The 288358-nt window shown below is 43.5% G+C and overlaps 1 protein-coding gene across 1 annotated transcript; it reads right to left on the bottom strand.

The window, feature by feature from the left end:
- Positions 1-72373: 72373 nt before the first annotated feature.
- On the bottom strand, positions 72374-234278 carry ibtk (inhibitor of Bruton agammaglobulinemia tyrosine kinase). The gene is made up of 28 exons (XM_068026679.1): positions 234114-234278; positions 183791-184548; positions 181780-181876; positions 180819-180943; positions 178305-178415; positions 174172-174342; positions 172604-172721; positions 171658-171838; positions 170148-170271; positions 155108-155285; positions 153331-153511; positions 142740-143333; positions 141735-141821; positions 139009-139091; positions 138876-138913; positions 138127-138223; positions 135136-135237; positions 133197-133314; positions 124225-124285; positions 122587-122714; positions 110899-111011; positions 104477-104628; positions 98433-98587; positions 96852-96944; positions 89795-89956; positions 89306-89467; positions 77371-77503; positions 72374-74535 (listed from the first exon to the last, which is right to left on the bottom strand). Exons 2-28 carry the CDS (start codon positions 184112-184114, stop codon positions 74410-74412), a joined length of 4014 nt encoding a protein of 1337 aa, XP_067882780.1. The 5' UTR covers positions 184115-184548; positions 234114-234278; the 3' UTR covers positions 72374-74409.
- Positions 234279-288358: the final 54080 nt, after the last annotated feature.

Here is a 288358-nt window from a genome sequence, read left to right as displayed (position 1 = left end):
ACTAAACTCCAGGATGAACATTTGCCATCAACCACCACCCTCTGTCTTCTTTCAGCTAGCCAATTTCTGATCCAAAGCACTAAATCACCTTCAATCCCATACTTCCGTATTTTCTGCAATAGCCTACCATGGGGAACCTTATCAAACGCCTTACTGAAATCCATATACACCACATCCACGGCTTTACCTTCATCCACCTGTTTGGTCACCTTCTCGAAAAACTCAATAAGGTTTGTAAGGCACGACCTACCCTTCACAAAACCGTGTTGACTATCGCTAATGAACTTATTCTTTTCAAGATGATTATAAATCCTATCTCTTATAACCTTTTCCAACATTTTACCCACAACCGAAGTAAGGCTCACAGGTCTATAATTACCAGGGCTGTCTCTACTCCCCTTCTTGAACAAGGGGACAACATTTGCTATCCTCCAGTCTTCCGGCACTATTCCTGTCGACAATGACAACATAAAGATCAAGGACAAAGGCTCTGCAATCTCCTCCCTGGCGTCCCAGAGAATCCTAGGATAAATCCCATCTGGCCCAGGGGACTTATCTATTTTCACACTTTCCAAAATTGCTAACACCTCCTCCTTGTGAACCTCACTCCCATCTAGCCTAGTAGTCTGTATCTCAGTATTCTCCTCGACAACATTTTCTTTCTCTACTGTAAATACTGACGAAAAATATTCATTTAACGCTTCCCCTATCTCCTCTGATTCCACACACAACTTCCCACTACTATCCTTGATTGGCCCTAATCTAACTCTAGTCATTCTTTTATTCCTGATATACCTATAGAAAGCCTTAGGGTTTTCCTTGATCCTATCCGCCAATGACTTCTCGTGTCCTCTCCTCGCTCTTCTAAGCCCTCCCTTTAGATCCTTCCTGGCTAGCTTGTAACTCTCAAGCGCCCTAACTGAGCCTTCACGTCTCATCCTAACATAAGCCTTCTTCTTCCTCTTGACAAGCGCTTCAACTTCTTTAGTAAACCACGGCTCCCTCGCTCGACAACTTCCTCCCTGCCTGACAGGTACATACTTATCAAGGACACGCAGTAGCTGCTCCTTGAATAAGCTCCACATTTCGATTGTGCCCATCCCCTGCAGTTTCCTTCCCCATCCTACGCATCCTAAATCTTACCGAATCGCATCATAATTTCCTTTCCCCCAGCTATAATTCTTGCCCTGCGGTATATACCTGTCCTTGCCCATTGCTAAGGTAAACCTAACCGAATTGTGATCACTATCACCAAAGTGCTCACCTACATCTAAATCTAACACCTGGCCGGGTTCATTACCCAGTACCAAATCCAATGTGGCATCGCCCCTGGTTGGCCTGTCTACATACTGTGTCAGAAAACCCTCCTGCACACACTGGACAAAAACTGACCCATCTAAAGTACGCGAACTAAAGTATTTCCAGTCAATATTTGGAAAGTTAAAGTCCCCCATAACAACTACCCTGTTACTCTCGCTCCTGTCGAGAATCATCTTCGCTATCCTTTCCTCTACATCTCTGGAACTATTCGGAGGTCTATAGGAAACTCCCAACTGAGTGACCTCTCCTCTCCTGTTTCGTTACATATTTGTGCTTAAATGAATAGGGTAGGGGGTGGGATGTAGCTGGTGATGAGGGATGCAGGCTGCAGAGGGACCCTGAATGTTCTTGTTGCCCAGGACCGTAATAATTCTTAATTCTTCTTTGCACTTCAGCCTTCCTGGTTGCACAGGTGTTGTTAGATCTACACCTCATGATTGCTGTCGACCTCCTGCATTGACCTTGCCCTGCTTTTTGTTTAGGCCCTTTAGTGCATCAAAGTTATGGAAAATGCAATAGGTCATTCTGGGTGCTGGGGATGGAGGGTCTGGGAGTGGGTGATTGTGCAGCAGGCTGTACCGTAAGGTGTCCGTGGTCTGTCCATCATTTGAACTGTCAAGATGCCAATGATAAGTTCAGTAATGATTGCTATGGTAGCTGCTTGCTGCTTTTTCCCATGCCCCTGGTAAGGATTGCATTAGCCAGAGCTGAAAGATATTCTTCATAATCCTAGTAGCCCGTTGAATCCCACTTTGCCTTCAAATAAACCTATCATACATGTCTGGCCCCAAAGGAAAACCTTGTGGGTGCTGCCTGGGGAATGAATATTAACTGGTATGATATGGCACTGCTAGTCAGAAATTAACTTCATGTTGGTAAGGAAACTTACGAACAGGCCTAAGGTCGTCATTTTCGGCCCTGAAAAGTGCCCACTCTACCTCAAATTACCCTGGAAGGGTAATGTATCCCAAACATTTGAGCAACAGGTGAAGCTAGCTGTTTCACACTGCTACTATGCAGTAGCAACACATGTGGTGTTCGTCACTAACAGGATGCTGCTGTCGAGCCAAAAAGATGTCCTGCCTATCACACAAATGAGTAATGTGATATATGAATTTCAATGCCAGTGTGATGCTAGATATATAGGCCGTATGTCCCAAAGACTGGTGGATCGTATCAAACAACATGTCCCTTCCACTGTCCGCAACGGGCAAGGTACAGGCTGTACCCAACTAGCCCGTGCTTACAAAATGCAAAACACAGTGTCCAACATTAGACGTGATTCCACAATTGGACAACATTTGCTAAATAACCTCAGCGTGCTAAGGATTACCCTGACAACCAATTTAAGATTTTTTTTTAGAGATACAGCACTGAAACAGGCCCTTCGGCCCACCGAGTCTGTGCCGACCATCAATCCTACACTAATCCCATATTCCTACCACATTCCCACCTGTCCCTATATTTCCCTACCACCTACCTATACTAGGGGCAATTTATAATGGCCAATTTACCTACCAACCTGCAAGTCTTTTGGCTTGTGGGAGGAAACCGGAGCACCCGGAGGAAACCCACGCAGACACAGGGAGAACTTGCAAACTCCACACAGGCAGTACCCAGAATTGAACCCGGGTCGCTGGAGCTGTGAGGCTGCAGTGCTAATCACTGTGCCACTGTGCCGCCTTGTCAGTAGGGCTCGCAGTGTGGCACATTTGTGCATACTGGAAGCTACATATATTAATAAACAGGGCCCTGTTTTTTGCAGACAGAAAGAATGTGTACACACATTGCACCTGTTTCAGCTAAACAAAATAAGTGACAGCCATTTTCTGGTTCCTTCCTCAGGGCAATGACTTGACCAATCAGAGCCAAGCTGCCTGGTTTAAATTTCAAACAAAGTTTGGCAGTTAACTGTCAGTCACCGTAACTGGTGCATTCTCCATGGCAATGCCTCTACCAATCAAAGCTCACTTGCCAACCAATCAGCACTCTCTTCTCATACAGTATAAAGCTGTTGTTTTCCCTTACATTGGTATTCTTACGGATTGTCCCGATGAGTGCAAGATGAAAAGTTTTGACTGCATGTCTCTATTTTCAAGAAAGTTATGGTAATTATTCAGAAATTATCTGAAATGTGAAAGGAATAAAATGCAGCCAGATATGTTGGGTGTGTAATTTGTTATTTCAAGTTGAAAATGGGTTTGTGCAGGATCTACAGATCTCTCCAAACTGACGATTCCCGCTCATCATTGGTTTTATGGAAAAGGCTGCTGGCCCCAAAGTTCCAAAGATTGGTAGGGCATAAAGCCAGTGGATGTATCTGGTGGAAGGTTGGAATTGCAACCTGGAGAAGAAAAGATAGTTGATTCAGTTCTGCCTTAAATTATATTAGAAGTGTGTAAGATACACCCTTGCTAGCTAAGGTGTAGCCATGAACATGAAAGACTTAGGCTAATCTAACTTCTTTGGCCTCCTTGTCTCGAGAGACAATGGGTAAGTGCCTGGAGGTGGTCAGTGGTTTGTGAAGCAGCGCCTGGAGTGACAGACTCTTCCACAAGTGCTGCAGAAAAAATTGGTTGTCGGGGCTGTTACACAGTTGGCTCTCTCCTTGCGCTTCTGTCTTTTTTCCTGCCAACTGCTAAGTCTCTTCGACTCGCCACACTTTAGCCCCACCTTTATGCTGCCTGCCAGCTCTGGCGATCGTTGGCAACAGACTCCCACGACTTGTGATCAATGTCACAGGACTTCATGTCACGTTTGCAGATGTCCTTAAAGCGGAGACATGGATGGCCGGTGGGTCTGGTACCAGTGACGAGCGCGCTGTAAAATGTGTCCTTGGGGATCCTGCCATCTTCTATGCGGCTCACATGGCCAAGACATCTCAGGCGCCGCAGGCTTAGTAGGGTGCATATGCTGGGGATGTTGGCCGCCTCGAGGACTTCTGTGTTGGAGATACGGTCCTGCCACCTGTTGCCAAGGATTCTCCGGAGGCAGCGAAGATGGAATGAATTGAGACGTCGCTCTTGGCTGACGTACGTTGTCCAGGCCTCGCTGCCGTAGAGCAAGATACGGAGGTCACAGGCTTGATACACTTGGACTTTTGTGTTCCGTGTCAGTGCGCCATTTTCCCACACTCTCTTGGCCAGTCTGGACATAGCAGAGGAAGCCTTTCCCATGCGCTTGTTTAATTCTGCATCGAGAGACAGGTTACTGGTGATAGTTGAGCCTAGGTAGGTGAACTCTTGAACCACTTCCAGAGTGTGGTCGCCGATATTGATGGATGGGGCATTTCTGACGTCCTGTCCCATGATGTTCGTTTTCTTGAGGTTGATGGTTCGGCCAGATTCATTGCAGACAGCCACAAACCTGTCGATGAGTCTCTACAGACACTCTTCAGTGTGAGATGTTAATGCAGCATCATCAGCAAAGAGGAGTTCCCTGATGAGAATTTTCCGTACTTTGGTCTTCGCTTTTAGATGGGCAAGGTTGAACAGCCTGCCACCTGATCTTGTGTGGAGGAAAATTCCTTCTTCTGAAGACTTGAACGCATGTGAGAGCAGCAGTGAGAAGATCCCAAACAGTGAAGGTGCGAGAACACAGCCCTGTTTCACGCCACTCAGGATTGGAAAGGGGTCTGATGAGGCGCCGCTTTGCTGAATTGTGCCTTTCATATTGTCATGGAATGAGGTGATGATACTTAGTAGCTTTGGTGGACATCCGATCTTTGCTAGTAGTCTGAAGAGACCACGTCTGCTGACGAGGTCAAAGGCTTTGGTGAGATCAAAGAAAGCAACATAGAGGGGCATCTGTTGTTCACGGCATTTCTCCTGTAGCTGGCGAAGGAAGAACAGCATGTCAATGGTGGATCTCTTTGCTCGAAAGCCACACTGTGCCTCAGGATAGACACGCTCAGCCAGCTTCTGGAGCCTGTTTAAGGTGACACGAGTGAAGACTTTCCCCACTATGCTGAGCAGGGAGATTCCACGGTAGTTGTTGCAGTCACCACGGTCACCCTTGTTCTTATCGAGGGTGATGATATTGGCATCGCGCATGTCCTGTGGTACTGCTCCCTCGTCCCAGCACAGGCAAAGCAGTTTATACAGTGCTGAAAGTATAGCAGGCTTGGCACTCTTGATGATTTCAGGGGTAATGCCGTCCTTCCCAGGGGCTTTTCCGCTGGCTAGAGAATCAATGCTACAATAAAGAAGAGGCAACTTAGACTAAGGAAGGCTGATACTGGAATCTTAAATTAACTTGCGTTTCCTTGTGCTCATACACAGGGATTTATAACTTTACTCTGGAAATTTGTGCTTTATTACTCTTCAGTTTTGAGACTCCTAACTTAATTTGTACTTATTACTCAAGGCAGTATTTTACATAGGAAATCTCTCTGAAATATTCTCACCTGGATTTTCGATGTCTGTTCTCCCCATCTCATCGCAACTTTGGCAGAAGATCAACAGGTCCTCTAGAAAAATGGTATAAACTAAAAACAGACATTAATATGCTGTTTCTCCAGTGTTTCTGATGATCTTCTCCAAAAGACATGGCTGGAGTGCTAATGAAATAGGCAGCAGCGTGGGTTTTCCAATGGGGATAATCCTGTTATGGGAAGTTTTTCTGCATGAGAACAGAATGGTTGCTATTTAGGCTGGTTCAATTGACAGTTTTTGGTGAACACATGACACTTCTTTTATGGATTCTTCAATAGCTGCATGTGTATTGCAGGATTCTCCAGTGCTTTAAGGTAATTATTTCATGTGAAGGAGTCAGTACAGTTCATTTTGTTCACAGGATTATACTGTTATGTTTGTTACTGCACTTTTGGAATTAATAATTTAATATTAGTTTGTAATCTACTATGGGTGAATGGTAGCTTGGTCCCATTGCACCAGTGAGGTCTTTAAACCTCTTCCTGCATGGGAAGGTGCCTGGGGTTGAGTAGGGTTGCCATTCATTGCATGTGCCACCTCCTTCCACATGATCCTGTAAACTGCATTGGCAGCTTTCTTGCTTCCCACTTCTACTATTCCTTCCCTCCTGTGCATAATTTTTATTAGAAGAATATTCACTTTGCTCTCTGTGGAGATTGAGTCTCTTGTTTGAACAATGTGCTCGGGTTGCTGTCTGCTGGAACTGATCAAGTGCGGCATTTGGAATATGTTAGTTGTTTGAATAACTCTATTCTGTGTCTTTAGCTCAATGAAAGAAAGCACTTTTATACATTTCTATAGAGCCTTTCACAACATCAGAACATCCTAAAGGCTTCACAGCCATTGAAGCCCTTTTAACGTGCAGCCACTTTTGTTCTGTAGGGAAACACGGCAGCCAATTTGCACACAACCACATCCCACAAACAGCAATGAGGTTAGTTACCAACTAACCTCTTTTAGTGATGTTGGTTGAAGGATAAATATTGGCCAGGACTCTGGGAAGACTCCCCTGCTCTTCTTTGAATAGTGCCATGGGATCTTTTACATTCACCTGAGAGGCAACACAGGGCCTTATCCAATAGGTGGAATCTCTGACAGTGCAGCACTCCCTCAGTACTGCATTGAAGTGTCAGCCTAGATTATGTCTCTGGACTGGGTCTTAAACCCATGACTTTCCGACTCGGAGGCAACAGTGCTAACCAACAAGCAAGGTTGGCACCTAAATGGTATAGAAAATCTGGCTTATAATTGTGTGGCTTAAACTTCTAGAGAAAATGTGAGAAATTCCAAAGGAGTCAAAATTAGGAATATAAATTCAATCAATATCACAAAACTGTGATTTACTCCAACATAACAGTTCATACATTGATTCCCATGTGGTCTTGTGGACTCAGACTGAGTCACAGGAGTCATCAACTTCCTGTACTTATTCATACAATTTGAAAATGTATCAATCATTTTGAAGATACAGAGATGGTACTTTACTAAAAATGGACATATGCACCAAACTCCCAGCATTCTCATATAATAGCCATCCAGTGACCAACAGCAAGAAGTTAATTAAGAATTTTTGTTCACACTGGCAATTGTCTTTTCAAGTTACTGATTTTTAAGATATTAAGTATCAATGATTGCACAAATATATTTGTTCCCAGTATACTCAGTTTCAAAACAAGTTAATTATCTGTTGGGAGAAAATCATGAATAAAACTTGGTTAATAAGGTATAACTAGTTTACTGAGTTGGCAAGACAGTGCTTATAGTGTGGTAACAATCTTAAAACTAATATGTAAAATCTGAACTCGGCCTGTAAGAAATTCTCAGTTTTTGCGCGCTTGGTGCTACAGGGTTATTGGGACTTGGAGCTCCTCAATTAGTTATAAGCATCATGTGAGGCCAGAGAAGCAATCCACTCTGTCACAGAATGCCTGGCTCCAATATTTCAAGCTCACACACCCAGTCAAGTGATCCAAGGTGGTTACAAGCAGAGATAAACAGAAGGGAGTAAGTGGGTAAATCTCCAATGTCATTCTCTTTTGCTCCCAGTCACAAGTTGCAGATCAGTATAGGTGCAGCTTGCCAGATGTCTGGTTTCAAGGTAGTAAACAGTGAACGGCAAAGATGGGCCTCACAAAAGGAAGAAAGTAACAACAAAATAGAAATAAGAGTAAAGGTATTTATGTGGACAGTCTGGGCATTTATGAGATACCTGTTGAAAGACTTTCATGACCTCAGGATATCCCCAAAATACTTTGTAACCAACAAAGTACTTTTTAAATGTAGGAAATGTGGCAGCCAATGCGCAAACAGTACCCTCCCACAAGCAGCAATGAGATAATGACCAGAAAATAGGGCCAGCCGTACCAGAAGCGTCACTGGGAGTGGTGGCCACTGCTGGTACTGCAGGAGACCCGGAACAGCAAAGACAGCATTGGCCTGTCATCAAGATAAGTGGAGTCGTGATCATTGGGGCCAATCATCCAGGCCCCAGTGAGGGGGCGGGGGTGGTTGGTGAGGACATGAGGGGTCTTGTAGCAGAGATCGGCCATCACTGCCGGGGTGGGGGGGGGGGGGGGGGAAGCCTCTCTGGGCTATGGATTGCCCTCAGAGGAGGGACATCCCTCTGAGCCCACTAGGAGGACACCAGGTATCACATAGCGGCTCTCTACATGGTAGCAGGCCCCTCTGACATTGGCTAAATGCCAGCAGAGGTGGCCCGTAAGTGGCCCTTAATGGACCACTCTAGTGGCTTAAATGGTCTGCCAGCAGACTTCCCACCCACCATGGACAAAATGACATGGGGGCAGGACAATGTCTGGCATGCCACCCGACGCCACCCCGCGCCATTTTGTCTGCACCCCCCCTCACAGCTCCCAGCTTACCTCCAAGGCCCAGATAAAATCCAGCCCAGCACCTCTGACAGTGTAGCACTCCGTCACTACTGAACTAAAGTGTCAGCCTAGGTTACATGCTAACATCCCTCGAGTAGTGCTTGAATCCACAAGGATTTAGAGTCAAGGGTGCTACCATGGTCATGGACATGGTTTACCCCTAGTAAACCACAAGTCTGCTAATCCTGCAGTTGGGTCACATTTTCTGCATGAACATTCACTGCTCCAGTATCAATATGTTTTGGAGGTATTATTTTTACATTTCCCTTCAGAAGAAAAGCTAGATGTACAGAGATGGGAAAACATTATTGAACTTCCAGCACAACAGACAGAACAAACCATATCCTGAGGCAAAGATATATGATTCCTTGTATCCCCATTTATTAAAGGAAGTTGGCAGCCGATAAGAGAAAGCTAATAAAGTCTCCTTAAATTATTGAGGCAGTAATTTTTATTGATCCATGAGTGCACAGATGTACATTTCCCAATATACAGTTTGGAGAAAAGACATCCAGAATCTGGTGGGTGCCAAGTCACTGACACTGTTTTTGGTTAAAATTTAATCAAGTTACTTTAGTCAACAAGTTCGTATTTGCAAATCGGCACCCGGAGTACGATACGATAAATCTTTGCTTCAAGCCACAGGCAGGGGGAATTAAAAACCTGAGCTGCTGCTGAAGAATAACCTCCACATAATCTGCAATTTTCACCACATAAACCTACAATGAAATCTGCAAAATGAGTCATGTCAATGGCTGGCAGCATGTCACACAGAAACCACTAATTTTACAGCCCAGAGAGAGGACATGCTGCTTGAAAACAAAGCCTCGGGAAATGTAACTATTCAAGTTAGTCAATATGTCTGGGGTGAAGCAGAACTTTAGGAGATAATATCAATTACGACAGTGTTGTCAACATTTCCATTTCAAATTATGCTTCCAAGTAGGCAGCTCCTTCTCAATCAATGCACCCCGACAGACTAAAAGATTCATCTTCATTGGGCTGAGTGGCTCAGGGGCAAATAGATTTCAGCAGTTTGTACAATTTAATTTGTTTGAGCTTTGGTATTGCACTGAGCAATTGGTTCATGCAGAGGTCATATGGAGGCTGAAGGATGAGAGAGGAATGTAACATTTCATTGCTTAAGATATCAAACAAGTTGGTTCTTGCCCATGATTCCCACCAATTTAAAATGCATCCCCAATAATGCCAATTCCTTAATCCATAAATCAGGAGACAAACACTTAAAAATTAAGAGATTTGCTATAAAAATCATGAATTGATTTTTTTTCAATCATGAACTGCATTGGCAGTTGGTTAATAAAAGCCGTTATTGGTTTATTTAATCTCTAGCAGGTCAGAGCTCTTTACAAAAACCATATTACTCCCCATTTGGATGTTATGAGGCCTAATTTCAGACACCAATGTCTTGCATTTCAAAGAGGCCTGAAGAACGTTCAATTCAAGATTAAATCAGGCCATTTTCAGGCATCCAGTGTGGCTGTCTAAAATGGGTGTTGGCCCCTTACATAGATTAATGAGGAGCCTAAGGCCTGCTTGAGGACCTCTTTGGGAAACTGGGATACTGAGAAGTCAGGCCTGCTCCCATCAATGGGGATCTCTCTTGATTGGCTTAATTTCCCCTTCATGGGTCTATGGGGGTTGGGAGTCTATGGTAGGTCTCTCTTGGAAGACTCCAAAGTCTCCATTGAGGGTCTTTGAGCCATGGGGTGTGGTCTCCCTCTCACTTAGAAATTCATAGATATTTACAGCACCGAAGGAGGCCATTTGGCCCCTTATGCCTGTGCCACAGACACAATTGATTCAATACCCTTTTGAAATCTCTTGAAAATATCCTGCGAATTAAACACACAGTAATTCAGGTCAAAATTTGGAACTATTAGAAGATTTCCTGCAAGCTCTTCATGCTTAAATGAACAACTTGCCAACCTGTCATACAAGTTTGGTTCACAGAACCAATTGTAAAACACGCACTGACCCTGATCAAGGTTTAGATGTAAATCTTGCTTCTGTACTGACAGGTAAGAGTGCAGCAATGTAATCTGCCTCTAACTCATCCCCATGGAGTACATTGGGCCCAAACAATGACTTAAATGAGGCAGAGCCTCAAGTTATACTTAGAGCAACACTCAACATAATTATGCCAAGAATCTAAAAAATATATAATTGGAATGAAAGGAAATAAATTAGTTTTAAAATAAGGATGTGGCCCCACTGAAAATTACAACAGAAATTGGAAAGTTTGTTTATTTACAAAAACTAAATTTTCCCCAAGGACTTCAGTTTCCAATTTGTAGTTTTAGAATTTGTTTAACCATCATGCCACTGCAGTATTTACTCATCAATATGTCAGAGCTATCATACTTAAATACTTTGGTGCTTTGCCTAAACTTTGGTTCTGTTTAAGAGAGAACATCTGAAAGAATCTATGGCAAAGATGTGGGGTTAATTGCAACCATATGATTTTTTTTTATTCGTTCATGGGATGTGGGTGTCACTGGCAAGGCCAGCATTTATTGCCCATCCCTAATTGCCCATGAGAAGGTAGTGGTGAGCTGCCTTCTTGAACCACTGCAGTCCTTGGTCTGTAGGCACACCCACAGTGCTGTCAGGAAGAGAGTTCCAGGATTTTGATCCAGCAACAGTGAAGGAACGGCGATATAGTTCCAAGTCAGGATGGTGTGTGGCTTGGAGGGGAACTTGCAGGTGGTGGTGCTCCCATGCATCTGCTGCCCTTGTCCTTCTAGGTGGTAGAGGTCACGGGTTTGGAAGGTGCTGTCACCGGAACCTTGATGCATTGCTGCAGTACATCTTGTAGATGATACACACTGCTGCCACTGTGCGTTGGTGGTGGAGGGCGTGAAAGTTTGTGAATGGGGTGCCAATCAAGCGGGCTGCTTTGTCAGCCACCAGTATTATTATGAATGGAGATCTTGGACAGCAGATGCTGTCTGGATTCTCAAAGGTCCTGAGCTGCTTGTAGCAGAAGCTGAGTAGCCAGTTGGCGTTGGGCTGGGGCTCCCAGTCCTGGGTGGCAGGGAACTTGGCCTCCAGCAGGGTCATCAGCAATAGCCTGACACTGACATGGGGAAGCAGCCGTGGTTCCTCACCTCCTGGTCAGCCTCAGCCAGCGTGAAGTGAGCCAGGGTGAGTCCGAGTTCCCAGGCTGAGGGAAAGATATTGAAGCTCCCAATCCCAAATCTCAGGAAGCAGCACCTGGTTGTTTTGTACCAGAATTTCCCCGGCTCTTTGCATGAACAGACCAGAGTCTCTCATCCTCCTCGGAACCTCTCACCTGCTCCATGCAGTAGGACTGAGTGTCCCAAATCTGCCTTCCTGTCCGGCTCAAACACAAACGTTGGGAAGGAATATTAAAAATCTCAAGATTTCACAGCCCTCTCACGAGATTGCAAGTGAGACTGAATTTGAAAAATCACATCTCACGATCAGTTCACGAGAGTTGGCATGTATGCATGCAGGAGAGATTCTGTAGAGAGGTTACTGCATATTTACTGCTTATATCAGACTGAAATGGCTGCCATATCTTTGATGTTCTTAATTCTCTGCATTGAATTAAATCTAATTTTGTAAATGTTTGCACAATGTGTAATAGACAGACGAAGCCACTGTTGAGAGATGGATCTCTCTGAGCCGTAACATTTCACATTTATTTTTTTACAATAAATGTGCTGTCAGGCCTTTTTGAAGTAGGTCTTAATACTCACCATTCTATGAGATAAATGCAAGTCACAAATCTTATTTTATATAATAATGAAATAACTTACATATATATACATGCAGTCTATGACCTCAGGAAGTCCCAAAATGCTTTACAGCCATTAAAGGACTTTTGATGCACGATCATTATAGGAAACACAGCAGCTTTGAACACAGCGAGGTTCCACAAACAACAATTCAATAAATAACAATACCATGGGGGCAGTTTTGACTTTTGTCGATAGTGTAACCATGCACCACCACACCTCCCCCTCCCCCCACCTCCACCACCACCCATCCCCCAATCCAGAGAAGTGTGAGGTAATGCATTTGGGGAGGGCAACTAAAGCAAGGGAATACACAATAAATGGGAGGATATTGAGAGGGGTAGAAGAAGTGAGAGACCTTAGAGTGCATGTCCACAGGTCCCTGCATTTGGCAGGACAGGTAGATAGATTGATGAAGAAGGCATATGGAATGCTTTCCTTTATTGGGCGAGGTATAGAATTCAAAAGCAGGGAACTAATGCTGGAACTGTATAAAACACTGGTCAGGCCACAGTTGGAGTATTGCGCACAGTTCTGGTCACCACATTACAGAAAGGACATAACTGCTCTGGAGAGAGTACAGAGGAGATTTACAAGAATGTTATCAGGGCTCGAAAGTTGCAGCTATGAGGAAAGATTGGATAGGCTAGGGTGGTTTTCCTCAGAACAGAGGAGGTTGAGGGGTGACCTAATTGAGGTGTACAAAATTATGAGGTGCCTAGATAGAGTAGACAGGAAGGACCTGGTTCCCCTAGCAGAGAGGTCAATTACCAGGGGGCACAGATTTAAGGTGATTGGTAGGAGGGGACAGAAGAAAAAACTTTTTCACCCAGAGGGTGGTGGGTGTCTGGAATTCACTGCCAGGAATGGTGGTGGAGGCAGAAACCCTCAATTCTTTTAAAAGGTACCTGGACATGCACCTGAAGTGTTGTAACCGGCAAGGCTATGGACCAGGTGTTGGAAAGTGGGATTAGATTGGGCGGCTAGTTTTTTCGGCCAGCACGGACACGACGGGCTGAATGGCCTCCTTCTGTGCCGTAATTTTTCTATGGTTCTATAGTTAAACGAATTATGATATAACATTCAAGATGGCTACCCCAACTGGGGCAATTTTTTTGTTACACCATTAACTTTAAAAGGGGCTAATTTTATTTCTGTATGTGGTTTTGCATCAACAGCAATCTCATGATCTTCCTAATAAGTGGGTTCATATTAAATCCATGCCATGTTGCTGGACTATGGGGACAGATGAAGATGTGTATTCAGAAACTTACAACTGGAATGTAGGAAAAACTTATTTAAGATTTTACATCCACAGGTAACAACAAACACACATCACCTTTTCTTTCCCCATTGCCATCTCATTTCTGGATGGTGCAGCAAGTTCAATTCCTTACACCATTTATTGTATGAGCCGAGACTAAATACCTTTAATATATCTTTAAACAGAAACCACACAGAGAAATAAAACAACACTACCGCATGCTTTCTTTCCTCGGGTAGAGTAGCAACACTTGTTGTTGTTCCTTTTTAGCTCTGATCATCTCTGCAAATTATGAAATAAAAAGCATGCGATCTCATCGTGTGCTTCACACAAATTGCTGTCATTGATAATCGGTTATGTCATTGTGATCAATACTCCTATTCCTTGAATACAACAGATGCCCTTGTTTTTACCCTGATGACCATTTTTCCATCCCTTATCTCAAAACTGCCTTGACCACACTGTCGGCTAAGCTGTTCCCTGACACATCAAACCCTAAGCACCCTGGGAATGAGCAACTTTTAACCATTTAAATCAGTAAAAAGAAACCAAAAACTTTAATCATATGTTATTAAGCCAAATCTTATTCCTATATGTATACATATGTACATAATTAGGGCATCTAACAATGGGAATAAGCAACAGTGAACAATTTTTGGTGTGCCAGCACACAAGTTACACTCCCTTTGCGCATCATTAGTTCACGACTCCTAGGGATTTTGCGTCAGGCAAAGGCACGATGAATTAAAAATCATTGGGAGTACAAAGAAAAAGAGTAAAGAGAGAAAGAGAAAATGTAATACAGCAAAACCCCAAACAGCAGGTAATGAAAGGAGTGGGAGCAAGGGAAAAAAAGCAATCATAAAAGACAGAAGGAAAACAAAGCAAAGTTTTGAAAAGGAGAGATCCTGGGCTGCATTTTAAAAGCCCGAGGCTGAAATAGTCATTGGGCAGAAAAATTTGCAGCCCGCATACACAGGGTCAATGTCGCAGAGCCACCGCAATTCCAAACGCAGCAGCTCATTAGCATGGCTGGGGCAGCCATGCCCCCGATGACGTGGAGGGGGCGGGCAAGCCGTCCCTGGCAACATCGTCCGGTGCCAATGTGCAGGCACAGGCACCATTTTTAAAGGGCTTTGAGCCCGAAATGACCGTTTGATTTTTTAAAGGAAAATTACGTTTCACATCATTAAAAGTGATTCAAAATTTTTGCCTCCCCCTCTCCCACCCCCCCAATAGCCTCATATTAAATTCACTGCCTGCTCATCTCTCAAAATACTTACCTTGACGAAGTGACCCCCGAAGTTCAGAAACTTTAACCCTCAACCCCTTTCATCAATCCCCCACCCACCCCCCCACAACCAATCCAAGGAGTTTGGGCCCACTCCCCCACTCCTGCACTGAGAAAAGCTCCTCCTCCCTCCTGCCCACAGGAGTAGCACCTCGTTTCCCAAAACGGGGATTCGAAGGTGCGGCTTTGACAGCCGCCGGAATAAAGATCCTAACCTGCCCTCAGAATAGCTGCGGACTGCATGTTAATGAAAGGTAAGCATCCATTTGCCAAGCAGCAGGGTGGCCGCCACGGGGTCTTGCCACCGCCGCTGAGATCAATATGGGCCCTGCTGGTGTCGGGGTCAGTGGCAGGCCTCATCTGTTGCGATCATCATTCCCCCCACCCCGCGCCACCGTTCCTGGCATCGGAGAACCTTTAAATTCCAGCCCCCTGTATCTATGTTTCTATAACAGGCTACTGAGTTGGATGATCAGCCATGATCATAATGAATGGCAGAGCAGGCTCGTAGGGCCAAATGGCCTACTCCTGCTCCTATTTTCTATGTATCGCACCAAGTGAAAGGCACCAAATAGTCTTCTCAACTACCTGCCTTACCTGTCCTCACCAATCTTCCTTGGTACAACTGAGTGGACCTCACCTCTTCTCCTTTATCATCTCAACTTTTATTTCAACTTAGATCTGTGAGCAATAATTCCAATAGGGGATTCAGGAGAAACTGCTTCACCCAGAGAGTTGTTAGAATGTGGAACTTGCTACCACAAACAGTAGTAGAGGGAAAGAGCATGGGTGCATTTAAGGGGAAACCTAGATCAATGCAAGAGGGAAAACAGAATAGAAGGTTATGCTGATAAGCGTAGATGAAGAAGAAGCTTATGTGGGGCATAAACGCAGGCACAGACCAGTTGGACCGAATAGCCTGTTACAGTGCTGTACATTCTGTGTAATTCTACATAAAATGAACATACCCTAGAGCTTCACTGAATACCTGTGTGTTCATAGAAGAGATGTTCAAATTATCCAGCCTAAATCATTGTTAAATTTGAATCCTATAATTATAGAATATAAGGACAGTGCTATAATTTTAGATACAGCAAGCTTAGCCTTTTACCTGACTACTAAATAAATGTATCATTTAGAATAGAATGTTTTCAATCATTTACCAATTAGGATTATTTCAAAAAGAGTTCTAGTCCATTTGTAGTGCACTAAGGAGATGATCTGACTAATTTACTGCACACATTTGAATAAAGAAGGATTAGCCTCTGTCATGCACAGAAGGAGCCATGATGAAATAAACAATGAAATGAAAAAATTATAAATTTAAAAAGTCAACTGTTAAACAAAGAACACGGACACTTGCACCACAGTCAAAATAGAGTGGTGGTCACGTGACCCACCCTGTACTGGAAATCAACAAACTTGTCTGCAAAGATGAAACTCATTAACCTCATCTGAAATGGGTCTGGGGAGAACTGCTTTGAAATTGTAAGGACCACTATTGCATATTGATAACCCCTATCGACATGTATGAACTGACAGAAGTTCTAGAGACAGACTGACTTGCAGTCCAAACCAAAATGAATAGGAGTGAAGTAGCACTGTGTTAACAGAATGGTCCCCATTCAGACATCAATCAATAGCCATGGTCTCCATATCCTGATCCATTGTGTGGTTACACTAGGGGAGAGGGCCATATGTCTCCTAACAGAAACTCTAATGTGATGGATTTTTAACCTTAAAAGGATAGCCCTCTGGAGAGAGGGGGGAGATCAAGTCAACACCTCAGAAAGCCAGTCCAGCCAGAGGTTGTGCAAGAGATCCAGCCAAGCTAGAAGAACCTTGCTGAACAACAACTGCAACAGCCACTGCAGCAGAGACATCAAAAAGTAACTTTAATATTCTCCATCTGTGAAGGTAATAAAATCCACACCACCAACTTTGTGCTGAGTTATAACTACTAGAACTCTACAACACCTCAACAAGTTCAATACTACAAATACCCAGGCCTGCACCTTTAAAAAGGACTTTCCTCCTGAGAAGATTCAATAGGTTTACTGTAAACCATGAAACTTACCTCACTTTGGACTTTAAACTACATCCTATATTTTTCTTTTTATCTATCTATTCTTGTGTATGTGTGTGTGGGTGAATGTGTGTGTGGATGAGGTTGCAACCATTTTGGGAATTGTATAAAAAATAAATAGTTATTTTTTAATCTACAAGAAACCTATCACTTGTCTGTTTATTTGACCCTAAAAACACGCAGGGACTAAAGCACCATTTTTAATAAAGCATGATTGCAGTCACTTGGGAGGTGAACAGTGGGAACCACCCATACCCTTTCCACCTGTCCATAACACCTCATTGTGACAAATTCATTGATCAGCTTCTCCATTGTAGGACATAATATACAAAAGGTTCATATTGTTTCTGCAATCAGCCGGCTTACAATAAGATGCATGTATCTTTTAAAGCATCATTTGAATGGTTATGAAAGATACAGAAAGAAAACTTTCATTTATATAGCACCATTCGTGACCATAGGACATCCCAAAGTGCATTACAGCTACTGAAGTACTCTTGAAGTGTACTCACTATTGTAATGTAGGAAATGGTTCGGAGATGGTTCGGGTACAGTCGAGGCACATTCCCACGAGGGGGAAAGATAGGGTGAACAAAGCCAGAGCTCCCTGGATGATAAAAGAGATAGAGAGTAAGATGAAACAGAAAAAATGTGCATGACAGATGTCAGAATGCTAATACAAATGAGAACCAGGCTGAATATATAAAGTTCAGAAGGGAAGTGAGAAAAGACATAAGAGAAGAAAAGTCAGAGTATGAGAAGAGACTGGCAGCTGGTATAAAAGGGACTCAAAAAGTCTTCTAAAGGCATATAAATGGGAAAATAGTGGTAAAGGGAGGGTGGGGGCAATTAGGGACCTAAAAGGGGACTTCTTCACAAAAGAGGGGGATGATGCAGGTATTCTAGTTAAGGAGGAGGAGTGTGAAGTATTAGATGTGATAAACATAGGGACAGAGGAAGTGTTAATGGGATTAGCATCCTTGAAAGTGTATAAATTACCAGGGCTGGATGAAGCGTAACCCAGGCTGTTAAAAGAAGACAGGGAAGAAATAGTGGATGCTCTGACCATTGTTTTCCAGTCCTCGCTGGATACAGGTGTGGTGCCAGAGGATTGGAGGACTGCTAACGTTGTACCTTTGTTTAGAAAGAGAGCAAGGGATAGACCAAGTAATTCCAGGTGTCAGTCTAACCTCAGTAGCGGGCAAATTATTGGAATCAATTCTGAGAGGCAGGATAAACTGTCACTTGGAAGGGCATGGATTAATCAAAGATAGTCAGTGTGGATTTGTTAAAGGAAGATCTTGTCTGACTAACTTGATTAAATTTTTCGAAGAAGTAACAAGGAGGATTGAGGATAGTGCAGTTGATGTGGTCTTCATGGATATTAGCAAGGCTTTTGACAAGGCCCAACATAGCAGACTGGTTAAAAAAAAAGCCCATGGGCCCAGGGCAATGTAGCAAGCTGGATATAAATTGACTCAGTGGCAGGAAACAAAGGGTAATTGTTGACGGGTGTTTTTGCGACTGGAAGGCTGTTTCCAGTGGCAATTCACAGGGCTCAGTACTGGATCCCCCGGTTTTTGTGGTATATATTAATGACTTGGACATAAATGTAGGGGGCATGATCAAGAAGTTTGCAGTCGACACAAAAATTGGCTGTGTGGTTGATAGCGAGGAGGAAAGCTAGACTGGTCAGGTGGGAAGAAAAGTGGCAAATACAATTCAACTCAGAGAAGTGTGAGGTGATAAATTTGGGGAGGTCAAACAAGAAAAAGAATACACAATTAATGGGAGAATACTGAGAGGTGTAGAGGAAGTGAGGGACCTTGGAATGAATGTCCACAGATCCCTGAAGGTAGCAGGACAGGTCGATAAGGTGGTTAAGAAGGCATATGGAAACCTTTCCTTTATTAGCCGAGGTATAGAATATAACGGCAGGGAGGTTATGCTGGAACTGTATAAATCATTGGTTAGGCTGCAACTTGAGTACTGTGTGCAGTTCTGGTCACCTCATTACAGAAAGGATGTAATTGTGCTAGAGAGGAGATTTACGATGATGCTGCCAGGACTGGAAAAATGCAGCTATGAGGAAAGATTGGATAGGCTGGGGTTGTTCTCCTTGGAACAGAGGAGGCTGAGGGGAGATCTGATTGAAATCTACAAAATTATGAAAGGCCTGGATAGAGTGGATGGGAAGGGCCTATTTAACTTAGCGGTGAGGTCAGTAACTAGGGGGCATAGATTTAAAGTGATTGATAGAAAGATTAGAGGGGAGATGAAGAAACATTTTTTCACCCAGAGGGTGGTGGAGGTCTGGAACCCACTGCCTGTTAGGGTAGTTGAGGCAGAAACCCTCAACTCATTTGAAAGGAGTCTGGATATGCACCTCAAGTGCCGTAACCTGCACGGCTATGGATCAAATGCTGGAAACTGGGATTAGGCTGGGTGGCTAATTTTTCAGCCAGTGCAGACACGATGGGCCATGTGGCCTCTTTCTGTGCTGTAAACCTTCTATGATTCTGTGATTTTTTTGCATGGCTGAGGTACCAAATGACTACTTTGCATTGGTCTTTACCAAGGAAGAAGATGTCAAAGTCATAGTGAAAGAGGAGATAGTTGAGAGACTGAATGGGCTAAAAATTGATGAAGAGCAGGTAGTAGAAAGGCTGGCTAAACGAAAAGTTGATAAGTCACCAGGACCGAATGAGATGCATCCAAGGATACTGAAAAACATTTTTACGCAACATGTGTTTAGGATCCGGCTTGCACTGCCTGCCAGTGTGGTGGCGACAGATTTAATTGTGGCTTTCAAAAGGGAATTGGATAATTATCTGAAGGGAAAAAATTTGCAGGGTTACAGGGAAAGGGTCGGGGAGTGGGACTAGCAGAATTGCTCTTACAGAGATGCTGCAGGGTAACAATGGGCTGAATTTCCTCCTTCTGTGCTATAACTATTCTATGATTCTATGAAATGCAGCACATAATTTGTGCACAGCAAGCTCCCACAAACAGGAGCACGAGAATGTTGTTCTAGTGTTGTTGATTGAGGGATAAATATCAGCCTGGACACAAGGGGTATCTCCCCTACTCTTCTTCAAAATCATGCCATGGGATCTTTTATGTCCGCCTGAGAGGGCCTTGGTTTAACATCTCATTCAAAAGACAGCAGCTCCAATATTGCAGTAGTCCCTCAGTACAGTACTGGAATATTAGCTGTGATTTTTGTGCACAAGCTCTGGAATGGGACTTAAACCCAGAATCTTCTGACTTAGAAGCAAGAGTGCTACCAACTGAGCCAAGGCTGACACACACATGACACACCTGGCATACAGAGGCAAATGATCCTCTTTTGAACCTGGGCATTAATAACTATCCATTGGGTGGAGTGCTTAGAGGAAAGTTAGATGCGGAGGATCACATACCCGTAAAACAGCCTGCCCCATTTTCTATCCGTTAGTTTAAATGGACGAAAAATTGGGCAGTCTCCACTACAGACATGTGATCCTCCCCATTTCATATTTCTTTATGCATTCCAACCACGAGATTCTTTAATTGCCAAATGTGAAACAGGAAAAATTGCTCCACAGTCTTTTAATGTGATGTGTTCTAATTTGTCTTCAAATGATCTTGAATCAGGTCATTCAAGTTAGCTGGCAGAGAGCAACGATTCAAGCCATCCTGCTATATTGAGTTTGATTGACTGCTATATCTAAGACCAGTAAGAAGAGGCAGGGTCAATGATTGGCTGTGGCATTTGATATGTGGGAGGCTTTTAAAGAGAGGTTGATTAGCGTGCAGGAGAGACATGTTCCTGTGAAAATGAGGGATAGAAATGGCAAGATGAGGGAACCATGGATGACAGGTGAAATTGTGAGACTAGCTAAGAGGAAAAAGGAAGCATACATAAGGTCTAGGAGGCTGAAGAAAGACGAAGCTTTGAAAGAATATCGGGAATGTAGGACCAATCTGAAACGAGGAATTAAGAGGGCGAAAAGGGGTCATGAAATATCTTTAGCAAACAGGGTTAAGGAAAATCCCAAAGCCTTTTATTCATATATAAGGAGCAAGAGGGTAACTAGAGAAAGGATTGGCCCACTCAAGGACAAAGGAGGAAAGTTATGCGTGGAGTCAGAGAAAATGGGTGAGATTCTAAACGAGTACTTTGCATCGGTATTCACCGAGGAGAGGGACATGACGGATGTTGAGGTTAGGGATAGATGTTTGATTACTCTAGGTCAAGTCGGCATAAGGAGGGAGGAAGTGTTGGGTATTCTAAAAGGCATTAAGGTGGACAAGTCCCCAGGTCCGGATGGGATCTATCCCAGGTTACTGAGGGAAGCGAGAGAGGAAATAGCTGGGGCCTTAACAGATATCTTTGCAGCATCCTTAAACACGGGTGAGGTCCCGGAGGACTGGAGAATTGCTAATGTTGTCCCCTTGTTTAAGAAGGCAAGCAGGGATAATCCAGGTAATTATAGACCGGTGAGCCTGACGTCAGTGGTAGGGAAGCTGCTGGAGAAGATACTGAGAGATAGGATCTATTCCCATTTGGAAGAAAATGGGCTTATCAGTGATAGGCAACATGGTTTTGTGCAGGGAAGGTCATGTCTTACCAACTTAATAGAATTCTTTGAGGAAGTGACAAAGTTGATTGATGAGGGAAGGGCTGTAGATGTCATATACATGGACTTCAGTAAGGCGTTTGATAAGGTTCCCCATGGTAGGCTGATGGAGAAAGTGAAGTCGCATGGGGTCCAGGGTGTACTAGCTAGATTGATAAAGAACTGGCTGGGCAACAGGAGACAGAGAGTAGCAGTGGAAGGGAGTTTCTCAAAATGGAGACGTGTGACCAGTGGTGTTCCACAGGGATCCGTGCTGGGACCACTGTTGTTTGTGATATACATACATGATTTGGAGGAAAGTATAGGTGGTCTGATTAGCAAGTTTGCAGACGACACTAAGATTGGTGGAGTAGCAGATAGTGAAGGGGACTGTCAGAGAATACAGCAGAATATAAATAGATTGGAGAGTTGGGCAGAAAAATGGCAGATGGAGTTCAATCAGGGCAAATGCGAGGTGATGCATTTTGGAAGATCCAATTCAAGAGTGAATTATACAGTAAATGGAAAAGTCCTGGGGAAAATTGATGTACAGAGAGACTTGGGTGTTCAGGTCCATTGTTCCCTGAAGGTGGCAACGCAGGTCAATAGAGTGGTCAAGAAGGCATACGGCATGCTTTCCTTCATCGGACGGGGTATTGAGTACAAGGGTTGGCAGGTCATGTTACAGTTGTATAAGACTTTGGTTCGGCCACATTTGGAATACTGCGTGCAGTTCTGGTCGCCACATTACCAAAAGGATGTAGATGCTTTGGAGAGGGTGCAGAGGAGGTTCACCAGGATGTTGCCTGGTATGGAGGGCGCTAGCTATGAAGAGAGGTTGAGCAGATTCGGATTATTTTCATTAGAAAGACGGAGGTTGAGGGGGGACCTGATTGAGGTGTACAAAATCATGAGAGGTATAGACAGGGTGGATAGCAAGAAGCTTTTTCCCAGAGTGGGGGATTCAATTACTAGGGGTCACGAGTTCAAAGTGCGAGGGGAAAAGTTTAGGGGGGATATGCGTGGAAAGTTCTTTACGCAGAGGGTGGTGGGTGCCTGGAACGCATTGCCAGCGGAGGTGGTAGACGCGGGCACGATAGTGTCTTTTAAGATGTATCGAGACAGATACATGAATGGGCAGGAAGCAAAGAGATACAGACCCTTAGAAAATAGGCGACATGTTTAGATAGAGGATCTGGATCAGCGCAGACTTGGAGGGCCGAAGGGCCTGTTCCTGTGCTGTAATTTTCTTTGTTCTTTGTTCTTTGTTCTTTGTATGTTGATTGACAGCTCTGAAGCTGAATTCCTTCAAGTAGAGAGCTACATAAGACTTTAGTTCATATCCAACACAGGTGGATAGGGTGAAAGTATCCTCAATGTGCTGCTCCAAGGATCCTGGGTGAAATAGGTTGGCTAATCTCAATCTAAGGGGTCCAGTACATGCCTGTTCTTAATTAGGTATTAATTATTGCTAATTTGGAAATTTGTGTTGGACAATTTAATTTAGCAGCCATGGAAAACAGTCTCACTGGCGCAGAAGGGATGTTTTCCAAGGTTAAAGCTATTGGGGAAGACTGGACAAAGTTTTACTTTGTATAATAGCCATGCTTCAGTTGACCTAGGATGCAGATCTTTATGCCATTCTCTGGGGTTTCTGCAGATCTTCCATCAAAATTACAGCAAACAATTGGGAGAATTTCCACAGTAAATTCAGCCCTGGGTGTTCAAAATGAAACATGTCTCACTCTTCAGCATTACAAGCTCTTACTGGGAAGAGCACAAAGATCCATACAAAAAAGTTACACATGTGTCAAAGAAATAACACTGAATAGTTAAGATAAATATGTGAACAGTTTTATGAATGACTTAAAAATTCTGTTCCCTGTTGTTACTGCAAGAATTGGTAAGCCATACATTGTGTAGAGATTAGGTTATAGTAGTAGTAAGAGTTAATTGGAATTAAATCAGTCTCTGGTCACAGAGAGAAGCAGCGAGTAGCAGTTAAGTATGGGATGATGTGAGTGTGGAATTTTAATTGCTGGACTAGCGCCAGCATGTCTGAGATTCAAAAGTGAGTGTGAGAGGAGAACGGGGCTCTCATAATAAATATCTAAAAGAGATAAGGAATTGAAGGCTACCCAAGACAGATACAGTCACTTATTGATAGAGCATGTTCGGAGGACAATAAACAGATAGTAACAGTAGTGAGAATGCACATGTAGGGGGAAGGGGTCCATGTGTCTGCTAACACGATGACTTAGCAACCATATGTGTTTACACACCAGACACACATAACAGAAATGCACTTACATACGAACACCATGTTTGTCTTAACACCATATAAAGGTGCTGCGACTTTAGGAAATCTACTTAGCCCTGTGTAGGACAAGCATGATCACTCTGGAGGACACAGCTTTGAACACTGATGAGTATTTTGTCAATGAGTAATACTGGTACCAATCTCATGAGCACTGCATGTATTGGGTTGTATTAATGTGTTTATCAATGAAAATTCTCAATCTGATGGTTCTGTGTCTCTTGACTCCATGTGCCAGGCGATTACCCTAGCTGCTCTGAGCTGATCTTTGGAAGAGTGACCCAGCAATAACTCTTCTAATCTCCCTCACCACAGGAAGAAGTCTGGCTGCTGCTCAGTACTTCTTCACAAGCCTCATGGGTGATATTAGAAACTGTGCAGTGTCGGAGACTGAGCCCATGTCACTCATTTCATAGAATCATACAGCACAGAAGGATGTCCATTTGGCTGATCATGCCTGTGCTGGTGATCTTGATGATCCATTTTTTTTTTGCCCATTATTTCCTTTGCCTAAGGTGCTGACTCATTTGGATGCACAATTCCCATTGTATAAAGACAGCCTTATAATTGGCTGTTAGCCTCTGTTGTGAGTGCCAGCAGGCTATTGGACAGTGGGAAGTCACAATCAAACCTGACCTCCCACTCATTAGAAATCCACACATACACGTTATGAAGGGCCACAGGAGTGAGAGTCCTCACTGATTTCTCTCCTCCCTATGCTAGGAGGTTTTGGCTCCAATTGCTGTATCCCTCACCTCACAAATCAGATAAGACCAGGTTCAAGCCTAGTAACTTCCTGGCCTGCAGGACTCAGTAGTAATACACCAGTCTGTGTATTGCTCCATCAGAGCCGGGAGGATCATGATAATCTATTTTAATGTGACCTTTAATGGAGCATTCTCAAATGAAAATGTTGGAGCATTTCACAAATATGGTGCCCATTTTAACTATGGATTACAGTTCACAATCCCCTTTAATATATTTGTGTTCAGTGATTGTTTTTTACCCAGGCTTTGAAATGTTATCATAATAATACCGAAGAACAGGGCATTCAAGCAGTAGCGTTTGAATCTCTCCATTTGATGGAAGTGCCAGCAGATATCAGGAGATGCAAAATGGCAGTTTTAAAATGACAATTTCAGGCTTCCAGTGATCGTGAATAAAGCACCACCTGTTGGCAGCTCTATATCAATGCCTATTATTGGCCTCTTACAAAAAAGCCTCATCGAAAGGTAAATAATCAATTATTTACATATCGTTCAATGATTTCTGTGTAGATCCAACAGCTGTGGATCAATAGCCATTATGCAGTTTGTTTGTTTCTGTTTAATAAAGATGCCACCCTGTTAAATTAGTACAGCAGCACACAAGCAATGCAAGTTATCCTCTCAACAAAAGTAGCCTTTACCTTCCTTCCCCAGTTTATGTAATAACTGATGTGCTTCAAAAAAGAATTCAGGAAGGAAGTAAAGGAGAAAAAAATGTCAACTGTTGTGGTTTTAAATAAAACAGTTTTGACTGTGCAATCGTTGCTTTGTGAATGTGTAAATAGCATTCCCCTTAACTTTCCTGTTCCTGCTACTAGTTGCTCATGCCATTAAAAAACAGTCTATTTGTCTATTTGCTGCATTTTTGCTGCTACAAAAAAGTCACTCTCTCATTACGTTGTATTACATTGCAACCTAGAATCAAAGAACCAGGAATTTTTACAGCATAGAAGGAAGCCATGCAAGTCATGTTCTGTTCTAGCTCTCTAAAAGAGCTATCCACTTAGTCCCATTCCTGTGCTCTTTCTCCATGCCCCTTTTTTTTTTACATTTCAAATATTCATTCATCTCTCTCTGAAAAGCTATCATGGATTCTGCTTCTACCACTGCATCCTTGTAGGGCATTCTGTGTCCTGAGAACCCTCTGCGTAAAAAAGAAATTCCCAGTTTCTCTTTTCATTCTCTTGGGGATGACTTTAAATGTAAACCCTCGAGTTAAGTACTTGCCATCAGATGGAAATTCTGTCTTAAATCCAAACATCTCTACATCTCCTAGCCATATATGCATATTACATTTCAAAGCCTGGGTAAAGAACAATCACTGAACACAAATATATTAAAGGGGATTGTGAACTGTAATCCATAGTTAAAAGGGGCACCATATTTTTGAAAGGTCCAACATTTTTCATTTGAAAATGCACCACAAAAGGTCACATTAAAATAGATTATCATAGCCCTCCCCAGCTCTGATGGAGCAATACACAGACTGTTGTATTACTACTACTGAGTCATGTAGGTCAGGAAGTTACCAGGCTTGAACCTGGCCTGTTTGGTCTTATCTGATTTGTGGGGGTGAAGGCCACAGCAACTGGTACCAACATTTCTTAGAATAGGGAAGTGAGAAATGTCAGGACTCTCACTCCTGTTGCCCTTCATAATGTGTGCACATGAATATCTGATGAGAGAGGGATGGTTTTGTAAATATCATTTCAGTTAACTGATTTGTGTTGTCTTTCAACCAATGTGAATATATTCTACTTATTGATCCCTCAAATGCAGATGGTAAAAATGGAATGAAATCCATTCATTTGGAATCTGTTTATTATTCACAATTTCTAAGAAGATTTAAGCAATGATGAAAGCCTGGTAAAGGTAATTGTTTCAAAGTCAACATTCGAATGCAGCCTGGTGCATTGATATTGATATTGACAGTCTGTTGTGTGTGGAATGATTGGTATTGTGGGCATGACTCCATATCCTAACTTGATAAGTTCCTGTCTCAACTATGACACTATGGTAAATCACCAAACTCCTAGGGGTTCAAATAAAGTGTGTTGCAGTGAAAGTACACATGCAGAAGAGAAAAAGATCAGGATTAACATTCCAGATACTTTAATTTGCATTCTCTTAGCTACAAAAAACAGCCCTAGCCTTGGAGAAAAGCACAAATTACTGAGAGAGCAATAGCCTGATGCTAAAGGTTTTCTGTTAAAATACTGTAACAAAAAAAAAGAAAAAAGGCTTGCAATCTTTTGTGGCCTCAGGATGTCCCAAAGTGCTTTGCAGCCAATGAAGTACTTTTCAAAGTGTAATGAATAATTCAGTTTCAATAACTTTCTATTATACAGTAGGTGTGTGCCTGAAAATCTATATCACTAGGACAGCAGTAACAGTCTATAGGTAATTCAACCACAAGTGCTCAGAGGAAATCCCATTGAAGATGAGGATCGAGAACTAAAACATTATACTGCTGATGACTACGTGATGCGATCATTTCCATTTAATTTTAGCTGCTTTCTTGTTAGGGACTAGTCAAAACCAGTGGCTAGTATAGATTACCAGGTTCTGACAACTCCATAACTGGGCGGTGAGCAGTTTAAGTCTTTGAGCAGATGGTGGGATCATGGCTTGAGTTCTGATATGTTCTTAGTCACTGATGAAAATTCATTGAAAAGCTGGATAACTAATGCATCACAACTTAAGATATTGAAACAAATGGAAATAAGAACTTCTGCATTTTTAGCAGTCTAATTGGTAGAAATTGGTTTGGACCTGTTTTTGGGCCCAGAATCGACATTGTATGTGCTGTGCGGACCCCAATCAGGAAGCCCGAAGCCAGACTAATATTGGTCATTCGGTCTTGTTTCAATAATTTAGGCCAATTGCTGGTGGCTGCTGCACATCCACAGGCAGCTCACCATTTAAAGAAATAGTGTGCTGCTTACTATCCAGCAGTGTTCTGAAGGTGAGCCCTTGGAGGAGCTGGGAGTTGGACCAGGAAAGGTGAGCCGATTGGGAAACTGTGGAGATTTGGAAGTGCTCCTGCTCCTTCTGGATCCACAGTAATGCTTCTAAAAATATAGGGCTGAATTATGCCATTGCAGGGTGGGGGGCAAGTCCACCACCAGGGGTGAAAGCGGGAGCTGACCCCACTCCGGCGGGACCCTGGGGTGGCGTTGTTCCACCAGCATCCAATTAACAATTGAGGATGGTGGCCCCCGCCCCACCAGAGCTGTTGGCCAAATTAGAGGGCCAGCAGCTCAGCAGCGCTGCTGCCAGCTCAGGCTGCAGCGCGAAGGAGTGGGCACCTCAACGACGAAATGCCCTCAAAGAGCAATTATGTTTTTGTGCAGAAGCCGGGGCCAGGCAGGCCTCAGCAATTGGAATGGGTGGGTGAACCGGTGGCAATATTGCCATGGGGGCAGCCAGTGCCGCTGTGGGGACATTCCGTGGTCAATGGAGCAGCAGGTACCCTCTGGGAGGCCACCAGGGTGTGCATGGCTGTCTCCCCACACAGCAGCGGGCCCTCCTGATGCGGGTAAAATGCCAGCGGAGGCAAGAGGCAGCCCTTAAGTGGCTCAATTGGCCACCCAGTAGGCGGCTGTGGTGCTAGGGTTACCACCGTTGGCAATATACCATGGCGGTGGGAAGATGTTGAGCTCCCCTCCCGAAGCCTTACTAATGCCATATTGCCATCCCTCCTGCCTCCAAGCTCATCTCTAAAGGGCTGGGAAAATTCAGTCCATATATCTTTTTAATGTTATCTTTTGTTTGTGACCACTGCTTAAGCCCCAGTGGCCTCAGAAGAATCCCGAGTGGAGCAGGCTCAGTGCCTGCTCTCTAACTGCGATATCCATTTTCTGTAAGGGGGCCTAAATGCACGATAGGTCCTTCATTTGCATATCTAAGTGGCCTAATGCCTGTTTAAGTGACTACCAGTGATGCCTGAAAATGGCCAGACCCAATTTTGGATTGGGCATTTTTCAGTAACATAGGATGTTGATCCCCAAAACTGGGCATCTTTGTGCTGACTCTACAACCATATAACAGGCATAATGTGATCCAAGTTTTACCTCAGTTTACATTTTAGAAAGTTAGCCTACTCAAAAGCCAAACTATCCAGTACAAATCCAATAGTGGCAACCCTCAGCACTACTCAATATCTAAATACCATCTATCTAAAGCACACATAACCACTATAATCTGTTTCATATCAAACAGAACAACAAACACCCAATATGTAAAAGTAATAATACAAAATAGTGTCTGGAGCATAGATCCTCACTAATTGGGAATTCAGACATACAAACATGTGGGTGGTGCAGTGGTTAGCACCACAGTCTCATATCTCCAGTAACTCAGGTTCAGTTCTGGGTACTGCCTGTGTGGAGTTTGCAAGTTCTCCCTGTGACTGTGTGGGTTTCCTCTGGGTACTCTGGTTTCCTCCCACATGCAGGTTGATAGGTAAATTGGCCATTGAAAAAAAAAATTGCCCCTAGTGTAGGTAGGCAGTAGGAGAATTGAGGGAAGGTGGGGATGTGAGAGAGAAGAATGGGATTAATTTAGGATTAGTATACCCAATTGACAAGACTCTGGGATTTTAATGAAGTTACTCCTCTAATGTCAGACGATGAATTCAGTAACAGGATACAGTCAAGTACAAAGAAAATATGATCCCCAACCAGGATGAAGTGACTAATGCATTGAAGTTCCTGGATTGCCTGCTGTTCTAATTCACATATTCCCCAAGCTCTAGTTGGAGGGGAATGTAAGAGATAGAAGATGGCATAAATCAACTCAAGTAACTCTACTTTATTGTGCCCTCTGGTGACAGATTAGCATAATTTTTTATAAAATAGTAATCATTTAATAACACGCCTTTAGGGATTTTAAAGGCTAAATTATATTCACCTGATGGTGTTGCAAATTCACTATAGCATCACGCTCTCAGGCAAAATCTTTGATCTGCACTCAACTATTTAAAATTCTTTCACTGCCAAAATAGTTCTATTGATTTCGCCCAGTTGTGCTGTGGTTTGATCAGTGATGCAGATTTCATGGAGACCTCTCAGTCTCCTCGGATCAACAAAAACCTGAACCAATCACAATTTAATCGACTTCAGGAGGTAGGTCCAGTTTAGATTTGTTGTTAAAATTTGGAATTTTCCATCCTATTAGAAATATGGATATAATGATGAATCTATAAAAAACCTTAATAAGACCACAATTGGAGTGCTGTTTGCAGTTTTGCGCTCCTCACTGTAGGAAGGATGTTGAGGCAATAGAGAGGGTATAGTGCAGATTAGCTCAAACCCTGTCTAGTATGAGGAAGTACAAATTTAAAGAAGGACTTGAAAAATTGGAGCTTTTTGTGAGAACAGAACAGAGAATGGGGTGAAAATTGTGAAATAAGGACAGATTAGGCAAAACAATTTCCTGCAGTCAACGGGTCTAGCAGAAGGGGGCATGGATATAAGGTTAAATGCAAGAAACTTAGGATAGACAGCAAGACAAACTTTTTCACATGAAGTACTGTGAGACTAATGGAGTTAGCGATTGGGCAGAGACCATGGTGCAGGGCCACCCTATGCAGTCAGCCAACATTTGATACTGCCAAAAAGAAATCTGGTCCATTCTGAGTGTCGGCCCTCATGAACATCGAGCCAATGTGTTACAGATGGAACAGAAGCACCCCTGGGCAGCTAGCTGACACTGTTGTTGCAATATTGGGAAACCTGGTCAACGTTGGAGCCATACAAAACGTAAAGCCGGAGGTCGGGGGAGGCATGGGGCAGGATGTTGATAGGGCAGCAGCTCATGTTGTTTTGAGGAGCCTCCAGAGGTGTAATTACCTTCTGGAATCCTCTTCAGCTGGACCACTAGCTGAAACATGGATAGAGCATTAATCATGTGCAGTGTTTGATTGATCTGGGTTTGATTGTATTAGTCTGTCCATTGATCAATGTTCACTGTGCTTGATTGCTTAAGAGTTGAACCTAAAACTAAAAGACACAAAGCTCAAATGCTCTACTAAACAGAGACTGTTCTGAAGAAGACATTTTACTGAGATCTTGTAAGAGCTGAGCTAGTTTATAGTACTGTAAATAAACCAGTTGGTGATTTGATACAAATGTGATATCTGCATTACTCTGAGATAAGTCAGTTATACATAATACATACAGCAATCTGGCATAACCAAAACATCATGCGTGTTTCACCTAATTGAGTCCTAAAATGGCAATCGAGGCCAATGATGTTATACAACTCCAGCTTGCATATTAAAAGGGCTAACATCCAGACTCAGGCAGGCTGTCCATCCTCACAGCAATAGGCCTTTGGGAAGATAAGGTGGGCCACATCACTAGGTTGCTGGAAGAAATGGAATCTCAGGATATGGGTGCAGAGTGGGTATGGAAGTAATCCTACTGCTGTTCAGAGGATAAAAAACCAATATGGACTGATTGGTCCAAATGGCCTATTTTCATGTTGCAACTTCTGTATAATTCTATAGAATTATATGAATGAATTGGGAATGCAGTCCGATTTTTATTCTTGGACTCTATTTGTTTTAAATAGAAATAGATCTTAACAATGATAAGCATGAAGACTATGACTAGGAGAGCTTTTTAGCCTCATTTAGTGAAACTGCCTCAGTTATGTTGCAGAGTGATTGTATGAACAAAAAGGAAAAAAAGATAACAGCCCAGATTTTGCAGTCACCAGCAAAGGAACAGCACTTGCTGTTCATTACACTCCATAGATTTTCCATGGGCTTTTGAGCAACATTTTATGGTATTGAGAGAGTTTTTCAGCACAGCACCCTCTACAGGGAATCTATAGAATGTATGAGCAGGGCAAGCAACAGAGTGCCTTCTCAACCAATCAGGTTAAAGAATCCTCACTGTGACACGTAGGGTAGGGTTTTGACTTTGAGGTCGGGAATCCAAGTCAGAACCAACTCCGGGTCCCGACCCCACACTGCGGTTGTGGGAGTTGGTGAAGTAGTTACAGCCCACGATTTTCCCCAATGTCAGCCACTAATTGGCTGGAGGATGGGTTTGGTGCAGGATGGAACGGGGACTTGTAAGGTGTGGGCCCGATTTAAAGGCAGGACAGTAGCCATTACTGTGACAGCCATTTTGCATTGCCATGGAAGCCTGAGGTCAGCAGGAGAAGAGGAAGAGGCCTGGCACCCAGGGCAGGGCTGTCCCACCATTCACAGATGCAGCCCTCGAGGTTCTGTTGGAGGCAGTATGAGCGAGGCGAGGGGTCTTATTCTCTGAGGGTGACAGGAGAAGGTCACTCAGCTAAACAAAGCAGTCTTGGCTGGAGGTGCCAGAAATTGTCAGCAGCTCAAGTGTCGTCTGGAAGAACTGGATGCAGTGCGGCAAAAAATTTAATGACCTTCATCGCTCTGGTAAGGTGAATGCAACGCAAGACACAGATGACAGGCCTCCAGGTTTGCAGCCACCAGCAGACACACCAGCTAAGCATGGTGCTCCTGGACAAGGGAGAAATGTGTGCTTGGGGTAATTACTGACCCATCAGCAAGGTCCAGAGTCCTAGTGCTGTTTTGAGGACCTGGCAGCACTCATACATACAGCTTCTTATTTAAATGAGCTACTGGCATTGGTGAGAGAGGCCAGCATTGCCTTATTTCTGTCTCTTTTGTCCTTGCAGGAGAAGAGGGAACAATTCACAGGAGATGGTACGCATGAGAAGAAGAGTGCTCCAGCTCGCCATCCTCACAGCTGTGGAGGCAGCTGCAAAGAAAGTTGCAGGGTGGTCCCACATGATTATGTGGGCGATGGAGAGATGAGAATATGTGGAGGAGAGGGTGAAAAGATATTGAAATATGTAGCTGAAGGGGATGGAATGCACTCCTTCCCATCTGACAGCATGCCAGTGCCTCAGCTGCATTGGGAAGCCTTACAGTTATTCCCATTGCAAAATTCAGGCCAATCACTTCTAGCCTCCCCCTACCCCTATCTTCCTCATGTTCTGTCCCATCTATCCTTCAAGTGTTTTTTAAAGAACCATTTTGGACATGTGTCCTTTTTCCGTAATTCAAAATGTAGTTAAAAATAAATGAAAAAGAAAATGGAAAAATGAAATTTATGCATGTATCAAAATAATTTCTACTTTTTAAATAAATAATTATTGTCCCAAAGATGTAAAAGCACATTGTAGAATAATGTACTTATCCTGTGTCTGCCTTTTAGTACAAGGCTGCGTTTGCTGACAATGCAACCACTAGGTGGCGCTGCACAGGCACATGCGCAAATGCAGCCTGTGCCACTAAAACGTTACAGTCTGAGATGTTCAGACAGCTGCCAGGACTAAAGATGGCGCTGCTCAAATAATCACACAAAGCCAAAGTAAGCACATGGTAGCACACAATGGCCGGAGAGAGCGAGCGGGCAGGGAGGTAGCGAGCGAACGAGCGGGTAGAGGGGTAGCGAGCGAGCGGGCGGAGGGTGGAGGGTAGCAGGCGAGTGGGCGGGGGTAGCAAGCAAGCGGGCAGGGGGGTGGAGATCGAGTGGCAGGGGTTGGTGAGCGAGCGAGGGGGGTGGAGAGCGAGGGGGGGGGAGGAGCAGAGCGCATCCGCTACAACCAAGGTCTTCAGTTGCTCTCAGGCGGGGGGTGGTGAGTGAGCGAGGGAGTGGGTAGAGAGGGAGCGGGTGGGGGTGGAGGAGCACAGCACACCCGCACCCGCCGCCACCAAGGTCTTCGGCTGCTCTCTCACCCTGCTTCCCCGCGTAATGCGAAGACGTCATATGCGCATGCGCCAACCAGTCCTGGCAATCCGGAATGCAGCACATGCACAGAGAGCAGGAGTCCGTTTGCACATGTGCATATCTTGGTGCAGTCTGATGATGTCAGTGGCCGGCTGCGTTGTCAAGAATCACTTTGTTAGTACAAATAACATAAAATTAAAATACTTTGAGAAAACAGGTCTAATCAAATGATGTACCGATTCCTCAACCGCCATTCAGCAATCAAGTGAAAATAGCAAATTGTATGAAAATTGCCAGGATCTTCTTCGGAGCTTCTCCCACTCTGTCGTTGTAAATTCATTGGAAGTTGGGAGGAAACCTTATTTATGTAAACGAGGATCCTTCCATACGTCCAACGAAGGTATGGTGGAAAGATGGGAGCAGCTTCTAGGAGATTGCCAATATTTCTGAGCCAGTGTTCCCGAGTTTTGACATTTTCTTAACCTACTACGGTACTGTTATTCTTCTTTCCTGCCCACAGCACTGCGGCTCACATGTCATCAACCTGGTTATGTTGCCAAGCAACTGTTTCCTGGTGTGACCCATCTATCAATCATTTCATTCGCTGGTGGATGCTTACTATTATTTGATTGCTACATCTTTTCCCAACAGGATCCTTAGTAAAGTCAGATATCTTGAACCTTTTCCAAAATCTGTCCCTTTAGGACATGGACCTGGATGATTAAAGATGGATCAAATATCACCTGTAACTCTGAAACTCTACTTAATACATTTTGGACTTATTATCATAATTCTTTAAAAACTAGACAGTCCAACATCATTTTATAATTGTTTGCAGGCAGTGCCTTCTATCCTCCCACTTCTGTCCTAGCCTCTATTGGCACAATTTTCATAAATCTGTTTCCTCTTTGTATGATTCAAACAAATAGCTAAAAAAAAAGCAGCACTTTAAAAAAAAACTGTGCATTCAACAAAATGTTTATTTTATTTTTGATCATTGACTCATGTATAGGGGAGCCAAGGAAGAATCTTTCAGCTGTAGGAACAGAGGAAGTGACCATAGTGGTTCATCTGACCAGCCCCAGTGTCTAGGAAATACCAGAGTCAATCTTCCTCAATGCAGTGCCTGGGGAATGCTTAGTCCCTAGTCACTGCGAAGAGGTGAAGACTGACTACATCAGATTCCTGCCCTCACTGCATTGCCAAGGGATTTCTGGGCCTTTCCCATATGGGTGTATCTGGCTCTGTGTCTACAATAGGCATAGGCCCATTGTGGCTGTAGAAATAAGGTGAGGGAGGGGTGGGTATATCTGGCCCTCCTACCACAATTTCTTCCACATCTATCTATTGTTTTGAAAGTGCTTCCATTTTTAAAATATTTTTTGAGGACATGTGTTGTAGAATTGTGGAGATGGATTCATGTGAAAGACTGAAGAGATTCCATGGATGCTGTCTTTAAGAACAACATTTACTGGATTTCACATGTCTTCAGTTAAGTAAATAATAGGTGCTTTCTGACTGTGAGAGTTGTTTACAAGAAAAGCAGCATGTCAAGATTTATGGTGCTCAAGAGTGGGTTTCATTTTTGAATACTGTTTTGAGTGAGTTGGGTGTGTAGCCTGCTGAAAGAAACACCCAGATCATCTTTTCTTCACCTCTCCGAGAAACCCTGAAAAAAAAATCCAGTGTCTGATAGCCTGATGCCACATTTCACCTGAGAAGCTTTTGGAAGACTTCCTCTCGATATCTCCTGAACGAACTGCTTCTGAAAAGTTCCCAGTGATCCATCTATGTGTACTCGGATGCCAGACTGTATGCCATCTGGAGCATTGGAACATATATCTTATCCTTTTTCTTCAACAATTAACAAGTACTTTAGCCAAAGCATCTTTATTTTTCCTTTAACCAGTTTGTGTGTGTGTGTGTGTGTGTGTATGTTGGGTATTAAGAAGGGAATATACATATTTACTGGAATATTTCAAACTGTGTTAAAGCTTTCCACCTTTATTGACTAAGTCTCGTTTTATAATAAATTAATACTTTTGCCGTTTATTAAAGAAACCTGGTTGGTGGATTTTATTCTGAAACTAAAATAGAGTATATACTATAGAGTAACTGGGTACCCATTTAAATATATGTTGTAACCTGTGGAGAAGTGGAACTAGAGAAAGGCAGTGCACTCCTCCTGCCTTGGTTGTAACATATAATTGGGGACTCTGTGCGGGATAACCCAAAACCGACGACGTGCAATTGTAAATGGGGTAATAATAATTGAAAAGGGGAAAAGTAAAATTCAAGATTTCTTGTGCATTAGAGTAAAGTTTACACTACCTGAATGGCTTTGTCAGATGCTACAACCTTTCTGGGGAGGGAGGACTTATCCCTGAATGATTTGCAAATCTTAACCAAGGCTAGGCTAAAGGAATTGGCAGCAAAGTTGGAGTTGGAGTTAAAACCAGGGGCTAAGAAAGCAGACATAATTGAAGTAATAGCACAGCATTTGAAATTGGAAGAAGGAAAAGGCAATCCAGATGATAATTCAGTTGCATTAGCTAGGATTCAGTTGCAGATGTAGTAGCTTGAACAGGAAAGAGAATTGGAAGCAAAAAATCTTGAGCTTGAACAAGAAAAAGAAATGAAAAAACTTGAACTATAATTTCAAAAAGAGAAAAGAGGCAGGAGAGAGAAAAGAGAGAGAAAGAAAAAGAAGAAAGGGAACAAGAAAGGGTTTTCGAATTAAAACAGCTAGAACTAAAAAAAAAGGGTGACCTTGACTCTAGCGAAAATTCTAGTGGGGAAAGAACTGAGTCCAGCCCAGGACCCGAGGAGAGCTGTTTAAATTTGTGCTCCTGAAGTTTGAGGAAAGGGATCTAGAGGCATTTTTAATTTCTTTTGAAAAGATAGCTAGACAGATGAAGTGGCCGAAGGAAAGCTGGACACAGCTTATGCAAAGCAGGTTGTTTGGCAGAGCTCATGAAGTTTATGCCATGCTTTCTGAGGAGGCTTCTGCAGATCATGAGATGGAAAAAAAGGCTATTCTCACTGCTTATGAGTTAGCCCCTGAAGCTTACAGGCAGAAATTTCGGAACCTCCAGAAACAGCCCGGGGAAACTTATATAGAATTTGAGAGGGTAAAGCAAATTAATTTTGATCATTGGATATGGGCACTAAAGGTAGAGGCCACGTATGAGACCCTTAGGGAAATAATTCTCCTGGAAGAATTTAAAAATTCACTTCTTCCATTAGAACCCATGTAAGAACTAGAACGTTTCAACAGCCAGACAGGCAGCTGAGATCACTAATGATTACGAACTTGTTTACAAGCCCAAACCCTTTGTCCATCACCCCCACAAACTCAAGAAGGATAGAAAGTGGGAGGGTGAAAGGAAGGCAAGTAGCCGAGGTCAAGAAGCGAGACCTGGGAGCGTCCCGGGTTCTCCTCCTCAGGTCAGAAAGGAAGATGCTGAGGGTGAAAGTGAGGTCCGAAAGCTTAAATGTTTCTGTTGCCACCTTTGTGAAGAATGCTGGAAGTTGCAGGGTAAACCCATGGGATTTATTGGGGTACACAAGGCCAATGCAGAGAAAGAGGCCCTGACTGAGAGTATGACAAACCAGCCAATAGCTCTGACTGCAGCTGTTAGGCCAAGAACAAAAACTGCTGTGAGTGGAGGGGAGATAAATGTGATATCTGAGAGTTATAGGGAATTCTTGTCAAAAGGAAAAGTAACTCCTTATTCCTCAAGTGAGGCAGGTAAACCTGTAGTTATACTTAGGGATACAGGAATCACCAAACTCTTTTGCTGAGGAAAGGCAAAACTTTTCCCCCAGAGAGCATTTATTATATGAGGTTTTTGGAGATGTGTGGTTTCTACTGCAAGTTTGTACCAAATTTTAGTGCTATAGCTGCTCCACTGACGGATTTGCTTCCAAAAAAGAAAGCCAAGATAGTGTGGTCAGGAGAGTGCCAAGCATCGTTTGAGAGGCTGAAAGCCATTTTGAACAATGAGCCAGTGTTGGCTGCCTCACATATCACTAAGCCCTTCAAGGTAGCAATTGATGCTATTGACCTGAGGTCAGTACAGTCCTGATACATACAAATCCAGGAAGTTGATAATTGAGGTCGCTCAAGTCCCCTCAAATCTTGATGGAAAGGATTGGTTTAGGATGACATCCCACTGGAAATCGCAGGCCCTGAAACATTTGGAGTCTATGCCAATGATGCAAATACAGCAGAGATGATCCCTAGTCTGCCCTTCACCCAAAATGCAAGGGCCAGGGTCAATGTAAGACACTTAGGGGTAGAATTTGTGGCGTGAGTTTGCAGGTGTACAAGACCAGTACGCAATTCTCTTGAACAGGCTTCAAGCCAATGTCTGCTTCAATCCAGATCGTTCATGAAATGGGCCCTCCAAGGTTTGCCTACGAGCTACTGGATGAACAAATGCTTATCATCTCAATAAATTACTTACAAAACATCACACATAATTGAAATCTCACTACTCGACTTTGCTAATGGTATTAATCCTCAAACCCTGAAATTCCTGAGACTAGACAGAGTGCAAAGCAAGATTTCTAACTGCGGTGGTGGGGGTGGGGCAGGAATTTAGGACAGAACCCGTTTCTGTTGGTATTTCATTCCATTGGCAGTGCTGTGCTAAATACTGGGGGAGACAGATATTGGGCAGATTTTAAGCTGACTGCCCCATATCAAAGGCAAGAATTTCCAAGGGGGTTCTCCCGATCTCCCGTTGGAATTTCAATGCTGGAAGATCAGCAGAAACCCAGGAGAAATGGTGTGAGCAACAATTTATGACATTTCTCCCAGGTTTCTGTCAAACATACAATGGAGACTGGGGAATCCCCAAGGGAATTGTACCCATATGTGGCTGTGGACTGATGACTTGTATAGACCCTGGTCCTTGGATTTGGGATGAGGACACTTACCTCAGGCTAGGACAGGATCATTTTCAGGCACTTACACTGGCAGTGCAGGCTCCAAATGTTTCAGACCCAAAATTGCTGGTGGGATGTTACCCTGGAACAGTCATTTCCCTCAAGATTTGAGTGGACACAATACAACCATAAAATAAACGCTAAGACTCCGTTGACAAAGCTGTTAAAATGGTGAGAATAGTTTTATACTATATCTCCCTTTTGCAGACAACACTTCTGAAATAAATGCAAAGATCAGTCACTACTGGTGTCAGAACTCAGATCACATACTTGGGAATCAAACTCGTGGAGTTCTAGTGGCCCAAGCTATCAAGCTGATTTAAATTTTCTTCACTTTGGAATAGATTAGCAGAAGAATGGAGTCTGAGGTGCCACATTAAAAAGCATTTGCTGACAGTAGAGTTTTAAGTTTCATGCCATGTTTAAAAAAGAGAAAAGTAATGATTTTTAAAATTTGTTTCTTCATATAAAATGCAGCACACATTCCCAAAACACAAAAATTCTACTGTAGCAAACGTTCCTTAAAGGAGATAGGCTGGCCTGATCAATGGGTGGATTTTCACCTGCACAAAAATATATTCTCACACCAGTATACATTGGACATTGGTCGTAAAGAAAGTCCTCTTTAATTTTTTTAAAATATGCAATTGAGGATTGTTTATTTAAAATATCTTATAACCCTTTCGTGAGTCATTTTCTTACATATTCTTTTGGAAGTCCTTTTTCTTCTGGTTAGTCCTTTAGGGGAATCTCCTCCCAGTTCTTTAGATCCGCAAAGCAGATGTACAAGATCATACACAACAAAGATGTCAGTGATGAAGCCATTAATCTGGGTGATGTTCCAATTCACGAGTGAAGTAACCATGAGCACATTAAAGTGATGCTACACACATACAGCATTTGTTGGCGAGATAAAGACAGAATGATGATTTTGTCTGTGGACTCATGATTTACGCTAATTGTTATACTAAGTGCATGTTTCATGTTTAATGCTTGGAGAAGATGGGAACGTTACTGTGAGAGTTTATATAATTCAGAGCCCTAGAAAAAAGATTTTTAAAGATACATTAGACGTTAAAAAATAGCCTCATCAAGGCAATTATGCAAATGCACACATTCTTATTATCATTTAAAAAATTGTAAGAGTATACTTTTTTAATGAATTACTTTATTGTGGTTAAAAGGAAGGACCTACTCCCTGATGACTACGTGGATAATTGCACCTTCCAATCTGATATAACACAACCACCATGTGGGTTACCCTTCATGTTCTAGTCCATATAAAGAGGTAATAAACACCACAACAGCAAACCACTTATTCAGTCTAAAATTAATGGATGTTTTTAACAAGTGAAATAATGGGCTGAATTTTCATAGACAGCAGCATGCTTCAAATAGTGCGCGGCTCACGCCATGGAGGGGCAGACCGCCTGCCCCCAATGACGTGGGGGGGGGGGTCAGGTGCACCACCCTGGCAACAGCAGCCGGTGCCATTTTTAAAAGGTGTCAGGCCCTCCAGTTTAATTTTAATGTTTAAAGTGACAGGTGGGAAAAAAATTAAAGTTAAAACTTTATTATCAGTTTAATTCTCCTCTCCCACCCCACCCCTAATGAGTAATTAAAATCTAAATAGCCCTTTCCTGTCCAAAAAATTTAAAATTCGATTCCAACCTTCCCTGCCAAGCCTTCACTTTACCCTTCAACACCTTCCCACCATCCCCTCCACCAATCACATAGGTTTTTAGGTTTTTGCTATTCTAACCATTCCCCCCCCCCCACCCACCTGCCGACGTGAAAATTTCACTCCTCCCCCCTCCCACCATTGTTGAACCTCCGAACGGAGATCTGAAGATATGGGTCTTCCGACAACCAGCCGGAATATCAGCGTGGGATAGGCATTGCGACGAGGCAAGTAAGTATTCTTTAGTTATCATTTATTTAAATATGTAAATTGGTTTGTTTTGCTGAGTGGCGGGGGGACCGCTCCGAGGCCTTGTCACCGCCGGTAAAATGGGGTCGGACCTTCCCAGCGTCAAGGCCCGTGGTGGGCCTCTCCCAAAAGGATTTTCTGGGCCCTCCCACCACGATCCCCAACGTCGGGGGTGGGGTGGCGGGGGCTAGTAAACTTCAGCCACATTATACAGCAGCAGAAAATACAAATGGTACTAATGTATAAAAAACAATTTTTTAAAAATTCATTTGGGGGATGTGGGTGTTGCTGGCTAGGCCAGTATTTATTGCCCATCTATAATTGCTCCTGAGAAGGTGGTGGTGAGTTGCCTTTGTTGAACCGCTGCAGTCCATGAGGTGTAGGTACACCCACAGTACTGTTAAAAGGAAGTTCCAGGAATTTGACCCAGCGACAATGAAGGAACAGTGATGATGTCAAGATGGTTTGTGGCTTGGAGGGGAACTTGCATCTGCTGCCCTTGTCCTTCTAGGTGGTAAAGGTCATGGGTTTGCAAGGTGCTGTCAAAGGAGCCTTGATGAGTTGCTGCAGTGCATCTTGTAGATGTTACACACTGCTGCAACTGTGCATCGGCGGTGGAGGGAGTGAATGTTGAAGGTGGTGGATGGGATGCCAATCAAGCAGGCTGCTCTATCCTGCATGGTGTCGAGCTGTTTGAGTGTTGTTGGAGCTACACCCATCCAGGCAAGTGGAGAGTATTCCATCACACTTGTGTCTTGTAAGTGGGGGACAGGCATTGGGGTGGACAGGAGGTGAGTTACTCGCCACAGAATTCCCAGACTCTGACCTGCTCTGACCAACATTTATGTGGCTGGTCCAGTACAGTTTCTGGTCAATGGTAACCCCAGGATGTTGAAAGTGCAGGATTCAGCGATCGTAATGTCAATGAACATCAAGGGGAGATGGTTAGATTCTCTCTTATTTGAAATTGTCATTGCCTGGCACTTGTGTGGCGCAAATGTTACTTGCTACTTATCAGCCCAAGGCTGGATATTGTACAGGTCTTGCTGCATTTGGACTTGGACTGCTTCAGTATCTGAGGAGTTGTGAATGGTACTGAATATTATGCAATCATCAGCGAACATCCCTACTTCTGACCTTATGATGGAGGGAAGGTCATTGATGAAGCAACTGAAGATGGTTGGGCCTAGGACACTACCCTGAAGAACTGCTGCAGTGATGTCCTGGAGCTGAGATGATTGACCCCCAACAATCCAATCATCTTCCTTTGTGTTGGGTATGACTCCAACCAGTGGAGAGTTTTCCCCCTGATTCCCATTGACTCCAGTTTTTCTAGGGTTCCTCGATGCCATACTCGGTCAAATGCTGCCCTGATGTCAAGGGCAGTCACTCTCACCTCACCTCTGTAGTTCAGCTCTTTTGTGCATGTTTGGACAAAGGCTGTAATGAGGTCAGGAGCTGAGTGGTCCTGGCAGAACCCAAACTGAACGTCAGTGAGCAGCTTTTTGCTGAGCAAGTGCCACTTGATAGTATTCTCAACAAACCCTTCCATCACTTTGCTGATGATCATGAGTAGACTGATAAGGCGGTAATTGACCGGGTTAGATTTGTCCTGCTTTTTATGCACGTGGAGTGAATAGAATTGGCTGAACACTGGCATCTGTGACGCCGGGCACCTCAGGAGGAGGACGAGATGGATCATCCACTTGCCACTTCTGGCTGAAGATGGATGCAAATGATTCAGCCTTGTCTTTTGCATTGATGTGAATCATTAGAGGTTGAAATATCTTCTTGAGAAGATCATTCTTATGCAGTCTGATTATCAGCAAGACTTTAGGAGAAAGCAGACTTCATATATCGGATCTGCTCGTGAAAATGTAGATGCTAGCGCTTCTGCCAACATTTCTTCATCCCACCTATAGCGTTTTTGTGAATAATTTGAAAACTTGCACTCACTGATTCTGTAAGTCATTAAGCTGCTCTGACAATTCAAGTGCGCAGGAGTATGCCTTCACCCCTTTCTCCATCTTGTAGAACTGATTTTGTTTCTCTTCCTTCACATAATGAAGCTGTTCCTCCTTTACTTGCTCCCCATGCCTGCATAACCCCATATTCACCTCTATTGACAATCTTTGTATTTCAGCTTCATAGTAGCACTGGGTTTCTAAACAAACCAGTTCCAAACTTTCTTTCCACGTCTTTCTGAGATCTAATAATTGTTGTTCATTCCTGGTGATTTACTTAACTGTAAGCTTTTACTGGCTTTTTAAAAAATTCATTCACAGGATGTGGGCATCACTGGCAAGGTCAGCATTTATTTCCCATCTCCAATTGCCCTTGAGAAGGGGGTGGTGAGTCTCCTTTTTGACTGCAACTGAGTGGCTTGCTAGGCCATTTTAGAGGGCAGTTAAGAGTCAACCACATTGCTGTGATTCTGGGGTCACATGTAGATCAAAGCAGGTAAAAACAACAGATTTCCTTCCCTAAAGACCAGCAGTGAATCAGTTGAGCTTTTAAGACAATCTGATAGTTTCATGGTCACTATTACCGATGCTAGTTTTTTTTTTCGATTCCAGATTTATTTAATTCATTGAATTTAAATTCCCCAGCTGCAATGGGGGGATTTGAACTCATGTCTCCAGGTCATTAATCCAGACCTATGGATTGCTTGACCATTAGCATAACTACTATGCTACCGAACCCCCTAAAGAGACAATTTGCAAGTGTTATTTATTCTGCTTCAGCTGCCACCAATGATTCTCATTTGGACATTCTCCCTAAACTTTTAACTTGAGTTCATGGCAGGAAGTCAAGTTTTCTTAAACAGATAAAGTTAATTATTCCCCAGTGGGTGCCCATACGACTAGGCAGGATACTGGTGGAAACAGTGGACAAATGGAGTGGTGAGGCCTACTATTGCTTTCTCCTACTAACATGAACATTTCCCTGTCTCGGCAAGGACCACTGCCAGCAGCCCATTCTCCACCCACTGCATTTAAATGCCAATACGGGCAGGACACAGGTTCCTGCCCCATCTCTGTCCTGTTTACTACTCTTACTGTCACTCTCCAGAACTGCCTGCTGGAAGGTAAGAGCTGGCCCAGAGAAGCGCGATAATGACCCCAATGTTCACAAGTGGAGTGAGAGGACATTTTTGCTGTGACAGAAATATGGTGACATTTTGCCCTGTAACTTCTTGTGACCCAAGTGCTGTTTCCTACAGATCGGCCAGGAGTACTATAAAAACTTAGAACAAATATAGAGAATAACCCAGGAGCATTAGCAGGCATACCTAAAAATGAGGTGCCAACTTGGTGAAGCTACAAGACAGGATTACATGAATCTAAACAACGGAATAGGAAGGAAATAGAGGGATATGGGCCCCGGAAGTGCAGAAGGTGTTAGTTTCGGTAGGCATCAAGATTGGTGCAGGCTTGGAGGGCCGAATGGCCTGTTCCTGTGCTGTACTGTTCTTTGTTCTTTTGTTCTTGGAAGCAGCATGCTATCAACAGAGCTAAGCAAACTCACAACCAATGGATCAGATCGAAGCTTTGCAGTCCTGCCACATCCAGCAGTGAATGGTGGTGGAAAAGTAAACAACTAATGGAAGTAGGCAGCTCCAGGAACACCCCGTCCTCAATGTTGGGTGAGCCCAACACAGACGCTGGCAAACATCTTCAGCCAGAAGTGCTGAGGGGACGATCCATCTCAGCCTCCTCTTGAGGTCCCCAGCATCACAGATACCAGTCTTCAGCCAATTCAATTCAACTCACGAGACATCAAAAATGGGTGAGTGCATGGGATACAGCAAAGACTATGGGGCCTGACAGCATCCCTGGTACTGTGCTGAAGATTTGTGCTCCAGAACTAGCTATGCACCTAGCCAAGCTGTTCCAGTACAGCTACAACACTGGCATCTATCCAACAATGTGTAAAATTGCCCAGGTATATTCTGTCCACAAAAAATAGGACAAATTCAATCCGGGCAATTACCACCCCATCAGTCTACTGCTGATCACCAGCAAAGTGATGGAAGGTGTCTTCGACAGTGCTATCAAGTGGCTCTTACTCACCAATAACCTGCTCGCTGATGCACAGTTTGGATTCCGCCAGGACTACCCAGCTCCAGACTTCATTACAGCCTTGGTTCAAACATGGACAAAAGAGCTTGTCATGCAGATCCCCACCTGCCAAGAGTGAAGCATATTAATTTTGTCATATGAACATTGATTTTAAACTGTTGCTGGAGCGAGGAAATTACTTATTAACCAGATCAGCCATGGCTGGAAAAACATTTAAATACTAACAGACAGTGCTTGTGGAGACAAAGGACCATTCCCTGACACATTCAACCACAATGGACTTTGATCACAAGACTTTGAAGGTGAGGAAGCTCACACTCCACGATGGCTGCTAAGATGGCCGAATCCACAAACAGACCTGGTTAAATCAGCTGGCCATATGACTAACTGGCTGGTCCAGGTGTTTTTTTGAACTAGCCACAGACAGTTTGAACTCAGAAAGACTGTTTGCTCCTGAACTGAGAAGACCTCTCCTGTCTGCTCCCTTCTCTTTCTCACAATTCTCTGGACCCACTGAGGACACACGAACCTCAAGAGAGAAAAGTCACCTACAACGAACAAGGTTTAAGAAGAACACTGGGCCCCAGTGAAACACAAGACCTACCTACAATCAAGGACTCTACAGTGAGCTTGAAGAACAGTAACCAAAACCATCTTCAGATAGTGCCTCAAACTTTTCCACTTTATTTCTTCTGCTCTTTTCTGTCTCTATCTGCATGTGTGTATCGCATGTGTATGCTAGCGTGGGTGCATCACATATCTATAGGCATTAACTGAATTAGAGTTTAGGTTTAATAAAGTTCAACATTATTTCTTTAAACCTAAGAAAACCTGCTTGGCTGGTTTCTTTGCCTTATAATTGGAAAGCAGTGAACAAGGATTAACCAAAGGGGGAGCTAAAAACACGGTGTGTTTAAAATTAAACCCTGTTATGGTAAGACCAGGTGAAGGCTGAGAGGGAACCCTAGCCCCTTTCTTACCTGGTCGTAACAGAGCTGAATTCAAGAGGTGAGGTGAGAGTGACTGCCCTTACCATCAAGGCAGCATTTGACCGACTGTGGTATCAAGGAGCCCAAGCAAAATTGAAGTCAATGGGAATCAGAAAGAAAACAAAAGAAGATGATTCTGTTTGTTGGAGGCCAAACATCTCAGCCCGAGGACATCACTGCAGGAGTCCATCAGGGCAATGTCCTCAGCCCAACCATCTTCAGCTGCTTCATCAATGACGTTTCCTCCTCCATAAAGTCAGAAGTGGAGGTATTCGCTGATGATTGCACAATGTTCAGTACTATATTCACAACTCCTCAGATAATGAAGTAGTCCATGCCCATACGCAACAAGATCTAGACAACATTCAGGCTTGAACTGAGAAGTGGCAAGTATCATTCATGCCACACAAGTGCCAGGCAATGACCATCTCCAACAAGAAAGAGTCTAACCATCTCCCATTGCCATTCAATGGCATTACCATTGCCGAATCCTCTACCATCAACCTCCTGGAGGTCACCATTGACCAGAAACGTAACTGGAACAGCCATAAAAAATTCTGTGACTATAAGAGCAGGTCAGAGGCTAGGAATTCTGCAGCGAGTATCTCACCACCTGACTCCTCAAAGCCTGTCCACCACCTATAAGTCACAAGTCAGGAGTGTGATGGAATACTGTCCACTTGCCTGGATGACTGCAGCTCCAACAAGATTCAAATAGCTCGACACCATCCAAGACAAAGCTGCCTGCTTGATTTCTATCCCATCCACCAGCTTAAACATTCACCACCAGTGCACTGTGGCTGCATCATGTATCATCTACATGATGCACAACAACAACCTGTGGCCTCTACCACCTAGAAGGACAAGGGAAGCAAACGCAGGGGAACATCACCACCTCCAAGTTACACACCATCCTGACTTGGAAATATTTTGCCATTCCTTCACTGTCACTGGGTCAAAATGCTGGAACTCCCTCCCTAACAGCACTGTTGGTGTACCTACACCACATGGACTGCAGCGGTTCAAGAAGGCAGCTCACCACCACCTTCTCAAGGTCAATTAAGGATGGGCATTACTTTGCCAGCGACGCCCACATTCCGTGAATGAATAAAACAAATATATACTAAATGCAAAATTCCCTGGTAATCAACTCCAGATTGTTTCTTGATTTGCACACAGCAATGACATAATATTCATTAATTCCCCAGTGTGAGCATTAAACAAGAAGAGCATGGAGTGCACTAACAGTTGGCATCCACTTCTGGCACAAAAATACAACATTTAAACAGTTTATATAATAATTAGTAACATACAGAGGAGCGTGCATTATTGTAATTAATAACATTTGCGACTTCAAGGTCATAATTACACTCTGGATTCAGACAATGGATATGAGCTTCACTCCCATGATGAGTTCTTGGCATCATCAGATGTTCTCAGACTATAATCCTATTGTCATGATTTTTGCTTAATATTTATGGGTTGTGGTATGGGTCCCCCAAGGAGGAGGAATGTCAAAATTTACAGCAAATGTTTTGAGCTGCCCATTTGGCAAGAAGGCCACTAGGTCCACCATGGGGAGGTTTCCAGCACCTGCCTTGTAGGGAAGCAGGCACCCTAAGGTGCCACCCTAGTGCTGTGGTTGCCCACTGGGAATATTTAAATTATGCACATCAACATTATCCCCTGGCATCAGTAGAGAAGGTCAGTGGCAGGTGCAATCCCACCAATAACTGCTGGCCTTGCTGGCTCATCCATTTTCGGCCCCAAGTTCCATTTAGTAGCCAGTGGGCACATCTCCTTTTAACTGCACAATCATTTTTTTTGTATCCACTCCACCCCCTTCCCCCAAGATGATAAACACTTGTAGTTATTACAGACCCACATTTTCGCTTCATCTGACATGAAGAAACAATAGTATTTTTACTTTTCTGCTATCTCTCTTCAAATTTTTATTCAATCTGCTGTGGTTGAAGATATCAAAATACACAAGTGCCCATTTGTAAATGATTATACGACCATACGAATTAGGAGCAGCAGTAGGCCACTTGGCCCTTTGAGCCTGCTCTGCCATTCAATAAATCCATGGCTGAACTGATTTCTCCACATTTCCACCCATCCCCGCTAACCTTTCACCCCCTTGCTTATCAAGAATCTATCTACCTCTGCTTCCACCGCTTTTTGGGGAAGAGAATTCCAAAGACTCATGACCCTTTGAGAGAAAACATTTCTCCTCATCTCTGTCTTAAATGGGCAACCACTTATTTTTAAACATTGACCACTAGTTCTAGATACTCCCACAAGGGGAAACATCCTTTCCACATCCACCCTGTCAAGACCCCTCAGGACCTTATATGTTTCAATCAAGTCGCCTCTTACTCTTCTAATTTTCAGTGGATACAAGCCTAGCCTGGCCAATCTTTCCCCGTAAGACAACTCACCCATTCCAGGTATTAGTCTAGTAAGCCTCCTGTACTGCCTCCAATGTGTTTACATCCTTTCCTAAATAAGAAGACCAGTACTGTACATAATACTCCAGATGTGATGTCACCAATGCCCTGTATAGCTGAAGCATAACCTCCCTACTTTTGTATTCAATTCCCCTCACAATAAATGATAACATTCTATGAGCTTTCCTTATTACCTACTGTACCTGCATACTAACCTTTTGCAATTCATGCACTAGGACACCCACATCCCTCTGCATCTCAGACCTCTGCAATCTCTTACCATTTAAATAATATGCTTCCTTTATATTCCTCCTGCCAAAGTGGACAATTTCACACTTTCCCACATTATACTCCATTTGCCAGGTCTTTGCCCACTCACATAACCTATCTATATCCCTTTGTAGCACCCTTATGTCCTCTTCACAACTTACTTTCCTACCTATTGTTGTGCCATCAGCAAATTTAGCAACCATACTTTTGGTCCCTTCATCTAAGTCATTTATATAATTTAAAATGTTGAGGCCCCAGCACAGATCCCTGTGGCACACCACTCATTACATCTTGCCAACCAGAAAATGACCCATTTATGCCGACTCTCTGTTTCCTGTTAGCTAGCCAATCTTCTATCCATGCCAATATGTTACCCCTACACCATGAGCTTATATTTTCTGCAATAACCTTTGATGTGGCACCTAATCAAATGCCTTCTGGAAATCTAAATACAATACATCCGCTGGTTCCCCTTTATCCACAGAACATGTAACCCCCCTCAAAATACTCCAATAAATTAGTTAAACATGATTTCCCTTTCACAAAACCATGTTGACTCTGCCTGATTACCTTGAGTTTTTCTAAATGCCTTGCTATAAAGTCTTTAATAATAGCTTCTAACATTTTCCCTAAGACAGATGTTAAGCTAACTGGCCTCTAGTTTCCTGCTTTCTGTCTCCCCTTTTTGAATAAATGAGTTACATTCGCTATTTTCCAATCTAATGGAACCTTCCCCGAATCTAGGAAATTTTGGAAAATTAAAACTAATGCATGATGAATTATGAATAATTATGAATGCATTTAACTGAAAAATGTGTAAAACATTATACTTCATACATAAAAATTCTATAACTTGATCCTCATGTTTAAAAGCGCCACTCTGAGTATTTAATGTCCAAATCAGACTCAGATGCATAATGCCATCATTTTGTCTGCAAAATGTTACCCAGAATTTAGGTCTCACAGGAAACTAACAGCAGGGGTGAATTTTCTCAATACTTCTCAGGCTCCACTGCTGTGACTTCGGCTGAGGTTCTCCCTGTTTACTTGAGTCAGAAGCAGTACAGATGAGAAGAAAACCAGTTTCTGAAACACAAGTCTCCCAAATTGAGCAAATTCAGGTTAAGTTGTCAGCCTTGGCTCAATGGTTAGCACTTTCTCATGCTCCAAACCAGACTTTAGAACATCATCTAGACTGACACTTCAGTGAGTGCTATACTGTCAGAGGTACTGTCTTTTGAATGAAACATTAAACCGAGGCCCTAACCACCCTCTCAGGAGAACGTAAAAGCTGCCATGGCACAGTTCATTTTGGGATGTCCTGAGGTTGCGAAAGGTACTACTACCACAACAATATACATTTTTATAGAGTCTTTAGTATAGTACACTGCATAAAAGCAAGATTTTTTTCTTAATTTCATGAACTTGGATTGTTCAGTGCTTGGTTTGGCCTGACCGTTGAGAGAAAAGAAATTGTTTTCCCATAATCATGATGGGTGCAGGCCAAAAGCAGTAGTCTATAGTTATACTTTTAGTGATTTAGGTAGTTGTTTTTTTATATACTTCTTTACTAAGAACTTAAAGCTTATTTTTAAATTCCTGGCGGCATGCGTCACATCTTCTGAAATAGTTTGCTGATGCAATCATCCGATCCTTTATGTCCAGTGACAAATGAAGCTCTTGTAAGACATTTACCCAATCACTTGTGGCAGTGGAGAGTCACAGTGGTAGCTCTTCAAGACAGTGTCATGCTGCTTAGTGGAAATAAAATGAGGCTATGGCTGTAAGCTGAAATCCCATACACCAAGGTGCACAGCAGAAATTGCTGTTGTTTAGACTTAACATTAAAATTCAGATTGCCACAGATCATCAAACTGAATTCTGTGCTAAAGTCAAAATAAAGTTCAGCATTAGTCAAAATCCGCTTTAAAATCTTGCTTGTTACTTCCTCGAAGAACTGTAATAAATTAGTTAAACATGATCAACAAAACCATGTTAACGCTGATCCCATTACGATTTTTTAAGTATCCTGTTATAACCTCCTTAATAATGGATTCTAGCAATTTCCCTCAGACAGATGTTAAGCTAACTGGCCTATAGCTTCCTCCTTTCTGTCTCCCTCCTTTCTTGAATAGAGAAGTTACATTCGCTATTTTCCAATCCGCTGTGACCGTTCCAGAATCTAAGGAATTTTGGAAGATTATAACTCTACTATCTCTGCAGCTACTTCTTTTAAGACCCTAGGATGCAGGCCATCTGGTCCTGGGGACTTGTCAGCCTGTAGGTCTAATAGTTTTCCGTGGTGATGATGATTGTTTTCAATAACATAGTCCGTTACTGCCTGACAACCAACGAGTCTTTATCGAAAATAGAGAAACTAAGGATTTTGCAGTCCTTCTTACAAATTTCTAAAATATCAAAGTTGTCCCTCCTCTAATATTTGATGATGGATTAGATGATTTCAGTTGATTTAGAAAAATATTGAACAGGAAAACATGAACCTTAAGAAATTAAACTGCAATTGAAAAAGAGAAAGACTCAAAAACAGAAGGAAAAAAAACATTAAATAAAATTTTTCATATTTTGCTAGTTTCCAATTGACTACAGATCTCTTTGAATGATTCAGCTAGAGATTCAAATTAGTAACAACTATAATATCCTATGAAAGATTTTTTTCCCCAAAGCTAACATTTAGAATTTCTTACCGCAGTTATTAATCTGTCGGACAATCAGGGAATTTGAACAAACCATTAGCATTCATTCCCTCCCTGTTAATCCTCTGTCAATCTTTTTTTAAATCTCAGCTTCATAAATGCAACAACAGTTATTCTTCAGTTGTACTTTCCTTTTATTCATCTTAAGCTCCAAATAAATCATCCTACAGTCTTCATCCTCCCTGCAACCTCATTGTGCTTAGAACTATCAGTTCATTTCCTGCTTTAACTCATCATTTCCAATGACATCTAACCAGTGGAATTTCTAACCCAGTCTTTCCTTCCTCTTATAATTTGCAGACATTTAAAAGCCAAGATTACAGCCAAAGTTCCTTCTTGAACTACTTCAGCTACTTTTAAAATCTTGGTGGTGGCCCATACTTAGCCCTTCTCCTATGTTTCTCAGTAATAAATGAAACATTGGCTTGTTATTTTTGCTAGCTGTTTTTGAATTATATTTTCCTATTAATGTTAAAACACAATTCTTTGGATCATGCTTCTGCCCTTTATTTTATGAAATTGGAATTGTATTATATGTTTTGTGTTCTTGTGATCCCACTCTTTTCTGTGTTGGCCTGAGCGTGAAGCTTCATGTATTCTTTTCCTTTCTTGGGTGCCAAATTTTGGTGCTCACCTTTAGACACTCAATTGCAGCACACATTCCTTAGGTATAGAGGAAAACGGTTTACCATTCTGCCTTAGGTAGACATTGCAATCCTCTCTCCCTTCTGCTCCAGGTATAGAGAGAAACCCGCTCTCCATTCTGTTTCAGGTATATAGAGGAACCCTCTCTCCATTCTGCTCCAGGTATACAGAGGAAACCTCTCTCCATTCTGCTCCAGGGATACAGAGGAAACCTCTCTCCATTCTGCTCCAGGTATAGAGAGGAACCCTCTCTCCATTCTGTTTCAGGTATATAGAGGAACCCTCTCTCCATTCTGCTCCAGGTATGCAGAGAGGAACCCTCACTCCATTCTGCTCCAGGTATACAGAGGAACCCTCCCTCCATTCTGTTCCAGGTATATAGAGGAACCCCCTCTCCATCTTGCTCCAGGTATACAGAGGAACCCTCTCTCCATTCTGTTCCAGGTATAGAGAGGAACCCTCTCTCCATTCTGTTCCAGGTATAGAGAGGAACCCTCTCTCCATTCTGTTCCAGGTATAGAGAGGAACCCTCTCTCAATTCTGCTCCAGGTACAGAGAGGAATCCTTTCTCTATTCTGCTTCCAAGTATAGAGAGGAATCCTCTCTCCATTCTGTTCCAGGTATAGAGAGGAACCCCCTCTCCATTCTGTTCCACGTATACAGAGGAACCCCCTCTCCATTCTGTTCCAGGTATAGAAGAGGAACCCCCTCTCCATTCTGTTCCAGGTATAGAAGAGGAACCCCCTCTCCATCCTGCTCCAGGTATAGAGAGGAACCCCCTCTCCATTCTGTTCCAGGTATACAGAGGAACCCCCTCTCCATTCTGTTCCAGGTATAGAAGAGGAACCCCCTCTCCATCTTGCTCCAGGTATAGAGAGGAACCCCCTCTCCATCTTTCTCCAGGTATAGAGAGAAACCCTCGCTCCATTCTGCTCCAGGTATAGAGAGGAATTCTCTCCATTCTGCTCCAGGTATAGAGAGGAAACCTCTCTCCATTCTGCTCCAGGTATAGAGAGGAAACCTCTCTCCATTCTGTTCCAGGTATAGAGAGGAACCCTCTCTCCATTCTGTTTCAGGTATATAGAGGAACCCTCTCTCCATTCTGTTCCAGGTATAGAGAGGAACCCTCTCCCCATCTTGCTCCAGGTATACAGAGGAACCCTCACTCCATTCTGTTCCAGGTATACACAGAAACCCTCTCTCCATTCTGTTCCAGGTATACAGTGGAACCCTCTCTCCATTCTGTTCCAAGTATAGAGAGGAATCCTCTCTCCATTCTGTTCCAGGTATACACAGGAACCCTCTCTCCATTCTGTTCCAGGTATACAGTGGAACCCTCTCTCCATTCTGCTCCAAGTATAGAGGGGAATCCTCTCTCCATTCTGTTCCAGGTATAGACAGGAATCCTCTCTCCATTCTGTTCCAGGTATAGAGAGGAACCCGCTCTCCATTCTTCTCCAGGTGAAGAGAGGAACCCCCTCTCCGTCTTGCTCCAGCTATAGTGAGGAACCCCCTCTCCATTCTGTTCCAGGTATAGAGAGGAACCCTCTCTCCATTCTGTTCCAGGTATAGACAGGAATCCTCTCTCCATTCTGTTCCAGGTATAGAGAGGAACCCGCTCTCCATTCTTCTCCAGGTGAAGAGAGGAACCCCCTCTCCGTCTTGCTCCAGGTATAGAGAGGAACCCCCTCTCCATTCTGTTCCAGGTATAGACAGGAATCCTCTCTCCATTCTGTTCCAGGTATAGAGAGGAACCCTCTCTCCATTCTGTTCCAGGTATAGAGAGGAACCTCCCTCTCCATTCTGTTCCAGGTATACAGAGGAACCCCCTCTCCATTCTGTTCCAGGTATAGAAGAGGAACCCCCTCTCCATCTTGCTCCAGGTATAGAGAGGAACCCCCTCTCCATCTTTCTCCAGGTATAGAGAGAAACCCTCGCTCCATTCTGCTCCAGGTATAGAGAGGAATTCTCTCCATTCTGCTCCAGGTATAGAGAGGAAACCTCTCTCCATCTTTCTCCAGGTATAGAGAGAAACCCTCTCTCCATTCTGCTCCAGGTATAGACAGGAATCCTCCCTCCATTCTTCCCTTGGTATATACAGGAACCCTCTCTTCATTCTCTCCCTGGTACACAGAGGTCCCCTCACTCCATTCTGCCGCAGGTATGCATCGGACCTCTCCCTCCATTTTGCCCCAGGTTCACAGAGGAACCCTCTCTCCATTTTGCCCCAGGTATACACAGGATCCCTCTCTCCATTCGGTTCCAGGTATACAGAGGAACCCTCTCCCCATCTTGTTCCAGGTATACAGAGGAACCCTCTCTCCATTCTGTTCCAGGTATATAGAGGAACCCTCTCTCCATCTTGCTCCAGGTATACAGAGGAACCCTCTCTCCATTCTGTTACAGGTATATAGAGGAACCCTCTCTCCATTCTGTTCCAGATATATAGAGGAACCCTCTCTCCATTCTGTTCCAGATATATAGAGGAACCCTCTCTCCATTCTGTTCCAGGTATATAGAGGAACCCTCGCTCCATTCTGTTCCAGGTATAGAGAGGAACCCTCTCTCTATTCTGTTCCAGGTAGATAGAGGAACCCTCTCTCCATTCTGTTCCAGGTATATAGAGGAACCCTCTCTCCATTCTGTTCCAGGTATATAGAGGAACCCTCTCTCCATTCTGTTCCAGGTATAGAGAGGAACCCTCTCTCCATTCTGTTCTAGGTATAGAGAGGAACCCTCTCTCTATTATCCTCCAGGTATACACAGGAACCCTCTCTCCATTCTGTTCCAGGTATAGAGAGGAACCCTCTCCCCATCTTGCTTCAGGTATACAGAGTAACCCTCACTCCATTCTGATCCAGGTATACACAGGAACCCTCTCTCCATTCTGTTCCAGGCATACAGAGGAACCCTCTCCCCATCTTGCTCCAGGTATACAAAGGAACCCTCGCTCCATTCTGTTCCAGGTATATAGAGGAAGCCTCTCCATTCTGTTCCAGGTATACAGAGGAACCCTCGCTCCATTCTGTTCCAGGTATATAGAGGAACCCTCTCTCCATTCTGTTCCAGGTATATAGAGGAACCCTCTCTCCATCTTGCTCCAGGTATACAGAGGAACCCTCTCTCCATTCTGTTCCAGGTATAGAGAGGAACCCTCTCTCCATTCTGTTCCAGGTATAGAGAGGAACCCTCTCTCCATTCTGTTCTAGGTATAGAGAGGAACCCTCTCTCTATTATCCTCCAGGTATACACAGGAACCCTCTCTCCATTCTGTTCCAGGTATAGAGAGGAACCCTCTCCCCATCTTGCTTCAGGTATACAGAGTAACCCTCACTCCATTCTGTTCCAGGTATACACAGGAACCCTCTCTCCATTCTGTTCCAGGCATACAGAGGAACCCTCTCCCCATCTTGCTCCAGGTATACAAAGGAACCCTCGCTCCATTCTGTTCCAGGTATATAGAGGAAGCCTCTCCATTCTGTTCCAGGTATACAGAGGAACCCTCGCTCCATTCTGTTCCAGGTATATAGAGGAACCCTCTCTCCATTCTGTTCCAGGTATAGAGAGGAACCCTCTCTCTATTATGCCCCAGGTATACACAGGAACCCTCTCTCCATTCTGTTCCAGGTATAGAGAGGAACCCTCTCCCCATCTTGCTCCAGGTATACAGAGGAACCCTCACTCCATTCTGTTCCAGGTATACACAGAAACCCTCTCTCCATTCTGTTCCAGGTATACAGTGGAACCCTCTCTCCATTCTGTTCCAAGTATAGAGAGGAATCCTCTCTCCATTCTGTTCCAGGTATACACAGGAACCCTCTCTCCATTCTGTTCCAGGTATACAGTGGAACCCTCTCTCCATTCTGCTCCAAGTATAGAGAGGAATCCTCTCTCCATTCTGTTCCAGGTATAGAAGAGGAACCCCCTCTCCATCCTGCTCCAGGTATAGAGAGGAACCCCCTCTCCATTCTGTTCCAGGTATACAGAGGAACCCCCTCTCCATTCTGTTCCAGGTATAGAAGAGGAACCCCCTCTCCATCTTGCTCCAGGTATAGAGAGGAACCCCCTCTCCATCTTTCTCCAGGTATAGAGAGAAACCCTCGCTCCATTCTGCTCCAGGTATAGAGAGGAATTCTCTCCATTCTGCTCCAGGTATAGAGAGGAAACCTCTCTCCATCTTTCTCCAGGTATAGAGAGAAACCCTCTCTCCATTCTGCTCCAGGTATAGACAGGAATCCTCCCTCCATTCTTCCCTTGGTATATACAGGAACCCTCTCTTCATTCTCTCCCTGGTACACAGAGGTCCCCTCACTCCATTCTGCCGCAGGTATGCATCGGACCTCTCCCTCCATTTTGCCCCAGGTTCACAGAGGAACCCTCTCTCCATTCTGCCCCAGGTATACACAGGATCCCTCTCTCCATTCGGTTCCAGGTATACAGAGGAACCCTCTCCCCATCTTGTTCCAGGTATACAGAGGAACCCTCTCTCCATTCTGTTCCAGGTATATAGAGGAACCCTCTCTCCATCTTGCTCCAGGTATACAGAGGAACCCTCTCTCCATTCTGTTACAGGTATATAGAGGAACCCTCTCTCCATTCTGTTCCAGATATATAGAGGAACCCTCTCTCCATTCTGTTCCAGATATATAGAGGAACCCTCTCTCCATTCTGTTCCAGGTATATAGAGGAACCCTCGCTCCATTCTGTTCCAGGTATAGAGAGGAACCCTCTCTCTATTCTGTTCCAGGTATATAGAGGAACCCTCTCTCCATTCTGTTCCAGGTATATAGAGGAACCCTCTCTCCATTCTGTTCCAGGTATATAGAGGAACCCTCTCTCCATTCTGTTCCAGGTATAGAGAGGAACCCTCTCTCCATTCTGTTCTAGGTATAGAGAGGAACCCTCTCTCTATTATCCTCCAGGTATACACAGGAACCCTCTCTCCATTCTGTTCCAGGTATAGAGAGGAACCCTCTCCCCATCTTGCTTCAGGTATACAGAGTAACCCTCACTCCATTCTGATCCAGGTATACACAGGAACCCTCTCTCCATTCTGTTCCAGGCATACAGAGGAACCCTCTCCCCATCTTGCTCCAGGTATACAAAGGAACCCTCGCTCCATTCTGTTCCAGGTATATAGAGGAAGCCTCTCCATTCTGTTCCAGGTATACAGAGGAACCCTCGCTCCATTCTGTTCCAGGTATATAGAGGAACCCTCTCTCCATTCTGTTCCAGGTATATAGAGGAACCCTCTCTCCATCTTGCTCCAGGTATACAGAGGAACCCTCTCTCCATTCTGTTACAGGTATATAGAGGAACCCTCTCTCCATTCTGTTCCAGGTATAGAGAGGAACCCTCTCCCCATCTTGCTCCAGGTATATAGAGGAACCCTCGCTCCATTCTGTTCCAGGTATAGAGAGGAACCCTCTCTCTATTCTGTTCCAGGTATATAGAGGAACCCTCTCTCCATTCTGTTCCAGGTATATAGAGGAACCCTCTCTCCATTCTGTTCCAGGTATATAGAGGAACCCTCTCTCCATTCTGTTCCAGGTATAGAGAGGAACCCTCTCTCCATTCTGTTCTAGGTATAGAGAGGAACCCTCTCTCTATTATCCTCCAGGTATACACAGGAACCCTCTCTCCATTCTGTTCCAGGTATAGAGAGGAACCCTCTCCCCATCTTGCTTCAGGTATACAGAGTAACCCTCACTCCATTCTGTTCCAGGTATACACAGGAACCCTCTCTCCATTCTGTTCCAGGCATACAGAGGAACCCTCTCCCCATCTTGCTCCAGGTATACAAAGGAACCCTCGCTCCATTCTGTTCCAGGTATATAGAGGAAGCCTCTCCATTCTGTTCCAGGTATACAGAGGAACCCTCGCTCCATTCTGTTCCAGGTATATAGAGGAACCCTCTCTCCATTCTGTTCCAGGTATAGAGAGGAACCCTCTCTCTATTATGCCCCAGGTATACACAGGAACCCTCTCTCCATTCTGTTCCAGGTATAGAGAGGAACCCTCTCCCCATCTTGCTCCAGGTATACAGAGGAACCCTCACTCCATTCTGTTCCAGGTATACACAGAAACCCTCTCTCCATTCTGTTCCAGGTATACAGTGGAACCCTCTCTCCATTCTGTTCCAAGTATAGAGAGGAATCCTCTCTCCATTCTGTTCCAGGTATACACAGGAACCCTCTCTCCATTCTGTTCCAGGTATACAGTGGAACCCTCTCTCCATTCTGCTCCAAGTATAGAGAGGAATCCTCTCTCCATTCTGTTCCAGGTATAGACAGGAATCCTCTCTCCATTCTGTTCCAGGTATAGACAGGAACCCGCTCTCCATTCTTCTCCAGGTGAAGAGAGGAACCCCCTCTCCGTCTTGCTCCAGCTATAGTGAGGAACCCCCTCTCCATTCTGTTCCAGGTATAGACAGGAATCCTCTCTCCATTCTGTTCCAGGTATAGAGAGGAACCCGCTCTCCATTCTTCTCCAGGTGAAGAGAGGAACCCCCTCTCCGTCTTGCTCCAGGTATAGAGAGGAACCCCCTCTCCATTCTGTTCCAGGTATAGACAGGAATCCTCTCTCCATTCTGTTCCAGGTATAGAGGGACCCTCTCTCCATTCTGTTCCAGGTATAGACAGGAATCCTCTCTCCATTCTGTTCCAGGTATAGAGAGGAACCCTCTCTCCATTCTGTTCCAGATATAGACAGGAATCCTCTCTCCATTCTGTTCCAGGTATAGAGAGGAACCCGCTCTCCATTCTTCTCCAGGTGAAGAGAGGAACCCCCTCTCCATCTTGCTCCAGGTATAGAGAGGAACCCCCTCTCCATCTTGCTCCAGGTATAGAGAGGAACCCCACTCCATTCTGTTCCAGGTATAGAGAGGAACCCCCTCTCCATCTTGCTCCACGTATAGAGTGGAACCCCCTCTCCATCTTGCTCCAGGTATAGAGAGGAACCCCCTCTCCATCTTGCTCCAGGTATAGAGAGGAACCCTCTCTCCATTCTGCTCCAGGTATAGAGAGGAATCCTCACTTCATTCAGCTCCAGGTATAGAGAGGAACCCCCTCTCCATTCTGTTCCAGGTATAGACAGGAATCCTCTCTCCGTTCTGCTCTAGGTATACACAGGAATCCTCTCTCCGTTCTGCTCTAGATATACACAGGAATCCTCTCTCCATTCTGCTCTTGGTATACACAGGAATCCTCTCTCCGTTCTGCTCTAGGTATACACATGAATCCTCTCTCCGTTCTGCTCTAGGTATACACAGGAATCCTCTCTCTGTTCTGCTCTAGGTATACACAGGAATCCTCTCTCCATTCTGCTCTTGGTATACACAGGAATCCTCTCTCTGTTCTGCTCTAGGTATACACAGGAATCCTCTCTCCGTTCTGCTCTCGATATACACAGGAATCCTCTCTCCGTTCTGCTCTAGGTATACACTGGAACCCTCTCTCCATTCTGCTCCAGGTATAGACAGGAATCCTCTCTCCATTCTGCCCCAGGTAAACAGAGGAACCCTCTCTCCATTCTGCCTCATGTGTATGCAGGAACTCTCTCTTCATTCTGTCCCTGGTACACAGAGGACCCCTCGCTTCATTCTGCCGCAGGTTTGCACCGGACCTCTCTCTCCATTTTGCCCCAGGTTCACAGAGGAACCCTCTCTCCATTCTGCCCCAGGTGCACTGCAGAACCCTTGCTCCATTCTTCCCCAGGTACACACAGGAACCCTCTCTCCCTTCTGCCCCAGGAACGAAAACCTCCCAATATTGCGGAAGAATGGAGCAACGCTTAACTGTATTCCTGACCAAGGAATGTGTGATGGCGAGTGCTTAAAGATATAATTCGGGCGGGAAACGATGCTCACATTCAGCTGTTTTTAGAATTCTCTGATAACCTGATGGATTATTAGCCAACAGAGTCGAAAGTGTGTAATTAAATGTTTTCTTTTCACACTGACTGCTATGTGTGATTTGTACCTGGACACAAAAAACACAGCCGGCACAGTGGTGCAGTGATTAGCACTGCAGCCTCACAGCTCCAAGGACCCGGGTTCAATTCTGGGTACTGCCTGTGCGGAGTTTGCAAGTTCTCCCTGTGACCGCGTGGGTTTTCGCCGGGTGCTCTCGTTTCCTCCCACAGCCAAAGACTTGCAGGTTGATAGGTAAATTGGCCATTGTAAATTGCCCCTAGTGTAGGTAGGGAATATGGGATTCCTACAGGGTTAGAATAAATGGGTGGTTGTTGGTCGGCACAGACTCGGTGGGCCGAAGGGCCTGTTTCAGTGCTGTATCTCTAAAAAAAAACATTTTGCAAACGTATGTCCCAAGACTGTATATAGGCAGGTAAAGGGAAATATTTGCATCTCTAAAGCAATTTATCACAGTCTCGAGATGTCCCAAAATACTTGATAATCAATAGATTTCTGCACATAGGTTGTCACTGTTTTGTAGGCAAGAACCAACTGTATAAAGTAAGATCTCACCAACAGTCAATGGACGACTGACCAGTTAATCTGTTTTTAGTGGTATTGCTCAGTTGCCAACCAGAGCTTCCTTTCCAATGCCAGGGTTTGTCCTGCAGGGACCTGACTTCTAGTGATCCCTCTTGCCCGCCAATCGGGGTATCCATTTGGCTGGCTACTGAGTGGAAGGTGTTAATGACGCTCTGCTGTTAAGATCAGCAGGGCCTAGCCGTCCCTGGTCTTACTGGATTCTTCAGGCATTTTTGGCATTTCCTGCACCCTTCGCATTAATATTGGTTCATTTAGGTCCCCTGGAAGACCCAAACCATTTTTTTCTGGAAAAGGGGCTGTGGGAAATCTATGTACATTACAAAATAATTTACACTAAAAGGCAAAGCATACTCTTGTGATTTAAGCTCATTCCAGATATATTTTGCCTTCTATCCAACATGAAAAAACACTTTCATCGGCGAGCTCTCATTCCCTAAGAAGTAAAACATAAACCCATGTGCAAGTAATCTGGGATGGAGGGTCTCAGGTATATTATTGCTACTGGATAGCATGTAGGAATTCCACTGTGTCTCATCAGTTTGGAAGCCAATTAATATCATCCATACCAGACAATTTTCTTAACAGATTAAATTATTTAAAGATCTATTCACGGGTAGTTAACTACAGAAGGAGTGGTATAAGCAAAATGTTGACTGTTCAGATGGAGCCATCTGGTGTCAGTTTTTAAAGTGGCAAACTTGTTAGATGAGATTCTTTGAAAATTCCTCACAGAACTCAGGATAAAGCAAATATTTACAGAAACAGCAATTATTCCTGACTGCCCCAACAGAATTCTGTCTTTGCAGAATTTAAGAGATGTACATCCACGATGCCCCTCCTTAGGCAATATCTCTCAGACTGCCCCAGTATGCAAAAAATGCAGAATGATCTACTTATGCTTTATTCATTAGGATAAGGGCAGCATGTGCAATGGGAACAACACTAACAGAAAGTCACACATTATTCTGATTTGGACAGAGATCATTTCTACATACGATCATATGAATTAGGAGCAGGAGTAGGTCATTCAGCCCCTCAGGCCTGCTCCTACATTTGATTATGGCCTCAACTCTACATTCCTGTCTGCCTGCTATAACCTTTGACTCCCTTGTCAATCAAGAATCTATCAAGCTCAGCCTCAAAAATATTCAATGACCCTGCCTCCACTGCTCTCTGGGGAAGAGAATTCCACAGACTAACAAACCTCTGAGAGAAAAATATTTCTCCTCATCTCGATCTTAAGAGGAGATCCCTTCTTCTTAAACTGTGTCCCCTAGATTAGTCTCGCTAATAAAGGGAAACATCCTCTCAGCATCCACCAGTCAAGTCCTCTCATGACTTTATATGTTTCAATAAGATCAGCTCTCACTCTTCTAAACTCCAATGGATACAAGCTCAATCTGTTCAACCTTTCCTCATAAATACCCCCTTCATTCCAGGAGTGAGTCGAGTGAACCTTCTCTGAACTGCTTCGAACGCAATTATATAAATAAGGAGACCAAAGCTGCATGCAGTACTCCAGATGTGGTCTCACCAACACCCTGTATGACTGTAGCAAAACTTCCCTACTTATATATTACACTGCCCTTGCAATAACTGACAACATTCCATTTCATTCCTAATCACTTGCTGCACCTACATACTAACTTTTTGTGAATCATGTATCAGGACATCCAAATCTCTTTGTACTGCAGACTTCTGCAATCTCTCTCCATTTAAATAATATACTGCTTTTCTATTCTTCCTGCCAAAGTGGACAAGTTCACATTTTCCCACATTATACTCCATCTGCTAAATTTTTGCCCACTCACTTAACCTATCTATAACCCTTTGCAGACTCTTTATGTCCTCTTCACAATTTACTGTCCGACCTATCTTTGCATCAGCAGCAAATTTAACTACCATACATTCGATTCCTTCATCCAAGTCATTAATATAGATTGTAAATAGTTGAGGCCCCAGCACTGATCCCTGTGGCACTTCACTAGTTAAAGCTTGCCAACCTGAAAAAGATCTATTTATCCCTACTCTCTGCTTCCTGTTAGCTAACCAATCCTCTATCCATGCTAATACGTTACCCCCTACACCATGAGCTCTTATTCTGTATCATCACCTTTGATGTGGAACCTTATCAACTGCATTTTGGAAATCCAAGTACACCCCATCTACAGGTTCCCCTTTATCCATGTTGCTTGCAACTTCCTTAAAGAACAGTAATAAATTAGGCAAACACAATTTCCCTTTCACAAAACCAAGTTGACTCTGTCTGATTGCATCATAAGTTTCTTAGTGACCTGCTATAACCTCCTGAGTAACAGATTCTAGTTCCGAAGAAGGGTCACTGACCCAAAACGTTAACTCTGCTTCTCTTTTCACAGATGCTGCCAGACCTGCTGAGTGGTTCCAGCCTTTCTTGTTTTTATTTTATATAATAGATTCCAGCATTTTCCCCATGACAGATATTCAGCTAACTGGTCAAGACTTCATGATTCCTGTCCTCAAATCCTCTTACAATAAAGGCTAACATACCATTAGCCTTCCTAATTACTTGCTGCACCTGGCATGTTTGCCTTCAGGGTCACAACATATATTTAAATGTTTTACATAGTTACTGAAATGGCCAATTATATACTTTACCTATTTTAGCTTCAGAGTCAGAATCCTCCAATCAGGTTTCTTTAATAAACAACAAACTTATTAATTTATTATAAAACAAGACAATTTCAATAAAGATGCAAAGCTGCTTAACACACAAGTTGAAATATGAAAGCACAAATATATTCCCGACTAAATAACCCAACACACACACACACACACACTGCGGTTAAATGAAAAATAAGAACAAAGAACAGGCCATTCGGCCCTCCAAGCCTGCGCCGATCTTGATGCCTGTCTAAACTAAAACCTTCTGCACTTCCGGGTACCGTATCCCTCTATTCCCATCCTATTCATGTATTTGTCAAAATGCCTCTTAAACGTCACTATCGTACCTGCTTCCACCACCTCCCCTGGCAGCAAGTTCCAGCACTCACCACCCTCTGTGTAAAGAACTTGCCTTGCACATCCCCTCTAAACTTTGCTCCTCGCACCTTAAACTTATGTCCACTAGTTACTGACTCTTGCACCCTGGGAAAAAGCTTCTGACTATCCACTCTGTCCATGCCACTCATAACTTTGTAAACCTCTATCATGCCGCCCCTCCACCTTCGTCGTTCCAGTGAAAACAATCCGGGTTTATCCAACCTCTCCTCATAGCTAATGCCCTCCAGATCAGGCAACATCCTGGTAAACCTCCTCTGTACCCTCTCCAAAGCCTCACGTCCTTCTGGTAGTGTGGCGACCAGAATTGCACGCAATATTCTAAGTGTGGCCTAACTAAAGTTCTGTACAGCTGCAGCATGACTTGCCTATTTTTATACTCTATGCCCCGACCGATGAAGGCAAGCATGCCGTATGCCTTCTTGACTACCTTATCCACCTGCGTTGCCACTTTCAGTGAGCTGTGGACCTGTACGCCCAGATCTCTCTGCCTGTCAATACTCCTAAGGGTTCTGCCATTTACTGTATACCTCCCACCTGCGTTGGAACTTCCAAAATGCATTACCTCACATTTGTCCGGATTAAACTCCGTCTGCCATTTCTCCGCCCAAGTCTCCAACCGATCTATATCCTGCTGTATCCTCTGACAATCTTCATCACTATCCGCAACTCCACCAACCTTTGTGTCGTCCGCAAACTTACTAATCAGACCAGCTACATTTTCCTCCAAATCATTTATATATAATACAAACAGCAAAGGTGCCAGCACTGATCCCTGCGGAACACCACTAGTCACAGCCTTCCATTCAGAAAAGCACCCTTCCACTGCTACCCTCTGTCTTCTATGACCGAGCCAGTTCTGTATCCATCCTGCCAGCTCACCTCTGATCCCATGTGACTTCACCTTTTGTACCAGTCTACCCTGCGGGACCTTGTCAAAGGCTTTACTGAAGTCCATATAGACAACATCCACTGCCCTTCCTTCATCAATCATCTTCGTCACTTCCTCAAAAAACTATAATATAACCGGCCTATAATTTCCTGGATTATCCTTGCTACCCTTCTTAAACAAAGGAACAACTGGCTATTCTCCAGTCTTCTGGGACCTCACCTGTAGCCAATGAGGATACAAAGATTTCTGTCAAGGCCCCAGCAATTTCTTCCCTTGCCTCCCTCAGTATTCTGGGGTAGATCTACCTTAATGTTTTTCAAGACGCTCAACACCTCCTCCTTTTTGATAACGACATGACCCAGACTATCTACACTCCCTTCCCTAGACTCATCATCCACCAAGTCCTTCTCTTTGGTGAATACTGATGCAAAGTACTCATTTAGTACCTCGCCCATTTCCTCTGGCTCCACACATAGATTCCCTCCTCTGTCCTTGAGTGGGCCAACCCTTTCCCTGGTTACCCTCTTGCTCTTTATCCACGTATAAAAAGCCTTGGGATTCTCCTTAATCCTGTTTGCCAATGACTTTTCATGACCCCTTTTAGCCCTCCTGACTCCTTGCTTAAGTTCCTTCCTACTTTCTTTATATTCCTCAAGGGCTTCGTCTGTTCCCAGCCTTCCAGCCCTTACGAATGCTTCCTTTTTCTTTTTGACTAGGCTCACAATATCCCGCATTATCCAAGGTTCCCGAAACTTGCCAAACTTATCCTTCTTCCTCACAAGAACATGCTGGTCCTGGATTCTAATCAACTGACGTTTGAAAGACTCCCACATGTCAGATGTTGATTTACCCTCAGAGACTTTCTCTGCAGAGATCAACTTTACAAAATAACAAAAAGTAAGTACTTTGGCCAAATACTTGTTATTTCTTGAAGAAAAAGGATAAGATATGGAATTTTCTCGAGGGTTCTTTGATCTGGCATCCAGGTACACATAGACAGCTGTCACTAGAGAAATGCGGTGGTCACTGGGATCTTTTCGGAAGCAGTTCGTTCAGGAGATATTGAAAGAAAGTCCTGCTGAAGCTTCTCAGGAGAAATATTGTATCAGTTTCCCCAGTTCTCACACTGGATTTTCAGGGTTTTTCAAAGAGGTGGAACAGCGTGAGCTGGTAGCCTCTCTCTCTTAGCAGACTTACACCCCACTTGAACTCCTAACAATATCCAAAAATGAGACCTAAAACTCCTGAGCCATAAACCCAGACATGTGACTTATGTGTAAACAACTCCAATTGCCAGCAAGGCTCCTTATGTTTATTTAGCCTTCATTGTCTCTTCCAGTAAGTATTTGTTTTTAATCAATCCCCAACTGTCCTTCCAGTGACCCTTTTGAAAAAAAACAAGTCCAGCATCTCCTGAAATATTCTCCACAGTCTCTTATACACAAGTATGATGGATATATGATATGGCTATGATGGATTGGAGAACGTTACTTAAAGGGATGATGGTGGATAGGCAACGGCAAACATTCAAAGAGCTCATGGATGAACTGCAACAATTGTTTATTCCTGTCTTGGGCAAAAGTAAAATGGGATAGGTAGCCAAACCATGGCTGATAAGGGAAATTAGAGATAGCATTAGATCCTAGGAAGAGGCATACAAATTCGCCAGAAAAAACAGCATACCTGAGGATTGGGAGCAGTTTAGAATTCAGTAAAGGAGGACCAAGGGATTGATTAAGAAGGGGCTCAGGTAATAATCCAGAGATTATTACCTTTGTGGTTCTGCTCCAACTAGCCCCTAGCTGCTCATAATCCCTAAGCCTCTTCATTGTTGCTGGGTCAAAATTCTAGAACTCACCACCTAACATCATTATGGAAGTACCTTCAGTACACAATCTGCAGCGGGGCTAGTGACGCTCACATGGAGAGAAGAAATATTAAGAAAAGAATGCACCCTGGAAAATTTCAGAACAAAGGTGATCATGAAAGCTGCTGGGTTTCTGTAAGAACCAAGCTGGTTCAATATCACTCAAGAAAAAGTATTAGGCAAACCAATGGGACTAAAGGCTAACAAGTCTCCTGGACCTGATAGTCTGCATCCTAAGGTCGTAAAAGAAGTGGGTGCAGAGATAGGGATGCATTGTTTGTAATCTTCCAAAATTCCTTAGATTACAAAAAGGTTCCAGCAGATTGGAAAACTATAAATGTAATATCCTATTCAAGAAAGGAGGGAGACAGAAAGCAGAAAACTGCCAATTAGCCTAACATCTGTCATTGGTTAGCAAAATTAAAGCACATGGGATAGGAGGTCATATACTGGCATGGATTAAGAATTGGCTAACGGGCAGAAAGCCTGTAGGAATAAACGGGTCATTCTCATGTTGGCAGGCTGTGACTAGTGGGGTACCGCAGGGATCAGTGCTTGGGTCCCAGCTGTTCACAATATACATCAATGATTTGAATGTGGGGACCAAATGTAGCAATTCCAAGTTCGCGGATGTCACAAAACTAAGTGGGAATGTGTGTTGTGAGGAAGATGCAAAGCGGCTTCAAGGGGATTTGGAAAAACTTAGTGAGTGGGCAAGAATGTGGCAGATGGAAAAGAATGTGGAAAAATGTGAGGTTATCCACTTTGGTAGGAGGAATAGATGTGCAGAGTATTTCTTAAATGGTAAGAAGTTAGAAAGTGTAGATGTACAAAGGGACCTGGATGTCCTTGTCAATAAGTCACTGAAAGCTAACATGTAGGTGTAGCAAGTAATTAAGAAGGCTAATGGTATGTTAGCCTTTATCGCAAGAGGATTTGAGTACAGGAGCAGCGAAGTTTTACTTCCATTGTATAGAACCTTGGTTAGACCGCACCTGGAGTACTGCATGCAGTTTTGGTCCCCTTCCCTCAGGAAGGATATTATTGCCATAGAGGGAGTGCAATGAAGGTTCACCAGACTTATTCCCGGGATGGCAGGACTGGCCGATGAAGAGAGTTTAGGGAAACAGGGCTTGTATTCTCTAGAGTTTCAAAGAATGAGAGGTGATCTGATTGAAACCTACAAAATACTTAAATGGATCGACAGAGTAGATGCAGGTAAATGTTTCCCGATTGGGGAGTCCAGAACCAGGGGACACAATTTCAAAATAAGGGGGGAAGCCACTTAGGACAGAGATGAGGAGAAATTTCTTTACTCAAAGGGTTATGAATCTTTGGAATTCTGTACCGCAGAGGGCTTTGGAAGCTGTCATTGAGTATGTTTAAAGCAGAGATTGACAGTTTTCTAAATACAAATGACATAAGGGGATATGAGGATAGTGTGGGAAAAAAGCATTGAAGTAGATGATCAGCCATGATCATAATGAATGGCAGGGCAGGCTCGATGGGCTGAACGGCCTACTCCTGCTCCTATTGGGAAAATGCTGAAATTCATTATTAAGGAAGTAGTAGCAGGACATTTAGAAAATCATAATACAATCAAGCAGGCAATGCGATTTTACGAAAGGGAAATTGTGTTTGACAAGTTTATTAGAGTTCTTTGAGGATATAACAAGCAGGGTGGATAAAGGGGTACCAGCAGATGCAGTGTATTTGGATTTCCAAAAGGCATTCGATAAGTTACCACATAAAATGCTATGACACAAGAGCCTATGGCTTTGGGGGTAACATATTAGTATGGAAAGAGGATTGCCCAACTACGATAAATAGGTCATTTTCAGGTTGACAAACTGTAACTAGTAGGATGCCACAGGGATCAGGGCTGTGGCCTCATCTGTTTACAATCTATATTCATGAATGCGATGAAAGGACCAAATGTATTGTAGCCAAATTTGCTGACGATTCAAAGATAGATGGGAAAACAAGTTGTGAGGAGGACACAAAGAGTTTGCAAGGGGATATAGATAGGCTAAGTGAATTGGCAAAAATTTGGCAGATGGTGTACAATGTGGGAAAATTTGAGGTTTGGTAGGAAGAATAGATAAGATTATTTAAATTTGTTTTTTTTATTCATTTGTGGGATTTAAATGGAGAGATCCTGCAGAATTCTATGGCACAGAGGGATCTGGTGTCCTCATACATGAATCACAAAAAATTAGCATGCAAGTACAAGAGATAATTAGGAAGGCAAATGGAATTATGGTCTTTATTGAAAGGGGGATGGAGTATAAAAGGGAAGTCTTAGTGAGACCACACAGAGAGTACTGCATACAGTTTTGGTCTTCTTATTTAAGAAGGAATATACTTGCATTGGAGGCAGTTCAGAGAAGGTTCACTGGGTTAATTCCTGGGTTGAAGGGGAATTTAGAAGTAGTGGACATAGTTTTAGAATAAGTGGTCGCCCATTTAAGAACATAATAGGAGCAGTAGAAGACCATACAGCCCGGCAAACCTGCTCTGCCATTCAAGTTGTTGATGGCTAATCTTTTGCTTCAACTCCACTTTCCCACCCCTTCCCCATATCCTTTGATAAATCAAAAATCTATCTCAGCCTCAAATATACTCAACAATGGAACATTCACAACCGTCTGAGGTAGACAATTCAAAAGATTCACAACCCTTTGAGTGAAGAAGTTTCTCCTCATCAGTCCTAAATGATTGGCCCTGTATTCTAGATTCCCCAGCCAGGGGAAACAACCTCTCAGTATCTACCCTGTCAAGCCTCTTTAGAATCTTGTATGTTTCAATGAGATCGCCTTCTATTCTTCTAAACTCCAGAGATGAGAGACTCAATTTACTCAGCCTCTCATCACAGAACAACGCTCTCATCCCAGGAACCAATCTAGTGAACCTTCACTGTACCACCTCCAAATCAAGTACATCCTTCCTTAAATATGAAGACCAAAACTGCACACATGCTCCAGGTGTGGTCTCACCAAAGCCCTGTACAACTGGAGCAAGACTTCCTTATTCTTGTACTCCAATCCCCTTGCAATAAAGGCCAACATGCTATTTGCCTGCCTAATTGCTTGCTGTACCTGCATGTTAACTTTGTGTCCCTTGTACAAGTACACCCAAGTATCTCTGAACATCAACATTTAGAAGTTACACGCCTTTTAAAAAATTGTTCTTACTACCAAAGTGAATAACCTCACACTTCCCCACATTATACTCTATCTTTTACCTTGTTGCCCATTGACATAACCTATCTATATCTCTTCGCAGCCTCTTTGTGTCCTCCTCACAGTTTACATTCCCATCTAGCTTTGTATCATCAGCAAATTTAAATACATTACTCTTGGTCTCTTCCCCCCCACCCACCCCCACCCAAGTCATTCATATAGATTGTAAATAGCTTTGGCCTCAGCACTGATTCTTGTGGCACTCTACTAGTTACACCCAGCCAACTTGAAAATGCCCTGTTTATCCCATCTCTCTGTCTCCTACCGGTTAACCAATCCTCTATGCATGAGAATATGTTATCCCCAACTACATGTGCCCTTATCTTACGTATTAGCCTTTTGTGTGGCACCTTATCAAATGCCCTTTGGAAATACATGTATACTACATCTATTGGTACCCCTTTATCTACCCAACTAGCTACATCCTCAAGAAACCCTAATAAATTTGTCAAACATGATTTTGTAAAACGATGTTGACTTTGTCTGATCATACTATAATGTTTTAAGTGCATAAAGACTTGCTTAATAGATCTCAGCATTTTCCAGCCAACTGATGTCAGGTTAACTGGCCTATAGTTCCCAGTTTCCTCCCTCCTTCCTTTCTTGAATAGCAGCGTTACATTTGCTAACTTCCAATCTTCTGGGACAATTCTAGAATTTATAACCACTCTCTCTGTACCTCTTTTAGAACTCTAGGACGTAGGCCATCAGGTCCTGGGGATTTGTCGGCTTTTAGCCCCTTTAGTTTCTCCAAATTCTTTCTGCTATTATGTTAATTTCTTCACTCTTATTACCCCTTGGCTACCCTCTATTTCCGGTATGTAATTGTGTATTCACTGTGAAGACAGACAAAATATTTGTTCAAGATCTCTGCCATTGCCTCATGCCCCATGATAATTTCTCATGTCTGTCTCTGAGGGACCAATATTTTAGTTATTCTCCTTTTATATACTTGTAAAAGCTCTTACAATCTATTTTTATATTCCTGGCTCGTTTACTCTCATTATTTTTTGCTCATCAACTTTTTGGTCACCCTTTGCTGGTTTCTAAAACAATCCCAACCCTCAGACATGATTATTCTTTCCAACATTATAAGCTTCTTCTTTTAATCTAATACTATCCTTAACTTCCCTAGTAATTCACAGATTAAAGCTCCCCACAATTATTACATTGCCGAAGCTTGCTCAAATTATTTCTTGTTAATGCTCTGTCCAATAGCAAAAATGCTGCTATGGGGCCTATAAACAACTCCACCAGCATTTTCTGACCCTTTTATTCCTAATCTCCACCCATACTGATTCTACTTCCTGATCTTCTGAACCAAGCTCCTTTCTCACTACTGTCCTTATGTCATCCTTTACTATGAGATCTACTCCTTTTTCATTCTGTCTTTTCAAAATATTGTGTACCCTGCAATATTTATTTCCCAACCTTGGTCACCTTGTAACAATGTCTCTGTAATGGTGACTAGATCCAAACCATTTATCTCTATTTGTGCCACTAGTTCATCTATCTTATTGTGAATGCTTCATGCGTTCAGATAAAGAGCCTTTAATTTTAATTTTTACCACTATTCGTTGCATTGACCTTATTCGCTGATGCTCTACTACTGTTAAACACTCTGTCTCTTCCTGTACCACTCTGCTTGTCTTTACCCAAATCGCTACACTGCTTTATTGCCTCGACTTTTGTCTTTATATTTCTAAATCTCCCTTCACCTGAGCAACCCCCCCACCAACCTTTTAGTTTAAAACACTTTAAGACAGAGATGAGGAGGCATTTTGTCCCCGAGGGTTGTAAATCTTTGGAATTCTCTACTCCAGAGAGCTGTGGATGCTGGATCATTGAATACATACAAGGCTGAGATAAACAGCTTTTTGAACTATAAGGAGTCAAGGGTTATGAGGAACAGACAGGACAGGCAGGAAAGTATAGTTGAGGCCAAGATCAGATCAGACATAATCTTATTTAATGTCGGAACAGGGTCGAGGGACCATATAGCCTACTCCTGCTCCTATTTCTTATGTTTTTACCATCCTTCTGGGAAGGCAAGCTGTGACCTCTACCAAGTGTGGTGTACATATAATTTTAGTCTAGTGCGTTGTTGACTCTTGATGCCTGTGCATTAATCATTACTATCATATCAGAGTTATTATGGCTCAGAAGGAGGCCCTTTGGCCCATCAAGTCTATGTCAGCTTTCTGTAGAGCAAATTGGTCAGTTTAATTCCCCCACTCTATCTCCACAGATCAGCAAGTTTATTTCCCTCAAGTGCCCATCCAATTTCTTTGTGAAATAATTGATCGTCTAAGCCTACACAGCAAGCTCTCGAATTTCCTCCCGAAACATCTCGCCTCCTTTAAGACACTCCTTAAAACATGCCCCTTTGACCAAGCTTTAGTCATCTGTCTTCATATCTCCATATGGCTGAGTCAAATTTTGTCTGACATGTTCCTGTGAAGGGCCTTAAGGATTTTACTACATTAAAGGTACCAAGTAAAAACAAGTTGTTGTTGTGCAGCAGTCTAGCAAGCTACCCAGTTGCCAGAACAAATTTCCTTTTTATTAAGCCTCTGTTGCATCAATGCTTGGAAAGAATGTTTTTTTTTGAAAAAAAACAAGATACCAATTGTGATTTTTCCCAGTTGGATAAGTGACTCCCAAATGTCTCTGAATAATTAACACTTCTCAGGCAATCTCAAGTTTATTTAATTAGGATATTAATGCCACTCTGCCAAAAGCCTAAAAAATATTGCTGTAATTTAATCCAGACATTAACATTCAGCACTACTGAAAACCAGCATAAATGTTTGAATTGCATTGGGATAATCATGACAAAGTGTGGTTGGAGAACCTCAAGGCTGAATATTTTTCTTACCAAAGTCAGAATAGATTGAGTGTGTCCTGGAAGTCTGAAAATATGAAAAATTCAGATCTCTGCTAAAGTTACAGAACTTTTAAGTATTGAAACGTGAATGGAAATACTTGTAAAAGTTCCACTGCACTTCTGCAAGAGATTAAAATTACATTTAACATTTTTTTTAAAAAAAAGTCAGTCTTTAGCAGTGCTACCTATGAAAGGAGAATAATCATCTGACCAGGATGGCCCCCTATGGTAAAAATCTTGTAAAGGATAGTGTTCAAGTGTTTTTTTCAGATGATCGGCTGTTCATTGAAATGTTGAAACTGAACGAATGGGGGTGGGGGGGCCGGGAAATCGAATATATCTGTTAATAAAACATGTATTGAAGAAAGATTATACATAGCATTGTGGTTTAAACAAAAATACATCTTCAAGTCAGATACACATTTATTGCTTTCATTTTATCCAGCTTGCCATTCATCATGGCTAAACTCCATGAACATAATGAAAATATATTTTCTTTTAAACACTGAAGGATCATGTAATACTTAAGATGCAGTGTACATTTGTTTTCCCCTGCACCAATTAATTTATCTTTTACATGGTGACACTCCTTACAAGTGGTTAAGTTAAATTTGCCAAGTGATCCATTAGAAGTAACAGACATTTTACTTGCTAGAGCTCAAAATCACACACCAGTTTCGACAAGGGTACAGAAAAGTCAACAGCTCCAATCTCAATTGTGCAAATGCAAACATATTAACAAATCATGCAGGATCAACATTGCCCATCACACAGCCACAGTAAGTCCTTTCAAAGACAAATACACAAATGGCTATGTTGTTTAAAATAATGTAGATAATGGGAAAGCTAGGCACTATACCATCTAAAAAAAATCTAGCAGCTTGCATTATGTTCAATCTGACAAGAGACTCAGTGCAAGCCCAAACCTTCAACTGTGTACCAGCAAAAACAGAATGCTTTGAAGTTTCTCTGTTTCATGCATAGCATTACCGTAACAGATTTCCCATTAGAAATTATTTCAGCACTACTGAAAACCAACATAAAAGTTTGAACTGTACTGGAATAATAACATCTCAACATATGACAGTTAGCAGGGATGTCTTCAATTGCATAATTACAGTCTAGTCCTGTTAAGTTAAAAAAAAATGCAAAGTCACTGCTGCCAGAGGCATCAGGGCTGCTCGAGAAGGGGTTTCGAACACTTAGAACTTGTACTCACTACTTGCCACCACTGCCAAATATAAACAGCAGCCATTTGTGTCATCAAGTTAAAGTCTGCTATTGCAAGCCTGTCCACATGAAGGCGAAACTACCAGCTTGCCTGGAGCCAGACCAAAAATGGTAAAGACAACATTGGTGCCAGTGGCAATTGATTGGAGTTTAATGTAAATTAGGTTTAAAACAAATGTGCAGCAGCAATTGGCCTTTCATTAGCTTTGCTGCTCTGTAGAAAACATACCAACATTGTATTGGAGAGTTTATTTTTGCTTTTGTGTAATAAATTGAATCTCGCTCATTATTTTTGAAACTATTACAACTCTGTGGAGGGCAGTAAAAGCATGCATTTCATGACACAGATCTGTACATGTGCTACCCCAACATCAGCAATCAATGCTGATTCTCAATGGGTTCCATGAGTGTTTAAATGTAGTTGCCAGTGATTCTGCAATACTATTAATTGCTGAATCAATGTATGAAATTCTTCCCACTTTCCTTTTACCAGACTGTAGTTTAGAGAATGGGTGACATGCTTCTAAGCCTCCGATATTGCTTTCAGGCAGGTGTCAAGAGATATGCGTGGTTGATTTTCCCTTTGCTGTGGAAAGGGACCTATTCTCCATGATACCTCCTTATAACAGCACAGCTGAAATTAGAAATCAAACTGTGCAGGTTCTCTATCCACTGAACCAATTCAGTACCTTTTATACAAGAGCTGGAGCTAGCCAAGGCCCCAAAGTAATAGGCCTGATGTTCCTCCCACTGCTATTTAAAGATGTAGTGGCTCATTAAAATAATTTTGATTTTCGTAGCACCTATGTTTTCTAATTGACTCATCAATCAGCACTTCAGCAATCGCTCCCCATACATTTATCCACTGTTTCTTGTAAGAATTCTCCGTCACCAAGTTTGCGCTGTTGCAACTAGAAGTATGCTTTGAAAGTATGTGGGTGAAGGTGTGGGGGGGAGGGGGGAGTGGAAAGAAAACAAAATATCAGTATCTGATAAGCACTCAATAATTATATTCTTATTTACTGTGTCAGTGAAAAAGGTCTGTAAAGATATATATTTCAGATGAAAACATTTCCTCAACAGTATTTGAGGGCCAACAGAATAGTTGATCTGCTGTTCTTTAGTAAACGCAGCCTTTTCAGAGTAAGCACTGACCAATTTAATTTCATGACCATATGTTGTTGCTAGCTGCAGTCAAACAGAAACAAAAATCAGTGTTTACTCCACACTGGGGTTGCTATGGGCCCTTGTGGTGATCTATCGATCATAATGAATTCCTCAGGGTTGTCACAGGCTTGGTAGTGGATTAGTAAATCCTGGATAGCACATTCCTCAATCTGAAAATAGAGGATAAAAATGATTCCATTTTGAAATTGAGATAACACATTACAGTAGTTCTTTTTTTACTGAATTCCTCAGTTGAAAAGCCACTGGGAACAGTCTCTTACATTCATCACTAGAACATGCTTTTATCATGGCTCAAATACACATTACATATCCATAACTTTGATAATTAAATAAATCTGGAATAAACAGCCAGTCTCAGCAATGATCTTCATGAAACCACTGGACTGTAGTAAAAACTCACCTGGTTCACTAATGTCCTTCGGGAAAGGAAATCTGCTGTCCTTACCTGGTCTGGCCGACATGTGATATCAAACCCACAGCAATGTGGTTGACTCTTAACTGCCCTAGCAAGCTGCTCAGTTGCATTAAACCGCCACAGAAAAGTTGAATAAAAAAAACTGGATGGCCCAACCGAAATTGACTTAGGCAACTGAAACAACACAGGCACACCCTACCCAGTCGACTCCACATAGTCCTCCTTACTAACATCTGCAAACTTGTGGCAAAATTGGGAGAGGCGTCCCACACACTAGTCAAGCAACAGCCCGACATAGACTCACCAAATCATACCTTACAACCAATGTCCCAAACGCCTCCATTACCATCCCTGGGTGTGTCCTGACCCACTGGCAGGGCAGACCCATCAGAGGTGGTAGCACAGTGGTATATAGTCAGGAGGGAGTGGCCCAGGGAGCCCTCAACATTGGTTCAGGATCCCATGAAGTCTTATGGCATCAAGTCAAATATGAGCAAGGAAATCTCCTGCTGATTCCCACCTACTACCCTCCCTCAGCTAATTAATTAGTGTTCCTCCATTTTATTTTTTATTTATTTAGAGATACAGCACTGAAACTGGCCCTTCGGCCCACCGAGTCTGTGCCAACCAACAATCACCCATTTATACTAATCCTACATTAATCCCATATTCCCTACCACATCCCCACCATTCTCCTACCACCTACCTACACTAGGGGCAATTTACAATGGCCAATTTACCTACCAACCTGAAAGTCTTTTGGAGGTGGGAGGAAACCGGAGTACCCGGCGGAAACCCACGCAGACACAGGGAGAACTTGCAAACTCCGCACAGGCAGTACCCAGAACTGAACCCGGGTCGCTGGAGCTGTGAGGCTGTGGTGCTAACCACTGCGCCACTGTGCTGCCCATGTTGAACACCAATTGGAAACTGGAAGATGCAAGGGAGCAAGGGCACAGAATATACTCTGGAAGGGGAACTCCAAGGCCCATCACTAAGAGTGGCTCAGTAACACCACTATGGATCAAGCTGGCTAAGTCCTGAAGGACTTATCTGCCAGACTGGGCCTGCGACAAGTGGTGAGGGAACCAACAAGAGGGAAAAATCTAACTGACCTTGCCCTCATCCATATAGCTGTTGCAAATGCATCTGTCCATGACACTATAGGTAGGATTGACCACTGCAAAGTCCTTGTGGAGACAAAGTCCCATCTTCACACGGAGTATAACATCATCGTGTTGTGTGGCACTACCACCAAGCTAAATGGGATCGATTCAGAACAGATCTAGAAGCTCAAAGCTGGACATTCATGAGGAACTGTGGACCAACAGCAGCAGCAGAATTATATTCCACCACAATCTGTAACCTCATGGCCCTGTTCCTCACTCTACTATTAATATCAAGCCAGGGATCAACCCTGGTTCAATGAGGCGTGCAGGAGAGCTCCTGTAATGAATTCTGGGGACTAAGGTGATCGGCTTCTAACAGCCATCTTCCTATATCCAAGGTTTGGTTCCAACCACAGGAGAGTTTAGCTCTGGATTTGTTTGGTCTATCTTTCCCCTTCGCGGGAATATACCTTGACTGTACCCGACCTATCTCTTCTTTGTAGGTAGCCCACTGTTCAATTACCGTTTTTCCTGCTGACCTTTGATTGCAATTTATTCTGCCTAGATCCATTCTTATCCCACTGAAGTTGGCTTTCCCCCAGTTAATTAGTCTTACTCGAGATTGTCCTTTTCCATAGCCAACCTAAACCTTATAATACAATGATCACTGTCCCCTAAACGTTCTCCTGCTGATGTTTGATCCATTTGGTCCACCTCATTCTCAAGAACCAAGTCCAGCAGTGCCTCCCCTCTCGTTGGACTGGAAACATACTGCGGAAAATTTGCTTGAACTAACTCTAGGAACTTTTGCCTCTCTCTACCTTTACACTACTACTATCCCAATCTATATTCGGATAATTAAAATCCCCCATTATAACTACTCTATAATTCTTGCACCTCTCTAATTTCCTTGCAAATTTGTTCCCCTGCATCCTTTCCGCGAGTTGTTGGCCTCTAGACACAAGCAATGTAATTGCACCTTCTTTGTTCCTTAGCTCGAGACAAATAGAGACACGAGTAAAAAATAGTACTTTTGATCTATATGGTACTATAAAGGAGGAATATGTTTGCAAAGAGAATATAGAAGGATGTGAGTAATGGACAGTGAAAATATAGGGCAAAGGATTAGAGTAGATAACTCAACTTTACAGCCAGCACTGGCAGAAGTTCAGTGGATTGAAAGGCCTGCTTTTGCGCTATTTCTTTCATTCTAAGTTTCTATACTATCCTTGCTTCTAAATGCACATTTTGACAAATCTATTCCTTAGACAATTGTGTAGTGTGTGAATGAAGATCACATTAATGCAACTACCAATTTAAACATGGTTGTCACCTCTGAAAATGTTTATTTTCTTCTGTCTGAATTAATCGGCTCTGGTCAATACCTCAAGAAGGAGTTTAATTTTCCAATAAAATGTTCTAAAACTGTTAGTGCTCAGACAGTTTGCAATTAGCGTTACCTGAATCAAAGCCAGTGGTTTCTCCCTGCTCTTCACAAGTGCAGCTTCTTGCTGACGTTCCTCCTCCACTATAGCTGCAAAAGTGATCGGAGTCATTGCTGGCGGACTTTTAGCAACCGTCATTAACCAAGGACTGTTATAAATGAAAGAATTTATAGTTAATAGACTTTCAAATTTACAGGGTCAACTAGACCTAACTGCTCTTGTAATAGAATTGCTGAAATGCAAAATAGATGCAGTTAGGTAAAGGGGATAACTCATAATTTAAATCTGATGTCTTTCAAAGGCCGAAAGTTATTTCCTAAGTTCATGCATATATATTGAAAGCAATTAATATAGCCTTTGAAATCCAAGTACATTTTGTGTTGACTGCATTAGCAGCAGCAAATTTTGAAGTGACAATTTATAGGTTGCCTAGTTTTCATGGTGCTAAAATTATATTGGCTAGACATTAAAAAGAAATTCACAAATATATAGCCTTACATTTATTTTCTTTAACAAATATGTTTACAAATAAAAGTCAGTAATGCAGAAGAGGTATAAATAATTATAGTTACAACAGGGTTTGCAAACCTGGATGCCTGTTGTGATTCCAGGATTTTGGGATTCAATTGTGCTTATCCTGAAATTGGAGACTGGGCTTACTATTTACTTTCAGATTATAGAATATCTATGGAGAAAATTAGTCTTTTGAGATGGATCAAAATGCATTTATTCATACTTAACATGTTAAAATCAAAAGTGGTTCTTAATTCTGCAAAGACTGTCTTCAGCTTGCACAGGGATCATTCACATTCAGCACATTTGATCAAAATGCCTTGTCTCAGACTAAGAGACTGAATGACATAGATATCCTTCCATTTCATTTCCATGATATATGGCATAGCCACATCTAGTAAACATCTATCAGCAGTATCTTTAACAATCTAAGAAAAATTCAAATAAAACAAATGTACTGCACAATGAGAAACATACCCAATAAATACCCTGACCTTTCACACTGGATTTTCTATAGAAAATTAAAAACACAAGCACAAGGCGTTCATAGCTGTCCATTTTGCAACAATGAAAAAGCCCTTCAGAAAGTACAGCGTCATCACCAATGTTCCATTTAAGCTGTACGGCCCAAAATTTCTCACTCAGGCCGCATACAACTTGGCTCCTTTAAATTATTGCAAGTGTGGGGCTGCAAAAAAAATTGGGCCCACACACTGAAATGAATTGGCCGTACCCTACAAAAAATGTTAGAGTATGTTGGTCAACAAGATAAAAATGAAGCTTTGTAGAAATTCTTCCAGCCACTGACAGTACACACCTCTACAGAAGTTAACAATATTGACTGATGCCTATAATGCTAGCTCCAAATGCTGTTTCTTTCAGTATCAACATTGCTGACGAATGTCGGGAGGTAGTCCCAGAATTATAGCATAAAAATTTACAGCACAGGAGGCCATGTGGCCTTTGCTAGAGAAATGCAAAACGAATCTCCCTGCCCACTCTCCCATAGCTTTGGAGCAGAAAATACAAACATTTTTCTGATTTTCCTTGAAGGAAGGAAAGGTACAAAGAAAGAAAGATGCAAAGAAAATTAAACTAAGGCTAAAAATTTGAGCCTTTACTCTAAAAAAGTATACTCTAAATCATTTTGCCCATCTACACATCACAGGAGTCCTCCCCCCGACCAGCAGACCCATTCACCTGCCTCCAGCATTCCCCCTCTACCTGGACCCCTCCCTCTGGCCTCTTACCCACTCTTGATCTTTTCATCTCAATTTCTCTACCCCCCTCACTCACTCTAACCTGCCCCCCTCTGATCTTGCCACACTCCATTCTCTCAGGTCTAACCCCGACATCGTCATCAAACCTGCAGATAAGGGTGGTGCTGTTGTCGTCTGGTGTACCGACCTCTACCTTGCAGAGGCTCAGCGCCAACTCTGACACTTCTTCCTATCTCCCCCTGGACCATGACTCATCAACGTACATCAAGCTACCGTCCACAGAACTGTCACTGATCTCATCTCCTCTGGAGATCTTTCCTCCACAGCTTCCAACCTCATAGTCCCGCAACCCTGGACAGCCCGCTTCTACCTCCTTCCCAAAATCCACAAACAGGACTGTCCAGGCAGACCCATTGTTTCAGCCTGTTGCTGCCCCACTGAACTGATTTCTTCCGATCTTGACTCTATCTTTTCTCGCCTGGTCCAGTCTCTTCCCACCTACATCCGTGACTCTTCTGACGCCCCACGTCATTTTGAAAATTTCCAGGTTCCTGGCCCTAACCACCTCCTCTTCACTATGGACATCCAATCTCTCTACACCTCTATCCCCCACCAGGACAGTTTGAGGACTCTCCACTTCTTCCTTGAACAGAGGCCCGACCAGTCCCCATCCACCACCACCCTCCTCCGCCTGGCTGAACTTGTTCTCACATTGAACAACTTCTCCTTCAACTCCACTCACTTCCTTAAAGTAAAAGGTGTTGCTATGGGTACTAGCATGGGTCCTAGTTATGCCTGCCTTTTTGTGGGATATGTCAAACATTCCTTGTTCCAGTCCTACTCAGGCCCCCTCCCCCAACTCTTTTTCCAGTACATTGATGACTGTATCGGTGCCGTTTCCTGCTCCCACTCTGAACTGGAAAACTTTTATCAATTTTGCTTCTAATTTCCACCCTTCTCTCACTTTCACATGGTCCATCTCCAACACTTCCCTTCCCCTCCTCGACTTCTCTGTCTCCATCTCTGGGGATAGGCTGTCTATTAATCGTCATTATAAGCCCACCGACTCCCACAGCTAGCTCGACTACACTTCTTCACACATGGCCTCCTGTAAGGACTCCATTCCATTCTCCCAGTTCCTCCGTCTCCGCGCATGCCCTGATGACGCTACCTTCCATGACAGCGCTTCTGATATGCCTTCCTTTTTCCTCCATCCAGGATTCCCCCCCCACGGTGGTTGACAGGGCCCTCAACTGTGTCCGGCCCATTTCCCACACCTCTACCCTCACCCCTTCCTCCCAGAACTGCGACAGGGTTCCCCCTTGTCCTCACTTTCCACACCACCAGCCTCCAGATCCAAAGGATCATCCTCCGCCACATCCAGCATGATGCCACTACCAAAAGCATCTTCCCCCTCCCTTCCCCCATCAGCATTCCAAAGGGATCGTTCCCTCCGCGACACCCTCGTCCACTCCTCCATTACCCCAACCACCTTGTCCCCTTCCCACGGCACCTTCATCTGCAATCGCAGGAGGTGTAATACACTGCCCATTTACCTCCTCTCTCCTCACTATCCAAGGCCCCAAACACGCCTTTCAGTTGAAGCAGTGATTTACTTGTACTTCTTTCAATGTAGTATACTGTATTCACTGCTCACAATGTGGTCTCCTGTACACTGGGGAGACCAAACGTTGACAGGGTGACCGCTTTGCAGAACACCTCCGCTCGGGCTGGAAGCATGACCCCAGCTGCTGGCCATTTCAACAACCCCACCCCCAGCTCTCATGCTCACATCTCTGTCCTGGGATTGCTGCAGTGTTCCAGTGAACATCAACGCAAGCTTGAGGAACATCATCTCATTTACCGATTAGGCACGCTACAGCCTGCTGGACTGAACATGGTGTTCAATAATTTCAGAGCATGACAGGCCCCCCTTTTTATGTTTAGTTATTTTTTCTTTTTATTTATTTTAGTTTAGTTTTTACTGTGCCTACCACTGTGTGTGTTTTTTTTTATGTTTGTGCTTGGAGTGCTTTACAGTCTATTCACACCATCTCTGCACTAACGCTTGTCTTTCAGCACTCAATTAACATACCATTTGCCTTTGTTCCATGACCTTCTGGTCAGTTATTCTCTGTGACCCTCTGTCCTATCAACACCTTCTATTTTGTTGACTCTTGCCCTACCCCCCGCTTTACTTGCTCAAAACCTTTTACATATCTAATATCTGCCAGTTCTGATGAAGGGTCACTGACCTGAAATGTTAACTACGCTTCTCTCTCCACAGATGCTGCCAGACATGCTGAATATTTCCAGCATTTCTTGTTTTTATTACACATTACAGGAAGTGCTTGAACAGTGGCCTTAGAAGTAGACCAGCTTAGCAGTTAAACACCATAATCATGTTCCAGACCAACATCACAGACTCGGAGGGCGGAGTTCCGGACCGGTAAGTATAAAAAACTTATCTCGGAGATTCTCGGAGCATGCTCGGAGGGTGGAGTTCCAGAGCGGTAAGTATAAAAAAAAACTTACCTCTGGTAAAAAAAAACTTAAAAGTGACGTCACAGGAAAGCTGGTAGGGAATCTGTACTGAATTTGAAAATAAAACATTGATAAAAATTGATTAAAACCCTTAATTAACTAATTAATAAGTAGAGCAACTAAACCAGAGGGAGGAGATTACTGTATTTAGTTCGCATTTAGTATTTATAGTAGAAATCTAGCACTAGGGACCATATAGTTAATTATAACAATTTAGTAAGGATTTAATAAATATTTATTTATTTTATATTAATTACCTAATTAGTGCTAGAAATGTCAGTTAGAGGGGTGAAGTGCTTCACCTGTGAGATGTGGGAGGTCCGTGACACTTCCAGCGTTCTGGACGACTACATCTGCAGGAAGTGTACCCAGTTGCAGCTCCTCACAGACCGCATGGATCGGTTGGAGCGGCAACTGGATGCACTTGGGAGCATGCAAGTGGCAGAAAGTGTCACAGACAGGCGTTTTAGAGAAGTGGTTACATCCAAGGTGCAGGCAGATAGATGGGTGACCGCTAGAAGGGGCAGGCAGTCAGTGCAGGAATCACCTGTGGCTATTCCCCTCTCTAACAAGTATACCGTTTTGGATACTGTTGGGGGGATGGCCTATCAGGAGAAAACAGCAGCAGCCAGAGCAGTGGCACCACGGCTGGCACTGTTGTTCAGCAGGGAAGGACAAAGTGCAGAAGAGCAATAGTTTTAGGGGACTCTATGGTCAGGGGCACAGATAGGCGCTTCTGTGGACGTGAAAGAGACTCCAGGATGGTATGTTGCCTCCCTGGTGCCAGGGTCAAGGATGTATCTGAACGGACAGGGGGCATTCTGAAGGGGGAGGGTGAACAGCCAGAGGTACACATCGGTACCAACGACATAGGCAGGAAAAGCGATGAGGTCCTGCAGGGGGAGTTTAGGGAGTTAGGTAGAAAGTTAAAAAACAGGACCTCTAGGGTTGTAATCTCGGGATTACTCCCTGTGCCACGTGCCAGTGAGGCTAGAAACAGAAAGATAGTGCAGCTAAACACGTGGCTGAACAGCTGGTGTAGGAGGGAGGGTTTCAGATATCTGGACCATTGGGATCTCTTCAGGGACAGATGGGACCTGTACAAGAAGGACGGGTTGCATCTAAACTGGAGGGGCACAAATATCCTGGCTGCGAGGTTTGCTAGCGTCATTCGGGAGGGTTTAAACTAGTGTGGCAGGGGGGTGGGAACCAGAGCAGTAGGACAGCAAGTGAAATAAATGAAGGGGAACTAGTAAATAAGGCCAGTAAGACGGAGAGAAAGAGCAGGCAGGGAGATGTTGCGGAGAACAGCGGGACTGGTGGTCTGAAGTGCATTTGTTTCAATGCAAGAAGTATAACAAGTAAGGCAGATGAACTTAGAGCTTGGATTAGTACTTGGAACTATGATGTTGTTGCTATTACAGAGACTTGGTTGAGGGAAGGACAGGATTGGCAGCTAAATGTTCCAGGATTTAGAAGCTTCAGGCAGGATAGAGGGGGATGTAAAAAGGGTGGGGAAGTTGCATTACTGGTTAAGGAGAATATCACAGCTGTACTGCAGGAGGACACCTCGGAGGGGTCATGCAGCGAGGCAATATGGGTGGAGCTCAGGAATAGGAAGGGTGCAGTCACGATGTTGGGGGTTTACTACAGACCTCCCAACAGCCAGCGGGAGGTAGAGGAGCAGATATGCAGACAGATTTTGGAAAGATGTAAAGGTAACAGGGTTGTGGTGGTGGGTGATTTTAACTTCCCCTATATTGACTGGGACTGCCCTCAATGCAGCCCAGCCTCTACCAATCATGGATGAGCTGGACATACAGCCAACCAAATCAGAACTCAGTGATGCCATTGATTCTCTAGCCAGCGGAAAAGCCCCTAGGAAGGACAGCATTACCCCTGAAATAATCAAGAGTGCCAAGCCTGCTATACTCTCAGCACTACATGAACTGCTATGCCTGTGCTGGGACTAGGGAGCAGTACCCCAGGACATGCGCGATGCCAATATCATCACCCTCTATAAAAACAAAGGTGACCGCGGTGACTGCAACAACTACCGTGGAATCTCCCTGCTCAGCATAGTGGGGAAAGTCTTTGCTCGAGTCGCTCTGAACAGGCTCCAGAAGCTGGCTGAGCGCGTCTACCCTGAGGAACAGTGTGGCTTTCGTGCAGAGAGATCGACCGTTGACATGCTGTTCTCCCTTCGTCAGATACAGGAGAAATGCCGTGAACAACAGATGCCCCTCTACACTGCTTTCATTGATCTTACCAAAGCCTTTGACCTCGTCAGCAGACGTGGTCTCTTCAGACTACTAGAAAAGATTGGATGCCCACCAAAGCTACTAAGTATCATCACCTCATTCCATGACAATATGAAAGGCACAATTCAACATGGTGGCTCCTCCTCAGAGCCCTTTCCTATCCTGAGTGGCGTGAAACAGGGCTGTGTTCTCGCACCCACACTTTTTGGGATTTTCTTCTCCCTGCTGCTTTCACATAAGTTCAAGTCCTCTGAAGAAGGAATTTTCCTCCACACAAGATCAGGGGGCAGGTTGTTCAACCTTGCCCGTCTAAGAGCAAAGTCCAAAGTACGGAAAGTCCTCATCAGGGAACTCCTCTTTGCTGACGATGCTGCTTTAACATCTCACACTGAAGAGTGCCTGCAGAGTCTCATCGACAGGTTTGCGGCTGCCTGCAATGAATTTGGCCTAACCATCAGCCTCAAGAAAACAAACATCATGGGGCAGGATGTCAGAAATGCTCCATCCATCAATATTGGCCACCACGCTCTGGAAGTGGTTCAAGAGTTCACCTACCAAGGCTCAACTATCACCAGTAACCTGTCTCTAGATGCAGAAATCAACAAGCTTTGATGGGAAAGGCTTCCACTGCTATGTCCAGACTGGCCAAGAGAGTGTGGGAAAATGGCGCACTGACACGGAACACAAAAGTCCGAGTGTATCAGGCCTGTGTCCTCAGTACCTTGCTCTATGGCAGCGAGGCCTGGACAACGTATGTCAGCCAAGAGCGACATACAAGAGTCTCAATTCATTCCATCTTCTCTGCCTCCGGAGAATACTTGGCATCAGGTGGCAGGACCGTATCTCCAACACAGAAGTCCTCGAGGCGGGCAACATCCCCAGCTTGTACACACTACTGAGTCAGCGGCGCTTGAGATGGCTTGGCCATGTGAGCCGCATGGAAGATGGCAGGATCCCCAAAGACACATTGTACAGCGAGCTCGCCACTGGTATCAGACCCACCGGCCGGCCATGTCTCTGCTTTAAAGACGTCTGCAAACGCGACATGAAATCCTGTGACATTGATCACAAGTCGTGGGAGTCAGTTGCCAGCGTTCGCCAGAGCTGGCGGGCATGCATAAAGACGGGGCTAAAATGTGGCGAGTCGAAGAGACTTAGTAGTTGGCAGGAAAAAAGACAGAGGCCAACTGTGCAACAGCCCCGACAAACAAATTTCTCTGCAACACCTGTGGAAGAGCCTGTCACTCTAGAATTGGCCTTTATAGCCACTCCAGGCGCTGCTTCACAAACCACTGACCACCTCCAGGCGCGTATCCATTGTCTCTCAAGATAAGGCGGCCCAAAAGAAAAAAAGAAAGAATATTGACTGGGACTCACTTAGTGCTCGGGGCTTGGATGGGGCAGAAGTTGTAAGGAGCATCCAGGAGGGCTTCTTGAAACAATACGTAGATAGTCCAACTAGGGTTGGGGCCGTACTGGACCTGGTATTGGGGAATGAGCCCGGCCAGGTGGTCGAAGTTTCAGTAGGGGAGCATTTCGGGAACAGTGACCATAATTCCATATGTTTTAAGGTACTTGTGGATAAGGATAAGAGTAGTCCTCGGGTGAAGGTGCTAAATTGGGAGAAGGCTAATTGTAACAATATTAGGCAGGAACTGAAGAATTTAGATTGGGGGCGGCTGTTTGAGGGTAAATCAACATCTGACATGTGGGAGTCTTTTAAACGTCAGTTGATTGTAATCCAGGACCAGCATGTTCCTGTGAGGAAGAAGGATAAGTTTGGTAAGTTTCGGGAACCTTCGATAATGCGGGATATTGTGAGCCTAGTCAAAAAGAAAAAGGAAGCATTTGTAAGGGCTGGAACGCTAGGAACAGACATTCCCTTGAGGAATATAAAGACAGTAGGAAGGAACTTAAGCAAGGAGTCAAGAGGGCTAAAAGGGGTTATGAGAAGTCATTGGCAAACAGGATTAAGGAAAATCCCAAGGCTTTTTATACGTATATAAAGAGCAAGAGGGTAACCAGGGAAAGGGTTGGCCCACTCAAGGACAGAGAAGGGAATCTATGTGTGGAGCCAGAGGAAATGGGCGAGGTACTAAATGAGTACTTTGCATCAGTATTCACCAAGGAGAAGGACTTGGTGGATGATGAGCCTGGGGAAGGGAGTGCAGATAGTCTCAGTCATCTCATTATCAAAAAGGAGGTGGTGTTGGGTGTCTTGCAAAGCATTAAGGTAGATAAGTCCCCAGGGCCTGATGGGATCTACCCCAGAATACTGAGGGAGGCAAGGGAAGAAATTGCTGGGGCCTTGACAGAAATCTTTGCATCCTCATTGGCTACAGGTGAGGTCCCAGAGGACTGGAGAATAGCCAATGTTGTTCCTTTGTTTAAGAAGGGTAGCAAGGATAATCCAGGAAATTATAGGCCGGTGAGCCTTACGTCAGTGGTAGGGAAATTATTAGAGAGGATTCTTTGGGACAGGATTTACTCCCATTTGGAAACAAATGGACTTAATAGCGAGAGGCAGCATGGTTTTGTGAAGGGGAGGACGTGTCTCACTAATTTGATTGAGTTTTTTGAGGAAGTGACAAAGATGATTGATGAAGGAAGGGCAGTGGATGTTATCTATATGGACTTCAGTAAAGCCTTTGACAAGATCCCTCATGGCAGACTGATACAAAAGGTGAAGTCACATGGGATCAGAGAGGAGCTGGCAAGATGGATACAGAACTGGCTCGGTCATAGAAGACAGAGGGTAGCAGTGGAAGGGTGCTGTTCTGAATGGAGGAATGTGACTAGTGGTGTTCCGCAGGGATCAGTGCTGGGACCTTTGCTCTTTGTAGTATATATAAATGATTTGGAGGAAAATGTAGCTGGTCTGATTAGTAAGCTTGCGGACGACACAAAGGTTGGTGGAGTTGCGGACAGTGATGAAGATTGTCAGAGGATACAGCAGGATATAGATCGGTTGGAGACTTGGGCGGAGAAATGGCAGATGGAGTTTAATTCGGACAAATGTGAGGTAATGCATTTTGGAAGGTCTAATGCAGGTGGTAAGTATACAGTAAATGGCAGAACCCTTAGGAGTATTGACAGGCAGAGAGATCAGGGCGTACAGGTCCACAGCTCACTGAAAGTGGCAATGCAGGTGGATAAGGTAGTCAAGAAGGCATACGGCATGCTTGCCTTCATCGGTTGGGGCATAGAGTATAAAAATAGGCAAGTCATACTGCAGCTGTACAGACTTTAGTTAGGCCACACTTGGAATATTGCGTGCAATTCTGGTCGCCACACTACCAGAAGGACGTGGAGGCTTTGGAGAGAGTACAGAAGAGATTTACCAGGATGTTGCCTGGTCTGGAGGGCATTAGCTATGAGGAGAGGTTGGATAAACTCGGATTGTTTTCACTGGAACGACGGAGGTGGAGGGGCGACATGATAGAGGTTTACAAAAAGTTATAAGCGGCATGGACAGAGTGGATAGTCAGAAGCTTTTTCACAGGGTGGAAGAGTCAGTTACTAGGGGACATAGGTTTAAGGTGAGAGGGGCAAAGTTTCGAGGGGATGTGCGAGGCAAGTTCTTTACACAGAGGGTGGTGAGTGCCTGGAACTTGTTGCCGGGGGAGGTGGTGGAAGCAGGTACCATAGAGACGTTTAAGAGGCATCTTGAACAAATACATGAATAGGATGGGAATCGAGGCCACAATCACGGGATTGCAAACCTTAGCTGACAGATTTATGCCGGTGAGCTCCCTATATTTAGCTTGATACTGGGATGGAAGGAAGAGAAAAACTGACAAAGAATTAATTGTCTTTGTACCCTCCTCAAGATTATTGAAGAAAAATGGTAGGAGTCAAGGTGAACCCTTTGATAGTAAAGGCAGTTCATCACCACTGTCTCAAGGTTAGGGAGGTGATGGTGTATTGGTAACATCACTGGATTAGTAGTCACTGCACTTTAGGGGCCCAGGCTAATTCCCTGGGGATACAGGTTCAAACTCCCACCACGGTAGCTGGTGGAATTTAAATTCAATTAATTAACATAAAAAAATCTGGAATTGAAACGCAGTCTCAGTAAGGGTGTCATGAAACTATCGAATGTCGTAAAAACGCATCTGGTTCACTAAAGTTGTTTAAGGAAGGAAATCTGCCGTCCTTACCCAGTCTAGCCTACATGCGCCTCCAGACCCACAGCAATGTGGTTGACTCTTAACTGCCCTCTGAAATGGCCTAGCAAGCCACTCAATTGCCAAGGGAAATTAGGGATGGGCAACAAATGCTGGCCTTGCCAGTGTCGCACACTTCCCATGAACGAATAAAAAAAAAATCAAGATGGACAACTAATGCTGGCCTGGTCAGCGATGCTCTCAAACCATGAATGAATTTTTCTAAATGCATACTTACTTTTCACCATCTGACTAATCAGTGAAATGAAATCATCTACATTTGCAATACATATTGTAATTAGTCAAAAAGCAACGTATTACATAAACTTAAGCATTGCCATTTTCATCAAATACTATATTACTTTAACTGATAAATTTCAGGTATATATCAAAACATTTCTCAAATCAAAATTCATAACTGACAGCAGGGAAAAGGTATGCACAAGGTATCAAATTATTTCTGACCTGATACCAAGCTGTTGAATTTAAATACTTTACTCAAAACATTGTACGTGGTAATCAGTAAAGAGTCAACTGGAGAATTATGAAACTATAGTGTAGAATATTCAATGGATGTTGACACATGAACTTCTTCATGAATGTTTAACTGAGGCAAGATTTAAATTAGTTCTCTCCTGGAAAATTTGTCACATGCATTTTCCTGTAAAGCTGCATAAACATCCCCTCACTGTAAATGACAATAAGAGAGAGGGAGAGTCTCTCTGTGTCACTTTTACACAACTCCAAGAAATATCAGAGCCTTTTCATCCTCTTAAATGGGGAAACTGCTTATTTTGTAACTGGAGGAGAAAATAACCTCTGCTTAAGTGGCATTGTGGGCAGGTAAAGAGATAAAGGTTTTGTTTTCATAAAAAGGTTGCGCTGTTTGCACAGAAATCAATAGTAGTCACAAAAGGTACAATTTCAAACATAATCATGATCTAAAGCCACTGTTTGAATATCAAATTGGAAGACTAGCAAAATTTAATTTCGAGTGATCACTTTTAAATGCTGTGCACATTCAGAATTATAACAGTAGAGTGCTGAAAGGATCAGTGATGCAGTTATAGCTGAAGATTTTTTTTTCCTTGAGGGAGTGACTTTTGAAATTAGAAGATCTATGGCAGCATTTGTACTGCATCTTCATTAGCTGTAAAGTTCGCCATATACTGATTTAAGTATTGAGTTTATTTATCAATTCATTAAACTGACTTTAAAGGTAAACAGCTTTTCTTGAATTCTTCACCTGGTATGTTGCACATATTTGTTGCTAGGCTGCTCTTGTTGTTGAGAATTATTTTCCCATGAGTTGGAAGGCAGCAAGTCACCTGCTTTTTCTGCTGACTTTTCTTCCACCAGTAAGTCACGTAACAACTTTGGGGAGGAGAGACCATTGAATAGAGCAGCCCTAAATGAAAGTATGAAGTGCAACAGTTAACAAGTTTATTACTAAAATGATTGAGTGATCAAACAAAAATGATTAAAACATAAGTCCTTGTGTGTTACAAAAAAGCAGGGGGCCTAGTTTATTTAACAAGGCATTTGACATCCAGTTTTCAAATTCCACGTTTCCATTTGAGTATCTAGGCCACAGATCTTCCAGAACTTTCAACGCTGACTCATAAAATAGCAAATGTACTTATTGCAAGTGACATGCAAAATGCAGCTGACAAGGGGAGGAAAAATAAATCATCACAAGTAAAACACTAACCAAGTTTGATGTTTGTGATCTTACCAAGCATTTCCTGTCTTTGATGGGGTTAACGGTGTAGTCAGATTTGATTTCAAGGGTGTGCTGTCCAATCTGCTGTTTGTGCTTGGCTCTTTAGCTGCCATGGCAATCATCTTCTTTTGTTTCTGAGAAAGCTTTACTCCATGGCATAATGACTTATTCCCACTGTGAAAACATTGCATGGTTAACTAATTATCAAATAAGCCTTTTGCAGTGTTACGTGGAGTTTAAAAACGCAAATTTTATGTTGAGAATCTGCAAGAATTGGTAGACAATCTGCTAGAAATAAAATTGTCTTGCATTTCAATCAGCATAGAATATAACAAAACTAGTAATAAAACCTTGCTTGAAGGCTTTGATAGTGAGAGCGGTAACACAGAGTCAGAGTTATACAGCACAGAAACAGGCCTTCCGCCCATTGTGTCCACGCCGGCCATCAAGCACCTATCTATTCTAATCCCATTTTCCAGCACTTGGCCCGTAGCCTTGTATGCTATGGTGTTTCAAGTGCTCATCTAAATGCTTCTTAAATGTTGCGAAGGTACCTGCCTCTACCGCCCCTTCAGGCAGTGTGTTCCAGATTCCAACCACCCTCTGGGTGAAAACATTTTTCCTCAAATCCCCTCTAAACCTCCTGCCCCTTACCTTAAATCTATGCCCCCTTGTTACTGACACCTCCGCTATGGGAAAAAGTTTCTTCCTATCTACCCTAGCTATGTCCCTCATAATTTTGTATACCTCAATCAGGTCCCCCCTCAGCCTTCTCTACTCTAAGGAAAATAACCCTAGCCTATCCAGTCTCTCTTCATAGCTGAAATGCTCCAGCCCAGGCAAAATCCTAGTGAATCTCCTCTGAACCCTCTCCAGTGCAATCACATCCTTCCTATAGTGTGGCGACCAGAATTGCACACAGTACTCCAGCTGTGGCCTAACTAGCGTTTTATACAGCTCCATCATAACCTCCCTGCTCTTATATTCTATGCCTTGGCTAATAAAGGCAAGTATCCCATATGCCTTCCTAACCACCTTATCTACCTGTGCTGCTGCCATCAGTGATCTGTGGACAAGTACACCAATGACCCTTTGTACTTCCTCGGGTCCTACCATCCATTGCATATTCCCATGCCTTGTTAGACCAGTAATCTAAGGCTTTCCTCCTCACTATTTACTACACCACCAATTTTCCTGTCATCTGTGAACTTACTGATCATACCTCCTATATTCACATCGAAATCATTAATGTACACTACAAACAACAAGGGTCCCAGCACCAATCCCTGTGGTACACCACTGGTCAGAGGGTTCTAATCGCAAAAACAACCCTTGACCATCACCCTCTGCCTCCTGCCACTAAGTCAATTTTGGATCCAATTTGCCGAATTGCCCTGGATCCCATGGGCTCTTACCTTATTTATTTAATTTAGAGACACAGCACTGAAACAGGCCCTTCGGCCCACCGAGTCTGTGCCGACCAACAACCATCCATTTATACTAACCCTACAGTAATCCCATATACCCTACCACCTACCTACACTAGGGGCAATTTCCAATGGCCAATTTACCTATCACCTGCAAGTCTTTGGCTGTGGGAGGAAATCGGAGCACCCGGCGAAAACCCACGCGGTTACAGGGAGAACTTGCAAACTCCGCATAGGCAGTACCCAGAATTGAACCCGGGTCCCTGGAACTGTGAGGCTGCGGTGCTAACCACTGCGCCGCCTTTCTTGACCAATCTCCCATGCGAGACCTTATCAAAAGCCTTACTGATGTCCATGTAGACTACATCAACTGCTTTGCCCTCATCTACATACCTCGTTACCTCCTCGAAAAATTCAATCAAATTTGTTAAACACAATCTCCCCCTCAAAAAGCTATGATGACTATCCCTGATTAATCGCTGTCTCTCCAAGTGGAGATTAATCCTGTCCCTCAGAATTTTTTCCAAAAGTTTCCCTACCACTGATGTTAGATTCACTGGCCTGTAATTACCTGGTTTATTTCTACTACTCTTCTTGAATAATGGTACCACATTCGCTTTCCCCAGTCCTCTGGCTGCTCTCCTGTGGCCAGAAAGGATTTGAAAATTTGTGTCAGAGCCCCTGCAATCTCTTCCCTTGCCTCGCATAGCAGCCTGGGATTCATCTCATCGTTGACTAAGGCAATTTTATAGTTTTACACCATGTGAATTTGCTCTGAAAACAGCAGCTGCTTCCTTGAAAATGAGTTCATATGAAAACTGGCAGCGTACATGGCCCGTCATCTGGAGGAATAACTGGAACGGATGGAAACAGTAGGTTTATATGTGTTGGAGATTGGGAATGTAGGTGGGATCTCACTGCTTATAGGTCATTACACGTTCTTTCTTTTATTCGTCAGCTATTTGTGTTCCGTGATAGGTCAGTTCATGCTATTGTTCAATGTTGGGCAATATTGCAAAGGGGGATAGAGAGTATAAAAATGGGGAAGTCTTGCTAAAACTTTACAGGGCACTGGTGAGATCACAGCTAGAGTACTGCTTACAGATTTAGTCACCTTATTTAAGGAGGGATATACTTGCATTGGAAGCAATTCAGTGAAGGTTCACTAGGCTGATTCCTGTGATGAAGAGGTTGCCTTCTGATGAAAGGTGGAGCAGGTTGGGCCTATACTCATTGGAGTTTAGAAGAATGAGAAATGATCTTATTGAAATATATAAGTTCCTGAGGGGGCTTGACAGGGAAGATGCTGAGAGGATGCTTCCCCTCGTGAGGGAATCTAGAACTAGAGGGCACAGTTTCAAAATAGGAGGTCTCTCACTTAACATGGAAATAAGGAGGAATTTCTTCTGAGGGTCATTAATCTTTGGAATCCTCTTCTCCAGAAAGCAGTGGAGGATGGGTCATTGCAAATAATCAAGGCTGAGCTAGATAGATTTTTGATCTACAAGGGTGTCAAGGGTTATGGGGGACAGGCAGGAAAGTAGAGTTCAGGCCACAATCATATTAGCCATGATCTTATTGAATGGCGGAGGATGCTCAAGGGGCCACATGGCCTACTCCTGCTCTTATTTCTTACGTCGGGAGGACCCATGCTGACAGTGCCAATTTAGAAGAATGGAAGCACCAGCTAGGAATTTCTAATCCCTGCAGTTCAATTAATCTTGTGAAATAACCAGATTTAAAGAGTCATGTTTGGTAGACATGCGAGAAGGACTACATGTAGCTGTCAATCAATGCTGATAAAGGTATACCCGGTATGTGGCAACTGAATGACTAGACTAGCCTTTACTTGACCCCTTAGATTCCTACTGTCCAGACAATAGGACTGAAGAAAACACTCTTGCAACCTTGCTATTAGCTTCATCACTGTTCAGTGTAGGGTCCTGTAACAGCCATTAAAATAAGCCTCAATTTCCTAAATTATTGAATCACAGAATGGATAGCACACAGGAGGTCATTCAGCCCATCATGTCCATGCTGGCTCTCAGGAAGAGCAACTCACCTAGTTCCACTCTCTTCCCTTCAGATAATTATCCAATTTGCTTTTGAATGCCTTGATTGAATTTACCTCCACCATACTCCCAGGCAGAGCATTCCTAGATCCTAATCACTCACTGTGTACAAATGTCTTTCCTCATGTCGTCGTTGCTTCTTTTGCCAATCACCTTAAATTGGTGTCCTCCGGTTTATGATCCTTCCACCAGTGGTAAGTTTCTCCCGATCTATTCTGTCTCGACCCCTCATGATTTTGAACACCTCTATCAAATCTCCTCTTAATCTTCTCTTCTCCTGGGGAACAGCCCCGGCTTCTCCAATCTATCCATGAAGTGGGCACCATACTCCAGTTGAGGCCGAATCAGGGTTTTATATAGGTTTCTCATAACTTCCTTGCTTTTGTACACTATGCCGCTGCTTTATTAACCACTTTCTGAACCTGCCCTGAAACCTTCAGTGATTTGTGCAAATATACCTCCAGCTCCCTCTGCTCCTGCATCCCCTTTAGAATTGTACCATTTCATATTGCCTTGCTTCCTTCTTCCTACCAAAATGAATCACTTCAGACCTTTCTGCATTAAGTTTCATCTTCCACTCATCTGCCCTTTCTACCAGGCTGTCTAAGGTTTATCACTATTCTCCTCAGTTCACAATACTTCCAAGTTTTGTGTCATCTGCAAATTTTGAAATTGTGCCCTGTGCACCAAAGTCTAGATCATTAATATAGATCGAGAAAAACAAGGGCCCTAACACCGACCCCTGGGGAACCCCACAATAGATCTTCGTCCAGTCCGAAAAACAACCTTTCACCACTACTCTGTGTATTTCTGTCACTCAGCCAACTTTGCATCCATGCTGTTCCTGTCCCTTTTATTCCATGGACTCTAACTTTGCTGATAAGCCTGTTATGTGGCACTTTATCAAATGCCTTTTGGAAGTCCATGTACACCACATCAAATACCCTCAGCAACCCCCTTCGTTACCTCTTCAAAAAACTCCAGCAAGTTAGTTATACTCGATTTCCCCATAACAAATCTGTGCTGGATTTCCTTAATGAATCCATATTTGCCCAAGTGACTGTTAATTTTGTCCTGAATTATTGTTTCTAGAAGTCTCCCTATCACCAAAGTTAAACTCACTGGCCTGTAGTTACTGGGCATATCTTTACATTCTTTTTTGAACAAGGGTGTAACTTTGGCAATTCTTCAGTCCTCTGGCACCACCCCTCTATCCAAGGAGGACTGGAAGGTTATGGCTAGCGCCTCCACAATTTCTACCCTTACATCCCTTAGTATCCTTGGATGCATCCTGTCCAATACTGGTGACTTACCAACTTTAAGCCTATTCAATACCTCTATCAATTTTTATCCCAGTGTGTCAACTGCCCCCACTTTCACTATCACTCGGGCAGCATCTTCTTCCTTGGTAAAGACAGATACAAAGTGCTCATTTGGTATCTCAGCCAAGCCCCCTGCCTCCATGCATAAATCCCCTTTTTGGTCCCTAATCGGCCCCACTCCTCCTTTTACCAACATTTTACTATTTATATGCCTATAGAAGATATTTGGATTCCCTTTTATGTTAGCTTCCAGTTTCTTTTCATACTCTCTCTTTGCTTCTCATTTCTTTTTTCATTCCCCTCTGAACCTTCTATATTCATATTCATCCTGGTTCTCAATTGCATTATCCGCCTGACATCTGTCATCTGGACTCTTTTTCTGCTTTATCTTACACTGTATCACTGTCATCCAGGGAGCTCTGGATCTGTTTGTCCTACGTTTCCCCTTTGTGGGAATGTAACTTGACTCTACCTGAACTATCTCCTCTTTGAATGCAGCCCATTGTTACATTATAGTTTTGACGGCCAATTTTTGATTCCAATTTACCTGGGACAGATTTGCTCTCATTACACTGAAGTTGGCCCTGCCCCAATTAATTATTTTTACTCTAGACTGCTCCTTGTGCTTTTCCACAGCTAACCTAAACCTTATGATACTATGGTCACTGTCCCCCTAAATGTTCCCCTACTGATACTTGATTCACTTGAGCCACCTCATTCTCCAGAACCAGATCCAGCAATGCTACCTTCCTTGTTGGGCCAGAAACAGGATGATCTAGAATATTTTCCTGAACACACTTCATAAACTCTATTTCCCTTGCTGCCCTTTACAATATCCCAGTCAATATTAGGATAATTAAAGAATTCCTCTGTTTGAACATAGAGATATTGAGCAGCAACCATATAGTGGAACCTACGGTAAAATAGCTGTTTGAATTGGAGGCAGATCAAATGAGGGAAGAACAATTTCAGGATTAAAATGAAATTTGAAAGCTTGCAACCCCATGAAGTCAGTCAGACTCTAAACAGGTATCATGCCAGCAATCTCAAAGTCAGCAGCCTACGACGGCTACTTCAATGGAGTCCAGTTCAAGCAATAATTCTATACAATTTGAATCATGAACCAGAAAGTGCACTCATCCTTTTTCCTACATATTAGTTTTTTGCACAGTATTATAGAAATACCTGTCATCTATTAGCATGTTGTAGAAAGTGCATGAATATGAATATGGAGGAAGAGGGGTATGTGCAGAAACTCCTGTGTCCACGAAAAAGATAAAGACTAGCTACCTCCTGTCTTCAATAACTTCAGTCTGTGGTTTTCTAAGCTTGCTTGTAGCATGTAATACAACAGTGTAAGTAAGCTATATGTTGTACTGAACCAATTCTTTGCTTGAACCAAGAATAGGAAGTCCACACAAATCCAGCTCCGACTCAATCCAATTACCCCAGTCTCTAATATGACACTGCATCTTGAACTGCTCCACTCACTGACTGATGCTCCAGACTACTTCTGGCCTGTTATATCAGAAACTATATACCAACAGGTACCCAAGATCTCTGTTGTACCTCTGTGTTTTGGCAGAATCAGTACATTGCTGAGATACCATGTTCTCTATTTGTGCTCTCATGCCTAGAGTCAGGATTCAAAGTGTGACTGATGTCCTGAACTTTCTTTTTTGGAGAGGAAACATTTTTAAAATGAAAGAAAAAAACCTTTTTTGAAGAAAATGTTTTGCATAAAACTGCCTTGTGTCTTGAAAAGGGCATATTTTTCTCTTGGCTTATAGAAGATTTAAATCAGCTCATGCTGGCTTTCTTGCTGAGGAGCCCAGAGCTAGAAAGGAACAACTGTAACACAGCAAAACAGCTAAAATCACAAAGGAACAAAACTATACTAATCCTTTCTGCAAAAAATGCTAGCTGTAGAGCTTGACTTATAGTAGTTGGAGAATGTGGACGATAGGTGCAGACATCCTTTAAAAAGGAGAGAAGGAGAAAGGTAATAAAATTGACACTTTACAGTGGTCCTGGGCTTTATCGATGCTGAGACAGGTCACACATAGTACAGTCCCAGTGATATGATGCAAATTTTAGAGGTTTGCTTATACTAGCATTTTCCACAGAAGCAAATTTAGTTAGGACAAGCTTCTACAGTGTGTAAAAGATACAAGAATGGAGAAGAATATTAAAGAATTTTGTTCTGATTCAGTACTTACTTTTGACAACAGTAAAGCTTTATACTCACCTTGCATTAGTCTTCAGTGCAGTTACACATTTTTGCATATTTTCTTCCATTTCCATTATAGCTCGTAGGCCTATAGTGGGAGGACTCGCAGGACTAAATAAGAAGAATTTATTTTAGGAAGTGCAGGAGAATTCTGTTGGTCACATTTAAACTGGTTATAGCTCTAATGAGAGTAGGACTAAGACAATGACATTAGCTCTTAATATGGGATAAATTTTAAATTGGTCTTAAATGTTGCAACTATGATATTGAAAATTCCTTATGCAAGTACGAAAGAGAACAGTAATGATAGCCAAGGCCTCATAAGGCATGAAAGATCAGCAGCAGGATGACACATCTGGAAAAGGGACAGTTATGATTAGCAGTAACTGGACCTCAGCAAAAAGAGAGAAAAAAGCATCAAGGGCTCGGGGACTAGCAAGAAAGGGGAGTCGGCTAGGAACAGACAGCAGAATGGCTTTGGAGGGAGATGGAGTAGCATTGGGAAGGGGGACTGAAGGGTAGAAATTTGTTTTGGGCAGAAACGCAAGTCGTCAGTATTGCATTTGCCGCCTGTTACACAGCCTGCCTGATGCTCATTTCCACTCAGTTAAACTGAATAGCAGCCGAGGTTTTATTTTATTATTCATCCCTGGGATGTGGGCATCGCCGGCTAGGTCAGCATTTATTGCCCATCCCTAATTGCCCTTGAGAAGGTGGTGGTGAGCTGCCTTCTTGAGCTGCTGCAGTCCATGTGGGGTGGGTACACACACAATGCTGTTAGGAAGGGAGTTCCAGAATTTTGACACAGTGACAGTGAAGGAACAGCGATATAGCTCCCAGTCAGGATGGTGAGAGACTTGGAGGGGAACTTGCAGGTGGTGGTGTTCCCAAGCATCTGCTGCCCTTATCCTTCTAGGTGGTCGAGGTTGTGAGTTTGGAAGGTGCTGTCTAAGGAGCCTTGGTCCGTAGAACAGTCATCTGATGGGACCCTGCCCATTTCTGTGCTACTGCCCAAAATGAATTTCAACCGCTGAAGCATTTTCTCTAACCATTGCACAGCAGACCATTCCTCCAGTTTCATAACACATGCTTTACAATGTCTGTATACATTGCGGATTGCTGAGCCAAAATTACTGTATCCAGAATTTGTTTTCAATCTTAATACGAAGAATATGACAAATTCATTTAAGAGATCAACCATTTCTTGATCCTCTATATTTCTAGCAAGTTCATACTCTTCTCCTTTAAGACCCTCCTTAAAATCTACCACTTTGACCAAGATTTGGCCACCCCGTCTTTGGCTCAGTATCCACTTTTTCCCCAATTATCCCTCTGAAGTGCCTTGGCATATTTTTCTGCAATAAAGATGCCACATAAATCTAAGCTGTTATTGTTGTTAAAGGATCATCTTCTTTAATCAACACATCCACAATATGCAGAACTTAGAAACACTTTGGACAGAACTAAATTATGCTATGTTTTTATCACTCATAGACCAAGAGTATAATATTCATGATAGACACGTAACCAATATATTCATATTAAACCAATTGTTATTAGAAAGTAAGTTTTCTAAATCAGAACGTGCGAGATTTATACCTGAGAGAACTGGTCACCCAGCCAGTAGCACTTCCAGAGTTGGATCTAGGAATGGGCTTTGGGTTTGACTCTCTCTTAGTGGTCCATATTTTCTCATTCATTTTTGCCTCTTCAGTTGGATTTTTTAGCTCAGAAATATGGGCTCGTTCATCAACCTAAAACATGAAACAATCATCTAGAAGATACTGACTGCAAAGATATTTTAAACCCTTGAAATTACTGATTAACTTGGTCATTGACCTCTATTCATAAAGGATCACAGATAATTACATAGAATATGGATAGCTGATAGTAGATTACAAGGCAGTAAATCCAATTGATGGGTTCAGACAATGTCAAACTACAAGAGCAAAGCTTCAGCAGTTTATATGGTCATCTAGACCAACTAAATTTTTGCCTTAGCATCATTGAAAAATTTGATAATTTTCCACACAAAGCTGTAAATTCATTCGACATTTTTAAAGTCGTATTATACTTCTGCAACCACTGCAAAATATCACATAATGCATGCCATGATGGAATACTACAATCTTGACATAGGAAAGGTAAAATTAGTTATTCTATTAGTTAGAATAAATTCACTACCCTTAATCAAAATAGCATAAGTCTAACTTAATCCTGACTGTAGCTTGGCCCCAGTCATCTGTCATGCTCTGGGGGCCATCAAGAGCTTCTTGCCATTTCAACATACTTGTACATCTCAAAAATTGATATGATTGCATCTATAATGTCATAGTCACTCCATGACTCTCTGTCAAACTTTGTGTTTTGCAAAAATGGGATTTGAAGCCATTTTTCAGCCAATGAAAAGCCAGCCTTTGAAATTTTCTGCCACTTCCAAAATGGTTAATAGAAACTAGGAAGAAGGAGGTAGGCAGCTAGAGTATTAAAATTAGATTAAGGGAAATAAATTAATTTTCACAGAATCACAGAATAATACAGTGCAGAAGAGGCCCATCGAGTCTGCACCGATGCATTAAAACACCTGACCTGTCCACCTAATCCCATTTGCCAGCACTTGGCCCATAGCCTTGAATGTTATGAATGTAATTTTACTTTTTATTTTTAAATTTTAAGTTTAAACAGTAAAGTGAACTTGGTGGGCAAAGTAATGATGGGGAAAACAGTCAATTTTTAAAACAAAAGTTCAATGTTTTAATTAAAATTACAGTCTTACATTAGTTAACTACAGTAGTCTGTCCCAACAATTTTACTACAGGTCCGATATCCAAAATGTGGCACCATTGTAGGTAGATCTTGCTTTTCGTTGGGGCCCAGTATTCTTTTTAAACCTTGCTCGCTGTAGAAGACTTTTCTCTCTTGGGGTTCATGTGTCTTCAGAGGTTTGTGAGGAAGAGATGGGAGCAGACAGGAGAGAGATCTTCTCAGTTCAGGATCAAAAGAAACTTTCTGCCTTCAAATTCTCTTTGGTCAGTTCAAAAGAAAACCCTAGAACATTTAGGTAGTCCTGGCCCTGGTGGATTTATCCTCCTTAGCAGGCCCTGGAATGCACTTCTTCACCTTCGATGTTTGTTATTATGTAAATGTCTTTTTCCAGCCATGGCTGATCTGTCTAACATGTCATTTCCTCGCTCCAACAACCATTTAAAAATCAATGTTCATGACAAAATTGATGTGCCTTATTCTTGGCAGATGGGGGCCGAGCATGACATCGGTCTCTCAGGGGAGAACCTTTCCTAGTTATCCCACAAATCTGAAAAGGGCAAAGGGTTGGAAGGTGATAGGAGCCCAAGCAGTCCTGGGAGAGAAACAAAGCAAGAGACACAGGGGGCCCTCCTCTAGCCAAAATGGAAGGTGATGTGAGCAAGAGAGAGACCCGAAGACCTGTGTGCTTCCATTGTAATAAAGCAGGGCATTTAAAAACTGACAGCTGAAAACTAAAGAGAAAACCTGTAGGCTTAATCAGGGTACACCTGTTCAGTGAAGAAGGGAACCCAACGGAAAGCACAGCAGAACAAACTGTGGCTTTAACTGCAGTAAGAGTGAGACCCTGGAAGTTTACAGCTGCAAGTGCAGGAAAATTTAAATAGGATTCCTGAAGGTTATCAGGGTTTTGCGTCTGAAGGGAAAGTAACCCCATAGTAATTTACAGGGACACAGAGGCCACTAACTCGCTTTTACTGGAGAAAAGCCTGACCTTTTCCCCAGAGAGTGTAGTGAACACCAGAATGGCGGTGAATGGTATTGGAGGGCAGTGTATGCCTGTACCTGTACATCGGGTGCACCTGGAGTGCGACCTAGTTTCGGGTCCGGTGACCGTAGGGATTGTCCCTGGTTTGCCTGTGGTGGGGTTTGACCTGCTCCTCAGTAATGATCTGGCGGGGGTGAAGGTGGTAGCCCCACCAGTAGTGAAAGAAAGACCACAGGAGGTCAGGGAAACAGGGCACTGACAGGAGACGGACCCCTGCAGTTTCCCTGAATGTGTAGTGGATCAGGCCATGATCAAACCAGTTCCCCCAGAGGAGACTGAATTGGCACTGCAGACATATGACCAGGTCTGTCTGTCTGAGACTTTCTTTGGAAAGTTAGAAGAGGCAGGGAATGAATTAAATGGGCGGCACAGTGGCGCAGTGGTTCGCACCGCAGCCTCACAGCTCCAGCGACCCGGGTTCAATTCTGGGTACTGCCTGTGTGCAGTTTGCAAGTTCTCCCTGTGTCTGCGTGGGTTTCCTCCGGGTGCTCCGGTTTCCTCCCACAGACTTGCCAAAGACTTGCGGGTTGATAGGTTAATTGGCCATTATAAATTGCCCCTAGTATAGGTAAGTGGTAGGGAAATATAGGAACAGGTGGGGATGTGGTAGGAATATGGAATTAGTGTAGGATTAGTATAAAAATGGGTGGTTGATGGTCGGCACAGACTCGGTGGGCCGAAGGGCCTGTTTCAGTGTTGTATCTCTAAACTAAACTAAATGGATTTTCTCTAGCTGAGGCTCAGCAAGCCGACCCAGTATTGCAAGAGTTAGCACAGGCTGCCCAGTCTGAAAGTGAAGCAGAGGGGTCCCTCATTGCTACTATTTAAAGAATGATGTACTGATGATAAAATGATTCTCCTCACAGACCTGAGAGCAAGGAGGGGACAGTAGTTCACCAGTTAGTGGTGCCACAGAGGTATTGGAGACAGATATTAAGAAGGGCCCACGAGACTACAGTGTCTGTACATGCCAGTATACGAAAAACCAAAGCCTGCAGAAGGCAGCAGTTGACTGGCCAAAGCTCCACAAAGATGCGGTGGAGTACTGCAGGAGATGCCACATGTGCCAGGTTGAGGGGAAATCCCAATCTACAGAGAAACGTCCCTCCCCTAAAGTCCAGTACCGGTGTTAGGAGGACCCTCCAGCAGAGGGCTGGTGAACTGTAAGGGACCCCACCAAGAACAAAGGAGACAGGCAGGTATAAGGCTGGTAAAAGGTTAGAAAGGGCAGGGGAAAAAGCGAACAAAAGGGCAGGTTAAAGGAAAGCCGGGCGGAATCCTGGATGAAAACCCCTACTGTCCAGTCAGCCAATCCCAAAAAATGTGAGAAGTTAGACCCCACATCCTCCTATGTAAATGCAGACACTAGAAGCACCCCACCAGAGGAGTTGCTAACATCATTTACAGGAACCTGCAGAGACAAAGACAGTCCTTTAGGGGGCACAGAAACCCTGAAGGTGATGCCTCAGCTAGTCGAAGTGCCACAGGGGAGTCCAGTAAAGTCTGCATAAATACCTGCAGGCAGGAATGTCCCAGAGGACAAAGGGGAGATTAGCAAAGAATCCTCCCCCAGTCAGAAAAGGGACCCTCCCACCCATCCCGATGTCAAAAGCATTTGCACGACTCAGCAAAGCACTGAATGTTCAGGATAGACCCGCCCACCAGTGACTCTCCTGAAAAAAAAAATTACCTCAGCAGGAGCAAAGACCCGAGGCAGCCACGGAAATGGGCAAACGGAAGAAAAACTTCCCCAAAAAACACATGTTTATTGGGATGCCAAAAAGGGGCAATTAAAGCAGCACTGATACAAAGAAAAGACAGGCCGTAATAAGTTTTAGGATTTATGAATGAATGGGAATGAATGAGAGAAATGCATGCTTTTTTTCTGTGTCTTATATTTTCTCTCAACCCTTTTAATGAAATGCGCTTTTCTCAAATCACATTTCATTCTGCTGGATGTGGAGATGTCACGCAGACCCCAACCCCCTACCTGCCAAGAATGAGGCATATTAGTTTGGCATATGAACACTGATTTGAAAACTGAAATGAAGGAAGGACTTATTTTTTTTTAAATCACCAGGCCCTTAGCTGGAAAGACATTTTTATATTAACATACAGAGAGACAAAGGTTTTTCTTCCCTTATCCAGTTTAACCCACAATGGGCTTTGAGCACCATTGAAGGTGAGGGAGCTCAAATTTCAGGATGACTGCTGGGATGGCTGAATCCACAAACAGACATGGTCAGACCAGCTGATCACATGACTAGCCTGCCTGGCAACCTGTTTTTTCTGAATTGTACAAACAGTTTGAACTGAAAGACTGTTTGCTCCTGCAGTGAGAAGACCTCTCCTGTCAGCTCCCACCTCTTTCTCACAAGCCTCTGGACCCATTGAGGACATATGAACCTCAAAAGAGAAAAGCCTCCTACATCGAACAAGGTTTAAGAATAATGCTGGGCCCCAATGAAAAGCAAGACCTACCTACAATCAAGGACTTTACAGCGAGCTCGAAGAACAGTAACCAAAACCAAATCAGATATTGCCTCAAACTTCTCCACTTTATTTCTTCTGCTCTTTTCTGTCTCTATCTGTATGTGCATATTGTGTATGTATGCTAGTATGGGCGTATTGCTTTTCCGTGGGCGTTAACCGAATTAGAGTTTAAGTTTAATGAAGTTCAATCTTTTTTCTTTAAACCTAAGAAAACCTGTTTGGCTAGTTTATTTGCCTTATAATTAGAAAGCGGTGAACAAGGAATCAATAAAGGGGAGCTTAAAAAAAAAAGTGTGTTTAAAATTAAACCCTGTTACGGTAAGGCCAAGTAAAAGCGGAGAGGGAACCCTAGATCCTTTTTTCTCACCTGACCGTAACAGACACACACTAGCCAATCATTAGCTACATATCAAGTATTTTGATTTGTGTAATTATTTCTGTACTTAGTATTTCTAATGCAGTGCAATCAATGAACAGTAAATGTAAAAATGTTTTGTTAAAAAAAGGCAAAATGAGGGGGTCAGGTAGCTCAGTTGGCTGGACAGCTAGCATGCGATACAGAAAGACGCCAACAGCGTGGGTTCAATTCCCGTACCGGCTGTGGTAGCTCATGGAAGCCTGCCTCCTCGCCTTGCCCCATGCTTGTGGTGTGGTGACCCTCAAGCTATACATCACCAACTGTCTCTCTCTCTCTCATGGGGAGAGATGCCTAAGGTCCTTTGGGACTATGGCTAGAACAACAGATCAGTTCCATGTATTAGAAAACTATACCTTATAGACTTTATTAAAAATTATAACTGGAAAATAAAATATTGGATACATTGCAAAAACTGTCAACTTTTGTTTCAATTTATATTTTATATTCCTTGCTTAGTTTTATAGATAAACTCGGGTAGCTTAAAATTGAGGAAAGCCATTTTATGTAGGATAGAAATATAAACTGCTGACAAAGTCTTAAAAAATTGGACATTCTCTGAAAATGATAAATTTATGAAATCCCCTATTCTGCAATATTGATCTGATTTAGATTTCAAATGAGTGTCAGAAAAGTTTAAAAGTTACTCTGTTCAAATACACAAATTTTCTTAGTCAATAAAAATTAATTCATAAAATGTTAATAGTGATATTCACAAAGGAAAAAATACAACAGTGATGAGGGCTAGTAAGCAAGGTAGTGAAAAGCTGCAGCAAACCACAAAGGACAGGGTGCAACAGGAAATTAGGGAAATAACGAAGGATTGCCAAAGGACCCCAAAGCTGTAAAGTGGCTCAAGGCTAGATTGTTTTAGCATCTTGCACTGTAATAATCATCGTCATCAACAGCATACTGTCTGCAGACCTCAGGTTTCTCCTGGCAGAATCCAGCAGCAAAGTCAGGTGAAGCTAATTCTCTGGGGCTGGCTACTCCACCTGCATAGCTCCCTTCAGAATCAGACATTAACACCTCCTGCAGGGATTCCATTGAATTAGTTTTACCAGGTCTTAGCAAATCTGCAAGAATAAAGAATATTAATCTTAAAGCAACAGTTATAAAATGTTCTGTACAATGAGAAGTCTTGCATACATCACATCTTAAATGTATCCATAACATATAAAGTGATGTGTTGCCCATTTTTCAAATTGGCTGAAATAACCAGTCAGGTTAACTAAGCAGATTCACTGAAATGTTTTTTTAAAATAAAAAGCTGCCAATCAAGAACTAGGAACCTACATAAAACAAGACAAAATTCTCAATGTTTTTTTGATTCTTTCAGAAGTTTTGTTTCATCATTCAGCTTGAATAAGTATCACGTTAAAACAAATAATTCACAAATAAATATTTTAACTTATTCAGTGGCGCAGTGGTTAGCACCGCAGCCTCACAGCTCCAGGGACCCAGGTTCAATTCTGGGTACTGCCTGTGCGAAGTTTGCAAGTTCTCCCTGTGACCGCGTGGGTTTTCGCCGGGTGCTCCGGTTTCCTCCCACAGCCAAAGACTTGCAGGTGATAGGTAAATTGGCCATTGTAAATTGCCCGAAGTGTAGACAGGTGGTAGGGAATATGGGATTACTGTAGGGTTAGTATAAATGGGTGGCTGTTGGTCGGCACAGACTCGGTGGGCCGAAGGGCCTGCTTCAGTGCTGTATCTCTAAATAAATAAATAAATTGCTGATGCCGTGCTGCAAATTTGGCCAATTAGTTTTCTCCAGAAAGTGTAACTTCTTTCAGAGATAAGGGTCTAAAGTCTGGAGCTTGCTTTCTTCCATTAGGCCTTCCCAAAATTTTTCAGCTTTTAGTGCCTGCTTCAGCTATCTCAGATCTGCAGAAGTGCATCCTTGGTGCCTGCCCTTTTGTGGACCATGCTAGTTTTTTTCACAAGTTTTAGTGCAAAGGCTTTTTATTTGTTCCTCTTGTCCCATCTCAAAAGCCCCAGCTGAGCAGCAGTAAATTAAATTTCCAATCTGAAGGCTTGATAAATCCAGCATGACATCTCCCTACATCCCTCCTAACCAGACTACCTCACTGCTGCTTTTTGAGACCTGACATCTTTTGGACCTTATTATTCCAACCTTGAACCACGGCTCAACACCTCAGCAAAAAGCTCTAACCCAACATAGAATCACCACTCAAGGCATACATAACACAAAAGAAAAATGCCTTTTTATTTCAATTCCCTCATAATCTGATTAAGTATTCTCCACCAACTTGTAGAGAGAGAGAGAGAGAGAGAGAGAGAAAGATCAACAGATTTTTGTTAGGTAAAGATATCAAGGGATATGGAGCAAAGGAGGATAACTGAAGTATAGATCAGCCAGGATCTAATTCAATAGGGAAGAGGATTAAGGAGCAAAATGGCCTACTCCTGTTCCCATGTTCTTAACTAAAATAGTTAACCATAAAAACAGTACATTTCGTATCTGCCACACATCTGTTATTCACAAAGCAACTGGTATGTTAGGGAAAAAGACAGAATGATCTTGGGTCCATTGTGTTCTTACATAATAACAATTATAAAATGAATTGCTGTGTGTGTAGTAGTAGAAAGCAATTTCTTTCTCTGAATAGTCAGCACTGATATTGGTTACTGTAAAGATCACTACTTTACAAACAACTTACATAAGTCATGTATTTGTGTAATCTATTTCTAACCGTTCAGGATGCAGGATGCTCCAGTTGCATTATGTGTCATAAATACATAGCAAACCAAACCACTGTGTAATCTTGTGTAATCTAGTCTCAACAGACTATCTTTGCAAAGGCTTCACACTTATATCATTAGCCTTGCAGCTAGTGCACATCCACTGCATCACGTCCTTCAAAAGACATCATCCATAAAAATAATAATTTCAGGACATCACACTTCAGGGCATGTCATCCATAGGGCAAAAGAAAAAAAGTCAGATAACTGGATGAACTGACTGCTTAAATTATCAAGTATTCAACTAATTCAGTTAAACAAATTAAAAGCATTTAGGAGCAAGAAAACAACAAAAACTGAGCTAACAAATCTCCCAATTCTTTTTTGAAAATGTACCAATTTCAAAGTGGCAAATAGCAGGAAGAGAACAATAAAATCGCTAAATTAATTCTGTGAAGTTGAGTTGGCTTTTCAATTTTCCACCGACTGAAAATGTAGGCTAAAAAATAGTATTTGTAGCAAAAATTTTAAAAATCTTAATAAAATGCTTGTTCTTACGAAGAGTAGCTTGGAAATGTTGGAAGTCCATGAAAAATGTTTTCTCTGGGACGTTTACTCCTCTGTTGGGAACCCAGGAATCATTCGGGAGTACTTCGCTGCAGTTTGAAATATTAGGGTGGATTTTGTTGCCAGATTTTCTGCCATTGTTTTTTTCCTTCCCAATCTAAATTATTCCCAGCAAGAACCCTCCTCCTCAACACTCACCTAGGTTTCACACACTGCTTTACCAAAGTTTCTGCAAACTGAGCTGCCCCTTATGTTCTCTTCAGCAGCTTGACTGGATCTGCATTCCATGCTTTCTTCAGCAGCATGCTCCTTGCTCAAAATTGTTCCGACTTTGCACTGCTTAGATGTTTCCGATGCTCCTAAAAAGCAGAGCTGTTCCTGCTGTCTTTTCCTACCTGCCAGTTTTCTAAATAGTTATTGCTGCATTTGGCTCTCCTACTGTAGTTGCTAATTTGTAGCTTTGTTTAGAAAGTATTTTGAATGATAATGGAATGAAAGGCTATGTGAAAGTCAGGGCAGGCTGGGTCAATAAGGAGGGTGGTCTGGTATTGCTACCTTTAGTATAAGAGTGGGATTGACTCCCAAAATTATCGAGCGACTATTTTATGATATTTATGGTCAAGGATGTTGTATGAGCAAGCTGGGAGTGAAGTGAATTTAGAAATATAGAAATAAAATATTTTGCTCTGAGTTTGAGCTTTGTTCTGACTAGGTGTACCTATCCCTGACCCATTGCAAGAGATGCAGTGGCCTCACTATAATTATGCTAAGTAGTCAATTAAATACAACTTCAGACTCTTCATTTGTGTATTCCCTGTGACCCATGTTTTACCTGCCATCCAGTGCTTTACCTTTTCACCAGACTCAACTGTACTCTAGTGCAAATGCTCAATTGCATTTCCAGCTGGTATTTGGGCTTTTCAGTGTCCCGGCTCTTATCTCCTTCTTCAGTACTTCCAGATCCCAGCTTCTTGCAGTACCCATGAATTATATAACCTCAAACTTCTTAGCTACTTCCAAAATGTTTGACCACCCCCAATAGCCCAACTTCCTTCCTGATTTCTTGCATACCTCAGAACCGTTACTTCAGTCTTCTCTGAACAGTCCCAAGCTGCCAAGTAGTTTCAGACACCAGTTTCCTCTCTCCTTCCTCAGTGCTACTGACCTGACGCACTCCTGTACAACACAACTACATCCCAGCGAGACACGCATTGTACCAGAGCCCAGCCACCTGCAACGTGAGTGTTCCCAAACCTGAGTTCATCTGCAGACCATTCCTGATTTAATCCTCATGCCTAGCCTCCCACATTCTAAGCCTCATCAGTTGCTTCCTCCCAACTGCAGTCCATTTTTCTGCTCCACACCCAGCCCCCAGGCCTAATCCTCAGTCCCACCTTCACTCTCAACTGCCCATGTTGCACCAACTCTACGACAGCCTCTTCTCACCATCATCTTTAAAGCAGTACGCATTGCTGCCCATTTCTGCATGCCCAGGCATGACAGATATTGAATACTGCAGTACAGGAATATATGCAACAGCCAGAGAGATTACATATGAACATACGAATTAGGAGTAGATGTAGGTCATTCGGCCCCTCTAGCCTGCTCTGCCATTCAATAAGATCATGGCTGATCTGTTTGTGTCTTGAATTCCACACTCCCATCGACCCCTGATAACCTTTGATTCCCTTGCCTAACAAGAATCTATCTAACCCCTGCCTTAAAATTATTCAATGACCCCGCCTCCACCACCTTCTAAGGCAGAGTTCCAAAGTCACATACCCTCAGAGAAAAAATTTCTCCTCATCTCTGTCCTTAAAGGGCAACCCCTAATTTTACAACAGTGCACCCTAGTTCTGGACTCCCCCACAAGAGGAAACAAGCTTTCCACATCCACCTTGTCAAGACATAAGGACATAAGAAATAGGAGCAGGAGTAGGCCATTTGGCCCCTCAAGCCTGCCCCACCGTTCAGTAAGATCATGGCTGATCTCAGGATCTTATATACTTCAATCAAGTCTCCCCTCACTTTTCTAAACTCCAGTGAAAACAAGCCCAGTCTGTCCAACCTTTCCTCATAAAACAATCCGCTCATTCCAGGTATCAATCTAGTAAACCTCCTCTGAACCACCTCCAACGCACTCATATCCTCCCTTAAATAAGGAGACCAAAACTGCACACAGTATTCAAGATGTGGTCTCATCAATAACCTGTATAACTGAAGCATAACATCCTTACTGTTATTTTCAATTCCACTCATAATAAAGGATAGCATTCCTTTAGCCTTCTTTATTACTTGCTGTACCTGTATGCTAATTTTTTGTGACTCATGCGCTAGAACACCTAGGTCCCTCTGCACTTCGGAGTTCTGCAGTCATTCTCCGTTTAAGTAATACTCTGTTTTTTTATTCTTCCTGCCCAAGAGAACAACTTCACATTTTCCCGCATTATACTCCATCTGCCAGATTTTTGCCCACTCACTCAACGTATCTATATCGGTCTGCAAGCTCCTTATGTCCTCTTCACAACATACTTTCCTACCTATCTTTGTGTCATCTGCAAATTTAGCTACCAGGCCATCCCTCCCCTCATCTAAGTCATTGATATAAATTATAAAAAGTTGAGGTCCCAGCACAGACCCCCTGCGGGACTTCATTTGTCACATCCATCCAGAAAAGGACCCATTTATGCATACTCTCTGTTTTCTGCCAGCCAGCCAATCTTCTATCCATGCTAAGATGTTACTCAGTACACCATGAGCTTCTCCTTTGCACAATTAAAGCAGCGAGAAAGGTGATCCTCCAACATGAGCGATGCCAAAAGATATCTGTTTACAGTAAAAATCCTTTGAAGTCATTACAATCCTTAATCTACAAAACAGTATCATACCTCCCAATGGGCTAGTAGCCAAAGGCACTGCACAATGTACCACTAAACTGTATAAAGTAGAAAAGTCTCTCATCAAATTACAAGTCTGGGGAAAGAGATTCCACTAATTGGGGTTGTGGGACTAGATGGAAAACTTAACCAAGTGTCTGCTTAGCATTAGTAATTCCCTTCAGAAAGTGCATGTGCTTGAACAATGGATGAGAAGAGCATTAGCTGTTATGTCCTCCATGATAAATAGCCTGCCCAAACTGAATGTCTAGGTTCATGCATGCAGTATTGCTCTTTACCAGAAGGTTGTTGGGCACCCACAAAGGTACATCCCAGCAAGATTCAGCACCTTCAGAAGTCACAGGAGAAAATTTGAAATGAAAGGTACTAATAGATGCACATTTTTGATGAAAGATCTGTACAATTTTAGGTGCTAATCAACCCACTTGAGCATTGCCAGCAATTTCTTTCCTTTAATCTCGGCCACAGCCATGTAAGGCGATTCTTACAATTTCTCAGAAACATTACTCAGCTGAGCTCTATCACGCTAATCCTCTACAAAACAAAATAAGCAAAATTCCCTAATCAAAAAAAAACTACCACCACCACAGCCTTAAGGGTTGATAGGGAGAGATTATGTGAGGGCTGTTCATAATCAAAGAATGATGAAAACACTACAGGTAGGAGATATTCTTCTCCAAGCCAACTTTCTTTCCTCCTCTCCTGTGTGTGTGGATTTGTTGTTGGGGTATGGTTCACAAAGACTAGTTAGTCTATGGTACCTCATTACAGTGGCTCATGTAAGCCTCAACGAGTGTTTATAGGTATTCAACAGGCGAGGGCATCACAAGCAAGTCAGACTCTGTCCTCATGGAGGTCTTCCAGGCACAGTGCCATCAGCTTGTGTTGGATTATAGACCAGGTTCCACGACTGAAAGGACAGTATTCTATATCTTAGAACTACCAAGGCCCTTTCCTAAACCCTTGCTGCTCCATCCCCAAAAAACTTTCAAGTTTTTGTGGATTTAAAGCTCAAACTGTGATAATACCATGTTTCTCAGACGAGAAACTACAGTACAAATATCATTCTAATTGTCCTAATTTTGAATGGAAGTATACCTACCAGATGTTGAATCATCAGCAGCCCAAGCCTAGAGCATCCCCTCCCCTCACTATACTAGCTCACTGTGGTATACTCACCTGTTGAAGTTGGGCTCTGCACGAGATCAGATAAATTGTATCCTCCTGAACTGTCAGAGCGCCGCCTCTGCTTCTTTTTTGCCTTTGCTTTTGCCTTTTTGAGAAGCATTTCTCTGAAAAATAAAACAATTTCAATTTGCCTCTTGCTTTATATCACAAGCTTGGTTTTACACAAAGTGTGAGATAAAAATTTAGGTTTCTCCACATTCGCTCACCTAAATATATAAAGGCAAAGAGTTGCAACAACTAGTCTTTGGCGTTACTGGTAGCAACTCATTTGCCACAGTGCTAAGTTAAGTTTATGCCCCAAGAACGTCTTTGGCCTCCTTATCTCGAGAGGCAATGGGTAAGCACCTGGAGGTGGTCAGTGGTGTGTGGAGCAGCGCCTGGAGTGGCTATAAAGGCCAATTCTAGAGTGACAGGCTCTTCCACAGGTGCTGCAGAAAAATTTGTTTGTTGGGGCTGTTACACAGTTGGCTCTCCCCTTGCGCTTTTGTCTTTTTTCCTGCCAACTGCTAAGTCTCTTCGACGCGCCACACTTTAGCCCCGCCTTTATGACTGCCCGCCAGCTCTGGCGAACGCTGGCAACTGACTCCCACGACTTGTGATCAATGTCACAGGACTTCATGTCGCGTTTGCAGACATCTTTGAAATGGAGACATGGACGGCCGGTGGGTCTGATACCAGTGGCGAGCTCGCTGTACAATGTGTCTTTGGGGATCCTGCCATCTTCCATGCGGCTCACATGGCCAAGCCATCTCAAGCGCCGCTGACTCAGTAGTGTGTATAAGCTGGGGATGTTGGCCGCCTCGAAGACTTCTGTGTTGGAACCCAAGAACTAATTAATTAAATAAGTGTACAAATTAAATATTTAATAAATTTTAATCTCACTGGTGGATTATGGAAGATTGTTGAATTCTCAAATAAAACAAGCAACTCACACTTACAAATGCTGTGATAGCAACACTTTGCTAGATGTAGATTATTTTTTAGAGCTGTGCTGATATTTTGGGAATGTGCTTTCCAGTCTACATTAAACTGATTTTTGAAATGTAAGCCAATACCTTCTAGAGTGAAAGCTATCAAATCTATACTATTAAAGTCATAGAGTCATACGGTCATAGAGTTATACAGCACAGAAACAGGCCCTTAGGTCCATCATGTCTGTGCCGGCCATCAAGCACCTAACTATTCTAATCCCATTTTCCAGCACTTGGCCCGTAGCCTTGTATGTTATGACGTTTCATGTGCTCATCTAAATACTTATAAATGTTGTGAGGGTTCCTGTCTCTACCACCCCTTCAGGCAGTGCGTCCAGATTCCAACCACCCTCTGTGAAAAAATGTTTCCTCAAATCCCCTCTAAACCTCCTGCCCCTTACCTTAAATCTATGCCCCCTGGTTATTGACACCTCCGCTAAGGGAAAACGTTTCTTCCTATCTAACCAATCAATGCCCCTCATAATTTTGTATACCTCAATCATGTCCCTCCTCAGCCTTCTCTGCTCCAAGGAAAACCCTAGCCTATCCAGTCTCTCTTCATAGCTGAAATGCTACAGCCCAGACAACATCCTGGTGAATCTCCTTTGCATCCTCTCCAGTGCAATCATATCCTTCCGATAGTGTGGCAACCAGAACTGTACACAGTACTCCAGCTGTGGCCTAACTAGCATTTTATACAGCTCCATCATAACCTCCCTGCTCTTATATTCTATGCCTTGGCTAATAAAGGCAAGTATCCCATATGCCTTCCTAACCACCTTATCTACCTGTGCTGCTGCCTTCAGTGATCAATGGACAAGTACACCAAGGTCCCTCTGTACTTCCTAGAGTCCTACCATCCATTGTATATTCCCTTGCCTTGTTAGTCCTCCCAAAATGAATCACCTGAGCAACCCTCAGGGGAATCTGCATTGATATAATTGAATCTATTTTAAAATATTATAAACACCATGGTTCTGATATAAGCAGAATACTAACCATTTATTGTTTAATATGATACTTGTCAAAGAAGGTAAAACTGCACAACTTACTTACTCCTGTAGATTTTTTTTAAATTCCCTCTCAACCATATGCAGGAAACTTCCTACATTAAATATCCCAAAAAGTACCCTTAATGCCCTTTATATTCACTGAATAGATAATCTTTCAGTAACTGTTCATCATACAAAATGAAGATGAAAATAAACAGAACTCTCAACTATATGACAGTTCAGACATTTTTGAAGAGAAATGTGACTGACTCTGTTTCCCCAAATCACTGATGTCTTCCATTTATTCCAGAGGTAGTTTCTTTCTAGGATTTCAACATATCTCTCCAGACAGATATATCTTCAGATTTATCAGACACAAATAGGTTACAGAGTGGGGAAAGGTAGATTGGTCGAGTTAAGAGTACATAAAAAAAGGTATGTCCAGTCTTTGGAGTTTGGTGATTCTGCTGGCTTCCAGCTGAATTCAGTCTTCCTGAGGCTTTTAGTTTGAAGTAGATGACTGGTTTGGTGAGTCTCTTGGAGATATTGATACAGATGATTTCGTCCAAGGGGGTTTCTGACTGATCAACATTGCATACTCTAGCTACAATCAACAAGCAGGATTTGAAAGCTTTCAAGCTGGAATGCAGAGAGAGAGAGACAGAGAGAGAGAGACAGAGAGAGAGAGACAGAGAGAGAGAGAGAGACAGAGAGAGAGAGAGAGACAGAGAGAGAGAGAGAGACAGAGAGACAGAGACAGAGAGACAGAGAGAGAGAGACAGAGAGAGAGAGACAGAGAGAGAGAGACAGAGAGAGAGAGACAGAGAGAGAGAGACAGAGAGAGAGAGACAGAGAGACAGCTGCCCCCCTCGCACCCTCCCCCACCCCCCCCCCCCCCACCAATGTAGGGGGTGCTCATGTCAAGAGTCCAAAAGCTTCTCCTCTGCTGCAGAGGAAAAAAACCCAGCTTAAAACCAGAGATGGGGAGGGGCTTGTCACATGACAGTCACTCTGTCATTCAAACATAGCAGTTAGCAGTATTTTTCTGCTTGCTGAAAGAACAGATAGTTCCTTTAAATTTCCTGTGTCTTGTTCCTTGCTGGGAAAGTAGCAGACATTTTTTCTCTCCTCATAGTCCTTTGCAATGTAGGATACAGTGTTGCAAACTAGGTAATCATCTTCAGCTGAAAGGATGACTTTGCTGGCAGCTTGTCTTTTTAAAAATGCTCTTTTTAAATCTTTTCAAGAAAATATAAAGACAGATCTCTGGTTAGTAGACCAAAGAAAATTATCATTCAACAAAACACATTGGCGTAACAGGGTAGTAATGCGAAGTGGGTCCTTTTAGAGACAAAGAGGGTGATATATGCTTAGAGGCGGAGAGCAAGGATAGAATACAATGAATACTTTGTATCTGTGTTTACTAATGAACAGGATGCCAACAAAATATCAGGAAAAGCAGAGATGATAGAGGTAATGGATGGGGTGAAAATTGAGAGGTAGGATGTACTGGAAAGGCCAGCTATGCTTAGAGAGAATAAGTTGCCTGGTCTGGATAGCTTGCATCTGAGGATGCTAAAGGGAAGTTAGGGTAAAGATTGCAGAAGGGCTTGCCATAATCTTCCATTCTTTCCTAGATACAGGGGAGGTGCTAGAGGATTGGAGAGTGGCAAATGTGAAAGCTTTGTTCAAGCAAGGGCTTAAGGGCCATCCAGGTAACTACAGTTTAATATTAGTGGTGGGGATGGTTTTAGAAATAATCATCAGGGGAAAAATCAATAAGCTCTTGGAGAAGTTTGAGTTAACTAAGGAGAACAAGCACTGATTTGAGAAAAGTAGATCATGCTTGACTAATCTAACTGAATTTTCTGATGAAGTAACAGAGAAGGCTGATGAAGGGAATTAAGTGGATATTGTCGATATGGATTTTAGGCAAGCAGTTGACCACATAAATGGTTGGTTAACAAAATTGAGGCTCATGGACTAGGAGTGTCAACTTGGTTCAAAAAAATTGGCTTAAGAACAGAACACAGCGAGTCCTGGTAAATGGTTATTTGAAAGACTGGAGGATAGTAGACAGCGGAGTTCCTCAAGGGTCAGTGCTAGGACCACTGCTCTTTATGTATAAATGACTTGGATGCTGGAATACAGAGTAAAATTACAAAATTTTCTGAAACTTGGAGGCAAACACTGAGGATGATACAAATCAACTACAACAGGACATAGATAGGCTAGCAGAATGAGCAGCCAAGTGGCAAATGGAATTAGATACAGAGAAATATGAAATGATGCATTTTAGCAAAAGGGATAGCGAGAGGAAATATAGACAATACAGTTCTAAACAGTATGCAGGAACAAAGGGACCTGGGGGTTCCTGTGCATAGATCTTTGAAGGTGGCAGGACATATTGAGAGAGTAGTCAGCAAAGCACTTGGGATCCATAAATAGAGGTACTGAGTACAAGAATAGGGAAGTAATGCTGAACCTGTATAAAGCTCTGGTGAGGCCACAACTAGAGTATTGCGTTCGGTTCTGGTCACCACACTTTAGGAAGGATGTGAGGGTCCTTGAGGGGGTGCAATGGAGATTTACCTGACTAGTTCAAGGGATGAGGGATATTAGCTACAAGGTTAGGCTGGAGAAATTGGGGCTGTTCTCCTTGGAGAAAAGGAGACTGAGGGGAGATTTGATAGAGGTGTACAAGATTATAACAGGTTTACATAAGGTAGACAAGGAAAAACTGTTCCCATTAGCTGATGGTACAAGGACTAGGGGACACAGATTTAAGATTTTGGGCAAGAGATGCAGGGGGAATATGAGGAAATACATTTTTATGCAGCAAGTGGTAATGACCTGGAACTCTGCGTGGTGATAGCATAGACAATGAATGATTTCAAAGGAAATTGAATGGGAACTTGAGGCAAATAAACTTGCTGGGCTACGGGGATAGAGCAGAGAGAAATGGGACTGATTGGATTGCTCTACGGACAGCCAGCATAGATTCAATGGTCAGAATGCCCTCCTTCTGTGCCGTAAAAGCCTCTATGAGTTTATCAAGATTAGTCCCCATATCACAATGACCTTTTATGAACATGTGTCGCAATGCTTTATGCCACAAATGAAGTTACTTCATTTTTCTCTGCAGTGTAAAATGTATTATGCAAGTTGGTACGATAATGTGGCAGCTCAGTAAATTGAAGCACTGGTATAAAGTTGGTTGGGGTGGTGGGGGACTGGGTACATGAGCTCATAGAAGGAAAACAGCCTAATGAAGGTTAAAAGGGGAATCATCGCTTTGCTACTTAGATGGACATCATGAGAATCAGTTGAATGGTAGCACTGGAAAGGTATGGCTGACATAAGGCCTTGGAGATTGGGGAAGTGCGATAAAGAGGGAACCATACCGTTACATCAAATTAGAGAAGCTACATTCTAATAAAGTACCACATAAACCATATCATATGTTGCAAAGGGAATTACATTACTTACAAATCTATCCTCAGTCTTCCCTTGCTGATTAAAAGGCATCTTCTGAGTAAACATTTTCACAGAACAGAATCATAGAAGAATATAATGGTTACAGCACAGAAAGAGACCATTCGACCTGTCGTGTCTGCGCCGGATCTCTGGAAGAGCAAATCACCTAGTCCTACTCTCCAGCCTTTTCCCCACAGCCCTGCAAACTTTGCCCCCTTCAGATAATTACCCAATTTCCATTTTGAAAGCCATGAACGAATCTGCCTCCATCACACTCTCAGGCAGTGCATTCTTGATACCAACCACAGGTTGCGTAAAAAATCTTTTCCTCATGTCTCCATTGTTTCTTTTGCTAATCGGTGCCCTCTGGTTCTCGACCCATCTTCCAATGAGAACAGTTTCCCCCTATTTACTCTGTCCAGACCCCACCTGATTTTGAACACCTCTACTAAATCTCTTCTTAATCTTCTCTTTTCCAAGGAGAACAGCCCCAGCATCTCCAATCTATCCACGTAACTGAAGTTCCTCACTCCTGGAACAATTCTCGTGAATCTTTTCTGCACCCTCTCTAATTTTAGAACTGCCTTTACAATCAATAATGAAGTTTCTCCTCCCTCACCACCAACATACATCAATTGTGCAGCATAAGCCTATTGTTGTATTTTATGGACACCAGCTTTACAAATACAATATCAATGCTATTTCATTAATGCATCATAGACAGCCCACTCTCTCAAGAAAGACCAGTCAACAGTTCTCCCTATGGTTCAAAAACTGACAGACAAACCTATAAGCTTTCCAATATTTGGACTTGAAACCAGATCTAAAATAACCAAAAGCTACACTCCCTTCATTACTTAAGGTTTCTAACTGCCTTTTCATAATAACCTAAAAGATATATTGGCTTTCGCATGCATATGATACTCATTAATCTATGAACAAACACACCCCCTCTTTGGTAAAAGTTTACCCAGGAATTTAGAAGATTCAGTGCAAAGTCAAACTCATTTCAAGTTAAATAACAGTGGCAATCAGTAAAATTTAAACTTAATGCCACAGCTCCCTCAACTGGTCTAACTCAGAAATGAATCCAACTACCAACCTTAAGTGAACTCCAACCTCAGTTTCTTATACAAAGTGCTGAGCATGAAACAGGTTTACCAATGCATCTGCAAACAGTAAGTTATCAATATTGTACCTGTATTAACAAAACATTATAATTCTATTTGCTCCTATATGGATGCATTTGCAAAGAAATTGCCAAGAAAAAAGTGTCAACATTCCCATTTCACAAATTTACAGCAACTACAGATTATTCAAGTGTTCAGTGTGCTTTTTTTAAACCAGTCACTGGAGATTATCATCTGGCAAATAACACACAGGATGAGTGCAAAGGTCAATCATAACAGGCAATCACTGACAATCTTCATTGTATTCACTGGAGCCATTTCTGTATTATGGTTGCCTTCACTAATAAATAATTAAATCTATTTTTTTTCCAATTGGCAGCTTTACAGAGAGTTCCCAACAATTCAAGTAGGTACTGCATATCAATATTTGATCTAAGCAGTTTACAAAACAAGTAATAAACTTGCACATGAACAGAAATGCAGCTGCTGTTGCTGCCGCCAGTCTGTAAGTTCAGAGAGGGTGTTCAGAAAGAAAAATTGAGGTATGACATCATAGGGAGGTAGATAGGTGATTGGCTCGTGAGTATTTCCTAGTTATCTTATCGAAACTAGGGAATAAACTGGTGTGTCTTAACTTTCTTTTTCTTGAAGTAAGGGCGGCACAGTGGTTAGCACCGCAGCCTCACAGCTCCAGCGACCCAAGTTTGGTTCTGGGTACTGCCTGTACGGAGTTTGCAAGTTCTCCCTGTGACCGCGTGGGTTTCCTCCGGGTGCTCCGGTTTCCTCCCACATGCCAAAGACTTGTGGGTTGATAGGTAAATTGGCCATTGTAGGTAGGTGGTAGGAGAATTGAGGGAAGGTGGGGATGTGAGAGGGAAAAATGGGATTAATGTAGGATTAGTATAAATGGGTGGTTGCTGGTCAGCACAGACTCGTTGGGCTGAAGGGCCTGTTTTGGTGCTATCTCTCTCTATGACTCTAATGTTTATTACTACTAGTAAGATGTATTAAGTATTAGTAGAGTTTATCAGTATTAATAAGGTTTATTAGCACGAGTACTGTTCATTAATAGTAGTAAGGTTCATTAGTATTGGTAAAGGTTTTTTGGCAGTAGTAAGGTTTATTAACAGTAGCAAGGTTATTAAACAACACAGAAAGGAATCGCAGGGCTGCTCCAACCTTCAGAGTGCACATCCTACGCTATGTGGGAACTCCAGGTACTTCTCAGGTCCTGGAGAACTATATGTGTAGGAAGTGTCGTCATTGCAGCAGATTGAGCTCCAGGTTTCAGAACTTGAGCAACAGCTGACGTCACTGCGGTACATCAGTGAGGTTAAGAGCTTTGTGGATGGCACGTTTATATCTGTGGTCACCCCACAGATCAAGAGTATGCAGGAAGAGAGGGAATGGGTGACTGCCAGACAGTCAAGAAGAAACAGGCAGATAGTGCAGGAGACCCCTGAATGCGTCTGATTCTCCAAATGGTTTTCAATTCTGAATATTGAGGAAAGTGATGGTTCATCTGGGAAGTACAGCCAAAGCTAGGGCACCAGAGGTGGTTCAGATGTACAGGGGGGTACAAGGAGGACTGGAAGAACGATAGTGATAGGAGATTCGACAGTCAGCAAAGTAGACAGGCATTTCTGTGGCTATAGACGTGAATCCAGTATGGTGTGTTGCCTCTTTGGTGCCAGGGTCAAGGTTGTCATTGAATGGCTGCAAAGCACCCTGAGGGCGAAGGGTGAACATCCAGCAGTCGGGATCCACGTTGGTATCAACGACATAGGCTGGAAGGGAGATGTGGTCCTGCAGAAAGAATTTAGTGAGCTAGGTAAGAAATTAGCAAGCAGGACTTCAAAAGTCGTTATCTCCGGATTACTCCCAGTATCACGAGCGAGTAGAGAAATAGGAGGATAGTGCAAATGAATGTGTGGCTGGACAGACGGTGCAGGAGGGAGGGCTTTAGATTCCTGGGGACTGGGACCAGTTCTGGAGAAGGTGGGAACTGTACAGGCCGGACAGGTTTTTCCTCATGGTGGTTTGTTAGTGCTATTGGGGAGGGTGTGGGAACCAGGAGGAAATATCAAATACCAAGGTGCACAGAATACTGGGAGAGATAGCACTAGAGTAGGGAATAGTAAGTTATTAGGTGTGGCAGAGTAAGGAAGAATATAATAAAGTCTAAATCAGGGTTAATGTGCATGTATGTGAATGCATGAAGTGTTGCTAATAAGATCGGTGAGTTGCAGGTGCAGGTACATGTGGAAATATGATGTTGTGGCTATAACTGAGACCTGGTCAAAGAAGGGCAGGACTGGGTGTTAAATATTCCTGGATACAAGGTGTTCAGAAAAGATAGGAAAGGGAAATAGCAGAGAGGGGTGGCAGTATTGATTAAGGACAGCATTGTAGTGCTGGAAAAAGGATGTCCCAGAGGACTCGAGGACAGAATCTACTTGGCTAGAGCTAAGGAACAAAAAAGGCATAGTTACATTGCTTGGTGTTATCTATAGGCCACCAACTAGTGGGAAGGATGTAGAAAAATAAATTTACAAGGAAATTATAAAGAGGTGCAAAAATTATAAGGTAGTTATAATGGGGGAATTATCCAAATATAGACTGGGATAGTAGTAGTGTAAAGGGCAGTGAGGGGCAAGAGTTCCAGAGTGTTTGTTCAGGAAAAATTTCTACAACAGTATGTTTCTAGTCCGATGAGAAAGCAGACACTGCTGGATCTGGCTCTTGGAAATGAGGTGGGCCAAGTAGATCAAGTGTTAGTAGGAGAACATTTAAGGGACAGTGATCAATGTATCATAAGGTTTATGCTGACTGTGGAAAAGGACAAAGAATGATCCAGAGTAAGATTAATTAACTGGGGGAAAGCCAACTTCAATAGGGTACAAATGGATCGGGGGCAAATAAATTGGAGTCAAAGGTTGACAGGAAAAATGGTAGCTGAACAATGGGCTACCTTCAAAGACACAGTTCGGCACAGTCAAGGTATGGGCTCTCAAAGGGGAAAGTTAGGGCAAACAAATCCAGAGCTCCCTGGATGATAAAAGAGATAGAGATTAAGATAAAGAAAAAATGTGCTTACGACAGATGCCAGATAGGCAATACTATTGAGAACCAGGCTGAATATAGAAGGTCCAGAGGGAAAGTGAAAAAGCAAATAAGCGAAGCAAAGAGAGAGTATGAAAAGAGACTGGCAGTTAACATAAAAGGGAATCCCAAAGTTTTCTATAGATATATAAATAGTCAAAGGGTAGTGAAAGGAGGAGTGGGGCCAATTAGGGACCAAAAAGGGGATTTGTGCATGGAGGCAGAGGGCGTAGCTGAGATATTAAATGAATACTTTGCATTTGTCATTACGAAGGAAGATGATGCAACACAGGCAATGGTGAAAGAGGAGGTAATTCAGACACTAGAAGGGTTTAACATTGATAAGGAGGAGGTATTGAGTAGACTGTCTGAACTTAAATTGGATAAGGCACCAGGACTGGATGAGATGCATCCAAGGATACTGCAGAAGTGAGAATGAAAATTGTAGAGGCACTGGCCATAATTTTTCAGTCTTCCTTAGACTCGGGGCGGTGTCAAAGGCCTGGAGAATTGCAAACGTTACACCTTTGTTCAAAAAACGGTGTAAACATAAGCCTAGCAACTACAGACCAGTCAGTTTAACTTCGGTAGTGGGAAAATTCTACAAAGAATAATCTGGGGCAAAATTAATAGTCACATGGACAAATGCGGGTTAACTGAAGAATGCGGGTTTTCTTAAGGAAAAATCATGTTGAACTAACTTGGAGTTTTTTTGAAGAGGAAACAGAGAGGATTGATGAGAGTGTTTGATACAGCACCACACAACAGACATGTGAGCAAAGTTATAGCTCATGGAATAAACGGGACAATGGCAGCATGGATACGGAATTGGCTGAGTGACAGCAAACAAAGAGTAATGGTTAATGGATAATTTTCGGGCTGGAGGGGGGTTTGTAGTGGAGTTCCCCAGAGGTCAGTGTTGGGACTCTCGCTTTTCCTGATATATATTAATGACCTAAACCTTGGTATACAGGGCATAATTTCAAAGTATGCAGATGATATGAAACTTGGAAGCATTGTGAACTGTGAGGAGGATAGTGTAGAACTTCAAAAGGACATAGACAAGTTGCTGGAATGGGCGGACTGGTGGCAGATGACGTTCAATGCAAAGAAATGTGAAGTGATACATTTTGGTTGGAAGTACATGGAGAGACAATATAAAATAAAGGGTACAATTCTAAAGGGGGTGCAGGAGCAGAGGGACCTGGGCGTCTATGTGCATAAGTCATTGAAGGTGGCAGAACAGGTTGAGAGCGTGGTTAATAAAGCATACGGTATTCTGGGCTTTATTATTAGAGGCATAGAATGCAAGAGCAAGGAGGTTATGTTGAACTTGTACAAGACACTAGTTCGGCCTCAGCTGGAGTACTGTGCCAGTTCTGGGCGCTGCACTTTAGGAAGGATGTGAAGGTGTCGGAGAGGGTGCAGAAAAGATTCATGAGAATGATTCCAGGGATGAGGAATTTCAGTTATGAAGACAGATTGGAGAGGTTGGGCCTGTTTTCCTTGGAGAAGACGGAGGGGAGATTTGATAGAGGTATTCGAGATCATGAGGGGTCTGAACACAGCAGATAGGGAGAAACTGTTTTCACTTGTGAAAAGATCGAGAACGAGAGGGCACAGATTTAAAGTAATTAGCAAAAGAAGCAAAAGCGGCATGAGAAAAAACTTTTTCACACAGCGAGTGGTTAAGGTCTGGAATGCACTGTCTGAGAGTGTGGTGAGGGCAGGTACAATCAAAGCATTCAAAAGGGAATGAAAAGGAAGAATATGTGCAGGGTAACAGGGAGAAGATGGGGAGTGGCACTAGGCGAAATTCTCCTTTGGAGAGCCGGTGCAGACACGATGGGCGGAATGGCCTCCTTCTGCACTCTAACCATTCTGTGAAATACCAGAAATCATAACCAACCCGAGCAGAGATACAGTAACATTGCCCCTTCTCAGATAGCACAGAAAATGAGGGAAACTCATTGGTATCATCACAACCTGGTAAGGAGTGTCACTTACTTGGAAGGTTGTTCAATGTCCAATTCAATTTTACTGGCCACAGAGTTATCAACCACCTCTTCGCCCAGGAAACTGATGTCGGGGCCACCTGGATAAGGAGTGATGATCCTTTTTTGCATAGCTGGAATCTATAAGTTAAAAACTCTGAAGCTTCAAAACTCAGCTTCCTAAACTTACCAAGCAAATAAATAAAGAAAAAACAAACTATCCCTTAATTTGGTAATGCTGGTGGAAATAATCAATTGCATTCCAATTTACCAATCTACAAGAATAGAACTGGAAGGGTTAACAAAATGGATTCCCTCTTCTCCCCCCCAAAAAAATTTGAGGCGCACAAACATTAAAGTTACACTTTGAAACATCTCAAAATAATGGAGTTTCAAAAAAAATCTTATAATTTTCTGGAGACACAGTATAAACCAAAATAAATATATTGTAGCAGTCATATGACCAATGTATGTAAAAAATAAACTGCATGGAATTCAATGAATAGTTCCTCTAGGTGTCGTACAGGTTATCTTAGTGACAAACATTTAGATATTTGTGCTGGATAGCATACCAATAGAGAGAATCTGATATTTCATAACAGGATAATGTAGACTGATGAAGACTGTATTCATTTTAAATTTCAGCTTTGGCTCAGTTTTGTTTTATTAATTCAGGAAATGTGAGCGTTGCTGGCAAAGCCAACATTTATCGCCCATCCCCAATTGCCCTTGAATCACTGCAGTCCATGGGGGGGGTAGTACACCCAGAGTGCTGTTAGGGAGGGAGTTCCAGGATTTTGACCCAGCGACAGTGTAGGAATGGCAGTATAGTTCCAAGTCAGGATGGTGTGCGACTTTGAGGGGAACTTGCAGGTGGTGGTGTTCTCACGTGTCTACTGCCCTTGTTCTTCTAGGTGGTAAAGGTCACGGGTTTTGAAGGTGCTGTTGAAGAACTTTTGCCTTTGGGCCAGAAGATTAAGTGTTCAAGACCCACTCCTCCAGAGACTTGAGGACATAATCTAGATTGATACTTCAGTGCAGAAGCAAGGGAGTGCTGTACAGTCAGAAGTGTTGTTTTTTGGATAAGACATTAAACTGAGGCCCTATCTGTCCTCTGAGGTGAATGTAAAAATCCTACCGAACTATTCAAAGAGAAAGAGAATTCTTTGTGTCCATGATAAACCACTATCCCTTGACCGATACCACTAAAACATATTATCTGGTCATTTGTCTAACTGCTGTTTGTGGGATCTTGTGGTGCGCGAACAGCTGTCACCTTTCCCTAGTTTACAAGAGTGACTACAGCTCAAAAGTACTCATTGACTAGGAAGTGCTTTGGGACATACTGAAAGTTGCTATATAAATAGAAGTTCCTGCTTTCTTGTTTCTATTCCACAATACAAATAAATACAGAAGTAGCAACATAGCACAGGCCTTCTGTACAGATACTACATGTCACCTATACAAATGGCACAGTTCCCAAGGGGCACACAATGCCAGCATTACCCTTGAAAATAGTGTGTACATTAGCTTTCAAGTTAGTATACCTAATAAGACTAGGAGATAAGTCAATTCAATTTGATAAGGCGGCTTTGGAATTTTATCCTGTGTTGTAGTCAATGCTATATCTAAAAGGTCTGAGAATTCTTACCATATTCCTATAAGCAACTGAGAGCTCCTTCAGCACTTCATCACTGAGAACGTCCAGAGATCTGAAATTAAAAATCAGTAGCAATGCTATGTATATATATATATCTTTCCATGGCTCTTTAGGTATGCATGTGTCAAAACAGACACTGGGTTTTCTGAACAATGACTTCTTATTCACATTACATTTTAATGGCTTAAACAATGTTTCCAAACTGTTGAAACCAAATCAAAATATATTAATGCATATTTAGACAATATACATTTCAAGATTAATATGCAGACAATGCTTAACATACTATACTTCCACCTCTGTGACAAAGCAAAGCACAGGAAATAGTAGTGTAATCTAAAAAATAGACACCAAATCAAAGGACCTATTAGGAAGGATAACCAAAAGCTTGGTCAAAGGAGGTCTTAAAAAGGAAATAGACGTAAAGACAGTTAGGGAAGGAATTCAAGAGTGCAGGTCTAGATGGCTGAAGGCACGGTCAAGAATGGAGGGGCTTCCAATTTAAACCTCTCACCTTCCTGTTCAAATCTCTGCAGCCTCCTCCCTCCCGACAATCCTCAATCCTCTCCAGAACACACTGTTTTTTGTGCATCCACTGCCTATCCCAATAGGCTCTATGCACTTGAATTTCCTCTACCTCTCCAACTTTAAGAACCTCTTTAAATTCTCTGTGACTAAACTTTGAGTTGTCCAATTCCAATACCTCCTTTGTCGTCTATTGTTGTTCGATTATACCTCTGTGAACCAGCAAGATATTTTTCCACATTTTAGGGGTAACGTAAATTTTGGAATAATATTCTCATTAGGGGATTAATATCAACATGCCATGGGATGGAATGGGTGTTCGCATCCGAGGCTTGGAGGTAGCTGGTGACCATTAAGTATGGGGAAAAGATACCTGGAGCCCTAGATTTCAGTGTCTTGGTAGAACATGCAGAGCTGTTTGTGCGAGAGGTATGAAAAGCTGCCGTAGCCAAATTTATGGCCAAGTTTGAGTCTTCTTTGGTGCATCTTTATTTTTATTTTTCAGATATATAATGGGTGGTGGAGGAATCATGACAACCTGCATCTCAATTTTTTTTTCTCCAGATGAATATGATGTAGGAAATACTTGTGTATTAATGTAAGTGGTTATTTTGGTTATTTTCTGCTTTCATTATTCACAATTAAACTGAAGAAAAAATGAATGACTGCAAAAGCTGGAAATTGACAAAAATGGAAATATCATGCTTTTACTTCAAAACGTCCATGTTGGCATTTATGCTCCACAATAGCAGTAGTCCTAATTCCACATGCCCACCCGTTCCAATCTTGTTTTATCCTATTTCCTTCAATCACCTCCTCAAGGGCAATTAGGGATGGGTAACAAATGCTGGCCTTGCCAGTGACGCGCACATCCCATGAACAAATGAAAAAACAAACCTTTCTCGCTTAACATTCTTACATGTTGCCATGGGGGGAGATTTGGAGGCCTCTTGCCCAGTGGATTTGAGGAGGTAGTGCCCAAAAAACAGTGGGGTTTGACTTACTGCTCTGTCTCGGCGGAGTGGTCAACAATATATATCAATTGACCGACTGCTGGGTGGCCAGCGAGCCCACCAGAAACAAGGTGAAGGCCCTTTGGTCCTATGATCCACGTAAGATCTGATTGCCATTTTACGACTCAATGAGGCAAAGTGTGCACTGTCCACACCCTGCACAGTTTTAGCTGGTGATCCGGCTGAAAAAAGGATCCCAGGTGGTAAGTTTCCACATATTTTTGTGGAGCTGGGAGGAGCCACGGTACTCCTCCTGGAGCTCCTCAAAAACCACCTAAAGCTGCTTTCATGTCAGGTTCCCTCCCTCCCAAGAACAGACCCCCACTTTTCCAGGTCTAGATTCTGGTCGGCCTGTCCAATATTGTATCTATACAGACCCAGTGGGTTGCCCCCGGACATTTGTTTTCTGCCCACCAACCCTCAAAATGGGCCAGGTATTCCGTCAACACTATCAGGCACTGATTCGTTGCTGAAAAACACAAAGGGGTGGGGGCTTTGAGATGCCCCATGGTTTCTGATTCAATCACGAACTCCAGTCGTGCATTCCACAGCCTACAATTCTCTGTGTAAAAATGTCCAATCACCTGCATCCATTTACCTTATTCCGGAATCTTAAACACCTCTCACTAATCATCCCACAATCTCCTGATCCAACTAAAACAGTCCCAATTTGTCAAGCCTTTCTGCGCATTTGTATTTTCTTATACCAGACAGCAACAGAGTGAATCTTTGGGGCGGCACAGTGGAGCAGTGGTTAGCACCGCAGCCTCACAGCTCCAGTGACCTGGGTTCGATTCTGGGTACTGCCTGTGTGGAGTTTGCAAGTTCTCCCTGTGACCGTGTGGGTTTTCGCCGGGTGCTCCGGTTTCCTCCCACAGCCAAAGACTTGCAGATTGATAGGTAAATTGGCCACTATAAATTGCCCCTAGTATAGGTAGGTGGGTGGGTGGGAATGTGAGACGGTAATGGAATTAATATAGGATTAGTATAAATGGGTGGTTGATGGTCGGCACAGACTCGGTGGGCCGAAGGGCCTGTTTCAGTGCTATATCTCTAAATTAAATTTAAATTAAAATAAATCTGTGCTGTACCCTTTCTATTGCTTCAATGTCCTTCCATCAGTGCAAAGGCCAAAAGTTCGCATAGTACTCCAATCTCAGCCTTCCTAAAGTTTTATTAAAAAGTCCATGTTTACATTTTCCTTGGGGTTTTGGGTTACACAGGCAACACACTTTTATTGCCCACTCCTAGCTGCCTTGAGAAGGTGGTGGTAGGCCTTCTCCTAGAACTGCAATAGTACTTACGGTGATGCTGATGATGTTTACACAATGGTATTAGGTATGGAATTCCAGGATTCTGACCAAGTGATAATGAAGGAATGCTGCATGTCCACGTTGGCATGGTGTGTGGTTTGGAGGTGATCATGTTCCCACAACATTGCTACTCTAGTTCTTCACAGAATTCTTACAGTGCAGAAGGCCATTCGGCCAATCGTGTCCACGCTGGCTCTCCAAAAGAGCAATTCCATCAGTTCCATTCCCCTGCCTTCTCCCCATAACTCTGCACATTCTTCCTTTTCATATAACTGTCCAATTCCCTTTTTGAATGCTTCAATTGAACCTGCCTCCACCACACTCTCAGAGCATTCCAGACCTTAACCACTTGCTGCATGATAAAGTTTTTCCTCGTGTCACTTTTGTTTCTCTTACCAAATACTTTTAATCTGTGCCCTCTCGTTCTCAATCCTTTCACAAGTGGAAACAGTTTCTCTCTCTATCTACTCTGTCCAGACCCCTCACGATTTTGAATACCTCTCTCAAATCACCTCTCAGCCTTCTCTTCTCCAAGGAAAACAGTCCTAACTTCTCCAATCTATCTTCATAACTGAAATTCCTCATCCCTGGAACCATTCTCGTGAATCTTTTCTGTACTCTCGCCAATTCCCTCACGTCTTTCCTAAAGTGCGGTGCCCAGAACTCAATGCTGAGGCCGAACTAGTGTCTTATAAAAGTTCAACAGAACTTCTTTGCTCTTGTACTCTATGCCCCTATTAATAAAGCCCAGGTCACTGTATGCTTTATTAACTGCTCTCTTAACCTGTCGTGCCACCTTCAACGACTTATGCACATATACACAGGTCCCTCTGCTCCTGCACCCCCTTTAGAATTGTACCCTTTATTCTATATTGTCTCACCATGTTCTTCCTACCAAAATGAATCACTTCACATTTCTCTGCATTGAACTTCCTCTGCCACCTGTCTGCCCATTCCACCAACTTGTCTATGTCCTTTTGCAGTTCTACACTATCCTCCTCACAGTTCACAATGCTTCCAAGTTTCATATTATCCATAAACTTTGAAATTGTGCCCTGGACACCAAGGTCTAGGTCATTAATATATATCAGGAAAAGCAAGGGTCCCAACACTGATCCCTGGGAAAGTCCACTACAAATCTTCCTCCAGCTCAAAAAACATCCATTAACCACTACTCTTCGTTTCCTGTCACTCAGCCAATTTTGTATCCATGTTACTACCATTCCTTTTATTCCATGAGCTCCAAGTTTGCTTACAAGTCTGTTGTGTGGCACTGTATCAAGCTCCTTTTGAAAGTCCATGTACACCACATCAACAGCACTGCCCTTATCAACCCTCTCTGTTACCTGCTCAAAAATCGAGATTGCATGGAAGGGCTGTTGAAGTAATCTTGGTGAATTGCTAAAGTGCATGCTGCAGCCATAGTGGGCCAGTTGTGGAGAGGTGGATATTGAGTCCAAGGACACCAAACAAATTAACTGCTCTGTCTTGGATGGTGTTGAGTTTCCAGGTGTCACTGCAGCTGAGCCCATCCAGGAAAAGTGGAAAGTATTCCATCACACACCTAACTTGAGCATTGTGCAAGTTGGAAAGGCTTTGAGGAGTTAAGAGCGTGTGCCACCCTTTGTAGAGTAGCCAGCCTCCGTCTTGCTCATGTAGCGGCTTCGGTGGGACTGATGCTCCAGTTCAAGTTGTGGTCAACACTGACTCCACGATTCTGATTGGTGGGATCTCAGCAATGGTGGTGCCACTGAAAGTGAATGGAAGGTGGCTGGACTCTCTTACTCGACTACAACTTCTGTGGCTTAAATGCTTTCCAACACTTGCCAATCCAGTTCCTATTGACAGTTGGCAACACTCGACACCATCCAATAAGAGCAGTTAAGTTGCTTTGCATCCTTGTCGCTTCACGATCAGGAGAGTTACAAATGCAGCTGAACACTATGGAATTGTCAGCAACAGACCCAGTCCTGACCTTATGTTGAAAGGATATTTATTACTGAATCAGGTGAAGATGGTTGAGTTGAGGACTATAGATGACTAGCATCTGATAATCACAACCATTTTTCTTTGAGTCAGGTATGACTGCAGCTATTGGAGTACCTTTCCATTGACTTCCATTGTTTCAAACGCTTGATAGAACTTCTTGGTGCCATACACAGTTGAATACTACCTTAATGTCGAGAGCAACTACTCTCATCCAAGTCTGGATCAAGGCTGTAAAGAAACCTGGAGCCAAGTGATTCTGGCAAAACCCGAACTGAGCATCAGTCAGCAGGTTATTGGTAGGAATCTACCAAATTCATAATCAAATTTTACAAAATTTCACAGCCACAGCATTTTAAGAACCATGAATTTTACGATTTCATATATTTAAATCATAAACTTCAGTGTCGCAAATCGCGAAACTGATCTATTTAAAACAAAAAAAAAGACAAGGGAGGTTTCTGGTTTCAAATGGCATTTATTGTATACTCAAAATCTATTGTAAAAAGCTCTCTATAACCAGTCGCATTCTTTACTCATTGAAGTCAGTGGTTGAATGTGTGCATGGAGCAACCTGCAACTATCCATTTCTTCATTTCTATCTTCACGCTGTGAACACCTGTCCGTGTTTAGACACAGCTCACTCCACATCCAGAGTTTGTTGGAATTGTCACACAGTGTCATGCTAGCCTTGCAAGTTGGGGATTCAGCATTCCAAAGTTCCAAAACAGCACAGATAAGAGTACAATCTGTTTCTTTTGCAATGCTTTTATAAGCAGGAATCTGCAGCCTACAGTTCTTGTCGAAGCTAGGAATCACACCAAATGAATGCAAATCCACCATCAACAGCTGCATGTGTGCAGGATCAAAGATACGGACAACTTTCAGGATCACAGAAGGTTGTTTAAACCAGCTTTTTCTTCACCGCTTGACTCTTCCCCAGTAATATTATTTGAGCTTCTTTGCCACGCAACACCTGTTGAGCATAGGCATTTAATTCAGCATCATCAGAGTGTTCGTTTGACTGTGCTTCAGCCCAGAACTGTACATCTATTACTTTACTGTAAGCTTTGTGGATTGTGATGTGTAGAGATTCAAATCAAGTGATTAATTTCATCAGTTGTGTAGCATTCTTGGCAACAAACTAAACTTCCTCATTAAGCTGAGCATCATTTAGAAGGGTTACAATATCTGCTAAAACCTGTGTTTTTGGTGTCAGTATGAGCGCTTGAGACCAAGTCTGAGTAGTATTTCAGGTTAGCTGCGTGATACTATACTGTACTGGCCAAAACCAAAAATTCTAATGTGTAATTACTGGCTCTGGAGGAAGGGCAATGTTTTGTTCCCTAATTTCAGCCATTTCAGTCGCATTTGCGATGTGTTACCTGTATCAAAGCTTGCGGCTAGGGCAGTGTTTGAAGATCTTTTTAATGTCAACTTTACCAAACTCGCTTTTCCACAGCTCACCGATGAGAGAAATTATATGTGCATTACATGTAATCTGGGCAGCATTGGCATTACATCTTGGAGCACAGATTTGAAAGATTTTGTCATGTAAGTTGCATTGCCACTAATGAAGGCAGACACTTTGCTGAAATCTGCAGCATATTTTGAAAAGGTTTTAATTATCGCTTGGAGAACTGTGATGTAACTAATAGCTTCTAAGTGGACACAGTCTGCAAGCACCATTGTTAGCTTTCCAACTGTACCTCTTTGGTCTTACCAGACATAAAATCAAACAAAACATGCAGCACATAATTGTCTTGCTCATCAGTGGACTCATCACAAATAATTGCAAAAGACTCACATGCGTTAATCTGAGACTTCATCCCCTCACAATGTGCAGCAAAAACCTTTGGTAGGTAGTACTGTTCATAGTTTATTTGCACTTGGCAAGCAACCACCATTTTGCACATCACATTGAATGAATACCTGCAGCGTTGGGTGATCAAGTTTTTCCAACGGTATGTTAGCAACTGCAAAAACATCCACAAGTTCCATTGTAACCAACTGACGATTTTCTGAACTCTCTGTTGACTTCTTAAAAAGAGATGAAATCGCTGCTTGTTTTTTGTGTGTTTGTTTTCCAGCAGGTGTCTGATGCTCTCTTTCCTCTGAGATGGCTTTTGGACTCTAAGTGGTGCTGAACCACTGCCTGCCGTGTGTGATCGAACAAAACATTGCAGCTTGCATAAAACAGTATTCCCCCATCACCATGCAGAATTTGGCTTCCAAATTCTTTCACTCCATGTGCTGCAGTAATGGTTGTGGCCATTTTTGATTTGCTCATTCTAGCATTCTCGCATTGTCTGCTAATACCTCAGACTGCTTCAGTCAAAACTGTACCAGAAGCCCACCTTCATCCACCAATCAGCAAATTGAGCCTTGTGTCAAATATTAAAACGCGCGATGTTCAGAACATGCCCAGCAATCAGTGAGGTGAGCCTTGTGTCAATCACTAAAATCGGTGAAGTTTTCAAATGTCCGATTTCACGGAAGACCCAAGATTTCATGGAGGTCCTGAGATTTCATGGACTGTGATGCAATTTTTACGGCCCTAGTTACTGGTAACTAGATATTGGTTGATGGTATTATTGATGATGGCTCCTGCTATCATTTTATTGATCTCAACTTATTTATTCTATATCTCTTGCCATAAAACATAGTATTTCATTAGCTTATTCTAAATGGCCTTATCCATTTGCGATGCTGTTTATGTCTTCTGAACCTGAACTCCCAATTCCTTCTTTTCTACACTCAGCTTTACCTCAAAGTATAATGATTACATCCATTTTAACCAAAATGTACAACCTCACATTTATTGACATTAAATTCCATATGCCAATTTTTACCCACTCCACCATCTTATCAACATTCCTTTGCAGCTTCTTTAGTGGCTCAGTGGGTAACACTCTTGGCAGAGGCAAACAATTCCAAGTTCAAGTCCTACTCCAGGACTTCAGCATAAAAATCATGGCTGCTACCCCAGTGCAGTAGAGGTATTGCTGCACTGTCAGAGGTGTCGTCTGTCAGATGGGACGTTAAACCGAGGCCCCGTCTGCCCTGTTAAGCTGATGTAAAAGATCCCATGGCACTATTTTGAAGAGGAGCAATGGCGTTATCCCCAGTATCCTGGCCAATATATACCCCTTAATCAACATCACAAAAACAGATGATTTGGTAATTTTTACATTGCTGTTTGTGGGAGCTTGCAGTGAGCAGATTGGCTACTACGTTTCTGACATGTGACTACACTGAGAAAGTATTTCACTAGCTGTACAGCGCTTTGAGACATCTGATGTCGTGAAAAGTTCTACAGAAATGAAAGTTTTATTTTCTTTTGATCCTCAATTATTTGCTATGCCTATTTTAGTGCCATTTGTAAATTTGGATACCACTCCTTCTAGCGCTATAGCCAAATTACTGATGTATATAGTGAAAAGTAGTCTTCGAACAGAACCCAGTGAGACACCATTATCCACTTCCAACCACTCTCAGAAATTGCCCTTAAATTCATACTGCTTCGTCATTCATCAGTTTTTAATCCAATGTGCTCAATTAGATTCCTAGGCTTTCTTAAAGTTCGTATACACCACATTCACTATGTCACCCCCCAAATAACATATTAATGCACATACACAATGTAGCATTATTCATTCTTAGTAAAAATGTTTTTAAGACAGCAGGCCCCACTACAACCCTTGTCCATCATCAATGACCACTACAAAAAAAATTTAAAACACCAAGCTGCATACTAATATTGGTAATAGCAGTTACAAAATCCTCAGAAAATCTAAATAACGAAATGCATTTATATAGTGCTCATCATGTAGGTATTCTTGTAATCCTTTACAAGGGGAGAAAGTATGATCAGAATTATGATTTTAAGAGGCTTTTGAAGTTGGGAGGTGGCAAAGGTTTTGGAAGATAGTTCCACAGGGAATAGCTGAAAGGTAGGACTTCAATGGTGGAACAGAACAGCATGAATAATATCAAGCTGGCATATGAATCATATCAACATTTCTCATGTCCAGTATGCAGCATTAATAAATGGTAAAAACAAGCTATTTATACAAGTGGATACAAATTCTAAGTGGAGTGATAAATCAAGAGACAATTCTCTTACCTTGCTTCAAGCAAAGCTGCCATATTTAGACTTATGAATTGTAGGCAGGACAGCTTTAACTGTTCAGCATTGTACATTGCAGCAAACTCCAAAAGGTCTGATGCATTTTTCAAAGTTACTGAAAATGGAACAAATGTAGTTAAGTCTGATAACATTCAAGGCGACACAGCAATACAGGAACAGGAATAGGCCATTCAGCCCCTCAAGCCTGTTCCACCATTCAATTAGATCATCATGAATGATCTGCAACTCAATTCCATTTACCTGCCTTTGCTCCACATTCCTCAATATCCTTACCTACCGATGTCAGTCTTGAAAAAAGTTCCAGATTTCCACTACCCTTTGCCTGAAAAAGTGCTTCCTGATTTCATTCTTAAATGGCCTAGCTCGAATTTTATTATGCCCTCTTGTTCTGGACTCCCCCACCAGAGGAAATTGTTTCTCTGCAACTACCCTACCGAATCCCTTTATCATTTTCAGCACCTCAGTTACATTACCCCTTGACTTTCTAAACTCAAGTTTATATAGGTTTGGTGTAAACTCCAGAGAAATATGAATAAAAAGATAAAATTTAGCTTCTCAAGTCTTTTAGAAGGAGACTGAAAGCTATTTTAGAATCCCATTCTTTGCTTAATATAAACGAAAACTATTATTGGCATGGTAATCAAAGCAATTTGAGGCAGCTAAGTAATTGGTTCTTTCAGATCTCATTAAAACTTATGACAATTTTATTTTACCAATTATTTTTTGATGAAACAGAGCTAGCTTTAAAATTTATTTGAACTGAAAAGAACTGATAGTTATTTTCAGAAACTTTTTTGAAAGCCAATTTTTATATTCCCATTTTACTTCTGGTTTCATTGTGCATTGCCCTTTCCGAGAGAGCAGCAGCTTTCCAAACTTCCATTACTCAGTAACATTCCTTTATGTACAAATAAAAAAAACCCTCCCTGGGCTAATGCCCCTGGCCTCCACTTCGTGTTTTACATAGGAAACATGACTGAAGTCAGAAACTAACCATGTAGAAATTAACTCATATCCCAACATTTTGTAGCTTGGTGTGTTGTACCAATTTAGTATATGACAACATTCATTTTGGGTTTTTTTAAATCAACTTTGAAAAGTTGATCTATTTATCATTCCATTCCTAATCACCTGTGCAGTTTTGGATTTCAATGGTGTAATCAATTACGTTTGAACAAACAATGTATAAAGAAACCATTCCTGATCAACAAAATTACTTTACCAATAAAGTGTAATCATTACCAACTGCAATTAAGGTCATGTGTTGGTGATATTACTGAACTATTAACCCAGAGAAAAACGAGTTCAGATCAGTTTGAGAATTTCAGTCCTAGCTTTTTAAAAAGCTGGAATCAGTAAAAGTGGTTGAAGACATCAGGTTGCCAACTAGTTCACTAATGTCCTTTTAAAAAAAAGGAAATCTCACATGCTTACTCAGTTTGACCTATATGTGACTTCAGTCCCACACCATCGTAGTTGGCTCTTAACTGCCCTCCAAAGTGGCCTAGCAAGCCACACAGTTGTAGCAAGAATTGTAAAGAATTGCAGTGGTTCTAGAAAATAGCTCACCACTATCTTCTCGGGGTAATTAGGGATGACAGTAAATGCTGGCTTTGCTAGCTTTTATTTTTAATTTAAAAAAAATAATCAATTAGCAAAATTTCAGATCATAGCCCAGTCATACAGCAATTCAACCTAAACAATATTGAGAGATCTTTACTAATCAGATCTGGAAACTACAACATGACAGCTAAGATGTGCAAGTATTTGTGGGACAGCAATAACATCAAGCTGCCATGTAAACAATTTCTGTGACAGCCTGAAAATGGTTCCCTTTGCAAAGTACTCAGTCTCCATTCAACTGGCTCTGCATTTCTTAAAAATGGATACTACAAAATTAAGTAAAGAAACTCACATTTTTCAGTAATAGCCACTTCACAAATCTCCTTGAGACGACTGATAAGAAGCTGATCGGACACCACGAGCACATTACAAATAAACTCCACATTCTGTGATTCTATAGGGAAAAAATACAGAATACGATAAAGAATGCAAATTATCAACACTTAAAAAATGTCTATAAATTACAACATTAACAGACAATTCTGCATATCAGCAATATGTGCTTTCAATTGTTCAGAGCTTTACATGGGACATGAAAGGCACTCTAAGCAGTTTTCAGAGGTACTGATGTTAACTATTGATGAAATCATTATTTTGTTGAAATATCTGTAACTGAAAGGTTTTATGTGCATTTTACTCACACACTAGGCAGCAGAAATAGACAAAACCCAATAGTTCCATCAAATTTTGCTCTGGGAGGGAAAAAGCCCCAAATATTTAACTTTTCTTTTGAAACTGGATGGTACAATCTATGTTTAAATCTAGTTCAGACTGATCTGCTCTCTGCTGGCTGTAAACATCACACAGGAAATGTGTTTGATTTATCTTAGCCCAGTTTGGTTTGTCTATGAAACCACAGTACGAAAACCGGTAACTACACAGCAAAAACTGGCGAGAGTGATTGCAATAGGAAAGAAAAATATTGCAGTGGTGTAGCAGAACGTGATCTTCAGGTTAGTACGAAAATGGACCTGTACATGTCGCCAAGGTTGAGAATCCAAACCGCCAAAGGTGTTCTATTTCCCAGAAAATATAAATTTTAAACTTACCTTGAAATTAACTTACCCTTCGCAGAAAGCAAAGGAGATGCTAAGAACCCAAATTAGACGTTTCAAAGCTCTAAACTCAAAAACAATTCAAAGGTCCTAATAGGCAGTGAAGCCACTTTGCGGTAAAATTTCACCCAGAAAAATGTGCTTCATTTTAAATGCCAGTATTTGTTTTTGCTCAAGTATTAAAGCATAAGGCAAATTTTTCATTGCAATCTGAGAATTTCTTTAACTAAAAAAAAAAAGCTTTAAGCGGCTGAGGCCAGTCTGCTTAAACCAAAATATGGTTTGCAATCCTGAAAGCATGAATGTTTTGCTGCCTCTTGCTGTATTATCTTTCCACTGGGCATGTTACCATTCAACTACCTGAATTAACTGGCCATTCTTCAAGTATGAGCTCAGTTAGTGCTGGGAGGCGGAATATATTTGGATTTCCAAAACGCCTTCAATAAGGTACTGCATAATAGACTTATGACTAAGGTCAGAACATGTGCAGCCAGGCAACAAGCAGCAGAATGGACAGCAAGCTGGCTACAAAACAGAAAACAGAGAGTAGGGGTTAAAGGCAGTTACTCAGTCTGGCAAACGGTGTGAAATGGTGTTCCACAAGGGTCTGTGCTGGAATCACAGTTGTTCATTATTTACATAAGCATTTGGGACTTGGGAATCGGCATTACAATTTTTCAAATTTGCAGATGACACCAAATTGGGTGGCGTAATTAATACAGAGGGAGACCAACAAAATATAGGGAGATATTAGTAAACTTACAGAATGGGCCTGCAATTGGCAAATGAACTTCAATATTGATAAATGCAAGGTAAAACATTTTGGTAGAAAGAATAAGGAGGCTACATTCTCCTTGAGAATTAAGTATCTAAAGAGGGTAGAGGACAGAGGGATCTGAGGCTACAGATATACAAATCACTTAAAAGTAGCAATGTAGGTTAATAAGGCCATTAAAAAAAAAAGCCAACAAAGCACTACTGGGATTGGATTGAAAAGCAGAGACCCGTGCTAAACTTGTATTGAACTTGATTAGACCACACTTGGAATACTGTGAACAGTTCTGGTCTCCATATCATAAAAAAGGTAAAGAGGCACTGGACAAGGTGCAAAAAAAGATTTACTAGAATGATACAAGAATTGAGAGGTTATAATTATCTGGAAAGGTGGAACAAGCTGGGGCTCTTTTATCTAGAAGAGAGAAGACTGAAAGGTGGCCTGATAGAGGACTTGCAATATTGTGAAAGGGTATGATAAAGAAGTCATAGGAAAGATGCTACCACTTGTGGGTAAGGCCAGAACTAGGATCCATAAATATAAGATGGTCAGTAATAAATCCAATAGAAGTTTCTTCTTTACCCAGCCTCATCCTTGCTTTTGTTACCTCTGGACTTGACTTTCCAATGCACCCCTGGCTAGCGTCCCATCTTCCACCCTATGTAAACTTGAGGTCACCCAATAAATTTGCTACCATATCCTAACTTGCAACAAGTACTGTCCACTCATCATCCGTGCTCGCTGACCTACATTGGCCCCCGTTTTAGGTTTTCAACTTCTTATCTTTGTTTTCAAATCCCTCTGGCCTAGCTCCTCCTCATCTCTGTAACCTTCGCGAGCTCTGCAACCCTCCAAGATATCTGCACTCTTTTAATTCTAACTCCTGTGCATCCCTGATTTTAAGCATATCACCAATGGCGGCAGTACGTTCAGCTACCAAGCCCCTAAAGCTTTGTAATTCCCCCAGTAAATCTCTCGACCTCTCTAATTCCCCTTAAGATGCTTCTTAAAACCTACTTCTTTGACTAAGCCTTTGGTCATCTGCTCCAATATCTCCTTGTATGGCTTGGTGACAAATTTTGTTTGATATTGCTCCTTGATGAGCCTTGGGACATTTTAGTATGTTAAAGGCACTATACAACTGTAAGTTGTTGCTGTTGTTGAGAGTGGTTAGAATGTGAAACTTGTTGCCACAATAAGTAATTAAGGTGAATCGCATAAACACCTTTAAAGGGAAACTAGATAAGCACAATGGAGAAAGGAATAAAATAATATGTTGATGGGTTTAGACGAAGCAGAGTGGGATACGGCTCATGTGGAGCAAACACTGGCATGGATCTATGGCCAAACTAAACTATTGGCAGGGGAATAAGGAAAAGGAGGCTTTGAAAATCAGCCTATGCATTTGTACAATTTAATATGATTCTTAAGTAATGAAACATGTAGTTCTGACCTTTAACAGCTGGAGCTTCACCGGTGTAGATATAATCCAATACAACCTCCAAGATGTCAGAATGGATGGGCATTTCCAATGGTGTGCAACAAGAAGCCTAAGCACAAAAAATGTAGAGGTGTACGGTGAATGATGGGGAGAAAAACAGGAAGAAAGGACAATAAAGTCAACTTTAACATTAATCACATTCAATTATGCTTCAATATATGAAATTTATCATTTCCTCTTAAGTTACTAAGCTGGAGTAGGAGATATGCTGTCTGCATGTGCAAATGTGTTCAGATATTTATATTTAATCAATAGATAGGAAGAAAGTCATTAAAAGGAGCAATGCTGCGTAAATTTGCGAACTAAAACAATAGTATTCCTTTAACCATTCAACCCTTCAAAATCACAAATATAACATTAACATTAAAGAAAAATAGAATGTAGATGCTGCAGTACAGAACATTTCAATTCACAATACAATCAGGATGTTGCACATTGAAATCTTCCCTCAGTATTCAGTAAAGATGACACTGGCCTATAAATATATGAGGTTGCTGCAGTCTTTTTGGAGTAATCATTTAACCACTTTGTGTTTATACTTAGTTATGGAATATGGTTAAATTTATAAAAAATGCTGAGGACACTGCTAGATCAGATCATTTTTACTTGAAATTTCTGATAATTCATAGCAATAATGGCCACTTTCAACAGCTTTCAGTTCAACTAGGTTTTATTGCACAATAAAGCACAATTATAAATACCTCAATCCAGGCATTACTCAGCATTCTGTGAAAGTATTCTAGAAGAAAAGAAACGTCATTCATAAATATTTCTGAACAGAAGTACAAACACAAACATAGAGACACGTATTAAAAAGATAACGGCCATTTTTACCGAGTCTAGCACATAGCACACACTTGTGGCAGACAAATTCTTTTCCATCTTCTGATCTCAAAGTTACGTCACACAAATACGAACTAATAGGGAACAAAGCAAAGGTAGGAATGAAAATTTGATTCTGGCAAATTACATACAGTGCAGATTTGAGAGACTGAGTCTATCGCAAAACGTCTATCAGATTATTTTTTTAAACTTAAGTCACAATTAAGTCACATATTTATCAATTGCTTTTACAGCAGAGGCACTGCTCTGCACATCAAAACAGTCCACAGTGGTTATAAACATGAAGTGTAACAATTCACCTCTTTTCGAGGATTTGCTTCCCTCCTCTCCTGTAAGAACAGACTGTTGTTTGGGTATGATTCCATAAGCCTTGGAAGCCCTCTGGTACCACACTAGGGTAGCTAATAACCAAATGTAAACCTAGATAGTAAGTGCTTACTGCCTATCTGACTGCATGAGTTGAGTCCAAAGCTGACTTCACCCAAAGTCATCCCATATTTGCCAGCAGAGGTTAATGATGAGCAATTAAAAAAGTATAAACTCAGACTGGTTTACCACCTCTGAGCACTGCAGCCCTCAGGCTAATTGAAGCATTCCCAGCTGTGAAAGTCAGCTAACTCAGCACAGACTAGGAAGGGAATGAGAAACCTTTTCACTTGTGCAGCTCAACAACTTTACCCAACAGGACTTTGTTAGATTTAGATGCCCTTTGAAGAACCAGATAAAAATAGATACCTACAATGTTCTTATTAAAAAAGCTACATTACGAAATGCAAAGAATATATTGAAAAGTATATATTGACATTTATACTTCTTACTCAGAATATTTTTCAATTTTTGCACCAAACATAATTACACAGAAGTAAGAATACCACTTGTATTTGGGATGCATTTCCATTCACATCAAGATTTCTAGCTATTATGGAAATCTTTTTCTGATTGTTACTGAAACATATTCTCCAAAATTGTGTGCATACATTATCTAGAAGATTTGTAATCAAAAGTAAGCTATTTGCAAATTATTCTCATATTACTTTTTCTATGGCTAAGAGCCTATTTCTTTCTCCAGTGGCGGTGGGGAAAAAGAAGAGTTGGGGTGTCAGTGATTCCTGGATACTCAGTGCACCAAGTACTCCAAGGTTACCTACAGAGCAAAGCTACCTCTAACTTTGCAAAGGAATGTGCCTTAAGGCCAACAGCAGAAGATCATACTGCATCAGAATGCAAATTTCAGTGCTACCTAATGCAGCTATTCTGTGCTACCTCTATGGTGGTCACATACTCACTGGAAATTAGGTTAAAGCCAGCAAGCTCATTAATTTAGAACGCTTACAGGCACAGGAGACTTTTACCTCATCGATATAGGTTGGATTTGAATCCAGGTCCAAGTGTCGGAAGGGGCACTGTGCCACAACTTGCCCATCCCAATCTCAGTAACAATATAATTGCAACTACTTGATTGATTTCTATAAGTCTCCAGATAAAACATTTTTTTTTTAAAAGCAAAATACTGCGGATGCTGGAAATCTGAAATAAAAACAAGAAATGCTGGAACCACTCAGCAGGTCTGGCAGCATCTGTGGAAAGAGAAGCAGAGTTAACGTTTCGGGTCAGTGACCCTTCTTCGGAACTAGCAAATATTAGAAATGTCAAAGGTCATAAGCAAGTGAGCCGGGGGTGGGGCAAGAGATAACAAAGGAGAAGGTGTAGATTGGACAAGACCACATAGCTGACCAAGAGGTCATGGAGCAAAGGCAAACAATATGTTAATGGTGTGTTGAAAGACAAAGCATTAGTACAGATAGGGTGTTAACGAACTGAAGATTGAACAGCAGCAAGTACAAACATGAAAAAAAACAGTGGGTAAGCAAACTGAACGAACTACAATGAAATGAAATAAACAAAAGAAAAAAATTGTAAAAAAGAAGAAAAAATAGCTAAAAATAATTTTTTTTTATTCATTTCATAGGATGCGGGGGTCGCTGGCAAGGCCACATTTGTTGCCCATCCCTATTTGCTCTTGAGAAGGTGGCGGTGAGCTGCCTTCTTGAACTGCAGCAGTCCATCTGGTGCAGATACACCCACAGTGCTGTTAGGGAGGGAGCTCCAGGATGTTGATCCAGTGACAATGAAGGCACAGTAATATATTAACAGATCAGGATAATGTGTACCTTGAAAGGGAACTTACAGATGGTGGTGTTCCCACACGTCGACTGCCCTTGACCTTCTAGGCGGAAGAGGTCGTACGTTTGGAAGGTGCTGTCAAAGAAAGCGTGGTATCAAGCAGGCTGCTTTGTCCGGGATACTGTCGAGCTTCCTGAGTGTTGTCGGAGCTGCACTCATCCAGGCAAGTGGAGAGTATTCCATCACACTCCTGACTTGCACCTTGTAGATAGTGAACAGGCTCTGGGAGTCAGGAGGTGGGTTACTCACCATAGAATTCCCAGCCTCTGACCTGCTCTTGTAGCCACAGTATTTATGTGGTTGCTCCAGTTCAGTTTCTGGTTAATGCAGAGTGATTTCCCAGATTAAACAATTTGAGTACCTGATAACAATCAGGCAAAAAGGGAACAATTTTGAAATTGAATAGATCCAACAACTTTCTAGCCTAAACACTGATACGTTCATGGTCTACGTTATTGGCTATGATAAGTAACACTGAACATTTTCCAATGCTATATCCTTACATTTTTTGAAGAGATAAATATAGCACCTACCACTTCTTCTGATTGAACTTCAATTTGCTTCCACCTTTCTTGTGCACAACCTTTATCTTCCAATTTTCCAATTTGACCCCATCTAATCTGCAATGTACAATATTCAAATTGTTATGAAGCATCAAATTACATAAATGTAACCTTTTGTAGCCCAGCATGGGAATGGAAGGTATTCTATTTCCAGTTATTAACCTTTGAATTTCCGAATTCAGAATTAACTGACAGACTGGGGCCAGTTTTCCTCATCCTAATCCACTCTGGGGAATATTCTTTGGAAGACTTTCAATGACAGCCCCAATAAGCGCCAGGAGCTCACCCATGCTATGTAAATGAAGTTAACCCCACAAAATCAGATCGGTGGTGCTAACAGCACATCTCCTGACTAATGCCTGATCTGAGGCCTAATGTGAAAATCTACCCAAGTGTGGGCCTTTTGAAGGCCTAGAAGGCAAAGAAATTAAAATAGATCAAAAATGCTAATAAAACCTGTTCCATTTAAAAATAATGGAAACTAACAATGCACTTCTAAACTTCAAACGTCTTTGAAACAAAGGCCGAAATTTTACGCCCACCACAGGAGCAGGCTGGGGGGGGGGGGGGGGGTCGTAAAATTGAGTGGATTGTGGGGACTACCAACTTTCCCCAGCGAGGCCCCACAAACCTGCCTTTTTTCCAGGGCCGGCATCCCTCTTGCTCCTCTGCCTGGTTGCAGTCCCAGCAGTGGCCACCACTCCCGGTGGGCACTGCTGGGACTGAGAGTTGCCAGCCCACTGATTGGCTGGCAGCTCTTGCGGGTGGGACTTCCTGCCTCAGAGGGGCAGACGTCTCACCCGAGGCCAATTAAGGGCCTAGGCCACTTAAAATCACAGCCGGGCTCCCCAGGCCTGGCGGAGGCCGACTCACCCACGACTTTTTGGCTGGTGGATGAGGCCTCCAGCCCAACGTAAAATTCCGGCCATACACTTAAATTGCATCCTCGCAACTGGGCTTCTCCCCTAATCTTACCTTGCAGACAGACTGGCAAGACCAAATTTTTTTGCGATGGCCTGCAGCATTTTAACTGGATTAGTCTCTGCATTAAGTCCTCTGGTCTTTTTGCTTTTGGTCTTCAGTTTCTTACTCTGCTGGTTTTCATAGATCTCAGATGCAGATTTTCCTTTTACTTCTTCACAATAGCTGAACTTCTGCATAGATACTTCCAAATTGGATATCAGTGGATCTGGATAAGTTTCTATTTTATCTTTGCAGTGGATTTTTGGTTTGTAGCCATCAGTTAGTAAATCACAGGTATCTGTATATATGAACTGCAAGATATAGGCAAACATGTCGGCCTGAATCTTATCTAGAATGTACAAGTCACATCCCGCTACATCTTCCTGTAGTCGAGCATCAGGGATCTCAATGTGTTCTCCATCAGGAAAGAAAAGCTTTCGAAAGTAGTCGGATCGCATGGCCAAGATATACTTATGACTGGGAAAAATTTGATTGCCAACTTGACATGTGACATCGTGAATGCTGTCTGTTTCATTGGCTTCCCTGAGTAGTTTGCCAAAGTCTTCAGTAAAACTTGAGGAAGACACATTTGGAATTTCATATAGGCTAAAAAAAAAAATTAAACATTCCATGGAAACGTCAAGATACAAATAGAGTACCAAATTAGGTGACAGAATGCAGGAGGGCAGACAAGTTAACAAAGTGGGCAGATATAATTTAATATAGAAAAATGTGAATACATTTTGAGGCAAAAGGGCATGATTCAACAGATGGAAGAGGAAAGATCTAGGGGTGCTGATGCATACATCTTTAAAAAGGTAGAAATGCAGACAGAATAGGCTATAAAAAGAAAAGGGGACATGGAGTTTTATATATTAAAACAGTAAATATAAAAGCAAGGAAGTGATGTGTAATTTATACAAAATGTTAGGCCATATTTAGGGTACTGTGTGCAGTTCTACCAACCCCACTGCAAAAAAGATATTGAAGCCATGAAAATGGCGCAAAAATACATCAAAAAGACTGGAAGAATTGGGGCCTTTCTCCCCATAAGGGAACAGTGAAAGTTAAAGGAGAGAATCTCAGAGATTTTCAAAATTAAGTTTTCAGACGGTAACTGGTTGACAAGTTAGTAACAAGGAGGCACAGACTGAGAATTAAAATAATGAAGGAAAAAGTTAGAACAGTTATTAGAAAGTGGAATACTTTAACACAAATGGTTACGGAGGTAGAGCCTACAACATTATTTAAAAGGAAACTGGATAAGTATTTGAAAAGGTAGAATACAAGCAAACATATCGGGCAGGGAAATGAGATTCCAGTAGATAGTGCTAATTGAAGATCTAGCACTGGCTATGAATCAATAGGCCGAATGACCATCTGTGCTATCATTTCTATGATGCTATAATGCAGATAGTTATAATATTTAAAGAAAGGAATACTTGCATTTATATACTGTCTTTCATGACCTCAGGATGTCCCAAAATGCTTCACAGTCAGTGAACTACTTTAAGTGTAGACACTGATGTAATGTAGGAAACGTGACAGCCAAATTGGACACAATAAGCGCATAAAAGCAATGTCATAATGATCAGGTAACTGTTTTGGTCATGTTGGTTGAGGGATAAAAACTGGCCAAGATATCGGGAAGAACTTGAATAGTGCCATGGGATATTTTGCGTCCAACTGAGAGGGCAGACAGGGATTTGGTTTAACTTCTCACCTGAAAGATGGCAATGCAGCACTCTCTCACTATTGAACTGGAATGCCAACCTGAATTTTGTACTCAAATCTCTAGAGTTGGACTTGAACCCACAAATTTTTGATTCAAACGTGACAATGCTACCAACGGAGCCATGCTGAATCTTCTGTGAACCATTCAACATTTATTCAAAGAAGTCTTATAATTGAAGTACATTTAACAAATTAGAAGGACATTGAAAGATACAGGCAGGAATTGTAATGAGATCCCCCATGCGAAAAGGTTGGACAACACTGCTGTAAAGCATTAGGGAGTTCGCAGTAAAGAACCTGCTGTTTCTCAGGTCAAAGTATTGTTTAAGGCATTTGTGAGTTATTGCGCCTCAAATTTCTCATCGTCTTGTTTTCTAAAATATCTGGCAGGAAATAGAATTGTGGCCATGGGAGCTCGGTGGGGGTAGAATTGTGGCCATGGGAGCTCGGTGGGGGTAGAATTGTGGCCATGGGAGCTCGGTGGGGGTAAAATTGAGTGGGAGCTGGGGGGGGGCCATTTACGTCACCATCTCGCCCCCGCTGCTCTCTCTGACCCCTCCCTCTCTCCCTCTGACCCCTCCCCCTCTATCTCTGACCACTCCCCTTCTCGCTCCCTCGCTCTGACCCCTCCCCCTCACTCTCCTTCACTCTGGCCCCTCCCCCTCACTCTCTGACCAATCGCTCTCGCTCTCCCTCGCTCTGACCCCTCCCTCTCTCTCGCTCTGACCCCTCCCTCTCTCTCGCTCTGACCCCTCCCTCTCTCTCGCTCTGACCCCTCCCTCTCTACTCTCTGACCCCCCCCCTCTCTACTCTCTGACCCCCCCCCTCCTCCCTCTCTGACCCCCCCCTCCTCCCTCTCTGGCCCCCCCCCTCTCAGACCCCACCCTCACCCTCTCTGACCCCTCCCTCCCTCTCTCTCTCTCTCTGACCCTCCCTCTCTCTCTCTCTGACCCCTCCCTCCCTCTCTCTCTCTCTGACCCTCCCTCTCTCTCTCTCTGACCCCCCCTCTCCCTCCCTCCCTCTCTCTCTCTCTGACCCCCTCCCTCTCACTCTCTGACCCCTCCCTCTCACACTCTGGCCCCTCCCCTTCACTCTGGCCCCTCCCCTTCACTCTGGCCCCTCCCCTTCACTCTGGCCCCTCCCCTTCACTCTGGCCCCTCCCCTTCACTCTGGCCCCTCCCCTTCACTCTGGCCCCTCCCCTTCACTCTGGCCCCTCCCCTTCACTCTGGCCCCTCCCCTTCACTCTGGCCCCTCCCCTTCACTCTTCACTCTGGCCCCTCCCCCTCACTCTCTCGCTCTGACCCCTCCCACTCTCTCGCTCTGGCCCCTCCCTCCCACTCTCTCGCTCTGACCCCTCCCCCTCTCTCGCTCTGGCCCCTCCCTCCCACTCTCTCGCTCTGGCCCCTCCCTCCCCCTCTCTCGCTCTGACCCCTCCCCCTCTCTCGCTCTGACCCCTCCCCCTCTCTCGCTCTGACCCCTCCCCCTCTCTCGCTCTGACCCCTCCCCCTCTCTCGCTCTGACCCCTCCCCCTCTCTCGCTCTGACCCCTCCCCCTCTCTCGCTCTGACCCCTCCCCCTCTCTCGCTCTGACCCCTCCCCCTCTCTCGCTCTGACCCCTCCCCCTCTCTCGCTCTGACCCCTCCCCCTCTCTCGCTCTGACCCCTCCCTCTCTCTCGCTCTGACCCCTCCCTCTCTCTCGCTCTGACCCCTCCCTCTCTCTCGCTCTGACCCCTCCCTCTCTCTCGCTCTGACCCCTCCCTCTCTCTCGCTCTGACCCCTCCCTCTCTCTCGCTCTGACCCCTCCCTCTCTCTCGCTCTGACCCCTCCCTCTCTCTCGCTCTGACCCCTCCCTCTCTCTCGCTCTGACCCCTCCCTCTCTCTCGCTCTGACCCCTCCCTCTCTCTCGCTCTGACCTCTCCCTCTCTCTCGCTCTGACCTCTCCCTCTCTCTCGCTCTGACCCCTCCCTCTCTCTCGCTCTGACCCCTCCCTCTCTCTCGCTCTGACCCCTCCCTCTCTCTCGCTCTGACCCCTCCCTCTCCCTCGCTCTGACCCCTCCCTCTCCCTCGCTCTGACCCCTCCCTCTCCCTCGCTCTGACCCCTCCTCCTCATTCTCCTTCACTGGCCCCTCCCCCTCACTCGCTCTGACCCCTCCCTCTGACCCCTCCCTCTCTGACCCCCCACCCCCTCCCCCTCTCTGACCCCTCCCCCTCCCCTCACCGACCCCGACCCCTCCCCTCCCCGACCCCTCCCTCTCTGACCACCCCTCCCCTCTCTGACCACCCCCCCACCGCTCCCTCTCTGACCCCTCCCTCTCTACTCTCTGAACCCCCCCTCCTCCCTCTCAGACACCACCCTCACCCTCTCTGACCCCTCCCTCTCCATCTCTCTCTCTTTCTGACCCCTCCCTCTCCATCTCTCTCTCTTTCTGACCCCTCCCTCTCCATCTCTCTCTCTTTCTGACCCCTCCCCCCTCTCTCTGACCCCTCTGACCCCTCCCCCTCTCTGACCCCTCTGACCCCTCCCCCTCTCTGACCCCTCTGACCCCTCCCCCTCTCCCTCTGACCCCTCCCCCTCTCTCTCTGACCCCTCCCCCTCTCTCTCTGACCCCTCCCTCTCTCTCTCTGACCCCTCCCTCTCTCTCTCTGACCCCTCCCTCTCTCTCTCTGACCCCTCCCTCTCTCTCTCTGACCCCTCCCTCTCTCTCTCTGACCCCTCCCTCTCTCTCTCTGACCCCTCCCTCTCTCTCTCTGACCCCTCCCTCTCTCTCTCTGACCCCTCCCTCTCTCTCTGACCCCTCCCTCTCTCTCTCTGACCCCTCCCTCTCTCTCTCTGACCCCTCCCTCTCTCTCTGTGCCCCTCTCTCTGTGCCCCTCCCTCTCTCTCTGTGCCCCTCCCTCTCTCTCTCTCTGTGCCCCTCCCTCTCTCTCTGTGCCCCTCCCTCTCTCTCTGTGCCCCTCCCTCTCTCTCTGTGCCCCTCCCTCTCTCTCTGTGCCCCTCCCTCTCTCTGTGCCCCTCCCTCTCTCTCTGCCCCTCCCTCTCTCTCTGTGCCCCTAACCCATGCTGTGAACCTTCCCCCTCGCTCTGACCCCTCCCCCTTGCTCCCCGACCCCCGCCCCCTCGCTCCCCGTCTCTGAACCCTCCCTCCCCCTCTCCGACCACACCCTCTCCCAACCCTCCCTCTCCGACCCCTCCCCCTCTCTCTCCGACCCCTCCGGGAACACCCCTCTCTCCCACTCTGACCCCTCCCTCTCTCGCTGACCCCCCCCCCCTCTCTTTCTGACCCCCTCCCTCCGCATCTCTCTCTCTGACCCCTCCCTCTCCCTCTCTCTCTGACCCCTCCCTCTCCCTCTCTGACCCCTCCCTCTCCCTCTCTGACCCCTCCCTCTCCCTCTCTCTCTCTCTCACCCCTCCCTCTCTCTCTCTCACCCCTCCCTCTCTCTCTTTCACCCCTCTCTCTTTCACCCCTCCCTCTCTCACCCCTCCCTCTCTCACCCCTCCCTCTCTCACCCCTCCCTCTCTCCCTCTCTCTGACCCCTCCCCCCCTCTCTCTCTCTGACCCCTCCCCCCCTCTCTCTCTCTGACCCCTCCCCCCCTCTCTCTCTCTGACCCCTCCCCCCCTCTCTCTCTCTGACCCCTCCCCCCCTCTCTCTCTCTGACCCCTCCCCCCCTCTCTCTCTCTGACCCCTCCCCCCTCTCTCTCTCTCTGATCCCTCCCCCTCTCTCTCTCTCTGATCCCTCCCCCTCTCTCTCTCTCTGATCCCTCCCCCTCTCTCTCTCTCTCTGATCCCTCCCCCTCTCTCTCTCTCTGACCCCTCCCCCTCTCTCTCTCTCTCTCTCTCTGACCCCTCCCTCTCTCTCTCTGACCCCTCCCTCTCTCTCTCTGACCCCTCCCTCTCTCTCTCTGACCCCTCCCTCTCTCTCTCTGACCCCTCCCTCTCTCTCTCTGACCCCTCCCTCTCTCTCTCTGACCCCTCCCTCTCTCTCTCTGACCCCTCCCTCTCTCTCTCTGACCCCTCCCTCTCTCTCTCTGACCCCTCCCTCTCTCTCTCTGACCCCCCCCTCTCTCTTCTCTGACCCCTCCCTCTCTCTTCTCTGACCCCTCCCTCTCTCTTCTCTGACCCCTCCCTCTCTCTTCTCTGACCCCTCCCTCTCTCTCTCCCTCACCCCTCCCTCTCTCTCTCCCTCACCCCTCCCTCTCTCTCTCTCTCCCTCACCCCTCCCTCTCTCTCTCTCTCCCTCACCCCTCCCTCTCTCTCTCTCTCCCTCACCCCTCCCTCTCTCTCTCTCTCCCTCACCCCTCCCTCTCTCTCTCTCTCCCTCACCCCTCCCTCTCTCTCTCTCTCCCCCTCACCCCTCCCTCTCTCTCTCTCTCCCCCTCACCCCTCCCCCTCTCTCTCCCTCACCCCTCCCTCTCTCTCTCTCTCCCTCACCCCTCCCTCTCTCTCTCTCTCCCTCACCCCTCCCTCTCTCTCTCTCTCTCCCTCACCCCTCCCTCTCTCTCTCTCTCCCTCACCCCTCCCTCCCTCTCTCTCTCTCCCCCTCACCCCTCCCTCCCTCTCTCTCTCTCTGACCCCTCCCCCTCTGACCTCTCTGACCCCTCCCCCTCTGACCTCTCTGACCCCTCCCCCTCTGACCTCTCTGACCCCTCCCCCTCTGACCTCTCTGACCCCTCCCTCTGACCTCTCACCCCTCCCTCTGACCTCTCACCCCTCCCTCTGACCTCTCACCCCTCCCTCTGACCTCTCACCCCTCCCTCTGACCTCTCACCCCTCCCTCTCTCTCTCTCTCTCACCCCTCCCTCTCTCTCTCTCTCTCACCCCTCCCTCTCTCTCTCTCTCTCACCCCTCCCTCTCTCTCTCTCTCTCACCCCTCCCTCTCTCTCTCTCTCTCACCCCTCCCTCTCCCTCCCTCTGACCTCTCCCACCCCTCCCTCTGACCTCTCCCACCCCTCCCTCTGACCTCTCCCACCCCTCCCTCTGACCTCTCCCACCCCTCCCTCTGACCTCTCCCACCCCTCCCTCTGACCTCTCTCACCCCTCCCTCTGACCTCTCTCACCCCTCCCTCTGACCTCTCTCACCTCTCCCTCTCTCTCCCTCTCACCCCTCCCTCTCTCTCCCTCTCACCCCTCCCTCTCTCTCCCTCTCACCCCTCCCTCTCTCTCCCTCTCACCCCTCCCTCTCTCTCCCTCTCACCCCTCCCTCTCTCTCCCTCTCACCCCTCCCTCTCTCTCCCTCCCTCTCTCTCCCTCCCTCTCTCTCCCTCTCCCTCTCACCTCTCCCTCTCCCTCTCACCCCTCCCTCTCCCTCTCACCCCTCCCTCTCTCTCCCTCTCACCCCTCCCTCTCTCTCTGACCCCCTCCCTCCGCATCTCTCTCTCTGACCCCCTCCCTCCGCATCTCTCTCTCTGACCCCTCCCTCCGCATCTCTCTCTCTGACCCCTCCCTCCGCATCTCTCTCTCTGACCCCTCCCTCCGCATCTCTCTCTCTGACCCCTCCCTCCGCATCTCTCTCTCTGACCCCTCCCTCCGCATCTCTCTCTGACCCCTCCCTCTCCCTCTCTCTCTGACCCCTCCCCCTCCCTCTCCCTCTGAACCCTCCCTCTCCCTCTCTCTCTGAACCCTCCCTCTCCCTCTCTCTCTGAACCCTCCCTCTCCCTCTCTCTCTGAACCCTCCCTCTCCCTCTCTCTCTGAACCCTCCCTCTCCCTCTCTCTCTGAACCCTCCCTCTCCCTCTCTCTCTGAACCCTCCCTCTCCCTCTCTCTCTGAACCCTCCCTCTCCCTCTCTCTCACCTCTCCCTCTCTCTCTCTCACCCCTCCCTCTCTCTCTCTCACCCCTCCCTCCCTCTGACCCCTCCCTCCCTCCCTCTCTCTCTCTGACCCCTCTCTTTCACCCCTCCCTCTCTTTCACCCCTCCCTCTCTCACCCCTCCCTCTCTCCCACTCTATCCCCTCCCTCTCTCCCACTCTCTGACCCCTCCCTCTCTCTGACCCCTCCCTCTCTCCCCCTCTCTGACCCCTCCCTCTCTCTCTCTCTCTCTCTGACCCCTCCCTCTCTCTCTCTCTCTGACCCCTCCCTCTCTCTCTCTCTCTCTGACCCCTCCCTCTCTGTCCCTCTCTGACCCCTCCCCCTCTCTGACCCCTCCCTCTCTCTCTCTCTGACCCCTCCCCCTCTCTCTCTCTCTCTGACCCCTCCCTCTCTCTCTCTCTGACCCCTCCCTCTCTCTCTCTCTGACCCCTCCCTCTCTCTCTCTCTCTGACCCCTCCCTCTCTCTCTCTCTCTGACCCCTCCCTCTCTCTCTCTCTCTGACCCCTCCCTCTCTCTCTCTCTCTGACCCCTCCCTCTCTCTCTCTCTCTCTGACCCCTCCCTCTCTCTCTCTCTCTCTGACCCCTCCCTCTCTCTCTCTCTCTGACCCCTCCCTCTCTCTCTCTCTCTCTGACCCCTCCCTCTCTCTCTCTCTCTCTGACCCCTCCCTCTCTCTCTCTCTCTCTGACCCCTCCCTCTCTCTCTCTCTCTCTGACCCCTCCCTCTCTCTCTCTCTCTCTGACCCCTCCCTCTCTCTCTCTCTCTGACCCCTCCCTCCCTCTCTCTCTCTGACCCCTCCCTCCCTCTCTCTCTCTGACCCCTCCCTCTCTCTCTCTGACCCCTCCCTCTCTCTCTCTGACCCCTCCCTCTCTCTCTCTGACCCCTCCCTCTCTCTCTGACCCCTCCCTCTCTCTCTCTCTCTCTCTGACCCCTCAGGGAGGGGTCAGAGAGAGAGAGAGGGAGGGGTCAGAGAGAGAGAGAGAGGGAGGGGTCAGAGAGAGAGAGAGAGAGGGAGGGGTCAGAGAGAGAGAGAGAGGGAGGGGTCAGAGAGAGAGAGAGAGGGAGGGGTCAGAGAGAGAGAGAGAGGGAGGGGTCAGAGAGAGAGAGAGAGGGAGGGGTCAGAGAGAGAGAGAGAGAGGGAGGGGTCAGAGAGAGAGAGAGAGGGAGGGGTCAGAGAGAGAGAGAGAGGGAGGGGTCAGAGAGAGAGAGAGAGGGAGGGGTCAGAGAGAGAGAGAGAGGGAGGGGTCAGAGAGAGAGAGAGGGAGGGGTCAGAGAGAGAGAGAGAGGGAGGGGTCAGAGAGAGAGAGAGAGGGAGGGGTCAGAGAGAGAGAGAGAGGGAGGGGTCAGAGAGAGAGAGAGAGGGAGGGGTCAGAGAGAGAGAGAGAGGGAGGGGTCAGAGAGAGAGAGAGGGAGGGGTCAGAGAGAGAGAGAGGGAGGGGTCAGAGAGAGAGAGAGGGAGGGGTCAGAGAGAGAGAGAGGGAGGGGTCAGAGAGAGAGGGGGGGAGGGGTCAGAGAGCGAGGGGGGGAGGGGTCAGAGAGCGAGGGGGGGAGGGGTCAGAGAGCGAGGGGGGGAGGGGTCAGAGAGCGAGGGGGGGGTCAGAGAGAGAGCGAGGGGGGGGTCAGAGAGAGAGAGAGGGGGGGTCAGAGAGAGAGAGAGGGGGAGGGGTCAGATCACAACTGGTTGTGTTTAATGAAAAGTTTCCTATTGTCACCTTTGGCTCTTTTGCCAATCATATCCTCTAGTTACTAAACATTCTACCATTGGAAACAGTTTTTCCTTATTTACTCCATCAAAGCCATTATGATTTTAAACACCTCTATTAAATCACCTCTTCACCTTCTCTGCTCAAAGGCAAACAACTCCAGCTTCTCCAGTCTCTCCACATAACTGAAGTGTCACATCCCTGGTACTATTCCAGTAAGTATCTTCTGCAACAACTCCAAGGCCTTGAATTCTTTCCTAAAGTGTGGTTTCAGAATTGAACACAAAATACTCCAGCTGAGGTAAAGACCTGCTACCCCAGCCGGACCTGACAACGTGTCGGGTGCGGGTCAGGTCGAGCAGGACACACACAGTAAGTGCTCTGCTGGTAAATATTGAAATTTTTAAAAAAACTTAACTGAGCTGGGAGTCCGGGACGAAACTGAGTCTGCGCAGTGAGCAAGTGACGTCACTGTGACGTCATTACGCATGCGCTGCAGCTTCCTGCAGGTTCGGTGTCAGGAAGATAAGTAAAGGGATGGTCGGGTCAGTTCGAGTCGGGCTCAGGTCAAGTTGGGCTCAGGGCAAAATCGGAGGGACTCGGGCCGGGCTCTGGTCCGCTGTGGTTCGGTCAGGTTCAGGTTGGGTTCTTTTTCCCGACCTGAGCAGGCCTTTAAGCTGAGGTCTAACCAGTGTTTTATAGAGATTTGGCATAAAGACCTTGCATTTATCCTTTATTAAAGAATTCCATATGCTTTTTTTAAAAAAAACCTTCTTAATAAATAAAGAGATTTGTTAGGGGAGATACAGAGAAATCATTTACTCTGGTGGGGAAATTCAGTAGGAGGAGAAATAATCTTAAAATTAGAGCTAGGTCAGTTGGAAGTGAAATTAAAGGATAATTTTTTCTACATACAAGTAATAGAAATTTGGAATGCCGAAAGGATGAGGAAGCTAGATCAACTGAAATTTTCAAGACTGAGATTGATAGATTTTGTTAGGTAAGGGTATCAAAGAATATAGAGCAAAGGTAGTCGAGGTCCCGATCAGCCATGATCTAATAGAATAGCTGAATAACTAACTCCTGTTCCTATGTGCTACACTTCCCTGTCACAGCTTATGCCTATCTGCTATTTTACATAGAGTACATCACTCGTAATATTGAGAAAAAGTTCAATTTTGAAGTCAACAGTCCCAATTATCGCACTTGATCACCACCAGCAACGTTGAGTCAATTAGAATATCCACCTTCTAAAAGGTATCAGGCAGGAAAAAAACAGACAAAATGATTTCCTTCTATTCCGATTATCCTCCCTATGAATGCAAGTCATCTATGGTTATTTGGCACAAACTAAAAACTTACTTAGTTTTAGGATCAGATTGTAAAATAGCAAAGTTGCGGCCATTCAAATCCGTGGTAACAGAAACAGCACGATGAACGCAAGGCAGCTTCTCGAGTTTAATCTTTTCATACAAACTGTTGCCCATTCCGGATGTGTTAACCAACTGGTCCAAAGGATTTTGCAGAATGTTGGATAATTCCTCTAATAAAAACAGGAAAACCAGTTCAAGCAATAGCATACTTTCTTGCCAAATTAGAGACGACGTTTCAAATCCGAGTCATATTTACCAAGCGAAAATTCAGGCATTCTACAAATTCCACTTGCATAGAAAAATTAATAGTGTTTCAATATTTGAGAGGTGTATCACGCAAACTTTACAAAGTCACTGCAACAACTATCTTTTTCGGTCTGTGACCAGTTCAAATACATGGTAGGCACTTTATTTATTCTTCCAAGTTACTCACATTACACTTTTATAAATAGAATCCTTTCCTGCCTAGGATAGAAAATAGTAACCTAAGTGCTGAAACAATCCACTGTGGCAGGGCCGATATTAACTTCCAAAGGTTTCTGTGGCAAAATGGAAACGTAAAATATGGAAACTTAAAATAGGGAAACTAGGTGGAAGATCAACAATACAATCAACCAATCTCATTTTGATAATTCCTACTATTAGCTCCCCACCACTAACCGACGGGCAAGGAAAACATATATCTCAATTACTATGATGACCGAGAGCACCAATTATCACTGATGAAAAATATAAAAGGCTGTATGTAAAACCAAACGAATTTTAGTATTTAAAGCTATAGTGCCTCACAATTCTATTTTCCTATATACATGCACATGATCAATATTAAACAAGACCAGCCAAGTTAGACAAAACAAACAACTAGTCCAGGAGGAACCCGGACCAGTCTCGTCAGCTCCTGATGAAGGCAAACCTCCTGACTGTGCTATTCCACTTGGAACAATACAGCAGTGCAGCTGGGAGCTGGCATCGGCAATATGGAATCCTGCTGTATCAGAAGATGTGTAAGATGGGCAGTCCAATGATTAACTGGTACCTTCAAATCAACTACAACTTGTATAAGCCAGCAATGCACGAAGTATTTCAATAATTATTGTGAAGATGAAAAATTTGTATCTAAAGAAGTGATCCCTGTTCATTTTTAAATTATTTTTGCTTAAATCACTAACATCTTCAGAGTTCAATGCGTGAAGTCTATCTTTCTGTTTTGACATAAAAATTACAAAGATTAACCTGGTCACATCAAGGCAGATATACCTTTTTAAAACTCAAGTGCATTGCTGTGGAAGTACTTACTATAAATTCAATCACAATGTGTGCATATTAATCTGGCCATTGAAAGTAATGGATGGAAAATCATAAACAGCTTGCACTTGGATCTCTGATAAGCATTTATGCTGCAAGTTCTTGCATCTAGGTCTTTTGATAGGCTGATTCAGCCTTTTTACAGAAAACAAAAATCTATTTTTTTTAAATCCTCACATTCAAACAAGAGATAGAAGAGGTGCTTGGTTGAGGGAAGGGGAAAGTAAGAAGAGAAAGCATAGGTGGCAATCTGTGTTAAGATTTGTTAAATATCCATATTTACATTTTTCAGGCCGAATTAAGATCATGTATGCTTAGTGATTACCAATTATACAGACACCATCATTTTGGTGTGTTAAATAACACTTGAGACATACTTCTCAACTAATATTACCTGTGACATTTAATTTTAATCCAAACAAATTAATGAGAACCAAGTACAATAAGACTGAAATGTTCACCTTTCTTTTCCAAATTCATTTGTTCTGCTCCAGCCCAGTGTCCTGTAAACCCATCTCCATCTTGTGTTACAAAAATCATTTCATTCTTGCTCAGAGCAATGTCTGACATGAAGACCTGTCGGCCATAAGCCCAACGACACTGTTTAATAAAGCAATTTGAAGACCGCCAACAAAATACCTGATGGGGAAGGAGGAAATCGAATGTATTACATGCTGAATACTATATTTAATGGAAAGCTTCCCCTGTTGTTACTGTTGAAATATTTGGTGTATTTTAAGCACAACTATTAACTTCTGGCTGACAGCTAGCCTCACTTCTGCTGCAGAGAGCTCAACTCAATAGTTGGCCTGTACGCTTGCTAATTGCCCATTTGCTTATATTGATGAGTTGTTAAGTGTGCAGATATTTTTCCCCTCTGTAATCCCTTAGGTTCTGCAATTTGTCAGTACAGGCTTCAGTCTGTAATGAGATTTGTCTGTCCTTTAGATGGGCCTTTACTAATTAATTTCCTCGAATATTACAAAATGCTGCAATATATCTTTGAAATTACTCACGTTTCCCTAAAATAAGTTTTAAATTGTTTTCTTGTGAATTTCAACTAACGTCAGGGTATGAATGCCTTTTTCCTTTATGTTGCATTCAAAAAATTATTTAGCAGGTTGCACATTCATCAGCATGGGTCAGAGAGGTGTTGGGATGGGAAATTATATGGTATAAATATAAGCCCACTTAATTTGTGGCAGGAAACTAAAACGGTCATTGGGGTAATTTCATCTTCAGCACATGGACATAAAGCATTAAGTGGCCAGAAGGCACAAAGAAAATTTGAGTCAAAACATGCAGGTCACTTGGCCCATCGATTCCATGCTGGCTCTCTGTACAGCAATCCAGTCAATCCCATTCCTCTGCTCTAACCCCATAGCCCTGCAAGTTTATTTCCCTCAAGTGCCCATCCAATTTCCATCTGAAATCATTCATCGTCTCCACTTCCACCACCCTCATAAGGAGCAAGTTCCAGGTCATTACCTCTTGCTACATAAAAAAAGTTCTTCCTCATAACCCCCTGCATCTCTTGCCTAAAACCTTAAATCTGTGTCCCCTAGTCCTTGTATCATCAGCTAATGGGGACAGCTTTTGTCTACTTTATTTAAACCGGTCATAATCTCGCACTTCTCCATCAAAACTCCCCTCAATCTCCTTTGCTCCAAGGAGAACAACCCCAGCTTCTCCAACCTAACCTGGTCATTAAAATCTCCCATCCCTGGAACCATTCCGGTGAATCTCCTCTGCACTCTCTCAAGAACCCTCAACATCCTTCCTAAATTGCAGCAACTAGTACTGGATGCAATACTCCAGTTGGGACCTAACCAGAGCTTTATACAGGTTCAACATAACTTCCCTACTTTTGTACTCAATACCTCTATTTATGATGTCCAAAAAAGCAGTGGTCCCAGCACTGACCCTTGGAAACACTGTTGACCATCCTCCAGTCTGGAAACAATCATTTACCACGACTCTCCGTTTTCTGTCCTTAAGCCAATTTTTTATCCAAGCTGACACGGACCTTCTTGTTCCATAAGCCTCAATTTTGTGCTACTTTGTCAAACACTTCTTAAAAGTCATAACATCCACCATATTCCCCTCATCAACCTTCTGTTCATTCATCAAAAAATTCAATTAGATTAGTCAAACTTGATCTGCCTTTTACCAACCCGTGCTGGCTCCTCTTAATTAACTCAAACCTCTCCAAGTGTCTGTTAATTCTTTCCTTGATTACTGTTTCTAAAACCTTACCCACCACTGATGTTAAACTGACCAACCTGTAATTACTAGGAATGTCCTTACAACTTTTTTGAACAAGGGTGCCACTTTCTAATCCTCTGGCACCTCCCCCTGTATCTAGGAAAGGTTGGAAGATTATGCCAAGACCTTCTGTTATCGCTACCCCCAATCCCCTTTGAAATTTGCAATGCAAGCCATCTGGACCAGGTGACTTATCCACTCTAAGCATAGCCAGTCTTTCCAGTGCATCCTGCCTATCAACTTTCAACCCATCCATTACCTTTGCCATCTCCGCTTCTACAAATATTTTGTCAGCATCCCCTTCCTTAGTAAACACCAATACAAAGTGCTCATTAAGTAATCTGGCCTTGCCCTGCATCTCTAAGCATATATCACACTCTTTGGCCCTAAAAGGCCCTAAACCACCTCTTACTATCAGCTTACTATTTACATGCCGGTAGATATTTGGGTTCCATTTTATGTTAACTGCCATTCTATTCTCATATTCTCTCTGCGTCAGTCTTACTTTCCTCTTCACTTCTCCTCTCAACTTACTATATTTGGCCTGGTTCTCGCTTGAAGAAGTCACCTGACATGCATCATACGGTTGTTTTGTTTTTTCGTATTCTCCATCTCCCTCGTCATCCAAGGAGCACTGGCTTTGATTCCCCTACGTTTGGTCCTTGCTTGAATGTACCTAGCCTATACCTGAAACATCTCCTCCTTAAAGATTGTTCCATTATAGTTTTTCCTGTCAGTCTTTGGTTTCACTTTACCCTGGCTAGATGCCCTCTCATCCCCTTGAAGTTAGCACTCTTCCAATTTAGAAGTTCTACTTTATAATCTTCCTTGCTCTTCCCATTACTAATCTAAATCTTATATGATACGAACATACCAATTAGGAGCAGAAGTAGTCCATTCGGCCCCTCTAGCTTGCTCTGCCATTCAATAAGATCATGGCTGATCTGTTTGTCTCTCGAATTCCACACTCCCATCTATCCCTGATAACCTTTGAATCCCTTCCCTAACAAGAATCTATTTACCCCGCCTTAAATTATTCAATGACCCTGCCTCCACCACTTTCTGAAGCAGAAAGTTCCAAAGTCACACAACCCTCATAGAAAAAATTTCTCCTCATCGCTGTCCTAAAAGGGCAGCCCCTAATTTTAAAACAGTGCCCTCTGGTTCTGGACTCCTCCTGAAGATGAAAGATCCTTTCCACATCCACCTTGTCAAGACTGTTCAGGATCCTATATACTTCAATCAAGTCTCCCCTCACCCTTCTAAACTCTAGTGAAAACAAGCCCAGTTTGTCCAACCTTTCCTCATAAGACAACCCGCTCATTCCAGGTATCAACATAGTAAACCTCCTCTGAACTGCCTCCAACGCACTCACATCCTTCCTTAAATAAGGAGACCAAAACTGCACACAGTATTCGAGATGTGGTCTCACCAATACCCTGTATAACAGAAGCATTACATTCTTAGCTTTATTTTCAATTCCTCTTGTAATAAAGGTTAACATTCCATTAGCCTTCTTTATTACCTTCTGTACCTGTATACTAACTTTGTGCGACTCATGCACTAGAACACCTAGATATCTCTGCACCTCGTAGTTCTGCAGTCGTTCTCCAATTAAGTAATGCTCTGCTTTTTTATTCTTCCTGCCAAAGTGAACAACTTCACATTTTCCCGTATTATACTCCATCTGGCAGATTTTTGCACCCTTGTTCAACCTATCTATATTGGTCTGCAATCTCCTTATGTCCTCTTCACAACATACTTTCTGACCTACTTTTGTGTCATTTGCAAATTTAGCTGCCATGCCATCACTCCCCTCATCTCAGTCATTGATATAAATTGTCAAAAGTTGAGGCCCCAACACAGACCCCTGCAGGATTCCACTCGTCACATCCTGCCAATCAGCAAAGGACCCATTTATGCAAACTCTCTGGCTGGCTGACAGAAAACAATCTTCTATCCATGCTAATATGTTGCCCACTACACCATGAGCTTCTACTTTGCGCAATAACCTTTTATGTGGCACCTTGTCAAATGCCTTCTGGAAATCCAAGTATGGTACATGAACGGGCTCCCCTTTATCCACGGCACATGTTACTCCTTCAAAGAATTCCAATAAATTGGTTAAGCATGATCTCCCTTTCACAAAACCACGTTAACTATTCCCGATTACCTTGAGTTTTTCTAAATGCCCAGCTGTAGCCTCCTTAGTGATAGATTCAACACCTTCCCCACGACAGACGTCAAGCTAACTGGCCTATAGTTACCCGTTTTCTGCCTCCCCCTCTTCATGAATAGAGGGGTTATATTTGCTATTTTCCAGTCTGATGGAACCTTTCCAGAATCTAGTGAATTTTGAAAAATAAACACCAACGCATCATTAGCCATCTCTTTTAAGACCCTAGGACGAAGCCCAATCAGGACACGAGGACTTGTCAGCCTGCAGCTCCACAAGTTTGGTCAGTGCCGCTTCCCTTTTATCCTGAGGGGAACTGGATACAAAAGTAGGGACGTTATGCTTCAGCTGTGCAGGGCATTGGTGAGACCGCATATGGAGTACTGTGTACAGTATTGGTCTCCTTATTTAAGGAAGGATGTAAATGCATTGGAAGCAGTTCAAAGAAGGTTTACTAGATTGATACCTGGAATGGGCGGGCTATCCTATGCGGAAAGATTGGACAGGCTAGGCTTGTATCTGCTGGAATTTAGAAGAGTAAGAGGAGACTTGATTGAAACATATAAGATCCTTGACAGGGTTGATGTGGAAAGAATGTTTCCCCTTCTGGGAGAATCCAGAACCAGGGGTCACTGTTTAAAAATAAGGGGTCGCTCATTTATGACAGAAATGAGGAGAAACCTTTATCTCTGAGGGTCGTGAGTCTTTGAATATGGTTAAGGCAGAGGTAGATAGATTCTTGATCAGCAAGGAGGTGAAAGGTTATCAGGGGTCAGTGATAACGTGGAGAAATCAGTTCAGCCGTGAACTTATTAATGGCGGAGCAGGCTCGAGGAACTGAGTGGCCTACTCCTGCTCTTAATTCGAATGTTTGTATGTTCATATGCAAGTTCCTCTCCTTACACCTCCTGATTTACAGCTGTTACTGGAATGTTTTTTGTATCCTCTATAGTTAAGGCAGAAGCAAAATATTTGTTCCTTTCATCCGCCATTTCCTTATTATCTATTAACTCCCCATTCTCACTCTCTAGAGGACCAACACTCTTTACTTACTCTTTTCCTTTTCAAATACCTGTAGAAACTCTTGCTTCCCCTCATACTCTAATTTCTTTCACCTGACCTTGCAATAATTCTCTGCCGTTCTTTATATTCTGGCCAATCATCTGACCTACCACTCATTGTTGTGCCATTATGTGCCTTTTCCTTAAGTTTAATGCTTTCTTTAACTTCTTTATTTAACTACGGATGGTGGGTCCTCCCCTTAGAATGTTTTTTTATAGTAGGAATATACTTATCCTGAGTATTCTTGAAATATCCCCTAAAATATCTGCCACTGCCTCTCTATTGATCTATCTCCTAGCCTAGTAACCCAGTTCACTTCAGGAGCTCAGCTTTCATGCCCACATAGTTGCCCTTATTAAAGTTTAAAATACTAGTCTTAGACTCACTCTTCTCTCTTTCAAACTAGATGTAAAATTCAATCATATTGTGGTCACTGCTACCTACAGATGCCTTTACTCTGAGGTCATTAATTAATCCCGTCACATTACACAATACGAAGTGTAATACCTGCTCGCTGGTTGGTTCCAGAACAAGCTGTTCTAAGAAACTATCTTGAAAGCATTCTATGAAGTCCTCATTCAGGATACTATTGCCAATCTGATTTTTCCAGTTTATATGTAGATTAAAATCACCCATGAATAAGTTTGTCTCTTTATCACAAGCACCCAATATTTCTTGTTGTATACTTCGCCCTACATTATGGTTACTGTTAGGGAGCCTGTAGACCACTCCCACTAGTGACTTCTTTCCTCTAATATTCCTCATCTCCACCCAAACTAATTCTACAAATTGGGTGAGGGATCAAGCCTGGGTAGATGTAGCAAACCAAGGTCATTTCCAACTATTGCACCAATGTCACCCTTGATTAAGAGTGCTACACCTCCACCTTTACCTAGCTTCCTATTCTTCTTGAACGCCATATACCCCTCAATATTCAGGACCCAATCCTTGTCATCCTGCAGCCACGTCTCCGTAATGGCTATCAGATCATATTTATTTACTTATTACTATTCAGCTCTCCTGCCTTGACTCTACCCCTTGGTTTGCTACATCTACCCAGGCTTGATCCCTCACCCACCTTGTTTAGTGTAAAACCCTCTCTACTTCCCCAGTTATACGGTTTGCTAGATCACCAATCCCAGCATGGTTCAGATGCAGACCATCCCAAGGGTACAGCCCCCACTTTCCCCAGTACTGGTGCCAGTGCCCCACGAACCAAAACCCACTGCTCCCACACCAGTCTTTGAGCCACGTATTCATTTCACTAATCTTATGTGCCATCTGGCAATTGGCACATAATCCAGAGATTATTACCCTTGAGGTTCTGCTCTTCAATTTGTTGCCTAGCTCCTCACACTCTCTAAGCAGAACCTCTTTCCTAGTCTTACATATGTCGTTGGTACCTACATGGACCACAATAACTGGATCCTCCCTGTGCAGTCCTGAGCAGATGTCCCGAACCCTGGCACCAGGTAGGCAGCACAGCCTTCTGGGCTCACGTTCTCGGCTGCACAGAACAGTGTCAAACCCCCTCACTATACTATCCCCTTTTGCTCCCCCCACTTGAATGGCTTCCTGTACCACAGTGCCACGGCCACCTTGCAGACCTCGCTTTCATTCACACAGGTTGAGAGCACCTCAAACCTGTTTGACAATGCAAAATCTGAGGCTCCTCCACTACTGTCTGCATGGTCCCTTTATTTGCCTCAATCACATCCTCCTGTCCCTCATTGCTGACCAAAACAGATGACCCTGTTCTAAGAGGCACGACCGTCTTTTGGAACAAAATGCCCAGGTATTTCTCCCCCTCCCTTATGTTGCGCAGTGTTTGCAGTTCGGCTTCCAGATCAATAATCCTGATCTGGAATTCCTCTAGCTGCTTACACTTTCTGCAGACGTATTTGCCCTGGATGGCCTTGGCATCCAAAAGCTCCCACAAACCACAGCTGCAACATAACACCTGTCCTGCCATTGTTACTTATGCCATTAGTTAATTCACTTTAATTACTTAATCACCTTCTTAATTAACTCTGTTTCCCAATGTACTAAGCTTAACTAGCATTACCAAATAAAGTCCGTAACATTTCTAAAATTACCCGAGTTTTGAAAGATAAATGATAAAACACTCACCAACCAATCACCTACCTTGGAGTCAAAGGAAGACGACTCACCAGCTGCTGGAGGCTAAAAAAAGATAGGAAAAGGAGCCCCTCTTTCTCCCTCTGTACCGAATTCCCACATGCTCCAAATTCCAGCTTCACTCTGGCAAATGTCTCTTCTCACTACATTCAGCTAAGAACTGGTCTGCTTTATTTAGAGATTCTGATGACTCACTAGCTCACCTTCTACTACAATAATCAGCACCTATTGAATCTAACTACTTTCAACTGATTGACAGATAACTGCCACTGCTGGCTGTTTCTCGTTTAACAAGGCTATTTACCTAACCAGGAGATTTGAAAGCCTGACTCTGAATCTAAAATTTAAGCTGAATAAAAACTTACCAGAACTTATCACGTGCACCAAATTCTAGCTTCACGCTGGCAATGTCTCACTCAGGCAAATGTCTGTTCTCACTGCGTCCAGCTAAGAACTCAATGATGATCACTGTTACCCAAATGTTTCTCCACAGATACTTGAACCACTTGGCCCAGCTTATTCCCCAGCACAGATCCAGCAATGCCTTCTTTCTCCTTGGACGGAGAACATACTGGTCAAGGAAGTTCACAAACAAATTTCTGAACTTCCTCCCCCTCCTTAGCCTTTACTCTAACATTATCCCAATCGATCTTTGGGTAATTAAAGTCCCTCAATATCACCACTCTATAGTTCTTGCACAGCTCTGTGATTTCCCTACAGATTTGCACCTCCGTCTCGCTCTCTCTCTCTATTTGGAGGCCTATAGAATATCCCAAGTAGCGTGATGATACTTTTCTTGCTTTCTCAACTCTAACCAAATGGATTCTGTCTTTGCCCCCTCAAGGACATCCTCTCTCTCCCACATTACAATGTCTTTCCTAATCAGTACTGCCACCCCACTTCCCTTTTTCCCTTCCCTATCTTTTCTGAACACTTTGTATCCTTGAAGATTAAGCCCCCAGTTCTCTCATTTTTAAGCCATGTTTCCGTTATTGCCACAACATCATATCCCACACAGCTATTCGTGCTTGTAGCTCACCAACCAGGTGGGGAGAATCCAGTGCTCCGAAATGCACTTAAATGAGTCAGTCCAAATTTTTGTCCATTAATTTATATGAATAGAAAAATCAGGCAGGTTCCATTACAGGCAGGTGATCCTCCTGACCAATTTTCCTCTTGCTCTCTCCAGGTAATGCTTTAAGCTCAAGCACGAGAGAAAAACTTGCCCCTTTACTTCTTGGCTCTCATCCTCATCAGCTGGGTTTGAGAGGACAGGAGCACTAAGAGTGACAACTTTCATAGGTAAATGCTTTCTGGCCTTACCACACCAGTGCAAGTCAAATTTAATCTTTGGATGTATTTACATTGATTGCAGCATTGGTGCAAAGTGTTTATGGTGTAATATAGTTAAATGCTTTGGGAAGAATAACTTTGGTTCTTCTAGCCTATCCTTACAAACCTCCCATTAGGTTAGGTTTCTTACCTAATTTATGAACTAACAGTCTTGTATCCTTTTTACTGACAGGAATTCATCCAGTACTAAAAAAAAAACTCGTCATGGTTTTCTATTCCACCACCAGCTGGTATTTGGTGGCACAATTCTATCATCCTCCTATGATCATTGTGTATTTATATAGTGCCTTTAACATAGAAAAACATCCCAAGGCACTTCACAAGGACATTACAAGATGAAAATGGAGGTCAAGCCAAAGAAGGAAATAATAGGAGCAATGACCAATGAGGAGGTTATGAGGAGGAGAGGTGGAGAAGCCAAGGAGTCTTGGATTATTGCACAACATGGGGCCTAGGCAGCTAAAGGCATGGCCGCCGATGGTAGGGGACATATAGAAGAATCTAGAGTCAGAAGAATAGGGTGTTTGGGTTGGTGAATGGGTGGGGTGGGGCGGGGCAAGTGTGTCGGTTTGTCGGTGATCCAAGCTGACTCCACACTATCTACAAGACAACTTCATCTATGACAGGACCTCTAACTTTAACTTTGGACTTTCACATACTATCTTCTCCCTATTGTCACTTTATAACTAGAAAATATCAATCTTAATCTTTGGCATGCCTTAGTAATCCAAGTTTCCCAGTGCCCATTTGCATGTAGGTTTTGGCACTTGCTCCAGACCAGAGGCAATTACTTCTTTCTCCCTTTTTTCCCCTCTCTCTTTACCCCACTTGTGCTTTCTTTCTCGTCTCCTTGCCTTCCTATTACCCAGTCTTGTTTCCTTTCATTTCTTCCCTCTCTGGTACTTTCCCATCCCAAATCCCTAGCCTTTCATTATTCCTCGACTTTCCTAATGAGCTATGTTCATCCTAAGCTCGATTTCCACTTGGATAAGCCCACAGCTTCCCTTGGTGCCACTCTTTGCATTCTCCAAAGGGCCATCGAGACCCAGAAACTCCAACTGGCCAATTCTACTCTCTCGCTGACCTTCCCACCCAGCCATCAACTGGGGGTAATCTTGCCAACTTCCTTCCTGTCCCACTGACTCCTCCCACCACTGACCTCGTGGGCTCTGCCAGATGATCAACAATCAATGCCCCTCTCCAGCTTCACACGCAGCTTCTCTATTCCCACAGTCTCAATCATAGACACGGAGATACCTTATTACTTCCTGGTATCCATCAACACTTACAACCCCTGCCCCCTTCCAACCCCACTTTCTTCTGAGTTTTCCCCTAGAAAATCCTCTCCAAGTCACTTACAACAGCACTTTTTAGCCTTTGGTCATTCATTCACCATAATACTTCTGGAGCCAACAATCCTCTCAATTACGCCCTCACCTTCAACTTTGATGCTGTTGACCCCAATAAATTCCTTACTGTATTCCATTCTGGTTGTTTCGGTGAACCACTTTTGAACATCTTACTACGTTAAAGACGCTCTATAAATGCAAACTATTATTATTTGCATACAGTATAATTACCTGATAGCAGAAATCACACAGCAAATAATTAATGGTACAATAGTTGACTTACACAATAATGATACTGTTCCAAAAACCTTAGTACTTTGTGCCAGCATATTTTAATTGAATCACTGATGTAACTTTTCATGCGTGATGACCTTCTTAGGCATCACATCACACGCTATCATTCTGTTCAGTAGAGATTTTGCATGAAAGTATTCACAGTTAGATGACATGATATTAATGTTTTAAAATTCATCAACGTGTTGTTTTAGTAGTTGAAATGCTCATCAATGTTAAGGCCACTAGATGGCATCCTCAACATATATTCAGGATAAACATACATTTCAATGACCAAAGCTTGAAATAAAAGGCATTTCAGTTCAGCCATTAGAGACAAATTTCTCCCCAGTCTACAAACTCACATGGATTAGCATTTTAAAAACAAAGTATTTTTTGATGAAACTTACAGATGCAGTTCTTTACATAGAACTGGATTAGCCAGACAGCTACCCCGAGAAACAGAGATACTACTAGACAGTTTTTTATACTGCTTTTTTCCCCCTGCACTAAGACATTTGCTCTCCCAACACCAAGGCAAAAGACTTCGAGAAGTCAATCTAGATTTTAAAAAAATATGCTACAAAAACATTCCAGTTTGTGGCATGATGAAACTCTGCTATCACAATGTCCATAAGGGGGTGCAAATCATCAGCAATTCTCCAATTTCTGACAAAACATGTACCAAGCCTCAACTCACCACTGCTCCAGAAATCATGGCCAGGGACAATAGCAAGAACTCAACAGAGTGAGGGAATCCTGGGCATCAATTCACATCCTACCCATCTAGAGGTTGGAAAAATTTTTCATAATACCACATTGTCACACAACGTTTCAAAAAATGTTCATCTATGCTAAGGCCACTGGATGGCACCCATAAAACTGTATACTTCCAAACTTCCCTGGGTATGGGGGAGGTGCCAGAGGATTGAAGAGTGGCAAATGTGATAGCCTTATTCAAGAAAAGGTGCAAGGACAGTCCTAGCAACTACAGGCCAGTTAGTTTAACATCAGTGGTGGGTAAGGTTTTAGAAACTATAATCAGGGAAAGTATTAACAGACACTTAGAGGTTCAAATTAATTAAGGATAGCCATGTTGAATTTGTAAAATCTTGACTAATCTAACTGAATTCTTTGATGAAGTATCAGAGAAGATTGATGGAGGAAATGCATTGGATGTTGTTTATGTGGATTTTAAGAAAGCATTATGTTACCGCTAACACCATGGGCTGTGCTGTGGATAAAGGGGAACCGGAGGATGAAGGCATTTGATAAGGTGCCACATCAAAAGTTATTGCAGAAAATAAAAGCTCATGGTGTAGGGAGTAACATATTGGCATGGAGAGAAGATTGGCTAGCTAACAGGAAACAGAGAGTAGGCATAAATGGGTCATTTTCTGGTTGGCAGGCTGTAACGAGTGTTGTGCGGCAGGGATCAGCCTCAACTTTTTACATTTTATATAAATGACTTAGATGAAGGGACTGAAGGTTTGGTTGCTAAATTTACTGATGACATAAAGGAAAGTAAGTTGTGACGAGCACATAAGGAGGCTACAAAGAGATATAGATAGGTTAAGTGAGTGGGCAAAGATCTGGCAAATGGAGTATAATGTGGGAAAATGTGAAATTGTCCATTTTGGCAGAAAGAATAAAAAAGAAACATATTATCTAAATGGTGAGATTGCAGAGCTCTGAGATGCAGAGGCATCTGGGTGTCCTAGTGCATGAACCGCAAACGGTTAGTATGCAGGTTCAGCAAGTAATTAGGAAAGCTAACAGAATGTTATCATTTATTGTGAGGGAAATTGAATACCAAAGTAGGGAGGTTATGCTTCATTTATATAGGGCATTGGTGAGACCACATCTGGAATACTGTGTACAGTATTGGCCTCCATATTTAAGGAAGGATGTAAATGTGCTGGAAGCAGCTCAGAGAAGGTTTACTAAACGAACACCTGAAATGGGCTGGTTGTCTTATGAGGAAAGGTTGGAAAGGCTTGTATCCGCTGGAGTTTAGGAGAGTAAGAAGTGACTTGATTGAAACATATAAGATCCTGAGGGGTCTTGACAAGGTGGATGTGGAAAGGTTGTTTCCTCTTGTGGGAGAATCTAGAAATAGGGGTCACTGTTTAAAAATAAGGGGTCGCCCATTTAAAACAGAGATGAGGAGAAATTCTTTCTCTGAGGGTCGTGAGTCTTTGGAACTCTTCCTCAAAAGGTAGTGGGAACAGAATCTTTAAATATTTTTAAGGCAGAGGTAGATTATTGATAAGCAAGGGGGTGAAAGGTTATCGGGGATTGGTAGGAATGTGGAGTTGAGGTTACAGTCAGATCAGCCATGATCTTATTGAATGGCGGAGCAGGCTCAAGAGGCCAATTGGCTTACTCCTGCTCCTAATTCGTATGTTCATATGGGATCCAAGGCAAAGTGACAAGTTGGATCCAAAATTGACTCAGAGGCAGGAAGTAAAGGGTAATGGTCGATGGGTGTTTTTGTGACTGGAAGGCTGTTTCCAGTGGGGTTCCGCAGGGCTCAGTACTAGATTCCTTGCTTTTTGTGGTAGATATCAATGATTTGGACTTGAATACAAGGGGCATGATTAAGAAGTTTTCAGATGATACAAAAATTGGCCGTGTGGTTGATAAAGAAGAAGAAAGCTATAGATTTCAACAAGATATCAAGGTCCAGTGAGATGGACAGAACAGTGGCAAATGGAGTTCAATCCAGAGAAGTGTGAGGCAATGCATTTGGGGAAGGCTAACAAGGCAAGGAAATACACAATAAATTGTGGAAGACTGAGAAGTTGTAGAGGAACAGAGGGACCTTGGATTGCAAATCCACAGATCCCTGAAGGTGGCTGGACAGATAGATAAGGTGGTCAAGAATGCATACAGAGGACTTGCCTTTACTAGCCAAGGCATAGAATACAACAACAAGAAGGTTACGCTAGAACTGTATAAAACACCAGTTAGGGCACAGCTGGAGTAGTGTCACCACAGTACAGGAAAGATGTGATTGCACTACAAACAGTACATAGGAGATTTACGAGGATGTTGCCTGGTATTTTAGTTAAGAAGAAAGATTGGATATGCTTAGGGTTTTCTTCTTTGGAACAGAGGAGACGGCGGGGAGACCTAAGAAGTATATATAATTATGAGGGGTCTAGAAAGAGTGGATAGAAAGGCCCTATTCTCCTTGGTTGAGTGGCTATAACCAGGGGGCATAGATTTAGGGCAAGAGGTACGAGGGTTAGAAGGGATTCAAGGGGAATTCTTTTTCACCCAGAGGGTGGTGGGATCTGGAACTCTCTGCCTGAATGGGTGGTAGAGGCTCATAACATTTAAAAAGTACTTGGATATGCACTTGAAGTGCTGTAACCTACAAGGCGACGGACCAAGAGCCAGAAAGTTGGATTAGGCCGATTGTCTCTTTGTCAGCCAGCGCAGACACAATGGGCCAAATGGTCACCTTTCTTACTGTAAATTTCTATGATTCTACATTGGAGGACATTAAGAGGCAACCATGTCATTTGGGTTTGGAGTTATATGTTGATCCGAGTGGGTAAAATTTACTTCCCTGAAGGGATTAGTATTGTGGTTGACTGTTACAACAAACCAGTAGCACCTCAACACTGAAAAACAGCTTTAAAATGTCATCCTACATGCTTGATATTGATCTTATAAAAGAGTGTGGCAACACAGTAAATGCTCCCAAAAATGAGGCAAGTACTTGACTACTCTTAATAAGAATATAAAACTTAACAAGGAGGGGTGTGAAGTGATTTTTTTTCTAAATACACCCTTTCCCCACCTACTCATTCCTTCATAGTCCACCAGAAGACACATCCTGCAACTGAAAAAAAATAAGAGAAGCAATTTACTCCCAGATGACTGCCCAGTGCTCTAATACAATAGAAGAGCCATCTACGGCATAGAAGGTGGCCATTCCGCCCATCGAGTCCAGGCCGGCTCTCCGCGGAGAAATCCAGTCAGACCCACTCCACCGCTCAATCTCTGTAGCCTTGCAAGTTTATTTCCTTCAAGTGCCTATCCAATTTCCTTTTGAAATCATTGATGGTCTCGGCTTCCACCACCCTCATAGGCAGCGAGTTCCAGGTTATTAACACTTGCTGTGTCAAAAAAGCTCTTCCTCATATTTCCCCTACATCTCTTGCTCAAAACCTTCAATCTGTGTCCCCTAGTCCTTGTACCATTAGTTAATGGAAACAATTTTTCCTTGTCTAACTTATCTCAGCCTGATATAATCTTGTACACCTCTATTAAATCTCCCCTCAATCCCCTTTGCTTCAGGGAAAACAACCCAGCTTTTCCAACCTAACCTTGGAGCTAAAATCCACCATCCCTGGAACCATTCATGTAAATCTCCTCTGCACCCTCACATCTTTCCTAAAGTGTAGTGACCAGAACTGGACACAATACTCTAATTGGAGCCTAACCAGAGCTTTATAAAGGTTCAGCATAGCTTCCCTGCATTTGTACTCTATGCCTCTATTTATGAAGCCCAAGATCCCACATGCTTTGCTAACCACTCTCTCAAATATATCCTGCTATGTTCAAAGATTGATGCACATGCACTCCAGGTCCCTTTGTTCCTGCACACTTTAGAAATGCGCCATTAAGTCTATATTGCCTCACCCTATCCCTTCTGCCAAAATGCATCATCTCACACTTGCTAGTATTAAATTCCATCCGCCACTTGTCTTCCCATTCTGCTGGCCCATCGACGTGCTGTTGTAGGCTGTTCGTATCATCCTCACTGTTTGCCACTCCTTAGTTTGGTATCATCGGCAAATTTTGAGATTTTATCATGGCATAATAGTCAGAGACAGAGGGGAAGAGGAAACCACACATATCTCCACTTACTCTGCCTGCTTCATCCAGGGCAAGTATGCAAACTTTTTCACCTCCTCCTTCATTAAGTACATGAGGGTCAACTTTATGATCCAGGTGTCCACCAGTCACAAGAACTTTCTTCAAGTTTAACTGCCTACACAAATCCAAGAAAACAATTAAATTCAGTACCTCCCAGAAAGATAAGTATTACACATATATACAAAAGGTTAGCAATATAGGAACATCCAAGATAAGTCAAGAACATTACAAAGCCATCCGTCTAACTCCATAATTCTACCAGACTACCATCTAGATGCATCTTGAATGCTCTTAAAGTTTGTACCTTTACTACCTGCTGGTGATAAATGTCTGGAATAACCTGTTACATGTGGAACTTTTTTTTTAAATATCCGATTGAAATGTTCTTCTCAGCAACTTATACTTAACTACCTCTGGGCCTATTAGCTGTTTCAGTCATATTCTGGATTTATTGTCTAACCCAAATAATATTTTATATACTTCAGTGAGGGCTTATTCTCTATTTTTTCTTTAGGAAGTAAAGATTGAAATTATTTAACTTTTCCTCATAGGTCATACTGCCTACTTGAAATCACTGTTGCTCCTCCTCTCTATTTTCTGCAATGCTTGTACATCTCTTTTGTAGCATGATGGTCAAAACAGTACAAAGTACATTTAATTAGTTCACCAATTCTGCAAATATTGACAGTAACAAGTTTAATAATATTCTCATTACAAATGAAATAAAAAATATGAATTCTGTAATGCTTACTATGCGTCTTTTTTCCAAGAAGGAAATATTTAATATTTCACTACCCCATATTTCTCCTAATATTCCTGCATATCTTGTAAGCATTGTTTGGTAATATTCCATGGAGGGTTGAAACAGAGGAGTATTTTAAATCTCAAAAAAGTCGCCTTCTACAAAGACTGGGGGAGAAATGGCAAATCACAAGCACACCGTGGGAGGAATTCTGGTTTTATAAATCAAAGTGCAGCCAAAGTACAAGACAAAAACAGCCATTCATAAAATGTAAACCTGCAACTATGACGCACTGGTCCTGGTGGGGAGCTTTGCGCAATGTATTAACAGGTCAGAGTATCACAAGGTACCATCACGAATTGGACTTAACTTCTAAAATAAAAACAGAAAATGCTGGAAACACTCAGCAGGTCTGGCAGCATCTGTGGAGAGACAAAGAGTGTTAACATTTCAGGTCTGTGTTCTGATGAAAGGTCACAGACCTGGAACGTTAACTCTGTTTCTCTCTTCAAAAATGCTGCCAGACCTGCTGAGCATTTGCAGCATTTTCTGTTTTTATTTCAGAGTTCCAGCATCCACAGTATTGTGCATTTAAAATAATGCTTAATTTCCAAGTTGGATTTCCCAATCTGTGTCTGGCAACTGAAACTGCACCAGAAACACAGTCTTGTAAATTCAGGTCAGTATACTCTCTATTACTAGTCTTTGAAACAGCCTTACTGTAATAGTTTAAAAAAAAGGTTAAAGGCAAATAAATACCTGGAAGCAATTTTCTTGCATTGATAACCTGTCAACAGGTAAACATCTCCTCTTTCCGAAACACACACTGTGGCTCCATCACTTGCTGCTGCTAGAGAAATCACTATGTCCTTATGATGCAAAGCTGATACTTGACGAGGTGCAAACACACATCTTTCTCCATTAGGATCCATTAAGTAACCTGAATCAATAATTCAGATAAATTGTAAATACTGGCAAGTAGCAGCACTCAAGGAATTCATACACATTCAGAATAAATCATTGTAACTTTAAAGACAGACAGATTTGCAAGCATCGTGCGCCAATGTTTTTAAACCACTTTTTAGCACAGCACAAATTACCAGTACATGTTGAAAATAATTTTATATTTCTCTCAAAAATTATACTCAAGTCATCTTTACACTTTAAATGACTTAAAACTAGTAAGTCACCCACAGACAAAATATTCATAACAAAATGTTAAAACAAAGGGCTCAGATGAGCAAAGTAAAAAATGGCGTGGCACAATGTCCTTTCACTTATCTGCCCTGGGCTCAAATCCTGCTCAGACTGGCAGAATAACAATCGCCTGGTTCTAACAGCTCCAAGAGTCTGAAGCAAGCCAATCCAACCATATACTAAACAGCCAATGTATTTTTATTTAGATGCAAAGATAAATAGAGTTCAAAATTAAAATGCAACACTTGTGCAGTAGTGTGCACTTCTAAGGCTGAGCAATATATAGGGAGTTTACCCTGCATTTAACTTAGAGGCTATAAAAGGAACTGGTCGCACTTGATATTGAGAGAAAGTGGAGGAAATTGCAAAGTAAAAAGAACTTCTTGTTAAATAAAGTAATTAGTATATAAAATGTCATGCCTCAGTGCAGATACTTAGTGACATGCAAAGGTGGCATGGCGTATTCACCAATGCAAGCATTAGATACGAAACCGGATCTACATCTTACCAAGCTGGCCACCATTCAGACCCATGGTATATAGCGCTTCCCTTGTCCACAGAACAGTGTGAAACCTCCCCACAGCAACTCCAACCACAGTTCTTCCTTTAAGGGTTTTGGACTGTACCTTAACAAATGTTTTAAAAAAAGTACAGATTCACAAATATTAAGCAAACAAAAGGGCAAAAAGTTCCCTCTTGTATTTATTCCAAATCAGCAGGTTCCATATATGGCTTTACAAAAATTCTTAGCTTTTGAAATTACCCGTTATGGTACATAATACTCAAGCAACACACTGGTACAAAGCTGTCAAAAGCATGTGCAGTTGAGATCAATGTAAAATCTAGATCGAAGCTACTATTAAAATATAGATTGTAGTTTACTCCTAACAAATTTAAGGCCTCCCATAAAGCCCACTCACATAAATTTAGCTCTATTTCCGAAATTTAATTTTTAAAAGTTTTTGGAAAGTTAGGGAAGTTTCAGGAAACATTTGGTCAAGAATGAGCTTGAAAAATAAAACTATACATTATTCAAGATGCTGGCTTTGGCTAGCTTTCAAAAAAGAACATGTCAAATAAAAATACTTAAACCAGCATCAAATTTAATCAACAACCTCGATGGATCTACTAATTAGAACTGTAAAGCAAGAATGTTATTAAATTTTACAATTAAAAGAAAATTAATAAGATGAGTGTAGAAAAACACTATAGGTATTTCCAGAACAAACCTTCATATATAAATGAAGTGAAAGAGGATTGCTTAACATCAATGGCTACAAAAGAGCAGAAATGTCTTTGGTGATTCTTCTCCTAGAATCATAAAATACAATCATAGTATCTTGCAGTACCAAATGAGGCCATTTCATGCCTGTTCTGGCTCTTAAAGAGTTATCCAATTAGTCCTACTCCCTGCTCTTTCTCCATAGCCCTTCATTTTTTTTTTCTTTTTCAAGTCTATATCCAATTACTTTTTGAAAGTTACAGTTTTGAAAAAGTTCTGAAATGGAAGATACCAAATCCCAAAATTCAATTCCCACCCTATGAAATAATGCCTAGCTACCCGACCCGAACCCGACCAAACTCGACTGCATGTGTTGGGGTCGGGTCGTGTCTATATTCTGTGTCCAGTTTTGTTTTGTATTGTTTTTTTTAAATCTACACTTTGATGCGATTTTTGTTCTGTACTAACATGTTTGACATTTTTGGGTTGGGTCAGGCATGAAAAAAGAATTGAAGGACTTGGGCCTGGGATGGCTGTGGTCGGGTCAGGTTTTAATTTTACACCCAAGCCAGGCTCTACTATGAAATATGGCAAAACCTAACTCTAGCTGGAAATTCAATAAATTATTAAGGATTTGAAATTTTCTTACATTCCTGTTTAATCTCACATTCATGAAATATAAGCACACTGAAAATACTTTCCATTATCTCATAACATTTTTTTTTTAAAGTTATGAATAGTGAGACTAAAATTTTCTTGTGTCAGATGTTCAAAATAAAGCTGTTTCATTACGAGAAGATCAACCCCCTCACTGACCTCTGGTTATACATCCCCAAAGAACCACCCATGAATACCTGTCTTGGTATGCTACTATTGGCTGGTGGAGGTGCAATACCCAGCTGATTGTAAGTGTTCAGTCCAAAAGCATACACAGATCCATCTTCTGTCAAAACAATGGTATGGTCCTTTGCAGCTGCCACCTGAGAACAACGATGGCTTGCTAAACCTTCCACCATTCGGGGAACCTAACAAAACAGTAATGTTATGTAACAAACGTATAATCAAACAGTAAAATAAAAGCAAAATACTGCGGATGCTGGAAATCTGAAATAAAAACAAGAAATGCTGGAACCACTCAGCAGGTCTGGCAGCATCTGTGGAAAGAGAAGCAGAGTTAACGTTTCGGGTCAGAACTGATGAAGGGTCACTGACCCGAAACGTTAACTCTGCTTCTCTTTCCACAGATGCTGCCAGACCTGCTGAGTGGTTCCAGCATTTCTTGTTTTTATTGTATAATCAAACAGTCTCATTATAAACCCCTACACGCACCTTGCTTATTGTCTTACCAAGTAGCTGATTCATGCAGACCAGAAAGGTTCAACAACAGCTTGCATTTATATAGCACCCGAAATGTACAAACCTATCCCCTGGCACTTCATAGAGAATCAGACAAAAACCAGAGGTGACGATATTAGAAGTGGTCTCCAAAAGATTGGTCAAAGAGATGGGTTTTAGGAAAGTTCCTAAAGGAGAACAGGGAGGTGGAGATTCAGAAAGGTTTACAGCGAAAATTCCAGAGCACAGAGCCGAGAACAGTTAAAGATATAGCCACCAATGGTGGTGTGAAGAAAGGGGGGATGCACAAGAGGAATAGTGCGTTCTGGGTGCATGTATGACTTGAGGAGATTACAGAGATAGTGAAGGGAAAGGCTATGAATGGATTTAAACACCAAGATGAGAATTTAATATTTTGGACATTGGGTATCTGGAAGCCAGTGCAGGCCAGGGTGGTCACAGTGAGCAAAACCTAGTGCCATTAAAGATAGAGGCAAAGTTTTGGACGAGCTGGAGTTTATGCAGTGTGGAGGATGAGAAGCTGACCAATAGAGTATTGGACTACCAGAGTCTAGATAGAGGTAACAAATAGCTGGGTGCCAACAGCAGACATGTAGACCCTGACGCCATGTCTTTGGATTATGTTGCAAAGTGGCAGCATGATGATGAGGAAGAGGTATGAGCCAGGGATGCATCCTTGCAGGACATAGAGGTAATGGGGAGAAAGAGAAGTTACTGATAAGGATACTCTGGCTATAACTAGGTAGATGAAGAGGGGAAACGAGCAAGGGCAGTCTCACTGAGGCGGGTAATGAAGGAGAAATGTTGATGGAGGATGGTGTGATGGATTGTGTGAAAGGCTGCAGAGAGATCAAGACAGACAAAGAGGGAAAATGCACCATAATCACAGTCACAAAGCATGTCATTTGTCATTAAGGCCATTTTAGTACTGTAACAAAGGAAGAAACAAGATTCAAACAGGAAGTTTCAGAAACATCAATACATTCAAGGGCTTTGGAACGGAAAGAGAGACTGGAGAGCGAGAGGTAATTTTCAAGGACAGAGATCAAGAGTGGATTTTTTTGAAAAGCAGAGTGATTACAGATGTTGAAGGGGAAGGCAACCATTTACAAAGACAACCAGCAACAGGACCAAAGAAGGGTAGTAAGGTGGTCAGCAATTTTATGGGACTAACCCGAAGGAGGAGGAGGTGGGTCGCATGGAAAAGATGAGTTTGGAGAGGGCATGAAGAGAGATAGGAGATGGAAGGGGAATGGGAAGTATGCAGCAGAGGCAGATGAACCAATAGTCTCGATTTTAGTGAAAAAGAATCCTGTGTACTGCTTGCACTTGCTGTTGAAGGTGTCATTTGAGGAAGTAGTATGAAAGGGTTTAAAGAAACAGTACACACTGGAGAAAAGAAAACAGGGGTAATCTTTGATCTCGAGATGACCTTAAGTAGTGGGCAGTATTGAAGAGGAGAGGCGGCCTAATAGTGCTCCATGTGTCTAGCCAGATCTGGTGACGCATGTTTAAATTAGTTGTGTGCCAAATAGGCTCAAGTCTGGACCATTTGGGTGTAAGGAGTGAACCTGACAATCATACCAGAGAGAAGAACTAGGATAACATAGATTAAAGGTCATCCTGGGCAAGAGTATCAAAAATGGAGGTGAGGAAATAGTTCAGCAGATCGACAGCTGCACAATTATCAAGGCAAATAAAGAGCCAAAGGCTAGCAGGGGAAGCTGGAAAGTGCAACTGCAAAGAAGTGGTCAGAAATGGCCTTGTTAATGATACTGGGAGTAGAATCTCCATATGAGATGCCAGGTCAAGAGGGTGACTATGAATTCGGGTAGCAAAGTTTATATGGAGGGTGAGCTTCAGAGAGTACAGGACAGCACTGAAATCAAAGGAGAGGGGACAAGGAAAGTTGAGAATTCCAGTCCGTGCTGTCTGCTGATCTCAGTTAAGTTCGCAGTTGGGGTGCTACTATTGACATCAGTGCCCTTTAGGTTCAGGTAGGAAATGAATGCCAAGATTTCCATTCCTGATTGCAGTCCACCGACGTGTAAATCCCCCATCTCCCACAATCTATCCACAAACTCCCCCCCCTTCCGTTAACTGCCGATCACTTACTCATTGCCAATGACAGTGGTAATCACATAGCTCCTCCTGATGGCTTCTCTGCTTCTGATGACTGCCAATCACTTATTCCCTCCTGATGACTGCTCCCCTCCCGATGACCGACTCCTTCCCGATATCTTACTCCATGGTTGCAACTTGAAGCTGCCATTAAATTTGGAAGAATCGCTGGGATGCTTTTACATTTTCTGGCCGCTAAGCCACACCCTTTCTGCTTCAATGTTATTATCGGGACCTTACTTTGAAAAGGTAAAAATTGCACCAGAACTTGCACTGATATACCTTAAAATACCTTTACTGAGCGGCAGTGGAGTGGGGGGAAACAAAACAGATAGCGAAGCGGTGCAGGGAGAAGTGAACAGGTGCCAGGATTTAGGGAATGTGTTCCAGGGTAGTGACAAGGCAGCTGGAAGCTCTGTTGCCCATGGTGGAGCAAAGGGAGATTGGGATACACAAAAGATCGTTTAAGTATTTAGCCAAGATGTTAAGAGACTCAGTTACATAAAAATGCTAATCCTTCAAAAAAAAAGCCGGCAAACGTAGCTGGAGACCCACGTCACCCCCTCACAACATGCTAAGCTCATGAGGATCTGGTGAACTAAACAGCTACAGCTTCCAAAACACCCAATAGCTGAGTTGTGGCCATAATAATCTAGTATCTCTCCTTCACTACTAAGATAACCGCGAAGAGACGATGGCCACTTCATTGTGATGAAGGGTCAAAGAGTGGGACAGCTGACAACAAAATCCTTAATAAGGGACTGGGAACAGAATTCTCACAACTAAGCTCAAGATTATACACTTAAGCATACCAAACCTAACAGATGCTCTACAAATTCAATCCCTCTCTGGTCAGAGAAGAACAACTACATACTTTCTAATATTCCTGTCCCACATTTAACCATTCTGGGAAGCAGAATAAGAAATCAGAGAGCTCTATCTCTGTATACCTAGGCCTATCCCTGCTGGACTTGCCTACTGGAGTGCAAATGCGCCATTCTTTTACCTTGTGCCAACTCAGGCGAGAGCAACTCTCACTGCTAGCTGCTAAAGATTTCATTTCTTCCCACAAGATGACTATATGGTAATCAAAGTGGGAAATGGATGGATTCTACCTAGAACTCAAGGAGCATCAGGCAGCCTAGAACCCTTTCCCGATGGCCCAAATAACTCTACTTCCCACTGTCAGAATAGGACCACAGACCAACAGTGCCCTCGCTGCACGCCATGAAGGCTGCAAGTAAATATGACCCTTGATGTTGCTCTGACCCAGCCAAACCCCTGGGATTCATCAAATTATTCCAATCCCCAAATGATACACTGCTCTCAATGCGAGTACAACCATACTGACAATCCTAAAAGATAGCAATGTATTCTCCTGTACTCACATTATGTAATAAAACTGTATCATGACTTTACAAAGTATATCTATTCTCTTTTCCTAAAAAGGGAAAAAAAAAGTCTAACATTATGAAGTAAATACAAACAAATTTTAAGAATTTCTACCTACAAGGTATGTTTGTTCGTCTCCATGTCCAAGACGCCCTCCTTGGCCATGACCACAGGTATACACTTGACCTTTCTGGGAAAGGAACACTGAATGGAATTTGCAAAGCACAACCTGAAAGACAAAAACAAAGTGAAGTATGTAATTTGAATACTTACCTTTTTTGGTGCTCCCAATATTACACATCTGAGTAATGTCTACCTCATTAAATTTGCAAAGCATTTAGAGTCTCAAAGAGAAGTACTGGAAAGCAATTTCTGGTTCCAGTCATAGAAACACTGTCAGAAACAGAGTTTCAAATTTAGCTTGATAGTTGCTTTCCTAAGCATAATCAATAGTATAGACTTGCATGTTTTTGCACCAACATTATAAACCTACTGCACTGTTCAATCCAAGATTCCAAAATTAGGAGCCCAAATGACCCATTGATCAGCTTCCATTTCAGTATTGTATTAATGGATTCAAAGTTGAAGATTTGGTGCAGTAACAATATATTCAATGATGTATTCAGCATACTTTACTAAACGTCTTTGGAACATTCAGATCAATAGTGCATCAAGTTTTATTTTTATTGCAATCTATCCAATTTGTACAACAAATAGTGTCCAACTAGATTATGAATAATAGCCCTATGCTTAAATCACGGTTAAAGGAGAAACATTTCCTCAAACAAGATAAGTAACATTTACGTCACACAAGCACTGAGCAAAGACCATATCCAACAAGAGAGAACCTAACCATCTCTCCTCGATGTTCAACAGCATTACCATTGCTAAAAACCCCACCATCAACATCATGGGAATCACCATTGACCAGAAACTTAACTGCACCACCCACAGAATATTATGACTACAGGAGCAGGTCAGAAGTTGGAAATTCTGCAGTGAGCATCTCACCTCCTGACTCCCCAAAGCTTGTCCACCATCTATTAGGCACAAGTCAGGAGTGTGATGGAATACTCTCCACTTGCCCGGATAAGTGCAGCTCCAACACTCAAGAAGCTTGACACCATCCAGGACAAAGCAGGTCACTTGATCGGCACCCTGTCCACCATGTTATACACTCACTCCCTCCACCACCGATGCACAGTGGCAGCAGTATGCATCATCTACAAGACACACTGCAGCAACTCACCAAGACTTCTTCAACAACACCTTCCAAACCTGCAAACTCATCACCTAGAAGAACAAGGGTAGCTGATGCATGGGAACATCACCACCTGCAGGTTCCCCTCCAAACTACACACCATACTGACTTGGAACTATATCACTGTTCCTGGGTCAAAATCCTGGAACTCCCTTCCTGTTGGTGTAACTACACCACATGGACTGCAGCAGTTCAAGAACTGCCACCTTCTCGGGGATAATTAAGGATGGGCAACAAATTCTGGCCTTGCCAGCAATGCCCACATCCTATGAATGAATAAAAAAAAAGCTGAAGTAAATTCACAGTACTGCTTATTTGCTGTTCAAGACATATACTGCAATTAAAAAATTGTAAAATCAATAAAGCATCCCAAACGACCACCATAGTACTCTAGTTGGAGTCATGTGAACGGATAGCAAGCACGATTATGTCCAAAATTTGGTAATGTTCTTTCCTCTTACAGCACTCAGCACTACTTCTGATTGCACACATTCCACAAAAAGCAATCTCCACAATACCATTAGGGTTTAACTTGTCTGAATTCAGTTTCCTTGCCAACATTTATAATAAAAATTATTGCAGCTTATAGATCATTTCATACAAGGCCATCAAAACGTATTAACCATTAAAGTAAAACAAAAGCAATAGATACTTTTTTCTATGAAATATACCAATTTTAGAGATTTTAATCTTGTGGTTCACGGGCCATTCATTATGATGGGTTTAGGAAACACTCAAACTCTGGTTGTACAATGCCTTCAATATTTAAAATCTCTCATTCCTAAAATACAGCACAACGTATATGCTTCAGGCTGAGTATAAACATCAAACTGCATGAAAGAAAGAATTGCATTCATGCAGCACTTTTCAGAGTCTCAGGACGCCCCAAAATATGTTTCAGAGCCAACTAATTATTTTTGAAGTGTAAATACTGGTGCTTTGTGGACAAAGGCAGCAGCCAATTTGCATAGAATGTTCTGAAAAGCAGCAAAGTACCCAATTAAATCGGTTTTGCTGTTAAGGGACAAATGTTAGCATAGCCAACAGAAGACCTCCTTACTCTTCGAATAGTGCTATGGAATCCTCAACATCTGTCCAAACAGACAGACAGGGCTGACTTCAAATCGCATCCAAAAGATGACTGTTTTAAAATATAGCACTCCCTGAGTCTGACGTGTCCACCTAGATTATTTGCTCATATCCTGGACTGGAGTTTGAACCCACTACCCTCTGACAGAGAGGCGAGAATACTTCCACTCGGCCAAGCTAACACAGGCACCAATTAGATTGCACACTCCACAAGAAAAATTATTAAATATCTGCTGTTACATTTTAGCATAACAGATTTTAAAACATGACTTCTTATAGTACCTGCTTAATGTAGATCCCTGACCTAGGGAAGAAGTCTACCAGCTCAGGGTGATGCTTGCTTTGTTGGCTTCCATGACCAAGAGTAAAATTAGTGTTGGTACCCCAGGTATAGACTTCAGTGGGATCTAGAAAATAAATCTGAATATACATATCAAAAGCTCAAAAGCCATTAAACCACTAAGTCAAATGTTGATCAACCACACAGTTAAATTAGTTTATTTATTAAATGCAACCTTCTACGGACATTAATAGAAAGAATTAAAAATGATATCTGGACAGAATTTAAATCAGTTCCTGTAACATTAGAACTCAAAATGAATAGGATGAGAGAATTACACACATGTTTTTTGTTAAATATTTTTATGGTACTTTTAGAATGTTTTGCCAATGCTCTTAAATTGCTACTTATCATAACCAGCCTAGAGAGAAAGCAGATGGCCTGTTTACAGCATTTGCTAATGCCAAATGCAGGTCATCATATCCTCTATTTCCTCCATCCAAGAAACCATCTAGTCTCAACAGCATCTCCCCAATCTTTGCTGGACTTTCAGTGAAGCTAGTCACATGGCAAATCATGGCCTTTACACTGTGTTAAACCACTGCCACTGAATATTGTCGAGTTGAATCTTTATAGTAGCCTTTTATTTATGTCGGTGCTATAAATCATGCAACAAGCTCATTTTTAAACTGCCATTAATTGCTCCTCTAACTCCATTAGTAACTGCAGCAGATAAATGTTATTGTATACACCGAAGATTTCTTTTTCAAAATACTCAGGTACCCATACATAAAAGAACCTTTAGAACTCAAAAGGTCACCTGATCTATAAATGATACCATACTGAGTTTTGGTAAGGATGTCACAATAGACAGTTAAACAGATTTTCAATGTTTGCTTAGATTTTTACTTTAAGTTACTATATTAATATGCATATATTGAGAGAATGAAGAGAGGATTATACCAGTCTTTCTATAAACCACATATGATGGTCGATCTTTCATGGTCAAGTCAAGTGTAGATAACCCTTCTTTGTCCTGTATGTATAGACTACTCCCATGCTGCAAAGAAAAAAATGATAAAAGCATAAATCAGAAACCACAAATTTGACATGTTTAAAAGGAAGGAGATGAACAAGACAAAGTTCAAAGAAACTCTGAAATCTGAAACAAAAGTTGATGAAATTCTATAAATCATCACATCTACTTTAATAGCACCAAAATGCAACTTTAAAATTGATATAACCATAGCAACTACACCATGGAAAGAGGCCTTTCAGCCAGAGTTAGCTTCAATTACAGCTATAATCCTATTACTTTACATTTTCCTCGTCTCTTTTTATATTCTTCCTTTGCAAATACCTATCCAATTCTTTTATTGAACAAACCTTTAGTTGATGCCTAAATAGTCATATGTGGTAAAATGTTTCATATTCCAATAACTTTCTTCTAACCTCTCCTTTGTTCTTCCTATAATAATTCCAACTTTATGCCCCTTTGTTACTGATTCAGTGGAAATAATAGTTCACTATTTTTCTTTGTAAAACCTTGCGTTCTTTTGAAACACTTCCATTAGATCCTCATACAAAACCCCAATTTTCATGTTTTTCTTCATACCTAAACTCTCACATGCCTGGCATAATTCTCATGAATCTTCACCTGCCCTTTTTAAAGACACAAAATTGGGGAGTCCAGAATGGCATAAGGTATCCCAACTGTAGTCTAAAGTATTTTATACAAAGATAGCACTTCCGTGATTTTGTATTCAATGCTCCATTGTATAAAACCTTGTCGTAATATCCTTTTCTGCACATTGAAGATCTGTGTGCAGACCCCCTGCACCCTCCCTAGACTTTCTATTGCTCCAAAGAATCTAACCATTTTCAATACACATTCCTTCACTATTATTGTTCTAAAAATATACTTCACATTTACTTGCACTTGCCCATCACATACTCTGCTAATCCATTCACATTCTCCTGAATGTTTGCTTGCTGCTTATCGTATTACCTAAGTTGGTGGTGTCAGCAAATTTCAATGGCATTGCTCCTGCACCAATATCCTATGTCCAAGTCAAAATGTGCCTGCACAGATCATTGACAACCCTCAAATGTAAAAAAAAAATCATCCGGTTACCCCTATTGTATTCTTTATATCCCCAAGACATTGATCTAGCCACGCAGCTCTGCTCCTCCTACTACAAAAATCAAGTCTCTTTTGCGCCTACTGAAAATAGATGATGGTTTGTGTATTGCTGTCAATGACGACAGCCTATGAGTCACCTACAATTTAATACAGCACATGCTGCTGCTCGACAATATCATCCACGTCAGGTTCCACATGTACAGTGATGACACCCAGGACTACCTCCCATCACCTCCGTCGAACCCTCCACTGTCTATAAATGGTCACATTGCTCGTCCAACATTTAGTAACAGATGAGCAGAAATTCCTTCCAATTAAATATAATGGCTAAATATAATCATTAGCAGCCATGCATTCAGCTGTCAAAGCCCTAAGTTTTGAAATTCCCTACCTAAACCTCTTCACCTCACTTTCCTCCTTTAAGATGGTCCTTAAAACCTACCTTTTTTCACCAAGCTCTTGGTCATCTGCCTTAACATTTCATGTGGCTCAGCATCAAATTTTGTTTGAAAATGCTCCTGTAAAGCACCTTGGGATATTTTACAATGTTAAAGGCATTATATAAACACAAGTCATTGTTGCAAAGCTCAATTTTTTTGAGGAATATTTTCTCACCCATGACATTGGATGTCAGATTGACATGAGGGCTGATCTTTCCTTGATTTACTTTGGGGTCTCTTTTCTCGAATCAACATATTACAAGGAGAGGTAAAGAAACTTCCCTACCTAGAGGATCCAGAAACCATCTAACACAATTACCTAACTGCTCAACTCTTACAACAAAATTAACTGGACTATCAATATAAACGCAAACAGAGCAGGTCACAGTACCTTTAGAAGAAACATAGCACAATCAATGTGCCCATAGAAGATACTTCTATGCAGAGGCGTCCATCCAGATTCCTTATCCTTTACAGAAGGATCAGCGCCTTTCTTTTCAAGAAGCCAATTCAAAACAGATTTTTTACCACAAGATGCAGCCATGTGTAGAACTGTTCTGCCAAAACTATCCTTCAGGGAAGATGCATTGTAGCAATAAGATGAAAGGAAGGCTTTATTCTGGCCTTCAGTTCCCTTAGTCATCACTGAAATCATGTCAAGGGCATGCTGCAGAGAATGGCACTTTGGAGTGCAGTCAGCAATCACAGAATTCATCCTGTTCCCACCTTCTAGGTCTTGAAAAAAAAAGTCTTAAATTTTTGTTGAAGGCAACGAAACTTAGTCGCCTGGCAGTTGTACTATCAAAGCGCTAGATTTGTGCTCGTGTTATAAAAACACTGCACTCTAGCAATCCTGTAGTCTTCGTTACATTAGTTCAGTACAAGAGAGCAGCGTTGATTTAGTTCAAGCAACTGTTCCTTCAAGGTATAAAACACTATTTCTAATATATGGCACTTTGTTGCAATTAAATAGACAAAAATATAAATTTAATTATAATATTTCTGTGGAAAATAAAAACTGTTGTAAACTTCCAGTCAAATACAACCATCACACTCTCCTGAACCAACCATCTCGCCAACCACCATAGGGGAAGGGAAGCTCCCCTACAACTCCTTTCTGGTTTAAGCCTCCATAATTGTAAGTGCCACCTGTAAAAATAACATAAAAACAGATCAGTACACAAATATTTCCAAGCGTTACATTATTCCAATTTGCTGCTTTGGAAGAGAAAGCCTTAATTTACCAACTCATTTTAAATTCTGACAGTTGGGTTGACTCTTATTTTTAATGGGTTTTCAAAAAACAAGTTGCAATACCATGCAGACAAGTATAACCAGAAAGCATAATACAATTTTTCCTGCATTACTTCCATCATATTGGATATGCTGAATAAAAGAGGTAGTGCCACAGTGGTCCAGTGTATGGGACTTCACTGTAATTTGTTGAAAAAGTACTTGTAAACTGACATCAGAAAAGGCTGCTCATATCCATTCAGCAGTATGCCACTCTGAAGGAATCGCTGAACTTTCCCAAAAATGGTACTACTTTGGAACTAACAGTTTTGTTTTGCACACAACATAAAATATTGTAGTCTTTTTAAGGCTAATCTAATCTTGCACTCTGTTGACAAGTCACGAATTACAAGTGTTGCTCTCAGTTTATCCTTGCCCTTCAAAGCTGCAACCCACAGAACTTTTATCTTTATTTAAAATATATTGCATTGCTTGCATTTGGACAGAATCAAATAGAAACTGACTATAGACTAGTTGTGAGAAGATGTATTTGCATAATTGAAGTCTGCATAAAAAGACAATTTGATCCCAAGGTATAAATAAGACAAACAGAGTACAACATTCAGGGAATCAGGTAGAATACCGCTCCACCAAGTAGAGCTAATCAAGAATACAATATAAACATTTTAATCACTTTAGCAATCCTCAAGACAACAGTTTACCAAACTTCAATTGTAGTCAACATCTCTGTACTATTTGGTGTCACTGAACCACATTATAGCCATAGTTAGAGGAATAATAAATTAGATTAAGTGTTTTTCCTCTGCTGCATTACAATTTGTCATTAATTTTGCACTATTCAGAAACTCAGCCAAGTTTTTCCCGAGGCCAGTATTTCAGGCTTTATATTTACAAAATCCTGGCAGTAATATTTTCCATTTGTTTTGAAATTTATAGCAGGATAAGTGCCATTTAAGGGAATCCGTCACACGTGATATATAATAAATCACGCAGATAAAACAGAGCTTTAAAATATTACAGCAGGAAATAAGCTGCTTTAAAAATCAGAATGCAGATAATATTTTCATTTATTCCACTTGTTACACCATGCACCTGCAGGGATTGAAAAGTGTGCAGGGCATCAAAAAAATCACTTTCAGACAATTACTTTATATTTGCAGTCAGAGGACTGCATCAGCCCACCATCTTTCTGAACAGCATCTGAAATTATGTCAGGCACAACATTTGTTTGGCATCCAGGTCTCTAACTGACGTCCACTTTGTTAGAAAGGTCAGTGTTTACTGACACCAAGAGGACAATGAAAAGAAAGACTCAGACACTCTCACCTGCCCAGCTAGAGAAAACAAGAAAGCTGCAAAAAGAACAATTGCACATAAAGAACTTTCATTTATATAGCACTTTAGGGCAGAGAGCAGAAGAAACTCAAAGATACACAAAGCATAGAGAGTCAATGGAATGCATTACCAGGGATTAGAGACATCAGCATTTAAGAATAGGTGCAACAGGTGGTTGAAGGAAAGAGGGATAAAGGGGTATGGGAATAGGGTGGCTAAATGAGTTTAGGACCACTGTTCAGGTGGTGAATAAATGTGAAATAAGCAGCTAATAACTGCAGCTAGCAGCCAACTAAAACTGCAATATACTCAACATTAGAATTTAGAAAAAATATTAATTTGTTCTTCAGTTCCGAACACATAGGAACAGATTAAGAGGCTCAATTTTAACTCTGGGCAGATTTCCAGTGGATGAGTGGCGAGATGAGTTGGAAATTCACCTGCTGCTTCAGCAATTTGGCCGAGACTATTTTAGCTCTTGGGCCTTGTTAAGATACTGTCAGTCCACCTCGCCATAATGCCTGCTGGCCTCTTAAAATCTGAGCAGCCTGGGAGGAATGGGGAACGCTTAACCTTTCCTCGTGAGGCACAGAGGAGCACTCCAGCTCCTCCAGGCCCCACAAAGGAAAGTTAAAAAAAAACACACATATCTCATTCTGACTTGCAGGAAACTGCTTAGGCTGGAGTTAAAAACAGACGTATGTTACATATGACCAGCTTCTTGATGTCATCAAGATCTGACTGATGTAACCGATCCCAATATGCAAATTTAAAGCAGAACCCTACTGGCTTACCTACCCAACTCCCATATGGCAGGATCTGGGCATTTGGGGGTAGGTAAGTGACCAAGATGAATTTAACTGCCTCCTGCCCCAGATTTCTCTATACCACCGAGTTCTGCAATCTCTCTCCATTTAAATAGTATACAGCTTTTCTATTCTTCCTGCCAAAGTGGACAAGTTCACATTTTCCCATTATACATTATACTCCATCTGCCTGATTTTTGCCCACTCACTTAACCTATCTATATCTCTTTATAGACTCTTCACCTCCTCTTGACAACTTACTTTCTTTCCTATCTTGATGTCATCAGTAAATTTAGCTACCATACATTTGGTCCCTTCATCCAAGTCATTGATATAGATTGTAAATAGTTGAGGCCCCAGCACTGATCCCTGTGGCAGATCACTAGTTACCAATTTGCCAACTTGAAAAAGATCCATTTATACCTACTCTCTGCTTCCTGTTGGCTAACCAATTCTATATCTATGCTAATATGGCACCCCCTACACCATGAGTTCTTAACTCATGTGGTAACCTTTGATGCGTCACCTTTACCAAATGCCTTTGGGAAATCCAAGAACACATCTACAGGTTCCCCTTTTATCCACATTGCTTGTTACTTCATCAAACAACTCTAATAAATTAAAACAAGATATCTCTTTCACAAAACCATGTAGACTCTGTCTGATCCTATTATGATTTTCTAAGTATCCTGCTATAACCTCCTTAATAATAGATTCTAGCATTTTCTCTATGACAGATGTTAGGCTAACTGTCCTATAGTTCCCCAACTTCTGTCTCCCTCCTTTCTTGAATAAAAGCGTTACATTTGCTATTTTCCGATCCACTGGGACCCTTCCAGAATCTAAGGAATTTTGGAAGATTATAACCAATGCCTCTACTATCGCTGCAGCCACTTCTTTTAAGACCCTATGATACAGGCCATCTGGTCCTGGGGGCTTGTCAACCTTTAGATCTAACAGTTATAGTTTTCCCAGCACCTTTTCTCTGGTCCTCCCTCCCTTCCATCTCTTGATTTTCAAGTATCTTTTGGAACCTAAGTCTTCAATGGAGTGGAGACAGTGGAGACAGTGGAGACAGACACCAAATACCTGTTCAACCTCTCTGCCATTTCCTTGTTTTCCATTATCAATTCCCCATACCCTCTCTCTAGAGGACCAATACTAAGCTTTAGTTACTCTTTTCCCATTTAAATATTTGTAGAAACGCTTACGATCTGTTTTTATATTACTAGCTAGCTTTCTCTCATACTCTACTTTCTCCCTCTATTTTTTTTTTTTTAAGTTGTTCTTTGCTGGTTCTTAAAATCTGTGCAATCTTCTGACCTACTATTAATTTCTGCAGACACATGAAAATAATTTTTAGTACACTTGTTGAAAAACCAGCGATGTTTACAAACGCTCATATGTCATACTGCTAAGAGGAGCTATACGATTGTCCATGAACTAGCTATGTCATCAAAATCATTCTCTGGAGAGACAATTTTCTTCTTTTTTTTTTAAGAACTGCATTTTTTTTTTAAAGAGAGAATGAGTCTGACAGAGAACAGTGCCAGAGACCCCACCGTTAAAAGTGGCAATGGGGAGTCAGCGGGAGACAGAGTGAGCGTGTTTGAAAAAAAGAGGAAAAGAAATCCAAGTGTGCAACACAGGAAACCAGGTAAGTTATTGGTTGGTGAGTATTTCTCTCTCTTAATTGGGGTATTCACTTAAACTAGGATCTGGGAAATTTAAAAAAATCAATCAGGCTAAGTATAACAGAAAGTGAATTAATAAGGGTATTAACTTTAATTAATGCCTCAAGACCTGCTCTGTGTTAATACTTTAAACAAGGTACTAACTCAATTCTAAAGGAAAGAATAAAGATTTTTTTTAGATCATGAATGGGTAGCTGAGACCTATTGCTTGCAATTCCTGCACCATGTGGGAACTTCAGGATACTTCATGTGTTTTGGGGGAACCACGTGTGCAGGATGTGTCTCCAGCTGCATGTACTCGAGTTCAGGATTTACAAGCTTAAGGTATAGCTGGAGTCACTGCAGAGCATCAGGGAGGATGAGAATTTCTTGAATTTTACATTCCAGGAGATGGTCACCACACAGGCAATGAGCGTTCAGGATAGTAGATAACTGGTCATCCGCAAGAGTAGAAAGAAGCAGGAGTGGAGGAACCTTCAGGGTGCTTGCCACTTTCAAAATAGTACTCAGTATTTGAGTGCAGTCCAGATGATAGCACCAATGGGCAAAGGACTGTACACGAGTAGAAAAATGCAGTTGTTATAGGAGATTCCATAGTTAGGGGGACAGGCAGGCATTTTCGTAACTAAGTCCCATATGGTATGTTCCCTCCCTGATGCCAGGGTAAAGGACATCACAGAAAGGATGCAGAATATTCTGCAGGGAGAGGGAGCGAGCCAGAAGTTGTGGTACACTTTGGGACTTATGACATAGGGAGGGCAGATATTGAGATCCTGCAGTCAGATTTTCAGGAGCTAGGGAGGAAGTTAAAGAGTAGGACCTTGAAGGTAGTAATTTCTGGATTATTCCAAGTGCCATGTGCTAGCGAGAGTAGAAATAGGAAGATAGGGAGGATCAATGCTTGGCTTGAGGCATGGTGCAGGAGCGAGGGCTTCAGATTCTTGGGGCATTGGGACCAGTTCTGGGCAGGAGGCTCCTACTCAAAAGATAAGGGTTGCACCTCAACAGGACTGGGACCAATGAACTCGCTGGGAGGTTCTCCAGTGTAGTTGAAGAGGATTAAATGAAATTGGCAGGGGATGGGCATATAGAAGTAGAAAAGAGGAATAAGATACATGAAGGAGTGAGAATGCTAGATAGTATTAGAGAAGGAAGTAGTACCATATTAGACAGAAGCAGACAAAGAACCACCACAGGAATTCAGGACAGGTTTAAAATGCATATGTAAACGTACACTGTTGAATTACAAGAAAGCCCCCAGCAATTTAACATCCGCAGCACTTAAAGCAGCCAGAAGCACTGCACAAAGAACAGCCAGGCGCTGCGCAAACGACTACTGGCAACACCTATGCAGTCATATTCAGCTGGCCTCAGACACCGGAAACATCAGAGGAATGTATGATGGCATGAAGAGAGCTCTTGGGCCAACCATCAAGAAGATCGCCCCCCTCAAATCTAAATCAGGGGACATAATCACTTACCAACGCAAACAAATGGACTGCTGGGTTGAGCACTACCTAGAACTGTACTCCAGGGAGAATGCTGTCACTGAGACTGCCCTCAATGCAGCCCAGCCTCTACCAGTCATGGATGAGCTGCACAGACAGCCAACCAAATCAGAACTCAGTGATGCCATTGATTCTCTAGCCAGCGGAAAAGCCCCTGGGAAGGACAGCATTACCCCTGAAATAATCAAGAGTGCCAAGCCTGCTATACTCTCAGCACTACATGAACTGCTTTGCCTGTGCTGGGACGAGGGAGCAGTACCACAGGACATGCGCGATGCCAATATCATCACCCTCTATAAAAACAAAGGTGACCACGGTGACTGCAACAACTACCGTGGAATCTCCCTGCTCAGCATAGTGGGGAAAGTCTTTGCTCGAGTCGCGCTGAACAGGCTCCAGAAGCTGGCCGAGCGCGTATACCCTGAGGCACAGTGTGGCTTTCGTGCAGAGAGATCGACCGTTGAAATGCTGTTCTCCCTTCGTCAGATGCAGGAGAAATGCCGTGAACAACAGATGCCCCTCTACACTGCTTTCATTGATCTCACCAAAGCCTTTGACCTCGTCAGCAGACGTGGTCTCTTCAGACTACTAGAAAAGATCGGATGTCCACCAAAGCTACTAAGTATCATCACCTCATTCCATGACAATATGAAAGGCACAATTCAACATGGTGGCTCCTCATCAGAGCCCTTTCCTATCCTGAGTGGTGTGAAACAGGGCTGTGTTCTGGCACCCACACTTTTTGGGATTTTCTTCTCCCTGCTGCTTTCACATACGTTCAAGTCCTCTGAAGAAGAAATTTTCCTCCACACAAGATCAGGTGGCAGGTTGTTCAACCTTGCCCGTCTAAAAGCGAAGTCCAAAGTACGGAAAGTCCTCATCAGGGAACTCCTCTTTGCTGACGATGCTGCTTTAACATCTCACACTGAAGAGTGTCTGCAGAGTCTCATCGACAGGTTTGTGGCTGCCTGCAATGAATTTGGCCTAACCATCAGCCTCAAGAAAACGAACATCATGGGGCAGGACGTCAGAAATGCTCCATCCATCAATATTGGCGACCACGCTCTGGAAGTGGTTCAAGAGTTCACCTACCGAGGCTCAACTATCACCAGTAACCTGTCTCTAGATGCAGAAACCAACAAGCGCATGGGTAAGGCTTCCACTGCTATGTCCAGACTGGCCAAGAGAGTGTGGGAAAATGGCGCACTGACACGGAACACAAAAGTCCGAGTGTATCAGGCCTGTGTCCTCAGTACCTTGCTCTATGGCAGCGAGGCCTGGACAATGTATGCCAGCCAAGAGCGACGTCTCAATTCATTCCATCTTCGCTGCCTCCGGAGAATACTTGGCATCAGGTGGCAGGACCGTATCTCCAACACAGAAGTCCTCGAGGCGGCCAACATCCCCAGCTTGTACACACTACTGAGTCAGCGGCGCTTGAGATGGCTTGGCCGTGTGAGCCGCATGGAAGATGGCAGGATCCCCAAAGACACATTGTACAGCAAGCTCACCACTGGTATCAGACCCACCAGCCATCCACATCTCCGCTTTAAAGACGTCTGCAAACGCGACATGAAATCCTGTGACATTGATCACAAGTCGTGGGAGTCAGTTGCCAGCGTTCGCCAGAGCTGGCGGGCAGCCATAAAGACAGGGCTAAAATGTGGCGAGTCGAAGAGACTTAGTAGTTGGCAGGAAAAAAGACAGAGGCACAATGGGAGAGCCAACTGTGCAACAGCCCCAACAAACAAATTTCTCTGCAGCACCTGTGGAAGAGCCCGTCACTCTAGAATTGGCCTTTATAGCCACTCCAGGCGCTGCTTCACAAACCACTGACCACCTCCAGGCGCGTATCCATTGTCTCTCGAGATAAGGAGGCCCAAAAGAAGAAAAACGTACACAGTATGGTGAATAAGGTTGGTGAACTACAAGCACAAAAGGTCATGTGGGAATATGATGTAGTGGCAATCACAGAAACATGGCTTATAAATGGAGAGAACAGAAAGGGCTGGAAATACTCAGTGGGTCTGGCAGTATCTGTGTAGAGACACAGAGTTAACGTTTCAGGTCTGTGACCCTTCATCAGAACTGGCAAAAGTTAGAAACGTAACAGTCTTTGAGCAAGCGAAAGGGGGAGGGGGGGGAAAAGAACAGCAAGAAGGAAGGACTGTGATAGGACGGGGGGGGGGGGGAGAAGAGATTAAATGACAGAGATGCCATAGAACATAATGTAAATGGAGTGCTAAATAGATGTAGCGAAAGACAAAGCATGAGTCCAGAGAGACTGCTAATGGCAGAATAATGAACAGCTCTGTACAAAAGCAAAAACAATAAAAGTAAGTTTAAGACTAGCACATGGTTAAAAAATGTAATATATATATAAAAGATATAAAAATAAAATAACAAAAAAAAATAATGGGGCTCGTAGTCTGAAATTATTGAATTCAATATCGAGTCCAGAAGGCTGTAGAGTGCCTAATCAGAAGATGAGGGTGCTGTTCCTCGAGCTTACGTTGATGTTCACTGGAACACTGCAGCAGGCCAATGACAGAAATGTGGGCATGAGAACAATGTGGTGAATTAAAATGGCAAGCAAATGGAAGCTCTGGATCATGCTTGCAGACCGAGCGGCGGTATTCTGCAAAGTGGTCACCTAATCTACGTTTGGTGTCCCCAATATGGAGGAGACCGCACTGCAAGCATCGAATACAGTATACTAAATTAAAAGGAGTACAAGTAAATCGCTGCTTCACCTGGAAAGTGTGTTTGGGGCCTTAGATAGTCAGGAGAGAAGGGTAAAAGGGCAGGTATTACAACTCCTGCGATTGTATGGGAAGGTGCCGTGGGAAAGAAAAGAGGTGTCGGGGTGATGGAGGAGTGGGCCAGGGTGTCACGGAGGGAATGGCTTCCAATTTCCACCCTTCTCTCACCTGAACATGGTCTATCTCCAACACTTCCCTTCATCGACTTCTCTGTCTCCATCTCTGGGGATAGGCTGCCCACTAGTATTTATTACAAACCCACTGACTCCCATGGCTACCTTGAATACACTTCCTCACATCCTTCCTCCTGTAAGGATTCCATTCCATTCTCCCAGTTTCTCTGTCGCCAACGCATCTGTTCTGATGACGCGACCTTCCAGAACAGCGCCTCTGATATGTGTTCTTTTTTCCTGAACCGAGGATTCCCCTGCACTGTGGTTGACAAGGCCCTCGTCCGTGTCAACCCATTTCCCACACTTCTGCCCTCACCCCTTCCCCTCCGTCCTAGAACTGCGACAGGGTTCCCCTCATCCTCACTTTTCACCCCACCAGCCTCCACATCCAAAGGATCATCTTGCACCATTTCCGTCACCTCCAGTGTGATGCCACCAATCACATCTTCTCCTCCCGTCAGCATTTCGATGGGATTGTCCCCTCCGCGACACCCTGGTCCACTTCTCCATCATCCCGACAACTCGTCCCTTTCCCAAGGTACCCTCCCATGCAATCGTAGGAGGTGTAATACCTGCCCCTTTTAATACCTCCTCTCTCCTCCCCATCTAAGGCCTCAAACACTCCTTCCAGGTGAAGCAGCAATTACTTGTACTTCTTTCAATTTAGTTTATTGTATTCGCTGCTCGTAGTGCAGTCTCCTCTACATTGGGGAGACCAAACGCAGATTGGGTGACCGCTTTGCAGAACACCTCCACTCAGTCCGCAAGCATGACCCCAAGCTTCCGGTCGCTTGCCATTTTAATTCACATGTTCTCATGCCCACAATTCTGTCCTCAGCCTGCTGCAGTGTTCCAGTGAATACCAATGCAAGCTCAAGGAACAGACCTTAGGCACTTGAGAGCCTTCTAGAATCAATGCTGAATTCAATCATTTCAGCCCCTTTTTTTATTATTTTTATTTCTATATTTTATATTTTTATATATATATTTCTACGTGCTAGCTTAGATGACAAGGGAGATAGAGAATATGATGAAACAAATTTAAAAAAAAAGAGGGTGTATGTTTCATGTCAGTTAAATTCTACAAGCGAGAACAGGCCATATAAAATAAGTTGAGAGGGAAAGTGAAGAGGAAAATAAGACTGGCAAAGAGAGAATTGAGAATAAAAAGGCAGTCAACATAAAAGGGAACCCAAAAATCCTCTACTAACATTTAAACAGTAGGGCGGCACAGTGGCGCAGTGGTTAGCACTGCAGCCTCACAGCTCCAGCGACCCGGGTTAAATTCTGGGTACTGCCTGTGTGGAATTTGCAAGTTCTCCCTGTGTCTGCGTGGGTTTCCTCCGGGTGCTCCGGTTTCCTCCCACATGCCAAAGACTTGCTAGTTGATAGGCTAATTGGCCATTATAAATTGCCCCTAGTATAGGTAGGTGGTAGGGAAATATAGGGTCAGATGGGGATGTGGTAGGAATATAGAATTAGTGTAGGATTAGTATAAATGGGTGGTTGATGGTCGGCACAGACTCGGTGGGCCGAAGGGCCTGTTTCAGTGCTGTATCTCTAAACTAAACTAAAAAAGGTAGTAAGAGGTAGAATGGGTCCTATTTGGGACAAAGGCGGCGATATATGCTTCGAGGCAGAGGGCAAGGCTAGAATTCTTAATGAGCACTTTGTGGAGATAGCAAAAGACCTTGCCAAGATCTTCCAATCTTCACTAGATATGGTGGAGGTGTCAGAAGATTGGGGTGTGGCAAATGTGGCACCCTTATTCAAAAAAGGTTGTAAGGGTACTCCTAGTAACCAGAAACCACTCAGCTTAAGTGGGTAAGGCTTCAGAAACAATAATCGGGGGGAAAAAAAATCAACAGGCACTTGAAGAGGTTTGAGTTAATTAAGGAGAGCCAGCACAGATTTGTAAAAAGCAGATCGCGCTTGACTAATCTGACTGAATCTTTTGATGAAGTAACAGAATAGGTTGATGAAAGGAAAGCAATGGATGTTGTCTAAATGGATTTTTAAAAAGTGACAAAGTACCACATAAAAGGTTAGTTAACAAAATTGAAGCTCATGGCTCACCATCACCTTCTCAAAGGCAATTAGCAATGGGCAATAAATGTTGGCCTAGCCAGCGATGCCACATCCCATGAATGAATAAAAAAAAGGATCAGTGTCAGCTTAGACAAAAAAAAAATTTGCTTAAGAACAGAAAACAAGTTACGGTAAATGGTTGTGTTTTCAGACTGGAGGATGGTAGACAGTGGATTCCCCAAGGTTCAATGCTAGGACCCCTTTTTTTGGTATATAAAAATGACTTGGATATTGGAATACAGAGTAAAATTTCATAATTTGCCAATAATACCAGCGCGGCAAACAGTAAGGATGATACAAATGGACTGCAACTGGACATAGATAAGCTAGCAGAATAGGCAGACAAGTGGCAGATGGAATTTAATTGAGATGTGTAAGGTGATGCATTTTGGCAGAAGGGATAGGGCAGGAGTCAGCAACTTTATGATTTCAAATGATTATTTTAGCAAAAAAAAATCATTATGCTCTAAATAAACCTGTTTGAGTGGTATAGCTATACCATGGTTATAGATAATGCCTTTGGTTCAAGGAACAGGTTTTATGGTTGTGACCATTATTGTTTCTAACACAGCTGAAAGGATAAATTATTCTGACCATGGTATTAGCAGTTTTCATTTTAAATCATGCGAATCAGGAGTTGAAAAAAATGTTTTAATTCTACGCATCTTAAGTTAAAGTTTGTTTTAAAGATGATTTTACTGACAAAATTATAGCTTAAAAAATTCAAGTTATTACAAGATCTGTTATAGAAATACAGACAAAAAACATTTTCAGCTTTATATGTAAACTTCATATTACTTTTTTATTCCAAGTGGCAATGTGCATAAAACCTGAACATGCATATACTGGAGATAGAAAGAAGAATCAAAAATGTTGCAAAAACTGTCAAAAAATGCAATAATTCAGTTAGATATACTGTAATTTCAATTTTTTTCTATTGATACACAGAGTCAATAGCTGTATTTTATATATGAAAATTATACATTCTACTAGAGACACTTGGCAATTTGCCATGTACTTGGTTTAGAAACGCCAAATCTTGCTGCTCCCAATAAATTTTATTTTAAACAAATTTTTTTTTAAAAGGCTCTTCGGTTAAAAAAAAAGGTTGCCAACCCCTGGAATAGGGAGAGGCAATACAGACTTAATGGCACAGTTCTAAAGAGTGTGCAGGACAGAGGGACAGTGGGGTCCATGTGCACAGATCCTTGAGGGGGGCAGGACATATTGAGAGAGCAGTTAGAAAAACAAATGGATCTCGGGCTTCATAAATAGACGTATTGAGTACCAATGCAGGGAAGTTATGCTGAACCTTTATAAAGCCACAACCAGAGTACTGCATCCAGTTCTGGTCACCACACTTTAGGAAGGATGTCAGGGTCCTTGAGAGGGTGCAGAGGGGATTTTATCTACAAGGTTTGTTTCCTTTGAGGGTTGCTTTGATAAAGGCACGCAAGATTATGACAGACAAAGAAAAGCTGTTCCCATTAGCTGATGGTACAAGGACTAGGTGGCACAGATTTAAGGTTTTGGGCAAGAGATGCAGGGGGGATGAAGAACACTTTTAACGCAGCGAGTGGTAATGACCTGGAACTCGCTGCCTACAAAGGTGGTGGAAGCGGGGACCATTAATGATTTCAAAAGGAAATTGGATGGGCACTTGAGGGAAATAAATTTGCAGGGCTATGGGGATGAAGCAGGGAAATGGGACTGACTGGATTATTCTAGAGAGCCGGCATGGACTCGATAAGCCAAATGGCCTCCTTCTGTACCATTATGACTCTATGCAAGCTGAAAACTATATAAATAGCGTATCTAGATAATTTTTCTTGAACATAGCTTACGCCAAGTTCCAGGATATTGGATCAGGCCCACCATATATATCAGTTTGACACCCTTGATCTAGCCCATAATCTTAATTGACACTAGTGCAGAACTGGAACGGCCATTATACACTGGGGAGCATTCAAGCAACAATAATCACTGGATCATCAAAGTTTAGTTGGTTATGTAAGCTACTGTTGCAGACAACTTAGTGCCAGACTCAGATTTCAGGAGGGTCCTGAAGTAAAAGTACAAGAGAAGATAGATGGCAGATGTTCTTAGATAGTAGTAACTATGGTAAAGAAAAAGTAATTATTTAAATCTATACTTCTGTGCAGGGAAATCAAGTCTGTTCCTTGAATAGCATACGTGCATAGCAAAATTCCAAAGAGAAGTTCATAAGGAAATTACCTCTTCATCAGGTATAAGAGAATTACTTCAGGTGAACAGGGTTAGGTATAAAATAAAGTTGGTGATAACTGAAGATACCCCTAGAAATGCTGCTGAAATCAGAACCAAGTCAGTGCATTCAATATCCATTCCATTCAACATTGCACACTATGGTTGCAATACATATCATCTACAGGATGCACAACAGCAACTCAACAAGGTTACTTTGACAGCATCGCACGCTCCTGCAACCTCTACCATTGAGAAGGACAATGGCCATAATGCCTTAGGAACTATCACACCCAAGTCACACACCATTCTGATTTGGCTACATAATCGGCATTCCTTCATCTTTGCTGGATCAATATCCTGGAGCGTCCATTGCAAGACCACTGCAGATACACTAAGTATTTCAGTGGATCAAGGAGGCCTACCACTATCTTCTTGGCAGTAAGGAACAGGCAATAAATGCAGTCTTGCCAACATCAGTCAAAAGTTCAATTTAAAAAGTTGTAAAGGATCTACACAGTCCTCAGTCAGATGAGATTTAGCAGGGCATGTTACATTTGAGGACCAAGATATTTCTGAAGTGCAAAACAGCCACTTTACATCAGGTTTTCATTATAGGTAAACTAGGGGAACAAATCTGTGTGTGGAAGATCACCTTCAATGTAGATGTATATGTTTGCAATGCAAATGTATCTGTGAATGGTTATGGACAGAGGTCGAGAAGTTAAAAGCAAATAAATCATTGTAGGTCCCTAAACCATTGGGAAATAAATAGGGTTTTAGATTGTAGGACAGTACAAATACAACACAAAAGTCAAGATTATACTTAGGCTATACAAGCCACATCTGGAGTAATGTGGCCAGTTTTGATTTCCACACATGGCAGAAGGTATTAGGCCCCTAGACAATGTAAAAAGGAAGACAACAAAAAAATACACCTGATCTTAAGGCTCTTTGCTGTCAAAATGGGCTCAACAGGTTTGGGCTAGTTTCATTAGAGGAATGCAAGCTTACAGAAAAAAGATTTTTTAAAATTATGAAGGAAATTCATTCTGTCCAGTTCGATAGCTTACTTGAGACAGATACAGATGGGGAACTATAAGCACAAGTGTGAAATATGTAGGCCAAGAGTCAGGTTAGATGCCAGGGAGTTATTTATTTTCAAAGTCTTCTCCCTTAAACATATGAGCAAAGTGTGCAGTGAGCATGGATTCTCTGCAGACCTTCAGAAGCGATCTGGGCATTTCCTAAAAGAGGAATTTTCAAATTCTAAAAAGTAGGTTGCAACATTGAAGGCAAGATGAGAGGTTTATGTTGGCTCCAGGATTTATCCTTTGGCTTCTCTTGGCCAAATTTAATGTTTGTCTTTCACTGCCGGTCGAACGATGCATGTCTGTAGGCAGGAACATAAAGGGATATTTGTTTCTGTTAAAGCTGTTCAGACAGACTAAGCCCAGTCAAGGACTTTCGCTTAAAGGTTTTGAGGCCATCACACAATAAAGCCTTTCAAATCCCTCCGAAGTATCATTTGTTGCTTTCAAGATGTACTCATGTTTAATCAAAATAAAAACAAAACATTTCTATGCACTTTGAATGCTGAATGTTGTAGTGCAACAAGGGCAGAATTAGTCCTGCTGCTAATCATTTTGAACAAATTTTGAACAAGAATTGAAAATGGAATTGAAAAGTTATGTGCAACTTGTACAGCACCTTGGTTAAACCACACTTGGAATACTGTGAACAGTCCTTGTCTCCATATTATAAAAAATATACAGGCACCAGAGAAGGTGCAGGAGGATTTGCTAGAGTAATACCAGAGCTGGGAGGTTGCACCTGTCAGGGAGGATTGAATGGGCTGTGTTTTTTTCCTCTAGAAAAGAGAAGACTGAAGGGTGACCTGATCTAAGATTATGAAAGTGTTTAATAGGGTAGATGCAGAGAAGATGTTTTCATTTGCAGGTGAGACCAGAACTAGGGACTGTACAATAAGATAGTCACTAATAAATCCAACATGGAATTCAGGAGAAACATTTTTACCCAAATTGGTGAAGATAAGGAACTTGATACCACAGGGAGTGGTTAAGGCAAATAGCATAGATATATTTAAGGGGAAGCTAGAAAACTGCAAGGGAAAATGGAATGGAAGTTTATGCTGATAGCGTTAGATGAAGAAGGGTGGGAGGAGATTTGTGTGAAGCATTAACACTGGCATAGGCTCGTTGGGTAAAATTGCCTGTTTCTGTACTGTAAATACTATGTAATACTACACATCTGCCAGTAATTCACTGATAAAGCAATAATCAGAGGTTCTGAGATGGGAAACCTAATGATGCCACAGATGTAACTTTGAGCTCTGAAGGTTTAATCAATTTCTTTGAATCATTTACAGTATCTCATAGTACTGGAGACTTAAAATAGACTTTAGTTGCATCACAGGGATTTATATTCAGTTCAATGTTTTTGTAGCAAGCAAATGTAAAGTGCCTAATGAGCTTGCGTCATTCAGTTCCATGTCCCCACTTCGGCCTGTCACACAACGGCAAATAAAATTTAATTATTTTAGGAACTGTCCAGAATTGTAATCTTCCCTACCTACAAGGGCGGCACAGTGGCGCAGTGGTTAGCACCGCAGCCTCACAGCTCCAGCGACCCGGGTTCAATTCTGGGTACAGCCTGTGTAGAGTTTACAAGTTCTCCCTGTGTCTGCGTGGGTTTCCTCCGGGTGCTCCGGTTTCCTCCCACATGCCAAAGACTTGCAGGTTGATAGGTAAATTGGCCATTATAAATTGCCCCTAGTATAGGTAGGTGGTAGGGAAATATGGGGACAGGTGGGGATGTGGTAGGAATATGGGATTAGTGTAGGATTAGTATAAATGGGTGGCTGATGGTCGGCACAGACTCGGTGGGCCAAAGGGCCTGTTTCAGTGCTGTATCTCTAAAACTAAAACTTAAAACTGTTCTTTTGCTTGCTTTTCAGCCTAAAATTATGAAAGTTACTGTAATTCTGAAAGACCACATAACTATCTAAAAGATTTTTTAAAATAGTAAAACTGCAATTTGATATGGCTGTCAAAACAAAGCCCGAAATATTATATCTACATTTTCCTTCAATTTTTTCCTCTTCCTCTCCTCAATACAATGAGCCATGCTCAAGTACAGTTCCCAACACCAATAGCCCACTAGTCTCTAATCTAAGTGATCTTTCTTTGGGTGTAGGCCTCAGTAGCAATTATTGGCAAGCTACTCCAGCACAGAACCAATCATAGCCGAGCCTTACCTGTCTCTACATACGAGCAGGTTCTGCAGCAGGGCTCACTGGACAATAGTGTGAGACACTGTGGCATCTACAGGCTCTGTCGACAGTACCTCCCAAACCTGTGATCTCTACCATCTAGAAGGACAAGGGCAGCAGATACATGGGAACACCACCACTTGCAAGTTCCTCTCCAAGTCACACACCATCCTGACTGGGAACTATATCACCATTCCTTCACTGTCGGTGGGTCAAAATCCTGGAAATCCCTTCCTAACAGCACTGTGGGTATACCTATATCCAAAGGACTGCAACAGTTCAAGAAGGCAGCTCACCACCACCTTCTCAAGGGCAATTAGGGATGGACAATAAATGCTGGCCTAGCCAGCGACACCCACATCCCATGAACGAATAAAAATTTTTAAAAAATCAACTCCCCAACGCCACAGCGTCTTTGGCTGCGATTAGCTAAATAGCCATGGACCAGGGATTGAGCCAGAATTGTCACTTGAGAAAATACAGTGAGGCCACAATTCAGGTCTCCCAAAAATTAAAAATGCATGGATAACAATTTAAGCCGCCTACTTGAACTTCAATTACTGAACTAGCAACACAAGTACAAATTTAATAAACTCCAGAAGCCCACATATTTTCCCAGATACATAATAGATACATCAAATAACTTGTCAACAATAGGAGCAAATGCTATGTCTTTTTTTAAAGTTAGGCAAATATCTAAAACCAACAAGTCTGAAGGTTATAGAAATGCAAATTTCCCCAATCAGCAGCAGAACTAGATTAACCAAGCTCAGCCCCGCTTATTATTCAGACTCTGCTGAGCTAGCAGCAGGAATTCTGAGATTGGCTTTCGTATCCTAGGGATTGTTCTACTCCAGAAAGCCAGTTGGTGAAGGATCGAACTGGAGCCAATCTTTACATACTTTTATAAGAATTTATTTTACAGAATTATACATTACAAACATGCACCTTCTAAACCAACAACTACAGTTTCAGTCTGTGTCTATAGAAGCTCAAGTTATCCCCAGCTAATGTTCATCACTTGCATATAATTAAACACAATTAATATACAATTAACAGGAATAAGGAGTGGAAATCAGCAATAAATCAACATAAATTATCAAATTTGTTCCTCTTTTGAATTTAATAGGATCATCTTTGTAGATTCTGAAAAAAATGTCTAAGTTTTAATATATTTTGTTATTCACCTCCACTTAGAGGGTTACATGGGTTACAAAGGGTGCACAATATCCCAAGTGTTTTTTTGATGGTGGAAGGAATGAACTCAGATCATTTGTCTTGTTCCTTTGTTCCAACAGTAGAAAAATGTGATCTGCCTACATTGATTGGAAAACACACAGCACAGGGGATACGGGCAGTTGGGGCAACAGCATACTCCAGCCTTGCAATATTTGCCCTGCAATATAAACCAGAAGGTATCCAAACCAACAGATGAGAAATGCGAAGACTAAAATAGATTTACAGGTTTAGTTAGGTCTCCGCTTAAACCAAGTACAAAAATAGGGCCTGGTTCAGGTACCATGAGATGGAATTCATAATCAAACTGCAAGATATTACTGCTGATGAGATAAAATATTTGGTGGGGCCACAGAAAGCAGTCCTTACTTTACTTAAATGTCACCTTATAAATGCAGACTGCTTGTATCACACATCACAATAGATCCATGTTTTAGTCTTCACCGACTTAAAATTTAATTCTTGTTTGTTTTTCTCCCACACTAATTTCTCTGATCTAATTAACAGCCAAATCTGCAAACTGCCTTATAGTTATCATTAATGTTGCTCCATAACAAACTGACAGAAGGTGCATGTACAGCAAAACAAGATAACTATACTAGTTTTAATTTCTACCTGATGAAACTCTCCTCCACACAGAACTTAAGAAATAGGAGCAGGAGCAGGACTTACAGTCCCTCAAGCCTGCTTCTCCATTCAGTAAGATCACAGTTCATTCTAGTCTAACCAAGATTGGCAAAGCCTCACCACAAAGCACAGGCATTATCTTCAACAACTGATGGTCAATCAAATTCAGAACTCAAGCACTAGTCCTAGTTAATAGTTATTAGCAAACAAGAAATTTAAATGGACATAACACTTTGATCACAATTATTTTACAGTATGGTCAGTATCAATCCAATACAAGTTTGGAACAATAGAAATTTGGCAGACCAAATGATAGTGTTAGCTAGCTTCACATAGTTCTCCCGTTAGTGAAATGTTAATGTTAGCATTAATGGTAAACCAAAGCAACTAATTCCTAGGTTCGTCACTGAACTAAGAAACTACTACATTTGAGTTATTCTCTAGCCAATGTGAAGTCAGACTACCATCTGGAGGTGGTTATACACCACCTGTTAAATAGGAAGCTTTTTATCAAATTGGATAACTCAGACTCAAATCACATTGCATATCTTCTCAACAAGATAATACAAGTTTATAAAGAAGTCAATTTTAGTTACCATGTAACTGCTAAATTAACAGTACATGTCCAATGGCGTTGTTCATGGCAAATTAAATGGTTCCCCATTTTATGACAGAAGTATTAAACATCCTGAGTGGCGTGAAACAGGGCTGTGTTCTCGCACCTACACTGTTTGGGATTTTCTTCTCCCTGCTGCTCTCACACGCGTTCAAGTCTTAAGAAGGAATTTTCCTCCACACAAGATCAGGTGGCAGGTTGTTCAACCTTGCCCGCCTAAGAGCGAAGACCAAAGTACGGAAAGTCCTCATCAGGGAACTCCTCTTTGCTGACGATGCTGCATTAACATCTCACACTGAAGAGTGTCTGCAGAGTCTCATCGACAGGTTTGCAGCTGCCTGCAATGAATTTGGCCTAACCATCAGCCTCAAGAAAACGAACATCATGGGACAGGATGTCAGAAATGCTCCATCCATCAACATCGGTGACCACGCTCTGGAAGTGGTTCAAGAGTTCACCTACCTAGGCTCAACTATCACCAGTAACCTGTCTCTCGATGCAGAAATCAACAAGCGCATGGGAAAGGCTTCCACTGCTATGTCCAGACTGGCCAAGAGAGTGTGGGAAAATGGCGCACTGACACGGAACACAAAAGTCCGAGTGCATAAAGCCTGTGTCCTCAGTACCTTGCTTTACGGCAGCGAGGCCTGGACAACGTATGTCAGCCAAGAGCGACGTCTCAATTCATCCCATCTTCGTTGCCTCCGGAGAATCCTTGGCACCAGGTGGCAGGACCGCATCTCCAACACAGAAGTCCTCGAGGCGGCCAACATCCCCAGCTTATACACACTACTGAGTCAGCGGCGCTTGAGATGGCTTGGCCATGTGAGCCGCATGGAAGATGGCAGGATCCCCAAGGACACATTGTACAGCGAGCTCGCCACTGGTATCAGACCTACTGGCCGTCCATGTCTCCGCTTTAAAGACCGCAAAGTCTGCAAACACGACATGAAGTCATGTAACATTGATCACAAGTTGTGGGAGTCAGTTGCCAGCGATCTCCAGAGCTGGCGGGCAGCCATAAAGGCGGGGCTAAAGTGTGGCGAGTCGTAGAGACTTGGCAGTTGGCAGGAAAAAAGACAGAAGCGTAAGGGGAGAGCCAACTGTGTAACAGCCCCGACAACCAATTTTTTCTACAGTGCCTGTGGAAGAGTCTGTCACTCTAGTATTGGCCTTTATAGCCACTCCAGGCGCTGCTCCACAAACCACTGACCACCTCCAGGCGCTTACCCATTGTCTCCCGGGACAAGGAGGCCAAAGAAGAAGAATGAATAAAAAGATTATTGAATTTTAAGTACAAATTGCATTCAGCGCAAGGATGTAAGGACATTCTTAGTAACTGCAGACTGGTCAGTTTAACATCAGTGTTGGGTAAGATTTTAGACACAATAATCAGGGGGGAAAAAAAATCAACAGGCACTTGGAGAGGATTGAGTTAATTAAGGAGAGAGCACAGATTTGTAAAAGGTAGACTGTCCTTGACTAATTTAATTAATATTTTGATGAAGTAACAAAGGAGGTTGATGAAGGGAAAACAGTGGAGGTTTTCTAAATGGATTTTAAGAAAGCATTTGACAAGAGCCACATAAAAGGCTAGTTAACAAAATTGAGGCTCATGAAATAGGGAAGAGTCAATGTCAGCTCAGATAAAGAAAATTGGCTTGAGGACAGAAAACGAATCGTGGTAGATGGTTGTTCTTCAGACTGGAGGATGATTAGACAGGGTCCGTGTTAGGACCACTGGTTTTTTTTTATGTATATAAATGACTTTGATAATGGAATACAGAGGATTCAGAGTACAGTTTCAGTTCTGATGAAGAGACCTAGAACTGAAACGTTAACTCGGTTTCTCTCTCCTCAGGTGCTGCCAGACCAACTGAGTATTTCCAGCACTTTTTTGTTTTTATTTCAGATTTCCAGCATCTGCAGCATTTTGCTTTTGTACGTGAAATTTCAAAATTTGCCAACGATACCAAACTTGGAGGTGTGACAGACACTGAGGTTGATACCAATCGACTTGCAACAAGACAGATAGGTAGCTGAATCAGCAGATAAGTGGTAGATGGAATTTGATAAAGAGAAGTCTGAAGTGATGCATTTTGGCAGAAGAGATAGAGAGAGAGACAATATAGACTTAATGGCATGTTTTTAAAAGAGTGTGCAGGAAAAGAGGGACCTGGTGGTTCATGTGCATAGATCATTGAAGGTGGCAGGACATAGAGAGAGTAGTTAGCAACGCATATGGGATTTTCGGCTTTATAAATAGAGATATTGAGTACAAAAGCAGGAAAGTTATGCTGCACCTTTACAAAGCTCATGCTGGCCACATCTCGAGTATCGTCTCCAGTTCTGGTCACCACACTTTAGAAAGGATGTGAAAATCTTCGATAAGTTGCAGAGGAGATTTACTGGAATGGTTCCAGGGATAAGGGATCTTAACTACAAGGTTAGGTTGGAGAAGCTGGGGTTGTTCTCCTTGGAGCAAAGGAGATTCAGGTGAGATTTGATTGCGGTGTATACAATTATGACAGGTTTAGATAAGGGCGCTATGGCGTTGGAAGGATGAATGAGAACGGGCAGAGACTGCTTGAGTTGTGTACCTATCATAACCTCTGCATCACCAACTCGTTCTTTCACACTAAACCCTGTCACCAGGTTTCATGGAGGCACCCAAGATCACGTCGTTGGCACCAGCTAGACCTCATTGTCACAAGGCGAGCCGCCATAAACAGTGTTCAAATCACACGCAGCTTCCACAGTGCGGACTGCGACACCGACCACTCCCTGGTGTGCAGCAAGGTTAGACTCAGACCAAAGAAGTTGCATCATTCCAAGCAGAAGGGCCACCCGCGCATCAACACGAGCAGAATTTCTCACCCACAGCTGTTACAAAAATTTCTAAATTCACTTGTAACAGCCCTTCAAAACACTCCCACAGGGGATGCTGAGACCAAGTGGGCCCACATCAGAGACGCCATCTATGAGTCAGCTTTGACCACCTACGGCAAAAGTGCGAAGAGAAATGCAGACTGGTTTCAATCTCATAATGAAGAGCTGGAACCTGTCATAGCCGCTAAGCGCATTGCACTTTTGAACTACAAGAAAGCCCCCAGCGATTTAACATCCGCAGCACTTAAAGCAGCCAGAAGTACTGCACAAAGAACAGCTAGGCGTTGCGCAAACGACTACTGGCAACACCTATGCAGTCATATTCAGCTGGCCTCAGACACCGGAAACATCAGAGGAATGTATGATGGCATGAAGAGAGCTCTTGGGCCAACCATCAAGAAGATCACCCCCCTCAAATCTAAATCGGGGGACATAATCACTGACCAACGCAAACAGATGGACCGCTGGGTTGAGCACTACCTAGAACTGTACTCCAGGGAGAATGCTGTCACTGAGACTGCCCTCAATGCAGCCCAGCCTCTACCAGTCATGGATGAGCTGGACATACAGCCAACCAAATCGGAACTCAGTGATGCCATTGATTCCCTAGCCAGCGGAAAAGCCCCTGGGAAGGACAGCATTACCCCTGAAATAATCAAGAGTGCCAAGCCTGCTATACTCTCAGCACTACATGAACTGCTATGCCTGTGCTGGGACGAGGGAGCAGTACCCCAGGACATGCGCGATGCCAACATCATCACCCTCTATAAAAACAAAGGTGACCGCGGTGACTGCAACAACTACCGTGGAATCTCCCTGCTCAGCATAGTAGGGAAAGTCTTTGCTCGAGTCGCTCTGAACAGGCTCCAGAAGCTGGCCGAGCGCGTCTACCCTGAGGCACAGTGTGGCTTTCGTGCAGAGAGATCGACTATTGACATGCTGTTCTCCCTTCGTCAGATACAGGAGAAATGCCGTGAACAACAGATGCCCCTCTACATTGCTTTCATTGATCTCACCAAAGCCTTTGACCTCGTCAGCAGACGTGGTCTCTTCAGACTACTAGAAAAGATCGGATGTCCACCAAAGCTACTAAGTATCATCACCTCATTCCATGACAATATGAAAGGCACAATTCAACATGGTGGCTCCTCATCAGAGCCCTTTCCTATCCTGAGTGGTGTGAAACAGGGCTGTGTTCTCGCACCCACACTTTTTGGGATTTTCTTCTCCCTGCTGCTTTCACATGCGTTCAAATCCTCTGAAGAAGGAATTTTCCTCCACACAAGATCAGGGGGCAGGTTGTTCAACCTTGCCCGTCTAAGAGCGAAGTCCAAAGTACGGAAAGTCCTCATCAGAGAACTCCTCTTTGCTGACGATGCTGCTTTAACATCTCACACTGAAGAATGCCTGCAGAGTCTCATCGACAGGTTTGCGTCTGCCTGCAATGAATTTGGCCTAACCATCAGCCTCAAGAAAACGAACATCATGGGGCAGGATGTCAGAAATGCTCCATCCATCAATATTGGCGACCACGCTCTGGAAGTGGTTCAAGAGTTCACCTACCTAGGCTCAACTATCACCAGTAACCTGTCTCTAGATGCAGAAATCAACAAGCGCATGGGTAAGGCTTCCACTGCTATGTTCAGACTGGCCAAGAGAGTGTGGGAAAATGGCGCACTGACACGGAACACAAAAGTCCGAGTGTATCAGGCCTGTGTCCTCAGTACCTTGCTCTACGGCAGCGAGGCCTGGACAACGTATGCCAGCCAAGAGCAACGTCTCAATTCATTCCATCTTCGCTGCCTTCGGAGAATACTTGGCATCAGGTGGCAGGACTATATCTCCAACACAGAAGTCCTTGAAGCGGCCAACATCCCCAGCTTATACACACTACTGAGTCAGCGGCGCTTGAGATGGCTTGGCCATGTGAGCCGCATGGAAGATGGCAGGATCCCCAAAGACACATTGTACAGCGAGCTCGCCACTGGTATCAGACCCACCGGCCGTCCATGTCTCCGTTATAAAGACGTCTGCAAACGCGACATGAAATCGTGTGACATTGATCACAAGTCGTGGGAGTCAGTTGCCAGCATTCGCCAGAGCTGGCGGGCAGCCATAAAGACAGGGCTAAATTGTGGCGAGTCGAAGAGACTTAGTAGTTGGCAGGAAAAAAGACAGAGGCGCAAGGGGAGAGCCAACTGTGCAACAGCCCCAACAAACAAATTTCTCTGCAGCACCTGTGGAAGAGCCTGTCACTCCAGAATTGGCCTTTATAGCCACTCCAGGCGCTGCTTCACAAACCACTGACCACCTCCAGGCGCGTATCCATTGTCTCTCGAGATAAGGAGGCCCAAAAGAAGAAAGAAAAAGAAGATAAGGTAGACAAAGAAAAGCTGTTCCCATTAGCTGATGATACAAGGATGAGGGGACACAGGTTTTGGGAAAGAGATACAAGGGCATTTTGAGGAAGAACCTTTTTATGCAGCAAATGGTAACGACCTAGAACTCACTGCCTACGAAGGCGGTGGAAGCGGAGATGGTGAATGATTTCAAAAGGAAATTGGCTAGATATTTTGCAGGATATGGGGATAGAGCAGGGGCATGGAACTGACTGGATTTCTCTACAGAGAGCTGGCATGGACTCGATGAGCCAAATGGCCTCCTTCTGTGCCTTAATGACCCTGCAGAAAGCTGTGAACTGCAGCTTCTGCGATCTTTTGCACTAGCTCTGAAACATCACGCTAGATGCAGGCCCCACCCACCAAACGTGCCATACCGGGTGAATTAATTGCCTTCGAGAGTTTCCCCTAATCGCAAACCTTTTCAGGCCTACAGGGAGGCACCAAAAATGAAGTTGGTTCCTTTGGACACAAGTACACGGTTAGCAAAAAAAAGTTTTGAATGAATATTTTTACATTTACTGAGGAAGTTAACACTGTGCCCCAATCTAACTAGAAGATAGTGTTACGACCAAGTGAGAAAGGTGTTTAGAGGTCTCTTTCAGCCTTCACCTGGTCTTACTGTAACAGGATTTTATTTTTAAACGCACCGTGTTTTGAGCTCCCTCTTTGGTGAATCAGTGTTCACCGCTTTCCAATTATAAGGCAAGAAATGAGCACAAACAGGCTTTCTCAAGTTTAAAGAAGAAAAGTGACATTTATTCAAACAAACTCTCATTCGGTAAACGCCTATGGATACAGGCCGTGCCCCACGCTAGCATGCATATGTGATAGGCACATGCAAATAGAGACAGAAAAGAGAAGAAAAATAGCGGAGAGGTTTGAAGCAATCTCTGAAGAGGGTTTTTTGTTACTGTGCTTCAAGCTCACTGTAGTCCTTGCTTGTAGGTAGATCTTACTTTTTGTTGGGGCTCAGTATTCTTCTTAAACCTTGTTCACTGTAAGAGACTTTTCTCTCTCAGGTTCATTTGTCTTCAATAGATCTTGGAGTTCCATGAGAAAGAGATGGAAGCAGACAGGAGAGGCTGCACCGAGCCAGCCACGAGAGGTCTTTTTTAGTCCAGGAGAAAACAGCTTTCTGTCTTCAAACACTGTTTCTCCAATTTTAAAAAACTCCCCTAGTTGGCCAGCAGGTGGTCACATGACTGACTGGTTTGACCAGGTCTCTTCTGCGTATTAGGAGCATCTTAGCAGTTAACCTGGAATGCGAGCTCCTCCACCTTCAACGTCTGGTAATCAAAAGTCCATTGTGGATTAAAATGGAGCAGGGAGTGGCCCCTTTGTCCTTTCCAAGTACTGTCTGTTACTATGCAAATGTCTTTCCAGTCAAGGGTCTGGTGTTGCTTTCTTTTAAAAAGCAAGTTCTTTCTTCACTCCACTCAGAGTTTAAAAATCAATGTTCATGTGGTGAAATTAATGTGCCTCATATTTGGTGAGTGGGGGCCTGCCTGACAATAGTTTTGCATGTTTTTTTAAAGGTCATTTTCAGTAACGTGGTGGATTGGCATTGATTTTTACCAAGTTACCATTCTTAAATATATCAAGGAAAATATTTTAAAGCAAAACTTAATTTAAAAAATCATGTTTCAAAATGCAGCTCAGTTGCGCTGGTTCATGGCAGATTTCATGTTTGGCAATATGCAAATGAGTCTGAATGGAATCTCGGAGGGGGGAGGGATAACACTTTTCAGGACAGGTGCAATTTGTGCCAGGATCACTGATTGCACCACAGCAGAAGTTCTATTCTTATACATTAAAGTTTAGTGTATCTCATGCACAATTGAGAACTATATAAACATTTCCAATGGATCTGCAATATTAAAACATCCACAATTTGTTCTCACTATTCCCCATCACCCCTATAGGTGACAGTTTTATCTCATTAACATGGCAAGTTATATTGAAGTCACAACTTCCCCTTATACATCACAGGTCCAGTTGTGCCACCAGTGCTATTGGAGCTAGCTGATCACAGATTAATGAAGCTAATCTTCCTCATAATATAGAAGATATTAAACATCAAATTTCTTGCACTAAAACTGAACCAGAAAAACTCAGTCAGTAACTTTACACAGGAGTTTACCATTAACCTTGCACAAAGCCACCAGGCTCTCTCCCTCTCATAGCTCCTGTATTGAGGCAAACTTGTTTGAGCATTACTTTTTAACTCCTCTGAAATGCAACAAATGACAAATAAATTCAAATATGTATCACAGACATCCACAGGATGTCACAGATATCAGTCAAATTTCCCTAAGGAATTGTCTTCAAGATGATAACTCAAGATGCTGCCTAAATTTAATAGTTTGCAAGTGAATAGCTGACCAGAAGTGTGAATAACCACATCTACTCAGAATTGCCCGCCTAATGACAGGTAGAGCAAACCAATAATCGCATAAATGTCACATCCTTTTAGGCTCAATGAATTAAATAAGCACGTAAATAGGATTACACTTTAATACATTTAGATAGTTAAAGTTTGTTACAAACAGCCTGGGCTTTCTTCTTTCAATTAACCTACTCTTAATCCCAAAGGTGCCATAACAAAATATAAAAGTACCTTTAACAAAATAAAATGCCCAAGGCGCTTCACAGGAGCATTATAAAACACAAAGACACTGAAGCACCTAAGTAGATAATAGGTCAGATGGCCAAAAGCTTGGTCAGAGAGACAGCTCAATGGGAAAAGGCCACTGTGCAAGGCCAAGAGGCAGGAACCTTTGTAAACATCGTCGGGCTGTATGCACAGAGAATGTTTGACATGAAACGTAAATGTACATTGTAAATATAACCTGTAATGCGACACCTTGCATACTGTATTGAAAGAAACTAATCTGTATTGTATTTCATATAATGTCAAATTTGAACTGTGATATAATGTATTTTTACAAATTTTATGAAGTATATTTTTGGAAAAAAAGGTTTTAAGTGGCTTAAACGGAGGTAAGGGAGTAGAAAGGCAGAAAAGTGTAGGGAGGAAATTCCAGTGCTTAAGATCTAGGCAAATGAAAGCAATCCGAATTGCCCTTGAGGTGGTGGTGGTGAGCAGTCCATGTGGAGTAGGTACACCCAGAGTGCTTTTCAGGAGGGAGTTCTAGGATCTTGACCCAGCAACATTGAAGGAGTAGCGATATAGTTCCAAGTCAGGATGGTGTGTGACTTAGAGGGGAAACTGCAGGTTGGTAAAAGCATTCCCGTGCATCTGCTGACCTTGCCCTTCTAGGTGGTAGAGGTCACAGGTTTGGAAGGTGCTGTTGAAGGAACCTTGGCAAGATACTGCACTGCATCTTGTAGATGGTACACACTGCTGCCACTGTGCACCGGTGATGGCATGAGTAAATGATTAAAGTGGTGGATGGGGGTGATGATCAAATGGGCTGCTTTGTCCTGCATGGTGTCGAGCTTCTTGAGTGTGATTAGAGCTGCACCCATCCAGGCAAATGGAGAATATTCCATCACACTCCTGACTTGTGCCTTGTAGATGTTGAGTCAGGATACTGCAGAATTTTCAGTCTCTGACCTGTTCTTGTAGCTACAATATTGATATGGCTGGTCCAGTTAAGTTTCTGGTCAAAGGTTATCCCAAGGATGTTGACAGTGGGATATTCAGCAATGGCAATGCCATTGAATGTCAAGGGGCGATGGTTAGATTCTCTCTTGTTGGAGATGGTCATTGCCTGGCACAGGTGTGGCACAAATGTTACTTGGAACTTATCAGCCCAAGTCTCCTACACTCCTCATTGAACCAGGGTTGGTCCTCTGACTTGATGGTAATGGTAGAGTGAAGGATACACCAGGTTATATGATTACAGATTGTGGTTGAATACAATTCTGCTGCTGATGATGGCCCACAGTGCCTTATGGATGTCCAGTTGTGAGTTGCTAGAGCTGTTCTGAATCTATTTCATTTAGTACAGTGGTAGTGCCACATAACAACAATGGAGAGAAGGGCATAAATAAATTGTCTGGACCTTGGTATCTGCGATGGTGAGGACATTGGAAGGAGGCCTAGTAGGATCATTACTTCCAAACACTTGGTTGAAGATGCTTGCAATCATTTGTTTTGCCCCTTGCACACATGCTGGCCTTGACCATGGTTAATGATGGGGGATTTTCTTGGAGATCTGGCACAGTGGTTAGCACCGCAGCCTCACAGCTCCAGCGACCCGGGTTCAGTTCTGGGTACTGCCTGTGCAGAGTCTACAAGTTCTCCCTGTGACCGTGTGGGTTTCCGCCGGGTGCTCCAGTTTCCTCCCACAGCCAAAAGACTTGCAGGTTGATAGGTAAATTGGCCGTTGTAAATTGCCCCTAATGTAGGTAGGTGGTAGGAGAATGGTGGGGATGTAGTAGGGAATATGGGATTAATGTAGGATTAGTATAAATGGGTGGTTGTTGGTGGGCACAGACTCGGTGGGCCGAAGGGCCTGTTTCAGTGCTGTATCTCTAAATAAATAAAATACATTTTTTAAAAATCTGCTTCCTTTTGATTTCATGTTTATCCACCACCATTGTCAACTGGATGTGGCAGGACTAAAGATCATTGGAACAAAAAAAATTAGTGAGTGGATTTAGTAGACATTTTCAATACAATGAATTTTTTGAGGAGTTAAACAGTGATCTTTCCACGGGGTAAATCAGCAAGAGAGACTTTGGCTTGTCATTAGTACAGAGATCCAGCATCCACAGATAAACATGTTGATTTCAAAGGCCTACAGTCCCCTTGCAAAGGGGGTCAATCAGGTCTAAAGTCTTTGGGGATATAGACTCAGGCTTGGATAAACAAGCAGGCCCCACATACATGGCCAAGAGGCTGGTATGCCTCATTTCACCCAGTATACCAGTCATCAGAAAAAGCCCAGGCTGAGGCCAAGAAAACAAGCCTAGGATTCCCTATCCCAACCTTATCTGCAGTCCAGCTGAGTGGCATTATCCTCACATTGTTCCACTCCTAGCTATGCAGTCATAGCCAGATATCTCCTACAATGGCTGGAATGCACCAAAGATCTACCTTTGACCCCTTCCTATTTCTTATCTACATGCTGCCCCTCGACAAAACCAGACACAATATTAGGTTCAACATGTACGCTGACAACGCCCAGCTCTACCTCACAATCACATCTCTTGACCCCTTCATAGCCTCCATGCTGTCAGCCTGCTTGCCCAATATCCAGTCCTGGATAATCAATTTCCTCCAATTAAATATTGGGAAAACAGAAACCATCATCTTCAGTCCCACCATAAATCCTAGCCACCAATTCCATTCCCCGGCCCAGAGTGGGGAACCTCAGCATCTTAATTGATTCTGAATTGAGCTTCTGACCCCATATCCTCTCCATCACAAAGTCCACCTGCTTCTACCTCTAATCGTGCCCATCTCCACACCTGTCACAGCCCATCTGCTGTTGGAATGCACATCCATGCTTTTGTCACCTCCAGACTCCATTATTCCGATGTTCGCCTGGCTGATCTACCATATTCTACCTCCATAAACATGCACTCATTCAAAATTTTGTTGCCTGTAGCCCTAACCAGCACCACATTCTCTGCACCCAACACACATTGTATTCGCTGGCTATTATTGACTCTGGTCCATCACCATCTCAATTTTAAAATTCTCAACCTTGTGTTCAAATCATCCCACAGCTTTCTCCTTTCTGACCTCTGTACGTCCTCTAGCCCTACAACCATTTAAGAACTCTGCATTCCTCCATCTCCAGGCTCTTGTGCATCACTCACTCACTCCACACACCACTGGCATACATGCATTCAACCATCTAGGCCTTAGGCTCGAATTCCCTCTTTAAACCTCTCCACCTGTCACCACCTTTTAAAACCCTCCTTCAAACCTACTATTTTGACAAGCTCCAACTAATCCTTATATAACCCATCCTAACATATCCTTCATGGTTCAGTGTCAATTTTTGGCTGATTATTCTCCTGTGAACATTTTCCTACATTAAACACTAGTTGTTATTGTCCTGTCTGACATAGGTACCATGTTTGTGGTGAATGGATTTTTGTGCCCAGATATTTTTTTTTAAATTAAAAACAAGAATTAACTAAGATTTTGGTGAGTCCTATAAAACAGGTTTCCGTGAACAGTGTAAATGATTATAGGTTGTCATTTAACGTTACTGTTATTCAAGTTCCCTGCCGGTTTTCTGCAGTTTTAGCAATGTTCAAAACAGAAACAGATTCTGTGAACGTTGTGCAGCTGCAGCAACCTGAAGTGGGGAGGTTTTGCACTTCACTCCTATCTTCAATCTTGTAGAAGGCTTTGGGAAGCCATGTTGTTTATAAGAATGGTCAAATTAATATTCTGTTCAATGAAACCCAATGGATGTTGATGGTGAGGACTCAACAATGCTAGTACCACTGAAATTTGGGGGAGGCAGTCAAGACCTTTTGTTGAAGATGGTCATTGTCAACCATATGTCAGCCCAAGTCTGGATGTTATCTAAGTCCTGCTGTGGGTTAGCTTACGCTATTTCGTTATCAGAAGAGTTGTGACTGGAGCTGTTACTTGCAAAGTCGTCAGCACACAGTCCCACTCCTTACCTTATGATAGAGGAAAAAGTCTGATCCGAGTTTTGGGGGCAAGACGTGAGGGCTCCAGGTTATCAGGAACTTGGTAGGCGCAAAAGAATAAATAACTTAAAACTAAAATAAGACAATGTAGTAGTTTTACTAGAATTTCAATAAAGCATACTGAAGTGACATTTTTGAGCTTCATTCATTGATGTCATCTTCTTCCCAGAAGGTTGACTGTCATGGATCACCACCTGTGTCTGTCCTACGCTGTCCTTATCCATTCTGCATAGGTCAACTGCATCCAATCCATTATATGTCATCTATATTCTTTTCTGCTTCCCTCTCCTACGTTTTCCATCCATCTTTCCTTCCCATAATTATCTCTGTCTACCTTCTGCTCTAATGATGTGACTGAAGTATTGCATCTTTCTCTCTTTGATGTTATGCACTAATTTCCTCTTTTCTCTGCCATTTCCTGCACTTCTTCATGAGTCTGTGTGCAAGATAAGCAGAACATCCTCCAATATTTTTGTGCAATGCCTGCTCAAACTGTGATTAAGCAGTACAATTACACATTTTATTTTTCTAAAAATAGATTATATCTGGACAGAATATTTTGAGCTGTATAATACTGGGCTGAACTACTGGCTTTAATCTTGATAATTAGCAGTGAGTGATAGAAGGAAATTGAGTAATGAATCTGTATTACAGAAATGAGTTTCAATGGGTCAAATGGCTTTTTCTCAGCTTTTTGAGTGTACGATTCTCAAAGCATATTGGCAAAATGCATTTGAAGTGTCTTTTGCTAACGTAAGCCCAATGACTCTAATATTTTGTATTAGGAATTTCCAGCTACTCTCCACTTCTGTGGTTATCATATATTTTCATCATATAATCACTATGATAGGTGAAAGGATGACAGACAATGCTACTGATAGGACTCACTCACACCAAACACTAGTGGTTCACTGTCTGCAATCCAAAAGGTATTTCAGTCTGCATGGGAAACCCCTCGAACTGTATCGTTAATATTCTCAATTGCTGTAAATGTAAAACTGTAATTGACATGACAATTGTGAAACGGAAGGGTTGGGAAGAAACTCATGACATTATTGAAAGAAACTGATCTCTTTTGCAATGTTTGTATTTTTTCGTGCTGTTTGGAAACTGTTTGGCAATGTAATTTTTACAGATTTTTATGAATAAAGTATATTTTGGAAATAAAAAAAAAATTTCAGTCTGCTTTTGTTTTTTTTTCAACACCCAACATAAAACTCATCACCACATATCTCAAACATACAAGCAGCACTTACTTCAGTCCTAGTGAGGGGGAAGAGCCTTGTACACACTTTAAAACAAGTTGGTGAACAGATCCTCCTCTACATACACTACTTTATCAGAACATATTAAAATTCATTGTCATGCAGGCCCCCACCTGCCAAGAATGAGGCATATTAATTTTCCCACATGAACATTGATTTTTAAACTGTTACTGGAGTAAAGAAATAACTTGTTTTTTTTTTAAAAAGAAGGCAACACCAGACTCTTGATTAGAAGGACATTTGCATATTTACAGACGATGCTTAAAGTGGACAAAGGACCATTCCCTGCTCCAATTTAATCCACAATGGACTTTTGATTACCAGACCCTGAGGGTGGAGGAACTCGCATTCCAGGTTAACTGCTAAGATGGCCGAATACACAAACAGACGTGGTTAGACCAGTTTAGTCACATGACAAACTGGCTGTTGGAGTTTTTTGAATTTGAACTTGCCACAGAGTTTTAAACTGGGTGAAAGCCGTTTTCTCCTGGACTGAAAAGACCTCGCTCTTGTCTGCTCTCATCTCATTCTCATCAGCTTCGGAATCCATTGAAGACATAGGAAACGCAAGAGAGAAAAGTCTCCTCCAGTGAACAAAGTTTAAGAAGAATACTGGGCCCCAACGAAAAGCAAGATCTACCTACAAGCAAGGACTACAGCAAGTTCAAAGCACAGTAACAAAAACCCCTCCTCAAAGATTGCCTCAAACCTCTCCACTATTTTTCTTCTCTTTTCTGTCTCTATTTGCATGTGCGTATCGCACATGAACGCTAGCGTGGGGCGGCGGCCTGTATCCGTAGGCGTTTACTGAATTAGAGTTTAAGTTGAAGAAAATTGCACTTTTCTTCTTTAAACCTGAGAAAGCCTGTTTGTGCTCATTTCTTGCCTTATAATTGGAAAGCAGTGAACAAGGATTCACCAAGGGGGAGCTCAAAACAGTGTATTTAAAATTAAAACCCTGTTACATTAAGACCAGGTGAAGGCTGAGAAAGACCCCGACACCTTTCTTACCTGGTTGTAACATTATAATATTGCACTTTTAACACAATCCATCATTGCACCCTACAATGATAATACGTGTATATTTTAAACAGCCATCTGTTCCCATGCAAGCTATTTATTGCAAAATGTGAATCACTCCAGGAAACTAACAATGTAACAGAAGTGTCCATGCAAACAAAAATACATCTGCACAATCTTTGAGCAATTTAAATAATCTTTCATCCTTTAGACTCCATCAGCCATATCATATTCATTTGTCAACTGATTCTCATCATATTGGTATGTATTAATGTGCAAAATCGATGTCCATCAACAGAAATTATATTGCGACGCAAGATTATTTAAAAAGGAAATAATCACTTGAAATATAATTTTTGGATGGTCAATTTATTTGAAAAGTTCAAGTACAAAGTACAATTTTTTTCCTTATCCTTCTTCACTTTGTCAAATCATACCATTACCCTTATTTATCAGAAACTTGGGAAACCGTTAAAAATTACTTTATACAAACCATGGGAAACAGGTTAAAGAAAAGAAAATGCCCTAGAACCTTTACAAGAACATAGGAAACCATTAGTCAGGCCCTCCAAATCACCCAACCATTAAGATCCTTTTATTCCCATCTGTCTGAACTTGTTTTGGTGCATTGAGATATACAAAATTATGAGGGGCATTGATAGGATAGATAGGAAGAAACTTTTTCCCTTAGTGGAGAGGTCAATAACTAGGGGGCACAGATTTAAGGTACGGGGCAGGAGGTTTAGAGGGGAGCTAAGGAGGAATAATTTCACCCAAAGGGTGGTTGGAATCTGGAACACACTGCTTGAAGGGGAGGTAGAGGCAGGAACACTCACGACATTCAAGAAATATTTAGATGACCATTTGAAACGCCATAACATACAAGGCTACGGGCCAAGTGCAGGGAAATGAGATTAGTTAGGACGGGTGCTTGATGGTCGGCGCAGGCGCGTTGGGCTGAAGGGCCTGTTTCTGTGCTGTAAAACTCTGACTCACAGACCACGCTTGGTGTCAAATAATGTTTAATATCACTCCTGTGAAGTGCCTTGGGATGTTTTACTACATTAAAGGCATTAGAAAATACAAGTTGTTGTTGTCGTCGTACATCTGTCCTGCTACATGAAACGGTATAGTGTTTTACTCCCTACTGAACTAGGAACCTCTTCATTCCCTAGACTTAGGTCATAGGACAGACGAGGATGCCCTTTCAGTGCGTCATACCATAGCAATTCCAAAAAAAGTATCCCCCATTACAACATCCAACTGTTTCTTAAATGTTTCAAAGGTTTGCATCTCCATTACCCTATGTGGAAGTCTATTTCATGCACTGATCACTATCTGTATGAAGTTGTTTCCGAATTTCATTCTAAATTTGCCTTTTATTAACATACAGATATGTGCGTGTGCATAAAATCTTATATACACACATATAAAATCTTACAAAATTTGACACCAAGCCACACAACAAAATATTTGTACATAAAAACAAGAAATGCTGGAAATACTCAGCAGGTCTGGCAGCATCTGTGGAGAGAGAAGTGACCCTTCTTCGAAACTGGCAAATATTAGAAATGTCAAAGGTTATAAGCAAGTAAAGCGGGGCTGGGGCAAGAGATAACAAAGGAGAAGGTATAGATTGGACAAGTACACAGAATAGCTGACCAGAAGGTCGTGGAGCAAAGGCAAACAATATGTTATTGGTGTGTTGAAAGACAAAGCATTAGTACAGATAGGGTGTTAACGACTGAAAATTGAACAGCAGCAAGTACAAACATGAAAAAAAAGTGGGTAAGCAAACTAAGATGAAATAAAATAAACATACAAAAAAAAAGGAAAAAAGAAAAAATAACTAAAAATGAAAGTAAAATGAGGGGGCCTGTCATGCTCTGAAATTACTGAACTCAATGTTCAGTCCGGCAGGCTGTAGTGTGCCTAATCGGTAAATGAGATGCTGTTCCTCGAGCTTGCGTTGATGTTCACTGGAACACTGCAGCAAGCCCAAGATAGAGATGTGAGCATGAGAGTGGGGGGGGGGGGGGAAGTGTTGAAATGGCAAGCAACCGGAAGCTCAGGGTCATGCTTGTGGACTGAGCTGAGGTGTTCCGCAAAGCGGTCACCCAGTCTGCGTTTGAACTCCCCAATGTACAGGAAACCACATTGTGAGCAGTGAATACAGTATACTACATTGAAAGTACAAGTAAATCGCTGCTTCACCTGAAAGGAGTGTTTGGGGCCTGGGATGATGAGGAGAGAGGAGGTAAATGGGCAGGTATTACACCTCCTGCGATTGCAGGGGAAGGTGCCATGGGAAGGGGACGGTGGTGGGGGTAATGGAGGAGTGGACCAGGGTGTCGCGGAGGGAACGATCCCTTCGGAATGCTGACAGGGGAAGGGAAGGGAAGATGCGTTCGGTAGTGGCATCACGCTGAAGGTGGCAGAAATGGCGGAGGATGATCCTTTCGATATGGAGGCTGGTGGCGTGGAAAGTGAGGACAAGGGGAACCCTGTCACAGTTCTGGGAGAGAGGGGAAGGGGTGAGGGCAAAGGTGCGGGAAATGGGCCGGACATGGTTGCGGGCTCTGTCAACCACAGTGAGGGGAATCCTCGGTTGAGGAAAAAGGAAGACATATCAGAAGCGCTGTCATGGAAGGTAGCATCATCAGAGCAGATGCGTCGGAGACGGAGAAACTGGGAGAATGGAATGGAGTCCTTACAGGAGGCAGGGTGTGAAGAAGTGTAGTCAAGGTAGTTGTGGGAGTCAGTGGGCTTATAATGGATATTAGTAGACAACCTATCCCCAGATAAAGAGACAGAGAAGTCGAGGAAGGGAAGGGAAGTTTCAGAGATGGACCATGTAAAGGTGAGAGAAGGGTGGAAATTGGAAGCAAAGTTGATAAAGTTTTCCAGTTCGGGGCAGGAGCAGGAAACGGCACCGATACACCGATAATGTACCGGAAAAAGAGTTGGGGGAGGGGGCCTGAGTAGGACTGGAACAAAGAATGCTCGACATATCCCACAAAAAGACAAGCATAACTAGGACCCATAGCAACACCTTTTACTTGAAGGAAGTGAGTGGAGTTGAAGGAGAAGTTGTTCAATGTGAGAACAAGTTCAGCCAGGCGGAGGAGGGTGGTGAGGATGGGGACTGGTTGGGCCTCTGTTCAAGGAAGAAGCGGAGAGCCCTCAAACCGTCCTGGCGGGGGATGGAGGTGTAGAGAGATTGGACGTCCCTACATTATACTCCATTTGCCATCTTGTTGCTCACTCACTTAACCTGTCTATATCTCTTTGCAGAGGTGCGGTAGAGATGCAGAGAAGTTTAAGGAAGGATTTACAGAGCTAAGGACCTACACAGCTGAAGGCACGGCCACCAACGACAGAGCAATGGAAATCAAGGATGTGCATTAGAGCAGCAGAGAGCTCTCAGAGGTTGTGGAGCTGGAGGAGGTTACAGAGATTGGGCGGGCAAGGCCATGGAGGAATTTGAAACAAGGATGAGAATTTTAAAATCGAAGCGTTGTCAGACTGGCAATCAATGTAGGTCAGCAAGTACAGGGGTGATGAGTGAACAGGACTTGGTGCAAGCTGGGATGTGGGCAGCAGATCTTTGGACTTGTTTACTCTTGTCCTACTGTCATAACTTTACTGTTATGGATTTTCTAAACCATTACAACATAAACATTGCAAGACTGAAAAGTCTAAGCTTCCTAGTAAATCACACTGCTGGTTTTGGGATCAGTCTTGTGGTTCTTCTTTTTGAAACCACCTCCAGAGCTTGAATGTTTGCCATGTGTCTCAGTGACCAAAACTGAGAGCAACACTCAAGATGTAGCACTGCATGATTTGCATGACTGTACAACTTACTCTACTGTTTTGGCTAAACTGTTCAGAATGCTATTTGCCAGGTGATTACTGTTCCAGTCATTAGGTTGAACTTAAACCCTAAAACATCTTCACCTTCAGCTATTTTAATACCATTCAGGAATTACTTATGTCACTCATTTTTTCTTTCTATCTACAGCACTTTACAAATTGTCATGTTTGATTTCATCTGCAATTGTGTCACATTACATCTTTTATCTTTATTTGCTATACAAGTCCTATTTGAGCATCATTATTAATTTGAACAGCTTGCATAGAGCGTCTGAACACAAACCACTCACCTAAATCCGGACAGAGATCCCAACGCTGATCCTCAAGTACCCCCAAGCCAGCATAACATGTCTCACAAGTAACTCAGGAAGTATCCGTTGCTTCCTGCCTTTGAATCAATTTCTTCACCATTCCTTGGCTTTACCTTAAGTCCGCACTGTTTTTGGTTGAAGTAATATTTTTTCATGTGGCACTCCAAATGCCTTTCCACAGTCATCCAATCATACTTAAGACATCACTTCCTCAAAAAGTCAGGTTTAGTTATTCTTCTGAATTGATGTTAACCTATTAAACATCATCCTATCATACTGGGAGTATCTCAAGTTTACTCTTGATAATCAACTCTATTATTCTGCCCAATACTGAACTAACACTAATGGGTTTGTAGTTGACTGGATCCATTTGTGTTTCCTCCAAACTATTGGAGTGTACTACAGACCTCCAAACAGTCAGGTAGAGATAGAGGAGCAGATATGTAGGCAAAGCTCAGAGAGGTTTAAAAATAATAGGATAATAATAGTAGGGGATTTCAACTTCCCCAATACGAACTGGGATAGTCTTAGTGCAAAAGGTTTAAAGGGGGAGGAATTCTTAAAATGCATACAGGAGAGCTTTTTGAGCCAGCACGTACAAAGAGAAGGGGCAGTACTGGACCTAATCTTAGGGAATGAAGCCAGACAAGTGGTACAAGTGTCAGTGGGGGAGCATTTCAGGAATAGCGACCAGAACTCTAAGATTTAAGGCAGTTATGGAAAAGGACAAAGATGGACTGGAAATAAAGGTACTGAATTGGGGGAAGGCTGATTTCAATATGATAAAACAGGATCTGGCCAAAGTGGACTGGGAGCAGCTACTGGTAGGAAAGTCTACATCAGACCAGTGGGAGTCATTCGAAAAGGAAATAGAGAGAGTTCAGGGCCATCATGTTCCCGTAAAGATGAAGGGTAGGACCAATAAGTCCAGGGAACCCTGGATGTCAAGGGATATAGAGGATTGGATAAGGAAAAAAAGAGGTTTATGGCAGATTCAGAGGGCTGAAAACAGCAGAGGCCCTAGAGGACTATAGAAAGTTTGGGGGGTGGGGGGGGGGGAACTTAAAAAAGTCATTAGGAGAACGAAGAGGGGACATGAAAAGAACACCGGTGGGCAAGATAAAGGAAATCCCAAGACATTTTATAAGTATATTAAGGGCAAGAGGATAACCAGGGAAAGAGTAGGGCCATTAAGGACCAAAGTGGTAATGTGTGTGGAGCCAGAGGACGTTGGTGAGGTTTTAAATGATTACTTTTCACCTGTTTTCACTATGGAGAAGGACAATGTAGGTGTAGAGATCAGGGAGGGGGATTGTGATATACTTGAGCAAATTAGCATTGAAAGGGAGGAGGTATTAGCAGTTTTATCGGGCTTAAAAGTGGATAAATCCCCAGACCCAGATGAGATGCATCCCAGGCTGCTATGTGAGGCAAGGAAGGAGACAGCAGGGGCTCGGACACAAATTTTCAAATCCTCCCTGGCCACAGGAGAAGTGCCAGAGGACTTGATAAACCAAGAAATTACAGGCCAGTGAGTCCAACATCAGTGGTAGGGAAACTATTGGAAAAACTTCTGAGGGACAGGATTAATCTCCACTTGGAGAGACAGGGATTAATCAAGGATAGTCAGCATGGCTTTGTCAGGGGGAGATCATGTCGAACAAATTTGATTGAATTTTTCAAGGATGTGACTAGTTGTGTAGATGAGGGTAAAGTAGTTGATGTAATCTACATGCACTTCAGTAAGGCTTTTGATAAGGTCCCACATGGGAGATTGGTCAAGAAGGTAAGAGCCCAAGGGATCCAGGGTAATTGGGCAAATTGGATCCAAAATTGGCTTGGCGGCAGGAGGCAGAGGGTGATCGTCAATGGTTGGTTTTGTGATTGGAAGCCTGTGACCAGTGGTGTACCACTGGGATCGGTGCTGGGGCCTTTGCTGTTTGTAGTGCACATTAATGACTTAGATGTGAATATAGGAGGTATGATTAGTAAGTTTGCAGATGACACGAAAATTGGTGGCGTCGTAAATATTGAGGAGGATAGTTTTGCATTACAGGACAATATAGATCGGCTGGTAAGATGGGCAGAGCAGTGGCAAATGGAATTTAATCTCGAGAAGTGAGAGGTGATGCATTTTGGGAGGACTAGCAAGGCAAGGGAATATACAATGGATGGTAGAATCCTAGGAGGTACAGAGGGTCAGAAGGATCTTGATGTACTTGTCCAGAGATCACTGAAGGCAGCAACAACAGGTAGATAAGGTGGTTAGGAAGGCATATGGGATACTTGCCTTTATTAGCCGAGGTACAGAATATAAGAGCAGGGAGGTTATGATGGAGCTGTATAAAATGCTAGTTAGGCCACAGCTGGAGTACTGTGTACAGTTCTGGTTGCCACACTATCGGAAGGATATGATTGCACTGGAGAGGGTGCAGAGAAGATTCACCAGGATGTTGCCTGGGCTGGAGCATTTCAGCTATGAAGAGAGACTGGATAGGCTAGGGTTGGTTGCCTTAGAGCAGAGAAGGCTGAGGAGGGACATGACTGAAGTATACAAAATTATGAGGGGCATAGATAGGGTAGATGGGAAGAAACGTTTTCCCTTAGCAGAGGTGTCCATAACCAGGGGGCATAGATTTAAGGTAAGGGGCCGGAGGTTTAGAGGGGATTTGAAGAAAATAATTTTCACCCAGAGGGTGGTTGGAATCTGAAACACACTGCCTTGAAGGGGTGGTAGAGGCAGGAACCCTCACAACATTTAAGTATTTAAATGAGCACTTGAAGTGCCATTGCATACAAGGCTACGGGCCAAGTGCTGGAAAATGGGATTAGAATAGATTGGCTTGATGACCGGTGTGGACCACGGTGGGCCGAAGGGCCTGTTTCTGTGCTGTATAACTTTATGACTATGACCTCCTCAGTATTCTGTTTTAAAATGTACTGACTGGAGCTCAGTCTTAGGGCTACAAAACCAAAAAGGATCAGAATAAGTTAATTTTTTTTTATTTGTTCATAAGATGTGGGCATCGCTGGTTAGGCCAATATTTATTTCCCATCCCTAATTGCCCTCGAGAAGGTGGTGGTGAGCTGCCTTCTTGAACCACTGCAGTCCTTGAGGTGTAGGTACACCAACAGTGCTGTTAGCAAGGGAGTTCCAGCATTTTGATCAAGCGACAGTGAAGGAACAGTGATATAGTTCCAAGTCAGGATGGCGTGTGGTTTGGAGGGGAACTTGCAGATGGTGGTGTTCCTATGCATCTGCTGCCCTTGTCCTTCTAGGTGGTGGAGGTCACAGGTTTGGAAGGTGCTGTCGAAGGAGCCTTGGTGAGTTGCTGCAATGCATCTTGTACATTGTACACACTGCTGCCACTGTGCATCTGTGGTGAAGGGAGTGAATATTGAAGGTGGTGGATGGGGTGCCAATCTAGCGGGTTGCTTTGTCCTGTAGGGTCTCAAGCTTCTTGAGTGTTGTTGGAGCTGCACCCATCCAGGTAAGTGGAGTGTATTCCATCACACTCCTGACATGTGCCTTGTAGATGGTGGACAGGCATTGGGGAGTCAGGAGGAGAGTTACACACTGCAGAATTCCCAGCCTCTGACCTGCTCTTGTTGCCACAGCATTTATGTGGCTGGTCCAGTTCAGTTATTCAGTTACCATTTATTTCAAAACAAACACACTGAATCACAAACAAAAACAAAACTGTAATTATATTTTCAATACATTATGCATTTAGGTTTTATTTGGAGACAATTTCTATACCACTATCAAGCCCACGCCATCCGAACTTATGAACTATAAAATGAACTTATGAACTATAAAATGAACTTATGAAGTAAACCCGAAATGGGCACTTCTCTTATAAACAAAATGAAGAGGTAAGGTGACCCTTCCTTTCCTGCCAATACACACATAACTGCAAGAACCCTGAGCTAATTTTCATATCTGGACAAGTCTTGGTGAAGTCATTAAAATACAAACAACCTTTCTGGACACATCCCTGAGAAATCTTTAAAATGCAAACGACTTTTTCTGTGGAAATGACTGCTTCTCTCCAAATGTTTGGGTAGACTTTTTGACTCCAAACAAATTCCAAAGAATGGGTGTGAAAAGCCTTACTTTGTCAAAGTGAGATGAGGATGAATGACACCCGGACTCCATTGTCTAACAAAGACCTCACCATCATACACCATTTATGGGGACAATGGAAAGAGAAACTATGGTCGTGTGACAGAAACTAGGTTTCTGATAAGGAACGTTAACAAAGGTATAATCTGGGCAGGCAAGAGAGATCCATCTATGCCATCGAAGACACAGGATGCTGCGTACGATTACCAGCTTTGAACTCCATGTCGGCAGCAATTGGAGTTGGCCTTGAACTCCCCACCTGAGAAATCATACCAAGACTTCGCCAGTGAACTTTGGCTGGAATATAACAAAAGCAGTCTGCAGCAGCAAATCTGTCTTCCTCAACCTCCCAAGTCTTTCTTCAGTGGACAGGGGAAAAGATTACAGGCCTGCACTCCTTCAAGTCTTCATCCCGGGGCAAAGCAAATTTAACAGAGGTCTCTTTTGAATCACCAGACTTATCACGTTATCTTTATATTCTCTATCTTTTCTTGAGTGTGTGTCTGTATCCATATGAGTATGAGAGTGGGTGTTGTTGCATACATTTTGGGTGTTGTATAATAAACATTTATCTTTCTTTTAAACTTACAAGAAAACCTGTCATTTGTCTGTTTACGTCAATTAAAGCACTAGGATTAACAAACACCTTTTTTGAAAAAAAAAGAAAATGCTGTTTTCGGTCAGCCGAGAGGTGAAAAAGGGGGAGCAATCCCAATCATGTCTCACCTGTCCTTAACAGCACCCATAATATATTTTCACAAAACCCAAACAGTTGTATCCACTTATGCTGAGGTACAGATCAACAGCTACTGGCCACCGTCTGGTAGTCCATCCAAGTTGCCACTTTGCATGACTGAGGCCACTGAGCGCTGGTAGGCAACGTCACTATATAACCTCATCAAACCAATCCGTGTGTTTCCCTTATCAGACATCCATAATTGCACATTTTACAACAGAAATCGCCGGACAGCAATCAAGACTACATTTCTGACATATTTTTCACCCTCCCTAGTCAAGCATTTCAAACCAACTGCAATGTCTCTACCAACCACTACACTGGCTTGGATGCACTAATGCAGAATAAATCTGGGATTGAATCTGGAACCTTCTGATCTTTACAGATCACTGCCACACCAGGTGACTCATCAATTGGCAGGGTATTCCTTTTATAACGCATCATAAAATTTAGTTTAAATTTCAGACTTAGTAACCTAATCTGTTCATAATGATGAACTTATATTGAGTAACAATGCAGCACTTGTTTGCAACAAAATTAATAACTGTATAAAAGGTCCCAAGAAAACATAAGCAAATAATTATTTGTAATTTTCATGCAAGAAATCCAAGTGAGAAACAGTGCTCTTTCTTGGTATAACAAAGGGCAAAGCTCCAATAGATGCATAAGTTCCAAAACAAAATGGGTACCTTAACCAAATAGCAAGAGTTAGCATAACATGATAGAATTTCACATTAAGTTGAGGGGGAGAAATTTGAGTCTGAAACTAGTATCTGCAACTTAAATAAAGGCAATTAGAAAGAAATGAAGATAGAATTGGCGAAAGTGGACTGGGAAAATAAGTTTAAAAAGTAAGACAGTAGTGAAGCAGTGGCAGGCAGTTAAGGAAATATTTTATAACTCTCAACAAAGATATATTCCATTTAGAAAGAAGACTCTATGAGGAGGATGCACCATCCTTGTCTAACTAAGGAACTTAAGGATGGTATCAAATCGAAAGAAAAGGTGTACAATGCTGCAAAGAATAGTGGTAGGCCAGAAGATTGGGAAAGTTTTAGAAACCAGCAGAGGATGACTAAAAACAAACAGGGAGAAATTAGAGTACAAGAGTAAACTAGCACAAAATATAAAAACAGACAGTAAAAGCTTCTACAAATATATAAAAAGAGAGTAGCTAAGTAAGTCTAGGCACCTTAGAGGATGAGACTGGGGGAATTAATAATGGGAAACAAAGAAATGGAAGAGACTTTGAACAAGTATTTGGTATCTGTCTTCATAGTAGAAGATACAAAAAACATCCCAATAGTAGAAAATCAAAAGAAAAAATGGGAGGGAAGAACTTAAAACAATCACTGTCACTCGAGAACTAAAGGCCGACAAGTCCCCTGGGCCTGATGGCCTGCATCCTAGGGTCTTAAAAGAAGTGGCTGCAGAGATCGTGGATGCATTGGCTGCAATCTTCCAAAATTCCCTGGATTCTGGAATGATCCCAGCAGATTGTAAAACCACAAATGTGACACCTCTATTCAAGAAAGGAGGGAGACAGAAAGCAGGAAGCAATAGGACAGTTAGCCTAACATCTGTCGTTGGGAAAATACTAGAATCTATTAACAAAGTAGTAGCAAGACATTTGGAAAATCATAATGCAATCAGGCAGAGCCAACATAGTTTTATGAAAGGGACATTGCATTTGATAAATTTATGAGAGTTCTTTGAGGATGTAACAAGCAGGGTGGTTAAAGGGGAAAACAGTAGATATAGTGTACTTGGATTTCCAAAAGGCATTCGATAAGGTGCCACACGTAAGGTTACTACACAAGATAAGCGCTCACGGCATTGGGGTTAATATATTAGCATGGATAGAGGATTAGCTAACTAACAGGAAACAGAGTCTGAGGATAAACAGGGCATTTTCAGGTTGGCAAACTGTAACTAGTGGAGTGCCACAGGGATCAGTGCTGGGGCCTCAACTATTTATGATCAATATTAATGACTTGGATGAAGGGACTGAGTGTATTGCAGCCAAATTTGAGGGCGATACAAAGACAGGTAGGAAAGCAAGTTGTGAGGAGGACACAAAGAGTCTGCAAAGAGATATAGATAGTTTAAGTGAGTTGGCAAAAATTTGGCAGATGGAGCATAATGTGGGAAAAAGCGAGGTTGCCCCTTTGGCAGGAAGGATAGAAAAGCAGAATATTCAGATTGCACAATGCTACGGTACAGAAGGGATCTGGGTGCCCTTCGACATGAATCGCAAAATGTTAGCATGCAGATACAGCAAGCAATTAGAAAGGCAAATGGAATGTTGGCATTTATTGCAAGATGCTGAGAGGATGTTCCCCTCATGGGGGAATCTAGAACTCAGGGGCACAATTTCAAAATAAGGGACCTTCCTTTTAAGACATAGATGAGGAGGAACCTCTTCTCTCAGAGGGTCATTAATCTTTGGAATTCTCTTCCCCAGAGATCAGTGGAGGCTGGGTCACTGAAATTATTCAAGGCTGAGGTGGAGACCGATTTTTGATCAACAAGGGAGTCTAGGGTTATCACGGGGGATGGGGGGGTGGGGTCAGGCAGGAAAGCGGAGTTAAGGCCACAATCAGATAAGCCAGGAGGCTCAAGGGGCCGAATGGCCTACTCCTGCTCCTATTTCTTATGATCATATGAAATGAAAGTATTCTCTGCATGTTTGTAGGCAGTTTATAAATAATGAACTTGATAAATCTACTAGAATTGCTCGGCAAATCTACTAGAATTCTTCAAGGATGTAACTAGTAGAGTTGATGAGGGGGAGCCAGTGGATGCGGTTTATTTGGACTTTCAGAAGGCTTTTGAAAAAGTCCCACATAAGAGATTAGCATGTAAAATTAAAGCGCATGGGATTGAGGGTAGTGTATTACGATGGATAGAAAATTGGTTGGTGGACAGGAAACAAAGAGTAGGAATAATTGGGTCTTTTTCCAAATGGCAGGCAGTGACTAGTGGGGAACCACAGGGATTGGTGCTAGGACCCCAGCTATTCACAATATACATTAATGATTTAGATGAGGGAGCTAAATATAATATCTCCAAATTTGCAGATGACACAAAACTGGCCGGAGGGTGAGTTGTCAGGAGGATGCAGAGAGGCTTCAGGGTGATTTGGACAAGTTGAGTGAGTGGGCTAATGCATGGCAGATGCAGTATAATGTGGATAAATGTGAGGTTATCCTCTTTGGTAGCAACAACAGGAAGGCAGATTACCTGAACGACTATAAACTGAGAGAGGGGAATATGCAGTGAGACCTGGGTGTTCTCGTACACCAGTCGCTGAAAGTAAGCATGCAGGTGCAACAGGCAGTAAAAAAGGCAAATGGTACATTGGCCTTCATTGCGAGAGGATTCGAGTACAGGAGCAAGGGATGTCTTGCTGCAATTATACAGGGCCTTGGTGAGGCCACACCTGGAATATTGTGTGCAGTTTTGGTCTCCTTATCTGAGGAAGGATGTTCTTGCTATAGAGGGAGTGCAGCGAAGCTTTACCAGACTGATTCCTGGGATAGCGGGACTGACGTATGAGGAGAGATTGAGTCGGTTAGGATTATATTCGTTGGAGTTCAGAAGAGTGAGGGGGGATCTCATAGAAACCTGTAAAATTCTAACAGGACTTGACAGGGTAGATGCAGGAAGGATGTTCCCGATGGTGGGGGAGTCCAGAACCAGGGGTCATAGTCTCAGGATACGGGGTAAACCTTTCAGGACTGAGATGAGAAGAAATTACTTCACCCAGAGAGTGGTGAACCTGTGGAATTCACTGCCACAGAAATCAGTTGAGGCCAAAACATTGTATGTTTTCAAGAAGGAGTTAGATATAGCTCTTAGGTCTCAAGGGATCAAAGTTGTATGGGGAGAAAGCAGGAACAGGTTACTGAGTTGGATGATCAGCCATGATCATAATGAATGTCGGCCGAATGGCCTACTCCTGCTCCTATTTTCTATGTTTCTAACTTCTAAATTGGCACTTAGTGGTCACTCTGTCCCATTTTGTTACAGTTAAAGCTGATGGAAGGAGACATCAAGCAACACTTACTGACCAGTGACCTGCTTGACGATACTCAATCGAATTCCACCAGAATCACTCAGCTCCTTACTTTGGGATAGCCTTGATCCAGAAATAGATGAGCTGAATGCCAAAGGATGCATGAGAGTAGCTGCTCTTGGCATCAAGACAGCATTCAATGGAGAATGACATTAAGAAGCCCAGAAAAACTAAGGTCAATGAGCATCAAGATGAAAACCTTGTAGTGACTAGAATCATACCTGGAGCAAATTTAAAATAACATCTTTAAAAGTGATTCAAACTATCTTTCTAACCCCTTACTTTCTTTATTGCAGCAGTCACCTACTTCCAGCTGCACAACATGCCCCTACTTCAGCCCATCTGCCACTAAATATTCATACATACCTTTATAACTTTCAGACAAATATTCCAATGCTCTTTCTGTCAGCCTCCCATTCTCCAAACCACAAGAGCTCCAGTTCATCCATAACTCTTAAGTCTATATTCCACACATGCTTGTCCATCACCCTATTCTCACTGACCTGCACTGTCTTACAGTTCTCCAAAATCTTAAAATTAGAATGTGTTCCTGCCTTTAAATGCATCCATAGCCTCCGACTCTCCATCCTTACAATGCCATCTGAACTCTTCATTGCTCTAACCTCAATCTCCTGTGCATCCTTCTTTCTTATACCCCACCACTTCCAGTCGTGCTTTCATTCACATAGGTCCCACACTCTGAATTTTTCTCCTTAAACCATTGCACTTCTCCCTACGTTGGTCTCCTCCTTAAAACCCACATCCTTGACCAACTTTTTGGTCGTTCCTCCCAATATTTCCTTATTTGTCTCATGTCTCTAAAGTACCTCGGGATTTTTTTTATGATCAATGTCACTATATAATTCCAAGTTGCCGTTGCTTATGTTTTTAAGCATTGTTCTACTCTCTTATGAAACAACTGTGTGGATTAACAAACCCTCTCAAGCTTTATCCACACAGGAAATTAAAGTCTTACGTAATCAATAAGATCATACTTCCTCTCAAGAGAAGATTTGATCGAATATGGATCACAACTTTGTGAGATTGCAAATTTTGGCTTAAAAACAATTAATAAATGCATATGCCAAAAAATGGAATTCACAAGCAAAAATGAGTGACTGCTCTAAATGTAAAAAAAAACTTATGAATACAAGAAACATGGCCTAGAGTAAAGGTCTGCAAAGGAAACCCGACCGAGCCAGAATGCCGGATCCGGAAGTGTGACCCGACCCAAACCCAACATGTCGCAGGTCCCATCGGGATCGGGTCGGGTAGCAGGCCTTTATATCAGTACATGGGTACAGGCCTGCTATCTGACCCGACGGGACCCGAGGACATGTGTCGGGTTCGGCTCGGGTCGCACTTCCGGGTCAAGCATTCGGGCTCAGTCGGGTTTCCTTTCCAGACCTTTACCTCACGTATAAGCCTATCCAACAGGGCATTGCAGTGCTTTAGCCTGGAGTTCCCACTTGACTGCGCTAGTTTTCTTGGCACAATTCCCCCGATATCAGTGTAAAAAATCTCAGAATTAAGTGCAAATTGCGTACAGCACAACTGGAGTTTCCGCGATCTTTTGCGCTAGTTTTAAAATCATCACACTACAACCAGGCCCAGCCCACAAAACTGGCCATGCTCCCAAGGTGAATTAATCACCATTGAGAGTTTCTGCTAATTGCACTCATTTGCAGGACTTTGAGGCGGCTCCAAAATTTTACTTGAACTTTCCAGCGCAAGGACACTAATATATGTTTTAGTATTTTTTTGAAAAAAATCATTCAAAATTATTTAAGGCATTCAGTACTGTGTCCCAATCTAACTAGAAAATAGGTTTTATATCTTGTCAACATCTTTTTCAGAAACTGAAAAATCGGCCTACTCACAAGTGGTGGATTAGCATGGTGATTTAAATGCTTTTTAAGTGATAAACCGATTTTCAGGTGTAGAGATCAAACTTTACCAAGTTACAACTCTAAAATATATCAAGGATTTTTTTTAAACAAAATATTTTACAAAATAAAATGTTTTAAAATGCTGCCCGATTACCGCTGCTTCATGGCAGATCGTGTTCACCAACATGCAAATGAGTGAGCAGAAACATAGGAAATAAATACACTTTCTAATGTAGAAAAGTTGCAATTCTGGGGCAATTTGCACCAGAATCACCAATTGCACCAAAAGCAGAAATTCTATCCCCATATGTCCTTTTATCCTCCCTAAATCTCTCCCTCCATGTAAACCTCCCAACCCATATTCACAGCCAATCTTTTGACTTTGCTATCTCACGTGGTCTTGCTAGTCCCATCGTAACAATTAGAAATAAAGCCTCTCTGATCACTTCCTTCTATCACTCTCCACCCACATCCCCCTTCCATGCCCCAACCCTACCTCACTCTGTATTTATCTCTGGAAAAAACTATCCCCCTATTCACTTTCAAAATCTCAACTGTCTAACCTTTGGCCATCCGTTCACCACAACATTTCTACAGCTACTGATTTGCTCAACCGCAACCCCACATCCACCTTTGGTGCCCTCATCTCTCACTCTGGCTGTCCCCCCAGTGTGGCCCTCATCACTGCTCCCTTTTAAGTCCAAGGGAGGCAGACTTGAAAGGATATGCAGACAACTAGTTTAGCCATCTACCGCCAGATCCACTGGACCACTTAAAGCACTGTCAGGCTCTGCGGTCGTCTGCTAAAACTGCTCACTATTCCAGAATCATCTTGGAATGCAAACCATCTTCTTAAACCCCTTTCCCCATCCCCTCCACTCTTACCTCCAACAATGCTCATGGACTTCCTTGCCACTACCATTAAGGCCATCCTATCAGCTGCCTCTGCCACATTCCTCCCTTCCACTAGCCCAACTGGCCAAATTTCCTGTAATGCCCTCGCCTTATATGCACATCTTTCTCTAGTTTCTCTCCTATGCCCTCTCTGAGTTTATCTTGTCCATGAGACCCACCTCCTGTTCCCTCAATTCTAATCCCACTGAACTGATCACCCAATTTCCCCTCCTGGCCCCTATGTTAGCCGATATTGCAAACGATTCTCACTCTTCAGTGTTGCCCTCTCTCCTTCAAATCTGCCATCATCACCACTCTCCTCAAAAAACAAACCTTGACCCCACCGCCCTTGCAAACTCGTCCCATTGGGTGGGGGTGTGTCGGCTCTCAGTCCAGGCTGTCTGCAGCTGGAGAGTCACTGATGGACCTGTCTGACTCTGACTGTCAGAAGACCACTTAGCCAAGGTCCTATGGAAGCATTGCCAGGAAAATTCTTCAGGGGAGAAGTAAAGCAAGCATTATCGAATAACATTATCGGAGTTATAATTATGGAATTAACAGGATTATTATATTGCCAAAGATTCCAAGACTGCGTTATACATGTATAGAAACAGAAACATAGAAAATATACGGCACAGAGGAGGCCATATCGATACAAACACACTCGCTCAGTGATATGCCACATTTAACTCACGCCCATTGACAGGTCACCTTTAGCTTTGCCCTTACAAACCAGACCGGCAGAATCTCTCTACTCGAGGCCTGCTCCAAGGACCTGACAGCAGACGTGGCGTTAAAACAAGCAGGTGTCTGCTTCCAAAGTGGGATCAGAAAGGCGGGTGAGGAGCCGGCCCCCACCCCCCGGGCCAGGCGGGGTCTCCCAGCAGCTGTGAGCAGACATGGAGGCCCCGGAGGCGGGGGGAGAAGCAGCCTCCCTCCCTCCCTCCCTCCACACCGCCTGCTGCTCCTTACCTCTCGCTAGTTGAAACGGGTACTGCGGAGGACGGTGGCAGCGACTGACTGGGCTGAGTATGAAACGGTAGGGACCATGATCAAACACACAGCTTCTCTCTCTCAACTCCGAGTGAGCAAACCGTCCGCAACAACCCGCACCCTCACCCGCTCCCATTGGCTCGGCCTCTCAGCATTCCCTCTGCTGATTGGCTGGGGGCAAGATGGTTCTCAGTGCAGGTTGTCAGAAACTGGAGTCATTGATGGACGTCGGACTCCGTCTGAGTGTCAGTCTCTCCATCTGACTCTGTCTGAGTGTCAGTCTGACTCTGCCTGAGTGTCAGTCTGTCCATCTGACTCTGTCTGAGTGTCAATCTGTCCATCTGACTCTGCCTGAGTGTCAGTCTGACTCTGTCTGAGTGTCAGTCTGTCCGTCGGACTCCGTCCGAGTATCAGTCTGTCCATCTGACTCTGCCTGAGTGTCAGTCTGACTCTGCCTGAGTGTCAGTCTGTCCATCTGACTCTGTCTGTGTCAGTCTGTCCATCTGACTCTGCCTGAGTGTCAGTCTGTCCATCTGACTCTGCCTGAGTGTCAGTCTGACTCTGCCTGAGTGTCCGTCTGACTCTGTCTGAGTGTCAGTCTGTCCATCTGACTCTGCCTGAGTGTCAGTCTGTCCGTCGGACTCTGAGTGTCAGTCTGACTCTGTCTGAGTGTCAGTCTGTCCGTCGGACTCCGTCCGAGTATTAGTCTGTCCATCTGACACTGCCTGAGTGTCAGTCTGTCCGTCTGACTCTGTCTGAGTGTCAGTCTGACTCTGCCTGAGTGTCAGTCTGTCCATCTGACTCTGTCTGAGTGTCAGTCTGTCCATCTGACTCTGTCTGTGTCAGTCTGTCCATCTGACTCTGCCTGAGTGTCAGTCTGTCCATCTGACTCTGCCTGAGTGTCAGTCTGCCATCTGACTCTGCCTGAGTGTCAGTCTGACTCTGCCTGAGTGTCAGTCTGCCATCTGACTCTGCCTGAGTGTCAGTCTGACTCTGCCTGAGTGTCAGTCTGTCCATCTGACTCTGTCTGAGTGTCAGTCTGTCCATCGGACTCTGAGTGTCAGTCTGACTCTGTCTGAGTGTCAGTCTGTCCGTCGGACTCCGTCCGAGTATCAGTCTGTCCATCTGACACTGCCTGAGTGTCAGTCTGTCCGTCTGACTCTGTCTGAGTGTCAGTCTGACTCTGCCTGAGTGTCAGTCTGTCCATCTGACTCTGTCTGAGTGTCAGTCTGTCCATCTGACTCTGTCTGTGTCAGTCTGTCCATCTGACTCTGCCTGAGTGTCAGTCTGTCCATCTGACTCTGCCTGAGTGTCAGTCTGCCATCTGACTCTGCCTGAGTGTCAGTCTGACTCTGCCTGAGTGTCAGTCTGCCATCTGACTCTGCCTGAGTGTCAGTCTGACTCTGCCTGAGTGTCAGTCTGTCCATCTGACTCTGTCTGAGTGTCAGTCTGTCCATCTGACTCTGCCTGAGTGTCAGTCTGCCATCTGACTCTGCCTGAGTGTCCGTCTGACTCTGCCTGAGTGTCAGTCTGTCCGTCTGACTCTGTCTGAGTGTCAGTCTGTCCATCTGACTCTGCCCGAGTGTCAGTCTGTCCGTCGGACTCTGAGTGTCAGTCTGACTCTGTCTGAGTGTCAGTCTGTCCGTCGGACTCCGTCCGAGTATCAGTCTGTCCATCTGACACTGCCTGAGTGTCAGTCTGACTCTGCCTGAGTGTCAGTCTGTCCTTCTGACTCTGTCTGAGTGTCAGTCTGTCCATCTGACTCTGTCTGAGTGTCAGTCTGTCCATCTGACTCTGCCTGAATGTCAGTCTGTCCATCTGACTCTGCCTGAGTGTCAGTCTGCCATCTGACTCTGCCTGAGTGTCAGTCTGACTCTGCCTGAGTGTCAGTCTGCCATCTGACTCTGCCTGAGTGTCAGTCTGACTCTGCCTGAGTGTCAGTCTGTCCATCTGACTCTGCCTGAGTGTCAGTCTGTCCATCTGACTCTGCCTGAGTGTCAGTCTGCCATCTGACTCTGCCTGAGTGTCAGTCTGACTCTGCCTGAGTGTCAGTCTGTCCGTCTGACTCTGTCTGAGTGTCAGTCTGTCCATCTGACTCTGCCTGAGTGTCAGTCTGTCCGTCGGACTCTGAGTGTCAGTCTGACTCTGTCTGAGTGTCAGTCTGTCCGTCGGACTCCGTCCGAGTATCAGTCTGTCCATCTGACACTGCCTGAGTGTCAGTCTGACTCTGCCTGAGTGTCAGTCTGTCCGTCTGACTCTGTCTGAGTGTCAGTCTGTCCATCTGACTCTGCCTGACTGTCAGTCTGCCATCTGACTCTGCCTGAGTGTCAGTCTGACTCTGCCTGAGTGTCAGTCTGTCCGTCTGACTCTGTCTGAGTGTCAGTCTGTCCATCTGACTCTGCCTGAGTGTCAGTCTGTCTGTCGGACTCCGTCTGAGTGTCAGTCTGACTCTGTCTGAGTGTCAGTCTGTCCGTCGGACTCCGTCCGAGTATCAGTCTGTCCATCTGACACTGCCTGAGTGTGAGTCTGTCCGTCTGACTCTGTCTGAGTGTCAGTCTGTCCATCTGACTCTGCCTGAGTGTCAGTCTGTCCGTCGGACTCCGTCTGAGTGTCAGTCGATCCGTCGGACTCCGTCTGAGTGTCAGTCTGTCCGTCTGACTCTGTCTGAGTGTCAGTCTGTCCATCTGACTCTGCCTGAGTGTCAGTCTGACTCTGTCTGAGTGTCAGTCTGTCCGTCGGACTCCGTTCGAGTATCAGTCTGTCCATCTGACTCTGCCTGAGTGTCAGTCTGACTCTGCCTGAGTGTCAGTCTGTCCGTCTGACTCTGTCTGAGTGTCAGTCTGTCCATCTGACTCTGCCTGGGGGTCAGTCTGTCCGTCGGACTCCGTCTGAGTGTCAGTCTGTCCGTCGGACTCTGTCTGAGTGTCAGTTTGTCCGTCTGGCTCTGTCCATCTGAGTGTCAGTCTGTCCATCTGACTCTGTCTGAGTGTCAGTCTGTCCGTCTGGCTCTGTCCGTCTGAGTGTCAGTCTGTCCGTCTGACTCTGCCTGAGTGTCAGTCTGACTCTGCCTGAGTGTCAGTCTGTCCGTCAGACTCTGTCTGAGTGTCAGTCTGTCCGTCTGGCTCTGTCCGTCTGAGTGTCAGTCTGTCCGTCTGACTCTGCCTGAGTGTCAGTCTGTCCGTCTGACTCTGCCTGAGTGTCAGTCTGACTCTGCCTAAGTGTCAGTCTGTCCGTCGGACTCTGAGTGTCGGTGTGTCCGTCTGGCTCTGTCCATCTGAGTGTCAGTCTGTCCGTCGGACTCCGTCTGAGTGTCAGTCTGTCCGTCTGGCTCTGTCCGTCTGAGTGTCAGTCTGTCCGTCTGACTCTGTCTGCGTGTCAGTCTGTCCGTCTGGCTCTGTCCGTCTGAGTGTCAGTCTGTCCGTCTGACTCTGCCTGAGTGTCAGTCTGTCCGTCTGAGTGTCAGTCTGTCCGTCGGACTCTGTCTGAGTGTCGGTCTGTCCGTCTGGCTCTGTCCGTCTGAGTGTCAGTCTGTCCGTCTGACTCTTTCTGAGCGTCAGTCTGTCCGTCTGGCTCTGTCCGTCTGAGTGTCAGTCTGTCCGTCTGACTCTGCCTGAGTGTCAGTCTGTCCGTCGGACTCTGAGTGTCGGTCTGTCCGTCTGGCTGTGTCCGTCTGAGTGTCAGTCTGTCCGCCTGACTCTCTCTGAGTGTCAGTCTGTCCGTCTGGCTCTGTCCGTCTGAGTGTCAGTCTGTCCGTCTGACTCTGCCTGAGTGTCAGTCTGTCCGTCTGGCTCTGTCCATCTGAGTGTCAGTCTGTCCGTCTGGCTCTGTCCGTCTGAGTATCAGTCTGTCCGTCTGACTCTGTCTGTCTGAGTGTCAGTCTGTCTGTCTGAGTGTCAGTCTGGCCGTCTGTGTCTGAGTGTCAGTCTGTTCGTCTGACTCTGTCTGTCTGTCAGTCTATCCGTCTGACTCTGTCTGTCTGTCAGTCTGACCGTCTGTGTCTGAGTGTCAGTCTGTTCGTCTGACTCTGTCTGTCTGTCAGTCTGACCGTCTGTATCTGAATGTCAGTTTGTCCGACTGTCTGAGTGTCAGTCTGTCCGTCTGAGTGTCAGTCTAACCGGCTGACTGTCTGAGTGTCAGTCTGTCCATCTGACTCTGTCCGTCTGAGTGTCAGTCCGTCTGTCTGACTCTGAGTGTCATTCTGTCCGCCTGTGTCTGAGTGTCAGTCTGTCTGTCTGACGCTATCTGTCTGCCAATCTGTCCGTCTGACTCTGTCTGTCTGTGTGTCAGTCTGACTCTGTCTGAGTGTCAGTCTGTCCGTCTGACTCTGTAAAACTCCATCTGACTCTGTCCGAGTGTCAGTCTGTCCGTCTGACTCTGTCTGAGTGTCAGTCTGTCTGACTCTATCTGAGTGTCAGTCTGACTATCTGACTCTGTCTGTCTGAGTGTCAGTCTGACTGTCTGACTCTGTCTAAGTGTCAGTCTGTCCGTCTGACTTTGTCTGAGTGTCAGGCTGTCCGTCTGACTCTGTCTGTCTGTCAGTCTGACCGTCTGTGTCTGAGTGTCAGTCTGTCCGTCTGACTCTGTCTGTCTGTCAGTCTGACCGTCTGACTGTTTGAGTGTCAGTCTGTCCGCCTGACTCTGAGTGTCAGTCCGTCCGTCTGATTCTGTCTATCTGAGTGTCAGTCTGACTGTCTGACTCTGTCTGAGTGTCAGTCTGTCCGTCTGACTCTGTCTGAGTGTCAGTCTGTCTGACTCTATCTGAGTGTCAGTCTGTCCGTCTGACTCTGTCTGTCTGAATGCCAGTCTGTCCATCTGACTCTGTCTGAGTGTCAGTCTGACTGTCTGACTCTGTCTGAGTGTCAGTCTGTCCGTCTGACTCTGTCTGTCTGTCAGTCTGTCCGTCTGACTGTACGTCTGAGTGTCAGTCTGACTCTGTCTCACTGTCTCTTTGTCTGACTTTGTCCGACTATCTGTCTGTATGACAGTCTGTCTCATGACTGTCTCACTGTCAGTGTAACTGTCCATCTGTCTGATTGACTCTGCCCAACGGTCTGTCCAAGTCTGACGGTCTTTCTGATTGTTTGTCTGACTCTGTCTGACTAATTGACTGATTTTCCAGCTGGATGTTTGTCTGACTGCCTGTCTTCTGACCACATGTCTGTCAGTCTGTTTAACTGTCTGTCTCATGACTGTCTCACTGTCAGTGTAACTGTCCATCTGTCTGACTAACTGTCCATCTGTGTGACTGTCTGACTGATTCTGTCTGTCTGCCTATCTGATTCTGACTGTCTGACCCTGTCTGACTGTCTGTGTCTGTCTCACTGTCTGCCTATCTGTCTGTCTAACTGATTGTCTGTTTGACTGACTGCCTCACTGTCAGTCTAACTGTCCATTTGTCCGACTGACTCTGTCTGTCTGTGGCTGACTGTCATTCTGACTGTATGTCTGTCAGTCTGTCTAACTGTCTGACTGTGTGATTTTCTGTCTGTTTAACTGTCTGTCTAACTGGCTGTCTGTCTGTCTAACTGACTGTCCGACTATCTGTCTGACTGTCTGTATGTCTAACTGACTGTCTGACTGTCTATCTCTGTTTGACTGTCTATCTCTGTTTGACTGTCTGTCTGTCTGACGACTCACTCGGATGCTTGTCTTACCTTCTGGGACAGCAGTGGAGAGGAGTCCAGGCGCGCCGGAGTTTGAAAACAAAGTGAGCAGTGACGTCACAGGAAAGCTGCAGGGTGATTGGTGAGTAACTGCTGTTAGGGAATAACTCTAAATAGCTGAGTTAGTACACCAGTGTTAGGGTATGTGTGTAAATAGCTTAATAATAAGGAACAAGTGAGTAACTTTTTTTTGAGTAAAGTTTATTTTACCTAGTGAACTGTATTCATTTTTAGTAGGATTTATCAGTAGCTTCAAAAATAAAGGTAAGGACTTTAGATTGTAGTGGGTAGTGTTTGGAGTAGAACAAGGTCCTAGCATAATTAGTATTTTTTAATTAAAGGGAGTAACTAAGTAATCTAAAGGTAAGTCATGGCAGGAGAGCTCAGCCCCGTGATATGCTCCTCCTGCACTATGTGGGAAATCAGGGACGTTTCCAGTGTCCCTGACGACCATGTGTGCAGGAAGTGTATCCAGCTGCAGCTACTGGCTACCCGCATTACAGAGCTGGAGCTGCGGGTGGATTCACTGTGGAGCATCCGCGATGCTGAGATCGTCGTGGATAGCACATTTAGCGAGGTGGTCACACCACAGGCAAATGCTGCAAAGGCAGAAAGGGAATGGGTGACCACCAGGCAGAGAAGAGGAAGGCAGGTAGTGCAGGAGTCCCCTGTGGCCATTCCCCTCTCTAACAGATATATCACTTTGGATATTGTTGGGGAGATGGCTCAGGAGAAAACAGCAACAGCCAATTTCATGGCACCATGGGTGGGAGGAAGAAGAGTGGCAGGGCTATAGTGATAGGAGATTCAATCGTAAGGGGAACAGACAGCATTTCTGCGGCCGCAAAAGAGACTCCAGGATGGTATGTTGCTTCCCTGGTGCTAGGGTCAAGGATGTCTCTGAGTGGCTGCAGGGTATTCTGTGGGGGTAGAGCAAGAAGCCAGTTGTCATGGTACATATCGGTACCAACGACATAGGTGAAAAAAAGGGATGAGGTCCTACAAGCTGAATTTAGGGAGTTAGGACTTAAATTAAAAAGTAGGACCTCAAAGGTAGTAATCTCAGGATTACTACCAGTGCCACGTGCTAGTGAGAGCAGAAATAGCAGGATATAGCAGATGAATATGTGGCTGGAGAAATGGTGCAGGGGGGGAGGGATTCAGATTCCTGGGCCATTGGGACCAGTTCTGGGGAAGGTGGAACCAGTACAAGTTGGACGGGTTGCACCTGGGCAGGACCGGGACCAATTTTCTCGGGGGTGGGTGGTGTTTGCTAGTGCTGTCAGGAAGGGTTTAAATTAGAATGGCAGGGGGATGGGAATCTGAGCAGGGAGACAGAGGAGGGGGAAACAAGGATAGAAATGACAGAAAGGTAAGAAGCAAAAGTGGAAGGCAGAGAAAACAAGGGTGAGAAACAAATGGGGCCATAGTGCAAAATAAAGCTAAGATGACTAACAATGTTAAAAAGACAAGTCTAAAGGCATTGTGTCTTAATGTGTGGAGCATTCGCAATAAGGTAGATGAATTAACAGCGCAAATAGATATAAACGGTTATGATATAGTTACGATTACGGAGACATGGCTGCAGGGTGACCAAGGATGGGAACTGAACATCCAGGGGTATTCAATATATAGGAAGGACAGGCAAAAAGGGAAAGGAGGTGGGGTAGCATTGTTAGAAAAGGAGGAATTCAATGCAATAGTGAGGAAGGATATTGGCTCGGAAAATCATGATGTGGAATCTGTATGAGTGGAGCTAAAAAACACCAAGGAACAGAAGACATTTGTGGGGGTTGTCTATAGGCCCCCAAACAGCAGTGGAGATGTAAGGAATGGCATTAAACAGGAATAAAACATGCAATAAGGGTACAACTGTAGTCGTGGTTACTTTAATCTACATATAGATTGGTCAAACCAAATTAGCAATAACACTGTGGAGGAGGATTTCCTGAGGTGTGTACATGATGGTTTTTTAGACCAATACTTTGAGGAACCAACTAGAAAACAGGCTATCCTAGACTGGGTATTGTGCAATGAGAAAGGATAAATTAACAATCTTGTTGTGCGGGGTCCCTTGGGGAGGAGTGACCATAACATGATAGAATTCTTCATTAAGATGGAGAGTGAAGTAGTTGAATCCGAAACTAGGGTCCTGAATCTAAATGAAGGAAACTACGAAGGTATGAGGCACGAGTTGGCTATGGTAGATTGGGGAACTTTACTAAAAGGGTTGATGGTGGATAGGCAATGGATAATATTTAAAGAACGTGTGCATGAATTACAACAATTATTCATTCCTGTCTGGGGCAAAAATAAAACCAGAAAGGTGGCTCAACTGTAGCTTACAAAAGAAATGAGGGATAGTATTAGATCCAAAGAGGAGGCATATAAAATTGCCAGAAAAAGCAGCAAGTCTGAGGATTGGGAGCAGTTTAGAATTCAGCAAAGGAGGACAAAGAGGTTGATTAAGTGGGGGGAAATAGAGTATGACAGTAAACTTGCGGGGAACATAAAAACTGACTGTAAAAGCTACTATAAATATGTGAAGAGAAAAAGATTAGTGAAGACAAATGTAGGTCCCTTACAGTCAGAAACAGGGGAAACTATAATGGGGAAACAAAGAAATGGCAGAACAATTAAACTCATACTTTGGTTCTGTCTTCACAAAGGAGGACACAAATAACCTCCCAGAAATGTTAGGGAACCAAGGGTCTAATGAGAGGGAGGAACTGAAAGAAATCAGTATTAGTAAAAAAAGTGCTAGGAAAATTAATGGGGTTAAAAGCTGACAAATCCCCAGGGCCTTATAATCTGCATCCCAGAGTACTAAAGGAAGTGGCCCTGGAAATAGTGGATGCATTGGTGGTCATCTTCCAAAATTCTATCGACTCTGGAGCAATTCTTACAGATTGGAGGGTGGCAAATGTAACCCCACTATTTAAAAAATGAGGGAGAGAAAAAACAGGGAATTACAGACCAGTTAGCCTTACATCAGTCGTGGGGAAAATGCTAGAGTCTATTATAAAGGATGTGATAGCAGAACACCTGGAAAGCATAAACGGGATTGGACAAAATCAGCATGGGTTTACGAAAGGGAAATCATGCTTAACAAATCTACTGGAGTTTTTTGAGGATGAAACTAGTAGGATAGGGGAGAACCAGTGGATTTGGTGTATTTGGATTTTTAGAAGGCTTTTGATAAGGTCCCACATAAGAGGATAGTGTGCAAAATTAAAGCACATGGGATTGGGGGAAATATACTGGCATGGATTGAGAACTGGTTGACAGACAGGAAACAGAGAGTAGGAATAAACGGGTCTTTTTCCGAGTGGCAGGCAGTGACTAGTGGGGTACCTCAGAGATCAGTGCTTGAGCCCCAGCTATTCACAATATATATTAGGTGAGGGAACTAAATGTAACATTTCCAAGTTTGCAGATGACACAAAGCTGGGGGGGGGATGTGAGCTGTGAGGAGGATGCAAAGAGGCTCCAATGTGATTTGGACAAGTTGGGTGAGTGGGCAAATGCATGGCAGATGCAGTATAATGTGGATAAGTGTGAGGTTATCCACTTTGGTTGTAAAAACAGAAAGACAGATTATTATCTGAATGGTGATAGATTGGGAAAGGGGGAGGTGCAACAAGTCCTGGGTGTCCTTGTACACCAATCGCTGAAAGCAAGCATTCAGGTGCAGCAAGCAGGTAGGAAGGCGAATGGTATGTTGGTCTTCATTGCAAGAGGATTTGAGTACAGGAACAAGGATGTCTTACTGCAGTTATACAGGGCCTCTGAGGAAGGATGTTCTTGCCCTAGAGGAAATGCAAAGAAGATTTACTAGGCTGATTCCTGGGATGGCAGGATTGACGTATGAGGAGAGATTGGGTCGACCCGGCCTATATTCACTTGAATTTAGAAGAATGAGAGGGGATTTCATAGAAACCTATAAAATTCTAACAGGACTAGACAGGCTAGATGCAGGGAGGATGTTCCCGATGGCTGGGGAGTTCCGAACCAGGGGTCACAATCTCAGGATACAGGGTATGCCATTTAGAACCGAGATGAGGAGAAATTTCTTTACTCAGAGGGTGATGAACCTATGGAATTCTCTACCGCAGAAGGCAGTTGAGGCCAATTCATTGAATATATTCAAGAAGGAGATCGATTTATTTCTTAATGTCAAAGGGATTAAGGGATATCGAGAGAAAGCGGGAACAGCGTACTGAATTAGACGATCAGCCATGATCTTTTTTGAATGGCGGAGCAGGCCCAAAGGGCCAAATGGCACACTCCTGCTCCTATTTTCTATGTTTGTATGTCTCTGCTTGTCATCCGTCTTTTATTGTTTTCATAATTTCATAATGGAACTATTGGGCTGTTCCTTCACTGTCACTGGGTCAAAATCCTGGAACTCCCTTCCTAACAGCAATGAGGGTGTACCTACACCACATGGACTGCAGTGATTCAAGAGAGTGTCTCACCACCACCTTCTCAAGGGCAATTAAGGATGAGCAATAAAGGATGCTCCCATTCCAAGAACAAGTAAAAAAAGCACAAAAGGCATTTTTCCTCTTCTTCTAGATGTATTGTATAACTTATTAAATTGTTTCTTTTTTTAAGAAATGTCAAAACACTTTTATTTTAATCCATGTCTTAATTTGGGGCTTCACCTGTGGGGCATGCAATATATGGTAATGGACTCTTTCAAAAAGGCATAGTCATAATTGTTGTAACTGAGTTGCATAGAGACTTTTCGATATTTTTGATCCTTTTTATTGTAAAAAACAAAATATATTATGGCGATCAGCATAAGAGATGATTTGCCACCGAGCAAATGATTTTTTTTTCCCCTTTCAGGTCAGGCATAGAAGAACACTGGTGTTGACGCTCTTGCTTCTCTGGGTCAAGGATGTCTGCAAATGGAGAATGATTGATGACTGATCACCCAGGATGTCTATTCCACAGTAAAGTCCCTGCATGCCCTAATCCCAAATAGCCTTCAATTTCCTAGAAAAAAAAAATGATTTGTCTCACAAATTGGTTTATCCTCTAAACAGATATCAACTTAATTGTGAAGTGTTTCCAGTATTTTGGATTTTATCCCTCTCCAATTCCCAATTCCTCCTCTGTTCTACCGCTTACACTAGTACCGGTGCTCAGGGTCGAGGCAGCAAATACAAAATTGTATAAACTCTTTCTGGCTTTTGCCCCTGGGAAATTTTGTACAAAAAATTATGTTCATTTTAGATCTTTTTTATTTCATGGTTGATAGACCTTTTAATTAAAAGGAGACAGTTTATGTTTGATTAGTCATCACAATATCTTGAATCAGATCTTCATGGTTATTAAAGCTAAGAGGAAAGCAAAAATAACATACTACAGACACAATCAATATGAAATTAAATATGACAGTTTAAACCTAATACACCTGACTATTTAACTGCTGCAAATTCATTCACACACCATGGGTGCTGCCTATGAGTGTACATTTTAATATGAATTCTGTGCAGAGTTAAAGCAAAAGATGCACAGAGTGCATTTTACAGTCGTCTGTTGTGCTCCAACAGTGACAAATGTAGTTCCTGCCTGTTCAAAAAGATTAGATGCTGTCTCAACATTTACATCACTTTACAATAATGTTAATTCCATTGTACCATCTTAGCAAAGCCAAACTAATCCAGCTGTATTGTATTTTCTGTGCATGTTATCCGACCATTGCCTTCAACTGTTCTCAAGTCACCAATTCTTAGTTAGGGTATAAAATTCTCTGAAACCACCTTTTCTAAGCATGGCATCAACTCTGGGCTCTGCTACAGCTTATGAAGGGGAAACGAGTAAAGAAAGAACATGACAATGTACCTTGGTACGGCAGATCAACTGATTTAGGTAGAAAACAGATTCAACACACAGACCATGTCACTGTGTGACAACTGGGTCCTTTTTCAGATTTTTGTTGCTTTGTTGCGCATATTACCCATGATAGAGGTTTTCAAAACTTACCTATCTACCTGGAAATTTAGTTATATTTTTACAGGAAAAGACTATTAGTTCATGTTACTTATTCTATTGAATTTTGCATCAAGTTCCTTACCTGATTCCAGAAAGAATAACCTTGTATCTCCTTTATTAACATAATTTCATCAAGTTCCTTTTAAAAGTTGCCATGTTTTTCTGCTCCATCTTCTCACCTCCCCTTACTGAAAAATTTACTCAATCACGTAATTTCCTTTGAAACCCATAGTTTTAAAATGTGTCCATTAGCCCTTAAATACTATTTTTCTAGATCTATATCATATTTCATATCCATGAAAATCTTAATAATCTCTATCAAATACCACATCAATTCCTCTTCTGCAGAATGTGTGAGGTAGTACAATTTGGATGTAAGAACAATAGGTGAGAATGCAGTGAATTGGGAAGCACTCAGGGTTGGATGAACAAAGGTATTTAAGGGTTCAGCTGCATCAGTCACTATAAACTAAATCAGTTGTAGAAAGTAACAATGAAAGCAAATGAGTTTCCAGGCTTCATCACAAGAAGCATAAAATGCGAAAGCAAAGACATATTAGTACAGTTTTACAGAACACCAGCCAGGTCTCATTTGGTGTATTTGGCTCAGTTTGTGGTACATCAATTTGAACGGAGCTCAGCAGAGATTCATCAGTATGAAATTTGGGATGAAGGCACTTAACTGTGACAACAGGCTCAGTTGGTTGGTATTCACAGGAGATAAGGAGATTAAGGGTGGCCTGATTGCTGTATTTAAAGTAATGAAGGGAATTGATAGAATGAATAGGGAATAACTCTTGGAAGAGATGACCAAAGGTTTGGTTAAAGAGTTTTGAAGAGGCTTTTGAAAGAGGTTAGACAGGTAATAAGATCAAATGGTTTAGGGAGGACATTCAAGGGATTAAGAAAACTGAAGGCTCTATCACTAAAGGTGGAGATGAGACAGCAGTGATGCCAAGGGTCCAAACTGAAAGATAAGTGGGTGTCCACTATGGATGTCTGAATTTGCAGAGGTAATGTACAGAAAGTACAACAGATATCATCTCAATACTAACTAACAGGAAACTGAGAGTCAGGATAAATGGGTCATTTTCAGGATGCAAACTGTAACTAATGGAGTGCCACAGGGATCAGTGCTGGGACCTCAACTATTTATAATGACTTGGATGAAGGGACGGACCATATAGCCAAATTTGGGAACAATATGAAGATAAGTAGGAAAGCAAGTTGTGAGGAGGATACAAAGAGTCTGGTTAAGTGGCCAAAAATTTGGCAGATGTGAGAAAATGTGAGGTTATCCACTTTGACAGGCAGAATAGAAAAGCAGCAGATTATCTAAAAGAAGAGAGACTGCAGAATGCTGTGCTACAAAGGGATCTGGGTGTCCTTGTACATGAATCACAAAATGTTCGCATGCAGGTACATCAAGTAATTTGGAAGGCAAATGGAATGTTGTCATTTATTGCAAGGAGGATGGAGTATAATAGTAGGGACATCTTGCTGCAACTACAGAGCATTGGTGAGATCGCACCTAGAGTAGTGTGTACAGTTTTGGTCGCCTTATTTAAGGAGGGACAGATTTGCATTGGAAGCAGTTCAGAAAAGATTCACTAGGCTGATTCCTGGGATGAGGGATTTGTCTTATGAGGAATGGTTGAGCAGATTGGGCCTATACCCATTGGAGTTCAGAAGAATGAGTGGTGATCTTATTGAAACATAAGATTCTGAGAGGGGCTTGACAGGGTAGACGCTGAGAAGATGTTTCTCCTCATGGGAGAATCTAGAACTAGGAGGCACAGTTTCAAATTAAGGGGTCTCCCATTTAAGACAGAGATGAAGAGGAATTTCTTCTCTCAGAAGGTCGTTTGGAATTCTCTTTCCCAACTAGCAGTGGAGGCGGTGTCATTGAATATGTTCAAGGCTGAGTTAGACAGATTTTTGAATGACAAGGGAATCAAGGGTTATGGGGGACAGGCAGGTAAGTGGAGTTAAGGCCACAATCAGATCAGCTATGATCTTAATGAATGGCGGAGCAGGAGCAGGCTCGAGGGGTCAAATGACCTGCAGCTGCTCTTATTTCTTATGTTCTTATGTACAAGGGAGAATCAGGCTGAAGATAAAAAGCACAGAGGAGAAGTGAAAAAAGAAATGAGGGGCAAGGAGACAGTACTAGAATAGATCAGCAGCTAACATAAAAGGGAATCTAAAGGGCACAGAATGTGGTCTGGGTCGGGGATTTGAATGTCCATCACCAAGAATGGCTCGGTAGCACTACCATGGACAAAGCTGAACGAGTTCTGAAGGGCATATCTGCCAGATGGCTCAATAATTGGTCTCAGAGGCATTACTACTGTGTTAGAAGTGTGAATTGGTAAATTAAAAGACAAATCACTTTTTCCTAAGGTCTTGTTTAGGCAGGTGATGAGAGAACCAAAATAAGGTAAAACCTGCTTGACCTCATCTTCACCAATCTATCTGTCATCTGAACATACGAATTAGGAACAGGAGTAGGCCTTTTGGCCCCTTCATAACTGCTCCGCCATTTAATAAGCTCATTGCTGATCTGATTGTGGCCTTAACTCCACTTTCCCGCCTAACCCCGATACCTTTTGACTTCCTTGTTAGTCAAGAATTTATCGATCTCTGCCTTAAAAATATTTAATCACCCTGCCTCCACCGCTCTCTGGGGAAGAGAATTCCAAAGACTCACAATCCTCTGAGAGAAATAAATTCTCCTCATCTCTGTCTTAAATGGACTGCCCCTTATTTTTAAACTGTGTCCCCAGTTTTATTCTCTCCCACAAGGGGAAACGTCCTTTCAGCATCCACCCTGTCAAGTTCCCTCAGGATCTTCTATGTTTCAATAAGATCACCTCTCATTCTTCTAAACTCCAATGGATACAGATCCAACCTCTCCAACCTTTCCTCATAAGATAACCACCCCATCCCAGATATCAGTCAAGTGAACCTCCTCTGCAGTGCCTGTAACACATTTATATCCTTTCTTAAATAAGGAGACCAAAACTGTACACAGTACTTCAGATGTGGTCTCACCAATACCCTATGCAACTGCATCAAAACATCCCTACTTTTATATTTCATTCCCCTGGCAATAAATTACAACATTCCATTTGCCTTCCTAATCACTTGTTGTATCTGCATACCAAATTGTGATTTATGTACCGGCACACCCAGATCCCTCTGTACCTTAGAGTTCTGCAATCTCTCTCCATTTAAATATTATGCTGCTTTACTATTCTTCCCACCAAAGTGAATAACTTCAAATTTTCCCATATTATACTCAATTTGCCAATTATTTTGCCCACTCACTTAACATATCTATATCCCTTTGCAGACTCCTTATATCCTGTTCACAACTTACTATCCTACCTATATAATAAAAGCAAAATACTGCATATACTGGAAATCTGAAATAAAAACAAAAAATGCTGGAAATACTCAGCAGGTCTGGCAGCATCTGTGGAGAGAGAAGCAGAGTTCACGTTTCAGGTCAGTGACTTTTTGATGAAAGGTCACTGACCTGAAACATTAACTCTGCTTTTCTCTCCACAGATGCTGCCAGACCTGTTGAGTATTTCCAGAATTTTTTGTTTTATTACTTTCCTACCTATCTTTGTGTCATCAGCAAATTTAACAACCATACATTCGGTCCCTTCATCCAAGTCATTGATATAAATTGTAAATAGTTGAGGCCCAGCATTGATCTCTGTGGCACTCCACTAGTTACAGCTTGCCAACCCAAAAAAGACCCATTTATCCCTACTCTCTGCTTTCTGTCAGCCAACCAGTCTGAGTCGGGGATTTGAATGTCCATCACCAAGAATGGCTCGGTAGCACAGCCCCAGTGTCTCAAATCTATCCACATGAATGAAGCCCCTTATCCTTGAAACCAGTGCTATGAAGCGAACTCAGTAATAACCTGCTCAGCAATGCTCAGTTTGGTTTCACCAGGGTAACTCAGCTTCAAACCTCATTACAGCCTTGGTCCAAACATGGACAAAAGGGCTGAACTCCAGGGGTGAGGTAAGAGTGACTGCACTTGGCATCAGGGCAGCATTTGACTGAGTATGGCATCAAGGAGCCCTCATAAAATTGAAGTCAATGGGATTCAGGAGAAAACTCTGCACTGGTTGGAGTCATGCCTCGTACAAAGGAAGATGGTTGTGGTTTTTGGAGGCCAATCATCTCAGTCCCAGGATATCACTGCAGGAATTCCTCAGGGTAGTGTCCTAGGCTCAACATCTTCAGCTGCTTCTCAATGACCTTCCCTCCAACATAAGGTCAGAAGTGGGAATGATTGAGCAGTCAGTACCTGCATGCAGCAAGACCTGGACAACATTCAGGCCTGGGCTGATAACTGGCAAATAACATTCGTGCCACACAATGCCAAGCAATGACCATCTCCAAGAAGAATCTAACCATCTCCCTTTGACATTCAACAGTATTACCATCACTGAATCCCCCACCATTAACACCCTGGGGGTTACCATTGACCAAAAACTTAACTGGACCAGCCATATAAATACTGTGGCTACAAGAGCAGGTTAGAGGCTGGATATTCTATACTCCCCAAAACTTGTCCACCATCTCCAAGGCACAAGTCAGAAGTGTGATGGAATACTCTCCACTTGCCTGAATGTTTACAGCTGCAACAACACTCAAGAAGCTCAACACCATTCAGGACAAAGCAGCCCACTTGATTTCACCCCATCCACCACCTTAAACATTCACTCTCTCCAACACCAGCGCACAGTGCCAGCAGTGTGAACCATCTACAAGATGCACTGCAGTAACTCCTTCAAAGACTCCTTCGGCAGCACCTTACAAACCCAGGATCTTTACCAACTAGAAGAAACAAGGCAGCAGACACATGGGAACACCCACTACCTGCAAGTTCCCCTCCCAATCACACATCATCCTGACTTAGAAATATATTTGCTCTTCCTTCACTGTCGCTGGATCAAAATCCTGGAACTCCCTTCCTAACAGCAGTGTTGGAGTATGTACACCACATGGACTGAGTGGTTCAAGAAGATGGCTCACCACCTTCTAAAGGGTAATTAAAGATGAGCAATAAATGTTGGCCTTGACAGTGACACTCACATCCCATGAATGAATTTAAAAAAATCATAAATCTTTTCGGCACTCCCTCTAAAGTCTTCACATTCTTCCAAAAGTGCAGTGACCAGAATTGGACACAAGACCCCAGTTGAGGCCAAATCATTGTTTTATAAAGGTTCATTATAACTTCCTTGCTTTTGTACTAAACGCCTCTATTCATAAATTATATTGATTTGTAAAAAATCACAAACTGTAACCTCATGGCTCAGTATATCCCTCACTCTATCATTACCATCAAGCCAGGGAACCAACTGTGGTCAATGAGGAGTGCAGAAGAGCATGCCAGGAGCAGCACCAGGCATACCTAAAAAATGAGGTGCCAACCTGCTGAAAAAACAACACAGGACTACATGCATGCTAAACAGCAGAAGCAGCATACTATAGACAGAGCTAAACAATCCCACAACCAACATATCAGATCAAAGCTCTGCAGTACTGCCACATTCAATTGTCAATGGTGGTGGACAATTAAGTAACTAATGAGAAGAGGAGACTCCATGAACATCCCCATCCTTAAAGATGGCAGCGCCTAGTACCTGAGTGTAAAGGACAAGGTTGAAGCGTTTGCAACTGTCTTCAGCCTAAACTGCTGAGTGGATGATCCTTCTTGGCATTCTCCACACGTCTCCACCATTACAAAAGCCAGTGTTCAACAATTTCAATTCACTCCATGTGAGATCAAGAAACAATGCAATCAATATGACTTACTCACCAATAACCTGCAAAACAATGCTCAGTTTGGTTTCTGCCAGAACCACTCAACTCCAGACCTCAATACAGCCTTAGTCCAAACATGGACCAAAGAACTGAATTCTGGAAGTGAGGTGAGAGTGATTGACCTTGATTTCAAAGTAGCATTTGACCAAGTGTGGTATCAAGGAGCCCTCGAAAAATTGGAGTCAATGGGAATCGGGATAAAATACTTCACTGACTAGAGTCAGAATCAGCTCAACCTCAGGACATAGAGTCATACAGCACAGAAACAGACCTTCAGCCCATCGTGTCTGTGCTGGCCATCAAGCACCTAACTATTCTAGTCCCATTTTCCAGCACTTGGCCCATAGCCTTGTATGCTATGGCGTTTTAAGTGCACATCTAAATACTTCTTAAGTGTTGTGAACATCTTCAGGCAATGTGTTGTAGATTCCAACCACCCTCTGGGTGAAAATTCTTTTCCTCAAATCCCCTCTAAACCTCCTGCCCCTTACCTTAAATCTATGCCCCTGGTTATTGACCGCTCCACTAAGGAAAAAGTCTCTTCCTATCTAACCTATTAATACCCCTCATAATTTTGTATACCTCAATCATGTCCCCCCTCATCCTTCTCTGTTCTAAGGAATACAACCCTAGCCTTTTCAGTCTCTCTTCATAACTGAAATGCTCCAGCCCGGGCAACATCCTGGTGAATCTCCTCTGCACCCTCTCCAGTGCAATCACATCCTTCCTACAGTGTGGTGACCAGAACTGTACACAGTACTCCAGCTGTGGCCTAACTAGCATTTTATATAGTTCCATCATAACCTCCCTGCTCTTATATTCTGAGCCTCGGCTAATAAAGGCAAGTATCCCATATGCCTTCCTAACCACCTTATCTACCTGTAATGCTGCCTTCAGTGATCTATGGACAAGTACACCGAGGTCCCTCTGACACACTGTACTTCCTAGGGTCCTACCATCCATTGTATATTCCCTTGCCTTGTTAGTCCTCCCAAAATGCATCATCTCACACTTCTCAGGATTAAATTCCATTTGCCACTGCTCTGCCCATCTTACCAGCCTATCTATATCATCCTGTAATCTAAGGCTCTCCTCCTCACTATTTACGACACCACCAATTTTCGTGTCATCTGCGAACGTACTTATCATACCTCCTATATACATGTCTAAATCATTAATGTACACTACAAACAGCAAGGGCCCCAGCACCGATCCCTGTGATACACCACTAGTCACAGGGTTCCACTCACAAAAACAACCCTTGACCCTCACCCTCTGTTTGCTGCCACCAAGCCAATTTTGGATCCAATTTGCCAAATTGCCCTGGATCCCAGGGGCTCTTAACTTCTTAAACCAATCTCCCATGTGGGACCTGAACAAAGCCTTACTGAAGTCTATGTAGACTACATCAACTGCTTTACCCTCATCTACACATCTAGTCACCTCCTCAAAAAATTCAATCAAGTTAGTTAGACACAATCTCCCCTGACAAAGCCGTGCTAACTATCCCTGATTATTCCCTGCCTCGCCAAGTGGAGATTAATCCTGTCTGTCAGAATTTTTTCCAATAGTTCCCCAACCACTGATGTTAGGCTCACTGGCCTGTAATTACCTGGTCTATCCTTGCTACCCTTCTTGAATAATGGTACCTCAATCGCTGTCCTCCAGTCCTCTGGCACCTCTCCCGTGGCCTGAGAGGATCTGAAAATTTGTGTCAGTGCCCCTTCTATCACCTCCCTTGCCTCACACAACAACCTGGAATACATTTCATCTACGCCTGGGGGTTTATCCACTTTTAAGCCTGCTAAAGCATCTAATACTTCCTCCCTTTCAATATTAATATGTTCAAGTATATCGCAATCCCCCTCCCTTATCTCTACACCTACATAGTCGTTCCCCACAGTGAAAACAGATGAAAAGTAATCCTTTAAAACCTCACCTATGTCCTCCGGCTGCACACACAGATTGCCACTTTGGTCCCTAATAGGCCCTACTCTTTCCCTGGTTATCCTCTTGCCCTTAATATACTTATAAAACACCTTAGGATTTTCCTTTATATTGACCGCCAATGTTTTTTCATGTCCCCTCTTTGCTCTCACAATTACTTTTTTAAGTACCCCCTACACTTTCTATACTCCTCTAATGCCTCCGCTATTTTCAGTGCTCCGAATCTGCCATAAGCCTCCTTTGTTTTTCTGATCAAATACTCTATATCCCTTGACATCCTGGGTTCCCTGGACTTGTTGGTCCTACCCTTCACCTTAAAGGGTACATGTTGGCTCTGAACTCTCACTATTTCCTCTTTGAATGCCTCCTACTGGCCTGATGTAGACTTTCCTACAAGTAGCTGCTCCCAGTCCACTTTGGCCAGATCCTGTTTTATCAAATTGAAATCGGCCTTCCCCCAATTCAGTACCTTTATTTCTGGCCTGTCTTTGTCCTTTTCCATAACTACCTTAAATCTTACAGAGTTATGGTCACTATCCCCGAAATGCTCTCCCACTGACACTTCTACCATTGTCCAGCTTCATTCCCTCGGATTAGGTCCAGTACTGCCCTTCTCTTATAAGATTTCCTACGTACTGGCTCAAAAAGCTCTCCTGTATGCATTTTAAGAATTCTGCCCCCTTTAAGCCTTTTGCACTAAGACTATCCCAGTTGATATTAGGTAAGTTGAAATCCCCTACTATTATTACCCTATTATTTTTACACCTCTCTGAGATTTGCCTACATATCTGTTCCTCTATCTCTCCCTGACTGTTTGGAGGCCTGTAGTACACGCCCAGCCAAGTGATTGCCCCCCTTTTGTTCTTAAGTTCTACCCACATGGCCTCATTTGAGGAACCTTCTAAGATATCAACCCTCCTTACTGCAGTGATTGACTCCTTGATCAAAAGTGCAATACCACCTCCTCTTTTATCCCCTCCCCTATCACGCCTGAAGATTCTATACCCTGGAATATTGAGTTGCCAGTCCTGCCCCTCCCTCAGCTATGTCTCTGTAATAGCAATAATATCATAATCCCATGTGCTAATCATCGTCCTTAATTCATCTGCCTTTTTAATAAGACTCCTTGCATTAAAGTAAATGCAATCCAGCCGGTTTCCTCCCACATGCCAAAGACTTGCAGGTTGATAGGTAAATTGGCCATTATAAATTGCCCCTAGTATAGGTAGGTGATAGGGAAATATAGGGACAGGTGGGGATGTGGTAGGAATATGGAATTAGCGTAGGATTAGTATAAATGGGTGGTTGATGGTCAGCAAAGACTCGGTGGGCCGAAGGGCCTGTTTCAGTGCTGTATCTCTAAACTAAACTAAACTACTCACCTTATCACCAGAATTTTTTTTTGCAACAAAAAAAACTTTCTCCTTATTTTTTAAGCTATTTAAATGCACTGACAGCTGCCACTCACCCAACCAACCAGCTTGCAGATTTCCTGTGATGTCACTAAGTTTTTTTTTCGAGTCACAGCATGCGCCGAGAGGGAGAGTAGGTCCGCCAGCAGCTGCCGCTGCTCCTGTCTTCAGGTACGCGAGGGCCTCGAGCCCCGCACTCTCTTTTAAAGCTCCCGCTCCAGATCAGCTTCCACCCAGGTCCGCCAGCCACCACCGCTCCTGTCTTCAGGTACATACGTACGAGCATACGAATTAGGAGCAGGAGTAGGCCACTCAGCCCCTCGAGCCTGCTCCGCCATTCAATAAGTTCATGGCTGAACTAATTTCTCCACATTACCACCTACCCCAATAACCTTTCACCCCCTTGCTTATCAAGAATCTATCCACATCTGCCTTAAACATATTCAAAGACTCTGCTTCCACCACCTTTTGAGGAAAAGAGTTCCAAAGCCTTATGACTCTCTGAGAGAAAAAATTTCTCCTCATCTCTGTCTTAAATGGGCGACCCCTTAGTGTTAAACAGTGACCCCTGGTTCTAGATTCGCCCACAGGGGGAAACACTTTTTCCACATCCAACCTGTCAGGACCCCTCAGGCCCTTATATGTTTCAATCAAGTCACCTCTTACTCCTCTAAATTCCAACGGATACAAGCCTAACCTGTCCAATCTTACCTCATAAGATCCCTTTCCAGATATCAGTCCAGTAAAACTTCTTTGAACTGCTTCCAACGCATTTACATCCTTCCTTAAATAAGGAAACCAATACTGTACACAGTATTCTCACCGATGCCCTGTACAGCTGAAGCATAACCTCCCTACTTTTGTATTCAATTCCCCTCACGATAAACGATAACATTCTATTCGCTTTCCTAATTACGTGCTGTACCTGCATTCTAACCATTTGCAATTCATGCACTAGGACACCCTGATCCCTCTGCATCTCAAAGCTCCGCAATCTCTCACCATTTAGATAATATGCTTCTTTGTTATTCTTCCTGCCAAAATGGACAACTTTGCATTTTCTCACATTATACTCCTGTTATATAGGAGTGTTATATACTATGGAGTATAATGATTAACCTATCTATATCCATTTGTAGCCTCCTTATGTCCTTTTCACAACCTATTTTCCTACCTATCTTTGTGGCATCAGCAAATTTAGCAACCATACCTTCAGTCCCTTCATCTAAATCATTTATATGATTTGTAACAAGTTGAGGCCCCAGCACAGATCCCTGTGGCACACCACTCGTTACATTTTGCCAACTAGGAAATGACACATTTATGCCTACTCTCTGTTTCCTGTTAGCTAGCCAATCTTCTATCTTTGTCAATATATTATCCCCTACACCATGAGCTTTTATTTTTTGTGATAACCTTTGATGTGACACCTTATCAAATGCTTTCTGGAAATCTAAGTACAATACATCCACTGGTTCCCCTTTATCCACAGCACATGTAACTCCCTCAAAGAACTCCAATAAATTGGTTAAACATGATTTCCTTTCAACAAAACCATGTTGACTCTGCCTGATTATCTTCAATTTTTCTAAGTGGCCTGCTATAACGTCTTTAATAATAGCTTCTAACATTTTCCCTAAGACAGATGTTAAGCTAACTGGCCTGTAATTTCCTGCTTTCTGTCTCCCTCCCTTTTTAAATAAACGAGTTACATTCACTATTTTCCAGTCCAGCGGAACCTTCCCTGAATCTAGGGAATTTTGGAAAATTAAAACTAACACATCAATTTCTCACGAGCCACTTCTTTTAACACCCTAGGATGAAGTCCATCAGGACCCGAGGACTTGTCAGGCCACAGCTCCAACAATTTGTTCTGTACCACTTCCCTGCAGATAGTAATTTTCTTGAATTCCTCCCTCCTTTCCATTTCCTGACTTACAGCTAATTCTGGGATGTTACTTGTATCCTCAATAGTGAAGACCGATGCAAAATACCTGTTCAGTTCATCTGCCATCCTCCTTATTATCCATTATTAATTCCCCAGGCTCACTTTCTATAGGACCAACGTTCACTTTGTTAACTCTTTTAAAAATATTTTTAGAAACTCTTACTATCTGTCTTTATATTTCTCGCTAGCTTTCTCTCGTACTCTAATTTTACTTTCCTTATCAATCTTTTAGTCATTCTTTGCTGTTTTTTATATTCTGTCCAATCTTCTGAAATGCCAACTTTGCGCAATTATAGGGTTTTTCTTTAAGTTTGATCAGATCTTTAACTGTTTTAGTTAACCACGGATGGCGGGTCCCACCTTTGGAATTTTTCTTTCTCATTGGGTTGTATCTGTTCTGTGTATTCTGAAATATCCCATTAAATGTCTGCCACTGCATCTCCATTGACCTATCCCTTAACCCAATTTGCCAGTTTACTTTAGCTACCTCTGCTTTCATACCCTCATAATTGCCCTTATTAAAGTTTAAAATACTGGTCTTGGATCCACTCTTCTCTCCCTCAAACTGAATGTAAAATTCAATCATATTATGATTGCTGCTAGCTAGGGGGTAACTTAACTATGAGGTCATTAATTAATCCTATCTCATTGCACGATACCAGGTGTAGCATAGTCTACTCTCTGGTTGACTCCAGAATATACTGTTCTGAGAAATTATCCCGAAAACATTCTATGTACAAAGAACAGTACAGCACAGGAACAGGCCATTCGGCCCTCCAAGCCTGCGCCGATCTTGATGCCTGCCTAAACTAACACCTTCTGCACTTCCGGGGCCCATATCCCTCTATTCCTTTCCTATTCATGTATTTGTCAAGATGTCTCTTAAACGTCTCTAGGGTACCTGCTTCCACCACCTCCCCTGGCAGCAAGTTCCAGGCACTCACCACTCTCTGTGTAAAAAACTTACCTCGCACATCCCCTCAAAACTTTGCCCCTCGCACCTTAAACCTATGTCCCCTAGTAACTGACTCTTCCAACCTGGGAAAAAGCTTCTGACTCCCCACTCTGTCCATGCCACTCATAACTTTGTAAACCTCGATCATGTTGCCCCTCCACCTCCGTCGTTCCAGTGAAAACAATCCGAGTTTTTCCAACCTCTCCTCATAGCTAATGCCCTCCAGACCAGGCAACATCCTGGTAAACCTCCTCTGTACCCTCTCCAAAGCCTCCACGTCTTTCTGGTAGTGTGGCGACCAGAATTGCACGCAATATTCTAAGTGTGGTCTAACTAAGGTTCTGTACAGCTGCAACATGACTTGCCAATTTTTATACTCTATGCCCCGACCGATGAAGGCAAGCATGCCATATGCCTTCTTGACTACCTTATCCACCTGCGTTGCCACTTTCAGTGACCTGTGGACCTGTACGCCCAGATCTCTCTGCCTGTCAATACTCCTAAGGATTCTGCCATTTACTGTATACCTCCCACCTGCATTAGACCTTCCAAAATGCATTACCTCACATTTGTCCGGATTAAACTCCATCTGCCATTTCTCCGCCCAAGTCTCCAACCGATCTATATCCTGCTGTATCCTCTGACAATCCTCATCATTATCCGCAACTCCACCAACCTTTGTGTCGTCCGCAAACTTACTAATCAGACCAGCTACATTTTCCTCCAAATCATTTATATATACTACAAACAGCAAAGGTCCCAGCACTGATCCCTGTGGAACACCACTAGTCACATCCCTCCATTCAGAAAAGCACCCATCCACTGATACCCTCTGTCTTCTATGACCAGCCATTTCTGTATCCATCTTGCCAGCTCACCTCTGATCCCGTGTGACTTCACCTTTTGTACCAGTCTGCCATGTGGGACCTTGTCAAAGGCTTTACTAAAGTCCATATAGATAATATCCACTGCCTTTCCTTCATCAATCATCTTTGTCACTTCCTCAAAAAACTCAATCAAATTAGTAAGACACGACCTCCCCTTCACAAAAGCATGCTGTCTCTCGCTAATAAGTTCGTTTGTTTCCAAATGGGAGTAAATCCTGTCCCGAAGAATCCTCTCTAATAGTTTCCCTACCACTGACGTAAGGCTCACCGGCCTATAATTTCCTGGATTATCCTTGCCACCCTTCTTAAACAAAGGAACAACATTGGCTATTCTCCAGTCCTCTGGGACCTCACCTGTAGCCAACGAGGATGCAAAGATTTCTGTCAAGGCCCCAGCAATTTCTTCCCTTGCCTCCCTCAGTATTCTAGGGTAGATCCCATCAGGCCCTGGGGACTTATCTACCTTAATGATTTGCAAGACACTCAACACTTCCTCCTTTTGATAATGAGATGACTGAGACCATCTACACTCCCTTCCCCAGGCTCATCATCCACCAAGTCCTTCTTTTTGGTGAATACTGATGCAAAGTACTCATTTAGCACCTCGCCCATTTCCTCTGGCTCCACGCATAGATTCCCATCTCTGTCCTTGAGTGGGCCAACCCTTTCCCTGGTTACCCTCTTGCTCTTTATATATGTATAAAAAGATTTGGGGTTTTCCTTAATCCTGTTTGCCAATGACTTTTCATGACCCCTTTTAACCCTCCTAACTCCTTGCTTAAGTTCCTTCCTACTGTCTTTATATTCCTCAAGTGCTTCATCTGTTCCTGGCCTTCCAGCCCTTACAAATGCTTCCTTTTTCTTTTTGACTAGGCTCACAATATCCCGTGTTATCCAAGCTTCCCGAAACTTGCCAAACTTATCCTTCATCCTCACAGGAACATGCCGGTCCTGGATTCTAATCAATTGACGTTTGAGAGACTCCCACATGTCAGATGTTGATTTACCCTCAAACAGCTGCCCCCAATCTAAATTGTTCAGTTCCTGACTAATATTGTTATAATTAGCCTTCCCCCAATTTAGCACCTTTACCCGAGGACTACTCTTATCCTTATCCACAAGTACCTTAAAACATATGGAATTATGGTCACTGCTCCCGAAATGCTCCCCTACTGAAACTTAGACCACCTGGCCGTGCTCATTCCCCAATACCAGGTCCAGTATGGCCCCATCCCTCGTTGGACTATCTACATATTGTTTCAAGAAGCCCTCCTGGATGCTCCTTACAAATTCTGCCCCATCTAAGCCCCTAGCACTAAGTGAGTCCCAGTCAATATAGGGGAAGTTAAAATCACCCACCACCACAACCCTGTTACCTTTACATCTTTCCAAAATCTGTCTACATATCTGCTCCTCTACCTCCTGCTGGCTGTTGGGAGGCCTTTAGTAAACCCCCAACATCGTGACTGCACCCTTCCTATTCCTGAGCTCCACCCATATTGCCTCGCTGCATGACCCCTCCGAGGTGTCCTCCCGCAGTACAGCTGTGATATTCTCCTTAACCAGTTAAGCAACTCCCCCACCCCTTTATCATCCCCCTCTATCCCGCCTGAAGCTTCTAAAGCCTGGAACATTTAGCTGCCAATCCTGCCCTTCCCTCAACCAAGTCTCTGTAATTACAACAACATCATATTTCCAAGTACTAATCCAAGCTCTAAGTTCATCTGCCTTACCTGTTATACTTCTCGCATTGAAACATCTGCACTTCATACCACCAGTCCCGCTGTGCTCAGCAACATCTCCCTGCCTGCTCTTCCTCTTAGTCCTACTGGCCTTAGTTACTATGTCCTTCTCATTTACTTCACTAGCTGTCCTACTGCTCTGGTTCCCACCCCCCTGCCACACTAGTTTGAACCCTCCCGAGTGACGCTAGCAAACCTTGCGGCCAGGATATTAGTGCCCCTCCAGTTTAGATGCAACCCGTCCTTCTTGTACAGGTCCCATCTGTCCCTGAAGAGAGCCCAATGGTCCAGATATCTGAAACCCTCCCTTCTACACCAGCTGCTCAGCCACATGTTTAGCTGCACGATCTTCCTATTTCTAGCCTCACTGGCGCGTGGCACAGGGAGTAATCCAGAGATTACAACCCTAGAGGTCTTGTTTTTTAACTTACTACCTAACTCCCTAAACTCCCCCTGCAGGACCTCATCACTCTTCCTGCCTATGTCATTGGTACCGATGTGTCCCACAACCTCTGGCTGTTCACCCTCCCCCTTCAGAATGCCCCCTGTCCGTTCAGAGATATCCTTGACCCTGGCACCAGGGAGGCAACATACCATCCTGGAGTCTCTTTCATGTCCACAGAAGCGCCTATCTGTGCCCCTGACTATAGAGTCCCCTATAACTATTGCTCTTCTGCGCTTTGTCCCTCCCTGCTGAACAACAGTGCCAGCCGTGGTGCCACTGCTCTGGCTGCTGCTGTTTTCCCCTGATAGGCCATTCCCCCCAACAGTATCCAAAACGGTATACTTGTTAGAGAGGGGGATAGCCACAGGGGATTCCTGCACTGACTGCCTGCCCCTTCTAGCGGTCACCCATCTATCTGCCTGCATCTTGGGTGTAACCACTTCTCTAAAACTCCTGTCTATGACAGGACTCCTCACCTAGGCTACCTCCGCCCATCTGATTTTTCCAGTCTATATGTAGGTTAAAATTCCCCATGATTATTGCCGTACCTTTCTGACAGGTTGCCATATTTCTTCCTTTCTACCCCATCCTGCAGTGTTAGGTGGCCTGTACACCACTCCCATAAGTGACTTCTTGCCTTTATAATTTCTCATCTGCACCTAAACTGCTTCTACATCCTGGTTTCCTGAACATAGGTCATCCCTCTCTCTTGCGCCAATACCATCATTAATTAACAGAACCACTCCTCCACCTTTTCCGAGCTTCCTGTCCTTCCTAAATGTCATGTACCCTTCAATATTCAGGTCCCAATCCATGTCATCCTGCAGCCGTGTCACTGTAACGGCTATCAGATTGTACTTATTTATTTCTATTTACATTCTCAGTTCATCTGTTTATGTTTCGAATGCTACCTGCATTCAGATACAGAGCCTTTAGTTGTGGCCTTTTATTATTTTAGTCACCTCTCGCCTTATCTGTTGATTTCCTCTTAGATTTGTATGCTCTGTCCCTTCCTGTCTTGTCTGTTTATCATTTCCCATATTAATACCTTTCTCTCTTGCCTTGTCTCTACTCCTTGATTTACCATATCTTCCCAAATTTGATTCCTTGCCCCCACTCTTCAGTTTAAAGCCCTCTCCGTTTCCCTAGTTATGCAGCTCGCTCGAACACCGGCCCCAGCACGGTTCAGGTGTAGACCATCCCGGTACTGGTGCCAGTGCCCTATGAACCGAAACCCCATTTCTACCACACCAGTCTTTGAGCCACGCATTAGTTTCTTTAATCTTATTTGCCCTTTGCCAATTTGCACGTGGCTCAGGTAATAATCCAGAGTTTATTACCTTTGAGGTTCTGCTTCTTAATTTGGTGCCTAATTCCTCATACTGACTATGCAGAACCTCTTTCCTTGTCCTGCCTATGTCATTGGTACCTACATGGACCACAACGACTAGATCCTCTCCCTCCCACTGTAAGTTCCTCTCCAGCCCTTAGCAGATGTCCCGAACCCTGGCACTGGGGAGGCAACACAGCCTTCTGGACACTCACTCTTTGTTGCAAAGAACAGTCTCAATCCCCCTAACTATGCTGTCCCCTACTATCACTACATTACTTTTTTCTCCCTCCACTTGAATGGCTTCCTGTACCATGGTGCCATGGTCAGGTTGGTCATCCACCCTGCAGACCCACTGTCATCCAAACAAGCTGAAAGAACCTCAAACCTGTTGGACAATCACAAAGGCTGAGGCTCCTGCACTCTTGCCCTCTTGGTCCCCTTACCTGCCTCAGCTGCAGCCACACTCTCCTGTCCTTGACCACTGACCAAATCAGAAGACCCTATCTTAAGGGGAATGACCGCCTCCTGGTACAAAATGTCCAGGTAACTTTCCCCCTCCCTGATGTATCGCAGTGTCTGCAGCTCGGCCTCCAGTTCAATGACTCTGAGCCGAAGCTCATCGAGCCGCAAACACTTACTGCAGACGTGTTTGCCCTGGATCACCCTGGATCACACTGGCATCCAGGAGCTCCCACATGCTGCAGCCGTGACACATCACCTGTCCTGCCATCCTTAATGTGTTTCAATTAACTACTTAATTATTTTATTCAGTTATTTACTTTATTTTCTTTTGCAATGAAGCCTCTCCCAGCACTCGCGCTCTTTTCAATGAAGCCTCTTCCAGCACTCCGTGCTCTCCCAGCACTCCGCGCTCTTTTCAATGAAGCCTCTCCCAGCACTCCGCACTCTTTGCAATGAAGCCTCTCCCAGCACTCCGCACTCTTTGCAATGAAGCCTCTCCCAGCACTCCACACTCTCCCAGCACTCCGCACTCTTTGCAATGAAGCCTCTCCCAGCACTCCGCACTCTTTGCAATGAAGCCTCTTCCAGCACTCCGTGCTCTCCCAGCACTCCGCGCTCTTTTCAATGAAGCCTCTCCCAGCACTCCGCGCTCTCCCAGCACTCCGCACTCTTTGCAATGAAGCCTCTCCCAGCACTCCGCGCTCTTTTCAATGAAGCCTCTCCCAGCACTCCACACTCTCCCAGCACTCCGCACTCCTTTCAATGAAGCCTCTCCCAGCACTCAGAACTCTTTTCAATGAAACCTCTCCCAGCACTCCGCGCTCTTTTCAATGAAGCCTCTCCCAGCACTCCGCGCTCTCCTAGCACTCCGCGCTCTTTTCAATGAAGCCTCTCCCAGCACTCCGCGCTCTTTTCAATGAAGCCTCTCCTAGCACTCCGCGCTCTTTGCAATGAAGCATCTCCCAGCATTCCGCACTCTCCCAGAACTCCGCGCTCTTTTCAATGAAGCCTCTCCCAGCACTCTGCGCTCTTTGCAATGAAGCCTCTCCCAGCACTCCACACTCTCCCAGCACTCCGCACTGTTTTCAATGAAGCCTCTCCCAGCACTCCGCGCTCTCCCAGCACTCCGCGCTCTTTTCAATTAAGCCTCTCCCAGCACTCCGCGCCCTCCCAGCACTCTGCAATCTTTTCAATGAAGCCTCTCCCAGCACTCCGCCCTCTTTTCAATTAAGTCTCTCTCAGCACTCCGCACTCCCCCAGCACTCCGCGCTCTTTTCAATGAAGCCTCTCCCAGCACTCCGCTGCAGGAGTTCCTCAGGGCAGTGCCCTAGTCCCAACTATCTTTATCTGCTTCATCAATGACCTTCCCTCCATCATAAGGTCAGAAGTGGGGATTGCACAGTGTTCTGTTCCATTTGCAACTCCTCAGATAATGAAGCAGCCGATGCCTGGATCCAGCAAGACCTGGACAAAATTCAGGCTTGGGCAGTGGCAAGTAATATTTGTATCACACATTTCAAACAATGGAGAGTCCAATCACCTCCCCTTGATATTCAATGGCATTACCATCATCACAAGTGATTCCCTGAAGCCTGTCCACCATCTACAAAGCGAAAGACAGGATTATAGAGTCATAGAGTTATACAACACAAAAACAGGCCCTTTGGCCCATCGTAGCTGTGCCGGCCATCCAGCACCCAACTATTCTAATCCCATATTCCTGCACTTGGCCCTGTATGCTATGGCGTTTCAAGTTCTCATCCAAATACTTTTTAAATGTTGTGAGGGTTCCTGCCTCTACCACATCTTCAGGCAGTGTGTTCCAGATTCCAACCACCCTCTGGGTGAAAAAAGTTTTCCTCCAATCCCCTCTAAACCTCCTGCCCCTTCACTTAAATCTATGCCCTCTGGTTCTTGACACCTCCACTATGGGGAAAAGTTTCTTCCTATCTAACCTATCAATGCCTTTCATAATCTTGTACACCTCCATCATGTCCCCCCTCAGCCTTCTCTGCTCCAAGGAAAACAACCCTAGCCTTTTAAGTCTCTCTTCATAGCTGAAATGCTCCAGCCCAGGCAACATTCTGGTGAATCTCCTCTGCACCCTCTCCAGTGCAATCACATCCTTCCTATAGTGTGGTGACCAGAACTGTACACAGTACTCCAGCTGTGGCCTAACTAGCATTTTATATAGTTCCATCATAACCTCCCTGCTCTTATAGTCAATGCCTCGGCTAATAAAGGCAAGTATCCCATATGCCTTCCTAACCACCTTATCGACCTGTGCTGCTGCCTTCAGCGATCTATGGACAAGTACACCAAGGTCCTTCTGACGTTCTGTACTTCCTAGGATCCTACCATCCATTATGTATTCCCATGCCTTGTTACTCCTCCCAAAATGCATTACCTCACACTTCTCAGGATTAAATTCCATTTACCGCTGCTCCGTCCATCTTACCAGCCCATCTATATCTCCCTGTAATCTAAGGCTTTCCTCCTCACTAGAGAGAGATCAGAATATTATGGAATACTCTCCACTTGCCTGGATGGGTGCAGCTTCAACAACACTCAAGAAGCTCGACACCATCCAGGACAATACAGCCCACTTAATTGGCACCCGAGACACCACCTTCACCATTCATGCCGTGCATCACCAGTGCATAATGGCAGCAGTGTATACCATCTATAAGATGCGTTGCAGCAACTCGCCAAGGCTTCTTCAATGGCAACGCACAAGCCATGACCTCTACCAACCAGAAGGACAAGGGCAGAAAGCAAATGGAAACACCATCACCTGTAAGTTTCCCTCCAAGTCACATACCATCCTGGCTTGGAAATATATTGCCATTACCTCATTGTTGCTGTGTCAAAATCCTGGAACTTCCTACTTAACAGCACTGTCGGTGTACCCTCACCACACAGACGACAGCAGCTCAAGAAGATGGCTCACCACCATCTGCACAAGGGCAATTAGGGGCATGCAACAATGCTACCATTGCAACTGCCTACATATCATGAATGAATAAACATTTTGTATAGGTATATTAACAGTAAAAGGGTTGTCAGAAGAGTGGTGAGGCCAGTTAGGGACTGTCACTGGATTAGAGACCCAGGGTATTGCTCTGGGGACATGGGTTTGAATCCCACCACAGCAGAAGGTGGAATTTGAATTCAATTAATAAATCTGGAATTAAAAGCTATTTTAATGATGGCCATGAAACTATTATCAATTGTTGTAAAAATCCATCTGCTTCACTAATGTCTTTTAGGGAAGGAAATCTGCTGTCCTGACCTGGTCTGGCCTACATGTGACTCCAGACCCACAACAATGTGGTTAACTCTTACATGCCCTCTGAAATGGCCTAGCGAGCCACTCAGTTGTATCCAACCGCTACAAAGTCAATAAAAAGGAATGAAACCGGACGGACCACCCGGCATCGACCTAGGCACCGGAAATGACAACGGCAAACTTTCAACCCTGCAAAGTCCTCCTGACTAACATCTGGGGGCTTATGCCAAAGTTGGGAGAGCTGTCCCACAGACTAGTCAAGCAACAAAAACAAGAAATGCTGGAATCACTCAGCAGGTCTGGCAGCGTCTGTGGAAAGAGAAGCAGAGTTAACGTTTCGGGTCAGTGACCCTTCTTCTAGTCAAGCAACAGCCTGACATAGTCATACTCACGGAAACATACCTTACAGACAATGTCCCAGACACCACCATCACCATCCCCAGGTATATCCTGTCCCACCGGAAGGACAGACCCAGCAGATGTGGCAGCACTGTGGTATACAGTCAAGAGGGAGTTGCCCTGGGAGGCCTCAACATCGACTCCGGACCCCATGAAGTCTCATGGCATCAGGTCAAACATGGGCAAGGAAACCTCCTACTGATTACCACTTACCGCCCTCCCTCAGCTGATGAGTCAGTACTCCTCCGTGTTGAATACCACTTGGAGGAAGCACTGAGGGTGGCAAGGGCACAGAATGTACTCTGGGTGGGAGACTTCAATGTTCAGCACCAAGAGTGGCTCAGTCGCACCACTACTGACCGAGTCCTAAAGGACATAGCTGTTAGACTGGGTCTGCGGCAGGTGGTGAGGGAACCAACAAGAGGGAAAAACATACTTGACCTCATCCTCACCAATCTGCCTGCCGCAGATACATCTGTCCATGACAGTATTGGTAGGAGTGACCACCACACAGTCCTTGTGGAGACGACGTCCCACCTTCACATTGAGGATACTGTCCGTCGTGTTGTGTGGCACGATCACCGTACTAAATGGGATAGATTTCAAACAGATCTAGCAATGCAAAACTGGGCATCCATGAGGTGCTGTGGGCCATCAGCAGCAGCAGAATTGTACTCAACCACAATCTAGAACCTCATGGCCTGGCATATCCCCCACTCTACCATTGCCATCAAGCCAGGAGACCAACCCTGGTTCAATGAAGAGTGCAGGAGGGCATGCCAGGAGCAGCACCAGGCATACCTCAAAATGAGGTGTCAACCTGGTGAAGCTTCAACAAAGGACTATCTGCGTGCCAAATTGCGTAAGCAGCATTTGATAGACAGAACTAAGTGATCCCATAACCAACGGATCAGATCTAGGCTCTGCAGTCCTGCCACATCCAGCTGTGAATGGTGGTGGACAATTAAACAATTAACTGGAGGAGGTGGCTCCACAAATATCCCCATCCTCAATGATGGGGGAGCCCAGCACATCAGTGCGAAAGATAAGGATGAAGCATTTGCAACAATCTTCAGCCAGAAGTGCTGAGTTGATGATCCATCTTGGCCTCCTCCTGAAGTCCCCAACATCACAGATGCCAGACATCAGCCAATTTGATTCACCCTGCGTGATATCAAGAAATGACTGAAGGCACTGGATACCGCAAAGGCTATGGGTCCTGACAATATTCCAGCAATAGTACTGAAGACCTGTGCTCCAGAACTTGCCACGCCCCTAGCCTAGCTGTTCCAGTACAGCTACAACGCTGGCATCTACCCTGCAATGTGGACAATTGCCCAGGTATGTCCTGTACGCTAAGAGCAGGACAAGTCCAACCCGGCCAATTTCTGCCCCATCAGTCTACTCTCAATCATCAGTAAAGTGATGGAAGGTGTCATCGACAGTGCCATCAAGCAGCGCTTGCTTAGCAATAACCTGCTCAGTGATGCTCAGTTTGGGTTCTGCCAGGGCCACTCAGCTCCTGACCTCATCACAGCCTTGGTTCAAACATGGACTAAAGAGCTGAACTCAAGAGCTGAGGTGAGAGTGACTGCCCTTGACATCAGGCAGCATTTGACCGAGTATGGCATCAAGGAGCCCTAGCAAAACTGGAGTCAATGGGAATCAGGGGGAAAACGCTAAGCTGGTTGGAGTCGTACCTAGCGCAAAGGAAGATGGTTGTGGTTGTTGCATCTGAGCTCCAGGACATCACTGCAGGAGTTTCTCAGGGTAGTGTCCTGGGCCCAACCATCTTCAGCTGCTTCATCAATGACCTTCCTTCAATCATAAGGTCAAAAGTGAGGATGTTCGCTGATGATTGCACAATGTTCAGCACCATTCGTGACTCCTCAGATTCTGAAGCAGTCCGTGTAGAAATGCAGCAAGACTTGGACAATATCCAGGCTTGGGCTGATAAGTGGCAAGTAACATTCGTGCCACACAAGTGCCAGGCAATGACCATCTCCAACAAGAGAGAATCTAACCATCTCCCCTTGACATTCAATGGCATTACCATCGCTGAATCCCCCACTATCAACATCCTAGTGACTACCGTTGACCAGAAACTGAACTGGAGTAGCCATATAAATACCGTGACTACAAGAGCAGGTCAGAGGCTAGAAATCCTGCGGCGAGTAACTCACCTCCTGACTCCCATAGACCTGTCCACCATCTACAAGGCACAAGTCAGGAGTGTGATGGAATACTCTCCACTTGCCTGGATGGGTGCAGCTCCAACAGTACTCAAGAAGCTCGACATCATCCAGGACAAAGCAGCCCACTTGATTGGCACCCCATCCACAAACATTCACTCCCTCCACCACCGACGCACAGTGGCAGCAGTGTGTACCATCTACAAGATGCACTGCAGCAAAGCACCAAGGCTCCTTAGACAGCACCTTCCAAACCCGCGACCTCTACCAACTAGAAGGACAAGGGCAGCAAATGCATGGGAACAGCTCCATCTGTAAGTTCCCCTCCAAGTCACACACCATCCTGACTTGCTGTTCCTGCACTATCGCTGGGTCAAAATCCTGGAACTCCCTTCCTAACAACACTCTGGGTGTACCTACCCCCCATGGACTGCAGTGGTTCAAGAAGGCAACTCACCACCACCTTCTCAAGGGCAATTAAGGATGGGCAATAAATGCTGGCCTAGCCAGTGACACCCACATCCCATGAATGAATTTTTAAAAAATGGAGATCTACTGGTGGAGGCAATAGGCTTAGATGAGGTACTAGATGAGTACTTTGCATTGGTGTTTACCAAGGCAGTGGACTTTGCAAACACTGTTATGCACAAGGAGTTTGCTTGGATCATGGATGAGATACAAATAGATAAAGTAGAAGTACCAGAGAGGCTGGCAGTACTTAAAATAATTAAAGTGGAAAACTCACCTAGTCCAGATGGGATGCATCCCAGGTTGCTGAAGGAAGTAAAGATAGAAATTGTGGAGGAGCTGGTCACATAGGGAATGGCAGCATAGTCATTATGTTACTGGACTAGTAATCCAGAGGGCTGGATTAATGGTATAGAAACAGAAAATGTTGGAAATGCTCTGCAGATCTGGCAGCATCTGTGAAGAGAGGAAAGCAGAGTTACTGTTTCATGTCGATGACCTTTAATCAGAACGTTTGAAGTTCAAACCCCACCACAGCAGCTGGGGAATTTAAATTCAGTTAATAAACAAATCGGAAGTAAAATAATTTAGTAACAGTAATAGTGACCATGAAAGTTTTAATGTAATCTGGAAGAAAATTTACAGCCACTTGGACAAATAAAGGACAGCCAGCACGGATTTGGCAAGGGCAAATCATCTTTGACTAACTTCATTGAATATTTTGATGAAGTACCAAAGAGGGTGGATGAGGGCAGTGCAGTTGTTTTTGTGTCTATGGACTTTCAAAAGGTGTTTTTATAAAGTACCATATATTATGCTTCTAAGCAAAATTGAAGCCCATGGGATAAAAGAGGCAGTAGCAGCATGGATACAAAATTGGCTAAGTGATAGAAAACAGGGAGTTGTGGTGAATGGCTGTTTTCAGACTGGAGGGAGGTATACAGTGGAGGTCGCCAGCGTTTAGCACTCGAACTACTGCTACTTGTGATATGCATTAATGACTGGGGCCTGGAGGTACAGGGCATAATTTCAAAATTTGCAGATGGCATGAAACTTGGAAGTGCAGTGAACATTGACGAAGATACTAAGGCAAAAGTAGATAAATATGTTGCTGATCTTTAGTTTAGTTTAGAGATACAGCACTGAAACAGGCCCTTCGGCCCACCGAGTCTGTGCCGACCATCAATCACCCATTTATACTAATCCTACACTAATTCCATATTCCTACCGCATCCCCACCTGTCCCTATATTTCCCTATCACCTACCTATACTAGGGTCAATTGCTAATGGCCAATTTACCTAGCAACCTGCAAGTCTTTGGCATGTGGGAGGAAACCGGAGCACCCAGAGGAAACCCACGCAGACACAGGGAGAACTTGCAAACTCCACACAGGCAGTACCCAGAATTGAACCGGGTTGCTGGAGCTGTGAGGCTGCGGTGCTAACCACTGCGCCACTGTGCCACCCTACTGTCAGGGAATCAAGGAATATGGGGAGCGGGCAGGAAAGTGGAGTTGAGGCACAAGATCAGCCATGATCATATTGAATGGCAGAGCAGGCTTGAGGAGCCATATGGTTTACTCCTGCTCCTATTTCCTGTGTTCTTATATTCTTATAATAGGACAAGCTGGTGAATGGGCAGATGCATGGCAGATAACATTCAATGATAACACATGCTAAATGGAACAATTTTAAAGGGGGTGAAAGAAAAGAGAGAGAGACCTCAGGATGTTTGTGTACAAAGCTTTAAAGGTAACAGGATGGGTTAACAAAGCAGTGAATAAAGCATGTGGGATCCTGAGCTTTATAAATAGGCTCATGGAGTACAGAAGCCAGGAAGTTACGCTAAACCTACATGAAACACTAGTTCATCCCCATCTGGAGTAATGTGCCCAATTCTACTCATCAGACTCCAGGAACAATGTGAAGGCTTTGGAAGGAATACGGAAGAGATTTACTAGAATAGTTCCAAAGATGAGAGATTACAGTTATGTAACTGGACTGGAGAAGCTGGGGTTTTTCTTCTTAGAGCACAGAGGCTAAGAGGAAATTTGATAAAGGTTTTAAAATCATGAAGCACTTAGATGGAGTAAGTAAAGAGAAACGGTTTCCAATGGCTGAAGGGACAATAACCAGAGGGCACAAATTTAAGATGATTGGCAAAAGAACGAGAGGCAACATGAGGAAAAACTTCTTTTTGCAACGAATGGTTAGGATTTGGAATGCACAGCCTAATGGAATGGTGGATACAGATTCAATAGTAGCCTTCCAAAGGGAATTAGATAAATATTTAAAGGAGAGAAAATTGCTGGAATATGCAGAAAGAACGGGTGAGTGGGACTAACTAGATTGCTCTTTGAAAGAGCTAACACAGACTTGATAAGCCTAATAGCCTCCTTCTGTGCTGCACTAATCTATAAATCTCTGAGAGTAAGACATAGAGCAATTTGTAAACCCGGACAAGGATTTTGAATTCACTGCTTTAACAGTAGGAAACCAATAGAGAGTTGAAGGGGTGACATGGGGACAGAGTTGAAGGGCTAATTTTACAAAATTGTGCTCCAAATGACCGAGGCATCCTGTTAGGGTTGCAATTTTGTATAATTGGCCTGCTATTGCAGGATAGGTTGTGCCCAACAGAATTTTGGATGAGCTGTATTTTATGTGGAATGGAACTAAGAGGTTGGCAAGGAGAATATTGGAGAAGTAGAGCCTGAAAGTGGTAAGAGCAGAGATGAGACTTTCACCAACAGTCGAGGTAAGGTCAGGGTAGGGGTGAGTGATGTAGAAGTAGGTGGCCTTTGTCATGGATAGAATGTGGTTTTGAAACTTAGTTGAAAGTCAAAAAATACACATAAATTGTAATGGACTCTTTTTTTCTCCATTTCATCATCAACAGTTACCTGCTGCAGACCTTAATTTTGGCTTCCAGTAATAACTCTGCAAAAATAGAAAGCATTAAGAACAATAGGTACTTCAAGGTAACTCTATGTACGAAAAGAGCAAAAAATCTCTCACTGTGAGCAGTGGGTTCCAATCAGAGGTCAAAGTTAGATACATGCAAGCCTGTCATTGCTAAGTGCCTGGGATGATCCAAGGTGAGAGCCATCTTACCTTGTTTTGTTTTGATCAACAACTTACATCCTAGCAAAGTGAAATGCAAACTAAAATAAGTTTTTACTTTGAACCTTAAAGTGATCTAATCCTCTATCTGGATTGTCTTGGACCATTATTTAAAATTAGGCAGAGTAAAACTTTTCTTAACTGTTAGATAAATCCGTTTTTTCTCAAGTTAGTAAGAATTTCCCATTATCGGTGCTTGATATGTACCTGTCTGCTTGGTTGGCATCCTTCCATCTTCGAAAGATGATGGATATGCAGCAAACAATCCATTTAGGTGGGGTTTCTTCTCTTGGTTTACCTTTGCTGACGGCTGTGAAGGCCAATCCTTGAGAGGCAGGTTCTGCCACAAATGCTGCACGTGAAGCTGCCAAGTGACGCTGTGAGTTGTTGTTTTTGATGTTGGCACCTTTTGCCAAGCTGCTGTAGCAACTGGTCATCGTGGTAGTGCACACCAGTCCACAGGGTGTGTCGCCATTTCCCTCTTTCACCAGCTAGTGACTCCCAGGTGTAGGAGTCGACATTTAGGGCCTTCATGTCATGCTTGCAAGCATCCTTGAAGCAGAGCTTTGGGCGCCCCACTGGTCATCTGGCCCCGGCTATCTCACCATATAGAGGGTCCTTGGGCATGCAGCTGTCTTCCATCCTGTCAACCTGTCAGATCCACCAAAGCTGCTTCTGTTTGATTAGTACCAACACACTTCGGAGCTAGGCCTTTGCGAGGACTGCCACATTTGTGATTTTGTCCTACCAGGATATACCCATAATGCACCGCAGACAGCAAAAATTTAAATTATTGAGCTTCTTTTCCTGGCAGCTGTATGTCCTAGAAGTTCCTGGTACCTGTCTAAGCTGTTGCTAAATAAGAGAACCTTGAAACAAGGCGTACTGCACAGACCAGTTGAAATGAAAGGAGGTCTTACCTTGAGAATCAAAAGGTATAAAAGATGTTTTTACAGTGAAGGAGTCTGCAGTTTGTGAGACTAGTGGAGGAGCATGAGCAGCTTGTAGTCTAAACAGATGGCTTGTTGAATCCTTTAGATGCACTGACTCTATTTCAAAGCTTGTTTTTTTGAGACTGTCCCTAACTTAAAAGTGAACCTAACAACTTCAGGGTTCTGGGGAAACAGAACCGGTTGCAACCAGAAAACACACAGAGTTATTTGACCAGAGGCACATGACTAGAGCTATTCAAGCTCAAATTACAAGTTCAAGCAGGCTGCACGCAATGTTTTTTGGCAGACAAGATACTGAGACTGGAAACTGATTCTGGGAGCTGGCCATTGGCAAATACAAGTTGTTGCAGCTGTTTTTGTTACTTGAGGTGATACTGGTGGTGCTATACCACGAAGGTTGTCACGAGCAGAACGGAGGAGGTTGAGGAGCAGTGCGCGTTTTTGGTGGCGACCGTACCCATGGTGTTCGGGTTTGCAGGGGAACTGCTGCTGGATGAAAATCGGTGACTACATCTTGAAAGACAGGAGCTGGAAATTTACTTGAAAAAATTCAGAATTTTGTAAAACTTTGTGGTTGCTCGGTGCCATATAAACTGAGTGGACTGCCCAGTAAATCTGCAAGATCATTTTTTGTTGTATCTGATAGTTAACATGCAATTTGTAAAATATATATTACTGTGATTTGTCTGTTAATTTGTGCTTAAAGTTATGTTGATTTTGGTTTGATTGTTAAAGTAAATGCTCTAAAAGTGAAATCTTGTCCATTTGCTTTTTTTTATTGGGGTTGTTTGGTAAATTCAGGTTTTTTGCATTGTTGATCTCCTTGGGGATCATAACAAAATTGGGGGCTCATCCAGGAGCAGTCCAAATTAGGCTGTGAAACAGCTTCATTGTAATTTTCCAGGATTCAAACAAACAAGACTTCACATTTACTTTTGCTGTATTCATTGGGAAATTAACATGAGTACTTTTGATGCTCAGGCCTTTGTGGAGAGAGAGGATTTGTCTCTTAGTGCCTTGGAATGGTTGACAAAAGTTTATTTGATTGCTGTAGCAGAGCATGTGAGTGTTAGTGTAAGCCCAGGAACTAAGAAAGCAGAGATCATCCAAGAACTTGTTAGACAATTGAAGCCTGAGAAAGGCTGTTTCTTCTCGCCTTCAAGTAGAACTAGCCAAAATTGAGTTGGAAAAGGAGAGGTTAAAATTCAAAAGAAAAAGAGAAAGGGAAATGAAAAAAACCTTGAATTAGTCGGAGAAAGTTAACAGGAGAATTTAGAAAGGGAGAAATTAGAGTTCGGGAGAGAAAAAGGGCGGCATAGTGGTGCAGTGGTTAGCACCGCAGCCTCACAGCTCCAGGGACCCGGGTTCAATTCTGGGTACTGCCTGTGCGGAGTTTGCAAGTTCTCCCTGTGACCGCGTGGGTTTTCGCCGGGTGCTCCAGTTTCCTCCCACCGCCAAAGACTTGAAGGTAAATTGGCCATTGTAAATTGCCCCTAGTGTAGGTAGGTGATAGGGAATATGGGATTACTGTAGGGTTAGTATAAATGGGTGGTTCTTGGTTGGCACAGACTCGGTGGGCCGAAGGGCCTGTTTCAGTGCTGTATCTCGAAATAAAATAAAATAAAATAAAAGCTCAAAGTTTGTGAACGTGCATTGGAAGTGAAAGGTGCGGATGACCCAGTGCAAACTCCTCGTAGCTTTGATCTGGCAAAAAATATTCGCTTGGTACCAAAATTTAGTGAGGAGCGAGTAGAAATGTACTTTGTGTCATTTGAGAAAATTGCCAAGAAACTGGCTTGACCCAAATCATCTTGGACAATGCTCCTACAGAGTGTATTTGTAGGGAAAGCTTTGGAAGTGTACTTATCTCTTTCAGAAGAACACATGTGATACTATGACAAAGTAACAACTGCTGTTCTCAATGCCTATGAGTTTGTTTCAGAGGCCTACATACAGAAATTCAGAAATTTAAAAAGCAAACAGTGCCAGACATATATAGAATTTGCTAGACAGAAAGAAATGATGTTTGATAGGTGGTGTAGATCAATGAATGCTGCACAGGATTTTGAGACCATTAGGGAAGTGATTCTGATGGAAGAATTCAAAAATAGTGTCCTTTCGAGAATAAAGTTTGTAAAATAAAGGAAGCCACAGTGGTGGCAGATGATTATGAATTGATCCACAAGAACAGTAGTCTCAGGCCCCAATTTGGAAACTTTCAGAGAAATTGGAGAGACAGGAAGTTTGATAATGAAAAGAGATCTGGTTCTATTGAGAAAGATGGCAAAGGCAAAGACACTCCTCAGGTTAGTACAAAAGAAAGTGCGGAAGGCAAGTTCGGTTTGAGTGGACCGACATGTTATTTTTGTCATAGAAAAGATTATGTGAAGGCTGAGTATTGCAAGTGGAAAAACAAGCTTGTCGCATGTGTACAGTCAAATGGTGCTTCCAGGAAATACCGTCCTAGTGGATAACGTTCATGAATAGCAGATAGTCTCTCCCATGTTCACTGATAGAGTGAATCAGGTTGCAGAAAGCTATAGAAGATTTCTGTTTTGAGGGTGACGTATCCCCACTTTTGCCTGGTGAGGCAGGCAAGTCAATTGTTATCCTTAGAGATACAGGGGCAGCACAATCAGTGATGTTGGCAGGTGAATTTCTTCCCCAGTAGTTCACTGAATGCGGAGGTGTTAGTTCAGGGTATTGATGGAACCTCATTACCCGTTCCCTTATAGAGTGTTGAGTTAAAATGTGACTTAATCAGTACTCCTGTTATTGTTTGTGTCATTCATAGCTTGTCTATTGAGAGTGCAGATTATTTGCTAGGAAATGACTTTGCTAGAGATAAAAGTGTTGGTGTCGCTAATAGTTTCAGAGAAGCCAGCTGAGGCTACTGAAACTGAAGCTTTGCAGGAAAATTTCCCAGACTATTCCCAGATTGTATTCAGACTAGGTCCCTTGCTCATAGGGTTAACAAGATGAGATGGATTCAGTTGTTGTGGAAGACAATTTGGATATTTGGTGGGCTGAAAACTTTTTCAAGGATTTGGATAAGGTTGTTGGTGTTAAAAGCTCCAAGGCTAACAATGGCGATTTAGCAGATCTTCCTTGGTGACGCACAACAGACAGACCCTGAACTGAGGAGATGGGAACAGAAAGTGCCGGAAATACTCAGCAAGTCTGCCAGTATCTGTCATCGAGTCAGAGATTCATACAGGATAGAAACAGGCCCTTCAGCCCATCATGTCTGTGCCAGCCATCAAGCACCTAACTATACTAATCACATTTTTCCAGAACTTGGCCTGTAGCCTTGTATGCTATGGCTTTTCAAGTGCTCATCTAAATACTTCTTAAATGTTGTGATGGTTCCTGCCTCTACCACCACTTCAGGCAGTGCGTTCCAGATTTCAATCACCCTTTGGGTGAAATTTTTTTTCCACAAATCCCCTCTAAACCTCCTGCCCCTTACCTTAAATCTATGCCCCCTAATTATTGACCCCTCTGTTAAGGGAAAAGTTTCTTCCTATACAATCTATCAATGCCCCTCATAATTTTGTATACCTCAATCATGTCCCCCCTCAGCCTTCTCTGCTCTGAGGAAAATAACCCTAGCCTTTTCAGTCTCTCTTCATAGCTGAAATGCTCCAGCCCAGGCAACATCCTGGTGAATTTCCTCTGAACCCTCTCCAATGCAATCGCATCCTTCATATAGTGTGCTGCCCAGAACTGTACACAGTACTCCAGCTGTGGCCTAACTAAAGTTTTATAAAGCTCCATCATAACCTCCCTGCTCTTATATTCTATGCCTTGGCCAATAAAGGCAAGTATCCCATATGCCTTCCTAACCAAAGAAAAAAGAACAAAGATCAAAGAACAGTACAGCACAGGAACAGGCCATTCAGCCCTCCAAGCCTGCGCCGATCTTGATGCCTGTCTAAACTAAAACCTTCTGCACCTCCGGGGTCCGTATCCCTCTATTCCTATCCTATTCATGTATTTGTCAAGATGCCTCTTAAACGTCGCTATCGTACCTGCTTCCATCACCTCCCCCGGCAGCAAGTTCCAGGCACTCACCACCCTCTGTGTAAAGAACCTGCCTTGCACATCCCCTCTAAACTTTGCCCCTCGCACCTTAACCCTATGTCCCCAAGTAACTGACTCTTCCACCCTGGGAAAAAGCTTCTGACTATCCACTCTGTCCATGCCACTCATAACTTTGTAAACCTCGATCATGTTGCCCCTCCACCTCCATCGTTCCAGTGAAAACAATCCGAGTTTATCCAACCTCTCCTCATAGCTAATACCCTCCAGACCAGGCAACATCCTGGTAAACCTCTTCTGTACCCTCTCCAAAGCCTCCACGCCCTTCTGGTAGTGTGGCGACCAGAATTGCACGCACTATTCTAAGTGTGGCCGAGCTAAGGTTCTGTACAGCTGCAGCATGACTTGCCAATTTTTATACTCTATGCCCCGACCGATGAAGGCAAGCATGCCGTATGCCTTCTTGACTACCTTATCCACCTGCGTTGCCACTTTCAGTGATCTGTGGACCTGTACGCCCAGATCTCTCTGCCTGTCAATACTCCTAAGGGTTCTGCTATTTACTGTATACTTCCCACCTGCATTAGACCATGCATTACTTCACATTTGTCTGGATTAAACTCCATCTGCCATTACTCCGCCCAAGTCTCCAACCGATCTATATCCTGCTGTATCCTCTGGCAATCCTCATCACTATTCGCAACTCCACCAACCTTTGTGTCGTCCGCAAACTTACTAATCAGACCAGCTACATTTTCCTCCAAATCATTTATATATACTACAAACAGCAAAGGTCCCAGCACTGATCCCTGCGGAACACCACTAGTCACAGCCCTCCATTCAGAAAAGCACCCTTCCACTGCTACCCTCTGTCTTCTATGACCAAGCCAGTTCAGTGAGCTACCTTGCCAGCTCACCTCTGATCCCCTGTGACTTCACCTTTTGTACCAGTCTGCCATGAGGGACCTTGTTAAAGGCTTTACTGAAGTCCATATAGACAACATTCACTGCCCTTCCGTCATCAATCATCTTCGTCACTTCCTCAAAAAACTCGATCAAGTTAGTGAGACACGACCTCCCCTTCACAAAATTATGCTGCCTCTCGCTAATAAGTTCAGATGTTTCCAAATGGGAGTAAATCCTGTCCCGAAGAATCCTCTCCAATAATTTCCCTATCACTGACGTAAGGCTCATCGGCCTATAATTTCCTGGATTATCCTTGCTACCCTTCTTAAACAAAGGAACAACATTGGCTATTCTCCAGTCCTCTGGGACCTCACCTGCAGCCAATGAGGATACAAAGATTTCTGTCAAGGCCCCAGCAATTTCCTCCCTTGCCTCCCTCAGTATTCTGGGGTAGATCCCATCAGGCCCTGGGGACTTATCTACCTAAATGTTTTTCAAGACGCCCAACACCTCCTCCTTTTTGATATCGACATGACCCAGACAATCTACACTCCCTTCCCTAGACTCATCATCCACCAAGTCCCTATCTTTGGTGAATACTGATGCAAAGTACTCATTTCGTCCCTCGCCCATTTCCGCTGGCTCCACACATAGATTCCCTCTTCTGTCCTTGAGTGAGCCAACCCTTTCCCTGGCTACCCTCTTGCTCTTTATATATGTATAAAAAGCCTTGGGATTCTCCTTAATCCTGTTTGCCAATGACTTTTCATGACCCCTTTTAGCCCTCCTGACTCCTTGCTTAAGTTCCTTCCTATTTTCTTTATATTCCTCAAAGGCTTCGTCTGTTCCCAGCCTTCCAGCCCTTACGAATGCTTCCTTTTTCTTTTTGACTAGGCTCATAATATCCTTCGTTATCCAAGGTTCCCAGAACTTGCCAAACTTATCCTTCTTCCTCACAGGAACATGCCAGTCCTGGATTCTAACCAACTGACGTTTGAAAGACTCCCACATGTCTGATGTTGATTTACCCTCAAACAGCTGGCCCCAATCTAAATTCTTCAGTTCCTGCCTAATATTGTTATAATTAGCCTTCCCCCAATTTAACACCTTCACCCGAGGACTACTCTTATCCTTATCCACAAGTACCTTAAAACTTACGAATTATGGTCACTGTTCCTGAAATGCACCCCAACTGAAACTTCGACCACCTGGCCGGGCTCATTCCCCAATACCAGGTCCAGTACGGCCCCTTCCCTAGTTGGAATATCTACATATTGTTTCAAGAATCCCTCCTGGATGCTCCTTACAACTTCTGCCCCATCCAAGCCCCTAGCACTAAGTGAGTCCCTGTCAAGATAGGGGAAGTTAAAATCACCCACCACTACAACCCTGTTGCTTTTACATCTTTCCAAAATCTGCTGTTGGGAGGCCTGTAGTAAACCCCCAACATCGTGACTGCACCCTTCCTATTCCTGAGCTCTACCCATATTGCTTTGCTGCATGACCCCTCCGAGGTGTCTTCCCGCTGTACAGCTGTGATATTCTCCTTAACCAGTAATGCAACTCCCCCACCCCTTTTACATCCCCCTCTATCCCGCCTAAAGCTTCTAAATCCCGGAACGTTTATCTGCCAATCCTGTCCTTTCCTCAACCATGTCTCGGTAATAGCAACAACATCATAGTTCCAACCTCTAAGTTCATCTGCTTTACCTGTTACACTTCGTGCATTGAAACAAATCCTCTGAAGAAGGAATTTTCCTCCACACAAGATCAGGGGCAGGTTTTTCAACCTTGCCCGTCTAAGAGCGAAGTCCAAAGTACGGAAAGTCCTCATCAGAGAACTCCTCTTTGCTGACGATGCTGCTTTAACATCTCACACTGAAGAGTGCCTGCAGAGTCTCATCGACAGGTTTGCGGCTGCCTGCAATGAATTTGGCCTAACCATCAGCCTCAAGAAAACGAACATCATGGGGCAGGACGTCAGAAATGCTCCATCCATCAATATTGGCGACCACGCTCTGGAAGTGGTTCAAGAGTTCACCTACCTAGGCTCAACTATCACCAGTAACCTGTCTCTAGATGCAGAAATCAACAAGCGCATGGGTAAGGCTTCCACTGCTATGTCCAGACTTGCCAAGAGAGTGTGGGAAAATGGCGCACTGACACGGAACACAAAAGTCCGAGTGTATCAGGCCTGTGTCCTCAGTACCTTGCTCTATGGCAGCGAGGCCTGGACAACGTATGCCAGCCAAGAGCAACGTCTCAATTCATTCCATCTTCGCTGCCTCCGGAGAATACTTGGCATCAGGTGGCAGGACCATATCTCCAACACAGAAGTCCTTGAAGTGGCTAACATCCCCAGCTTGTACACACTACTGAGTCAGCGGCGCTTGAGATGGCTTGGCCATGTGAGCCGCATGGAAGATGGCAGGATCCCCAAAGATACATTGTACAGCGAGCTCGCCATTGGTATCAGACCAACCGGCCGTCCATGTCTCCGCTATAAAGACGTCTGCAAACGCGACATGAAATCGTGTGACATTGATCACAAGTCGTGGGAGTCAGTTGTCAGCATTCGCCAGAGCTGGCGGGCAGCCATAAAGACAGGGCTAAATTGTGGCGAGTCGAAGAGACTTAGTAGTTGGCAGGAAAAAAGACAGAGGCGCAAGGGGAGAGCCAACTGTGCAACAGCCCCGACAAACAAATTTCTCTGCAGCACCTGTGGAAGAGCCTGTCACTCCAGAATTGGCCTTTATAGCCACTCCAGGCGCTGCTTCACAAACCACTGACCACCTCCAGGCGCGTATCCATTGTCTCTCGAGATAAGGAGGCCCAAAAGAAGAAAAAAAAAGAAAAGAAGAATTGAAACAAATGCACTTCAGACCACCAGTCCCACTGTGCTCAGCAACATCTCCCTGCCTGCTCTTCGTCTTCGTCTTACTGGCCTTATTTACTAGTTCCCCCTCAGTTCTTTCACCTGCTGACCTACTGCTCTGGTTCCCACACCCCTGCCACACTATTTTAAACCCTCCCGAATGACACTAGCAAACCTCGCAGCCAGGATATTTGTGCCCCTCCAGTTTAGATGCAACCCGTCCTTCTTGTACAGGTCCCACCTGTCCCGGAAGAGATCCCAATGATCCAGATATCTGAAACCCTCCCTCCTACACCAGCTGTTTAGCCATGTGTTTAGCTGCACTATCTTCCTATTTCTAGCCTCACTGGCACGTGGCACAGGGAGTAATCCAGAGATTACAACCCTAGAGGTCCTGTTTTTTAACTTTCTACCTAACTCCCTGAACTCCCCCTGCAGGACCTCGTCACTCTTCCTGCCTATGTCGTTGGTACCGATGTGTACCACAACCTCTGGCTGTTCACCCTCCCCCTTCAGAATGCCCCTGCCCGTTCAGAGACATCTTTGACCCTGGCACCAGGGAGGCAACATACCATCCTGGAGTCTCTTTCACATCCACAGAAGTGCCTATCTGTGCCCCTGACTATAGAGTCCCCTATAACTATTGCTCTTCTGCATTTTGTCCCTCCCTGCTTAACAACAGTGGTGCCACTGTTCTGGCTGCTGCTGTTGCTTTCCCCTGATAGGCCATCCCCCCCCACTCTTCTCTTTTGGGCCTCCTTATCTCGAGAGACAATGGATACGCGCCTGGAGGTGGTCAGTGGTTTGTGAAGCAGCGCCTGGAGTGGCTATAAAGGCCAATTCTGGAGTGACAGGCTCTTCCACAGGTGCTGCAGAGAAATTTGTTTGTTGGGGCTGTTGCACAGTTGGCTCTCCCCTTGCGCCTCTGTCTTTTTTCCTGCCAACTACTAAGTCTCTTCGACTCGCCACAATTTAGCCCTGTCTTTATGGCTGCCCGCCAGCTCTGGCGAATGCTGGCAACTGACTCCCACGACTTGTGATCAATGTCACACGATTTCATGTCGCGTTTGCAGACGTCTTTATAATGGAGACATGGTCGGCCGGTGGGTCTGATACCAGTGGCGAGCTCGCTGTACAATGTGTCTTTGGGGATCCTGCCATCTTCCATGCGGCTCACATGGCCAAGCCATCTCAAGCGCCGCTGACTCAGTAGTGTGTATAAGCTGGGGGTGTTGGCCGCTTCAAGGACTTCTGTGTTGGAGATATAGTCCTGCCACCTGATGCCAAGTATTCTCCGAAGGCAGCGAAGATGGAATGAATTGAGACGTCGCTCTTGGCTGGCATACGTTGTCCAGGCCTCGCTGCCGTAGAGCAAGGTACTGAGGACACAGGCCTGATACACTCGGACTTTTGTGTTCCGTGTCAGTGCGCCATTTTCCCACACTCTCTTGGCCAGTCTGGACATAGCAGTGGAAGCCTTACCCATGCGCTTGTTGATTTTTGCATCTAGAGACAGGTTACTGGTGATAGTTGAGCCTAGGTAGGTGAACTCTTGAACCACTTCCAGAGCGTGGTCGCCAATATTGATGGATGGAGCATTTCTGACATCCTGCCCCATGATGTTCGTTTTCTTGAGGCTCATGGTTAGGCCAAATTCATTGCAGGCAGACGCAAACCTGTCGATGAGACTCTGCAGGCATTCTTCAGTGTGAGATGTTAAAGCAGCATCGTCAGCAAAGAGGAGTTCTCTGATGAGGACTTTCCGTACTTTGGACTTCGCTCTTAGACGGGCAAGGTTGAACAACCTGCCCCCTGATCTTGTGTGGAGGAAAATTCCTTCTTCAGAGGATTTGAACGCATGTGAAAGCAGCAGGGAGAAGAAAATCCCAAAAAGTGTGGGTGCGAGAACACAGCCCTGTTTCACACCACTCAGGATAGGAAAGGGCTCTGATGAGGAGCCACCATGTTGAATTGTGCCTTTCATATTGTCATGGAATGAGGTGATGATACTTAGTAGCTTTGGTGGACATCCGATCTTTTCTAGTAGTCTGAAGAGACCATGTCTGCTGACGAGGTCAAAGGCTTTGGTGAGATCAATGAAAGCAATGTAGAGGGGCATCTGTTGTTCACGGCATTTCTCCTGTATCTGACGAAGGGAGAACAGCATGTCAATAGTCGATCTCTCTGCACGAAAGCCACACTGTGCCTCAGGGTAGACGCGCTCGGCCAGCTTCTGGAGCCTGTCCAGAGCGACTCGAGCAAAGACTTTCCCCACTATGCTGAGCAGGGAGATTCCACGGTAGTTGTTGCAGTCACCGCGGTCACCTTTGTTTTTATAGAGGGTGATGATGTTGGCATCGCGCATGTCCTGGGGTACTGCTCCCTCGTCCCAGCACAGGCATAGCAGTTCATGTAGTGCTGAGAGTATAGCAGGCTTGGCACTCTTGATTATTTCAGGGGTAATGCTGTCCTTCCCAGGGGCTTTTCCGCTGGCTAGGGAATCAATGGCATCACTGAGTTCCGATTTGGTTGGCTGTATGTCCAGCTCATCCATGACTGGTAGAGGCTGGGCTGCATTGAGGGCAGTCTCAGTGACAGCATTCTCCCTGGAGTACAGTTCTAGGTAGTGCTCAACCCAGCGGTCCATCTGTTTGCGTTGGTCAGTGATTATGTCCCCCGATTTAGATTTGAGGGGGGTGATCTTCTTGATGGTTGGCCCAAGAGCTCTCTTCATGCCATCATACATTCCTCTGATGTTTCCGGTGTCTGAGGCCAGCTGAATATGACTGCATAGGTGTTGCCAGTAGTCGTTTGCGCAACGCCTAGCTGTTCTTTGTGCAGTACTTCTGGCTGCTTTAAGTGCTGCGGATGTTAGATCGCTGGGGGCTTTCTTGTAGTTCAAAAGTGCAATGCGCTTAGCGGCTATGACAGGTTCCAGCTCTTCATTATGAGATTGAAACCAGTCTGCATTTCTCTTCGCACTTTTGCCGTAGGTGGTCAAAGCTGACTCATAGATGGCGTCTCTGATGTGGGCCCACTTGGTCTCAGCATCCCCTGTGGGAGTGTTTTGAAGGGCTGTTACAAGTGAATTTAGAAATTTTTGTAACAGCTGTGGGTGAGAAATTCTGCTCGTGTTGATGCGCGGGTGGCCCTTCTGCTTGGAATGATGCAACTTCTTTGGTCTGAGTCTAACCTTGCTGCACACCAGGGAGTGGTCGGTGTCGCAGTCCGCACTGTGGAAGCTGCGTGTGATTTGAACACTGTTTAAGGCGGCTCGCCTTGTGACAATGAGGTCTAGCTGGTGCCAACAGTATCCAAAACAGTATACTTGTTAGAGAGGGGGATAGCCACAGGGGATTCCTGCACTGACTGCCTGCCCCTTCTAGCGGTCACCCATCTATCTGCCTGCACCTTGGGTGTAACCACTTCTCAAAAACTCCTGTCTATGATGCTTTCCACCACTTGCATGCTCCTAAGTGCATCCAATTGCTGCTCCAACCAATCCATGCGGTCTGTGAGGAGCTGCAATTGGGTACACTTCCTGCAGATGTAGTTGTCCGGAATGCTGGAAGCGTCATGGACCTCCCACATCTCACAGGTGAAGCACTTTACCCCTCTAACTGACATTTCTAGCACTAATTAATAAATTAATTTAAAATAAATACTTATTAAATCCTTACTAAATTAAGTTACAATTAACTATATGGCCCCGAGCGCTAGATTTCTACTATAAATATTAAATGCTAAATGCAGTAATCGCCTCCCTCTTTTTTTTAAAGTTTTTTTTCCAGTTTTTTTTTCACCCAAGTTAACTTAGCCGTCCGGAACTCTGCCATCCGAGTCTTCTCTCTGGATGTCGGCCGTGAATCCCCAAGGTAAGGTTTTTATACTTACCGGTCCGGAACTTCGCCCTCCGAGTCTTCTCCCTGGATGTAGGCCGCGAATCCCCGAGGTAAGGTTTTTATGCTTACCGGTCCGGAACTCCGCCCTCCGAGTCTTCTCCCTGGATGTAGGCCGCGAATCCCCGAGGTAAGGTTTTTATGCTTACCGGTCCGGAACTTCGCCCTCCGAGCCTTCTCCCTGGATGTAGGCTGCAAATCCCCGAGGTAAGGTTTTTATACTTCCGCTCCGGAACACCACCCTCCGAGTCTTCTCCCTGGAGTCTTACCTACCTGTGCTGCTGCCTTCAGTGTTCTATGGACAAGTATACCAAGGTCCCTCTGACCTTCTGTACTTCCTAGGGTCCTACCATCCATTGTATATTCCCTTGCCTGTTAGTCCTCCCAAAATGCATCACCTCACACTTCTCAGGATTAAATTCCATTTGCTACTGCTCCGCCCATTTTACCAGCCCATCTGTATCGTCCTGTAATCTAAGGCTTTCTTCCTCAATATTTACGACACCACTAATTTTCGTGTCATCTGTGAACTTACTGATCATACCTCCTATATTCACGTCTAAATCATTAATGTACACTACAAACAGTAAGGGTCCCAGCACCCTGCAGTACACCACTGGTCACAGGCTTCCACTCGCAAAAACAACCCTTGACCATTACCCTCTGCCTCCTGTCACTAAGCCAATTTTGGATCCAATTTGCCCAATTGCCCTGGATCCCATGCGGGACCTTAACCAATCTCCCATGCGGGACCTTATCAAAAGCCTTACTGAAGTCCATGTAGACTACATCAACTGCTTTACCCTCATCTACACATCAATATGGAGAGAGAAACAGAGTTAACGTTTCAGGTCTGTGACCCTTCATCAGAACTGGCAAAGTTTAGAAATGTAGCAGTCTTTGAGCAAGTGAAAGGGGGAGGGGGGGAAGAAGAACAAGCAGCAAGGACTATGATAGGATGGAGGGGGGGAGAGATTAAATGACAGAGATGTCATGGATCAGAATGCAAATGGAGTGCTAAATAGTTGTAGTGAAAGAAGCCTGAGGAGCATGTCTCTGATGGCCTGCTCCGAGGCAGAAGCTGAAAAGGACCCTGAGTGCTATTAGGTCAAGAATGACATATTGATGAGGAAGTGGAGACCTCCTGAGAGACTCACTGATGAGGATTGGGCTGTAGTCCATCAAATTGTTGTTCCTCCTTGCTACCACAGTGAAATTTTGAGAATTTGTTTTTTATTTGTTCATGGGATGTGGGCATCGCTGGCTAGCACAGCATTTATTGCCCATTGCTAATTGGCCTTGAGAAGGTGCTGGTGAGCTGCCTCCTTGGACCACTGTAGTCCTTGGGGTGTAGGTACACCCACAGTGCTGTTAGGAAGGATGTTCCAGGATTTTGACCCAGTGACGGTGAAAGAATGGCAATATAGTTCCAAGTCAGGATGTTGTGCGGCATGGAGGGAATCTTGCAGGTGGTGGTGTTCCCATGCATCTGCTGCCCTTGTCCTTCTAGGTGGTAGAGGTCACGGGCTTGGAAGGTTCTGTTGAAGGAGTCTTGGTGAGTTGCTGCAATGCATCTTGTAGATGGTACACACTGCTGCCACTGTGTGTCATTGGTGGAGGGAGTGAATGTTGAAGGTGGGGTGCCAATCCAACGAGCTACTTTGTCCTGGATGTTGTTGAGCTTCTTGAGTGTTGTTGAAGTTGCACCCATCCAGGCAAGTGGAGAGCATTCCATCACACTCTTGACTTGTGTCTTGTAGATGGTGGACAGGCTTTGGGGAGTCAGGAGGTGAGTTACTTGCCGCAGAATTCCCAGCCTCTGATCTGCTCTTGTAGCCACAGTATTTATGTGGCTGGTCTAGTTCAGTTTCTGGTCAATGGTAACCTCCCAGGATGTTGATTTTCAGAAGGCTTTCGACAAGGTGCCACATAAAAGGTTATTGCACAAAATAAGAGCCCAGAGTATTTGGGGTAATGTGTTGGCATGGATTGAGGATTGGCTAACACACAGAAGGCAGAGAGTCGAGATCAATTGGTCTTTTTCAGGTTGGAAAGCCACAACTAGTGGGGTGCCACAGGATTGGTCCAAGGGCCTCAACTATTTACTATCTATATTAATGACTTGGAGGAAGGGACAGAGTGCAGTGTATCCAGATTTGCTGACGATACAAAAATAGGTGGGAAGTCAGGTTGTGATGAGGACACCAAGAATCTGCAAAGGGATTTAGATAGGTTAAGTGAGTGGGCAAAAGTGTGAGGTTATCCACTTTGGTAGGAAGAATAAAAAGGCAGATTATTATTTAGATGGAGAAAGACTACAAAATACTGCAGTACAGAGGGATCTGGGTGTTCTTGTACATGAAACACAAAAAGTTAGCATGCAGGTGCAGCAAGTAATTAGGAAGGCAAATTGAATTTTGGCCTTTATTGCGAGGGGGTTAGAGTTTAAAAATAGGGAAGTCTTGTTACAACTGTACAAGGTGTTGGTGAGACCACACCTGGAGTACTGCGTACAGTTTTGGTCCCTGTATTTAAAGAGGGATATATTAGCATTGGAGGCAGTTCAGAAAAAATTCACTCGGCTGATTCCTGGGATGAATGGGTTGTCTTATCAAGAACGGCTGAACAGGTTAGGCCTTTATTCATTGGAGTTTAGAAGAATGAGAGGTGATCTTATTGAAACATATAAGATTTTAACGGGGCTTGACAGGGTAGATGTTGAGAATATGTTTCCACTGGTCGGGGAATCTTGAACTAGGGGACATAGTTACCGAATAAGGGGTCACACATTTAAAACTGAGATGAGAAGGAATTTCTTCTCTCAGAGGATGGTGACTCTCTGGAATTCTCTACCTCAGAGAATTGTGGAGGCTAGGTCACTAAATGTATTTAAGGAGGAGGTAGATATATTTTTGAAATCTCGGCAAGTTGAGGGTTTTGCGGAGCAGGCCCTAAAGAGGAGTTGAGGCCTGGGACAGATCGGCCATGATCTTATTGAATTGTGGGGCAGGCTTGAGGGGCTGAATGGCCTACTCCTGCTCCTATTTCTTATGTTCTTATGATAGTGGGGATTCAGCAATGGTAATGCCATTGAACATTAAGGGGAGATGGTTAGATTCTCTCTTGTTAGAGATGGTCATTGCCTGGCCCTTGTGTGGCACGAATGTTACTTGCCACTTATAAGCCCAAGCCTCAATGTTGTCCAGGTCTTCATGCATATGGCCGTGCATGAGATTTCAGTTGCAGGTCATTTGGATATTTGGAAGACTCAGGCTAGGGTAATGGCGCATTTTTACTGGCCAAAGCTGCATAGGGATGTGGTTGACTTTTGTAAAACATGTTACACATATCAGATGATTGGGAAGCCACAGCCTTTGATTAAGCCTGCTCCATTAATACCAATACCCACATTTGATGAA

Source organism: Heterodontus francisci, chromosome 3 (assembly GCF_036365525.1).
Source record: "Heterodontus francisci isolate sHetFra1 chromosome 3, sHetFra1.hap1, whole genome shotgun sequence".
In the NCBI taxonomy this organism is placed as follows: domain Eukaryota; kingdom Metazoa; phylum Chordata; class Chondrichthyes; order Heterodontiformes; family Heterodontidae; genus Heterodontus; species Heterodontus francisci.
This window is presented reverse-complemented; position numbering and strand designations above follow the sequence as displayed.

Excerpts from the sequence above, each read along its gene's own strand:
- ibtk (XM_068026679.1), bottom strand. The coding sequence starts at position 184,114 with ATGAATTCTGTGATTGCTGACTGCACTCCAAAGTGCCATTCTCTGCAG. Across the intron at positions 172,722-174,171 it reads ATAGTAGCATACCAAGACAG|GTACAGTCCAAAACCCTTAA; the intron begins GTATTCATGGGT and ends ACATTTGTTAAG. Across the intron at positions 135,238-138,126 it reads TGAAGCTCCAGCTGTTAAAG|AATCACAGAATGTGGAGTTT; the intron begins GTCAGAACTACA and ends TTTTCCCTATAG.